At 36.3% G+C, this 288,358-nt stretch overlaps 4 protein-coding genes and 1 long non-coding RNA gene across 12 annotated transcripts; 2 read left to right on the forward strand and 3 right to left on the reverse strand.

Annotated features, from left to right (window-relative positions):
• Positions 1-12,975: 12,975 nt before the first annotated feature.
• LOC139964927 (uncharacterized) lies at positions 12,976-181,164 on the forward strand. 6 transcript variants are annotated; one of them, XM_071967006.1, is made up of 8 exons: positions 12,976-13,129; positions 39,506-39,730; positions 113,517-113,582; positions 159,522-159,610; positions 163,756-163,897; positions 172,016-173,736; positions 174,238-174,700; positions 175,941-181,164. In XM_071967006.1, the coding sequence occupies exons 2-8, from the start codon at positions 39,535-39,537 to the stop codon at positions 176,246-176,248; spliced, it is 2,985 nt and encodes a 994-aa protein (XP_071823107.1). In that variant the 5' UTR covers positions 12,976-13,129; positions 39,506-39,534; the 3' UTR covers positions 176,249-181,164. The 6 variants fall into 6 exon arrangements, with proteins under 6 accessions (XP_071823107.1, XP_071823109.1, XP_071823108.1 ...); XM_071967007.1 differs by lacking the exon at positions 12,976-13,129 and adding an exon at positions 13,178-13,438; XM_071967008.1 differs by lacking the exon at positions 113,517-113,582.
• Positions 135,079-145,536, reverse strand: LOC139964930 (uncharacterized). The gene is made up of 2 exons (XR_011792129.1): positions 141,535-145,536; positions 135,079-138,086 (listed from the first exon to the last, which is right to left on the reverse strand). It is a non-coding gene; the product is annotated as an uncharacterized lncRNA (long non-coding RNA).
• A 15,747-nt stretch (positions 181,165-196,911) lies between the features above and the next one.
• On the forward strand, positions 196,912-216,721 carry LOC139964976 (cytochrome P450 2J4-like). The gene is made up of 7 exons (XM_071967094.1): positions 196,912-196,985; positions 199,893-199,970; positions 205,474-205,609; positions 210,242-210,368; positions 211,494-212,177; positions 213,123-213,410; positions 214,816-216,721. The coding sequence occupies exons 1-7, from the start codon at positions 196,912-196,914 to the stop codon at positions 215,007-215,009; spliced, it is 1,581 nt and encodes a 526-aa protein (XP_071823195.1). The 3' UTR covers positions 215,010-216,721.
• On the reverse strand, positions 213,417-245,727 carry LOC139964929 (tubulin polyglutamylase complex subunit 1-like). Of its 2 annotated transcripts, XR_011792128.1 has the most exons (14): positions 245,084-245,727; positions 243,011-243,101; positions 241,534-241,664; positions 240,763-240,826; positions 238,546-238,661; positions 237,812-237,950; positions 236,352-236,409; positions 235,567-235,653; positions 231,598-234,443; positions 230,377-230,531; positions 229,617-229,712; positions 224,598-224,669; positions 220,423-220,466; positions 213,417-214,895 (listed from the first exon to the last, which is right to left on the reverse strand). XR_011792128.1 is itself a non-coding variant. In XM_071967015.1 (9 exons), the coding sequence occupies exons 1-9, from the start codon at positions 245,145-245,147 to the stop codon at positions 234,426-234,428; spliced, it is 768 nt and encodes a 255-aa protein (XP_071823116.1). In that variant the 5' UTR covers positions 245,148-245,727; the 3' UTR covers positions 230,548-234,425. The 2 variants fall into 2 exon arrangements, 1 of the variants encoding a protein (XP_071823116.1); XM_071967015.1 differs by lacking the exons at positions 213,417-214,895; positions 220,423-220,466; positions 224,598-224,669; positions 229,617-229,712; positions 230,377-230,531 and having other exon boundaries at positions 230,548-234,443.
• A 3,601-nt stretch (positions 245,728-249,328) lies between these two features.
• LOC139964928 (carbohydrate sulfotransferase 11-like) lies at positions 249,329-283,619 on the reverse strand. 2 transcript variants are annotated; one of them, XM_071967014.1, is made up of 4 exons: positions 283,037-283,619; positions 281,445-281,666; positions 256,557-256,675; positions 249,329-253,084 (listed from the first exon to the last, which is right to left on the reverse strand). In XM_071967014.1, the coding sequence occupies exons 2-4, from the start codon at positions 281,539-281,541 to the stop codon at positions 252,194-252,196; spliced, it is 1,107 nt and encodes a 368-aa protein (XP_071823115.1). In that variant the 5' UTR covers positions 281,542-281,666; positions 283,037-283,619; the 3' UTR covers positions 249,329-252,193. The 2 variants fall into 2 exon arrangements, with proteins under 2 accessions (XP_071823115.1, XP_071823114.1); XM_071967013.1 differs by having other exon boundaries at positions 281,445-283,619.
• Between the last annotated feature and the right edge of the window lie 4,739 nt (positions 283,620-288,358).

Consider the following 288,358-nt stretch of genomic DNA (forward strand, 5'->3'; position numbering starts at 1 on the left):
GAGAATTGACAACTGGCCGTCGTGTTTGTCATTTCTTGATATAATCATCTAACGAAAAGGTTGATTGTGACAGGCACAAAGTTTATTGCCTTCTTTATGACGCAAACATTACGTAAATAGGTCACTAAATATCGAGAACGCTTAACTTATCTATATTCGGTTCGCAAACCTGGGAACAAAAAGCAGGGAAAAGTGAGGCGCAAAGAAAACCTTCAACTTTTTTTCCTGTTCATTAGTAAGAAAAGTGTGATAGATGTCAAACGTGTCAGAAATTTGTCTCTAAAATTAAGAAAATTGAGCTCTCATTGAGGACAATTTGTCTTTTTCTTTGTCTAGCCTCAAAGAGGACGAGAATTGGGGGTTTTAGTACAATCAATAAGGAGTCTTACTTCCAGACATCAGTAGTATCATTTAAATGCAGGCGCATGGCCGAAATATGGCCTTGGGTTTTGCAAGATGATATAGTGGCGTACACAGGTTTGAGATTTGGAGGGGGAGGTGGGGGTCGGGTGCGGTGGGGGTGAGGGGAGACAGGAATTAAATCAATGATTAATGGTATTAAAATTGGCCACATATGGCGGCACCACGTCAACGCTGTGACAACTATTGGGACTAGTTCATGAACCCAGCCCCCATCATACCCCTGTCAGGGGAACTGTACAAACATAGAAACCTGTATACCATCATGATTCAGTTGTTACGTAAGGTGTCAGAAACAAACAAGTCGTCAAACCGATTTATAAGTAATCTGCTTTCTCCCCACATTATCATAAAAAAGACAACAAATCAAATTAATAAACATCCAATACATTATAGAAAGCATTGCCGTCTAAAATTTCCAAAAGAAGTGAGTTTCCAAAATCATCCAAGTTGCCTGAGTGCATGCATGTATGATTTATACTGATATTGAAAGAGTGTTTAAGTGACGAAAATTTTGAAATTCAATTCAAATCATATGAAACTTCTCTTGATTGAAAGATCAATAGGAGGATGTCTCATAATATTACTTAATATTCGTTGCTGGTTTCCATGGTAATATTGTTGACCCAAGCGCAAAATGTTGTATAAACGATAATGTTTATTTTTCTCTGCCTTCTTCAGAGATTCTTATTCCACTCACACATTTAATAATCTAACTTAACCCTCCTGAAGCAGTGGGAATAATTTGGAAAGTGCCATTGTATTGCGACTTAATTTAAGATTAGGGCAATAGTATACAATGATATTATAACTTTATCAAAAATACGCGAAGCAACCTTTTACAACTTTGATCAGCCAGATCATTTTGGATCATGAAAGGTTCTATTGTTTTAATTTTATAATTTGTATAAATTAATTTGCTAACGGAATTATATACAGTTGTACTGTACGTGAATAGTCACATAATTCATCTACTAAAGATGAATTATCTATATATCCGCAAGATAAACAAACGGTTTGAATGAATGATCGATTATGCCCGACATTAATATATGTATATAATGTATAATTGATAGAGTGATTGCCTAAATGAGATACCTGTATGATTCATTGATTTATGAACAATAGATCAACAAAAAACTTTATTCACAATCTCTGAAATGTCTGATATAACAACTGTAAAAACAATTTAAAACGAGCAAAATAAACTGTTGGCTATTAAGGTATTCCATGGACCACAGGTTCACAAGTCATGCGTTACCAACTGAACTAGCCAGCCCTTACACACAGGTTCGATTCCCGTACAGTATAGACCTATATAGAGAAAAAACAAAAAGATTCCCTCTTATCCATTGTTTACTACCATTTCCCAGTTAGTTTTCTGTTGTTCATTATACTGTAAGATTGGTAAAAGCAGCATTTTCCTAAAGGCTGTATACTTTTGAATACGCATGGAATAATTCTTAAAGAATATCTTAAAATTGAACCCATGTGCCCCTGTAAATCAACATATATGTTTACATGCAATATAAGAAAACGGTAAGAATACATCGAAAAACACTAATGATAATAACAACCATTGCACTGTTTCTTGACAGGATGACCTTATTACTTTAATACCCTACATATCATGATAGATACTGACATATACTGAGTGATGTTTACAGCTTAGGCATGCTTTTATTCGTATGTTTCTATGTTAGGCTCGTAAATTTTGTCCCCCATTGCTTGCGTCCAACATTCGCGATAAAAGGCAATTACCTGCCACAAATATTTAAATCCATACCAACCTACAAAACTACAGCCTCGTTTCCGAATGTACTCTAAAATAAACATTTCTTTCTCGAAGATGTGTCGCCTGATTGAGCTTTGTCAACACTGGCGTTAAAAATCACTCTCGATAACATGCAAGACAACTGTTTTCTTCAATTTGCTTGAGGTGAGAGTCAAGTCGATTTAGCACTATGCCATTTTACGATATCGAAAATTGAAGAAAGATGAAAACCATTTGAAGTTTGCACTCGGCTTACGATTTGAGGGGGTGATAAATACTAATAAAGTAGAAAAACAACTGGGTCAAAGATGGGCTTGCGTAAAACGTCGATTGTTTTTTCCCTACATCTTTTTGCTTTTTTGTTTTTCACTCACAATGAGCTGGAAATGTTAAGCGTCTATGAAGTTCGATGTAATTGTGCAAAGTACTATACTCCAAGCTCGTGATTATGTTTCCATGGTGACATCTATCGCCGAGCAAATATTTTTAAACATAGCCTGAATATAATCTTAATTAATGTGTTGCGTTACTCTTCATACCAGAAGCTTAAATGGTCTGAATGTAGAAGTGCTTGCGCTGCTTTCGAATAGAGAAATCTTGACTATATGGCCTATATATGTACGTCACAGTCACAGCAAATCATAAACACATAGGCGTACATATAACTGATTATGCGTATTCCACATACAATGCAAAGTTGTTATACAATTCTTAACCGATGAGGCTTGTACCTTGGACAAATAGATGAAATGGTAGAGTCCGATACGTACGAAGCCTTCATTTTTCCAAGCTGACTCAATTTAGAAAAAGAAAAAAGAAGATACATCCAATATGGACGGACGGACGGGCGGATAAAGGATGTCATATTAATAATATGTTGGTATTTGCATAAAGGTCGATAACCATCAGATATTTTTGACCTTCTTTTTAAGAACCGTCAAATGAAATCTATAGTCGCATATTAGTGTCAACGGTATCCGAGTCACTGAAGCAAATACCTGTACAGTTGTACAACTCAAACAACCATGGAACGACTTGAACATTTTCCGGTAATATTCATATGCAGCTGTGTATAATCTAGTTCACCGTCAATATTACATGAACTCATTTAAACTTTTTAGACTGAATGGCAATGCTTTTCATTATGTTGTATATGGGCCTATATATGTAGTGAAGACAACGGTATTGCCTAAAAGTTCAAATGAATTCAATATATTAAAGTGTTTGACTTCACTGAGTTCGCTATATATAATACAATGCACTCTTTCAATTGATTATAGGCATAAAAGCGAAAATCCTCTCATATTAGTCAGACCAGGGGGAGAAACACAACAGATTCAACGGCAAGAGCAGTCCTAGTCATTTTTTAATAATTTAATTAACACTGTCCCTGCTCTTGATCGAAGATTCGTAATCAGTGCTACGTAATCAGGTTGTTTACAGTGTCATTCATGATCGTGAACTATACAGTGAAATTAAAAACAAAAGAAGACTTAAAACACCTAATGCAACTAAACTACATGGTCACATGACACGTTACTATAAGGCGGTTCCAAATATATCCCCACTTTAATCCCAAAATATGCTACAAAGAAACAGTGCAACTGGGTCCATATTAAAAGCAGAATCTGTTTTTTTTTTGGTTACTGGCATAACCAAGATCAATGAACGAACGTCTGCCATCCTTTCGGTACAATCATCTATCAATACAAACCTACACACTCTGACACTGTACACATGGAACCTCGATAAAACGTCTGCTCAGGAACTACCGGGCGCCAAAACAGCAGAAATTGGGTCAAGTTCATAATGTATAGTGTATAGCATACTGCCAGTGACTATATACACATATCATATCCTACCACGCTTTGTTAGCCATGCGGAGTCTGCGTTCATATCTAACACGGTTGAAGTATAAAATATGCTTTTCTCATCTTTGTCGAGTTGATTAATCTATTTTTCCGTTTTGCCGCTACTGCAGTCGCGCTTGACCTATATTCCCGCCAAAAATCAGCTGCAATATCAGAAACAACCCGAGATCGCAGACTACAACGCGCCTTGACATAGTCACACTGTCCGGCCAATCGAAAACTTATGCAAAATTATGATTTTTTTCCCTCCCTGCATAAACATTGAACTGTGGACATGGACACAGCGGAGGTTCATACTGTATTTATGTGTAGTACAGTTTCATGTTAGGTGCATATAGGGCAGTGGTGTTGGTGCTTAACAACATGGGAGTCAAGCTATCGGCTCTGCTCAACTGATTACAGTTTACGAGCCGTGAAAGTTCCGCTGTCAGAGGACATGAAGTGTACGTACACGTTTCTCATTAAAGTCTTTAAAAAAAGCAGTAATTTGTCAAATTTTACGTCATTGCCACATTCAAACCCCAAAAGGGCATATTATTTGTAATTTCATGAAAAATCCATGATCTATAATTCTGCAGTAAAGTCTATTAAAACAGACCAGCTGAACAAACAAAATGGTAAGGCATCATGGGAATTAAACGTCATCTGTACATAACAGTGCATTTTGCCATTTTTCTTAATCATTTAAACAGGAAGCTGTTATTTAGGCCAGTCGAATCAAAGTATGTTAAAAACAGTTATAATTAACGCAAAAACATGTGATGAGCGTGGCAGAAAGGGAAAAGGAGAATTCGATGTGAACATTAGTGTCGAATCAAAATACATTCTTGTCTGAAGTGTACTTTGGTGTGAGCATGTGGGGTTGGGGTAGAGGAGGGGATAAGTGGACACGGAGGGGAAGGAGGGGGGGGAGAAATCGGAAGAAAACTCGACAATTTACAATGTTTTGACATAAGCAACCTTTTTTTCTTCGGGTTGATGTTTGTATTGGTTATGAAAACCGACGTAACAATCTGTAACGTATGCTTCATCTTAGTATGTCTAATCTTCGAATTTTTAAAGGTCTACTGTATTTGTCAAAAATAAGCTTGATGTTTGGCAAATCATTACAACTTCTTCAGCTCAGATTGCATATCAATACCTCTTTAGTCCTCAGAAATCAATCAAAGCGACTGATATACTATTACAATACTTGTGATTCAACAGGACGCTGTTAGTGTTAGTGTATTAAGTTACCTCCACGGACTAAAGCAACTCAAATATCAAAAGGAACGAATATATATATATATATATATATATATATATATATATATATATATAACAGATAATACAAGCAATACATCATGTGGTATCAAATAACATAACTGGATTACTTATTCTGCAGGAACAAATGGCAGTGGATTTCATTCTTGCATGGGTACCGTGCAGTTTGTAAGAAAGAATACCATTTCGACTAAGAATTTAAACAACATGTGGCCTAAGATTACTTTGTTACAGAAGCTGAGCTGATCGCATCTCCAAATTACCTTCAGAAAATATTTCAAAACATTAAGTCTTTTTGAAGGTGAATACTTAAAAAAAAACGAAATAGATATAAAATATATTAAAGTTTCATCACGAAATTCTCTTAATAAGTGTCATATTGCTGACGATTGAACAGCAGTGAAGACTTAGTATAAGCCGACAAGCTAACGTAATGAATATTCATGAAGCTTTCAGATGTCACTGGTAATATAGTTTGAAGTTATAGTATATGGAGATAAACTGTTTGACATTGAGAGGGAGGGAGAAAGACAAAAGGAGGGCTGGGAGGAGAATGGGGAAGGGGAGGGGAATCCTCTCTTGCTCTTGCTAATGATTGTCGCCTGTAACGATGATATCAACTGGAGTGGTCAAGTTTGTTTCCGCATACTGAGAAACACGTACTACACTAGTAATCCACTTCTTGTTAAACTATTGATCGCCTATTAATACATTGATACAAAACATATAACGTATTGATTGTCTATATTAAAATATTGATCGAAAAATATTGATAGCAATATGTTGATCGAAAGATCGGTTACATTATTTTAACCGATCCATGCAGTACTTTTATATTTGACTTCTCTCGCTGATAAATATGTTCAGTGTTGTTTCCTGAAACAGTTCAAGAAAAATCCCAGAAGCATGCGGTCATATTTTGTTTGGATAAATCATGCTAGTAGGGTGTGAATTATGGGTCATTGGTCGACATTTAACAAAGTAGTGCACTGTACAAATGACGCTGACCACCGCAATGTTTAACAGGTACATCTTCTAATTCTCGGTTATATAGCAACAATATCATGCACATATTTACATTTCGGATGAGTTATGACCACAATTTATGGAGAAGGTGACCGTAATCATTCATATAACTAACCAAGCGAACTTGGTGTATTTTGGACGCTGTGATGATCCTCATATGTATATTAACGCTTGAAATAAAACGACGGTATATTGAACTGTATATCAGCCTTTTTATAGGGTGTAGCCTACATACGAGTATACCATATATATTGTATTTGCGGGCTTACCTTATTGTGAAATGGAAAGGAGCGAATGTGTGGGGGTGGTTGGCGTTGAGGAAGGGAAGGGGGGGGGGCAGTATGAGCTCCTATGCCTGGATCTCTCGGATTTAACTCAAACATTTTTGTTATCTAGAATAATGTAGACCACCTTCCATCACCTTCAGTCGGGGAAACGGTTCAGTGGAGGTTGGGGGGGGGGGGCGAGTTTCAGTCGAGGAAAACTAAGACCACTGCTAAGGATCCCCCCTGTTTTACAATTACACACAAGTCAAGAGTATTTATTAGCGCAAACTTGTGTTTAGTGCTAATTATAGACCTAATTTATACTCTACATGCATATGCCTCAGAATTTTGCCAATTGACATTTAAATCTTTCATTTTTCGGAGGGGGGGGGGGGGGGGTGGGCGGTGCAGTTACTATATGAACGTCCGCATTCAACGGCCCCACACTCCCCATAGCCATACCCTTCATTCGTAACATCTTTGATCAACCAACAGCATATAACCCGTCCATGCCTCTATACCTGTATCATGCACCCAGGGGAAATTTGAAACCCCTCAACCCCCACTCCAACTTTGAAATCCTGTGCACGACATTGCAACCGTTTGCACAGTTAGCATTGCTGTAACATCGTTGCAAGATCGTGAAGGACAGTATAGAAATCATTTTTATAATCTACATAATGTAGGACACGAGTCCAAATGGCGCTTTTTTTAAACTAGACTATATGTCAACTCAATACATAAAAGAAAAAAACATAATTATATAGCGGTATCAGATTTGTACCAGTACGTGATCAAAACCGCCAATATTTATCTTTGTTTGTATAGCCACGGATATCCATCTTCCCGCCCCTATTCCACATATCTTTCCCAGTGCCGTAGTAATGTTACGGGTGCATGCATTTCGTTTAGGAAAGAGAAGGCTGCAACCCAGTCTATTAAATAATTTTATATTTTAATTGATTATCCTTTCTATTCTGAAAGACGTACTAAGACATTTTGAAGTTTTCAAATTTCTTTTGTGTATAAAATGGGTATAAAAAGATGTGTCTGGACGGCGAAATGTTGGAACATTTAATGTCAAATAAGAGGGAACCCACGGAGTTGCATATCTCATCGCCAGCAAACTGATTAGGAGGAGTTTTTGACACAGAACTGCACATCTGACCTTTAACCAAGTGACCTTTGACCTCGTTTCCCATTGCCAAACACATATTTATTATAACTGTGAAGGTTCCACGTCAATATAATGTTTCCCATTGCAGTTATAGCAAAGGAAATCTCGATTTTAACTAAATTTGACTTTTGACATTTAGTTCCGGGGGTCTGCGAGACACAATGGTTCACCCCGGGAACCTTGCAACCGAGTTTAGAAGGAGTTTTGACACACACACACACACTGACACACCCAACCATCCACCCACACACACAAACGGACACGCTTTGACCCCTCCCTCAGTTATGGACTTCCGCTCACCCTGGGGTACCCCACAATGGGTGACCCCACAGAGTAGCTAGTCGCGTGCACTCCAATAGAGGAAGAACAAAAAGCCGGGAAAACAAACAGACAAGCAGACAAACAAACAGACAAACAGTTACACAAAAGAACAGAAAACTAAAAGCAAAACATTGACGGTATAACGGTATACCCTAAAGCTGGCCATCCTTTTCTTGGTTCACATGAAGGTTAAACTTATTAGCATATCCAAGACGGATCTAGTATTTTAAAAGGAGGGGATTTGGGCCTGGTGTCGATGAAGCTGAGCCCCATCTACAAGGGGAATACAATTTAAATAAACGAAATGGTGCATTCTTATGCATATTTTGGCAATAAATTAGGTTTGTAAGAAGGTCCACACGTAAGGTTGTATCTTCGCTTTTGATTGTTTGTATGTCGGTTGAATGGGTGGGGCTAGGGTGGAGGGATTGTACACCCCATACCCACCACGGATCCAAGCATGTGCGGTAATACTAACAACGTTTATAATTCGTCCTATTCCCTATATTCACATGATGGATTAAGTTTATGAATTATTAATATTATAAATGTTTGCCGGGTAATAATAATACAGGCCACCTGAACGGAGTACAAAATTTAACCAATACGTCTGTATATATTCTAGTCCCGGTTGTGTTAAATTGAAGAAATATTTTGTGGGTCATTAACTAAACTAAGTACATGTGATAAAATAACGGAGAGGTTTTCTGACATTTTGGTTTAACTTACCAACATTGATGATTATGGGAGTGGAGTTAATTTGCATAATGAGTTAATGCTATGTTTACACGCAATTGGTTATATAGCTTCATATTCTGGACAAAACCATGCATAAATTTACCATATTATCCATATTGCTGAATCATTATGATTTTAAGCAACAATTTTTTTATCTGTTCCAATCCCCACACCCCACCTTTTGCTGTTTTTAAAATTCATTTTCAATTTATTATTACTCCTACTTGTTTGTATGTTTGCCTCAGGTTTAATGTGTTTGTATTACATTTAAGTTATATATTGTTTTCCTCACTCTAATGATGGAGGCTACCTGTCAAAACATCCTTGTATCTTTCTCATCTCTCCTTCCATTTTTCTTGTAACTAATGAACTAGACATAATATCGTGTGCCCATGAAGTATAATGAATGGTATAATTTCCTTCTATACATTGACAAATATTTGAATTAATGCCCAGTTATGTCATCGTTTTCGGTGCGATTTTTGATGACTGTATACCTGACCTATTTCTATACTGGTGGAAATTGGTGACATCAGACTGAAGCAATATCAAAGTGAAAAACACTCTTAACAGTTAGGGATGCAGGAAATCCTACCTGGTGAGGTTTAACATGACCATAGAGTTAATTGTATATAACACAGACAAGAAGGAAGACACCCCCCTCCCTACTCCTTACCCCAACCGAAACGTTGTCATGACACAGTCCATTTAAAAAAGTGAACGAATGTTATTAATATTATCTTAAAGAGGTGATAGGTCACAAACGTAAAGTGATAATGCTATCTTCATAGGCATATATAGAACTTGAGTCAAGTTTAAAGTACATGTTATTATAGACACATAGGGGTTATCTCAAGGGCGAATTTTCAAGAGCATTTACTAACACAATCTGCTTATACGTTATACGTAATTATATATATACTAGACCTAATTTATAGTCTAAATATGCCTCAGAATACACCGTTTGAATGAAACTATTTATTATTATTGTTTTTTTTAAAGGTGGAGGACTCTCCAGACCCCCTACGTGGGAGGTCCGCTTTAACGATCCCATAGAGCCAAACTCCCTACATTATAAAATCATTGAACGGCTCTTACTTGCAATAAAGGTCAATGCCGCTCCCTAAATCAGCCCGGTGTTGGGGTGAATTTTCCCCCTCCCCCCAACAAACATTTGAAATCACGACACTGACAAGATCCGATCAGAGATCGACGCCTTTTTGGACCAGTACTCATCGATTATCACAGTCAGTATATACTTAAAGGGATACTCCGGTGGCTTACAATGTGATATATTCCTATCTGCTCGTTGAAGTGCACCATGCAGCTCAATATCTTGTCCCTAACTCAAGATATGGTTGATTGAATGGAACTTATTTTGACTGGCTAGGCCCTCGATTCTTCAGTATAGAATGGATCACAGTAGGGCCAAGTCTGTGATGTCATAATGGCAAATGTTCTTCAAAAGCCTTATACTTTTGTTTTATAATCTTCTTTTCTATTTATCCTTGAAACATGATACATTTGGAATGTTTGATTCTGTATTTAGAATTTTCATCAACATAAAACGGTAACTGTTTTGTTGAAATATTATTTTCCTCTGTGAATAAGTAAGTTAAATATTATAAAGGAAAACCAAAGTATTTTCAGCTAAATTTACCGTGATGACGTCATTCACTTGTTATATATATATATATATATATATATATATATATATATATATATATATATATATATATATATATATATATATATATACATAAAGCTACTTAGGACCAAATGTATCACACGTCATGACAATCAGCAGACTATCTGCTCTAATCAACGTCGAAAAAGTTAAAATCTCTCTATTGAAAACAAATTCCCTCTGACGCCACAATGCACTCATTCCCATCCTCGAATTTTAAATTAAGTATTCGTGGTCACTTTGGAGTCGATTGCCTTCTTATCAATGGTTTGACCTTACTATTTTTTGCGAAAAAATGAAACTTAGTGTCACCCGATCTTGGCTTCCTCTTATTTTTTGATAGCTTGTCTATTTGCCTCCCTGATTTTGCATCAAGTGACCATGTTTAAATAAGAGAATACTTAGACAGGCGAATAGAGATTTTTTTTTTTTGGGCAAGAGTTACGTCTGTCGTTGATGAAGTCAAAGTTAAGGGCCGCGGATTGGGACAAATGACACGAAATCCTCCGAATCAGTTACTAATTGTTCACTTGGCATGTTGACTTTGGGGGAAAGCATTAAACTCTATACTTTCATAGAAAAAGAAAGAGAAAGGAAGGCTCTTTTTGGGTTGATATACACTGGATTACAATTTCGTTTTGATCTTAACAAACTTTATGAATTTTAGGAGTTAATGCGTCATGAACCATACTTGTATTCAATCACCAATAGCCATTCAGGTTCGTCCAACTACATTAGTTTACAAAATATAAGTATCGAACGAGATAAACTTGGTTATTGCTGTTGTTTCCTTTCTACTAAAGTAAAAGCGGATAACGCAATCATTCACTCTTCGGTTGGTAGAACAAGAGTGCAAGGATGTCGGAAGGATGAGGGACGGGAGGGACATTGGCGGGAGAGGAGGAGGGAGCGGAGGGGTACCCAAGAACTCATTTCAAATGTGACGCATTCCTTGATCTTGTAGACAACGAAATAAACGAGTACACGCGTGAAAGCCTACGGTTACTCTTGATTTGAATGTCAACGGGTTGCGAGGAACGTTATGTTAGATGTGGGATGGTCAGTACTGAGTCTGGAACTGTAACCTATGCTTAAACGGTGTTTCTTTGGGGGGGGGGGGGGGGTATGTAATTTTTGAAAATGAAGCAGAAATTCCGTTAGATTGTACGTCAGTAGAAGAAATCTTTAATATTTAAACTCAACGAGATATATACCGCACTGAAAATCAGTGTTTCTCGAGCTATGAGGCCTCATTTGTACCATGATGCAAGCTCATTTAAACTATAGGTAAAAAATTCGTATTTGTTTATAATGGGAGGGAATTCAGGGGTGGGTGGGTGCTCGGGGCACTGGTGGCCATGGCCAAGTTCTGTATTTGAATTTTCATAAATTACATCATTCAAATTAGTTTATAGTTAATGCACTAAGTATTAGTTTCGATTTCTCTTAATTTGTCACTTCTCTATTTCGTTTCGTCAACCTATTTTCTTTGCCAACACGTCCAAATTAGATCAAATGCCATGGAACAAAAACAAAGAAAAGCAAAGAGATCAGTGATAAGCAAAAGCTAAAATGATTTTGTTTGTAAGCAACTATCAACCTAGCAATGATCTGACCATCATTTCTATGTAGCACTTTCATAGCAACGGAACGCAATGCAACAATATCACATGGCGCCATCAATTTCGTGTCAACAGTTGCTTCCTCTGTTCTCTCGCAGATAAGGTCACATCAACTCGATTCCTTTCACACACTGTCTTTTCCATTTTTTCTCACTTCAAGACGCAACAATAACGTCATTTGGATTTGAATTGTTTGCAATACTTTTTCACACTAAAATATAGAATGAACCTTCCTCTACGTCAAGTGTTTGTTTAAAATTCGGGTTTTAATACGTTGGGTAAACATTACGGGAAAATATGTTATGTTATTGTCCAAGTGGAAATCTCGGTTTACATAATGGGAACACCAATTCAGAGTATTAAACGTTACTCTTTTGTCATTGCCTGCTTCCTTACCTGTCGTCACATCAGGAGAAAGTTTACCTTCAAAAGAATTAATCCTATTCCTGAGCGGTCGTTGTCCTCATACGAACCCCTCGTAAGGACAACATTTTGACAGATTTCTCCAAGCAAATACCTCTGTTGTGTTAGTGGCAGATTAGATCGATCCATTTTAACAGAGGACAATAGAGATTTACCTCTTTCTTTTAGCAGACAATAAGTCAACTTCCTGCTTGAAAACGCTAACCGTTCCTATTGTAACCACTATAAAAATCAAGTCAATCTATTCCCTACAAAAATCGATCTTTTAATTTACAAGTTGCTTGAGCATTGAAATAAACTACACCCATCGGGAAGTGGAGCCAAATATGAATATGTAGTAGAAAAATTTCATACCTGCTAAATGGTTTTATGGCAACCTTTGACCGAGCAATATAGCGTAAATTGTGTTACGGATCGTAATACACATGAAATCTAGGTGAGGGAATTCCTAACGAAGGCCTAGATATTTACGCTCACTATCTTTTCAGTTTTCTATTCTTCAAGGACATATTTAGAGATTAACCGGGAAGAAAATACTGCGGTAAGTAAATATATCACATGAAGTCTATGTTGGAAGTTATATGTGAGGTTTGTTTGGTAGCATTTAAGGATGTTTTTCGTTGACAGTAAGTTGGAAGAGGTTTCTCGATCGTATTGCCGTAGTGTGGACTTCGTATTTAGGCTAAGCACACATAGACCTAACGTTAAGAAAGTATCGCACACTACACAGTGGCCGTCGGGATTGGGAAATGCTTCTGCTGGTGTACGGACATAGGCCTCTATGTTAGAAAGTTGTCTGCAGTTCGGCCACTCGTAAATCTAAGTTAGCCTACGCTGGAGGAGATTACAAGTAGGTGCTACATGATGTAAAAAACACATTCTATGGTATACGTAGGTTAGCTTTTGTCATGATCTAAAAAGGGAACCGAGTGGTTGTTGTCACAAGGTCCCTTAACTTAACTTGTAAGCCTAGGCCTATCTTTACTAAATATTATTAAGTTAGACATTCCAATAACTTACCAAATATGACCTCAAATATTGGCTAGGCTGATGCTATGATGCATTAGTAATTACACACCGTATGAGCATTTCTTTGGTGATTTTGGAATATTTACTTCCCGAGAAAGACAAAATTTTGAGAGAACCTGTGTTCCAAATGTATTTATATTAATTATTATAGCGAGAGAAGTGAGCAACATTTCAATGAACGTTGGTATCATTCAACAATGCTTGTTCTTTATTTATTTTAAGCCTAGTCAATTTAAGTTAAGTTAGTGTTATTGTCAGAAGGCAAATATTACTGACAACATCATGGGTTACGTATTAAGCCAACTAAGATTTAAATAGCCTAGTCCCTTAACACAAATATTTTGATAGATTAAGGTTATAATAATCTCCGATATGAATAAAAAATTATTTATGTAAAATTGGTGTAGTCTACTTTGATCTATAAAGTACCAGCCTATGCCCTTCATACTATAGGTCTATTTTGATGATATTAAGGAAGACATAATTGTGGGGGCATAGTTACTATTTGTAATGATATGTGTATTAATCCTAGCTTGAATTAATAGACAGGCCTATTCTATTGATTATGCAGAGGTTCTTAAGCATTATTTTTGAATGGTTACATTCTGAAACTGCAGATTCACATGCTTTATTAACCTGAACGTAGACTTTGATAATTTGTGTTAAATAATAAATGACATTAATGCAGATTTGATGGTGAACACATTATTTGCAAGAATAATGCCCTCAATTGTCAGTTAGTTTTATGTGACTATTGTCATCGTTAAGGAAATGGGCTTAATAACATGGTGCTGTGGACTTGAATGACAAATTTTTACGCCATTTACTTTTAAGCATTTTGTAGCCTATCCTGATCTATTTTCATGTCATCCACAGTCTTATTTTTCTGTACTTCTAAATTCTATTTTCTGTCAAGTTCTTTGCAACAAGTACACGTGTGCTTCTGTTAAGTGTACTTTATACAGTTGCATAATGGTAAATGACTTACTGTGCATTGGTGGATTACTTCTGTTATTGTAGTTCCATAGCAGCCATACTTCAAAAAACAAAATCTCCAAATGCTTTTGTACATAATGGTCTTACATGAATGAATAAATAAATAAATAAAAAATATTATAATGCATTATTGGTACATGGTTTTTTACTTAAAAATGTGATGTATTGTCCGTTTTGATTGGTTGGAGTTTTAACAAAATGACCAAGAGTTTAAACAAAATAATACTGAAATTGTGAATTTTCAGAGAGCAAACTTCCATGCAATGAGGGAAGGTGGGGGGGGGGGGGGGAGCTCAAGTTGCATTTACCCTCTTTTGATAAGAATAATAAATATAAGACTGATACTGTCTGATTATTTATAATTTTTTTACACAAACCTGAAAACTAACCATAAAGAAAAAGAAAAAGTCCATTGGTGAATTAATTACCACTGTCATGATAATGGTAGATCCACGGATCACTTGAAGTCATATTTCTAAACAGATATTATTGACTTAAGTCCATGCTACGGTAATTATTTTTTGATGATGATCACTATTCATCATGTATTGGATGTTTTGATATAGCAAGATCTATGTGTTCTGCAGAAATGTAGCCCAGAAAAATGGCATTCATGAATTTAAGTGACAAGGCAAAGTTTGGGATTGCTAATTGATACGACATTCAAGCAAGATTGATCGAATAATTTGAACTGTTTGTAATTTTATGTACAAAGTTCTGTGTTAGCTGAAAAGTTTGTTTTCCATATGTGTTATTAGAATGATCAGATACTTTAGTTTAAGCCTTAGAAAATACCCTCCCCCATCCCCCCCCCCCCCCGTCCTCTTTGAGTGTGTGAATAATATATTGTTTCAGATCTAAACATTAGAGCATTTACATTTAATTTATTTATTTATTTAGTGCAATGTTAAAATTGGACAGTTTTCAAACACCCATTAAAAAAAAGAAAGAAAAAAAGCAACCCAAAACAAGAAGGCAGGACAAAACCTAGAATAAAAATCTGCTAATCATACAGATCTCACCTTTTTAAGCCATGATTCTACTGTATTGACTAGAGAAATTTAATAATTTAGGAGTGAATTTTGGAGGAATTTTATGATTAGTTTACATGTGATGACAGTTTAAAACACCAATGGTTGGTGATCACTTTCATGAACCATGTTAACATGGTTAAAATAAATATTTATTGCATTTTTGTCAGCATCAGATTTTTAAAATATATCTAGACAATATTGTTATGAATGTGATAGTATTCAGTTACATTTGTGCAATGCCTGCAGATTATTCAAGAGCTGGAGGTTGCTACTCAGACAAGAGCCCATGTAGCATTATTCAGTTTTAATATGTAAGTTACAAAGAAACAGCTTGAACAACTTGTTCCCATAAATTTGCTGAACTCATTGCTTAAAAGTTACTTACTTGTACTGAAAATGAAAGTTAAAAATCAACCTCTGGCAACCTTGACCATCTTGTGGCTACATCCTGAGGTCAAGCCTATTTTCTTTTATAAATATGTGAAAGAATTTACAGCAATATTATGGAATGCCAAAACTGACATTATTCATACAGTCCATTTTGTATGCCTTGTGTTACTTATAGAATAATCTATGTGGTACCGAATAATGCAGTGAAAACACAAATCACTTTGTAATTATCTGAATTGGTAGTGGGAATGTCCAAAATGTCAATTTTAGTTATATATTGCAATTTAACTCTCTCTCAGTGCTTTCATTGATCCCCCTCTCTCCCCCAGCTGTTCACTCCTTGCTTCACCGCCCAATGTCCTAAGTTATTTGCTGTAGAAAAGCTTACCGTAAGAGACCTTCCAATCTCAGGATGCCTTCATCACATGGATGTTGGATGGATATTTTATCTAGCCATTTTAGCTGAGAAGATTTATGGTAGAATATTTGGCGGATGACTGCATGTAAAGTGATCCCAGAGTTGCTTAGAATGCTAAATTTGTCATAATATTTTGTTAGGTTTTAATTCAATTCACACATGTAACACTTTTGCGGCAATAGGTTTGGAATATATTTGTGCAGTATGCTTAGCTTCCTGAAAACCTGTCGCTTTCCCACTGTTATCAACTTATCATGTAGTGATAATGTATGACCATGCAGTAAGCTATGGCGAGTAAGTTGAAGAAGTTGTGACCTCTTCTCTGATCGAAGTAGCTTCTCTGCTCATTGAAAGTTGTTACTGCTGATTTTTAGAATATTTTGCTCTTGATGTCTTCACAGCAAAATTATGCACCAAAAATCATCTGTTAATACCACTAAACAGCTCAGATTTTTGAAGTACACATTCAACCTCTGACATTTTATCATACCAAATACTGCCAATACTGCAGTCTGTCTACCAAGTGAGAATCCCTACATTCTTACCAAATTTATGCATGGTTATAATAATCAGGATTTCTTCTTCAGGAAAACACATTGGTATTGGTGGTATGAAATGTTATATTAACAAATGCAGTTTATGTGAATGTTAGAGTTGAGCAATTGTTAGATTGTTTCATACAACAACAAAATTCCTATTGGTATAAAAAAGGATAGTGTTATTAAATCACAAACTTTGACAGTTACATGTAAATAATAGGGTGCAATGGAAAGAAATTTGCACTTTTCCTTAGTCCTTACTTCTTTATGCACCGACCATGTTTTCTTCCGATATTAGTTTGATGGAATATTGAAGGATAATTGAATTGCAGCTCCTAGGGCAACAGGTATTTCTTTCCAAGATTTTACGAGTTGTTCAAGGCTACACTACAGTGTCACAGTGAAGTTTGATACCATAAAAGGATGACATTAGGCGCAATATTTTAGTTACATATGTTGTAGAACGTTTAAAAAAAACTACTGGATCATTACAAGTTGTGTTTCTATAACAGTTTCTGTAGTTGAGAAAATACCTTCTAAACTTTTGAGCCCACTTAAATTAAAAGTTAAGTGGTCGGACTACTTCACTGACCATTACGGTCAGTTCCTCCGATGCAACACAGAAACTCAAGCTGGAAAACCAGTAGAGTTTTTGTAGCTTCAAATAACATGTTTGTAATGCAGGACAAATTTGGCAATGATAAATGGTGTTGAATGTCATCCAGGGGTGCTGTGTTGTTGTTCATTTATTGAGTTTGCATGGACATGTTTTGGTTGAGTTATTAGAAGTAGTGTTGCCACGATAATCATTTTCAATATCGGTATCGGCCGATATTTGCAATATCGGCAGCATATCGGTATCGGTAAAATTTTGCCTAATTGCCGATAACAGCAAACCGATATTGAACTTTTCTTTTTAACAGCAGAGCTACTTCTTTATACTTGCAATGATCTGTTAATCTGCCCAAGACGATCCATTTCTTTAGCGTCAGTTAAACTCAGATTCATTTTCGATTAATATCCATGGAAACCTGACCCTCCGTAACCTCTAAAAACATGTCTACGGCGCGCGAATATAACCAATGACCTTCGTGAACCTTGGCCTACACACAGCATTAGTGCAGCATATATACTCTGTACTAACCATTCATTTTCTCAAAGGCCTCCGTAAAAACCTTGAACATGATGTTTAACCGCACAGTTCAGCAAAGTTGGAAAACCTTGTTCAATTTCCCGCGAACACAGAATACTGACAACTTTTTTTATTTAAATTGTCACGAAACTGATAAATTTTAAAATCACAAGTTAGAGTACCTATATAATGTTATAAAATGAAAAGAGATTTAATCTGTCTTTCAATCTTTAAAAAGTGCAACTTACAAAACTTCCGATATTATGAAACAAACAACGTTCAGCAAAGCCCTGTTTCTAGACTGCCTAACAATGAATAGCGTGCACTATGCGTACATTTTTACAACTGCAGTGTTTAACCCTATACCCAACTACCACGGTGCCTGTGCTGTTAATTTTCCCAGGTACCTTCCCAATCACTGTGAGCTCATCCCCTGTGTAACACCTGTTTGTTAACATTTTTGGCACGTTGCCAAGGAACTTTTTAGTTACGTGAGATCTGTAACCGCCGAGGTGGTTAGGCTATTTGTTATACACTTAACTATGGTAGGATATTTTTTCCGTATTTTTGGAAATTCTAGAAAATACTTTCTTTTCCCCCCGCTTAACAACAGATGTGGTCTTACGGTATATTCATAAATGGATGCACTAGAGCCTTGTTTACATGACATTAGTTGCATTTAGTACGATATGCCAGTTTTGCGTGAATTTTTCGAAAGTGTTTTGCTCGATCTTTCGTAATATTTGAAAATGTGTACCACCTTACTTTCCGTACACAATTGGTCATTTCTCTACTGATTTTCAGTTATTTTTTCCTCTATACGGTCAAGTGAATAAGTTGTACATTGAGTATAAACTCAATAAATTATAACTTTTACATTGTGATCGACAGTTCGTAACCTAATTAAGATGCAATTTTGCAAGCATACGTTAACACTGTAAGCAACTTGTAAGTCTTTACGATGTTAAGGCTCACATTTACTGCGTCCATTTTATTTTGTCTGTTAAAAAATATCGGTATCGTATCGGTATCGGACCGATATTGGGATGATAATATCGGATATCGGCCAAAACCGATATTGGTGATATCGGCGCAACACTAATTAGAAGTTATAAAACAATAGATTAACATTAAATTTTATGCCTGGACTGAGGGAGCCGACTTCATCATCAGTTCACTCCTAAAAGGTGGTGCATTCCAGAGATTTCAGCATATTTAAATGATGATCGAATATTATGAAAATACGGAATAGCTACAGAAACATTATTAGCATTCAAAAATGTTTGCTTTTCTGGAAGTATTGAAGTAAGTAAGAAAGTAAGTAAAACTTCGTTTCTCCAAAAAGGAAATTTGTGTACTCTCACTACAAAGCAATAAGACGGATATCAAATGTAAATATATAATATGCAAAAATGTGGGTATATACAGATAATACGATAGAAAGGATAATAAAAATCACCGTAACAGAGTATCATTAAAAAGCTTCATTGCACGAGGAATAAAAAGAATCCCGGTGTCTGTTGGTATTTAGTCCCTGGAGTCTCAGCCTACCAATGCCTCTTGTCATATTTGACTGTCATGCAGTTGATCATGGAGAGGGTGGCTAGATTCATCCCATATAAAGTCTAATTTAGACTGAAGAAGGCAATGGTAGACCAAATAAAAAAAGTATAACAGTTAAGACAAATATTCTGGCTGAAGTCATTCAGTTAGAGTTGCTTTCTATTTATAGAAAGGATAATAAAAATCACCGTAACAGAGTATCATTAAAAAGCTTCATTGCACGAGGAATAAAAAGAATCCCGGTGTCTGTTGGTATTTAGTCCCTGGAGTCTCAGCCTACCAATGCCTCTTGTCATATTTGACTGTCATGCAGTTGATCATGGAGAGGGTGGCTAGATTCATCCCATATAAAGTCTAATTTAGACTGAAGAAGGCAATGGTAGACCAAATAAAAAAAGTATAACAGTTAAGACAAATATTCTGGCTGAAGTCATTCAGTTAGAGTTGCTTTCTATTCACCGTTCGGTAACGTGCAATAAGATTTTACTTGTATATGTACATTGTGATATAGTTTAGTTTAGTTTAGTAGAAAAAAGGATCAGGAGGGACACTTAAGTCCCCATCAAGGACCCAATAGAGAGAGAAAAAAAAACTGAAGACACAAATACTCAGACCCGATTACAATGCTTAAAGTGCTTGTCCAAAGCATTCTTAAACCCATTGACACTACTTGCAAGTACAACTTTCTCAGGCAAACCATTCCACTCATTCACAACCCTATTAGAAAAAAAGTTATGCTGAATATTAATCCTACTATGTGACTTTTGGAGTTTAAGACAATGACCTCTGGTACAACTACTGTTAGCAAACATGAAAAAGTCGGTAAAGGATATTGACCAAATGGCGCAGTAGTCTGTAGTATCATTGAAGAACTGATTTCAAACAATGAATTAATCAATTGTTTGCATATATGTAGACATATTTCTGTATCCATTCAATCTGTTTAACATAATAATGAGTTTTCTCTTGTAAATGTGACCTTTCAGTCCTTTTTTCATCAAGAAACTTTTGTTATCTGTGTAATATCTGTACACTCACACTTTGTCCGTCTGTGTTTTAAATCTAGTGGTCATCAATTTCGAAAGTTAATATTAAAAATTGCCCACAGGATAATGTTTGTGTCATGCGTATCTCTGCTTTCTGTTAGATCTTTGTAAGTAAAGCTTGAATTTTACAATCTGATAAACATTGCTAGGGTCATAATTTGTTGTGATCCATGAAAAGTTTACAGTCATCAAGAAAATGATAGCACTGAAAAGCTTCCTTCCTTTATCGTTAATCTGATTATCAAACCTGGTTTGGCTTTCAAACTTCTTTAAACTTTTTCAATCAGTATAATGAAAGGTTGACTGCCTTTCTTGTAAGCCTCACGTAGAGTATACTACAGCTTGGTCTGACCCAATTTGATCAGACATTTCAAAGTCACAGTAGATTTACTCAGAGCATTATGGGAAATTGAAAACTTGTCAGTGAAAAGAGCATTTATTAAATTGGGGTAGATACCAACTGCCAAAACCAGTTCTTAATGGTTGACCAGATAGAGGCAATAGAAATCACTGAGGTTTGGCCTTGGCCTGTGTGCAGCTTTTATCTGTAAGCATATAAGTGCGCCTTAATAGTTATCGCCTGGCTAGCTATATATCAAAGAAAACAATAAGACCATATTTACTTATTAGAGGGAATTCATTGCTTTATAAACCAAACTTTTACCCCTATCCTAGTTTCTCTTTCTTTCTATAACCTTCTATTAACTGTAGCCAGTGCTTGTTTAATCAGTAAGCTTAATGAATTGATTCACGTAAGTCGATTCCATAGATTAACTGTAAAAGTGAATGTGTACATGCAAAATTATGTATTTTGGGACAGCCTTAAATGACAGACTTATATGTTTGCATGCATACAGTATGTATGCTACAGTAGTTCTGCTATAGACGGTTGTTCTGTGCTGACTTTCGGAGTAGCTCTTTGAGTTTAGTTTGATTTAACAATGCTGTTTGATGCCATTTCAAACAGTGAAAAGTAGAAAAATTGCTTTGTATAAAACCTATTTGTGTGAACTGAATTTGCACTTAGTGACAGGGTGACGAAAACTTGAAGATACAATTTTATTCGATGAAGTGTTTGCTCATCCGATTTAGTTTGGTGATAAGTGCAAGGAGGATGTTAGCAGTCTGACCAATTGCTACCTTAAGTTTGGAAAACACCTTTCAATAAACCTTTCATAAATTTATTTATTTGCATGGTGGATTTAATACTACATGATGATATTGATGTGCAGTAGTTCATACAACTGATAAATCAAATGAACAGTTATGAAAACCTAATACCCAAACCAGTAAACAAGTTGCCAAAATCAGTGTCTTATGTTTGCTTTAATTAAGAAGTTAAGGATAGATTCTGATATGGCAATTAACCACCAAGAGGGAGGGGGGATGGGTGGGGGGTCATCACTCTGGATTAGCAAATGCCTTAAGAAAGAAGATGAAAAAAAACAATGTGGTCAATTCCACGGTGACTCGCGTGACATTTTTACTAAAATTCCTCTCTATTTAATATCATTAAACAAATAAAAAAATTACCTGGGAGAAAAGCATTCATGTAGTCAGTAAGGTAAGCCTTAATGCTTACAACAGTAGACAAAAAATATTTATACCTCAAGTATTGGGGGTGAAATTGGCGAAAAACTAAATGTGACTCGCGTGACAGTTACTATTAGCAAAAATCAGAATGCACACACAAATGTTCGATTTCTTATGTCTTGTTAAAATATTTCCAATCACTTTTTGTAATCATACCGAAGTTGAAAAACACCTCTACCTCAATTGCTATGCAACTTTGAAAAAATGTTGTAATGCATGAAAATAACGATGAAGATGTATTGTGACTCGCGTGACAAGAAAACGTGACTCGCGTGACTAGTTCACTTTTCGGATAGTTCTAGACCAAATGCAGTAGTGAATCAAAGGTATAGATCTTGCACAGTGAAATATAACATTCATTGGTCTAGAAAGTGTCCAAAAGGTACTTCCCTTGGGAATGTCCAAATGATATTATGTCCCCGAGTTACCTTCATGACTGCAGACAGTAGGTAATATACTGTACGGGTAGTACAGTTGTTCAAGCAATATATCTTGTCAATTAATATTTGTAACAACATTTAGTCTGTTGAAGTCACTCATTTGAGAGTTATAGAAGAAAGAGATCTATCAAAATGTGATTCAAATTACCATTCTCATTTGTCATATTTGAATAAACCAAAAGTGTAATACTTGAGAAGATACATTCGCTCATAGGATTTTGGGAATGATTGAGCAGTTAAAACCTTAAGGTTGTCAAGTCATAGCACATGGCATGACCAGATACAAATATAGATTATGTTTTTGTATCTTACTTAAAAATCAATGACAAGTGCTAACTTTCCAAATATATTGCGAATAAATATTCATGATTTTAAATTCTGATACTTCAAATGAAATTATCATAATTAGTTGCATTATGTGTGCCCATATTATTCAAGTTGCCTAATTAAAGGGGAATGCATACAGTATATGATATCTTTAATCAGTGATTCATTCATCACACTATAACATCCCTGCAAAATTTCACACAGTAAATAGGTAGAAACACTATCTTGATTTGATGTGACTCGCGTGACGTGACTTGTGTGACATTCGTAAAGGGTGATTTTCTGCAAAATTTGAATATCTTCTGAAAAGGAAAATTCAGTTATCCTTTTGGTATCTATGTGAAGACGTGATATTCATTATTTGGAGTAAAACTACTGTGCAGGCAAGGAGAAAAAAAACAGAAACAGTAAATTTTGTGACTCACGTGGCAGTAAATCGAGGGTGTTTACTGTTTTCAATTTACCACTGTTGTCTAATGCCTTGATGTCAAAATAAAATTGAAGCTATTAAGTGAGCACTATGCTACAGCAAATATAATTAGTCCAACACACAGTTAATAGGTAGAAACACTATCTTGAATTGACGTGACTCGCGTGACGTGACTCGTGTGACATTCGTAAAGGGTGATTTTCCACAAAATTTGAATATCTTCTGGAAAGGAAAATTCAGTAATCCTTTTGGTATCTATGTGAAGACTTGATATTCATTATTTGGAGTAAAACTATTGTGCAGGCAAGGAGAAAAAAAACAAAAACAGTAAATTTTGTGACTCGCGTGACAGTAAATCGAGGGTGTTTTCAATTCACCACTATTGTCTAATGCCTTGATGTAGAAAAAAAATTGAAGCTATTAAGTGAGCACTATGCTATAGCAAATATAATTAGTTCAAAACACTGATGATACCTATGATTAATATGTACAAATCTGCACAAAATGAAATTTCACTGTATTTTTCATAATTTAGTTACTACGGGAACCATTTGTTATTAACGACCCCATAATCAAACAAATGATGTTTCTGGGGTGAAAAAATTATTTTTAGTAACTACAAGTATTCTATTTATTGGAAGCTTATACAATTTTAATGTACAATGATTTTAAATTTTTTGGTATGATGTTGACCTTATCATGGAATTGACCATATGATTGTAACCTTGATGTGATACACATGCTGTTATATAGCTTTACCCTGGAGTTGTGTACATATCTGTACTATTTCGTATATACAGCACGCATAAATATATATATATATAATTGAAAACGTAATATATAATATATTCATAGTCATGTTTGTTTTACTTATACGTCGAATGCAGCTTCAGTGAGTTTGACTGCATCTGGCCCATTAAAAAAAAAATAGCATTTATTTAATTGTCACATTGATGTAAAACTCAGACAATGCTATTATAAAGGGTACCCGCCAAAGTTTGTGGAAATTAGACTGGAGTATTGTTAGTGCTTTGAGATATTCTTTTATGTAAAAAGCTATATAAATATAAGTGTATTAAAAATGTCCTCAAGTAATGTTTATTGATAGCAAATTAATTGCTGCAAGTTTTTATGTTGCTCGAGTTATCTAGTACTTGTACCCACTTCTATTTGTGTAAAGTTTGTAGATTTGCAGGGTGCTGATAATTGAGCTTAGGCATCCATGACTCCTGCAATTCAAGTACTTCTTTTTAGCAGATCTGTAAATTCATGAATCAACTTGGGATGTGAAGTAGAACTCAATATATAAGTCATAAACTACTGTAGACCGTACAACAATAGTGTGTACTTAAGATACCTAGGGTCTCTTATCCTACCATTGTATTCCCTATGGCATAAACTCAACCTTTCCACTCACTAAGTTTGTATCTACTCTTCGCTAAGGTTCATGTATCACACTCTCACTCACATTCGTCCTCGATTTGGAAGCACTCCCAAATGTTTGTAAAATTACTGGCATGTCTAGTTTTTTTTTTTTTTGTTTTTTTTTTGGCGTTTGTAATGAAAAGATGTTATGTAGTATGAAAGGCGACCTGCCCTACATTTTGGTGTTAGCTTGTTGTCATGTAGACTGTCACATCTGGCTGACAAGTATCAAACATCTTTGGTTGTATAATGGCAGCCTAGAAAATAGGCCTTGGGGGTCATACAAACTGCAGAATTTTCTTGTACTGTGATGGTAAAATTACATAACCTTGTTTTGCCTTCCACAAACCCTATTGAGTACATTTTCCCTTGACCCAATGGATGCATTTAGCTGTTAATTTACAGTGTATTTCTTCTATCATTGAACACTTTCACCACATTCAACCCTATGATGCCATTGTGTGTTTCCATATATGTCTCTTGTATGGTGCAATTTCAAAAGATTTTTTTAGAACTTTCACACTCCTACTGGCTAGTAATGTTCCACAGTTTAGATAGTACGAGGGGAGGTTGTACCCTATGTATGTATACTTACTATATATACTATTAATTAAAGTTTACAAAATTCTTATTGGGAAATATTTAAGAAAGAGTGACATTTCATATGGGACACTTCACAGACATGGCTTTTGATTTTTGTTCTCAAAAAAAGGAAAGTCCTGGAAAGTGGCTATATAGATATTCATTTTTGTTTACCATCACTTGTAGTTCACAACATATTGATGTGAACTATCAAACATGCAAATTTTAAACTTAGTTAATTTCTCTCATTGGCAGCGTGGAGTACATAATTCAGCATGTCGAACTGGACATTAACAAAGAATGTTGTACGAGACAACATGTCCACGCTCTTTCTATGTAGAAAAATTTACAGTGTCAACTCCCCTTTCTGGACATTTTTCTGGGTACATTTAAGCCGCAACATATGTGGATCCCACTAACAAAGTTTTCATTGGTGGAATTGGAATTTTTCTACTTGTACTTTTATATTGAGAATTCTAGATATTTAGAAAATAACAACACAAACTTAATCATGAGATCTTGTGATTATTGAGATATATTAGTTTTCAAAGTTCCCTTTAATTTAGAAGATGCCATATTTGGTCTCCAACTTTTCTGCCCTGGGCCCTAGGCTCCGAACCACAATCACATGCACTTACTAAAATATGTTTCATTGCTGAAGTCAAGACAAAAGTAGGCATGTCAAAGCAACTTACCCGGCAGGAGTAATATAACCTTTCACTTCAATGTGTCTACAGAAATACTTATATTCCTTTTATGTGTATAAGGTGGAAACATTTTATTCTGCATTGGTAATCAAAATTTCACATAAAAAACCCTGATAGTCTTCCATTTGTACCCTCTGGTGGAATAACCCACAATTCCTGATGGTCATATTTATAGTGGTCAATTGGTCATAATGGCAATACCTCTTAGTCCTGACAATACAATGCCTCAGAGTACTGATACAAGTTCAACCATATTTGTACATGTTTCGTGGTATGAAGTCCCTGTACACTATTTTTACTGGTGACATTTGATTCTGTGCATTTGCAGTGAGTGATTGACACTGTAGAATGAACCGCAGTTAAGGCAGAAAGAAGCTCTGTGGTACAACAACTTGCTATTTGTTCCACTGTTCAGAGCAGTTGGCAATTACAGGCCAACCGAAACATGTTACCCTGGGGCCTGGGCAAGAAGCTGGAAGATAAACTCACTACCCTGGATTGTCCTCCCATGGTTCTTTCCTGTAAGGATCAGTTTATCCATGGACAGTCCTATTTTAGTTGAAAAGAAAGTAGAAAATAGACTTTATGGTTATTGAATCAGTTTTGTTCCAAAAATGTAATGGTTTCATCTTTCAAAGTTTATTACAGTTTTGAGACTATTTATGTTTCCCCAAATATTCATACCTGACACCAAGAATTTCATGGACTGTTCAGTAAGTTTTGTACTCTCAAGAATGATTCAGTCATGTTGATGTACACTATTGTGTTTGTACTAGTGCCGCCAATTTTTTTTTCCATTTCACAAATACTGATATTTGTTATATTTGCATTGCAGAGTGGTTGGTATGCTGATATTTCTTACAAAGCAGTAATGCACAAGTCACGTAACTATACAATATAAAATGCTAGCATGAAATATAAAATGCTAGCATGATAGAATGTCTGTGCATGAACTAGTGCTGATAGTCGACTCATTCTTTTGTAGACGATTAATGGCATAGCTCTTCATGTTATTACTGCGATTACTCGGTTACAGTTATGACGTCATCACTGTCATTTTTACATTGCAGAAATACAGTCAATACAAGTCTTTCTCCATTGTGCACTGTCTTTTTTGTTCTTTCGTGTCCTAAACATGTGGTGTCTAAAATCATGTTAAAACATCTACCAAACAAAAACTGTGAACAACTTTCAATCTATGTTACCTAAACTGAATCTACAAGGCTACTACAACTACTAGCTCTAATGAAAGCAAACGTGCAAACAAGGAATAGATGTAACACCTTGTAGCGGTGTGATAATTAGTATGCAAGAGGTTTCTGTAGAAGGACGTTCCACGTTCTAGGCTAGGCTCTAGCCTAGTGCGATAGCTGGCACATATTTTGCACATTGAAATTAAACTACAACACAATCGACACACTCTATCAGACATCCGATAAACATGAACCAGGCCCGTAATGAAGTAATTGTAAACATGTTTGAAGAAATGACAAATACTCTGGCAATCGTAAAAGATTAATAACATGGACGGATATAAAATGCTAGCATGATAGAAAGTCTGTGCAGGACCTATAAGCAATATATGCGTTTTCATTGGTTGTCAAGTCTTAAAAATAAAATAGTCAAATGACAACGCACACATAACAGTAACCTCTAACAGGTCTGGTTGAACATGAGTAAAATTGATATTCTATATAACTGCTTCTAAATTCAACCTCATTAGTATATAATCTGGACTGAAAACAGTGATTTTTAACAGTCTATAATATATCAGTATAAATTTTGTGCATTCTGCGTTCTGCTTTTGGTTGACATGTTTTACCACATGTATGTACTAAGTACATTATTACAAAATAGTAAGAGTGCAAAACACTCTTGAATTCTCAGACATTTACTTCAACAACTGAAGGTTAATAAGGGGGGGGGATATTAATCAATATGGTTCCATTGTCGAGATTTCTTTGCCCAGACACATTTCCATATCAGCGTTAATCATATGTGCGGGTAAAACAAAAATTCAGCCTTTGAAATCAATATTTGACTAGATGAGCTAATACACTACCATTGTATTGTTATGGAAATATTGGATCGTATATATCATAAAGAAATTGCTTCCAAATTAACAAAGGAAAAATATAACAAAATGATCTTGTTGTTTGATACCAGCAGACAGATTAGGTCAGAGAACTTAATCATGAATAGTCATGGTGGTGCTGGGAGAGGAAAAAGAGTTAAGCTGTAGCTATGCAAACAGACTGTTTTGATTGAAAAGCAGTTTATAGTTGTATTATTTTGCAAGTATTGTGTTTTCAAAATATGTATCAGTATAGAAATGTAATTGTAAGTTCCCACCATGTAGAGATTTTTTCATATTTTAACAGTATTTGATAATACTTTATATAGCATTTCACTTTATATAACTAGTTTTGATGTACATAATGAAAGTACATAGCACATGATAGAATGCATGGATGTTATCAATGTCCACTACATGCACATTATACACACACACACACACATATACTACTTTATACGTAACTTGCATACATGTAGTGAGAAGACCAAATAATAGCTTGCAATATACAGTCAAAAATAACTGCAGCCAGTATTGTGAAAAACTTCCTTTTTTGTACACATTTACCATGAAGAAAGAAAAAAAAAGAAAAGAAATAATAATCGTATGCTCAGTGTTGTAATTGGGATTTGAACTGGTTGTTCTGTACTTTTCAGGTCAATAGTATGGAAAGAAAGTAGGTTTCTCTCTCTCTCTGTGACATGTTGAATTCTGCTGGTACAATTGGCAGTGCCAAATCATTTTCAAGGTCAGCATGATAAACTGTCTGTTAAAGCATTAGGCATGTATGCAAACAGCAATACTGCAGAACTGCCACCTACTTATTATGATAAATTTAAGGATGCTGGAATTCATCTTGCACTGTGACCTGCATTTTGTAGATGGATTTACAAATGAGTTGACTTTTTATCTGTACTTTAACTGACACAGTGTAGGAAAAACATTACCAAAGTCTCCCCCTCCCCCCACCCCCTTTATTATGCTTTTGACGATATAATAAATATTTGAATGATGCACTTTAGAAGTTCATATGGCCTGGATAATGGTGGGTAACTTCATTATATCATGTTAGACATCACGTCTCAACAAAGGATTCAGAAACTATTCACAATTTGGTGAGAGTGACTAAAATTATACCGCCAAAAAGGAAAATTCACTCGCAACTGACTGATTATAAAACTCTTTATACAGTATCCATACTACTTCTAGCAGTAAAAAATCTTTCTTCTTACTTAAGCTAATAATAAGCATAAAGTACATGTTTATTGCTACATTTTGACTGAACATTTGACATTTTTCATCCCTCCCCCTCACCCTCCCCCTCCTCTCCCCCTCCCAAAATAAAGAAAGAAAAATAGAAGAAATTGAGTGCTAGTAATTATGCTTTTGTTTATAGCTCTTTTGGTTTTCAAGATATTCAACTTTAAATTAAAATATGTTCAATTTCTGGAATGCCTGTTTGAGGCTCAATTGATGATGATGTTAGCATTGGCGTAAACATAAATTTAGAACGACTATGTCAATGAGGAAACGCGCATAAGAACGTTACAACAATGGAGGGTCATGTGACCTGCTACCTTGTAGCACTCTCCTCTTATTGTACTCCTTGAATGTGTAGTAAATAAACAACTATCATGTCATGATCCCATAGCTTCCACATTCCTGATGAAGCTATGGGAACAATGGAATCTTAGCTAAGTGGTACATTTTTTCAAAGTTTATCGCAATTTCCAATTAAAAAATTTCCAGGTATTTCCTTTCAAACAATTGAGCTGCAACTGGAACGCACTTAGCTTATCAGGACTGTACACAATGTATTCAGATGCACGAGCAAGACATTATCAACCAAACCTCAACAAATATTCTCACCATAAATGCCTCTTATAATTGGCGTTCTGTTTTCTACGGAATGTGGAATGGAATGGTTGAATAATATGTTAGTAGCACCTGGGAGCACATCATGTGACCCTTCATGACTGGTACGTTTTCCTACTGTGGAGTTAAAGCTCCAGATCGTATTGTAAACTGTGATAACCAAATCAACACATGTTTTTTTTTAAAACTTGGCATAATAAACAGAGCAACCCTTGGATGACATTCAACACCAGTTGTCCTTGGAAAATTTGTAATTCATTGTCAACATGTTATATGAGGCCATGAAAGTCTTCTTTTCCTATTGAGTTTCAAGTTGCAAGCAATTTTAAGCAATTTGTTCACATTTGAGAATGCAAGGAGAATCAGGATCCTGTTTTTCCCCTCTGAGAGGTAATAAAGCTGAACCTGGATGCATCCACATTTGAGAATGCAAACTGGATCGTTGACGACGACCAGAAAACGTTATGCAATCACGAAAAGGTCACGATGATTGTTTACCAGTGTTGGTTCTGTATGTTCGTATATATCACTTCTGTGACAGTTTAGGTAAAAGTGACCAGGTGCATCCACCGGAGGTCTCGGAGTTGCTTGTTCACCGAGCGTCCACACTACAAACTTGATAAGCCCTTCCAGGGTCAGGATCCCCCCCTGGAAAAGTGAGATCATGATTGTGGGGTCTGATCCTGAGTAGGTGAGGATCCACACTGTAATCTTGATCGCCCTTGCAGGGTCGGATCCCAGTACGTTCCAATTGTGAACAAGGCTTGAGAAAGTGACCTACCCGAACTTTTTAGTTGAACTAAGTATTAAGTAATGCAGCTACTTTCATTGATAGTCTCAGATGTTTTAAGGGTCAGTTCTCAAAAATATGGTGTACATGGTATAAGACTGATAGCAGTATTTTGTGATGGTCTGCAATATTATCTAAATTAAGTTTGTGCAATAGTCACTGTTTAAAATGATCTTTCGAGGCAAATTAAAATTGCGGTCAAATCTGTTCTCATTTCTCCTGTGATTTTTGCAAAACTTGGTGAAGTGTGATATTTCTGATTATTCAAATTTCAGATCAAAATGGTAAGGAAATAAAAAATATAATAAATATTTGAAAAACCAAAAGCATTTCACAATTTCCATTTTTTCAATGTAAGAACATGTTTAGTATCATGTTTATTCAAGAATGTTTCTTTAATAGGTAGTAGGTTACAGTTTCCTACATGTATGGGTGGTGTACGGTTGCCAGGCTTCCTGCTGCAGATCAGGACTGAAAAAAAGTCTTGCTAAAGCATTTTTGATATGTTTTTGATATGTTTTTCCTTTGGTTACTCTCTTCATGTGTGAAGTAGGTCATCTGTAATGGATAGTCCTTACTGTTTGGAATAGTTCAGCTGCTACAAGCTTCATTAACTTTTCATAATTTGATGCATCGTCATTTAAGTGGACTCTTTTATAAATTTCTGACATAGACATGCAGTAGTAGTAGTGAGAACTTGTAACAGATTGTTCCATATTTTTAACTCAGGGTAGTTAAGAATTATCCAAGTAGAAGCCACCCCAATAATCATCTTTAATAGCTTTATTATATGATAGAGATCTTTGTGATGAACAACTGTCCCAAACAGCTTTAAAAAAACGTTGATCCATTTAGTACATATCCAGGTTTTAAGTGGTGTTCGTGTGGGATAGTGGAGGGTGGGGGGGGGGGTGCTGTTACTGTATATGTGGTGTCAATGTGCCACAAGGAATCGAAACCTTCAAATTACTTTCACACTATTTTTCTTCCCACATATTCAATGTGACTGTATATATAGTAGCGTTATGCTGATGTAACTATGCAGTGTCATCATTAAGTCACTTTAAAAGACCTTCATGGTTTTAGATCCAGCAATTTGCAGTTCCCATCCCAATTGTCATTAAATTATAACCCTTGCAATTAATCAATTGGTACTTAATGAACTACTGTACATGTTGCAATTACCATCAAGTTCCTTTATGTGGTAAGATGAGCATGATGCTTACAGAGGTATAACTTTTCTGTGATGCTTAGGAATTGCTATTTTCATGGATCAGCATAGCTTATATAATAAGACCTCTGTGTTCCATAAGCTGCACCGCTGTAGAGATACAGACAAGTAAAACAGTCGTTCACTGGGTTTTGATGTTTTACTTTTCTTTTGCTCTACATTCAGAAAGTTTTAGCAACTGAAGAAAATATGGGTCTTTGCAGTAAGTCAGCATTGAATTCAGGGAAAAGTGCAAGTGATTCTGTGATATTGTCTACTGGAGTTGTGGGATGGGGGGGGGTGGGGTGGGGCTACTGTTGTGATAGGCAGCAAGTTGGCATGCTAATCCCCCCCTCTATCCTTTGTCTAAGGAGCAATCATTGCTTACTTTCCCAAATGTGTTGAATGGAAGAAGGAGTAGTGTGGAAAAGTTATAAATCATGTTGATGTGCACATAGCCTTGTTGTACTTTTCTTACAAGTGCTGCTCTCAACCTTGATTTAGGGGAAAGTGGGACAAAGGTAAACCATCTATGGACATAATTCTGTGCTTTATGACTAAGAAACTGTCTCTCAAGAGAGCTACCACAGTTTATGCAGCATTTATGAAAGTGAAACTGTTTCATGGAGGTAGGTTAAAAGTTACTTTTAAAAGATTTCAAAAAGAAGAGGAAATGAAATAGGCAATATGTAACGTACATTAGATTATGGACTTTGTTGTTTTCATAAAGTAATTTCAGGAGTTTATGATATTTTCACAGTATTTTCATCCTGGATGTGAGTTTTACATGTAAAGTATATATGTTAGAAAGATAAAACTGACTTGGTGAAGAATTTGTTGTAGTGTGATGTTAAAATTCTTCAAACTTTGAAATTGTGAAAAATGTGTATAATTTAGGAAAGTGAAATAACCTCAGGTTAGAGTGAGATGATTCAGTGAAAAGGTAAATGAAATAAGGAGACAAAATCTCATGATTTTCTGGCAAAGTTAGTTCATAAAACATAATCCATACAGCCATTTAATCGTCACCAAAAGCGTTGGAAAGTTTTAATATTTGTAACGGTCACTTATGACCAATTACACACTGACGCATTCAGTTATCAATAACTATGGAGCAAGGGCGTAGGAACCGGAGGGGCTGGGGGGCACCAGCCCCCCCAGTGACAAATGTGGAGGGGCGGAAGTATCATTCCGCCCCCCCGCTTGGCAAATCAGAAAACCCCTTTTTCATTTCCAAATGAGAAAAAAAATCTCATTTGGAGCACCAAATTGCATCTAAGGCCAGGTGAAAATACAAAATTAAGTTTACAAAATGGAGTGGGTGTTGAAGTGTGCTATATTGCACCAAATTGCATCTGAGGCCACCTGGAAATACAAAAAATTCCAAAGGGGAGGGGGACACCCCATCCCCTTAGACCCCTCCCCCAGGCCGCCCATCAGTCTTCAGCCCCCCACTCAAAGGTGCCTTCCTACGCCACTGCTATGGAGGAACTGCGCATTCACCAAGATGCTTCGAATTTGTTTTCCTCAATCAAAAGGTATGCTAAAAGGCTAGTTTTAGATTGTAAGGGATGGGGTCAAAGGTCACTTAAGTTTTCAAGAGCTTCATTTGTGGTAAAAGAAAGTTTTAACTTTAATTAACAAGCCCAACATGGTATAGTACGTATTTGGTACATTGATTTCTGCTCAGTTCGGAATGTAAGAAAACAAAAAACACCATTGAGGACTGGAGGCTATACTTCCGATATGGTTGTATAAATTTTAGTGAACGTTGTATTTGCGTTGAATTCACTACAATCTGGTGGTTGTAAACAGAACAGCTAAAGGAAGGATCACAGACCTGAGAGGTTAACCCATTACTCACAAGGACTAATATATTTTAACAATGAAAGAAAGCCAAAAACGGCATAACAAAGTATTGTGGGCAGGGGGACGCAATTTTGCACGTACAATCAAATCACATATTAGGTGCAGGTAAACGGTTGAACCTCAGAGATCTGAGTTAGTACTGAAAATACAGGGAATACTTAATATCATGTTCAGAAATTTGGTAACAGATTTTGGAGGCTCTGAAGTTTGTGTCATAAAATACAATGGTAGGTTGTTGTACCAAACTGATATATACATATAAATATATATATAAATATATATATATAAATATATATATAAATATATACAAATATATTCATACATACATAGATACTTTCGAAGGTCAGATCAGTGGCAGTTATAATGTTTGTTGAAGTTTGAGCAAAGAATGAGAATTATTTGATTTTGCAGCGAAGTTAGAGCAAATATTGATATCCTATTACAAGGGAACCAAGAATGCTTCCAGTAATCTCGTTTACAAACAATCAAAGTTGTGCAATTTCTTTATGAAGTTTGTACACTATATGCTTTGCATATTAGCATATATATTACAGCCTTTATCCAGAAGTTATATACTTTTAGCAGCTCTCCCTTAAGATATATACTATCATTGGGGAAGTAAGTGACCCTATTTTCCACTCTGCAAACAAGTTTGGTCACAAATGATGCCTTTGAAACGTTTTTTTTTTTAGGTCAGTGTAAGTACTGTATAAGCGTGACCTCAAATATGACTTTCTTGTAGAGAGCTATTCTGGTACAGTAGTCAGGGAAGTTAGAAGAGAATTTAGGCCAGTCAGTGGCTGGGACAAACCTCTGGTATATTAATCAGTGTTTAATCAAAATGACAAGTTTTGTTAACTCTGTGGCCAGATAATGTTCTTCTTCCCTTTTTAACTCATCTGCACATTCTTGATAACAAAGAATTGGAATCAAGATATATACTGGAATTTACATCTGGCAATATCTTACACATGCATTTTAAACCTTTGCCAAGAAACTTGTAAAATATTGTTTTTTTTCCCCTTGAAATATGAAGTGATGCTTGAAGTGAGTAAACAAGGTTTGATGATGTTCTTGTTAAAGTCATTAGGATTTTTATAGTCTATTAATTCTTTAATAACTCATTTTGTCCTTGCATTTAGGTTATATTCAAGTATTAAACTAAATTCTGCTATAAAAACAGAAAGAGAAATTCTGAGGTGTGGTTTTGTCATAGAAAATTTGGAAACTGTGGGGATAGATGCAAGCTTCTTTCCACTTCTGCTAGGCTACAATGAGGTTTCAAAGTTTTCAACTAGAATTTGATTGATTGATTGACTGCCATATATTATAATGAGTATCAAATATATAGGAACTAATTACATTGGAGCCTCCATAGTGGTCAGTATCCATTCAAAGGTAATTATTATATGGGATATTTTTCATTTAAGATTACTTTAGAGTCTACTAAGTTTAATTGTAATTACAACTTAATCCATGGATTTGAAGATTTGATCAATTCTTAGAAATCTTGTTACTGCTTGTCAACAACTAGTCATTGTATTGACCACAAATGGTGGTTTGTTAAGCAGTCTTTGGTGTTGGGTCAGCAAGCATTACCAAAAACTACAGAGTATTAATCAATTAATAAGGTTGAATTTGATCAAACTTAAGATACCCTTTAAGAATTAGCCATAAAAAAACAAAACAAAATCACAACGAGTAATTGGTTAACGAAATTGATTCGATTCTCAGCGTTTCATTCCTCAGGAAATAATTTTTTTCATATGGTTAATTATGGAATGTAAAAAAAAATTCCTAATCATAGGTCTATTTTAAGTTAAAACTTTATTTCATAATTTAATATGAAAGTTGACTGAGTCAGACTAACATACACTACTGCACTTCGTATGGGAACTTTGTTTAGGAAAGGATTGAACAAATTTGAACTGCAAAACCTGATTCATTATATGTCTAGCCAGATAAGCTCTATTTAGTTTTATGTTTAACTTGCTAATATTTGGTGGTAGCATACAAACATGTTGAACCAAAGAGATTAAAATGTTCCTGAAAATCACTTGTTGCTGGTATTCACCAAAAATGCAATTAGAATGATGAAATTAGGTATTTACTTCAAAGGTATAAAAGGAAAGGATAGTGCATTGCTTAAATTTTGATGCGCATAAACCCTTTCTGCATTTAATAAAAATACATGATCATCTTGCATGTGGGTGGTCATGTACCATCCAAATAAATTTGTAAATATTACATGGTAAGAGTCATTGTGAGATTACACCCATATCGAAATGCCTAACTGTTAAAGCAAACCCTCTTTCAAACAAATGAATCACATTTATCAATACTATCAACGATATCAAAGGTGAAAAATATGCCAAGTATGTCACTGTTGTTAAGAAAGGAACAAATTTATTCAGTTTTATTGAAATTTGCTTATGAAGTGTGAGGTACATCACACCTGTTTCATTTATACACAACATGAAAAGTAACATTTTATATAGAATGCAGTATTCCCCAACCAAGGAAAAGTACAGCATTTAACCCCCACCCTAAATAAGAGTTAAAAATTCTAAAGATGATATTGGTAGGCCATAAGAAAGGGTTACATAGCGATGTCAGTTTTGAATCCTAGTAGTATGATCGCCTTTATGATTTTTTGTAAATCGGTGAATGAAAGGGTGAGGATTTAAGTTTTGAGTGGTAAAACAAACTGGAAATTGGTCCTTTGATTCTGCCACTCACGTATTGTGGCATAGATGGATCGAGCTATTTTGGCAAATTTTTAAGGACAACTTTCATGAGAATGGGTGAAAGACGTTCTTTTAATTGTTTCACTGCATTTATAGTCATCCTCCCAGGGGATTGAGGGGGGCAGGGGGGGGATGACTTGAAATTTCTGCTGCTGCTGGTAACCACATGTGGTGGTTGAAGTAACATCCACTTAATATCGGTTGAGGCTGGATTTCCAACTGTCAGTCCTGAGATGAGCCATGTCCTCATGATAAGAAATGTCTGGACAAAGGGTTACCACAAACCCAGACAACCTGAGAACAGGTGCATCAATGTTAATAAACTCTGTGATCTTTGGAATCTCTCTTACTTGATATTTTGTGTATCCTGTAGGTAAAGATTAATAGGCTGTTTATGATGGAGGGGGGGTGGGTGGGGGGGGGGACACCTTAGTACCATCAGGATTGCATCCCTGACAGATTTGTTTGAATGCTAGAAAAATCTTATATGGGTGTCTCTCTCTTCTGGTGGTAAAACCAATGTTAGGAATGTAAGGGATATAAAGGGATATTATTGCTTTCACAAAACACACCACCATAGGAGAATACCAAACTTGGGGAACACCAGAGATCTGCACAGTGCACAGATGTGCCAAAGTATTGATACTTATGAAAAAGGTCGTTTATCCATGGTTTGGAAACCATGGCGATGACATGGGAACCTGCAATGGTATTAACATCACATGTGTAGGTGTGTGTGTGTGTGTATGGTGATGATTATTGATGAAACTCGGTCATAAAATCTATAGGAAGTAGACCAAAGGAAACTGGTTATGAAGAAGAGAGGTCAGTGGGCATGGTATAATGATGACCTCTCTTCCTGTCCAATTAATCAAGATAAATTTAGACTGCATCGTATCAGTAGTAAAGGCTACTACTACTAGTGGTGTGACCCAATCTGTGGCCTATAATTCCAGATATAATAAAGTGGACAATGTTCCATCCTGAACACCCGGATAAAATCTGTTAACTGTGCATCATTTTGATAGGAAACGTATTGTTTTGAGGAGTACTATTTCTCATGTTTTTTTAAACATTGATCGTAGCACAATGTACAGTGACATTCTGGAGACAAGGACTTTGAGATACCAGTCCGTAGAGGTCATAGTTGTTAAAACTATATATGCAATATTTGTCATGTTATCTTTGCCATATTGATGCCAATTTCCTGTACCTTAATTGGAAACGAAATTGGCAAAATAGTTTCTACGATTCAAAGTTTTAAATGGGAGGGAGGAGTAAGAATCTGAAAGCTGCTTTTGCAAATGTTTGGTATAGGCCGGTATATAGAAACTTATTTGGTTTCTTGACTAGGCAAATGTTTCATTGAACAGATGAAACTAATTACTTTTTCTGTGGGGTGATTAGTATCAATAATAAAAGTGCCTACATTATAGTATCTTATAAGTAAATTCAAAACCCACTTTTGAAAAAGATGTCGTAATTTACAAACATATTTCTTCATAAATGATCAAGAAGAAAAGTTTAACCTATTGCTATTGGTAAAACTTCCTGTACTTGAATAAAGGGAATGGCAAATAGTTTCTAACATATATATTAAACATTTAAAACGGGAGGTGTAAAAATCTCAAAGCTTTGGCATTTGATGTGGTAGTTCTTTTAGACCAGGTTAGTGTTTTATTGAAAGAAATAAAATTATGAAAAATATTCAATTTTATTATATTCAAAAATGTATTAATATCCTGATGATAAGTATCATTGAAAATGTGTCTACATTATAGATGTGAGCTCACAGAAAACCACTTGTGAAGAAGGGTGTGGTGATTTTATCAATAGCAAATCTGTATTTTTGTTAAATAAATGAACAAGATTTGGGAAATTATTTAATGCCATTTTATTATCATATAATTATATTATTAGTATAAAAATTATATTACATTAATTTATATTATATTATGTTATTAATAATTTATATTCTATAATATATATTATTTGTATTATAATATTATAGGTAGGATACTGTAATATTAGTATGTTGTTAAATTAACAATAATTTTTATTGCCAGAAGAAAGGTTGGGGTATTTAATCACAAAGTTTTGAAGGTTGTGTATATTTGTTACTTGCTAGTATCGGCACATATTACTACATAGTCATTAATTTGATATGATTTTCAGGTCATGTGTACTTTTTTCTTCACACATGTACACTTTTTTATGTCATTATTACAGACATGGAATGACTAAATAATTGCAACAATTAAGTCTAACATCTATCATCCAATCACAGAGACCATTCTAATCATGATCACTGTACAGCCGCAATTAGGAATGGGTTAGAAGATCCTGCTGCCTATTTATTACCACACCAAAACCCTGTTATGGGGTAGACAATATTTGTTTATACCATACCATATGCCCTGTTTTATACAAGACATACTACATGTTTAAACTTACCTTCACTGTGTCGTATGCATCGTTGAGAACACCATTCGTTACACAACACAAACACACTTTTGTTTATAAATGTGTGAAAGCAAATTACACCATACCTATACCCTGTCTTATGCATGTTGGACAATACCATTTGCTACACCATACCAACACCCTACCCAGCGACAGCATGTACTGATCGACTCTTTTAATGAGGCCATATATATTTGTAGCTTGACATTTATCTGAGCTATTAATTGCATCTCGACAGGCCGGACAGTGTGGTCGCATCGACTTGGCATGGACGGCAGGCAGTCGCTTACTGCAAATAATATCGGACTGGAGGAGAACGCACATGGTCAGACGCCGATAGGGATGGCAGCACAATCCAATGCTGTCAACGTATCAGGGATTAACAGCACAACTAGGAGCCCTGGGGAAGCTAGACCTTCAGGGATCGTCAACGTGGGAAAGGGAAATAAGGGAAGATACAGAGGTAAGCAACCCATAGTTTGTAATTGCTCCTAGATGGGCATCCTTGTTTGTTTCCTTTCAATGTGTAATAATTTAAGCAGCTTTATGCATTATATCATAAATTTGCAACAACATTATGGAACTATTGGTCAAAGTAGTCCTCCAAAACAGCGTCCAGATGTCATCACCGATTGAACCTGATTAATTATTATTGTGTACACTGTTTATGCTACCCGACTCTATTTATGTCACCTAGATTAAAAAAAAAAATTTCCAAAGTGCTATTTTCAATTTTGGTATTCAAATGCAAAAAGCTGTTTTGAAGTGTTTTTCCATCTTCATGTGAGTTACTGTAAGTACTAGACCAAAACAGTCAATTTATCCCCCCACCCCCCCCACCAAATACAGCATCCTTGGTTGGGGGTGTCTAATATGATATTTTCTTTTCTAATCTTTTGCCCTCAATTGTTTTCTCAAGTCATGAATGCAATTATATCCTGTGAAAAGTGTTTAGAAATGGAAGAAAAGGAACTACAAACCTACAGAACACACCATCCTTTGTATGATGTCATGCATACATAAACAGGGGCTGCATCTTCAATACTGCGTTAGGGTCTTTTTGTTCTTCAGTGCTATCCTATGTTTACTGTAAGTGAAAATAAGACTCAATATGATTCATATCTATTTCACTTACAATTATTGCAATTGAAGATTTAGTTTTGATTGAATAGTATTTCCTCATGTCAACCTGTCATTCTAAAGGCTTTTGTGTGGATGGTTGCAATTTGAATGATTTCATTTATTTACTAGTTTTTACTAAAAAAAACCCATTTATTTATTTGTTTCTAGTTTCATTGGCTAGAATACAAATATATATCTCGCTTCTTGCAGTAAAATCTGTCTTTGGACTGACCAGTGCTGTTTAGGGAAGCCCTGTTCATATCAGGTTCTCTACTAACATGGTTTTGGTCGAGCAATTGATTCAAACCATGATAGCAGTTCACAAAGATGCATGATTTGTACCATAGTCATAATCTAGCCGAATGCTTTACTGTGATGTTGTCAACTTTGTTAAACTCGAAAAGGTATTAATTGAAGGATTGGCATTTAGAAAAGAGTAGAGTGACAGGGCGAAAGTGGGGTGAGAGGTGTTAGAGAGGTCAGTAAAGTCAGAGGGAAGGGGGGGGGGGAGTTAGAACAGGGAGCTGTGTGCAATTTAAAATTTCTTTGGGTTGATGTAGTGAAAAATTTCTACTTGGATATAGAAATGCAATCTTCTTGTTTATTACCTAAGAATCTTGTTCGTTGTTGATAATTTAATAGTTAAACGGTATGACTTAGCGATCATTATGTGGCTTGTTTGGTTATATATAAGCAACGGTACTTTACATAGTGAATCAAATTTCTTCTTTGGCTCATTGTATCAACGCCAAGCTGTCGTGTTCTTTGCACCGACTCTTGCACAGTTAAACTGTCATCCTGTAATTTTGTGTTCTGTAAAGTGAACGTGTATTTGGCGATATTGCTTCATATAACAGTAGCAAATTTCAGACTTTTGTGAAGTGACAATTTGCCTGTGATTTCAATCACAAGTTTGGCTGTCACATGAATTGACATTTGCAGGCCTTGAGCTATTGAGAAAATGTCAGGTGAAATTTGTAATTCAAAAGAAAAACATTTACTCGGCTGGTAAGCGTAAAGCCGCTACCGGTTTCAGCTCCCCTGACAACCCGTCATGGCCAGTCAGAAATTTTGTAATGTGAGGATGTGTGGTGAAAGCTTCTACATTATCTTCCTATCCTTGACACACAAAATTAAGTTATCTTGCTATCACTGTCGTTGCAGTGAAACACATAGGATACATTCATGTAACCAAAGAAATATTTCCAAGGGGCTGTCAATATGTGTGACATAATGCCTTCCAAATATTGAATTTAGGCTTGCTTCCCCTTCTGAGATTTCAGAAGTATCCAAACTGCTCTCATAGGAGTTAATTTGTCTCCTCGCAAGGTTTTTGAAGATTAAAAGCTTAATTTTTTGTTTTGGTTGGGGGGAGGGATGGGGGAGGAGACAATGGGTGGGGGAGACGATGAAATAAGCTACAAGGGATACGTAGAGTATGTGCTTGGTTATGTACGGTAGTATGCATTAAGAAACACAATTGATTCATTTGCTTGCATTGTATTTGAGGTCACATAGAAAAATGTTTGTCATGTTTTTATTGTCACCTTTGGAACGTGTGGTCAAATCAAAATAGAGACATGATTGTTATCAGTGCACAGTACAACTTGAACCTCCTACTTGCATATTGCCCTGTTTGTTTCTAAAGGTTGTGCAGTAGTAAATTTAGAAAAAGTCTTTCGCCCAGGTTTCAGGATTCAAATTTTTTGATGCAGTGCACCCGTGTGGGTAAACCTGATATTAATTACTATCCCTCACTTGAAAGCAACTTTGTTCATAGTTTATTTTTTGCACTTGCTTTTTGTTGTTTTGTGTGCTCAGGTTTAAACCTAGCTTTGTAAATTGTACCTATTTCACTCCAATTGTAAGTCCATTGCTATGGTTCGGTTACATCTCAAAAAGAAGAAGAAGAAGAAATAACAAACAAACAATCAGTCAATGCCTTTCAACCTGGGTGGGATTCATCATGTGTGCCAACATGAGAAGTTTCTGAAATGTAAATTTTTTTTTACCGTACATTGTCTATCTAATACCTTCTACATGATTTCATTACGGTCGATCACAAAGAAACGTGGTCCTATCATTAACCTCGATTTATGAAAATATCTTCACAGAGATTTTCACAATTTTATGCATATTTGATCGGAAAACACTAGTGAAAAAATATTGTTATCCCCAGTGCGCAATCTTTCTGTAAATCTCCTGCATACTGTTCCCCAATACACAAGGAACACAATTTGTTGTGGGTATTTATTTTACGAGGGCATTTCGTTACACTGTATCTAGAAGAACATGAACATGCTTTGATTATAGTGCTTGTTAGCCGATCGTCCTCGTCATAGTATATAGCTTCTCCTGTGTGTATTAAATGAAAAGACAGCCAAAGGACATGCTCTAGTTGCCCCGACCGAGCTGGCTGTGTATCTAGAGTCAGCACAGTACAGTACTGTTGTTGTTGTATCTGTGCCACCATAGCTACTTCTACAGTTACTCAAATTATACTGCCAAGGTTAATGAAATCTTTTTTGCATTTGGGTCAAGGCAGTAGCAGCAGCCATTTTAGTTTGTTTATTAACATGAACTGCAATAGCATTGTGTGAGGAGGGACAGACGGTTAAGGTTTTTTTTTTATGTATTTAAATCTGTCTTTTATAGGTATATATATGTATGTGTACATATATATATGTATAGATATAAATGTATAATGTGCAGTGGCAGTAGTAACAGACTTTGTCATGTTATAGGGATTAGCACATGTCTGTATTAAGTACTGTATGTTTGGATACAGTTTCTTATTCTTCATTGCTCTGGTACAGATTAATTAGTGGGTTTTTCTTATCATTCAAATGATGGCAGAGCTAGTAGAAATTTTGAAAATATGACTTAAAGTTGCTTTGTGTTCTCTGAATAGTTTTAGCTCAGTGTTGGGTTAATTAGTTTCGGCTGGAATCATTGTGGCTTAGCTGAAAGAAATTAGAAAGTGGGGTGGTGGTTTATTTAGAAGTAGACTGACTGTTAGTACTTGAGTGCTTTTTTTTCCCCGCTCTCTCTGCTTGTGATTTGAAACAGATCATAGAAGTAGATTTAGATGGCAGCATATCTTTGTTGTCTTTGGAAAAGATGGGTTTTGCACAGGAAGATTTTAGTAGGCCTTGGAGAATCAGAATAACCATGAACAAACCAAAATATGTTTTCTTCTGCAGGTGCTGATGTGGGTGTGATTATAAACTATACAGGATACATAGTGTCATGTACAGCAATAACATAAAAAAAGAGTAATTTCTGTCACAAGTATGTATACACAGACAATGTGAAATGTTTTTCTTAAACATGTGACCCATAAAAAGTAGCAACTTTTCTAAGACTACTTCTTAAAAGACTACTTCTTAAATATGATTAAGTTGCTATGTTCACATATATAGTAATTACTGTTAATTAATGTTAATTCAATTATCAACTTCTACTCTGTTTTCACAATAGATTAAAATGATCATTTTCAGAGTGGAAGAAGATTGTTCATTTATTTTTCCCAGTGTAATGACTGAAGACCTAACAAATTTAACTCTAGGCTATTAAACTGCACTTCCAGTCAGTGCATCATCAGTGGAGAGTAAAACTGTTATACATGAGTAGTACTGTTTGATTAGTTTACAAATGCAGTTGAGTTTCCTGTTTGACTCACAGGACATTTTAAGTATAAAACATTGATTTTTTTTTTCACACCTTTTGTTGTGGTGGATCTACCATTTCTAGGCCTAATTGTTTTGGGTTTTAAAATGGGAGTTCAATGAGTGCAACTCCCAAAATTGGCAATATGGTCAGGAAACATGTGTAGATAATTAAAGTTATAAAAAGGTCATGAGCTACAAACAGTAATTACCCAATGCTTTATATGACATGTATGTCGATAGGCGGAACGCAGTTCCAAAAGTGGAAGAAGTTGGCAATCTTCCAAGGATTCATCCACTTTGATATAGACAAAGTGCAAGTATACAACTTGAACTTGATATGCAGACATTTTTTAAAGCGCCCTAAATTAACACAGTTGGTAACACAATGCAATTAAAGTGTGGGCATGTTGTGATGTTTATAATGTAGGTTAGTATGCTTGCCATTGTACTGTTGCCTCCTCTTGTTATTGTTCAATAGGTCCTTAGGTAAGTTCAAAAGCTTAGACGGTTGTTACCAATTTGTCAAGCTGTAACGACAAAGTGAGCGTTGGAAGCTGCTGTTGGAAGCATTGGGACTTAAATTTAAACACTAGGCGAGGGAGAGCTAAACACTGCTCACAGTGACAACAAATCTTTTGAAGAGCTCTTTCAGTTCGAAATCTTACAGTGCCACAACCAGATAGATAGCTTGTTTCAAAAAGTCTGCATTTACGTTACAAAAGGCTGATTTTGATATATATTTCAAAGATAAGATCCTTGATTTTCCAGTAGCATCCAGAGTGGGGAATCTGTTTTTTGAGATGTTAATCGTGTTTATACTGTAGCTATAGCTATAACCTTGACCCCTGAAATGACATCTGTACCTTACGATCTGATAAGTATCTTTAATAGCAGTGAAGGCTCCCAGTGGACAAGGATGTTGTTCTATCTATAGACTGAAGTGATATATCTATCTATAGAGACTGTCCACAGTGATATTATGTATAGCATTCAGTGTTTATTAATTTAATCACAATTTTGCACAATGCCGCTCACATAACAACATGTTCTGGATGTTGTGAAAATGCTGTTTATTATTATCATAGATCTATGATATATATATCCCAGGAGACAAATTTTTATTAGTGACATCCACTTCCAAAAAATAAAAAAATGAAAACGTAGTATGATCAGAGTGTTAAGTACCCTAGAATCGGTTGATTATTATACACCAGTCCTGAGGTAATTATAATAATAGTTGATCTGATTAGGATGTAGTGTAAAAGCATCCTTAAGTTTTATAATAAGCAATACCAGACCTACTGGATTATTGGTATTCAAAACTATGTGCAAATATCAAGAATTGAATGTACTAGTTTAGTTTAAAGTTTAGATACACTTTTCATCATGCTCGTATTTACATTAATTTGGTTTGAACTATGTTCGCACTGTATTGGCCCGCATTTATGGGACACGTAAAGTATGCAAGTGCTCTCTCCGATGCATGTAAACTTCAGTCAGAATTATCCATAAATGATAAATCTTGAATTTTGGAGCAACTGATAAAGTTTGGGAAATGGTTCCTGCAGTATGGATTTCTGATAGGGAACACCTAAAACAGACTTTTAGAAGCTACGATTTGTCACACTTTAGCAAGTTTTTCCTATTTTCACATCAGGCTTTTTCTATAAAATGTCAGTAAAAGTGCATGAAAGTAAAACTGAAAGCCTGTACTTTCACAGTTCTCTGTGTCCCAGATTTATATGAGCGGAAGAATGTAATATAGCGTGAATAAGTTAAATGATGACTTTACACACTGAATTAAATTTGATATGCCGTGGAGGCGTGGACCTTTAAATGCCACTTCTGTCAGTCCAGGCTGCAAATCTATTCCACTTAAATTTTTAGAGAAATGACTCTGTTACAACACTGGAGGTCCATCATTTAAATTGGCCGGACCTAATATAGTCCTTCCGCAGATACAATGCAAAACTTGATGGAGAAACATGAGAACTTATTGCTCTCTCAAATTACATGTTTATGTGTTTACAAATTTGTCTAGGACAAATAGTAATGAATATCATCCAAGGTTAGAAAAAAGAGCAAGTTATTACAATTTGAGTTAAACAAAGGATTATTATTACCTCATCAACAGTTTAGCCTTAAAGGATCATTCCAGAGGTGGTGAATATCTTGAATATTGAAATAGCTTCTGGAATATTATTAGCACTCGTGTCAAGATTAAAATTTAGCCTAAAGTCATCCTTTCCAGTAGTAATTTAAATGAGTTGAAAAGTAAAGTATAAAACTTGTACAAGTGTTTCTTAGATGGTGATATTATATCTTGTTAATTGCTATTTTCAGAGGTCTACTTAATTCACATCTATATTGTTTCCAAATATGATAGAAAATACAGAAATAGTCACATATTTAGTTGATAAAATTATATATTATTTTCTGTTGTTTTTCTGTTACCTTAACAACAAGTCCTATTGTTGAGGATGTGATTGTCTCGCTGATTTTTTTTCTCGCCATCTGAAAGTAATATCATTTAGCAGCTCATATGCCTGTTGAAAGTTGCGTACAATACACAAAGCTGCTTTTGCATTAGTTTGTAACTTTGATATAGTCTTACCAAACTATGTGATATTCACATGTCATTGGGTAACCAACCCGTCAAGCTGACTACAGATATATTTGTTCAGATATGATGTAGCTGTTACTTATTAGTAACTTTTTAACCATATTAGTCCAGACAGAAAGTTTTATGTCCCACAATACTTTATGTTAATGTATTATTTACTTTGTTCCCGCTTACCTGTCTCCCCACAACATTAGCACCGCATTCTACCGTGTCTAGTATGCCCTGGTAATCTTTTAACACTGTGCACCCTCAGTGACCGGTCCTATCCGGTCAATGCCCTCCCTTCTCATTCTACCATCCAAAGTGTTTACTCATGCGTTTTCGTAGTGGATTTGTAGGAGTCACATATACAGTAGCAGTTGTAGTGGATTTATGTCCCACAATACTTTATGTAAATGTATTATTTGTTGCTTTTCAAGTTTTGATATTATGGTTTGAGAAGCTTATAAATATCCTTCTCAGAAATCTTATTATTTTGTTCCTATAAATTGATAGTGTTTAAAAGGTCATATTTAGTTTAGTAGTTTCTAGGCTGAAATGGTAACTGTACGATGGAACGATTTCATTCAAAGTACACAGGCAGGAATCAGACTTGAATGATGAAGCAAAATACCATAATGGATAATTATGTGTTATTATAGTTATACGTAGTAGTTATCATTGTTAATATTCAGTTATCATTTCACATATTTATAAATAGATCAATTCTTCTTTCCATGAGAATTTCAGATCCCAGACAAAAGAAGTTTGTCTGTGTTTGTAGGTACAGTATATATCCATCAGATATCATCAGTAATTTGTTTGAGGCCGTCGGCCGCCAGTAGCTGATCAACCAGTTATTGCAAAGTTCCTATGACCCTGTTACGGTGTTATTTATCGAGGACAATTGAGCTAAGACTCCAAGTTGGAAGTACTTGGCAGGAAGCTGGTACTGCCATATTTACCATTTTTTTTTTTTTAGAACTAGGTCATTTCAAAAAAGTTGACCAGACCTTCGCTTGAATTACTCTACTGACCTTATATAGGTTTCAGTTGATGTTCATTAGGATGCTGTCAGGGCCTTAAAATAAATAAAAAATAAAATAAATAAAAAATATGATGGTTGTTATTGGTGATGTGTTTCCTTTGTTCTTAATGGTGGGGACCTGTATTGACTATAGTGTCATGCTACTGCTATTTATAAGTCTCACATATTGGGTATCAAGGTTTACAGATGAAATGTGACAATGGAAATTAAGGAAATAACTGCCGAAAGGGAGAGTTACTATAATGTAGTAGTGGGCAAATGAAGCCTGCACTGGTGTGACCCTCAAAAAAGTCCAAATGAATATTAGAGACTGCCAGTATATTGCTGAGTAATGAAGCAAAAAAGGATGAATGTAAAATGGTCATGTTTGAAGATAAGTGAAAGTTATTTGACTTCCTAGCAATTATGTAGGCAATAGTACTATTTAACAACCCTTGAAAAAGAGAGATAGACATATGGTTTGGAAAAACGATGTCTGAACCAGACATTTCCACTTGAAATGCATGATTATAATATTGCTGGTTGTATTGAAGAATCTATTCATTTCAATGTAATTAGCAAACACTAAATTCCCTGGCAGTTTTACCATATTCCAAACCGCCAGCAAAAGAAGATGATTTGTGCGTTATTTGTACACATACTTTTCGTTGTTCTCTTATTTGAGAAGGGTCGTATTGTTAATTACGAACCTGTTTGGTTAGGACTGTTAGTCAGCAACTTTTTCAAAGCAAACTTTGACATTCAAACAATTACAGATTACTAGCAAACATGGAATTTAATTTGTCAGGAAATATTGTTAAATATTATTTGTGAGGTGTATCAGAAGATGTGGAGTGTGGAGGTCTCTGGAATCCAAATAATGCATCATTTATTATTTAAAACAAGTAAGTCTTTGCATCTTTTCTTTGATAGTCAGTTTTCCTTAAATGATAGTCGTTTCCCCCTCTATTATAGTCATTTCCCCCCTCTGATAGTCACTTTTCCACTCTGATAGTAGTTTTTTTTCACTCTAATAAGTCATTCCATCTATAGGTAAGTTTAGGGTGTCCCAGGCATGTTACTTTCCAACCAATAAACAATAAAAAAAAAAAAAAATAACAAAGATTGAGAGGTGTTGTTTTTATCCTGAATTTTTCATGAACGATTTTTTTTTGTCTAAAAACTGCTGTTGATATTTTTGTGTTCTGAAATGGTATTTATTATTTTATTCTTAACTTGCACTGTCCAAAAGAGTATATATATCAACAGCAAAGTCTAAACAATTACTGTGAGAAATTACAGGCTTTCCTCTGGGGAGTTTGTGGTACATTTTGGAGGTAAACTTTGAGGGTTTACTTTACCTCTCTGTGTCCAGATATTAGCTATAGTACAGTACTCTGAAACAACAGAACTGTAAGTACAGACGTTTCCAACAACAATGCCAATGATAAACCCTCTTTAAAAATATAAGAAAATATCAGACAAGTCTGCATGTTTACAATATCCTCTGCAACCTGTAACTTTGTTCCCATTGTTTTATTTAAGTCAGTTCTTGGAATGTGTACCAGCATAGAAATCTTGCTATGCATGTAATATCTTAAAGGAAACCAAAAACCCACCACCTTCATAATTGGGGAATATGAAAAAGGGGTAATGAACAACTGCGCTAAGAAATATCATATAGACTCATCGCTAAGGAGTGTTAGCTCAGTGGTTAATGCCCGGTGCCTTTCAATCATAAGGTCCAGAGTTCGAGTCACTCCAAGATTAATGTATCTCGTCCAGTTACAGATTTGTTGACAATTGACAATACATAATCATGGACGTTAAATATAAACCTAAGAGACTGACTTCGGTCACTTTGCGGCTTTGATAAGCCAATGATGGCTTCTTTGCAAGTTCCTGCTTGCAGGAGGATCTAAATACATACATAAATACATCGATTCTATAGGGAGGTTGAGATAATGTAGTTAATATGCGAGTTGGGTCATATAAAGATATGGCAGTTGCCAGAGCAACAGTTGCCATGGTAATGGTGAATTTTCCTGAGTAGTTACTCCTGGAGATCACCCTTGGTGGGGTACCGCAGGGTGACCAGAAGTCTGTGACTGAGGGGGTCAAGACATGTGTCTGTGCAGTTTTGTGTCAAAAACATCTCCCAAACGCCTCGGCTGATTTTCTTCAACTTGGTGGGAAGGTACCACAGGGTTTACCCTTGTGTCTCGCAGACTCCCCCCCCCCCCAAGAACCAAAGGTCAGAGGTCAAAGGTAAAATTTAGTGAAATCATGGAGATATGTTTTGCAAATGCTGAATTTAAATATTGAACCTCTAACATGACCTTATGATGGCATTGGTTTTAGTGTCAGCACTGTTCACATTCTTCTTGAAATTATATGAAAAACGAGAAAGAAAAGACAAATAAATGGTAACTTCAGATCCCAGTGGCTCCGTGAAATCATAGATTTTCAAAATGACAGCTGTGAGACCACAACTGGTATTAAACGATGAAATCTCCTAAACAAAACAAGCTATATGGGAGTAGCTGTTGTTCTTCACAAAGGTCTCTGTCATATTCAGTAAGCCTTAGATGGGTTTTGTCTCCCCTTTCACTGAATGTCATAGTACTTCCATATCTAGGTCTAGTTCAGAATTGGAAAGTAAAAGGAAATTGACTAATGAGCAATTTCTGCATGGACATGGAAGTCAATGTTGCACGATGTTCTTTTGTTGTAAACTACAAGAAAGATTCATCAACTCCAGTGTTGATGTCTTTTGAAAATATATTGCACGAAGATCGTTTAATTTATGAGTTTGAAACTAATGCCGTGGCCAATGTGACTAATGATAACTGTGTACCTCCTTTTTGATGAGAACAAACCTATCCGTACACATTTTAAATTCCATTTTAGTGTCATTTAGGAATTGTCATATGAGTACTGTAATAATGTTACATCAAATGTTTGTAGATTTGTAGTTGTCTGAGACTGTGAGTGTAAAGATTTATCCCTAGTATTCAACCCACTCAAGACTTCAGTAGTTCAAACATAGGTTGGTTTAATGTGAAGGGAAGAGAGAGTGGGGAAAAAAGAAAGAAAGTATTAAGCTTAAAGAAAACAAAGCACAAAGTCGCTATTGACCTTTTCACACCTTGATAAGAAAGTCATGGAGGGACCTTTCTGAAAATCCTTAGACACTCACTGTTCAAAAAGAGGTAAAAACAGCAACATGTTTAGCAAACTTCACTGGTGGCCTACATCACTCATGCTGTCACTGCAGCATATTTCATAGGAAGTGCTATTTGCACCCTCTTGGTAAGTTTTGTTTCCATTCGCACCTTCATTCCTGTGAGTTATGTCTTGAGATGTCATGGATGTGAACATATCTGGGTACTTTCCTATAGGATCACATTGTATAATTGAATTTATTTTGCCTCCCACGGTGTTCTATTTCTTCCAGGCTCCCTCAGAAGGGTCATGGCAGACCTCCACACTGCAGAAAAAAAGTAAAGGAAGAACCGCTCTTCCGATGAACCCTGCTAGCTAGCTTCAGATCACAGTTATATAGGTTTATGTTAATTCCATCACAAACACACATATATACGCACAGACAAAAAAAACAAGGTCATGTCAGATTTTAACGGCATATTCTGGTTTTGGTTACGGTGCCTAAGGGCTCAGTAACCTTTGCGATCGTGCTGGCGTGTGTATGTGTGTGTATGTGTGCGTTTGTTTTCTTATCTGACCGAGGACTTGAACAAAAGAATTCCAGGTCCTCAGTTGTGATTTCTAAAGAATCACCACGTCCTCGGAAGAATTCTATTGTATGGGGTATTGTTAAGGTTAGGGTACGTGGATTTGAACAATGGAAAATACAATGGGGTCCTCGGTCTGAATGTATTACAAACATGGGTGTGCATGTTTGTGTGTGGATGTGATGGCTAGCTTGAGTCAATGTCATACTTGGTCTGAAGATGTCCCATCATGTGTAGATGTGCCCTATTGCTTCTGGTTTCTATCTCATGAATATTAATGAGTGGGCAGGTCTTTCACATAAAGGTTTTGATATCTCTTGAACCGTATGTCTGATTTAGTTCATACTTTGTATGGTGATGTAACTACATAGTAAGTACATATTCTTTGCAACAAACCTGTTTACTTTGTTATTATTCATCAGTGAATGGGACTTAATGGGAAATTGCCAAAAACCACTTGTAAGCACAATATCTCAACAAACACAAGTGGAATCAATGTAATACTTGGTAGATAGCTAGATGCCTTGTGATGAGAAGATGTGCCTTATTGGGTTTAGTTCCATCTCATGAATATTAATGAGTGGGCAGAGCTTACCATTAGTGTTATGCCAATATCACCAATATCGGAATTGTGCCGATATCCGATATTCAAATCCTGATATCAGCCCAATAACTTTAGTGATACCGATATTTTGAAACAGCCAGAATGTCAAATCGTACATTTAATCAAGCATTAATACATACAGTATCAAAATTATAATTGGCAATATTGAAAGTTACTATCCTTTGCACAACTCACAAACAGTAACAACTCGTGTAACTATCATTTGCGGAATCCCGTCAGTAAAGTACAGTACTATAATTAAAAATGTGCGTATTCTATATAACACCAGTCCTAACCTCCTTTTAAATGAATGATCATATTCCCCACCAAGTTAAAAAATAGAAGATAAACACAAGCCTGCCCTTCTTGTTACTCTGTTTGACCAACTATGTTCAACACTTAGGCAGCAAGTCTTATACAAACTGTAGTCAAATGGAGCCACAAATTTCTTAGCAAAAACAATAAAAGGATGAAATCGTGCCATGAATCAAACTGATTTCATGTAGAAATGACATTAGCGTATCCTGGCTAAGAACTTTTACGCCCTTGTGTTTACCAGAACCAAAGGAAAACATTTTCATCAATTTAAAAAAATTATATCCTACCATTAGCCAGCTATACTAACAACTAAGCCAAGCCAAAATTAATAAGTGCTTCATGTTTGAAATATTTCGTATACCAACCGGCAACAAATTGCGATGTTTACGCAAAGTTGATTCTAAAAATACAATCTTTTCATCATTCATTGATGTTCTAACAAACTGCTTCCATGACACTCTTTGCAGCTTTTTAAAAGATAAATGCAATTTTTGGAATGATTTAGTAGGTCGTTTCCACGTGTTATAACTCATTCTCAGCAGAGCCTCAGAAGCACTGTGCAAGTTATTGTGATAGGCTACTACTGTAGTTATGTAAATAGTTTTATCAAATTTTTTTTCAACGTCACATAATGTTACTTCTTAGATTTTGTTTGGCCGTGAGAAAGGGGTTGAGATAGGTCCTCCTTGTAGACCCCTTCCCCAGGCCACAATATCTGCAACTGGAGGGTTGCCAATATGATTAGAGTTTAAATTAGTGTCACCAAGCAGTTTGAATACCAAGGCTTTATGGTGCCATGAAAATGTCAAAAGAAAAGCCATATGTTTCAACTTATTTCAATTTATCTATCCATATATCACAAGCAACATCATTGTGACCTAAATTTAATTTTGCAATGCCCCCTCTCCCAAAAATATGATCCAAACAAACAACCCCCTCCCCCCTTAAAACAGAGGGGAAAAAAGAAGAAGAAAGTTCCACTTTCACTGTCACTGTTTAATACGGTCAATAAAATTGACGTAATATATACCGTGTACATACAAATTTAAGTACTGCACGTGGACAGTATCTCGAAAACAGTGGCTCGCACAATTGCAAAAGTCGTCGGTACTAGATCCGTGGTGGATATTCAAAAATAATGTCAGTGCAGTATGAAATCTCTCTTGTCGCCATTTAATGTTAGTCTGAAATTTCATCCCAGTTGTGAGGCCGCAAAAGCTCCTGTCATTGTTGAAGGGAGAAAAAAAAGGGTTCGAGAGGAAAAGCTGGAATCACAAAGATGGCTACCGTTTTTAAAATTCCCCAACTTCCTTTACATCCCCTGACAAGTTTGTTGTTAGTTTCTGTTATTACCCCCTTAGGGCTCGTTTATTTTCATAAAATAATCTGAGCACGTTCTTGCAAAGTGTTACTTGATCGCAAAACACAGAAGACTAGAACATTATCTCAAAGCGGGGGTACCAAACATCATCATCAACATTATATCACCTACGGTTATCTCATGTATGCATACTTTCAAAAGATTTGTATGTATAATACCACTTAGTCGTTGGCTGAGTGTTAGCATCGCTCTAGGATTGACTGGGAGTTGAATACTCCCAAAGTAGGAAACATGAACGTTGAAATCTGAGGGGCAGCCGAGGGGTTATCGAGGACAAAATTGTTAACGTCTCTCTACTTCTTCATCTTCTGCATCCGAAGAGGCCCCCATTCAAAAAGAGAAGGATACATTTTCAAGAGAAATAAGAAATAGAATTTAATACTCCAAATTTTGTCTCTTGTATATACATTGGCTTGTGGATCGGAGAAGGCGAGATGATCGGATGGGGCGAGGATTATGGCAGAAGCATTTGGAAGAGGAGTCACTCTGGGAACAGGTTTGGTGGTTATTTGATATGTATAAATAATTTAAATAAGTTTTACCTCAAGGTCAATTGCAAACCATTTATGGGTTGGCCTTCTATTTGTAGGTCAACTTCAATCAACTTTGTTCAACTTCTTTCTAAACAGGCATTTATTTGTAACTTTACCTCAACCTAATTTGTGATTGAAATTTTGAAATGTTAAGACCACTACGATTAGGTAATTGTGTTAAGCAATTTAATAGTGTTAAGGAATGCGAAGGCCTCATACTTGAGTGTGAAAAGACTTCGTTGAATAAATTTCTCGCGCTCGACAGTGAATGCATGATAGTGGAAAGTGTGATTTTTTTCCCTCGGCTGATTATATGCAAATGTATCAAAGTGAATATTATTAAGTATTCATTTTTGGCCTCAAAGACTCTTTACTTAAATTGGATTGGTGTCAAGTGAATACTTGATAAGGGTTAGATGTATGTTAAATAGTTTTTACTAGAAATGATTTTCAGTAATGGCTTGTCACTTTGTTTGTCCATATTTTTTCTGTAACAGCTCAAAGAGGGCAGGTTTTGATTTTTGATTTTGATTTTTTTCCCTTGCAATTTTGTTTTGAAGAATGCTTCAGTAAGAGAGAGAAAGACAGTTAAAGTGAAGTAGTTGTGTACAATGTCGTCGAATGCCCTAATGGTATTGATGGCAGGTGATTCTTTCTCATGTTTTGTACATACTGATGGAGTTATAACTCTATCCTATTGCACAAACTATAGGGGATAACTCAGCCTATGTGTAATTGCAAATAATTGTAACTAGGCATAGCATCTATGAATATAACCTACTGGAAACTGCATCATACTTAAAGATCAAGTGTGCCATATTAGTCAAGTAGGGTGCACGATAAACTTCTTACAAAATCTAAATCAACCTTTCTGTTTCTTCAACTACCTTTCAGTCATCCCATGTCAAGAAGTTCAACACACTCGTTGACATTTTGAAATATTTTTTTTATCATGAATGTAAAATAAATAAGTTTTGTAGATAATAACATCAAGTTTGCTGCTGTCTGCCCATAAACAGATATCAAACACAACTGAGTTTGTTGGATGATATAATGCTTAGTTTTCTTGTAGTTTTTACATGAAATCCAGCCGTAGATCTTCAAATTATGACTGTATGCTTTAGAGTGCAGTAGTTACTTGTTGCATCAAATATGGAAATAATTGCAAAGGTGCCAAAGAAGAAAAGCATGCATTTCTTTCAAAAATTCAGAATAACTTGACATTTCAGGAGCCATGATCCACTGTGAATTGATATGTTTATTAAAAAAGAATGAAAGAGAAATGAAAAGAAAATAATTTGGACAACAAAGAAGTTATTCCCATTCTAGAATGATTTATTCTTGAATTGATATTTTCTTTGCTTTTGAATGACAGGTTTTATTTTATATAACTTTTTTAATGATAATGTCCTCGGGGGATTGCGTCTCTGCTGATGCAGCAACTAACTCATTTAATAAAACAAAAAATATTCGGATCAGTATTTTCTCTAAATCATTCAGTAATTTGGAATATATTTATATATTATAGATATTTATCAAACAACATTTTCTTTTCAACGTACAGCCTCAGACTATACAAATAAACGAACCTAAAATAATTGTGCTACTTTTGCTGCAATTTTAATGACACGACAGATATTTCATACCATCATTAATTCTGCTTTTTTCCAAGCAAGCATAGTTTAGATATTGGCAGCTTTCAATTGTCTCAATTTTAGAGGCAGATGAGCATACTGTACAGTAGATCTAGTCTACTTTACATGTTTGCTTTGCCCGTACTTAAGTATAAACGCTACTTTATATCGGCTATAAACCTCCGTTGAGAAGAATTATTCGGTAGGAACATATAGTGGCACGTTGTATTTCTGGAGTGAACACCGAGGAAAGTGATATAACCGATCTACCTTAAATTGTTATATGACATGCATCCCTCTACTTTAAGCAATGTACTGGTTGGGAATTTTTAAAATTTTTTTATACTGAAGTCTCTGTTGCTATAAAAGTCTTTTTAATATTTACCTTTTGGAACCAAATTGACAGAAGTTCCTTCGAAGTTTAGTTGGGTACCCTCTGTAACCCTCATTGCTTTCCAGGAAATGTAAAACAATGATGTTTCTAACAAGAGGTACTTAGCCTTTGTTCCGCTTCTATTTCTGAAAGCTAACCAGAAAAGTTGAAGAGGACAGCAACAGTCTACATGTTGTTCACATGTCATAATTTTCTAGTGCATTCACATCAGCATATCATCCTTCAACTGGGCGTATTTTGAACATTCGGCAACTAGAACAGTTTAAATGGAGTTCTGGGTGGCTAAAGTTGATTGCTGAACAAAATTGCTGATAATTTTCTGAATCTAACTTGAAAACCACAACCTCATAGCATTTTGTATTGCAAAGATATGAAGTTTCAAAATTTAGTGATGTTTTTGCAAATTGCATCAGGCAACAGCAGAATGGATGATGTCATCAGGGCACTTAGATGAAAATGTCTTTGTTTTTCTTTATCATTTGTCAATCAATTATTCACAAACAAAAAGAATATTTCTACAAAAAGGATACATTTTGATGAAATTTTTTAAGTACAGAGAACTTTGACAGCAGATGCAAGCATTCCAAAATGCATCAGGTTTCAAAGATAAATCAACAAGATTATAATAGCCTAAGTAAAAACTTCCAAAGCCCATTTGCCCAGATGACATCAACAGAGTAGTTGAAGGTTTAGCCAGTCAAACTTGGTTAGATTCAATCAACCATATCACAAGTTAGGGGCATGATATTCAACTAGCAGTGTTGAATATTTTTCTCTTCAACATAAGTTTCAGATTGTTTGTCATCAGAATATCCCTTTAAGTACTGTTCATAAGAAATTAATATTGACTTATTATGTGGGTCATATTTAAAGTAAAAATGTACAACTGTCTCTGATGAGACATGTCCAGAAGGTCATCTTTATTGAAATATTGCACTTTCCATCAGCAGGATGTAAAAATAGGATGTTAAAGCAAGCAGTAACAATTTTTCCAAAGGTTTCTGTTGTTTTTGAAAATTTAACTCATCACTCGCTCATAGCATAGTTGGGTCTATTGCTTGATACATCAATTAATTAGTATGTAAAGTTATGCAAAAGGTCCCATTGGCTTAAGAGAGATTACAGAGGGATTTCACACAGTTACAAATTTGATTTCAGATCTCTGTGTTCATCCATGGTCTTTCTGACTTTTATTCAGATCAATTGTATGTATGTCTGTGTGTGTGTGTGTACACTAACATATTGAACTCTTCTGAGGGTGGCTCTGTGCTGGTATTTGACCTGGGCATAGCGTAAACAGGCCCAGAGATGCCACATTATTAAGGAAGCCTGTGTGTATGAGGGAATTTGGGGTGATTCCATTGCAAAATTTAGATGTAAAAATGTTCTGATGATTTTTGTATCAAGTGGGCTAATGTGTTTTTGTCTCCAATCTTTGTAAAGAGTTATGATAAGAACCAGAATTAAGGAAGTATCGGTGATATCTGTATAAAGATCATAGTTTTCCAGTTTTAATTGATTATCAGGAGAATTTGTCGTGTTTTGGGGGGATCCATGGTAACAATATTATAATTGTGTTATTGGTTCAGATGAAGAGGTAATGGGAAAGAAAAATCTTTTACAGACACATCGCTGAAATTTGGTTGATGCGTACGCGGTAGAACTCACGCCCCGGACATTTGGAACCGCCCGGTAAATTAGGCCATCGGTAAGTGAGGTCACATGCACTCTATTGAGAGGCTTACCCTCATGTTCCTCCTCCGATGTACAAGTTGGTCTCCTGAGGGATAAATCTATGCTGAATTGCGATTGGCTGGTGCTTCTTCTTCCAAAGTAATCAAATTGGATGGAGACTTCTCTCGTAACTTAATCTTGAAGAGGATGCAAATAAACTTCCATAACAGGTATCGATTGATCATCTGAGAAACGCTGTTAGGTTCAAATTACTGGAGTCACAACCACAGTAAAAATATCCCAGAATAAACTACTGGCATAAGAGGGAAGAACTTGTGAAATAATATTGTGTTTACAAGAGCTAGTGTGTTTGCCTTCCCCCCCTGATTTTCAGTGGTTCAAAGTTTTTGTAATGTGGCTCCTTTGTATCGAGTTCACTGTACCATATCGCCTACTGGGCATTCAAGAAGATTAAATTACATAAGATATTACGATTATGCAGAAAGAGTGGTCACCGAGACCACATTCCCACCAGTTTAGCAAGAAAAAAAAAAATCAAGTAGCTAATCATCATATCTAGTTTTGAACCAGGTCGCAGAATTCATCTTCTCGCAACAAAGAATGGGGGGGGGGGAGGGAAATAAAATTTAAAAAAAACTGGAAAAAGTTTGCATGACAGAAATTTTAAAAGTGGTGTATCTGCTCATGTCATGTATGAAAAAAACATGGAACGGTTGAAATCAGTTCAAAGTGAACTGCAAACACAAGTGGCATTGAGTGATGGATTTGTTTCTGACTTTGTGTTCACTCGCTTTATCAGAATGAGTGTAATTTTTGTTACTAAGGGAACCCTCCCCCCACTCCTTTCCACAGTCTTCTACTTCTTTGACAGTCTGCTCTAGGGCTTGTATTAAACGACAAGCAAACATGTTATGAGTTTCATTGGATGTTAGCTACATACATGATTACATCTATAATTTACCACTTACATGACGTAGATGTCACCTTTGACAAGGTACTAACATCCAGGGGGAGGGGGGAAGGGGGAGGGGGCTTTTAGTATAGATTATTGGCATAGGAGTGACTGGTAATTGGTGGTGCGCTATATTTGGGATTGGTTCTACTACCCTGGACTGACTGAAATGTGATGCATTTGACCTGGGAATCACCTGCTGGGTCAGAGTTAGCCATAGCCACAGACCTTCTATGGGGATATCCCAGATTACTACTTGTCAGTGTTGCTATAAATAGACATTTGTACAAGAGACAGTTCGAGATACAATTTGTTAAAAATTCAAACCAATTCTATGCTCTCAAAAGACTGGGATGTTAAGTGTGGTTTAAATATTCATGGAGAACAATGTTTTGGTTTATCTTTGTAGGTGGGAAGTCTTAACACGACATCTTAAAATTCATGAAATTTTGTCATCTCAACATCTACATATAGCATTAAATTTATGAAAGATTCCATAAGGTTGTGGGGAGGGAAGGGGAGTGGAAGTGGGGGGGGGGGGAGAATTGTGAAGTGCAATAAGGACCTGATAACCGACCTTTTCTGTTGTTCCCAAAATATGTCATTTATTTAGATATATACTATTCTTATATATGACACCTCTCTTGCATTGACTGGTTTTGATCATTTATCAAGTTTTAGCCTGCTTTTATTTGCAGTACTTGATTGATAACGTTGGTGAATTTATGGATAGCCCTGGCTTAATTTATAGTTTTCATAGTTGTTCACTCAATATCTCCCTCAGTCTGTGTTTTTTTTAACCATTCACTGGTTTGCCAATCGGTCTTTCTATAGTAAACATATGGTTGTTTAGGTCTATTTGTGTTTTATTCGTTAAGATTGTCTAGTATGACTTTAATCGGTGTATCTACCTTCTTTGTCAAATGCTAGTAAACTTTACAAGCTTATTTTTTTATGTCCCTCAATAAAAGCACAGTATTTTATGATGAGCTGATTCATAAATTTAATGACTTTAATATTGTCGTCTGTAACTAATTAATATACAGAGCCTAGACACAATTTTTGTCCCCAAATCTGTAATCACCAGTTTGTCCCATTCAGTGCATTCAGGCTTTTGAATGTTGTGCTCTGCATGCTAGCACAACAAAAGGATGCTGTTTGTACACTGTACACAGTGAACGCTATATAGTAGCCTAATTAACTGCGTGTGTGTGCTTAAGATTGACCTAAATTATTAGCCAGATATATGTCGCACATGTACAGCCAATAATTCCACATACATTATGTCCGTTTGTTTGCACGGTGGTGCGCAATCTGCATAGCCCCTTATGGATTGCCCGCAGGCGTCCAAATTCAGGTGGCTGAATCATTCGCAGCCTTTGCAAAAACAGATCGTACCTGTTATGTTTTGGGAGAGTTTTGAAGGCAAATTGTTTTGACAGCGGTCTGGTAGACTTAATTGTACGTAGGCATTGCTCACTATTAGTTCAATGGATTAGAGGCCAAGAAGGAATGAAGGAGATTATTTATATGAAAAAAAAGAAGAAAAAAAGAGAGGGAGAGAGAGAGAGAGAAAAAAAGGAGGTTTTAGTCTAATTCTATATTTGATATGCTTTTGCTTGAAAAAGGATCAGATTACAGAATGGTGGGCAGCTCAGTGGCTGTCACACTGGTAGCATTGAAAGTGCTTTGTTTGTATCTCTATACCTCATATTTGTTATTTTATGTGGAAAGTGGTGAGTTATCTATATAATTTGTATTGATGAGCGTAATAAAAGTTAATTCTGGGGATACGTTCATGTAATATCATATATTCGATCACTTTTCTCATAGGATTTTCCCAGTTTGGTCATGAAAAAAAAAATGTTTGTTAGAGTCATTGTCTGTGGTTAGAGATGGATGCAAATGGATTCAAAGGCAATCAGTTTAGCCCTAGTAACCCTATAAATTTGTGCATGTTGAAATGAGGAGTGGTAATTTGTTAAAGAAAAGAGGTTCATGTTAGAATCATCTGCTGGCACTAGAAAGAAGAACCAGGTCAGTGTTTATGATCAAGCTCTCAACAAACATCAAATGAATCTGACCTTATCTCTACTTCTATACTCTCATGAACTTTCATGAACTTCCACCTTTGAGAGGGCTTTCATTGGAAGCCAGCTTTCCCATATAAGGGAAAGATATGAATGTGTACAGTAGATGTCCCCCCTCCACCCCCCTCCCCTCTACCATTCCCCTCTTCCTTATGGATTAATTGATCCATTATCATATAGCAAAATGCTATGCAAAATGGTCAAGTTGTTATAAGTGCAAATATATACATAGCAGGTTTTGTAACGAAATCACAGTATTTTATAAATTTGTTTTATAAATAAAGAGACAAAGGGCCATCAAAACTGCTGCTCAAAATTCGAAACACAAAATCATTCCCTTGACTTTTTGACTATTTTTATTTTATTTTTTTCAAGATGCTCGTGATAGAAATATCTGAACCATTTCAAATCCATTCACTTGCCTTTATTTGGCATATTATTGAGTGGATGGTCTTAAAACTTGTGAATTTGCTTTTAATCAGAATATGTAATATTGCTGCTGAGCATGAACTTGCAGTGATTAGTCTGTGAAGAGAACTATATGCGTGCTTGTCACTGTTCGAGACAAATTTGTTTTCTGTTTCATTTATGGTCCGTTGTTGTTTATCACTTTAATATTGTGATATCTGTCTTATTGCAAGAACTGGGCTATTTTTATTTCAGGACATTTATTTCTATGATCACTAATGCCTGTCATAAAGTTTGCAAGGCTCATTAAGTTTCTATGTAGACTGCATTGACAAATTTTTAATAATTAATGGAATTTTTATTAAGATGTACCTTTCCATTCCTTGTAAATATCCATCAGTCTGGTAATGAGGAAATTTTGTTTTGTCATCGATGAAACATCTTAATATAATAGTAGACATGTTTTCATATTCATAATTCAGAGTGTCTTAATTTTAACAAAGCTTAACAGATGACTTAGAAGTGTAAGGATGACCGTTTAGAAGTTTTTAATGACACGATAGATTACAACTGTCAGTGTGCATGTATCTCTGTGTATGTGTGTGTATGTGTATGTGTATATGCGTGTTGGTGTTCATGTCTTTTTACACACAGGACCACATTGTATACCATTACTGGTAATTTGTGCAAAGGGAACAAGGTAAAGCCGAATTGTACTTACCAGCATTTGTACTTACCAAACAACTTAAAGATAGTCAGTATAGGCCCCAAATTATAGCATGCTATAATTGCTCGTTGCAAATTGTTCCCAGACATTTTTAAGGAACACACAAGACTGATTGTCCCAGTGAGGAAAATTTCCTCGAAGGTTGTAATTAAAACAGTTTAAGAATTTTGATCAAAGGTGACCATATTTGAATATCTAGCATATTTGGGGCCAATATAGCATGCCTTTTAAACTGCATTGTAAAAAGAGTAAAAAATCATAAAAGAAGGTACATCGTAATCCTTCTGTCACAAGGACAAAATTCTGAAAATTATTATCTTAGGAGAATGCGTTATCTTTTTAAAAGAAACAAAAAAATCACCATTTGCACATTTTGACACATCTCACTCATCAAAAGGAACAATTTATATTGAAAATGTCTCCGGTGTCCATTTTAGGTTTCCTCTTAACAGAGTAATTACCAAACATATATTCTATACTTACGGTGGACACACAGCATTCTAATTTCTTTACCTGAATCATCGTTACACTACTTCAGAATCCACTTCATCCCACTCGATGGGTTGTAAAGCTATCCCATAAATGACTGCCTAATGCCACTATCAGATTTTTTTTGTTACAAAGGCTATTTTTTAACGCTAATTGCAAGTTTAATATTGGTAGAAGCCGGTTCTTTTTGTTTTCACTTGGCTGTTGTCTGTCATGTAAATAAAGAATCAGAAGTTTCCAAAACAAAATTTCCCATAAAAGTCAGTTTAATTGCTGATCTTGCCATTTTAATGTCTTAATACTTTGACAATATTTTCAAAATTTTTAATACAGGGATTTATAAGAAAGTGAAACTTGCTGAGAATCCAAGTTTAATATGTGTCATACATGCATAAATAGAGCAACATATACTTGCATGAAGATACAGGTGTGTTGCAAGTTAGTTACAACTTCTCCTTCACATCTATATGTTGGATATGTGTGTAGTACATACGTATATATACATATATATGGGATATATATCTGGAATAATTTATTTATGGGACATACATATACATCTGAAACACATGTGGTACATATTTTATTCGTTTTGATTAAACTATTAATATTTTAGAAATTAGGAGAAGTGAAATTTATGCAAAAATCACACAAATCTCTTAGTAGGTTTATATTGCACACTACGGTCACAGATTCAGGGTATTATCACAGATAAAATCACAAACTTTCATTTCCAAATATTTACAATGCTCAGCTAGTAGTGTTCACCTGTTAGATGTTTATTGGTGGATTTCATCATGAATCGTCATCATTGTAGAAGATCAGAGAACACATCCCTGTTTATTATCTGGTCAGTGTATACATACTTTATTGATTTTTGTGAACTCCACCTGAGACAAGTTGAAATTTCTTTTGATGTGTCCATTTGTGATAGATGATTACCATGAAGATGGCTGTAAATCTAAATTTCAAAACTTATTTTATATGAAGGCTTTATAGTTTGTCCAAAGACTGTGTAAAGTCATAGATGTTACTGCACATCAAGAAAGCTAGCCAGGTCTATGAGAAGCATTGTTGCATTAGTTTGAAGGCCCAGTGAATGCATCTATACTTCTAGGCAATAAACTTGTTTCCAATAAAGGAGTTCTTTGATGGGTGTGAAAACTGTTCAAAAATCAACAGCCTTGGATTTATAATATATTTATATGCTACAACAATGTATGTCTCATAACATAAGGCTTGGCAAAACCTTGACAGTTTATATTCCATATGGAGATATCAGGAAATATGATAAGAACTTGTTTAATCAGTCTGGTGCAATATGTATTCTTAGGATCACTCCCTGCACTCTGTATTCATCATTAACTTGACTTTGTACCCCTCACCCCAACACTTTTGTCAGACCCAATGCTCCGTACCAGAATCCAGGCTGTGTATCGGAACCCACGCTCAGTATCAGACCCCCATGCTCAGTATCAGACCCCCATGCTCAGTATCAGACCCCCATGCTTCTTTTTCAGACGCCATGTTCCGTATCAGACCCCATGCTCATTATCAGACCGCATGCTCGAGGCTTGTATCAGACATGCCCACATGCTCAGTATCAGACCCCATGCTTAAGATCCCCATGCTAGGAATATAGACCCCCATGCTCTGTTTCAGACCCCACACATGCTCCATATCAGACCATTGTTTAGGAACTTGAGATTCTTTACAAGAAGAAGCCACGCAACCGTAAACCGCTATTGTGTCAAATTATGCGCCTAAAAAAGTGGAGTTAAAGGTCTCTGCTGATCACTGGATCAACTGGAACTTGCAATTTACATTACTTATTTAACAAAGAATGCAGGGGTTCAACACTGTGCTGATGGTGTAATGTAAACAGGGCCTCAGTGATATTATCAAGGTCACCAAGAAGACCTTTATGTTATCCATTATTAATTGTAACCATTTGTTGTCAAAATAAAGTAAAAAGTATTCAATAATAATATGCTGTACCACATGGTATGACACAGTGGCATGGAAGCTATGGGATGTTGACATCATTCAACAATATGGAACCCAGGGTGACCTCAACTTCCAAATAGTAAAACAGGTCTTTCAACTTGATGTATTTGAGTAAATTTGTTTATATGTTTATAAAAGCAATGGTAAAGTGTGGCATTATACATTCAAGGGGATTACTTACAAGTAAACATCTAAAAAAGCCTTATAGTCTAGTAGGTCTGCATCCAACCATGCAAAGCTGAATATGAAAATCCAGTTTACTGAATTCTGTGGTGTATCTTTCTCCGCTACCAATCTCATTAGCTGTGTGTGTTTGATTAATACCAACTTTACCCATCTACGTCATGGTAGCCTGAATTGAGTGTAACAGAAACTTAGGCTGCAGTCGATCAAAATAGAAACACCCCCCTCTTGTTGAATTGGAAGCCACCCAACATGATGATGTAATCCATAAGCCCCTTAGAACTTGAACTAACTGTAGCTGTTAGCAGGCGTACAAGTAATCAAGGTAGAAGCTTACAGTAGGTCTTAGTATAACATTAGTAGCGTAGTCAGAGACCTAGTTCTGATAGAGTTATGCTATCAGGCCTAGTCTGAGAGACATTGCGATTGAAGGTGTGTAGTAGTATGTGTGATCATAGGCATTGTTTTTCACACTTATTACTGTTGCCACTAGTCTGCTAGTCACACCGATTATCAGCTGTTCTTTGAACAAGGAGAACTTCATTGGTAATGAATATGCATTACAATGCGTTCTCTCATTGACTTGTTTAAATCAAGAGGCACAGCGTAACAAATATATGAATGAAATCTGTCTTCAGCAGAGAAATGTTTTCATACTTTTGATCATTTATTTCTTAATTAATGAAAAGTTTTGCAAAAATGACACCTCATTTTTCATGGTTTGTCAGATGAGCAGCTTAAAATGAAGTTCTGTGTATTGAAAATGAACAGTTTTATGTATTTCCTTTTTTGAAAGGCACAGAATCACGTGAAGTAGTCAAAATATTGAAAACCTTGTAAACGTACAAATCCCTTTAAGTAAAACATGAAGAAACTTGATGGCGAAATCCTCATTAGTGCACGAACCTTCTTCAGATTAATAAATGGTCAAAACCTTAAAAAAAGGAAAGAAAAAAGTGTGCATTGTTACTATTGAATGTTGCTTTCACTTAAACTGTGGCACGGAATCTTGCAAAGTCCATTGACTTTCTCCTCTTCTTTAATTTGAAGTGGAGAGTGATTACTCAAACCAATTGATTGAACGGTCTCGTTTAATTATATAGGATTCGAGCATATTGAAAATTTAACAAAATCAATGCAAGTATAGTAGGAGCCTTTTAAAGCTGAAAGATCGAGACTCTCTTGGAAAGTTCAGTTTTGTTTAGCTCTTTTATTGTAATCCATTTTCCCTTTTGTCTCTCTCTTCAAAGACATGACTACTCAAGTTTGTATAAAGCTGTGAATCACCTTTGCCAGTTCAATAAAACAAATCACAAAGAAAATTTTGATCTTAGTTGGCAAATAAAAGCCTGGGGCGGCAATTTGGTAGTATAATGGTGATAAACAATCACCCAAGAGAAACAAAATATAAAAAGAGGGGGGGAAAAAATACTGTGTTCACAATTGGCCAGGCAAAAATAGTTTTGTTACCATAATTATAGTGCTGTGATCATGAAGAACTAAGTGTATAATAAACCTGAAAAAATCATAAAAAACCTAGTTTTCTACTAGGTTGGCAGTTTAGTGTACATATTACTAGTGGGGGCCTCTTCACTGTCATGGCTGATAGGTGATTTATGGCACCTTTTGTGCCATTGGAAGTTAGGTATGTGTCAAGGAAAAGACTACAAAGGTCAAGAGGTTTCAGACACTCCTGGGATATGACCTTTGACATTTGGCTGTTGTAGAGGCCATAGGTGGCAGTTGTTTGGTTCAGTAGATGCTAGAGATTGCCACCATTAGCAGTTCAGGTCCCAGCTATTTTAGTAGTATTGAGTAATAGTAGTAAGAAGTATTAAGTTTTTTAATATCTGACATATCTAAAATATACTTGGGTATGTGTAGTTTAAATTATATAGTAAAAACTATAAAAATATGTAGATGATAGTCAAACTAGTTAGTGGGTGATGTAGCGGGGAGAAATTAGATTATATCTGGCCTGCTAGAAACTGACAGTTGCAATCTTACATGCCTAGCATGTTGATAACACTAGAGTACATATACACACACACACAGGTTGCTATTGCCATTGGTTACTATTGTTAGGCCATAGCAGCCAACTCTTTCCATGCTAACACACCTTTGAGGAAGTTGGCAGGGATCTATAGGCCTTTTGGTACCCATCCATCCTGGTTGGCATTTATATGCAAAGTTTAATTAAGTCTCAAACTGACTTGATGAATAATCATGTTGCTTCTACCACATAATTCTGATGTATGCACATGACAGTTGGTTACTTTTCTGCAGAAAAATACCAGGAAATTGAGTTGTGTGTGGCACTAACACTAATTTTTAGTCCAGGCTGATGGTAGGGTTCAGTGTCCATGCATAGAACCTAACTAGGGGTCAAAAAGCAAGACCACTGCTATTAAAACAGAAAGGATGGTTTCATGGTATCAAAGTATATGTAATATATTATGCCTATAAAAATAAGCATATATATGCATAGTTTTCAGTGAGTGACATACTGTACTGGTGATATATATGTGTGGCGTGAAAAGAAATTAAAACAATTTCTAGGAACTGAAGAAATGGATTAATATATCCAATATATGAATTGTGGTATAGTTTATTGTGACATACCTTGTTTTGGTAGTATTTGTACTCAAATTACAAAAAAAGAAAAAGGTCAAAAACCATACCATTACTTAAATTAACAAAGAAGTACCTTTGCTTTTGTTGTCACGTTGAGGTATAAATCGTCCATCTTGAATGCCTGGTATTCAGTTATCAATATATATACATTTCAACAACTAATATTGAGTTTGATCTTGTACTCAGCTTTTTATTTATTTTTTTTATTTAATTGCTCTACTTTTCAAGTGTAAACCAAATTTGTGATATGAAATCGATCCGGTAAAGAGATTTCATGTCCAAATTACCTCTACCAGCAATTTTCTCATAGTTTTAATGTTCTTTTCTCAAAGGTTTGAAATCGAAAGATTAAATTAATCTTTTGTAACTAAGTAGGACAGCTAAATATTTTGGTGTCACTGAGCGAAATTTTGGTGGTTGTCTTTGACTATATAATATGTCTAACATATGATACGACTTAAAATTGTGACGAAAAAAGTTTTTTTTATTTTGTAGTTTTTCTTTTATTATAAGGGAAATGGAGTTTGACGTGCCATTTCCAATCAAGCCACATTTGTTAGGAGCAAACCTAAATTTTAACCTGTTCCGGCTTATAACAAAAGTGGTGAACACAATATAATTTGCAAAGTCTTTGTACCCAAAGTGTTCAGCGACATTCAGAACTGGGATGGAATTATGGCCCCCTTATCAATGACATCACCTGACCTGACATGGTCAAATCTAGGTTACAATAGTTTTCAACTTCAACACATAATCCTCACGAAAAATGCTAATTTAAAAATAAAAAATAATATATAATTATAGTTCATTAATACTGAATTTTAATAAATTCTGTGAAAATTGGACAAAACCTCTACCCCTTGCATCATTTGATGGCATCATTCCTATCATTTTTACATAGACAACACAAGCCACAATGTTTCTTTATTATCTGACTCTACTTCCATTCCTGTCACTGATATCACTTGTATTAGTAATGTTTCCACTAAATGTAGTAAGGTTAGGCCTAATGTTAACACTGTAATGCTTTTCTATTATAGCTTCTGTGAAGTGTGGAACAAACAGGTATAGTCAGTTCCATGTTATAAAGCACCCTTTGTGGATGTAAGGAAATCTACAGGAATTCTACAGGAAATAACAATTTATTGTTGTTGCATTGCAAAATGCTATAGAAACTTATCAAATTGCTATATTAGTGTAAAGATGGCATAGCAGTTTTATGCATAGGAGATATTGTATTATATAGGAGAAAACAAAATTCATAACCTTCAAAACTGCTGTACAAAATTTGAATACTAGATTATTTCCTGTTGTACAATCTATAAAATTATATTTCATAAGAATATCAAAAATTTGATAATGCTATTAAACTCCATCTATACATGTGCAACCTACTTAAACCAACATTTGAAGCTTGGCCTAGTTACCACAACAAACATAATGTTATTGTACTCATTAACTCATTGCTGATATGAAACCCTTTATGGTTACCTTGCCTTAGGCAGGCAAGTAACCTATGCAGTCAAGATGGCGTGCATGTGTATGTGATGCCCTAGCCTGTAAACACGATATCTCAAGGTAGGCAACCTCTGTCTTTCAATTAATTTTTTGGAGATTTTTACTTGTAAATGTTTAATGAAGTAGGAAGAAAGAGGTGGTGAGAAAATTAGCCCCATCCCAGTGACAAACAGGTCAAGGTTAATTAACTTGGTACCTGGCAAATAAATTATATATTCTGTGATAATTGGCAAGTCTGTGTTGCTAATACCACTATAGTAAATAAACATATGAGGCTCATCAATTAAAATGACTGGACTATTTAGACTAACAGGAAGACCATAAGGTAGGTCTGTTCCTAACATGTTCCACAAAAACTCATTTGAAAACAAAAAGACTTTATATGGCCTCAAATGACAGGTTAACAATCCATTACAAATTTGTCAAGGGCATGATATATGGTGAACATTGCATGTCACACAAGATAGCTGTGTTGTTGATACAAAGTAAAAAAACATCATGGTTTTTTGGTTGAGTCATATACGAAAGCATTAAATTAACATAAATATTTAGGCCTGCACTGAGGATCCCTATGGCCATAGTTAATTTGAGCCTTAAAGAGAGAGAGCATTTCCGGAGAAATTCCAACAAATTTTTAAAGCTGAATACCAATAAAACTGGATTACCTATAAAACGTTACCATCACTCAAGTGTTTCCTCTGGTTATATCAAGACTAAAATTCTGACTCTGGTCATCCTCTATTTAAGGACATTTCTATGTACTTTGCTCCTTCCTCTCTTAACTCTCTCCGTTTGCACACGTGCATTTTCTCAGATGAGCAACGTTTTTTGTTAAACAATGTATTGCTGAAGATTTTAACCATAAATAGGAAAATTAGTATGTTGTAAAATAATTGTGTGAACAAATAATGCAATCTTTTTTCAACATTTTTTTTGTGTACATTTTTTAACATTTTCTGTTTAGTGGAAACAGTACACGATACCTGAATAAATGAATTGCTTCGTCCTACATTGGAGTAGCATAGAAAACAAACAAGCAAGTGAAGTCAATGTGCATTGCCTTAAGGAAACGCTGTAATATTTTTTTGGATTTTTTTTTGGTGCAATCATACTTTCCATGAAGAGTGATATAGGTTTTGCCTCTAAGATACACAGAGCCATATCACAGTGTGTAGTACTGTAAACTTACCTCACTGTTGGGATTTCGCTGAGCATTCCCAGAAGTAGTATTTTTGCTTTTTCATTAAAGTTTCCCCTACATGAATAGAAAGGGAAACCATCGATCTTTCAACACCTCTCAGTGGCTGTTTATGGTGAATTTTTTATTCACCAAAAAAGAAGGGGCAAAAAAAAATCAGAGTTGTTGAAGACACTGAACTGAAGGGACCTGATTTTTGAATCCCCAAAAGATTTTTATAACTGCTCCAAGGTATATTTAACAGGTCATGCACAAACCCAGGGAGGTTTGTATCAAATATGAGAATGAAATGTTAGAAAGTAGAGCTCACAAAGTTAAACATCCATTGAAATGTCACATGAATACACACACACACACATTATTTAAAGGGTATTAAACTTTATGCTTAATATTCTTGTTGCCTTTATTCTCCTTGATAATGTAATAAAATTCAAAATTTTCCTTCTAAAAATGGGTTTTCTATTTAATGGTAATGATTCAAAACAATTTGCAAAATTTATGTAAATATTAGAAAATTGGAAAAAGAAAGAAAACATAGGAATCATAAATATGCATTGCAGCTGTATTGAAAATTAATTTACAAGATCTGTTTAAAGTGATTTGATCATTACCAATTTGTGGGGTGTATTGCGGATATATATATATGTATATGATATTTATATTAATATTGTTCAGAGCATCTGGACCATTTTGAAAGATTGTTATATATATATACATATATATATATGATATTTATATTAATATTGTTCAGAGCATCTGGACCATTTTGAAAGATTGTTACGTTTATATGATTGACTGGGCGAATTGACCAGTGAACTTCAGGGTTTGACATATGGAAAACGGTTTGAATTCCTCTTGAGTGGCTCACAGTATGTGTCGTACCATTTGCTAATTTTTCAAAGAATTATAAAAAGGAAAGGGTCATGACTTTTAAAAAAAGACCCTCTAGCTAAGGTCTTTGCCTTTTTCCAGCTTTGCACAAAATTTACCGAAACTCATGCACCGGTTGACAGGTGCAATTAATGCAAGGTGAATGTATGAGAATGACCTCTTCGTGAGTTGTCCAAGCAACTGCTGACCATTGCCAGGACCACTCAGCGCACCCAGCAGGACCCCTATCTTCTCTTCATTACGGTTGAATATACGAACACCTCTGGTCATTAGTCGGCGGTGTTGTCGCCAACGTTCGCAGTCTCCTGTCCGGTGTATTAAAATACTTGAATCGACTGTATGGGATATAAAAAGTTGAACGATAAAATTAAAATATATATATTTTAATTTGAAGTACTTAGTTTGCGATTTATTAAATTTTACTTGCCATATAGTCAGAGGTTAAAATAATTTTTTGTCTTTTTAATCTTTTCAAAGGTTAACTTTGCCTGGAGCGGTCAGTCCAGTTCACTTTTCTTTATACGATTAAATGGACTGACAGTGATATACACAGTCATACCATCATTGCCTGTGAATTTTGTTTACGTCGTCATAATATATATATATTTTTTTGAGCGAAACACTCAAAATAAACGATTAATAGGACTTTTACAAAAGTGTGCTCACCATTAGCGAAAAACAGCCAGACGTGAGAGGCTGCCAAATTTCATTCACACTGATTTTAGCAGCTTTTTTTATAGAACTTGCTTAAGTAAATTTTTGGGTGGTTTTGGATGAGAAAATGAAGGAACTCTTTCCCAGGGCAACTTGCAGAGTTCTTTATAATTTTCAATTCCAATTTGTGGAACTAGTACTGTAGCATATATCTACCAGCCTATTATAAACCCAGATCATTCATTGAACTGTAGATATAATGTCAGAGGGTAGTAGATAATTAGGTTGGACTATGAAATATGTACAAAATTCCATATCAGATGGATGTCAAAGAGCTATATATATATATATATCTCCCTTACTTCAGCGCTGATGTACATCCTGTTGATGCTTGCGTGCCTCTTTATTGATCAAGTGGAAACCAGCTCTGATGTAATTTTCATTGTTCCAGTCAAATTTTTGGATGATCATCAGAGAGTTGTAAATGAAAGTAAAAATACGGAAGACGAGTCATTCTTCTTTTGTCTGTGTAGATCTTTTCATTCTTCAATCAGTTCAGGAATTATCAAGCTGATTATCAGCCACGAATCTTCCCAATTTTATAACCCATAGAAAACGTGTCATTAAAAAGCTTGCACATTGCGACAAATAGATACATCGTAATTTTAAACTTAAATGGTGATTTTGAGACAGAAATGTGGCATTAATTAAATTTGAGTTGGGTTGGCTGCAGATTTGTAATCATTGAGAGGAGGGGGTACTGTCAGTGATTTTGGAATTGAAGTCTTTAAGAAGAATATTTCTAACAGTAATCTTTCTTTTGCATGTGACACATATTAAGACAAAAAAAAGACTAAGACTCTAGTGTTACAATTTTTTTTAAATGGAATGAAATCATTAGTTAATATTATATATTTTACTTCAAATTTGGTAAGTTCTACCAATTTTAATCTTACTTTGGGTTAAAACTACTGGTGTGGTGAAATAACAGGACTTTTGAAAACTAAACACAAGACCACAAGCTGGTTCATGGTCGGTTTCTGATAGCCAGCAATTTAAATAAAATTTTTTTAGTTTCAGTTGATGTTTTTACCTGAACTTGCTAAACAAATTCTATCCTTATTCTTTTTCTAATTTGTAAAAACAGAGACCATTCCAAACAAAAAAAGGAAAAAAATTCAGATTTCAGAAAATGTTAACATGGTCGGCCTATGGCCTTCCTTTGTCCCTATTGCTATATTAGTTTGCTGTCTGAATAGTAAAAATGATGGTGTTGTCTTCTGTTGTTATGAGTAGTTTTTCCTGTTGTCAAAGATCAGAGTTGAAGGGCTGTAGTAGTAGCCAGTGCTTCTGCTGTAATACTTGCATCCCAAGTGAATAAACACGATAGCGTCATGTTCTGGCCAAGATGGTTTTTGATTTAGCATTGTGCACACACAAGTTGCAAAATTGAATTATCCAGGCAATCTCTTGTGCCGCCGGAATGAAATTAGGGAGAAATGCCAAATGACAGATTTTCTTTGCTCGGTATAAATTGTCCGTGGTGCGCTGGAAATGACACTGAAACCCAAAATTGACAATTAGGTTTATTTGTGGAAGATAATGAGAATGCTGCCACCAATATTGGGGAATGTATTTTATGTTTATTACATTATCACACCTAAAACAACATTAATAAAATATAAAAATGGAACAAACTGTCAACCAAGCCATAATACAATGACATTAACTTTGAAATACTGCCCTCTTTATATATGGGACATTTAACCAGAAATAGTTTGAAGCAAAATTGTCTTATGTTTGGAAAAAGTGGAAATTCCATAGTTGGCTGAGCTGTCTCAAGCACACTCCAAGCTCAACGATAACTCCACTGATTCTTTGAAGAAAGGCAGTTTGTATTGTCTCGGTTTCGAAAGAGAACTTTTGTTGTTGTTGATACTTTTGCTTTGACAAAGAATTTTTACAATCCTGTTTCAAACCAAGGTCTTAATGAACAGAATCCTAGTGAAGGTCTGCTTAGTTATCCACATTGGTTGTTTGCTCCCCTCCCTTCCCCATTCCCTACCCCCTTACTCTCATGTCTTCCCATATCCCTTCTCTCTCCATGTAGTATCCAAGATTGAGTAATCTTTTTGTTCCAATGTAAACCTGCTAGAACATTTCATCATCATCAAGTTCTCACATCATTTCCAAAAGCAGTGGCGAAAAATAGGAACGGGAAAGAAATGTTGACATTGGGCAAAGAAAGTTCCCAGATGTTGTACAGTTACATATATATGTTTAAATATATGTTTGGTTTCTATAATAGTTATATATATATACATATGTTTTTATATACGTTTGGTTTCAATAGTACTTGCATACAGTACTCCTGGTTGGAATGAAATCCATTTCTAGAGCTCAATTTAACCCATGATCATCATCGAATTGGAGTGTGATATGAATAAGTTGTGTCTTCTCTAATGAAACACACTACTAACAAATACATACCAAAGAAACAACCCCAAGCACTCAATTTATATAGATGTATATGTATGAAAAAATAACGTACATCTTATTCTTTTAACCACTTAGATTAGTTTAAAGCTTCGTATATATATGATGTTATGCTGCCTCATGTTACAATTAGATGTATTAAGGCTGGTGGTAAATACCCCACCATGAAGCAAAAGGCCTTGAAAGGCCTGCCTGGCCCAAAATTTGATAAGTAAGATAATGAGCTGCCGCTGTGTCTGTGGCGGATTGAATGTCAGTTCTTATAACCGGAGAGTAAGCCCACCGCTGAGCGTTGCAAAAGACACCATTCCTGAACACGATGACACGAATGGGGGGTCCCATCACAAGTTAGAGAAATTTAGATCAAAGAGAAAGAAAGGTCGTCTCTGGATGGTTAGGAAGAGGAGGATATTCCTTCTCCTTACTATTATTAATGGATACGAGTAATATGTTGATAGGACAATAGTAGCACAGCACACAACAATTGGGTGTTAACAGGGAGATCTACTTCATCTTAAGGGTCACACAAGATGCAAGTTGGCAGTAAACAAGATGGAAAGAGATAAATTTTTATTGGTTGACATGTCAATTATTAAAGTACTTCAGAGTCTGAATAGACAAACACGGAACTGGCATTCTCCAAGAAAGGTCTTTGAACTTGATTGAAGTGAAAGGTTGGGTGATATTGATATCATAATGGTATTATTTTATGTTGTGAATATTCATAATTTCATATATCAAGTTCATGCATAGTATAGCTGTGTAATTTCATTGACAGGTGCAGTGTTTAAACCATGAATCCAGTACAAGTGCAAGATTGTAAAATGTTTTTTTGCACAGATGTAGATGTGGATTTTTAACAGACCCTGATAAATTGGGCTTTTCGAAAACAAAGAAAAAAAGATAGAAAAAAAGGATCCAATCAAACAATTAAATAAAAAAACAAAAGCTAGCTAGAATATATAAAATTTGGTTTCTTTTGCAATAAGTTGCATTGCTTCTCATTTCCAGACTTCCTAACCACAAGGGAAAAATTTCAGATCAATCAAACCTGAATGAGGCCCTCCCTCTTTAAAAGAAAAAAGAAAACAACTGAAAATGCAAACCTTTGTACAAATGCAGCATGAATAATACTTTCTATATCAAGGAAGGAGGCCACCCCCCCCCCCTCCCCTAACTCCAAAAGCAAAAAATAATGGAGAAATGTTTGTTAACGATGATAAGGATTCTACTAATTAGCGCCTTTAAACAGTGAAGTCATTTCACCATTTCACTTACAAGTTAAGCATATCTCTCTGACAAAAACATGTTACTCAATAGTTTTCATAGTCATGGGATGGAAAGTTTTATATTATATGCATCATCGATACCTGCGTGAACGATAATGAGATGTTTCTTGAATATATGCATGGCTAATGAACCTCATATTATTTTAATTTTATACGAACAGAAATATGCCTAACGTGAAAACTGAGGGAGCTTTTTGAAAATGGTCTTAACAATGACTAGATTTTCTTTGTGGGGGGCGGAAGTATCATTCCGCCCCCCGCTTCGCAAGTCAGAAAACCCCTTTTTCATTTCTCAATAAATGATAACAACATTCGTCATTGGTGCTCAGAACATTTTGGCAGAAAAAAAATCTCATTTGGAGCACCAAATTGCATCTAATGCCAGGTGAAAATGCAAAATTATTGACAAAATAGAGTGGGTGTTAAAGTGTGCTATATTGCACCAAATTGCATCTGAGGCCACCTGGAAATGCAAAAAATTGCACCCCCTCCCCTTAGACCCCTCCCTCCCTCAGGCCGGCCATCAGTCTTCAGCCCCCCACTCAAAAGTATCTTCCTACGCCACTGTGTGCATATCTATAAGATGCAGTTGTGACGTGTTCTTACCTTGACAGTCATCTTCGTAACTATATTTAAGTACTAGTGCCCTCTATGTGGTCTTGCTTTTATTTTCAACTGACTGCGGCGGATAGTACTAGTTCACCGGACTGATCTGAAAATTTTCACAGCTTTTGTGTCAGTGAAAATGATTCAAATCACAACAAAGAGTGTGATTGTGAGGTGTAGGATTATGTATTTGTACCTTGCCTTGTGTCATGTTAAAGTTAACTTTCTGTTATTAAATTTAGACCTAAGGATTTTTGGTGCAAAACGTCAGAAAAAATGATTCTGTGAAGTAAAGAAGTGACAAGGCACTCACTCTCTCTCTCTTGTAAAGGCTGCAAAGTGCTTACAGATTTATGGGATCTAGATTGTTTAATTAGTTTAATTAGTGTTCTATATAAAAGTAAATAGCTGAATTTATCTGCATTCTGAAAGCTATGATGGCTTTTTGAGTATGCACTGTAGAATTTCAAATTAATTTAAATGTTGTATTTGCAAACTGAATGATCTCTTAGACCAGGGGGGGGGGGGGGTACAGTGTCTTTGGGTCTGCTTAATATCAGTCTATCATTCGATGTCTGTAAGAATTTTAAGAAGATTTGCAAAAATAAGTGTTCGTCTCTGAAAAGTATGAATGCAATCATTTGGTAGTTCATAATTGGAAACTCGCAGATCTGAAAATTATGAAGACAGTGGTCTCAAGGTTTCAAATTTGAGCTATTTACTGGCTAGTTTGGCTAGTGGATGATGCTGTTTGCTGCCACTTAGAAAAAAGAAGCACCGGCAACTTGTCTGCCATTAGGCATTCAGAACTTAAACACATGGTCAGGTTTAACAATCCTCAGTCAAATAATTGGCATGATTTCAATATCTCTATTATTAGGCTGCTCTGAAAAGCCTGTACAGTAACTGATGTGTAATATTGTAATTCATATTGTAATTCAGGGGAATGCCAGTGAGAGAAATTAGCCAGTCGATTTATTTATTTTTTTGAAATCAAAGGCATTGTTTAGCAAGTGGCATAAAATTGTATAATTCTAGACCTGGGTCTGACTCATAATACCTGCATTATTCATTATTCTTATTTTTCTACTATGTATTTGCTCTTAACACTACTGCACGAATTGTTAATAGTGAAACCACGGTTGGTTGGTGTAAGCACTTTCACAACAAGCAGTTATTGTCTCCGTTCTGCCTTGCAGAACGTAGCCCGATCTATTCTACATTTTATCTTTTGTCATCGCCCCGTAAATTCTTCCACCACGCCTGGAAATGTTTTTATCTTTCGGTGACATTCTCACTTCGCATTCTCTTCCGCGGTCTGTTAAGTCAGCAAAGCAATTCTGTCATTTTATTTTTTTATTTTTACTTCCTTATCTATAAAAAAAAAAAAAATTCCTGTTGGAACATAAAGGATAAAAAAAAAGAAGGTGAGAGGGGGCAGGCTACAATCTGGAAGAAGAGAGGGAGAAGAAGAAAAAAGTGCTAGTGAACCAACCTACTTATTTCTCATCAAGGCTCTTTTCATTATCCTGCTGACTCAATTACCATCAGAACAGTTGAAATAAAAACAGGGAAGAAAATGTGTTTTAGTCACATTTTTTAAAGAGAATCAGTTTCAGTATACAACCTTGACAGTCAAACAGCCATAATAGCTAAACTTTCCAATGGAGGAGAATTTAGTCGCAGCACAGTTGGCCTGTGACAGAAGTAGGTCCTTTTTTTATCTCCTCTTCCTCACAGCCTGAATTTTCTACTTTCTTTTAAAAAGAGAAATAAATTTACTCTGAAGTAGTGTTTCATGTCATGGCTGTAAAAGTTCCTATTTTTTTCTTCTTCTCACGTAGCGGTAATCGGGTCTCGCGTACTTTAAATTGCAAACTGAGAAAGATATATCTCTCCTGGAAATGCCAATAAGAACATGTTTCTTTGGGGGGGGGGGAGGGGCAGGGAGGAAGGGGGGTATTGTTCAACTAGAATCGTTATCTAAATCAGATTCTATATCATTATTTCAGCGCAATTCTTTTTTCTTGAAGTAATTTACTTAAAATGAATATTTTGGATGTAAAGCAAGTACTTGTCTGCATATAGTACTGTATATTTTCAGTAATAGAGGTCAGCTACAAAACTCTGCACAGAAAAATGGCTTCCTAACGAAATTTGATCATCTGACAAACCACATTAAACCTGCTTTTACAAAACATTGAGAAGGTGACTCACTGAGGCACATTCATATGTTGATTTTGCTTGTCCCCATACCCCCCCTCCCATTCGTCGCCCTCTTTGGCACCATCCCTTTCTCCTCCTTTTTACCTTACTGACCTCTTTTTTGCTTCCTTTCATTGCTAAAGAATAATGCAGGGAATAATATATATAAAATATATAAAAGTGCAAAGATGTGTAGAAATTTCTGTAGATATGAACCAAATTTTACATTTCTACATGAGACAAAAAGCCCAGAGCCTTCAAAAGAAGTGGTACACAAATGTGTAAATTATTCCATGTAATGGTGAATGATGGGTTACAGTATAGCTGTGTCTGGCACCAGTTGTCATATCCTGTGCCTACCCATAGTGTAGAATTGTAGGAATTCCTTCACTTAACACTGTGTCAGTATGTTTTTTAATAGTTATAATTCTGTATAGGATTAAAACCAGCAAAACTACTTTTGCCTGAAAAGAAAAATGCCAGTGTCAATTATAATCGATCTTGTTAAACTACTCTTGTATTAGTCCTATTTGTTCTCCTTGATGAAAAATGCCACTACTTTTGGCTCATTACCTACCTCCCCATTCCTTTCATTCCATCTCTTCCCCATAGTTTTCCTCTGTCCACCCCCACCCCACTCCTTGCAATCCTTAATTTGAAAGTGTAGGTAACAAAGATGGCAGCAGCCAGTTGTCAGTATATATATTTTTGCTATTCAAGATGACTTCTTCTCATCAACAGCAGAACACTCATTCTTTGAAATGGAAAATGATGAATATTGATATTCTGCAACAAGCAAAAGAAAATGATTAATATTCATATTCATATTCTGCAACAAGAAAAAGAAAATGAAAATGAAAGAAAGACCTTAGATTAGAAAAAGAAAACGGGCCAATGAAAGAGGGTAAAATCCGTGTATTTGCAATGAATTATTGATGAATTGAATATGAGATTTCATCTGTTAGGAAAGGAAGAAAAAAATAAAACTGTTTTGTTGGATTGGGAACAGTTTTACACTTTGAGGAATCTCATTTAGTAAGGCTCTTGTAGTTAGTTAGCCTCAAAGATAGTCTTGGGGGTTAAATGCCATCACACCTGTTGTAGACATGATTCATTTAAGCCTCAAGTGAGAGGAATGGTTTCTTAGTCTAAATTTCTCTAGAGTGAACTGTGAAAAATTTGATCTTCCAGGTTGAGAAGTGCCCTAGATTTGATGGATGGGTTTGTGAGAGAGGAGGCATAGTACTAACAGCAGCTTGGCAAAGTTTCAAGTACAGTTTTGAAATTTGTATGTCCCAAATTTATATGCAAAGAACTTAGGAAATAAATATCCAAGTATCTCACCTTTTCATCTTCCTATGTTGTGAATGTTTACCTCAGTTTTTCAGAAAATTGAAAGGTAAAAAATAGTAATTTAAAAATCTGTCTAAATTCCCCTTTTCCCTCATTAAACAAGGTTTTTTGTCTCCGACCCAGTATACATGGAGCTGCTTTCTCCCTCTGATGTAAGTCATTTGGAGAAGTTCTCATTCCTTTCAAAACAAACCATTACAGTGAAATCTTCCTTCCCCACCTCATCCTCCCACTCCCCTCCGTTCACATTGTGAGAAGATCTTATATTTCTTTCCCACCAAACACATTCACACATTTGCATACACGCACACACAGACACATATAGAGGCTGAAGCAGCTAGTGTTGGCGTCCTATCTTTCTTCCACTCTGCAAATATTCAACAGCTTGCGCAAGCTGACTGCATTTTGTTTACTTCAAATTATCACATCAAAGGGGATGTTTGTAAAAATCAATAAAGAAAATCACATGAAAATACAATGTAATCCTATATATATTTATTTTGAAGGACTTGATTTTTTGAATTTGGTGAAGCTCAAACCATATCTGTAAATAAGTATTTGCAAATCAAATCAGAGTTGTATATATGAAAAAGATGACTTTGAATTTATGTTTTATTGTGCATTCACTATAAACAGCAATTGTGATCATATTTTGTTCATTACTGCTATTTTAGGCCTCTTCTGCCAACCGGTTTCAACATTTGAGAATATTTGACTTCAAAACTGACCAGGTTCTTTCAATTTTACCTTTTTTTTCTTCTCTCTCTCTCTCCTGCTGCCTTACCAGTCAGTCTCCTCGCAAAAGTAGTGCCAGCAAAATATTTTCTCCATCTTAGTTAAAAAAACATCAAGTTTAATTTTCTGTAAGTTGGCTACGAGGGGGTCATTGACCGATGCTGTGACCATCCTCCTCCAGCGTACTAATATTATGCAGGCTTCTACTCGCCGTGTTCTTTCACTCAATTTCAACGTCACAGCCTGTGTCTAAGAGCAACCCGTCACACTATATCGGATGCCTATACATTAATATGAAGTTGCTCCATAAGATTTGAAACGACAATTCGCTTGCGAATGTAACCCCGATAATCAAGACGGACTATTTTCTTGAGAGCGTCGGTCGGTATGTTGCTACCGTTATCCGGTGAGGCTACAGAGTTTAGCGACTGATTGGTCTCCGAAGATAGATATAGACATTTGATTTCAGATTTGGGAATGACTTAAGATGTCCCTCTGGTCATGTCGTATTTGATTTTGGGCTGGTTACGAGACTTGTAGGACATGGAAACGATGATTATTCGGGAGAGAAGAGGACGAAAATAATAGCTATAAATTAAAGGGGGGTGCAGCTTTATAGAGTAAATCTGAAGTTCATCGACCGTACATGTGTCCCTATTCCCAACCAAAAGGTGAACCAAGAAATTGCCGTTGCTACGTGTTTGGTATTCCCTTCCCCATAAAATGGTCCTTCTTCCCTATCTCATCTCACCACGAGGGGAGTCGTGAAGTATCCATCGTATATGTATTTTTTAATGGATTTTCACATCCGTGAAGGAGCGTTGAGATGTTGGGTTTGCTTTCTTATGGAGTGCCTTATGACTAGCCTGTGGTGTCATATATCTCATACTGCAACAAGCGGACAGACAACAGTTTATTTTTTATTCTCTACGTTTATGCAGTAGTGGTCGATGAAGAAAGAAAAAAAAGGCAAGATGCAAATTCTTTGCCTCTTCTCTCTTCCTTCAGTTCTTATGCTTTCTCTCATCGATGAGAATATCATTTCATGTTTTGAAAAGTTCATATCGTTTTCATTTGGTAATTTAAGATTGCGACCTTCTTTTACAGAATTTAACTTTTTGACATCTCGTCGTCAAAGGCTTCGAAAGTTCATGATTTAAAAGATGTATTTTTTTGTTGGAGTGTAACTCTGTATAATTCTGTATATCTACACAATTATTAACTGAAACTACAGTATGATCATGAAAAGTGATCTATGTGATGTTAAACCATCTGGCCGCTACAATTCAGCGACTGATTTTAAGAACTGATTAATTTTGTTACAGAAATCTTTTCTTGTGTCCACAAATGTAATTTTTGATTTATCTTTGAAGTGCAACATCATTATGCCTGATTATCTTGATTTTGGTGGACTTTGGGATGGGAATCAATATCTTTCAGAAGTATTATCTAAAAGCTATAATGGTCAGTTAGTGGTTCCACAAGATTTTGACAAATTTAATCCATATGGTTTTCTTGTTAAAAAATGAAGAAGACAAAAGAAATATCAGAACCATGGTTTTCCCAGTGATGTGCAAAGGATTTCAAAGATGGGAGAGGGGGTGGAGGTGGGGATTCAAAATTTCTCCTGATTAAGGTATGGGACTGAACTTTTGTGGAAGGGCCAGAGTCAAATGAAGGATTTTATAAAGGGGGCTGCACTTTGGTCATTGTAGCAGAACCTTATGTAGGGGGATGTGGGGTCCATAGACGTCAAATGGTGCAGTGGAGAGGGTACACCAGTTGTAGTGGTACTATTGTTCCCAAGCAAACATCCCTGATCAAACCTTTTTTCTGGAGGGGGGAGGGGACTGGCTTTCCCGGCCACCCCTGCGCATGCCACTGGTTGTTACAACCATATGATTGTTATACTGATTTTGGGATCCATACTTCACAGAGCTGATGTTCTTGAAGGAAGTGAGTTTGCACAATGTGTAGGAAGTGAGTTTGCACAATAAACAGCTGGCACAGTTAACAGCTGGCACAAGCACAGCTCATATCAGCATCCACGTTGAATATCTGTTTGGATTCCACTACAAAATAAATGCATTGCTAAGCTGTGTTAACTAACGGTGAATTATTGAATTCATGTTGCAAAGAATTTATATAGTTACACTATTCTTTACAGAATAATCAATAGTCAGATTATTAAAAAACAGAGTATTAAACTGCCTTTTAATTGCTTGTTACAGATTGTACCAACAACCTTATTTGTACACTTCACTGTGCATATACAATAGCCTCAATATACAAGGTATGCAGCTTGAGGGAGACATCTGCGGAAATGACAAGCCATCGATCAGATCCCATCTTTCTCAATCTGTTGTCCGCAAAACTTTTTTTGTGGGTGGGGTGGGGGAAAGGGAGGGTCTGTGATGGCAAAAGGGGTCCACACAGAAAAATTGTGATTCATAAAAACAGGTCAATTAGTATTTTACGGACTAATATACGCTGTCAAGACATGCTATCTCTGGCAAATGAAAACCGCTATTTTCCTGACCTGAGGTCATTGGTGCTACTACTCCCCTATATCTAGGGTGCCACATACTTGTCTTTAGGTCTGTGAAATGTTGTTTATTTTACACATTGTGATGTCTAATGTCAAATCCCACCATGTAGCATGGCATTAGCCAATGAAGTACATCTCTCCCTATGTTTCTAAAACCACCAAAACCTGGACTACTGACCTTATTACTTTTAATTGCTTAATATTTTTTTGGACATTTTCTTTTTCTCTCTCTTTTTTTAAAAACTTATTAATATGTATGTTTACGAAGAAAACGTACCAGTGAATGCATTGACGCTTTTTATTTATTTTACAATTGAATGATTGAGTTTTAGTACAAGCAGGCTTGATCATGTTTTCACCTCTTTAGCAGAGATATTTATCTGGAGAAAAAAATCAAAAATACATCCAACAATCAGATCAAGGACGACAACCGCTCTAATCCTGTTTAACCTTGACTCACTTTTCTTGATTATTACTGAATTTCTAACTTGTTTTCTCCTTAAAATCAGACCTCTTGCACTTTACAATTATTACGAACATACTTTAATGCAAATTGACCTTGAAATTCCGGGGCGCAAACAATTTCTCTTGGAATCTGCCGGAGTCGTACTTTTTTTTTTCCTTTTAAAATTTTTCTTTTATACTGCTGTGGAATGGAAATTCACCCCCATGCCCTTTACTAGTACTATTCTTACCGCTTCTCGCACTTCTTCGCCATCTTCTGAGTGACTTGCACTTTTTTAATTTTTCGAAGGGGAAAATGAGGTTCTCGCTCATATTGTTGTTTTCATTTCTGGCTTGTATCTGTAATCTATTTCTGTTGCTGATAGTCCTGTTTGGAAGTTGTCTACCCCCAGGCTCTGAGAGTAATTGCGCTATGAACCTACTAGCATTCTGGGTATTTTGTGTGTGTGTTTGTGTGTACATACACAGTGAGAACATGTAGCTATGTACGGTTAAGCTGCGTAGGCTGGTGACCTTGAAAAGTCAAAGGTCATCTGGCATTTGGCATTAAAGGAATTGTAGAGTCTTTGAATTAAGCACCTTACAGCTTCCTTGGTCTGCCTTTGATTAATCAGGAAGACATACCAGGATACCTGCTTTCCTTAAAGAAAAGAAAACTGGATTCCTCAATTCGGTTTTATATCATTCGTGTAAACGTGTATATTTGTTTGTATGTATGTATTTTAGATCCTCCTGCAAGCAGGAACTCGCCAAGAAGCCATCATTGGCTTATCAAAGCCGCAAGCTGACCAAAGTCAGTCTCTTACATTCATATTTATCGTCCATGATTATGAATTATCCATTGTCAACAACTCTGTAACTGGACGACATATACATTAATCTGGGAGTGACTCGAACCAGGGACCTTATGATTGAAAGGCATCGGCGTTAACCACTGAGCTAACACTCCTAAAGTTTGTTTCAATTAAAATTACAGAGGGAATTAATTATTCATTATTAATAGTTTATTTTTAGAACCTGCTACTGTGCAAACCCTGTTCATGCCCTTTATTGAAAGACTGACTTGTAGGACCTAGGCAGAACAGATCTTGCTTCAGTTCAGTTAAAAAGCTTATATGAACTTCTACGGCAATACAGACACTTTACCGAGAGATCAAGGCACATACTTTTTTTTTCCCTTGTACTTTGATATAAATTGAGCAGACTGTACTAAAAAGCAAAGAAAAAGAGAGGAATAATCTGGCACTAAAATTTCTTACATTAAAAACCCTAATTATTCATATTTTATTTTTCATTATTGTATTCCCCTTTAATTAATGACGAGTTGTTTTCTCCCTAGAATGATACTCAATCTTGTTTTGTTCGAAGAATCTTACCAACCTATATAATTTTGTCCATTGAAGGAAAGATATATGATGTATTATATCATTGCTAAGTGTATGTGTGTGCGTGTGCGTGTATTTCACATTCGCTACTGGTTGACGGGGAAAGTGAATATGTAGGTCGTAATGTTACACAGGCATCCAAGTAGAGAAGTGCAGGAGACCTTATTTCAGAAGGTGCTTGTACTTTTCATGACTGTGCTATTGGATTCAGTATTAGAAATGAGTAGTGCTACTACATACACGCAAACACGCATTCAGCTTTATTAGTGTTGATGGCTTTGAAATGGTTCTTTTTCCAGGTCTTTTTTTCATTTTCCGTATATTGGAAGATATTGTATGATCTTTATGTTTACACAGCACACACAGAAGCCAAAGAGGGTCACGAGACCTTAAAGCTTATGATACAAGACCTGTATAAGGCGCTGAGATTGTAAAAAACAATGTTAATTCTAAAACTGTTTTTTCTTTTTTTGTTTGTCATGTGTGATTTACCTGATGTAAACCCAAATATGGGAAGTATTGTCCGTGGTGTGTACAAAAACGATGTTTATTAAGCCACTGTTGCTTATACAACACAACTGGGTTTAGATAATAGAAATCTGCAGCGTTTATGAAAGCTGACCTGGTAAGTTTCATGTGATATGTAAACATATTTGGAAAGAAGGTGAAGGGTGCCAAATAATTTTATGTACACAAGCATTTGATCTGGTTTTTCATTTGTCTGTGGTGTATTGACCCATTCAAAACATTTCTGAATGAAACTGGAGTTCGACATTAAACAAATTCTTGAAAGAACAGAGAACAGATTAGCTTGATTAATGTTCAAGCCATAGCCCCTCAATAACAGAGACCCTGGTTCCATTAACTGAGCTACCTAGCTCTTCTTTAGTTGATAATCGTTCCTTAGTTGATAATCTTTCCATTATCATCTCATTTCTTGGTTGGAGTGCCATTCAGAAACTGCCATGTGGTAGTCATCTTTGGTTGATCACTGTGTGAGGATGGTTAAATTTGACCACTTCAATCATTGCACTGTGATACTATACAGGAATCATAAAACCATCCATTGAGCAGAGGTTTGTACACGATTAAGTGTTTGATCCAATCACTACAGACTGTAGAAATGTGCAGGACTGTTTGATCCTTATGATTTATAGCCAACCTGAAGTAATGTTAAATATGCTGGTGTGTGTTGTATTCATTATTATGGGAGGCATTTCTGCTCCTAACAGATAAGAACACTTTTAAAGTAGATTGAATAACATTATAAAGCAAAACTCTGTGCCTTAAAGATATACCATAATGTAGGATATGTATGACATAGCTAATATTAAGATCTTTTTTGCCTTAAGACATCCAGTGTGATCAAAAGGTACTTAGACAAGAAGATGCCTGTTTCAAGTGAGCATAACCCAACACTGGTTTAAAGCACCTTGTGAGTGTTATTTACTTCGTTCCCCACTTATCTGTCTCCCCACAACCTATGCACCACATTCTACCGTGTCTAGAATGCCCTGGTAATCTTTTAACACTGTACACCCTCACTGACGCTAGTGACCTCCTTCATTTTTCTACCCACAAAGTGTTTCACTGTGTTTTTCGGAGTTGGAAAAATTTTCGCGAAATAGTTTTATAATATTTGTTGATAAGAGTACATGGAAGTATGTTATGGATTTCCTAGTTTTATGGTTTATTCCTTGTATTGTACATGTATATTTCTATAGGTATGTATATTATCAACTTTCTCTTTAGAGGATAACTTATTTGGCAGTGGCGGAGCGTCCATACAGTCAGGGGGGGGGGCGGATGCCCCCCTGACGGGCTCAAATGGACTGCTGGCGCCCTTTTCAGCTTTTTACCACTTTTTACTTATTCACGATTATTGACTTTTTTATGGCGCTCTCATCTACATATTGACATTTGTCACATTTTTTTGGCGATGACATCTATTTATTCTTCGTTTATCTGCAAATTAGCAAGGCCCGGAAAGGGTCATTTCCGGCGATCTAGGGAGTATCTTTACTCAAAAATTCCGGTACGCTCTGCGCCAACCCATGGTGGCGCTCCGCTTAGATAGTGTCGGAAGCGCCCCCACAGACCATTCTCGCCCCCCTTGACCAATACCTCTAGCTCCGCCACTGTTATTTAGCCAAGGCTAGTCTTCCACAAGGCCCATATAAACTAAATGTATACACACACACACACACACATGTATACATGCAGTTTTGAGTTGCCTCAAAGGTTGTTGGTTCCTTGCCCATTTTCTAGACAGTTGACTAACATAATGGTACCTTCCAGTTTATTTGTTTGTGCTATTTTAGGACATGTTGTGCTATTTTGGTGTCATCTGTCAATGATTTGTAAATATGACCTTGAATTTAATTGATTTTATCAAATTATCTTAAGATAAGTGCCCACATCTGAATCAGTTTAATGAAATCAATATCTCGTACCGTGACCGCATTGTAATGTTTGATCCTATTTAAACATTTTAAAGTGTTGATATTTACCAATTTATCATTCCAGGGTTGATTATTGGACCTTTATACTTTATCAGTTTAGTTATTAACGTGTTGATCTTTTCATAGTAGCAAATTAGCCAGGTAGGTTATATTCCAGCTTACATAAACTAATGAGGACAGAAAACTTAAAGACTCTGGATTAGAATCAGCAATCAAACTTATTTAAGAGAGAGAGAGTTCAATATCTTATCATGTCAAGATAGCATTCCAGGAGAGTATGTCAAGCTGTTATTGTACAGGATTATCTGATCCTGGGAACCTTTGCCTCTAGTGTAGTGCCAAGCTCACCCTCTGTTTGAGCTCTCTATAATGCTCACGCTAAGGGGAATATCATATCTAATTGCCGAGAGCCCTCACTTTAGGTACTAAGATCAAGATATTGCTAAGTTCTTGCAGGTTTTAGGTGATTATCTGATGTTTCTCTTTCCCTAGACCCCGTATGAGAGTATTTTATCCTGTGAAGCTCATCCTGGGGGATGGGAGGGGATTTGATAATACCAAGTGAGAATACCTTATCCTTCGTACACTCATGTTAGGTACAAAGATTTTGCTAAGCTCTTACATTGGGATAATATTTGACCCTATTGGTGATCCTATTGGTGATCCTATTGGTGATCCTATTGGTGATCCTAGTGCCTTAGGAAGAGCATTTGACCCTATCAAGCTCTTCTAGAAAAGATATCATCCCCAAAAAATATTGCTTTAAAGTGACTATGTGAGCTTGCCCAGCTTTCACCCTTACTTAAATATACGTTTCTGTCTATCACTTTAGGCCCCAAGTTCTTGCCAAGTTCTAACTTTTGGGAGCTTTGGTGTGTTAAAAGAATACTTTCTTTTGTGAAGCCTAGTTCTGTATGTTCCCCATTTCTAGCAGTTCATCATCTTTACCTTGATATCAAAGACGAGATCTGTGATAACTTTTTGCAAGTGAAAAAGATTACAATTAGGAAACAATGTCATCTTGCAACTTGGTTTTGTATCACAAAGACTGCCCTTAATTTTGAATTCTCATAGGCCACAGGCATCACTATAAAGTGAAGAAATTACTTGCAAGGAGATGGAAAGAAGAAACAACCCTACTTAACATGCAATATTTTATGGAATAACCCTCCCCCTGATCATATAGGAAGGATAATAATTCTTTTGGATTTACATAATTTAAAAAAAAAAGATCAAAGTATTATTCCTTAATGAAAGAAAGAAAATTATGTGGTGAGAAGTAGAATTATCAAAACTTACCGAATTATAATTGTAGTAGTTTCGAGATATGTTTTTTAAAGTGAAAACAATGACAATCTAATCCTTAAAAAGGCCTGTAAAAGCCGAAGACAAAAATGTCCCACATTACACTAGATCCTGAAGTTGAGGTGAAAGTACTTTGCCCAGCTATGAGGAAGCAACTCTCTGTCTGACATACTTTTATAGTTTGCTTTATCCAGTACACACTTGTTATGAAAGGAGTCATTCTCTGATTTGTGTGACCTAGTACTTAAATACTTGATTGTTGTCAGTCATTCCAAGGTTTTTTCATACCAGCTTTACATTAACAGACAATTGACATTTTTCAGTACAGGTGATCTATTTTACCCTTTTTCACTGTCACTGGGCATCCTTGCGCTGTATTTGGCGGCAAAATCTGGCGAATTGTTTGACTAAAAAATGGTGATGACGTAAGTCAATGTGTTCTGATTAAATAGTGATCTGAAGGGTGCGCAAATTGTAGAATGTGAAAGCTGAATGGATAGTGGTAGTAGCTATAATTTATATATATGAAGCTGCAGTAGCAGTTAGAATAAAAGATATGAAGATACAATGGTGGCTACCATATAGATCTGTAGCTACCTTGGCAGCTAGAATAAAGATATGGAGATACAGTGGTAGCTACAATATATATCTGAAGGTACAGTTGTAGCTGGAAGTTATATCTGGAGGTACCATGGTAGAACGCAGAGTTGAAGATACATATTCTTTACTGGGGGATTTTTTATGGTGAATGGCTTTGTTATGAACAGTGCTGCAGTTGTTGTTTCATGCTTCCTTGAACCCAAGGATTTCATACCAAATATCCCTCATCCCCTCCCTCCCTCCCTCTCTTTTCACCATTTTCTAGTCTTCATTTCTTCCAACTTCAATGTTTTTTTTCTTCCATAAATCTTCTCGAAAATGAATCCTTGACACGTTATCTGCTCCTCATTTCATCAAAACTTTGCCGTCCATTATCTCTTTATACTCTTACGAAAATAAGTAAAATATGAACAAATGTTTTTTTTTTTGTATTGACCCAAAGATCCCCGAAGCTTGTGTATTTATCTACCTTAGTTCTATTATCACAAGACACACCACCACAATGGAAATCATTGCAATTGTAAAACCTTCTGTCTGGGTTTTGGGATGCTACTTTAATTAAGAACTTGAGAAGCTTTTGGCCTCAAGTGATAAAAACTGATAGAAACTGCACAGCGCCATCAGGTTTTGCCTCCCGATGGACTGAACCTCGGAGCCTCGTTTCACTGACAGTTATTGGTCTTAAAAACCGTTTTTCACTCAGTAAATAAATGTTTTCTATGCACGGAAGTCCGTGAGTGTTCATGCGTAAGAGCCGGGAGCCTAAGAGATTTCTTACCTGCTTATAAGTCTCAAAGACACGATGACGCTTGATATTGTGTCGTCGTCGTCGACGACACAGGCCTTGTTTGAAGCCTAGCCTTTTTCAAATTTGAGAATGGGGGATGGAGACTATTGAATATTGAAGATTTGATAGTAATGTAGGGAAGAGGAATTTATTGGATCATGTGAGGAGTAATACATTAAAAAAAACAGAAAGTGACTAAAGTTTGTTTCTAGGTTTTCAGCAGGTGCTCCTGATTAGGTGAAATCTATTTCACGCTCGAGTTTTTCAGTTGGAATTTGGGTTAGATGTTTTGCAAAAAACATTGTGGTACCACAGCTGACTTGATCCAAGTAGCTGCTTCTAAATTATTGTAAAAAAAAAAGCAAAAGAAAACAGTGTCAGTAAATCACAGTGAGAGTGATGAGAAGGTGATAAAGATTTGTTAAATCGGTATATTCTGATAAAGTGGATTTAGGGGAAAGGGGAGGGGAGGGGAGTAGGCAAAGGGGGAAGGGGGAGGGACTTGGTTTTTAAAGCCACAAACAGTGAGATGTACCTTACATACCAGTTTGCAATGTTGTTTCATCAGTGTTTAGATTATACAATCATACCAGATATAGTTTCATTTACTTGTGGGGAGAATTATCATTTGATGTGAAAATTGTAACATTTCATGCCAATGGGATGTTCATGTTTCTTCTAAAAGGGTAATTGCATAGCACAGTTTCTGCATGAAACCCTGTACCCTCTCATATTCCCCTCTATCAACCTATTTTTTCCCCCATAAATATATGCAGTTTATGTTGCATATGATGATGTTGTAAATTGTATATGATGTTGTAAATGTGCACCGATTATAAAAATACACACATTTTCATAAGGCACAGTTAGTGGGGGCAGAGATATTTTGTGGAGGTCAAAGGTTATCTGAAGTCACCAGATGTCATATTCTGTAAACCTTGTAAACACAATATCTCAAGTTATCAAGCATGGATACATTTCATACTTGGCAACTGGATATTTCATATTGCATAGAATAACTCAATTGTTTTTTGTTGAGGTCAAAGGTCACCTGGGTCACTAGTGGTCAAACTATGAAAACCATTTATAGATGATATCTCATGATAGAAATTGTGGATAATTTTCATACATGGTATATGGATTTGCCATATTGAGTACAAGAATCCTGTCATTGTTGGTGTAGGTCAAAGGTCATTTGAGGTCACCAGAGGTCAAACTCTGAGAACCTTTAAACATGATATCTCAAGGTAGGAATCATGGATACTCTTCTCATACTTGGTATGTGGATGCATCACATTGAGTACAAGACCCCTATTGTTTTAGGTAGAGGTGTTAATTGTCACATACAGTACAGTAGACTGATATGTGTTTATCATGTGTAGTTGTAAATTAAAATAGATGGTGTAGGACTTTTATATTATAAGAGTAATGTCTGGTGAACAAGCGGAAGTCTAGTGTAAAGAATATCATCAAAACCTCAATGCATTTTTGCAGTCTGCATTATTTAGTATTATTTATAATTATTTATTATTATTTATTATTAGTATCTGACGTGTTGCCTTGAATTATAGTTTTGAAAGTTTGAATGTGAAAACTTGAATGTGAAGTACCACATTTAACAGTGCTGATCATTTATCGATCTCTGTATCAATACAGCCTCCTCTCTGTCCATGTAGCTGAAGTGTTCCCAGAAAAGGTATTTTAATGGTGATGTGTACTGCATATATCTGTCCTTTTGTGATAAGCCTGTAAGGAAAAAATTATGCAGTATTGATAAACATTTCCTATATAAAGAAAGAGAGAGAATGAAACTTGAACCATACAATGCAAAATTTTCTCAACTAAAATATTGATTGGTTAAGTTCATTTCGTAAGATATGCAGAAAAGAGAGAAGAGAGGGGTTTTTTAAAAAGTATTCAGTTTCGACAGCATTGTGTACTTTTACGTGCAGTTCATTTACTTATTTCGATGAATCACAGAAACTTGTACCATAGGACCAGTGCCTAACATGGCTTGTTTTTGGTAGCATTTTAACTTGGTATGGGGGAAGGAGAAGGCAAGGGGGGGATGGTCTGTTTTGTAGTTGATATATAAATATTTCCAATTTATCCCATTTTTCCGACATTATTAATTTAAAAAAAGCAGTTATGGATTAGCCAGTGAGGCATCTAAGGTATAGTGTTACTTGCACACATTTAGACTCATTTCAATTTTGGAAGATGATTTTTTTTTCAAATGAAACAAGACTTGCTTCTCAATATATCAATAATTATTATTATTATTACTATGTATTTGATAGAGCACTCTACCATTCAATATTCTTTTGAATGGGAATCTGTTAGCAGTAATTAATATCTTACAGTGATATGTTATAGGGTCGATATTGGATAAAGCAGAATCCAATCCCAATATTCTGTAATAATAAGCACTGGCTATCGTTGAAAATATATATATATATATATATATATATATATATATATATATATATATATATGCATACACAAATATATAAATCAATCAACAAAGACTATATAACTGGTATGAAGAGAAGAATTTATGAATTTTTTTCCTCATTTGTTACTTGAATATTCTCAGAGATTCATCACAAAATACATTTTCCTTTGCAGTTTAATCAGGAATTCCTTATGGAAATTTATTTTATTTTCCCCTCCATTAGTACTTTAAGAAAAGACATTAACATTTCCTAATTTTCATTCTTCTTCTTCATTGTTTGTTTTTTTCTTCTTTTTTTTTTTTGGTTAAAGGTGTTTTTATGGTGCTTTTCCCTCCAAGGGCAGATGAATAAGAATGAACAGAAAAATCAGTCTTAATTTTGCCTCAGTTTATCTTGCTCTGGGTGACAAAATTTGTCTTAAAATTAATCAGGTGGAAGGCCATATCAAAATTTTACCACCTTTTATTTCATTCTTGGTTATTGTGTGGTCATTTTCTGGACTGTCCAAAGGCTGTGCATTCATGCATTCCCTCAATCCAATTAGAATATTGCGACCCGACCTTGGACGTGCAGAAGGGACGAGCAGAAAATGGGAGTCATTCGTCTAGAATAATTTCCCAACAATAACTAGATGATGAAGACGTGCGCGCTATATGTGCTTTGGCCGCCAAACCTTATCCCCGTTCACTATTTTATGTCTTTCTATGTTTCACTCATATAGGGAACCAGATCTCTAAAAAGAGAGATATAAAGGAAAAGGAAATAAGCAGAAAGAATAATATTGATGAGAATAGGAGCAGAAATGAATGGGAGCTAAGTCAAGGTGATTCATGCCACAGAACAAGGTTAAAATAACTGTTTATTTAGGGAGTGTGAATTGGGGAATTGAGAGGGGTTGGTCTGTGTGAATATCTGATTGTTGGTAATATATTAAATTCTCACACAATGACATGTTTCTTCCCATCTTAAGCATAGCTGCTGTGAAATATTTTACAATGGCTAACAAGAGAGACAGAGAGTGGGAGAGAGAAAGGTGGAGAGAGAGGTTAAAGTGAACAACTGTCTGTTTGCTGTTTTTCTCTAATTATAAAAAAAAAAAAAAAATTCAATCAACGGAAGTAAGCAAAATTGATCAACAAGCGTTAATTAAATAGATGCTGTTGTTCCCTAAAATTGGCCGTCATTGGCAGTCATTATGTAGTAGACTGATAAGGAGTTGCTGCTATTTTAATAAAAACAGAAGGAAGCATAGGTCGAATGTTTTCATGCTTTTGTGGGTTCCTTTCCGCCGTCGGAGCATCAAGCAAATTACTCCAGATTTGATTAAGAGCAAGTTTCTTGTATTCTCAGCATGGTATTGAAGTGCATAGCAAGGTTAATATTGGTTGTTTTAACAGTATTATCACAAGCAGTGTATTATAACTATATCATCTTTTTGTGCTTTGAACATGAATGATGTTCAACATTCCACCTGGACGGTGGGATGTTATGTACACATATATGATGAAGTCTGCCCTCCGATGTTGTATTTTGGAACTAACTAATTAATGTGTAAAAAGTATGAGGGAATAAATTTCAATGACGGCTGTCTGGTGTCATATAGAAGTGATGCAGGCTTGTGTAGGAAAATGGAAGGAAGTTAATTATGAATGTGTGGGATAGAAGTGGCTCAATTATGTCTATATATTTGTGTGCTGTTTAGATAGCCTAGAGATTTTTGAAGAGATAATGCTTTTATGGAATAGAATATATATGTCTGTTTTTGACGCACACTTATATGACACCATGCTCTCACAATTTATAATATAATTACATCCAGTTGTCATTTAAGCTCTTCAGACTACTGAATATTCACACGTAATATATTAATGTACTCAGTAAATTAATGCTGTAAAAAAGCATTGTGTATCAATTAATGAAATTGCTTCATTGTCTAGCTTGCAAAAATTTGGAAGTTGATGCATTGCCTGTCCGATTTTTTCTCTCTTTTGGATTACAGCAATGCATTTCTTTCTTTCATGGGTAAGGCATGGCTCTGCCTTTTAAAACAAAATTTTTTTTGACTGCGTCTTGAGAGTGAATAGATGAAGCTCACTAATTGATGTTTTGGTATAATCTCAATTTGGGTAATTAATCAACCGTCAGAAATTGATATAGTACAACTCTTCTTTGAACTATTTTTCACATCTACGTTATGATTGAAGGAAAGAAGGACTGGCTGTTGGTCGGTCCAGTTTGCCCTTGGGAGACAGCTGTTCATTACCCAATTTGCTTTCGATTTATCTTTCAGAGTGCTTCAATTTTCTCATCTCTGTCTGTAAAAAGGTGCAAAGATTCTGGTCTATTGTACCCTGTATTGTTGTTGTTATCACAACGAAAGAATGAGAACAATAGGTTTTGAAAAACCTAGTGACACATAAAAAGGTGATAAAGTTGTTTTATACCACTTTTTTTTTTCCCTTTTTCTTTTCAGCACCTGCCCCAGTTAGATAGTATGAAGGCCATGCATGCAATTGTGCCAGGGTATATATTTAGCTAAACATTGAAATTTTAAAAGGTGTGGAGGGTAATTTAGTCACGTTTATAGATCGATTAATGCAGTCCAGAGCCTTTGAAACCTTGCATTACACTGTATGTACTCTTTGCAAGTTTGATCTCTGAAAACGATAGTAGTTAAATATGAATACACGTTTCTCAATTTTGCTGATATTGACCTTCCTAGTTAGTCCATATTTAAAGCAAAAAAAAAAAAAAAAAGGAATGAAAAAGAAATAGGAGTGAAATTTACGTTTATTTCATATTTGTATAACTTAAATGGCGTTTGTGCTTTATGCTTAACATTATCGAAAGAACAGGTTGTGTTGTTTAGCTGTTTATCCTCAGTAATACAAGTAGTTGCAGGCCCGTTGAGATGAGGGGGTTCCAGTTTGGGGCTTCATTACGAAGGGCTGGGACTAATGAGGCACACTTGTTGAATTCATTTATGTATTATAAATCATGTCTCATTAAATCACACCACAGGAAAATTGATTTAGAGCCGTGAAGTTTCACATAGAATTGCTGGTTAAGTTCTCTCACCGCAGATGCCGCCTGTCCCCTTTATCCATCACCTTTAATTAAGCCTTCGCCACGCCCCCACTTGTCATACCAATAGCAATTTTTTTTCCCCTTCTGAACGTGACTTGTTTAGATTTTATGGTTTTACATTAGAGTTCTTTTTCTCTTTAATTTTTTTTTTTTTAGAGCATCAGAACGATAAGTGCAGTGAACTACTATAGTCCTATGTCTATTACTTCAAGGTCTACTTAACTTTGTAAAATGCCCAAAGACCGAGAAATTACTTTAAGTTACTGCTAAATGACAGCCTCAACCCTTGGGATTAACAAATTTAATTTTTGATTGTGCCACCAAAAGAGATCTTTTAAGTGGTATATGAAATTAGGATGAATATCAGTAGTTGGGGATAACTCAGAAAAAAATTATTGATAAAATAAAAATAGTTTAAAGTACAATCCAGTTGAAAGTTGATTATTTCAGACTTAGCTTTTTTTTTCCACCCAAAATATGATATGCACGTATGTAAGTGAAGCAAATGGAATAAAATTGAATTTTCATTCACATATTTAGTGAAAGACCTTTCAAATCACTGAAATTTAAGATGATCTTGTCCGTACAGTTTTAATATTTTTATACTTCAGGGTCATGTGACATGTATGATTCTGTCTTTACCATGAGGATTGCTATTCTGTCTGAAATAAAGTAAATTACCCTGGTTTGTCTGAAACTCTGCATTTATCGCTTTACCTATTTTTCTTTTGAAGTTACAGTATTGTATGCAATTCATAACAGATTTTAGCTTTAATAGGTTTCCCATTCTCACACCTGTCGAAAAGGAAAAGGAAATATCAGAATATTTCAAATTAGGAACTCTTTCTACATGAATGATATCTCAAAATGAATTTGTTGTCCCCTTTCCCTCCTCCCCTTCTTCGTTGTCATATATGTCTGACAGTCCCCAATAATTCTTCTATTTTTTTTTTTTTTGAGGCAGATTTCTATGTTACTATTTATTACCCAATAATTATGCTAGTGCCTTTCTTATATGGAGTTACAAAAAAGTGATAAGAAATAGTTCCATGATCAATGAAAGGCACTGAATCACATTGCAATGAATGCATATGTTTGACTTGTGTCTTTATCACTTACGGTTATGAAAAAGTAAAGTGCTCTTTTAGACGGCAAATCTTCTCAACTTGCAATAAATAATATATGTTTGTTCAGTGACATGTCCATCAAATGTAAGAAGTTCCGATTCCATTGCACCGAGGTAATTCGAGATAAGTGAAAAGAGAGGGGAAAAAATCACTTGAACAGAAAATCCAGCAAGGCGCAAGTCGTTGTGTGCTTCTTTTCATATTGTTGACTTAATGTGGTAGACGTTATTTCATGTCATCAAACCGGTTTATTTTATTCTGTAGGGTAACTGGGGTTCTCCGTTAGATTGCGGAAAGACCGTTTCTCATGACTCACAGACTTGCTACCCACTTAGGGTGACGTGCATAAAATATATACATGTAAAGCTGTACGTAAGATAAATTGCATTGGGTTTTGTAACTTCTTGTAGAAAGCCATGTAATTAAAGGTAGCTAGATGTCCGGCTGCTTTGTCCTCCATCCCGCATGACCTCGTGCCGTACGCATGACCTTGTGCGGGACGCATTTCTAATAAAAGATCGATTTAAGGAAATACCAAACGAACCTGTGTTCAATGTGTACAGAATTCTGTATATATACTTTAGGCCTATATACTGGTGTCAGTGCGTAAATGTACATATATACCGTACAAGTGCGAGTAACATGCACAATTTCATCACATCTTAATGAGAACATTTCCAGCTTCATGTTATTTGGATCGAAATTGTACTCATAAATTAGTATTAACATCATGACATGGTTCATTACTAGCCATGACATGTTGTCATGTTTCCTGGTCTGCCCCGATGTATCCACCATTTTGAAATCATGTCAACGGCCACCCTAGGTGTAATGTTGTGACATGATTGCCTATAACCCTGCAACTAACTAGAAGATCTATTGTTTGTTTGATATCAATTTAATCCGATACAAAAAGAATCTAAAGATGCACTATCAAATTTTCCTGGCGAATCTTTCATATTTTTTCTCTAATTTAACTGTTTCTTGTAGAGTTTTGGTGTACTAAAGTAAATTCTTTAAATGTCTTCAAGTCTTGTGGAGCACATGTTGTAACCAGATGCTATACAAAATGAAGCTTACATTTCTCTTACTGTTACATAAATCCTTTTAATATGTTACTTATGTTTGATTTGACTCAGAAGCAGCAGGGTAAATATATATATATACATATATATTTATATATACACCCTTGGAGTGCCATTCTGCCTTAATGCTTGTATCTGTAAATTTGAGAGGCCTTCCATCTGAAACGAATGTTACGACAATTAATTTAGCCTTTAATCAATCTCGGTGAGAGGAATTAGAGCGGTCTAGTCTCTTGCATAATATTTTCTGTCCCATCATTAATTTGCCAAGAGATATCCCAGGGCCTTCTTTGCGACATTTTCCACTCGGTTTGAGGCTGGACAAACACCTTTCAGCTCCTGTCAATTTTCCTCGGTTGGGAACAGATGGGAAGTTCTTGATCCAATATCGATTATTTTAGCTTAAGTTCAGGGTCAGCCCTTTAATCTTAGCTCCCAGGTCATAATCAAGAGTAAACAGATTATACGCCTCAAGGAACAGGGCCATCTTCAAAAGATGGAAAAAGAAATTTTCTTGCAGGTGATTATTTTGGAGTGAAAAAAAGTTTTTTTTTCTTTTCTTTCTTTCTTCCTTGTCTTCCTTTGTAAGAAGAAGAAGTTTCAAATTGAACTTCCATCATCACATAGCATCTTAAGAGACATTTGGCGTGATTCATTGGGTGTAATTAAAAACACTCACAAGTCTTTGGATACACATGATCAGTGATGAGAGAGCTCAATTCTGACAATGCTAGGTTGACTTTAAAGCTACAATATATTGTCGAATGGATTTACATATTACATCATTAAAGAGACAAATCATGCATGTTAACCAAAATATACACTCTGTTTCTTCAGTTAGTACTCAAAAACCACACCAAGACATAAAAGAAGAATTTGCAGAAGAAACAAATGGACGTCCCATTTGAGAGACACCCAAGATTTTTCATCTTAATTAACTATTTCATAACTCGCTATATTAAGAAACAGCAGTGAAATATTTGTGACTGCAAAAAGAAGAAAATGCTCTAAGTTTAAATACATTAAGGTTTACGTTATTATGTGTGAATATTTAATACATAATACAGAGAACGCCTGCTCGGTCATAATGGTGCAAAGTGACAAAAAAAAAAGAGGATTTTAGTGGAGAATCGATTATCCATCAGTCTGTATTAATAATAAAAAAGAAAAAAAAGAAAACAGGTTTATTATCGGTATTTATGTATAATACACAAAGAAAACATTGTTTTGTCAATTTTAAGTAGATATGTGAATGAATGTAAAACCAAATATATAACATGCAAAACATTTTAATAGAAAGAAGGTTGTTTTGGTTTTGCTAAATCAAAGAAAAAGGTTCAAATTGCAGTAAAATGAGAAGATACAACAGTTATAGTCATCCAAGAATTCGACTCTGAATCTCTCTCGTGACCAACAAGTAAATCTTCATCCTGCTTACTCAATCTGAAAACTTGATGTAGTTGTGATAATATTGAGAGGCAGGTAAAGGGTTGCAGAGATGAGATGAGATGGGAATATATGGATGATGTATGTGTCAAGAAACAAGGAATTGACAACTTGGCAAATCTATGCAAAGTTGTTGTGATGTCATGTTATTGCAACATAATTTTACATCTTTGCCTGTGGTAAAACCCTTTCTCCATCATTGAGAGCATATAACATAGAATGAATACAAACTCTATTGGTTGTGTTTTGATTTGTAAGTGTAACCAGCGTCCCTAATGTTGTTTTTAGATTTTGATAGAAAGTGTTGATTACATTTTTTAAAGTTTTATCGAACGAAGCATCAAGACTTGTTTACAAATTCACGTAACTACTTCTTTGGTACTTAGTGCAATTCTGTGAGTAAATTATTATGGACACCTAATGAATTGAAATCAATAGTTTTATGATTTTTCATGATGACAAATTTAAATCCCATTATTAGCTCAGAGTAGAATCTTTATTTGATATTCTCAGGTTGTCTCATTCATTCCCTCCCATCTTGGTATTCATTCGGGAATGGATTCTGATTAAAATCTGTTTCTATGGATACGTGCAGCTCAGGCGTTCTGTTTGCATCCCGTTTGCAATGATCCCAGAGTTGTTGCTTTCATAACATACATCCATTCTTGTCATATCTATTCCGGGCATCAAACAGACAGGCTATCTGGAGTAACGACCATCTCGCAGCTATTAATGAACAAGTACCTCTGGTGTGGTCATGCTCTGCATGATGGCTGCCAGTGTGTTTCCTATCAACCATTACCCTTAATCTCATTTCCCTTCCCTCCTCCTGCAAGAAAGAGAAAGAGAAGGAGAAAAAAAAAGACGAAAAAGATAAAAAGAAAGAGGTCACGGCTAAAGCAGTTACACAACCAACACCACCAGCACACTTTTCAGTCCCGTGAACTCAAACTTGTCATAATGTTTATACATTTAAAAATATGTTTGGCAGTCTGAGGCAGTTAGCTGTAAGTCAAAGTTGTTATCGGAAATTTGATTGTAATTACCGGCTATATAGATTGAACTCAGGGTTAGGAGCCTTCCTGAATCTGTGCTGACTATTTCCCCTTCAGTATGCCAATGTAGGTCAAAGACAGTTCAAAGTACTGTGACATTTATGTAGGTTATATGTGTTAAGAAATCCCTGCCGTGGTTGTCATTCACCATTAATGTCTCCGTGGTACGAACTGGGCCAAGTTAACCTGACGGCCAAGCCCTGCCTGCGTCGCCCTTGAGAGGAAGCAGTTTCGAGGTAGGAAGAAGTGCCACAGGTAGGGGGTCATTAAGGATTTAAAATGAGCTGTCCTATGGGCAAACTATTATGATATAGATCAGACTCGAGATGATTTCCATAATGAGTCACGTTTTGACCATTAATGAACCACTGACATAGCTAGCTCTAGCTAGCTTTACATCTACTCTCACCATCCCCCCCACCCCATCCCTCCTCCACTCACCCACCCACCCAATCGGAATGGCGGGTCTTAATTTAGTCATGCACACCTGTCAGAAAAAGGTGAGTTATAAAAAATAAATTGACAACTTTTCTTAATGGCTTGTAGTTAACATATCATCTCTCCTAAAGAAAAGGATTCAAAGGTGACATTATTAGTGACATGAGAAGCGGAGGAATGGAAGTGAGGGGATGGGAGGGGGGAGGGTGGGCAGTGGATAATAGTTGCTTTCCTGTATATGAAACATTGTTCATTTTCTGATAACTATACATTGTTGGTTTTGTTTGAGATTTCGTTGGCTCTGTTTGTTAAACAGTCTTTCCCTACCTCGCTGCTCTTCCATGCCCCCTTTCCTTCCACCCCCATCCCCATACCCTTACACTTCCCACCCCCATACCCTTACACCTCCCACCTTCCTATCTGCTGATAAATGTCTGATTCTCTGGACAACTTTAGATGGGTGAGGTGACTTACTCATGTGCTGGTTTCTACAACCCATATGGGTGTTGCTAGCTTTCACTGTACTGAATCCCTTGTATCAGTCACAGAGTTGATTATAATCAGTGGACCATGAAGCAAGCTCGGTTACCACATTCATGCAACCTTAGTTTGAACCTATTGTGATCCTGATCGTGGTCATGTACCCGATGATGGTATTGTTTTGCCCTTATTATCAGATATAAATAAGCTAGTACTGTGGCAATGACAATTCATCTAAAATTAGATTTTAGAATAAAGTGGTGGCATGGTATAGCATAGCTTTTGTGTTGTTTCATATAGAGAGTAATGTCACACGTTGACGACCTTGGTTACTATTTGATGTGTTTGAGTTCATTCCAGGTACTAACAAGGGAGAAAGGTGGCATGAGTACGTGAGGCCATCATTCTTCCTGGACAACTGATAGTTTTTTTTCCGTATAGACTTTTGTCAGTGACGACGAGCCAATAACTTTTTGGGATTTTTCAAAACCCTATCAGGATGTTTCTGTGGAGGTCACAGCAGTTGAAACGAGAGTTACGATGCAGTAGCCTAGGCCAACACTTCTCACGTAGCCATGACATTAGACTAGGCCTAGCCTATAATTCTGAATGGTTCCAGCCATATGGATGCATCAACGTACAAACTCAGATTGGCCAGAAAACTTTACTTCAATGATGTTGCCAAGGAGTGCTATTTAAGTACTAACAAAGGTGAAAGGTGTGACACGAGAATGTGATGTCATCATCGGTCCTCCTCGACAAATGGGCGGTTTTAACTTGTAAAGATTTTGTCAGTGACGATGAGTCATAAACGTTGACTGTTTGAACTAAAGTGATTAAGATCAAATAAAACATTCTTTCTAACTTTATAAGAAATGGTGTTGTGTTTATAGATCCTCCCATATTTCAGCGTAATCACAGTGGGACAGTCTGGACCTAGAACTGTTTTACTGTAAACTGTAAACTTTGCCTGTATCTTCATTTTTGACTGGCCTTGAAGAGGGAAAGTTAAAACAGAAGATGAAACAGATTTAATGGTAAAGGTTTTACTGAATAGAAAACTAGGCTTAATGGAAGATTTTACCTAGTTGGATATATATAAACAAGAAGTTAAGAAAGGAGGACTTTTTATATGACCACAAATAAATACAAATTTGTTCACCAACATAAATTGAGAGCAGTAATGTGTTTAACATTTGGTTTTTATTGTTTTGTGGTTGTACATTGTATGTTTTCATTTTTGCAAACAGAAATAAAAGATATAGCATTCTGTTTTCTAGGTCTGCAGGTCATTGTGACATTATTGGTCGTGGATATTAAAAGCTTATGAAAGTCACATAGTTGTCATTTTAGAAGTAGAACATTTCTGTCAATTTGATGTAAGGTTGTGTTAGGATTACAAGTCTTGCAAACCAATTTGGATATGAGATCTAAATGTTCATAAGCATTCAGGTATCTAGCTTTTTGCCTCAGAACTTTTGCAGTTTTAAGTGAAGCTTGTAGACTACGGTCAACCATGTCATGTCTGTATACATGTAGAATGCGTGGTTCCCAAGTGGGAAATATAGGGAAAAGGGAAGCCCTCTTTTCTAGGTCTTGAAAGCCCTTGATTTTTTTAGGTTTGGTTTGGAAAAGCGAGGAAAAATCTTCATTACAACACTACTTTGAGTGATATGACTTTACGCGAACAAGGCTTTTTTTTTTTAAGATGTGTGAGATAAATTTAAAGTCATAATTACAGACTATGGTAAACATGGAGTTATAGCTACAGCATATTTGGGCTTCATGGCACTATAAATACAGTCCTCTTCACCAAAAAATAATGAAAGGGATTGGTATGCATATTGCAGGAATTAGAAATTGTTAGGCTACCTATCCTAACATTTGGACATCATTAGTGTTTGGGCTTCAAAGTCGATCATAAAATGTGTCTGGAATTTCATTTGTTTGTAAGCATGATAACCATGAGAATGCTAAAGGTTAAGTGTTCCGTTATTGTTAAGGAGTGGCGGGGGGGGGTGGGTGAGGAAACTATGAGCAGACAGGGAGGCAAAGGACTGTCATCCCACCTTATTATCCCTTGCATAGGAGACAAATACGTCTTTGTTGCAAAAGATGAGATGGGTGGGGGGGGGGGGATTTATACCTAGTGAATGTCCCAACGTGAGCATGTAGAATCGTAAAACAAATTAATGATGCCCAGTGTCCATTTCAACTGCCATGAGGTCAAAGTTTGTTTTAATGTGGGATCGGTTGTTTCCAATGGTCCAGCTATTTTGAACATCTGGGTCATATTCGTCAGTGATTACCTCTAATCCTTTTGGTACATCCATATATCCAAAAACTTGGCAATTTCATTTTTCATAAGAAAATAATCAGCTTGATCAACAACTGAGTCATTGTCCTGCAATCAAGGTACTCGCTAAATATTTCCTCCTTACAGAGTTATTTGATATGATTTGTGTCTGGGTAAATAAATTCTGCTGTAAAAGGTAATAACATCAACCCCTTAAATTTTGTCCGGGGTTACTCCTTTGGTATCTGTTTGCCGTGTGAGTACATTCACCCATCGGAAAAGCAAAATAGATATACCTTACATCCCACGAACAGGAAAGAACCAATTTTGTGTCTACATGAAGAAGGACATCTTGAAATTAAATACTCGACTTATAAATTATGCTTGTTTTTCTGTTAGCGTTGTCAGTTAATGGGCTCAATAAAGTGAGGTCAAGTGGTGGTAATTTTACAAGGAATAGCTGCTTCCGTTAATGAGTCTGCCTCGACAGATATGTAGGTCAAAATTGCCCGATAGTTCCTCGACTAGTGGCGCGCTCCATAACGTTGAAAAGTTTTTCTGCATCGAACCGAACCGTCCATCGTTTCCATCGGAAGTTTCGAGTTCTCGAGTTTGGCCTTGTACATTTCCATCTAAAGGAAGTTCTGAAGTACTCATTAAAAGGATGCCACTTTAAGACAAACAAGACCCTCTTTTAGAGTGCTTAACATATATTCTTGTATGATTTTCAGCAAATCAATGCATGTTTTAGTATTTTTTTTAAAATACAGTTTTATGATTTTCATAGCAGTTTTTGTTTTGCTTGTGAAAATTGTTGAGGAAAGGAGGGTAACTGATGGAAGGTGAGGTGTTAGAGGAGGGGAGGGGGAGGGACAAGGGAAAGAGCAAAGTGAACTAAGGTGCAACAGTGATGTTGTTCCTGTGTGTTAATCATATACACTGTAGCAAAGACACATGAGATTTGCAGTGACAAGTCTCACAATGCTGACACAAAAACTTAGCCAAGAACTTAAAAATTTTAGATGCAGTAATGGTATTCTCCCTTCAAGTCTTTCATAATGGAAAACGGGAGAAATAAAGCCAAAAAAATAAAAAAAGGAGAAGTAAATTCTGGCTTGTTTTGAGTGTTTTTTTTTTATTTTTTATGAAAACCTTAAGAAATGACCAACATAAATAGAAGTTTTCTTCTTGGGGACAGAGTCGTCCCTTCAGACTTAACAGCAATTGAGCATGCTCGCTATTGATTTCAGCCAGTCCTTAAGGTTCACCTACGCAGTAGCCAAGAAAAAAGAAGGCTTGTGAGCGGAAGGACAAAAATTAAAATAAAAACGGCCGGCTGAAAAGAACACTTCCCAGGGGGGTTTGCAAGCTTCAAAATGACATGCAGAAACAGAGATTCTCAAGCGCCAGTGTATACATTTGTGGAAGGAGGAAAGTAAAACGTCGCCTTGAGGTCAAAAGCGCTGCATTTATGATGATATTTTCATCAACATAAGGAAAAACTTAAAACAACTCTGATGAGAGAGAATCGGAGGAGAATGGAGACTACGAGAGCAGTTTGACGATGAAAAGGTAGAATTTAGTGGAAACTGTTCAGTGATGGCGGCCGCACAGAGGAACAAGGTAAAAAAGACACAAAAGAGAAAGAGAGCTTCAGGCCACAAAGGTGTGCTCTTGTTCTATTGTCAGTGAGAACTACCAGAAGTGTATCAAAGAGGTTGGGGGGGGGGGGGAATATTGGATAGGATTAGAAATACAGGCAGGCATGGTGCCAGGTCAGGGTTGGAGTGAGGGGTGACAAATAGCATGCCCCTCCCCCTCCCCCCATAAATAAAAGAAGAGAAGATGGGGGGGTGAGAAGGGGGTGAACTTTACCTTCAAATGGATTTAAGGCTATAAATGAAATGCAAACTCTTGAATGTTATCAGTATCCAATTAGGGGTTGGCATACATTTGTTTTGAAAAGATACAGAAAGGGTGGAAAATATTCATGGTAAGTCACATGATAAAATCCTATCCATATGAGAGAGAATAAGAGGAAGTCTGTATTAGTCAAAGATGAAACCATGAAATGTGTTGTCTAGATTCTTTAAATCTATTTGAATCATTTTAAGCCTTAGATTTACTTACAATGTATGGTTTGCTATAGTATGGACTAATATACTGATTGCTGATCCTGATGTGAAAGAAAATAAAACTTGTAGGGAATAATTTATCACAAGATAAATGCCAAATTGCAAAATGATATGCAAAAATTTGCAACTTGCTATATAAGTGTAAAGAAGTAAAGCATTTTGCAGCATAGGAACCATAGTCTTTTATAGGGGAAAGTTTAAATGCTCTCAAAACGGCTATGTACACAAAATTTGAGCGCTGAATATTACCAGATTTTTAATATTGGGGGTTTTTGTCAATGGCTATAGGGTTACCCACTTTGTACCACTACTTCTTAAGTTTGTTTTTGTTTTTTTGCTGTTCGGTATTGAACTCCGAATCGAAAAATGAGTTTGCTTCTTAAACTGTTCATGCCAAGGAGTGTATTGATCCAATGCCCCCCACGGCCCGGCCCCCCACATCTCCAGTCCATATGTGCACCACACCTATAAAAGGCTTAGATTGTTTGCTTAAGGACAGTATGCAGGTAATGTTATGAACAAACAAATAGCCTTTTACCTGGCTTTTAGTTCAAGGTCATTATGATTTATTTTATTAAAGTCTCATTGAAGCAGCCTCTTCTCTTAAGACTGTATACATCGATTCCTTAAAGAATGTAATATGTAATGCAGTAACCCTCCATCCCCACCCTCCACTCCCCATCCCCCCTCCCTCCACCAGCAAAAAACTCAGAAAAATTGAAAGCTGGTGACAGATCCTGTTTTAAAGTCTCAGTACTTGTTGCCAAATTTAAACTTCAAGCTCTCCAGCTTAATGCACTAAAAGCTCAGTGAAAATGACACCATTCTTAGCAATTTTTATATCAATATTCATTAATTTTATTGAGTTATCTGTCGTTAAAAATTTTTAGCTGAATAAAATTTGCCAGATTTTTGAACTAGTCTGTAGATTCTACAAACTTCAATCAAAATTTGCAAGCCCCTCCCAACAGACCATGCATGGGCCAATCAAATCTCTCAGTTCTGTTTACGACTGTAAATTAGAATGTATACATGCAGCCTTATATTCCACCATTTTGCTGCTACTGAGTTTTGAAGTATGACATGTTTATTCCAGTACAGAAAACTTTGAATCCCACAAACTTAATTGTGTTGTGTTATGTTTTATTGTTATCAAATCTTGTGCAACTTTGGTCAACTAAATATATAGTGTATTTGTGTGTATTTTGTGTATTGTAGATCCTCCTGCAAGCAGGAACTCGCGAAGAATCCTCTTTGGCTTGTGTTCAGGCATCGTAAAATTATGCAAATGCAAATAAAACTCAAGCAGAACCCAGCATTAAATAGTCTACACAGATGATCTAATATTAACGAATCAAATCTCTCAAAAAATCATCAAAATTTCCTCCTGCCCTTTTTTTGCATTCCTCTGAATATTCACTTATTTGTCTACGAATCTTCATCGGTAATTCTTGACCAGTTGTTAACCTTGATGCTTTGCTTTCCACCCTCTCCTGTTCCTTCCAACTCATAGATTGATATCTCCAGATGTAGCAAAAACAAAAGTTACAAATATGATCTTCTGAGTGCTTAAAAGAAAACTTTTACCGTTAAGATTTGATCTGTTCCTCTCGACAACCAATCGGACAGCTCAATAAACTCTCGAGGAGCTCCTCCTGATCAACAAGATGTAACCTTTAAGTGCAGCAGCAGGACGAGGAAGCTGCCCCTTTGAGGCTGCCCTATACCTGCTATGACCCTCTCGTCTGTCTCCTGGGCTTGTATCGACTGTGGCGCCCGACAGACTGGCATTCTCCCAGACCTGTCAATTAATTATATAAATGTTTAATTGTGTGGAAAATCGTTGTGTTTCCGCTACGGCCAAATTCTATTGACTCCACAAACCTGTTGATATTTGGATGATGCTGAATGCCCTACGGCTAAAGCATCGGGACATTTTATTACCATTTCTGCAGCATTTATCTTGCGACATTCAATCCAATCTTCAAGAAGTTTCAGCTTCCTCCCTTGGTTAAGGTTTCCTTACACCATCAAAAAAGAAAGAAAAAAAAACAGAAAGAAAAAAAATGATGATGATGATGAAATAAAATAAACTACAAAATAGAAGAAAGTGTTTCATAAAGGTGTGATAGTCTCCGTTTTTTTTTTTTTTTTTCCCTATAATTTTACTTGAAATAAGCAAATTAAAATTAAAGAATATGAAAATGAAATTTAAATGGTAAAGAAAATAGGGATTGAAGGAGAAAGAGAGAGAAAATAAACAGAAAAGAAAAGAAAAAGAAATTATAACACGTTGAGGAGGAATGGTTTGGTAGGCTGTTTTAGCTTTATGGATGGAGTTTGATGACGCTGCACGTGCCTGAAAGATTAGTTACCAACCCTTTCTCATCTTACATCTTTTATTGAATTTTCTGCACAGAAATCAAAACCGTCATGCAAGTTCAATGTCCGCCACTGACTTTGAGTTCAATGGCTTCTCAGAATGGACATCATCCTACTCATGATGGAATTTTAATTTTATCTTCTAAACTTTTATATTTTATTATTATTATGATTTTTTTGTAAGATTTTTTTTTTTTTGGTATTTTTTTTTGTATGAACAAGTGGCACATGAGTAGCAATGTACTTTTCACTTGAAGTGGGTGGGTGACATTTGTGTCGCGTAAATTAGATAATCAGTCACGAATACTGGCTTCCGATGTATTTACATAGTAGGTAAATTAAGACAGCTGCTTGATTGGTGAGGGGGCCGGCCAGAGGGGTAACTTTGTCCTTGACAAGGGGTTCAAGGGGAGGGTGCAAGGTTTACAAATAGGTAAAATAAGAGCTAAAAAATGTATATCTATATATATATATATACTACTCTAAAAATTAGCTTGTAATTCAAGGAGTTGACAAACAGGATGAATGATGATGTTACATTCTCGGTTCTTTTCTGTTGATTCACAAAGAGCGTTCATATTAATGCAATCCCTCAATCCATAGAAGAGCTTGATGGGGGAGGGGAGGGAGGGGGGGTGATTAGAAATCACATGGGTCTTGCGAATATATCACATCCTAATATTATTGATTGATTTAATCGCTTACATCAGTGAAGGCTATAATGGGTTTTAATCGCTTACATCAGTGAAGGCTATAATGGGTTCATTTGAACATTGTGCCTTAAAGTTGAGTCAGTTTAAGGGATGGTTATAAAATGTATGCGAGCTCTTTTTTTTCCAAAGTTCTCTGATTTGACACATTTAGTAAGGTACTGCACTTCTCATCTACAGAGGGTTGCATTCAGTTTGTGAATCCTTGTTAATAATATTCTCTCGAATGATCACACCTGAATCTGGTAAATTAATTCTTTTAGATGTTGATACTGGTTTTGTGATTTGTGAAAAGTACAAAACTTGTAAATATGCCTCTTCTGTTTTGATGTAAAGGCACACTCGGTCAAAATATCTTGCCATACTAAAGCTTTGTGTCTCTTGAATCAAGACTCCGGCGCCTCCGTAAATCGGCCTTTTGACTCTCAACCCCCACAGCTGAGGAATTGTCTCACGGTAATGCACCGTTGAGGGCTTTTACGCCATCTAGAAGCATGCTTGGCGGTTCCACTATATCCTGTATGCTATGTAAATTTGTCTTGGATGTTAAAATGAGGTTTGTTATTGGCCCCCGGGTAGATCATGTGACTCCCTGTCAGCGAACTCTCAAAGGGCGACGCCCCAGAAGAAGAGAAAAAGAAAGTTTGATAAAATCCTTGGTACTTTTATGTGCTACTTCAGACTATCAGACATCTTTGTGACTATTTTTCATGGAAACAGTTACGTATATTATTGACACTGCACGTCCTGAGAAGAAAGTGTCGTATCGGACAATGACCTTCAGCTTGTGGCATCGAGCGGGAGTATTCTTCTTTCTCCAAAAGTAGGATTAAAGTGTTGCATTGCCAAATTGGGGTACTAGTGATCGTTCAACCCCAGACGAGTGTCGCCCGTACTTTTCACTATTCTTGACATTTTCTACTGCTTGATGTTTGAACTTTCCTGTCCCATTCAAGAGTGTCCCTCCCTGCCAGAACGGATGCAAAGTATTAAATACTTAAACAGGTGGTGTTCTCGACAGTCAATGAGAAGACCGTTGTTCCAAGTTCCCCAAACTTCCCAAATTTCACCCCTAAACCTGTTTGATTCTGCCCACCCTTACGACCATTCCTTAGAGGTTTCTTTCTTATCTAGCCTGCAGCCCGTACCCGTCCAAAGACCCTCTGTACTTTAGAGAGAAAAAACGTCTCCACTCTCGCAAACATGTAACGTTTTTTTTTTATTCGTCTTTCTCTCTTACATCAAAGGTAGTTGATACCTCTTCTTGTTTTTCTTTTCCTTTCTCTTTCCTTTTTAACTTTTCATCCACTTCTTCTATTGATGAGCCAGGTTGGCTTGAAATACACCTGGAAACCCTGCTCGGTTGCCCCTAAACCCCGAGGACGGAATAATGACTGCTATTGTTGCTGACCTTCGTATTATTCTGCTTCCTTACCTATGATATTCTGACAAAGTGACTCTCCGAGTGTATTTGAGGCCCTCTTTTCTCTTTAAATTTGAATCGTTTTCAGATTGAAAGATTGGCTTAAAGATTCTCTGTGTTGTTAAGTTCGGGTGTTCACTTCCATTCCGCAGGTTCATTGACCCTCAATCACGACCGAGCACTCTTCTCCTGTAACATTTTCTCTGATCTGTTTGTCCTTAAGCCATCATTCATTACCTTTTCACTTCTCTTTTAAGGGAGTAATTTTCTCAAATTTTCTGCCAATCTTTGTCTAAGTATTGCACTTTTGAGTGAGGTCTTGGGTGACGATGGTCGTCCGGTCTTCTATCATTTTAATCGTAGCTGACCAGAGGTTGATAGAAAAGAGCCGGAAACGCATTTCATCTAGTTTTTGACAAATGATAATAAATTTCAGTTTAATATGGCAAGGGTGCAGTATTTTTCAAATTATCTTTCCAAATACTTCTTTTAGCCATGTCAAGATATTCTTAGACTGGATTTGGAACTACCAGTTTGTCGTTTCATTTGTCGGCCTAATGTATTGTTTTTTTATCGCAAGATTCTAATGATATTCTGTTGATACTTGTTTATTGTTTGTAAATAATTCCATTAGTGACCTGGTATTTTGATGGGCCTGCTGTTTGCCAACCATTTGTTGTCAGTCATATAATGAATTAGCACATACCTAGTGTTATTGTTACTTTATAAAACTATTGGCATTGCAAGGTGGAACTGGATTTTTCTGGATAACACCCACCACACACACACAAACTTAACTATATAACAAATTGAGTTCTGCTCAAAATATATTTTAAGGACCTACTTTTAAGTCACACGGTTACTGTTTTGATTGTTCTATGCAGAATGTTGAGCTCTGTTGTTAGCCAGTATAGTTAGGAGGAGGGGGAGGGGGGAAGCATAATTTATCCCTTTTCACATAACAATATACTAGACTAAATGGATAATAGTTGCTTTACAAGGGCAAAGATATATAGCAGTGTTTGTACTTGGGAAGCATAGCATCATGTAAGATACCAAGTTTCGAGCCTTCACCAATCACTACAAATAATATAATTGACCATAACTTATTCCCTGGTATAATACTACATGGTTATGTCCAATGGTTAATACAAGCTATGATTTCTGTTCCCATAGATTGGTTTTCAATAGAAGAAAATAAAATTAGCAATTTATATTAACCTTGAAGTATCATTTAGTCAATATTGTTATTTCAAATTAGGTATAACATCCTCCCCCCCCCCCAATCGGAGGTATCCCGCATATATTGGCCAAATTAATGATGGTACCATAATTAGTATTTTTCTTTTTTGATTGGGGTGGGGGGGGGGGTTGATTAATGAAAAAATAATTGTATATTTTGTTGTGGGTGGTTTTCTTTCATGTGTGTATGTGTGTTTTTTTAATACTTTTTAGAAGATAATGTCAACAATTGATTAATAGGTGACCTACAGTTCTTAAAAGGTGACATTTTGATAAATTCTGATTTCTTTTGTTGCATCATTACACAATATGTTGTAAATTTGCAAGTACAGTGCAATTTTTAACAAGCTTGAAGTTATTACTTTAGCATCGGTGATGAGGAAATGTGTGAAAGTCAGGCGGTGAAATAATGAATTTGAAATTTGAATCGCTTTACGCATTATTGTTTTTTTTTTTTTTCATTGCTTAGGGATTTTTATCATCGATTATTTAAAATGTGAAGACTATAAATTGCATGGCAATTTGTAATCAGTGAATAGAGTGTGACTCCCAAGTACATCACCCTAATTCTCTGTAAATCCAGTTCGAACAAATATAACGTGGCTGTCTAGCACTTATAGACAGAGGGCGCTGTCATATTGCTCGTGGTCTATCTGTTTACGGATCTCTTTAATGATCAAAGTAGAAACACGACCATTTGAAAGTGCCCACTAGCGTGCAAACATTGGGTAGTCAATTAGTTCAAAGTTACCACTTGGGCAGTTTGGTCAAAGAAAACAAAGAAGAGCAAAAATGATTAAGAAAACACAAGGTAAAAGTGCTTAAAACAATACTTTTTGACTTAATATTTTGAAGATATGTTCAAAAGATCTCTTCCATAATATCAAGAAAATTGTATGACTTTAGATCACAGTGCCATGATCTGCATGAGACTGCAGATTGTTGAGTTTCATAGAACTAGATTGGAGTGATATGACAGCAGCCTATGGTAATTTTGCTCTATGTGGAGAGCTATAACTTTCTTTTCTTCTCAGAAATCAGACAATTTTTAGCTCATTTAACAAATGATCTCTCTCTCTCTTTTTTTTTCTTTTTTTTTTTGCTGTTTTAATATAAAAAATTCCATAATAATGTAGTTCTAAAGATTGACTTGTCAGGTTCTGTTTCAAATAATGAAGTCAAAGTCTAATGAAAGAAACAGCATTGTGAAATATTCGTTTTTTCACTTCCATGAATTTGAGAGAATTTACAAAAAGCTGCAAACTAACTACTTATTAATTAAAATATCCTGCGAACATGTATTATTAAAAATGTACTTGCATTTGGCTTTGACTGATTGACTGATTTTCTAATTTTTCATTATTTCCAAGAATATTGAGATCACTTGTGATTTAAACACTACGAGTTAGTGAAAAGAGGCGTACGTGGCTTGTATTACGATGTGTCACAGAATCGTTTTGTGTGGGAGGAGGACAAAAATAACAGTATGCATAGAAATATATATCTCATATCTCATATTGCAGCCCCACCTCAAAATTTAGCTGTCTTAGTTTGATCGAATTGTAAGGTTGTTTAGATAAAAAATGCTTTTCAAATTGATGACCTCATTTTTCCTTTTCCTGGATTTTTCATTTTGTTGTTTTTGTCTATGGAATGAAAAGGAGATATTGAATGATTCTTTTCTTGGCACAAAATAACATTTACATTTATTCATCCCTCCCAGTACCTGTCCACTCCCCTATCATTCTCCCTCAAAAGCCTGGTTTGTAATCAGGTTTCTAACATTTAGCAAGGACAAAAATGGTTGACATTTATGATTTCCTCATGAAGAAATTACATGTCTGAACAGAGTTGGCTATTTAATTAATATTATTACATCTTGTGGTAAAGGCTATGCCTTTATTTGTTTTATAGTATATATGCAAAATCCCAACTGATAAATGCATAGGTTTGACAAAAAGGTAAGACCCTCCCCGTTCAATCATTTACTTTGTAACCTGTTGCATACAGTAAGTCAATCCATCTCATGAAAGATGTTGTTCTCATTAAATATGACCTATGAATGTATATACCTATTTTATTTTTAATGATATTCTTGGCATTTAAATAACCAACATAAATTTTTATGAATGTGGGGTGCTAAATCTGGAATTCTCCCCTGCATCACCAGGTTCTTACTGGCAAAGTTATTCCGGCCTGCAACCCATGTCAGCTGGCCAAGAAGGGTCCAAACAAGGTATGAGCAAATATCAAACCCAATAATTCAATTAAACGCAACTCCATACATTGTACACATTAACAAATAAAATCAAATGGAATTAGCCATTTCCATTCATTTGCACCCATTTTTCACAACGCTTTGTATTATATTACTTCATCTGGCATTTCATTCTGTTTCAGTAGGCCTATATTCACAACAATATTAATGATAGGCATTGTATTATAATAAAGTTAGCAATCTGCTAGGCTTCCTTCAGAATTGGTCATTGAAATCTTGCTAAATTATGTTGTGAACATCAGTTTATATGGGGTAGTTTAGGGCATTAAAGTATCATGTTAGCTGGGGGTGGGAGAGGTGCTGACAGGGGGGGGGGGAAAAAGTTGCATTTTGTGTGAGGGGATTCACCAAATCTTGTATTGATTTGAAGGCATGATGTGTGGTACAGTTTTTAATGGACTTGCCATATCAGCAAAAAAACACAAAAATGATTGAATCCTTTGGTTACTAGAATAAGAATTGAATGAGAAATAAATGTTTGGAAATGTATAGTTGTTTTATCTTTGTGAATAGGATGGAGTGTTATGTATGAGGTTGTATGACAGTATGTTCATATCCCCAGTGTCCACTCCAAAAAACAGCTCCTTGAATTCTAAACAGTAACCCACAAATCATGAACTTCTTGGGGCTTGTGGGGAAAGGGGTGGGGTGAAGGGACAAAATTGGGGGGGTGGATGGGTGGAATGGAAATAGCACTGGAAGAATATCACAAGGATGATGTTCCACAATACTCTACATTGACTATCTTGTAAGCCCTAAGCTTTATATATAGTTTCATGATATATAATTTCACAACCATTTACGTGTTTTCTGTCTTCCAAAGTGATTTATTTTACTTGATTCTGAGTAAAATTAAGCTAATCTGTGCTTTCATGCAGGCTTTGTACCAGTGCTATGAACCCATGTTAAAGTTTAATACATTATCATGTCCGTCATAGTTGCATGTACAGTAAGTATGTACAGCTGAAAAAAATGTTGGCCCTGTTGATTATAATTAACATGCCGGTAAAGATACCAAAAAATTGGGATATGGTCACTCAGCTTTCATCTGGAAACTTTGCAATAGCGCTTTGGTTATTTCAAACAGCCTTAAAGTCATCAAGCCTTGGTGAAATTATAGCCATATATGTTAGAATTTACTTAATTCAGTACTTGAGCTTGTAATGACAGAAGTCTGTCTGTATATATTTTTTACATCAGCTTATTTTATTTACATCTTCATGCCGTTTGAACTAGATATCTTATCTTCAGGCTAAATTTGTAATTCTTGCAAAATGCTTCAGCATATTATCAACTTTAATTTTACTTTTACATTTAGTTAAGAAAAAGAGAAACAAATTTGCCAGAAAGTCAGGTGTGAAAATCGTGGCCCTGTTGTTCATAACTTCAAGCGAAGTAAGCCTATCTCCAGTATATATATATAGATATATACATATATATATGTATATATATATGTATTTATATAGATATATAGAAATATATAGATATATATATATATATATAGATATATATATATAGATATAAATAGATAGATATTGTCAAAAGGAGGCCTGTAGAATATTTTTTCCTCCCTCCTCATCATCTTCTCTGTTCCAAGTTGAAGAAACTTGAAGAGCCTGCCCGATCGTGCTCTTTGCCTTGATTCGATTTCATCGTATCCGACGAGCAGTAGCACAGCTGACTATCCGTGTTTTTTTGCACTCAGTTTAGAAGGTCTCACAGCCGTATCAGCAGGCGCCATCGGTATTGAATCAATTTGTGGCGACCACGGTCAAGTTTGAAACACCCAATTGTCCAATTGCCGTCAACACATTCTGCAAGCACTGCAGGATGCATTGAATTGGCTTCAAGGCCATTATTTTGTTGTGTTTCTTTTCAAATGGTCAGGAGTGATAATAATGTGCAAACCTTTCAAGGGAATAGCTGACCATCCAATCAGCTGTTTCTAGTCTCTCCATCCCCCCCCCTACAGGTCCTCAGGGGGCTGCTCTAGTGGCCTTGGACTTGACTATCGGTCAAGGCTTCAATAAATTCCATAAATAATCTAAAGGTAGCCTATGGTCATATGTTATTACTTGCAGTTGGGTTGGTCTATCTTTTCTGTAGTTATTTTCTGGTAGTCACATGCCCAGGTATAGTGTTAAGTACTGTTGTTGAGTATTAAGTGTGTGATGTATGCATAGTCACTCGTGAGATAGCTTCCACTACTTAACCACTTTACGTGCATCTATATAACTCATTATTTCTTTATTTTTAAAATAACAAGATTATCATTTAAAATATAAAATTTCTTCACATGTACAAACTTTCACATGAAACAATTTTTTTCTATCATATGGATCATAGCTCAGGTTATTTAAACTGAGTCATGGTTTTGTCGCTGATTAATTGTAAATACTGCCCTCCCTTCCTTCTACACACTGTTCATACACACTTCTTCGGCTAAGAAATATAATAACGGTTCCCTATTTAGTCATTGCCTTGGTCTCTACATCATGATGGTTCGTAACTCTGACGCTCTTGCATTACAATTTAATACAGTGTTGACTCAAAACATATCACCTGGAAATCCAATATTTGCTGGCAATAAAACTATACAGATTAAAAAAACAAACACACACACAGAGAAAAGCAAAGACAAGACAAGCAAAAGAAGAAAAAACAAGGTTACTTAGAGGTCAATAAAAAAATTTGGATGAATTTGCACATCATTTTGAGATTAAAGATATGACAGACTTGATCATTCTTTTAATTGCCAGCTTAAAGTTCAATCATTCCACTTTTCTTAATTTTTTAATTAAGCAATCTACTGAGTAATAAATATACTAAGACCTGTCAGATCCAGTTATGAGCATTCATAAAATCATTAAGTCATATAAACTTTTTTGTGTGCGTGTTGATTAAAAAAGGCAAAAATATGATATAATAAAAATGTTGAATTTCATCCATATATATCACTCTGCATGAATGTCTATTCATCTAAAGAAATGCACTAACTGAGGTTTAGTGATTGTAAACAGAGAGAGGGGGTATTTGGTTTTCAAAAATGAAAAACAGGTATGCGCCTAATATTTATGCCCTGTAGAGAACTCTGTAGATGCGAAAGCCTAATCTTAATCTGGTTTACCGATAATATATAATCCACTGCAACACAGAATGATTCATATAACACCCTTCAAGTTTTAATCAACTCGAATGACAAAATCTGATATTAGTCGCCAACGTACCAGACCCGGAGATATATAGTTTAATTTTCCTACAATCTTTACGTATTTTACTTTATACAACTGACACATTTCAAAAGACCAAAATATTGTGGTAAGCAAGCACACACACACACAGACAGACAGACAGACACATACATACACATGTATTTAAGGTTCAGTTTTTAACCAGACAGTTTTTCAAAAATTCGGGCTAATAACATTGTAACACTCAAGAGCTCCAGTGGACACGAGCTCGATACGTCAAAAGTGACACATCCTAATCTCGGCAGGATGGGCTGTGAATAATTCATAGTCATGTAAATGAGCTGTCTCACAAACGAGGTTGCCGACCTTGAAAGCGTTTCTAGCTTTCTGACTCCCTCATGCTTCATGTGAATATACTTCATGTCAGCTCCCCGACGCGGCGGTCGTCTTCGTTGCTGTCCTTTATTGGAGTGGCCCACCACATAAGTGTCAGTCCTACGCTGTCAATCATACAAAATGCTAATTGCCTCTCATGTAGCTATTTCAGGGGGCCCCTATGATTTGGACGAGTCTTCTTTTTTTCTCTCTCCCTTTTCCCGTAAATTTTCGCTCCGTTTAAGGTGTCTCCAGATGGTGGTATTTGGAACTGTGCTGCTTAGATAAGTGAAGAGCATACCCTCTCTGAGAGTAAGATGAAGGTGTAGATACTACTGGCTGGAGAAATTGAGATGATGATGATATATAATAACTCATAGAAGCAGAAGAAGAAGAAGAAGAAGATGATGATGTATGGCTTCTTATTTTTAGCTTGTTCTAGAAAGCATCCGACAAGATCTCTTTGACTTGGGTGACTGCCCAGTTCTACATACCTAAGCTTGTTTTGCTCTAACCGTACATTATGTAATACGCACTAAGAGACAGATCCACAATCCTTCATATTATGAGGATAGAAATTGTTCTGGGGGGGGTGGAGGGAAGGAGGGAGGAGGGAGGGGAAAATATATTTAACAAGAGACAGAACAGGGAGGAAGGGTGGGGGGAGTTGTATGGGAGATGGGAAAATTGTGCCAGGTCAGAGGGAGATACAGATGAAGGAGTAAAGGGATGATTGTAGTAGAGGAGGTGGGAATATTTGGCACAACAAAAATAAAATTACCAAATATTTTTAGGGTTGGAGAGAATTATACTGATTTTAATGGACATGGGCTGTGCGAAAGTGCTAGTGCAAAATGTACTTAAGATAGAATGTATGTCCCCTTCTACCTACCCCCCCCCCCACAATTTTTTTTTTATTAAAATATGCTACCAAAGTGGCTTTATTTTCGATCAAGTTTAAGTTTAAGGAATAGATATTAATGTTACAGATATCAATGTTGGCAATAACAGAATAGAAAGGATGTATTCCCATACCTATCCCACAATACCCTCTTCTCCTCTTTCTGATTCGTTAGGTAGACATGTCCTAATCCTGTCCTAATCCTCTCTAATTACAGGAAAACTGCTATAAGAAGATGATGGAAGGGATGTTCCCATTCCCTTTTCCCGTTCTCCTTGCTGTTTCTAACTCATCCTTTAAGTATCTTAAGTAGATATGTTCCTCCTCAGGCACCTATCGCAGCACCCCAAGAATTCCAATCCCTTCCATGCACTCATACCCATCCCCGCCCTCTCCTCACCCCATTGGGTTTTTTTTTGCTTAAACATGCATATATATATATATATAGACAACTTCTGTTAAGTAGGTTCTTGCTATACATTGCAACAGTTTCATTGCATCATGCAAAAGGTGACTGAAGATAATGATTATTATTTTCATAATGACTTGTCACATTATTAACAATAAGAATAGCTTGAATGCTCTTAATATCCACTGATACTACATTATTATCTATTGGGTGTTTCAGCTGTACAAGAAAGCTATTTTTTTGCTTTCTTTTTTTCTCCCCCTTCACCTTGCAAGTGACTTTTGAAAAGTTCCTAAAAAACATAGTTATTCAACAAATGATGATATGCCCTGGAAGCTTTTTCTTTCCACTAGCATGAATGTTATAAGCGATATTGTTGTAATGAATAGTTGTGATAGTATGATATCTTTATTTATTATTCCTGTTTTGTAAAAATCAAACCTAGATATGAGTGAGAAGGTCTAAATTAGGAAGAAAGCAAGCTGGTCTATCTGTTTATATATCCTGTATGCTTGGTGCTTAATACTTAACTCCTAAAATGATTAAACTGTAAACAAAAACAAATTCAAAGGAAGTTCATCGGGCGGGGATAAGGGTTTTGTTCGTGTATGTTTGTGATAATATATTTTCTGTAATTAACCTTTTTCCCCCCTTGTTTTTTTTTGGGGGGGGGAAGCTTGACCCTTATTCAAGTCAATACAAATTCTTAAGTAGTCTAATTTGCCATCAATGAAAATTTCACACTGTGTTCACAAGTCTACACAAGTTCATACTGAATTGTACTGGGCCCGAGAGCCGCTTGAACATAATTAGACATTTAATTGAGACGTGAATATTAATTGGCTCTCTGGTCAAGAACTTTGAGTAATTTATGTGGTTCAGGAGGTTGTTGGCAAAGACAAGGGACACTGCGGGTGAACAGTCATATCATTCATTAGCTCGTACAGCAACTGTCCATGATGTGTGTATGTGATCATGACGGTTGGATGTTTGCATAAGTTGCTTGGTTCAAGGTCAGCCACGTAGTGCCCTACAAAGCTGCAAGCGAGGACGTTGAACTTGAAGAGGGTTTTCAGTCCATATTCCTACCGAGAACCAGTTATTTAATATCTACAGGTAATGAGCTGGAAACTAGAGCTCTCTTGGCACTCAGACAAATTTGGAAGGAAGAAAAAGACATACACACACACACACACGCACAATCAAAAAGAAAAGAGAACAAATAAAAGGGGGAAAAGAAAATGTTTTGAAAGACTTCTGTTTGAGTTTCCTAGGAATCCTTGAGGCATTGTGCGTAATTATTGAATCCATTCACCATGCTATTACTTTGCCTTGGTTCCCATATATTTGCTGTTTACCACAATGTCCAAAAAGAGAATGGTGTTGCCCATGCATAAAGCGCAATTCAAACAGTTTAAATTAATCAATGTCTGTCTGTTCTTCTTTGGCAAAGTACACATTATCTATTCAAACAGCTGATGCTTGATTGTAAAGAAAAAAAAAGAAAGAAGAAAAGTACCACTGGGTTGACTTCCTTTTACCAAAAAGAATAAAAAAAAATAAAAAAATAGGTGTCACCCTACTTGCACTATTTACTGACTAATGAAGTAGGTCGTTAACAGGCAGAGTTGAAAACTTTTGCATGTATATATGTATATATGGCCTTGAATGGACGAGAGTGCAAATAACTGATAAATGTTACGGAGGATATACGGTGTATAGAGATCATCTTTCTCCTGTTACATATATATTTATATATATATATATTTATATATATATATATATATCTATATATATATATTTTTTTTATCTTGTGTATAAACTTCTTTCCTTACAGTAAAATCTTTTTTTTTGCCAGACATACTTTTGTTCTAATTGATCATACACAGTGTATATACACATATACATTATTCATTAATTATTGTCGGGTATCATTTCAGGCATTGAAAAAAGGTCGGAAGAGAAAAAAGAAAAAAAGAACGACAAACATTATTTACGAATAATCTGCATTGTTATTAGTAGTAACTGAAATAATTTGAGAGTCATGAATAAACATTATTGACAAACCTATTCAGTTATATCACTGTTTTTTTGCAGTGACATGTGAAAATAGTGAAACTAAATATAGCGATTACAAGAATATGTTATACGTGAAGGAAATAACAAAGAGAGTATTCTGGGCGTGGCAATGAATTAGCTCACTTCCTTGGAAAAGAACAGTATGTGTATAATTAATATGAAGTAATATCCTAAGTTATTGAGAATGATGATAATGCAAAAGAAATTAATGGACAAACTAAAGGGAGAATGGACATTTTTGCTATGTGAGAGAAAACCTTCCTCCAATAAAGTATACAAAATCCCCCCTCCCCTACCCCCTTCCCCTCATATCCCACCTGATCACTGACAGATATAATATTACATTGCATTATATTATATATGAGATTTGTAGTAACAATAATTTGAAGATTATCTTTAGTTGTTGTTGAGATTTTCATGGTAACATATCTACTTCAACTATATGTTTTGTGTTTCACTTATCAAGTATTCTTAGTGGTGGCTTTTGTAGGGCTTGCAAGATTAATACAATTCCCATCTCTCTTCCCAGACCCTACATTCTTGTCTCCCCCTCCCCCTCCTCTCCTTCCTGTCAGTCCAATGCAAAAATAAAGGTTAAATCTCTTGCGTGATCATTCTATCCCTATATATGCTTTATTTGCAGTAAAGATTTTATACTGACTGAATACTGATAAAGCCTGCAGACTTGGTTGGTATACTGTTAAGGAAGCAACCATATTAAATGTGCAAATTACATGCTATGAACATCAAAAACAAAAAGTCCCCTTGAAAACTTCTTGTCTCTCACCTGTCATAGTTTAAATCTGTTGTTGTCCTTTGACACAATTTACCCCCTCTGCGTCGCCCCATTAAGTAGTTTTAAGTCATTTCAAAAAGTTTTGATCATGTCGGTGTGCACTGTTCTCTGCATAAACTAAAACAGTTAAGTAGCCTGGTCATTGATTTTAACCCCATTGCTGCCTCTTTTGCTGTTTTTGTTTTTATTCTCGGTCTTTCCCTATTCGAGGGGATATCTTTTCCGTCACGCTTATTTTAGTGATCCTACAGGTACGCACAGACCTTTTCTATATATATATCGCTGACTATGATCGCGGCGGGATGACAAAGTAGGTCAAGCTCTTACTAGGTCGAGTTCAAATGGCATTTTCCTGTCATAACCCTGAATATCTATGGAGATCAAAGCTTTATATTGCCAGGCTCCCCATCCCAGCGGATCCTCATCAGAGAAAAATCGGGAGGAAATTTTGCAGTCGTCATGGCAACTCATATGATGCTCTTTGTAACTGTTTCCATGTTTATCTTGTTTAATTTGCATCCATTTAAAGGACAAGGTGATTGAAGGAGGTTAAATGCACGTAAGTTGAAGCATGAACCGCGATACAGAGGAGCTCCTTTAGAATAACAACTGTACGGTGGTGACATCCTTCCGGCAAAGCTGCACGAGAAAGTAGGATGCATGGTAACAAACGATTTCGATGTCAATAGTCAATGATTAAATGTAGTCTGGTCTGGCGAACTGCAAAAAGTAGCGGACTACATGTATATATATATATATATATATATATATATATTATATATATATATATATATATATATATATATATATATATATATATATATTATATATATATATATATATATATATATAAAAGTGTATGTATATGTATATATATATATATATATATATATATATGCAGCGCAAGGCACAATCGTTGGCTACTCTTGTTCTTGGAATGTCAATGTGACATGCTTATCTCCGAAACGGGAGTTGCCTCTTTAAGGTCACATGTTGGTTGGTGTTTGAAATAATCGCAAACACGTGTCATGCACTGAGAGGCCTTCCTGCAAATGACAATCAGATATGAATGTTGTACCTCAGTTTTGCCCTAAACTAATTAAGAAATGGGACCTTGAAGACTTGTTCTTGAAGCAGCCTTCCCCCCCCCCCCAAAACTTTGATGATGTTGTACCAAGTCCGTAGTGCACCTCCCTCAGCAGTGTTGTGCACAAAGGGACCATGCACCCCCTCTCACACCCCCACCCCCCCTCCTAACTTTGAAATCCAGTGCTCGTTTGTCTCCTGTTGATGGGGTTGTTACGTGCATGGTTGACAGAATTGAAAACAGGAATTGAAAACTTACTTAGCCCGGCTTATTTGATACACAAAACTTACACGCACCATGAGTTTACAAAATGTACAGTCGAACCAAACCAAGTTTAAACTGATTAAGCTTTAAAAATAGGCATAGCACAGCTACTGTAATATTTGTTTACCTGCAACATTTGCTAAATATATATAGAGAGTGAAGATGAGAATTAAATACATTCAGCTAATTATGTATGAAACACTAACTGAGGTTGTAAGACCTACTGCAGTAATTAGTTAATTATTTGAATAAATTGATAGATCGTTAATACTTTAATCAGAGTCAATATATGAATAACTCATTTATTCATTTCGAGAAAAAACAAAACCCATAAAGTGTTGTAATATCAGTTTTGGATTTTGACCAATTAAATCTATAAGATGCTTGTTACTATGAGCAAAGGAAAGTTTTCTTCAACCACAAAAAAAGAAGAAAACTGGTAAAAACATCCCGAAATTGAACTTTCAATAACTGCATTACCTGAACCTCTTTAATTTAAAAGTAGTTCATGTTGTAACCTTGTTTTTTTTTAGTTACCCCCTATGCATGATGCATGATGTTCTCAAGGCTGGAAGGCAATCAAATTGGTGTGTTCGCCAACTAGTAAGAATTGATCCAAAGAATGAGATAACAAACAAGTTTGTACAATCAAATTAACCAGCTCGTTTTTTTTTTTTTAAAGTTTTATTTTAGTGCATACATTACAAGAGAATATTATGACAAGCCCTATGTCAGATAGAGCTCACAGTCTGCGACATCAGCAAAGTGAAAAAAATAAATAAATAAAGAGAGAGAGAGGGGAAAGTATTTATGATAGCATCGACCTTTGGCATACAGTACTAACACTTGCATAAGGCAGAGGCAGGCTCAGACTGATACAGAGTAATAGTTTATTTTTCTAATGGTGTTTTTTTAGTTGCCGGTATACCTGTTATTAAATGATGATTGTTAAGATTGGGTGGATTAATTTAAACCAGCTTTTTTTTTCCGTTTTTATTGCCAATAAAGCATTTATTTTTAACAGTGTTACTATTTATTTTTTAATTATTTTCTTTGATTAGCGATTTTTTTCTTCCCCGTCTTCTGTCATTCTTTGTTTGCTGCGATCTCATTTTCCCGGCCCGCCCTGTATTTGTTGTTAAATCATAATAATGTTTATAAAGGGTAAATATTATGAAGTAAATGATATTGGATATAGATTATGAGGTTAAATGAACACAACAACCTATGATTTTATTCTCACAGTGCAAAGAGTAACAAGTTAACAAAGTCAAACATTAGAAATGATATCAAAGGTCATTTTGAAGAGAAATATAAAGCATTTTTGATGAATCATAAGTTAGTCTTCATTTTCATGGTATATATGAACACACATGTATGATGAAATATGTAGTAAATGTCATGCTCTCTAAATCGAACTCATGTAAAACATCACATGATTGAGGTGAGGGGCAGCCATCCTCACAAACTGCGGAGGTGTTATAACTAGTTTCTTATTAATATCCTGTATGACTTCACATTGGATATGCCTACATGAATGTGCATATTAACCATGTCAAGGGATATACATTTATATCTTCAATCGTTGTTTAGCCATGCAGTTATGGAAAGATCTGTGTTTCTATAAAATACGGTACCTGTGCACAAAAACGGCTATACATCTTTGCAGTTGTAAAGCAATTTGCCCCATTTTTGCCTGTCATTTTGTGATGCGATACTGGATAAATTAGTCCCCCGTATGTGCAAATGTCATGTCCAGTATGCATAGATGTGAATACCACCATGGTATAAACTGATATGGTATCAATATAGTGTTGTAAATTCCAAACAATCTCAAAAGTTTTTTTTAAGGTTATATAGGAAGTTGTATCAAACTTTCATGTCACCTTTGAACAGTCAGAAGTAATACAAACACTTAATTGTGTGTAACACTAACAGTTTCAGTTGAATATGTCCATTCAGGGATTTTTTGGTAGAATTTTTATTCACTGTTTAATACCAAACCCTGAGAATCTCTCTGGATTTGTACCCAAAATGTTGATAGCAAACATCCCCCTCCTTCCCCCCTCCCCCATATACCAAAACTTACCAAGCTACATTTCTTTTCTTCATCTGGAATACAACATATCTACAAAGATGGCCCAAAACATGTGCCAAATGCATTAGTGTTTTGTGGTGTCCTTGTCCAGGATTGCGCCTGGGGAGCTGTTCTCCATCTACTAAGTCTGAGCTTGCATAAATATTTTGTGATATTTTGATTGCAATCAGTCCTCATAGACATCCAACAGAGAAGTATAAATATAAATCAAGACAAAGTCTCAACCCCTTATTCATGCCTGTACATATTTCTCTTTATTTATTAATTTCGATTTCGCCAAAATAAATTCATTAGGAAAAGTAGTATGAAAATAAGTGTAGTAACTTATCTTTGATCAAGCTATGCGTTTATTAAATTTCTTCTGCCTTGTTTCTATACCGTTTGACTGCAGGAATGTATTATGTGGTAAAAAGATTTTGTTTACAAATGTCTGTAGGTAATTGTTTTTTGGAATTAGGGAAAATCAAATAATTTGCTGGTATATAATTTTTTTCCCCTCATCGTGTTTTGGTATATAAGCTATTTACTTAGAAATAAAATATATTAAGCTGTCCCGGCAAATTAAAACTAGGTTAGATATAAAACAAACCGATAACTGACTGTGATTTGAAAAAGAAGCAAATTTCTTGGCTTTCTTTCCCTTCAAATTTAAAATTTAAAGATGGGGGGGGGGGGGGGGGGAGTGGGGGAGCAGAGCATTATTACCACAACAGACATTAAAAGTGGTTGTCAAAGCAAATATTGACTGTAACCATAAATTGGTATTGCAAGGGAAAAGTTATCATAGTCTTTAATGCTGAGGATATTTTGAAGGGCACATCCACTTTACCATATAACCAAGTTCTGTCAAAGCTAATAGCCTAGGATGTGAGGAGGGGGAGGAGGGAGGGGGGTGGAAATAGATGCCAGGGATAGGAATTGAGATAGGTGGGTAGCTCACCATGTAACATCTTACTCATAGATTAAATCATCTCTCTATTTACGTTCAGCTGCGGTATTGGTCGTCAACCACCACAAATCGTGGTCCTATATTGGCAGTTATGACAAACTGTTAGCTCTGCAAAGTTTCTGTGCTATTTGGAAGCACTTGACCTTTCAAATAATATACCCAGCTGTCTCTTTAATGCGAGGCAGGAATTACAGTCTTTTAAAAAGAAAACGAAATAACATAGTCACAAACAAGTTTGTTCCGTTAGAAATAATATTGTAATCAGACTAATCCTGGTTATTCATATATTAGAATAGTTCGTAAGACTATTGTGCGATGCCAATGGCTACCGACTCTTGACAAAATTGTCTTCCTTTATGATTATAAATTTATTGTTCATAACAGCCTACAGCAATTTTGTCTCATAGTTTATCAATGTACCTGTTTGCGGTTCCCCCCCCCCCCAATGTTTCCACAAACTATGAAAATCCATAGAACAGTTATATATACTTCCACAAATAGGAGGTGGCACACCACCATGTATACTGCATTCCCAAATAACATAGTTTATCCTTACCAGAATAGATATTCGGTTCAACGGACAATTCTTGTTCTAATAGAGAGTAGCTGGACGACTAAAAATTAAAAAAAAACGCAAATTCTACAGAATCTGTTTTACGATGCTACTTATCCTTGAACTTCCCCGCAAATCGTATCACACACTGTAAACAAAACCAAAAAAATCGGAGAACGTGAGGGAGAGAGAGATTCGGGCATGTGCTCAATTCTAGCAAAGCCTTTTTCGTCTTATATCGTAAGGGTCTTTGACCAAGGATGACAAGCCGTGTGAAAAGTATGTCGCACGGCCAACCTCCAGAGGTGATAATTCAATGTATGGTTTTTTTTAAGAGGTCTATGACCATAGAAGGCCATGTTTTCCTGTGTTTCTATTCATGGTGAGGCATTCAGGCATTGAATTTTCTTTAGCTCGCTCGTTTCATTTTTGTTTTCAAATCGGCACAATTTCGCACAGTAATCTGAAAAGAATTTGGGTCTCTGTATACCCTTTTTATTTTACTGAAAAATTCTTGCCTGTTGGCGTGGCCCAACATAGTTAGATATATCTTTGTGCAGCTGACTGGATGGGCAGCTGATTGACATATAAGTAGCTCTAAAAAGCCCTGGTTACAAAGTCATGGAACTTCCAGCCAAGAAACAACCCATTAATCCCTCCCCTCCCCCCCCCTCCCCCGCAAAATAAAAAGAGAGAAATTAAGAGGTTAAATCGTGAACAATTTAGTCAGTTGATCATACCAGCCATGCAGATAAAGGTATGTGAGTTTTCATGTTTGTTGTGCTTGCACTTTTGATACACCGAGGGTCTCTTTAATACCGGTTTTCGTGTACCCAACTTTCACAATTTTTTCAAATATTGGATATTTAAACAAGTGAGGGATCAGGATATAAATCTCTGTTAGAAGGAAGCTAATCAAAGTTAAAAAGTTACTTGAAAGGATTGAGGAAGCTTGAAAGTATATAAAGCTAGAACTAGAAGAGCACAGAAATGGTGTAATAAAAAATGTAAAGAGCTACAAACCCATCCAAACATATTTATATATATATATAGCCTGTACTCATTGTCCATACATGTATGTATGTATATATGTATGTATTTTAGATCCTCCTAAAAGCAGGAACTGGCGAAGAAGCCATCATTGGCTTATCAAAGCCGCAAACTGACCGAAGTCTGTCTCTTTGATTCATATTTAACGTTCACGATTATGAATTGTCAATTGTCAACACCTCTGTAACTGGACGACATACATTAATCTTGGAATGACTCGAACTCGGGACCTTATGATTGGAAGGCACAGGCGTTAACCACTGAGCTAACACTCCCTACATATGCTAAACTTCTTACAGTCATGTTGGTGATGGTTTTGTTTTACCATGTGTCAACTCATAGGGTAGGATTTCTTTTCATTTCTCTGATTTGATTTGCATTTTCTGCCGTTGTTAAAAGTTGAGACATTGAATATAGTTTAATCCACAAGAGAGTAGATGAAACAGAATATATAAAATGGTTACATAAACAAGTTAAAACTAGTGTTGTAAGGAGGATGGCTTAGTTATCATACATAACTATCTCCATTTATGAATCATACTTTGAAAAGATTTTCTGATGGCTCAAGTTTGCTGAATATTTTTGTACATGTTTAGCCGAAAGACTACATCCTCATAGCATTTTGTATCGCGAAGATATAAACAACTTTCAAATTTTGTGATACTTTGTAAATTATGCATCAGGCAACAGTAGAATGAATGAAGTCATCGAGGCACTACGGCTGAAAATGTTTATAATATTGCAATCATTAATTCACAGAGGGAAAGAATATTTCTACTCCCCCCCCCAAAAAAAACAAGTGCATATAATGAGATTCTAACTACAGAGAACTTTGACAGTTAAATAAACTTTACAAATGTATCAGGTTTCAAGGATAAATCAACCAGAAGATTATAACAGCCTTAAGTCTAAAGTAAATCTTGTAAGGAGTATTTTACCTGGATGACATTACAGATCCCCTACTGTATTCCAACTTTAATATTGGAGTAGTTGATTTAGTTTGTCAAAAATAAGTTACATTGCCATAAACCATATCTCAAGTTAGGAGGAGCAAGATTCTAAGATGGGTACCCACACTCGTTATGGCGATCGTGCCTTCTCTTTGGAACGAACTCCCATTTCACGTTTGTGACTCTCCCTCCCTTTGTATTTTCAGGAGACAACTTAAAACATTTCTGCTTGATTCCTAGTTTTTTTTTTGGTTCCTCGGTTTCCTTTGTCTCTTTCCTACTTTTTGTGTATTTTTTTGTGTATTAAGCGCTATATAATTGTAATTTATTATTATTATTATGCAGTGTGGAATATTATTCATTTCATGACATTTGTTTGTCAATGGAATATCCATATAGGGTGTCCATAACTATTAACTGGCTCACCAAGTTCCCTCCCAGACATTTCTTTTGCCCAACACTGTTTCATATCTCTGCAATATTGACACACTATCTTTGATCCATATCGACTTTTTATCACACCACCTGTATACCACTGAAGGTCTTATGACAAAGGAATCGCGAACTATATATACATGTATATATATCTAGTCACGTTTCATTTCTGTGTGTAAAACCTAGCTGCAACTGTGTTCTACCCTGTTGTCTATTTATATATATTGTCAGTTAGTATCTGTGTATTTATTGGTCCTTTCTGCCTTCTGCCTCTTGTATAGTCAAAGGTTATGAAAGGACATAACAGAGGAACGCCACTCATGAAGTACGCTCTTTTTTTTTTAATTATTATTTTTTTAATATAATTTTAACGTTTAAATGAAAAAAAGTTTTGCTTTTGTCCAATTGTGATATATTGGATGAAATTTAAATTCGTAGACAAAATGTGTGAAATATCTAGATATTGTTGAGCCTTTGTTCTTTAGTGGTAAACCCACATGACGCATAAAACAGTGTACATAGAACCAGTAAACACACAACAGAAGTTATCAATCAATTTGGACTTTAAAAGCCTTCAAAGTTGTTACAGTGATTGAATTTCTTGATGAAAGGCAGTGAGCTTGTATATTCTACATTATGATTAGTCAGCATGGTGGCCATGTAAATCCAACATCAAAAGTGTAACGTGAGTTACATGAAACGATAAATCTGTTATTTTAGTGAACCTCAAAATGTAATAGGCGTTTATAACGTAATTAAATAGGCCAAAAACATTTCTAGCTATAGGAATCAGAGCCTTATTGATTGTTACATCATGAATCGTATATTGGTAGGGTATCTGATCCTTTTCATATATTGCAGGATTAAATTGGTCAGAATTATGCAATGTTTAAACAAGAGAAAGTACATCATTATTGTGTAGCATATACAAAGCTACAGGTGCCATAGGGATATTTTGTAGACAGTACAACCCCCCCCCCCCCTCCCCTATAATCTCTTTTGGATTGAGACAGACAGCCAACATAAAAATTGTTTTCAGTAACAGTTGGTTACTACATCTCCCTCCCCTCCTCTCATTCACCCCTCCCACACCCCTTCATCAATTTTACCAAGTTTCTTTCGAAGATCTTGATTTCAGTTCTGACTTAAGGTGGAAATATCAGACCGCTGTTTATACCATCATATAGGAATATTAATATTAATAATAATAAATGAGATTTATATACCGTAGCGCCAAATCAGCAGACAAAAGTCACTGCTCAAGGTGCTTTACCAATGTATTCCTCAACTAAAGGCACCATGTCAAAAAGCAAAGGAGCAGCAGAAGAAAGTGTAGAACTGCCAACCTGCAGTGCCCTATTGTGGAGCACAACAGATAACATCCTACAAAGCCTGGCTGCAGCCAGGCTGCAGGAAGCTGCAGCTCCCTCAGCATCCTATACTTTTGCCATGGTACCTCAGTTATATACATCAGTTTAAAGCACATCAGTTTCATGTGATAATATCTCCTGGACTATTATTACTGTAATGTGTTTATATTTCATATCACTTTAACTGTAACTGTTGAAAGATTTCTATATATTTCCGAAATGAAAAACTAGTTCGGGCTAAAAACACTTTTGTATCTCACATATACAAAAAAAAATAAAGCAAAGTACTTTGTTAAACTTTTGACAAGCACCATTCATGGTTTAACCATATTGCTTGAATGTTGTAATCAGTTTGATATATTTGATAATGGTTAAGCTGAAATATATTCTCACTTATTAGTAATTGGTCACCATGTGAAAACACGTCAGGTGATCGTGATTGTAGACTTCAAGAAATTTTACCAAACCTTTTCGTGCAATTACTCACAAGAAGAATTTTAGTTGATTCAAAGTATAAAAGACCCCCCCCCCCCCTTTTGGGAATTTGTTCCACTACCAAATAATGAACATTTATTTAATAGCCATGAAATAGTACCAAAGGGATTCCTTTTTATATATATCTTAAATTTAACTCCACCATAAAACACTAGTGGCATTCTAGTGTTGACATTAGAAAATTAAACAATGTTTACTGTCTTTGATCTTGCTTCGTTATTTGGAATGCATGCTTTGTGACTATTTATTGGGAACTCTGAACCAAATTTTATACTGAAGAGTCACTGCAATGGGCTGCTTTAGATTATTGAAACCACCGTTCTAAGAACAAGAGTTCAACCAAAGTTGGATAGAATCTATTCATGTTTGTGACAAGAATTTAATGTTTTCAAGCAATCTTTCCGTTCTTCTTATTCTCATGTCAAGATTAATTGTCACCCTCTAGAATTTTGACAAAGAAAGTATTTGTCTCATTTGACAGTCTTTGGATTTTTGCAGATAGCATTTAGAATGTCTTAAAGGGATAGGTGACTTGTTTATTTTTATTGCTGTATTTTTGTAAACCCGTTTTGAAATCCAAGTTTTTGAAAGTTATGCGATAGAAACAATTACTGTTGCATGTATATTTTTAATTGCTTTTTTGCTTCATTAGTGTTGTTGTCGGAGGAGGGAGGGGGGGGGGGGGGTGATATGCACTCACAACTAGTTACAATTTTGTGCCTTAAATTACATTGCAACTTTCTAGAGTTAATGCCAGTGGGGTTTGTGCTATGGAGTTCTTTGAATCACTCCAAAAATTTGGCATGAATTAAGTTTCATCTCTAAGCAATATCAATTGATAATATAACCACGCTTCAGAATGTTTAACATATAACTGGGTCGAATCTTTGATTTGGATATGAACAGCTCTTGTGTATGTTTTCGAACAATACATCAGCCAGCCAATTTTTTCACCCCGCGTAATTACAAAAGATGAAGTAGCCTTTAGAAGACTTTTACTGGCATATATCCTCCAATGATTATTTCCTAATATGAATTCATTTAAATTTAAAAGTTTTATGGATGTAGTGGATATCAACCAATTAAGGGAAAAGTACTCCTTTGTAGGTCAGGTTAGTTCATTAACATGAAATGAATAGACGAATGAAGTATTTCTTTGTCTGGTTTATCCCGTACATGATTAATCGTTCCGAGCACCTCTCCAGGTTTTTAAACTCGTCGTGGAGCGCGCTGTCCGACCCACAATTAGACTCATTTGATCCTACTACACTGTCTGTGGTGCTACCCTCATTACAATGTTAAATTATTACTCGCGCTAAATCAGAAATTAAACATCTGCCTACATCTTATCCTGTGCATGACGTGTGAAATATAATTTTCACACTTCAGGGGTTACTGTTATAATTAAATCCTATCTGGTGACCCACACCTTACAAGTATCTGTACCATCACAGGAATGAAGATGAACAAAAAACAAAAGCAGTAATATAAAAACTAAAAAAAAAAAAAAATGAGAGGAAAGAATGAGAAACCTCATCAAGCATTCCTCGATGAAAAATACAGGATGTTGCGAAGAGAGAAAGGGAGAAAAAAAAAAATGAACATTGTCAGAAGGGAAATCAACTTCTTCCTGCTGGTATCAAAAAATCTTTTTGGTCGGGTCAAGGATGAATCGGTAAGACATAATTCCCGATTCCTAACCTCCTCCCCATCTCTTACGTTCGTCATTCCCACCGACAGATATTTTTTCGTCATATAATTATTACCTTCTACTCGCCGTCTCTCCTTTTGTCCCGCATCATCTCCCGAGATGCTACCTACATACCTACATCCGTCGTCCTCCGTGTGCTCGATGCTCAGCCTCCCAAACCAAGGTCCTTATCGTATGGCATCAATTCCTCCTCGCTCTCTCTCTCTTCTCTCGCTCTCAATCGAATCTCTTCTCACTACAGTTATTTCTAGAACTGCATGCTAGTAATAATGTTTATTCACGGCCTAGGGAGATTTTTTGTTGTTGTGTAAGCAGTGCTGAATGTAGGCTAGTAAGTGAGTCGTTTTGGGCTTTTCTCTCTCTTTCTTTGACAGTAAAAAAAAAAAAAAATAGAGAATAATGATGGACCTCTGTCTTTGCCTGCGTGTGTAAGGTTGAGGACGCCGACGTTTGGGTTAGGTCAACGGTCTCCCGAAATCTCTAAAGAAAGGACCACAAAAAAAAAAAAAAAAAAAAAATACAATACAGAAAGGTGCAGAACAAGGAATCAAAGAGAAACTATCAGTGAACAGTGTTAGTTCATGGTCTTGTGAGCTTTTGAAATTTTGAAGGTCAGCCAATGCGTCCTGTTTTTGTTGCGAATGACTTGTGTGTTTTTCATTCAGCAACACTATATACAACAACCACAATATTTATGCAGCAGTCACAACAATATTGCAAAGGAATAGAGTAGTTAGTGTTAAGCCCTAAGCCCTGAAAAGGAACAAAACCAGTCACGTTGGTGGCCGGATTCACTCGCAGTCGGAGGTTCTCGTGGAAAGGAGGTGTTCGCCTGCGTGGAATCACTCTTTGGAACTAGAATGTCGGAAATATTATCGATATATTAAACCTAGCTGCAACCAATTTTTTTTTTATCGGCAAGAAAGAATTTTATCAGTTTTATCAGACTGGAGTTGGGTTGGAAATAAGCTCTCGTTTTTGCTTTGGACGGTTGTTCTTTCGGAAAATGTGTTTAATTCCCTCGCAATATGATGTTACACATAAACGTGCAAGCGTGTAAGTATTCTTAGCCCAGGAGTTGTTATTTGTACCGATCTCTTTAAATGTGTGTGTACTTTTGGTCTGCCCTGTATATCCCTCCATGGCTCTTGATACCACCCTATAGGTGAGGATTCCCCACATACCTCACCCTCCTCATCTATCAGTTTATGGCTTTCTTAGTTGTAATTTTTTAGCATACTGTGTCAAACTTTATGTTAAGAGTTACATGTTATTGCTGGGGTAAAAAAGGCTTTCCTTTTCAAATTTATCAGTTGTATTTTTGCTGACAGCTTCTGTGTTTTTAATTCTTCCTGTTTTCCCTTTCATATTTTGTTCATTCCTTTTATCAAGATATTACTTAACCCTCAGGTGTTGTGAACATCGTCAAGTCGTAAAACCTGATGAAATGGCTCTTTCTTCATTTGCTACACTTACAGCTTTTAAGCATGTAATTCTGTGTAGCGTTTGATCATTATTTCAACAATTATTTTGGAATATGAAATCAAGGTAAGCATTTATTCCAAGAAGGATTGACAGAAGGTGGTTGAAACCTGCTACGAGCCATCACCACCAGTTAACTATAATAGTTCCGGCATATAACTGGATGGTGTTGTTTCAAAAGACATCACATCCTGTTAATGGAATTGTCTTTGTTAATTACGGGTGAAATTGAAAACTTTAAAAAGAAAAAAAACACAGAGAAGGTAAACAAAAAAAAAATTCAATCCGAATATACCAAAAACATGTCCAGAAAATTGTCAATACACAATGACAAATGGGAAAAAAATGACTTAAAAACTGATTTTGTTTTTGCTCAAATTGTGTTCTATTTCTTTTTAGTTTGAATATTAGAATAATCTTCTTGCATTTGGATTTTTGTGATTGATTTGAAAAGTTTTATCACCAGTAGAAAATTATCCTTTTATAGCATTAACCATGAAAATAATAAAATTAAATTTCTTGATATATTTGTAAACTTCTAAGAGAAGAAAAACTGCTCATACAAAAAAGAAAAAAGGAAAAAAGGGTAGTTTTTAGGATTGAAATATCATCCATTCCAAGTATTTTCAAGCTGTGTAAGTGTACATTTGGTCGTTTCTGTTGAACAAAGAAAAATCATTTGGATTATTTATTTACAAAAAAAATATCTTTGGAAATACTTAATTCAGTTATTTCCCTCTTCACATTGTGGTAAACTGTTTTTACCCCAAAAAATATCACTTAACTGTTCCCTTATTAGAAATAAAAACATTGTTAAAATTATTAATTGGAATTTGATGACAATTGTTTTAACCACTTTGCTTAAAATTTTGTGATAAGAATTTGATGTGAAAGAGAACAGATACTTGCAGGGATAAAATTTAGTAAACTTATGTTAGTTGATTCAACAATGGGTATTAAGTAGAAATTCATGTGGAAAATATTGACATAAAACTAAACAGGTTTACAATTTATTTACTTTCCCCCAAACAATAACAAACATGGATTTGTTGATGTAAGTGGTAGACAAATAGAAATTCAACTTTGTAGGAGACAAAGCCATAGAGAAATAAATATTTCTTATCTACAGAATTTTTTTAAATGAAATATTTTTTGAAATAAAATATTTGAAAGAAAAGATTATTTTAACTGTGCTATAGTTTGTGGATGCAAGTGTTGATCCTCACATTTTGTATGCATTTAAAACATTCTTTGTATGCTTTTTATCCTTTTAATATTTCTTTGCAAAGTATTTTGTAGCGAGGTCCAACTCCTAAAAATGGGAGAAGTAAAAGCATTGAAAAACACCAAACCAAATCTCCCCTGCAAACTAAAATACAGAAAATATCTCTTGATCATTTTTCAGTGCAGAAGGCAAATAAAGGACTAATTCTTAATTGTTTTTTCTCCCTGTTGATGATCCTCTAGTTTTGCTTAAAACTTCCACTTTCATAGTATTAATTATTTAAAATATTCCTGTATTAATATAGAATTTGGTTTTATGATTTGTTGATTCAATTTTCTTAAGTTTAAGTTTGAATTTTTAAATAGAGGATAGTTTGAAATTTGTTAATTTTGCTTTTCTAAAGACAGTTTTGTTGGAATGTGTTTTAGACTAATAGTTTAACCTTAAAAATATTACTTGGAAAGATATTTTCATGGAATAAATATCATTTTTGTGGATTTTTCAAAAAAGGAAAAGAAGATGGAGAAGAAAAATAGGCCTAAGTATTAAATTCAATATTTCTAGGAAAGAGAATATTGAGGTCATCTGTTTTCAGTAAATCTTTATTTATTAATCTGTAATTTTACTATAAAAGCCATTCAGAAGGAGCGAAGCTAATGTTTCATATAACCATGGAAAAACTATATTAATATTATATTTTTGTTCAAAGAAACATCTTTTCATAAAAACTCTGCATTGTCAACTTTAGGATGTCAAAACCCTACTTTGTTCTTTTAAACATTTTAATAGGAGCAAAACATATTGTTTTTGATTATTTGTAAAATTTCATACAAAAACTTTACTAAATTTTGATTTCATCACTTAAAGTTTTATTCGAAATTGTTAAAATTTTCACAGTTGCTCCTTACATGTGAATTTAGGGCTAAAATGAAAAGCGTCTGAGTGACAGAATGTTGGGAACCTGAGTGTATTGTTTTTCAACCTCAGACTTTCTTTGATCAATTCCAATCATATTTCGAGTTATATTCTGTAAATTTGGTGAAATTTTACTGCCCAAACCCAAAAATAAAGTGAGTTGTACAGGAAAATTGTATTGTCTCAGTTGAAGACTCTCTGTGAGACATTTTGTACTACGAAAAATCGATCTTATTATTTATGAATTCTGCTTAAAATTGATATAAAGAGTTTCAAGGATAAATATTCCTTCTTTCTTAACAGAGTAGAGAAAATTCTCCACAGCTTTATCCAAAAAAAAATTCTCAAGTAGTAAAGATTTTCTTATCTTTCATTAGGAGCAAACTTATACAAATATGTACATATATATAAATATACAAACTTACATATATATTTCAATTTTCTAACTATTTCAGGTTGGTTTTGTTCTATATAATCACCAACCTGTTTCTTAATTTTAAAAAGGTGCTTTATACTGGGATATTATTTCCAAATAATGTATAAGGCGTCCAGTTGAAAATCCATTTTGTTTTAATCAAAGGCTATTTCCTCCATGAAGAGTTATTATCTAAAAATCACTTGATAAACACTGTAATTAAATACAAATGCAAATAAAAATTAAAAAGAGAAAACGTGGCTTCAGTAGATGTCGTCTAATTTTGATAATCCAACACAATTATAGTGTGAATTTCATTTGAAATGTTGTGTGCTTGGAAGGAACAAAAATTAATTTACTTCCAAGTTCTGATATAGCTCAAAGAACAGTTCTTTTATTAGGAAGATATTATTCAAGAGCACTATTAGTGTCCAGTTGTACCCTTAGGGACGGAAACGACTGAGGCAGTACTGATACTCCCTTTTTGTGCCTCTCTGTTCTCCTTGCTCTTTCTCCCACCTTGTTCCCCTTCCTCTCCCTCCCAGCATCCCCTTCCTCCTTCCTTTCCTTAAGAGAGGAAACCAACAAAAGTTATGAAGCAGAAACAAACAATGCTAGAGAGACAGAATGTACGTCAGTGAGAAAGGTTAGATATAGTTGATGTTTTAATCTTGATAATGACAGATATTTGTAGAGTATGTTAGTTCTCCTCGTAATGGCTGGAATTAAAAGGCTAGCCTAAGCATCTAAACATCAAATTTATGATTTAAACTGTTGATATTTTAAATGATATAATGTGCAATCTAACTGAAGATGGTACAAACCATTCATTGCTTCAAATGGATAAACAGGGACATAGATAGGTTAACTGGAAAAAAATCCCATAGTTTCTTTATGGAAATATTTATTTATTTAATTTATTTATGATCAGTATAAAATGGCAGCTTGTCGTTTCTCCTTGTAATTTTTTTTGGGGTGAGTCAGTTATAAATATGTCCACTTTTCGTGCACCTGCCACATTCTGCACAATTGACGTCATTTTGAGCAAGAAATATCCATCTAAAATAGACGACATTATCTACAACTGCGTCAGAAATTGAATTCTACACTGCTTTATATGAAAAGGACATCCAACAGTTTTCTTCAAATTGACAACAATGATGTTATGCATGTTGTGTCTTGGGTTGTGTGGTTGTGCGGAATTGTTTTGCTTGTTTCGAAATCTGTCCAAATGTGTTACTTTTAGGTGCCTAATGAGTGATATTTAAGTTATTTCTGATCATAAACTCTTATATCAATAATTTAATATGAATAATCTTGTAGATGAGTTTGCTTATTAATTGCTATTGGGACTTCAAGCTTTTGATTTTCCAACTGACTAAATCAGATATTCCAAGTTTTCGATTCTAAAATCAATTTAAAATCAAATGTACATATTCCATTAAATCGTTTAATTTTCATAATAAACTATCATTATAGTAATATTGTTTCATCTTTCATCCATGTAACAACTATGATTCTTGATCAAGAAAACTACCAGTCCCATGTTTTACTACAGAAAATACTCCCCCCCCCCCACCTCCCACCAAAAAGTAATAATAATAAGAGAAAATAAATGTAGAAATTGAATACAAGAGCTGATTATGCATTCAAATCGGAGCTATTTTCTTCTTCTTTCTTGTTCCTTCTCCTTTTTCTGGTTCTCTTCCCTCCTGTTGGTATTAAAAAAGGAGGTCGAAAAACTGAATCTTCCCAAAAATGTGGTAAAGAAAACATTTTGCAAAGAGTGTATTCATTTGACAATAGCTGCTGGTTTACTATGTCAAATCTACAGAATATTGTCTCTAGGTCAAAGGTTATTTGTGCCTAAGGTCTCGTCAAAATATTTCAATTAGGCCAGTGTTTGGCTATCTCTGAACATCACACAAATATTCTTTTTCATAATTTTACCTGCGGCATCATAATTATTATTATCTTTATTTTTTTTTCTTTCCCCCACTTCTTTTCTGCAATATCCGTACCACTGTGGTGGATTCTGTGTTGGGACAATCAAATGGAACGGAAAAGCACAACACATTGTTGTGTTGGTTAAGACTTGCCATGATAAACCATATAGTCAGACTGTATGCATGATGCACGGAATGAACAAAAAAAAGTAGGGGGGGGGGACATTTAATAACTCAAAACTTAAAACGGATGAAAGATATATTTGGGTAATTTCTCTTGTTTGATCCAGGCATTTTTTGATTGAAAGAAGTAGAAATTAATGACTAAAACTTAATTGTGAAAGAAATTGCCGTCCTGTTACAAACATTGAAATGCTACCAATAAATTAAGAAATTATTGGAATATGTTTGCAAAGAGAGCTGACATTAGCTCAGTGAAGTATTGAAACATGTCCTATTCCACAAACGAGTAATTTGAAAGAAAAAAATAGTCAGTAGAGTCCCCGCTTACTTCACCTCTTCCCACCTCCCTTCCCACCAAAAAGTGGGGTAGTTGGGGTAATTATACTCTCTTACTAAGCTAGCGCGTGAAACCGGTTTTAGTACCGAAACCAGGTTTTTGCCGACCGAATTTCGGTACTATAGTTTATTCAGTTAAATTAATGTGGATAATAAAAAGAGAGTCATGAAGACAGTAACATTTCCTAAATTTATTCTCTTTATTTTTTTACCCTGTACTACGATCAAACTAGCCTGGGACCACTTCTAAGTAATCATTCAAAATACGCATCTTAGCGATTGCGACACCTTTGAGATTTGCAATGTTTTCAATGCAATTTGGGAGTGTAAAAAACCGGTTTTGGAGCCAGATTCGTTTTTTTTTTATATAGAAAGAAGGGTTTATAGTTTTCACGAAACTGTGCAAGCATATCTCTTACCCATGTTGTTGTATACTTATCATACTACAAGTATGTTTGAAATCATATAGATAACTATTGCCCAGATACCTTATAGCAGAGGAGAACAATTTTCATGTTGCAAATTATTGATATCAAAATGAGAATTATTAAACTGAAGGTAAAAGAACTGATCTTGATATAAAACGAAAACTCACAGCTACTTTTAGACTGTCGTAATAAATATTAAACTAGTCAAAATAACAAAAAAAATATGGTATAATGGGCAAATTTTTATTTCAAATTGGCATCAGTAAAAAAAGTTTTGAAAATGTTTGTAGTTTTGAATGTATATTGATTCTATTAAAATTGTTCCAAACTATATTGATTCTCTTAAAATTTTCCAAACTTCAAAAAGATAATGTGCTTCTATTTGAAAGGGGGGGGGGGGTAGTGGTTCTGTTCCTGTGAGCAGAGTGATTGAGTTAATTTATTCACTGTTGTTTATTCATATTGATAGGAACGTTTAGGGAGGGAGGCTTCTGACAGAGAAATGTATCAATTATCTTTTACTTGTAGTCTCAAACATATTTCCTTTGAGACCAAGACTAAATATATTAAAATAAAATTTGATCATCGTTTTCAAATCTATTTCATGATTTTTTTCCACCTCCCTGTTGTTAATCTTTCGTTATATTTTACGACATGAGTTTGCATCTTCTTGTCGGGATTTCTAGCTAAGATGAAATTCCCTGATGAGTTATGAAATGAAATTACTAGAAGAGAATAAAAACGTAGATTTAATTTAGATTTGAGATGTTATTAGGCGATAATAATACTTTAAAACGGTCGTGGGAAGCCGTTTTTGGTTTTTAAATCCTTAGGTGAAATAATTTGTTAAATCTGCTGCTTGATTTTATTCACATTTTACTGACTCTTCTGCTATATGACTAAAAAATTAAAGCAGGAAAAGTAAAAAAATCTGCAATTGTTGTTGGTGTGGTATCTTGTTACCAGAAGAGCTATTGTAGAGGGTATCCCCTTGCAAACTGCAAACATTGACTATTTTCTCTTTGGGGGTCACACTAATGGTATAATTTTTACTTCCACACCCATAATTGGTTGGCAAAGGTTCAGTGTCTCTCCCTGTACTCTACATACTTCAGTATTCATTAAATTTGAACTGTACTAAACAAGAAGTGTCAATGCACTTTTAATTATATCACTCTCTCCTTTTATTTCCTGTTGGTATAGATTACTGTGTAAAGTATATATAAGTAATAGATTACTATGTAAAGTATAAAGCAAAAGGATAAAGTCTGAGGTTTGAGGAAGTACTTACAAACCATGAGTTTGTTTAATGCATTGATGTAACTTTCTGCATTTTTGAGATATAAAACATAATATTCAATGAATTTTTATTTCCTGTTGGTATAGATTACTGTGTAAAGTATATATAAGTATTAGATTACTGTGTAAAGTATGAAGCGAAAGGATAACAAAGTCTGAGGTTTGAGGAAGTACTTACAAACCATGAGTTTGTTTAATGCATTGATGTAACTTTCTGCATTTTTGAGATATAAAATGTAATATTCAATGAATTTTTATTTCCTGTTGGTATAGATTACTGTGTAAAATATAAAAGGATAACAAAGTCTGAGGTTTGATGTAGTACTTACAAACCATGAGTTTGTTTAGTGCATTGATGCAACTTTCTGCATTGTTGAGATATAAAACATAATATTCACTTAATTTTTATTTCCTGTTGGTATAGATAATTTTTACTTAATTTGGATGAATGCACTGCACATTATATGTGATGTCCTCGATTGGGAAGTGGGATGCATATAGGACAACTTCAGGTGTACCTGACAAAGATAATATATAATATGAGTATAGACTGCTGCTACACATTTGTGTATAAAACTGTCTAAAGTGCACTGTGGGAGAGATCATTGTTATCCTCGATCCCCATCCCCCACCATCCCCCCATGACACCCCCCACCCTCATGATTAATCATATTAAATTACTTTAGTGATGGAAATATGAGACTTTAATCAGCATTTCATCATTATTTTTGTCCGTTGCAAAGTTCACTGAACTATTTTTACCGTTTTATGTACTTATTATGTTAGGAATTTCTTTGCTGTGTTGTTGGGGTACCATGAAGAAATAAGAACAAGATACCATATGATATAGTTTCTGAGAAGCATGGGATATCTATTTCCATTGTGAAAGGGGTAATCTATATATTTTGTTTGGAGGGGAGGGGGTGGGGGTGTTCTGAGATATTCTGGCCATAAACATTGTTTCTTACCTTTTACTGTGAGTCTCCTTTAGTTGGCCTGTTACTATAGTAAGAGTGCTGGTACCATCCTAGTGTAAATGAGTGGTCATACAATCTTCCATGTGGCTTTGATGAATGGTAGTATCAGTGAAAGTGCGATGTACTTTAAAATAGAACAATATCATTCTCTGCAGCATGATTGGGATCTTCATAGAAATTATGGCAGTAATTAAATTATCAACTGTGAGCAAAAGTTTGCTTGCTGTACAATGAATATAATACATTAGTATACATCAGTCACCACCACAAACCCCATCCTCCTCTTCCACCCCCTCCTACCCCCCATCTGCACCTCTTCTTCTTCCCACTTCCCCTCCTCCCTTCCTTAGTCATGGTCATTAATATTTTCCAAGGTTGCATCGTGGGTCACTTTCCATAACAGAAAAAAATTGTTTCCTTCCCCCTTATACATCAAACAAACAGCTTGGAATCCTTGACCAAAGACAAAATTAATTAAAGCCTGTTAAAAAATGTTATCATCCTCTTTGCACTTGCCCCACACCCCTATCCTTCCAATCCCTTTCTGAATATGTACATACATGAATATATGAATATACATATATATATGAATATACATGAATATACATACATACATGAATATATACATACATACATACATACATACAATATGTACAGGTATTATCTCCTACAGTCACCCTATAGAGATGTACCAAACCTATATATTGTTTATTACAATATTGCATAAAACATAATTAGTTAGTAGCATTAACAACTCATTAACAGCTACAGTTACTGCTGCCACTCTATGTGGCTATGATGACTCAGCTTGTGGACTCTTTGACGAACACCATATATGCATTTTGTCTGATGAATTCATTAAAAATATGATTGAAATTTCAATGAGGTTTCTTTATGCAGACATATGGCATTAAATATTAATCATTGGTAAACTATATATAATTTCTTGTTTAAACTTTCAAAATAGGAGATATTCTTAATTTGGCTTTAACCGAATCTTACCGGGTCTTCAATACAGAATGGAAAAAAGCCTGCATTCTGATGAAAATGCCTTTTGAGAATGTTATTTAAGGAGAATCTGTTAACAAACATCTTAAAAAAAGCTAAGACAATATTTACCAATGTACCAATATTTCTAGAGGGCTTTTTCATCCTACTTTGGTACTTAGCAGAATAAAATACTTCATGACTACACGGGTGGAACAGTAAACATGTTGTGTACAGATATTTTGCAATGATGATATCTAGCCTTTGTTATATATGATATCAGATTATTTGTATCGATATATTCTCAATTTTGTAGGCTCTCCCATAAACAACCAAAGAAACATGTTGTGTACAGATATTTTGCAACAATGATATGTAACTTTGTTATATATGATAGCAGATTATTTGTATTGATATATCTTATCTTTGTAGGCTCCCCCACAAACAAAGAAACATGTTGTGTACAGATATTTTGCAACGATAATATCTAGCTTTGTTATATATGATATCAGATTATTTGTATCGATATATACTCATTTTTTGTAGGCTCTTAGAGAAATAAACAAAGAAAGAAACATGTTGTGTACAGATATTTTGCATCGATGATATTTAACTTTGTTATATATGATATCTGATTATTTGTATTGATATATCTTATCTTTGTAGGCTCCCCCACAAACAAAGAAACATGTTGTGTACAGATATTTTGCATCGATGATATTTAACTTTGTTATATATGATATCAGATTATTTGTATTGATATATCTTATCTTTGTAGGCTCCCCCACAAAGAAAGAAACATGATGTGTACAGATATTTTGCAACGATAATATCTAGCTTTGTTATATATGATATCAGATTATTTGTATAGATATATACTCATTTTTTGTAGGCTCTTAGAGAAATAAACAAAGAAAGAAACATGTTGTGTACAGATATTTTGCATCGATGATATTTAACTTTGTTATATATGATATCAGATTATTTGTATCGATATATATTCATATTTGTAGGCTCTCCCATAAACAAACAAATAAACATGTTGTTTATAGGTATTGATATCTAGCAATGATATGAAGTTTTCCGTATCGATTGATCATCATTTTTGTTGGTTCCCCTACAAACAAGTTTGTGATACTTCGTACAAGCCACTCCCATTTCAACAATATTGTGATTCTTCATATAAGCCCCTCCCATTTCAACGATATTGTGATACTTCATACAAGCCCCGCCCTTTATTAATTTGGGAAACTGGGAAAATGCAGTCAAGATAAATTGTTCCTGCTGCGTTCACTATGTTACTTCGGCCAAATATCATGGCGATATTAAAAACATATCATTTGGTTAATTTATAATAATCAAATTTCTAATCAACTCATAGGAAATAGAAGAAACAGCAGTTCAGTTAAAAAAATTCCATATAAAATTACTTTGTTTTGTGTTTGTTTCCATCAGATTAAAGATTGTGATATCTAGGCATCTTTGACAAACTATAATGGAAGCAAACACTCATATCGCCATATACCTTTGTTATTGTATAAATAGCTTAACAACACCATGATATCAAAGAACAAATACTTTTACTAGCAAATGAGCTTTAATGATAGCTCAGTGTTACACAGGTGATTTAATTTCCCTACCAATGTCTACAAATTTGTCTTGGATATGTTTTAAATGTTTCTCTCACATCATTGTGGGATGTACATAATTAATGAGTTAAAAACAAGCATAGAGTTTTGTTAAAACATGAGTATTGTTTGTAATATAATTTAATTTGTTCACCTGACCTAATTTTCCAAATTGAATATATAATGTATATATATATATATAGTTATATATATATATAGTTATATATATATATATATATATATATATAGTTATATAGTTATTTACACAATTGATAATTTCCTTATTGTCATGAACAAGATTTCTAAAACATTTTGAGAATTTTTCAGAATAACTGGTTTTGTAATAAATTTACTTATTAAATGCAATGAGGCTTATGAAACTCATGCACAGATGACAAAAATTCAAATTTGTATGCCTGTTGCGGCCTGTTTGCTTGTGGATACATTAACTCGTGCAGTAACTGAAGACTAAGTTACATACCATCTTTGTATATAATGTAGTGCATTTAGTGTGCTTGTGTGAATCAATTGTGAACCAAATTCACACTCAGAAAAAAAAAAAAAAGATAAAAGAAGAATAATGTGTGTGGAAAGGTTTTAATATCCAAAACTTTTGAGCTTTGATAGTTGATACATGTAATTAAACAACATTCATTATAAACATGCAAGTATATTCATGCTAGGAATCAAGGGTAATGAACAAGTGCACAGTGCAGGGCTTATACCACACTCAAGCTGATGTAACCTTTCAAGGGGTAGAAATGAGGGTGGGTTCGTTCCTCTTGACTAACCACTTCCCAGCTATTGTATTGCATTGTTCCAGCTTCATTGTATAAAGTTACTGTTGCACATTGCAATTTCTGAGTTCATTTAATACCGTAACAAAACGGTTACCTGATGAATTGTATCTGTTGGTTTTTTGCTGCATTTGTTGATTTAGTGTTTGATGTACAGTATATGCATTTTCACACAGTCGACAATAGATGCCTTTTCCCCCAGTAGACAGGCCGGCCAAACAATGGAATCATGATATCAGGAATAAATGAATAAATTGTACTACTCCATTTGAAGTTATTTATGATACATGTGTGTTCAAACCTGTTTTGCAGACAAATATCTGATCTGTAGACAAACAGTAAGCATGTGATACACAACCGTCATTTGTAGGTAAGCCTCAAACCATTGGTAGCTTTGGAAACAGTAACAAAGCAATGTATTTCTCAAGTCATGTGATATCGCAACAACGGGAAAGTAACTTTGTAAATGATTTCTCTTCCTGGTTCTCTCAATTAGTTGACCTCCTGTGTATATTTATTCAATTCTTGGGCTAGTTTTGAATCACTCTTACCATATCCTTTCACTTTGGTATATGAAATAGCAATTTCATGATGTCTTTTATAAAAAAACGGGTGGAAATATTTTGATATTGTTTTAAGAGAGGGATAAATGATTTGTGGGTTCCTTCAGTTTTGAGGTGGTGCTTGTCTTTTTAAGTAATTTAAGAAACTTTTCCGAGAAACGTCTCTCCGTTATTTTGACTCGTCAAGGACACGGCTCATTCCAGCTAGGATTGAGAAGAATTAGTTTTGGATGATATTTTTGAAGAAAAAAAATAATTTTGTTGAAATGTCAACTTTTTGTTTGCACTCTTTTTAATTCTCTCAAGGAAGAAAGAGCTTGAAATTTGAATCCTTAAAAGATTTTCTTCTTTTAGTCAAATTTTTGTTGGTGCTCTTATCTTTTCTCCAGAGGGATGAATGTAAATTTTGATTTGCCCCTCCGATAATTCAGCGGATTGAAAATGACCTTGGATATATGATCTAACTGGTCATCTGGTACGATTAAAGACAAGGTGGAAACGCTTCAAAAACCCTCCAATCTCTTACCTTTCTCGGAGGCCCACCTTCCTCTAGGCTGGTTTTAAAATAACAGAAATTAGCGTTTATCTTCCTCGCCGAACGGACGGATAGGTCATTAACCTCCTTGTAGCCAATGGGAACTCTATGTCCACTTGGAATGTACTTTAACTTGAGCCCGGTTCAGCGGTAATTTTTTTGGAGCATTTGAAAAGCTCTGCTCATCCACTACCCTCTTTAGGCATATAAAAGCAAGTTGCAAAAGAAAACATAAAAATCCAAATATTGCAATTTGTTTATCAAAAGCCTTTGACGACTTTGCTTACATGCGAAATTATCCTTAGCCTAGTAGGATGGGTCACTTAGATTTGTCCCAGCAGTTCTTCTACTTCCCCTGGGGGTGAAAGGAGACCTGAAAGCTACTGGGAATTTGCTGTCCAGCTGTAAGTGAAAGGGGGAAAAAAATGCTCCTCAGTCCACTGACCTCCACAAAAATGGACGTTTGCTGATAATCGTGGAGGTCACCTCTTTGGTCAGTAATTAAAGAGTATAAAAGTTTAGAAAAAAGTAAAAGAGAAAAGTCCTCGGGGATTAATTTGAGGTGATAATAAAAAAAAATATTCCTAATGAGAAACCTTTTCAAGTTCAGGTCTAATATATAAATGGTTGCAAACCAGATGGCACTTTAAAGAGAGCTTTTTATATTGGAACTTATTATCCAGAGGGAATTGCAGTGCATCAGAGAAGCATATTTAGTGAAATGATGAAATCATCTGTATTTGTTGCAATTATTGGAGTTCATTAACGACAAACCAATTAAGAGAGATTCCCATTGCCTGTTGCACTGAAGTGAGATTTATTTAACCAATCAGTGCTATGTATGGAATATGTAGCACTGCAGAACACTATACTATACACAGGGCATGATCCAGATGTGCAGCTTCTATGTAGCCTAGTCTTCTATGTAGCCTACTCTTCTATGTAGCCTACTCTTCTATGTAGCCTAGTCATGTCATGCAGTCTGCTGTGTATTCAGGGCTACAGTGCATGTGATTTATGCTGTGGCAGTTATAAGACCTAATCAGTTGTATTTTGTGTCAAATATACAACTTTTTTTGCCCACAGTACCATGTAAACATTTCATATACTTTTTGATTGAATATCTGTAGGTACTATCGAGCCCCCCTCCCCTCCCCTCCCCTCCCCTCCCCCTCTCAGGTCCGAATAATACACCATTATTCCATTGCTCATCCTTGACAGCTCTTCAAATTGATGAACAAATCGAAGTTTCAATCATATCTAAGTCTTGAAATAGCTGCCATTTAATTTGTTGGCAAATTTTGATAAATAGCATTGTATAGACTGCAAGGATAAATAGATAACACAGAGAGGAAGATTTCATGTGCAAGAACATATTAGTCAACAATGTTTTTTTGCTATAGTTACAACTATTATAGTTGATAAAAAAGACCAATTAAATTATTGTGTAAGCTGGATAATTTAGGCATCTAAGACTAAAGGAAAAATGTGTAGTAAGTAGAAGCCTTGGCTATACAATTCATGGAAACTATATTGCTACCTCTCTGTTCCCCTGGCCTAAATATGGTACCTTGTTGATTTGATCGCTCCCCAAGCCCACCCACACCAACAATTTCTCCTCCCTTCCCTTCCCATCTCATTTCATGAATAATAGCAATCTAGTGATTTCTATATTATAATGGAAAACAAAATTTCCTGTACTGTTGAAATAATGGCTCCAAATTTCCCTTAGTTATACAAATAGGGTGAATAAAGAAAAGAAGCTGTCGGTAGTTGATCCCTTGGTAGCTTCATCCTCCTCCGCTCCAATCCCACAATTCACATCAAGCTATGTTTTAATGTGGGACTATTGTATACTAAGATTCTGTTATTTGGCAGCAGAAACTTGCGCTTCCCACCCTCCCCCACCACCCTTACAATCCCACAAATTCACATCAAGCTATTTTTATATGGGACTATGGTATACTAAGATTCTGTAATTTGGCAGAAACTTACGCTTCCCACCCTTTCCCACTGCCCCTCCAATCCCACAAATTCACATCAAGCTATTTTTATGTGGGACTATGGTATACTAAGATTCTGTAATTTGGCAGAAACTTACACTTCCCACCCTTCCCCACCGGCCCTACAATCCCACAAATTCACATCAAGCTACTTATGTGGGACTATGGTATACTAAGATTCTATTGTTTGACAGTAACTTATGCTTCCCACCCTTTCCCACCTCCCCTCCAATCCCACAAATTCACATCAAGCTATGATCATGTGGGACTATGGTATACTAAGATTCTGGTTTTTGGCAGTAACTTACTCTTCCCACCCTTCCCACCTCTAGTTTGTGGTATTTGCATGCTACTTTAAGCCGTTAGAGATAGTGGCAGTATAAAGTATAGTAGGCCATTTAGTATTGTATGTGTAGTCAGAAGTAAAAGCAGATAATATTGATGAACATAGAAATCTATAAATCAGTATCACTGTGTTTGTTTTTGCATCATTTCTCTAGCAAGCAGTTAATAATACTAGTAAAAGGTTCAGTTTCGTCAAACATGTGTTGTTTCACTTAGTGTTTCTACCATCGCCTATATGTGTGATTTAAGACAAGTAGACTTCCCCAGCCCGCTGACATGCACATTAATTTAACTCAATGCTAACTTATTGTTATATGGGTCTCTATAGAATACCCTTTTTCTCTGGTTAAGAAATTTATTTGACATATCGTGATAATATTTTAACTTCTGTCTTTAATTTAAGAATTTTAAGTTTGTTTCGGAGGTCATCTAATCACCTTCTTAGAAGTAGGGTAGAATTGGTCATCCACCATCGTTCTAAAGTAGGACTGTTTGATTGGATCCCTCCTCCTCATCATTGCAAAATCCAAGTTACTTAGCAACAGACTAGAACATCAGTATGCGCAGTATTATTACGTCAATAAATCATATCAATGGAAGTATTTTTAATGTCAAAAATGTATCCTGTATTTTTTTGGCAAGGTTGGCCAACAAAAGTGTGTCAGCGTTGCCTTTGCTCTTTGCCCCGTTTTTTTTTTAACTCCCCCTCTGTTTTAGCTTAGCTCATTGCCAACCGTTTCACGTACAATGCAAACAGAATACGCGCACAGTAGGAAAGTAAATGTTAGCTCAAGGTACTGCCAGATATAGTTAGCCTTCATTCCCTGTTGGTCGGAAGAGGGTTCAATTTCACCACGTGGTGCACGGTGTATCTGTAGCTAAGAAAACCCTTTGGGAGGTTTTAATTGCTATTGGTTCTTCTATCTCGGTTGTGCTGTTATGTTTAAGGAGTTACAAGACTGCTTGCTTGCTCAGCAGCGTCTAGATTACAGTGGTGTGGAGGAGGAAGAGGAGGATGGTTAGAAGTTGGGCAACGGAGAAGTGTGAGTTATCAACCACATTTGTTTTGTTATGATGATGATGATGGTATCAGTTTGTAGGTGATATAACCTACACAAGTATTAAGTTATTGATATAGGAGTCATAAACTGTAATATAATAGTTCTTGGTGTACCTGCAATAACATACTGGAAACTAAATATGGTAATTGTTGTAAATATATCAGCATTGCTGTGCAAGTACAGAATGATTCAGCGTAATATATAGACCATTTTACACCAGATATTTGTGATTTGTACGATGCCTGAAGTTTGCAAATATTTTGGAAAGTTTTTATGATTATGATTGGTTTGATATTGACAATAGTCTGTATTAATTTTATTCAGTCATTAAATTTGGTTCTGAATACCCTGAGTAAATTTTCACGGATAAGAGGTTATTAAATGAGCAATTAATATTTCATATTAATGTCAGGGTTAATCAATTAAATAAATTTTCACGGATAAGAGGATATTAAATGAGCAACTAATATTTCATATTAATGTCAGGATGTTCAGTGTACTCGATAACAATTTCCTATTAGTTTACATATAAATCATTGAATTAATGTAGTTCTAATGTTGTTTGTTAAACTTGTGTAAATATTTAAATAATAGATTTGAATATTCATATATTAGATAATATATGTAGGGCAGCTATTGGCTATCATCTCAGTTGTGACTGGATGCAGTGGTCTTCACTTTAAAGCAGATCTTCGAGATGATTTTGTTTTTGTTTGAATTAATATCAATGTAGATTATTAGCGCCACTGCTCAAATTTCAAATATGGAAGTCTAAGAGAAAATTTGATTTTTCGACAGAATTATTTATTTAGTGATCGAACTTTATTTTATTCCAAATACATGAATATGCATAAATGATACAAAAACATAAAAAAAAATTGAAGCATAATACTTAGTTATTGCAATATGAGATTTTCCATATTAATATCTTAATCGTATGGGCAATATCCAGTCAGTGGCCCCCAACTGCATGCACAATGTATTGAGATAGTAGACATCAGTACTATATATTGTAATATGGCAACCACACAACTCTGTAGGTTTGTTAAAGGTGTTGACTGAGCTCAGCTGATTGGTTATTCTAAACCGTGAAATGTGAATCTGTGGAGGGAAAACCCTGAGAAAGTTGGCAGGTGATTTAAAACACTACATGAAAAACATGATGAATCCTTTGGTCTTTTTTTCCTTATTTTGCACAATATGTAGTATGAAGTGAACCGTTGTAATTGCATTATCACAGAAGACTGCTTTGAGACTTATGTATTACGTTGTGTAGTCTGTAGTCATCTTTTGACACCAAAAGTTTTGGAAATTGACGTAGGAACTAAGAGCCCTGAGAGAGTTTCAGTCAAGCACAGTACCCGACAAACACAGCATCCCACCTGCAACTAACAGGACATAACATCTCACTCACAACTAACAAGACACAACATCCCACCCGCAACTACATCCCACCCGCAACTAACAAGACACGACATCCCACCCACAACTAACAGGACATGACAGCCGATCCACAACTAACAGGACACAACATCCCACCCGTAACTAACAGGACACGACATCCCACCCACAACTAACAGGACACGACATCCCACCCACAACTAACAATACACGACATCCCACCCGTAACTAACAATACACGACATCCCACCCGTAACTAACAATACACAACATCCCACCCGTAACTAACAATACACGACATCCCACCCACAACTAACAGGACACGACATCCCACCCACAACTAACAATACACAACATCCCACCCGTAACTAACAATACACGACATCCCACCCGTAACTAACAATACACGACATCCCACCCACAACGAACAGGACACGACATCCCACCCACAACGAACAGGACATGACATCCCACCCGCAACTAACAGGACACGACATCCCACCCACAACTAACAGGACACGACCCACAATTAACAGGACACGACAGCCGACCCGACTAACAACTTACTTACCTACCCAGTCCTCTCTCACCTGTCTGTCTCATTTGCATATAGACTCCCATGGCCATTGAATATCTGCATTGTCTTTCAAACGTAATTATTGAAATCTTTCACCTGGCAAAATCCAGTTTCATCATAGAAAATCATCATCAATTTTTATAAGCAATTCCCTCTGTATTTATTTTAATATATACATTGTTGATAAACAAATTGTAAATTAACAAGGACTCTTCATTGTTTACATCTTACAGCCATTAAATAAATAACACAGCACTACTTAAATCAAACTTGTCTAGTTCAGCGGATTACCTAGATCCTGACGTTTAAGCTTAAAACTGACTACAAAACTACTTACATGTCTGTCTAGTACCTGGACAAAAGATTACCGACTATAAAACTAGTACATGTGACAGTCTAGTTGGACAAAAGATTGCGGTCCCATGGATGATAAAGCTAGCTGTTATACTGCTTGTGCACCTACAATTAGCAATATTATTTTGCCAGGTTCATACTGATTTACAAAAAAGGGGGAAAGTAAAATGACTGTCTAGTCATAAAAGTTGTACACAAGATTTCCTCTTCACACCAGCAATTGGCAAGTTCATTGAGTGGTGGTGGCCAGGTAATTTATTGTCCTTCATGCTCTAATGGAACTGAAAGAAATAAGACATCAGAGCTTAAAGGGAAGTAAGAATTATATTAGTTTCCATTATCTTTGTACTATACAACTTACACATTCAGCCATGTCTTGGGTAGAAATTCATTGTAAACATTGTTAGTGTTGCATTGTTCAGAAGGGTTTTACAGTAGGGTATACATGTATTTATGTAGGCACACTCCCTCACTAACTAGTTTTGTGGAGAGGTTGAAACGGACCGTACTTTGTATGCTAAACTAGGTAGTCCAGCCACTTTTCATTAATAACCCAATCGTGATTTTTCAGGGATTAGAAAGCAGTATTTTTTAAGGGTATTTAAATAGAAAGCTGCAATGTGTGGTTAAAATAATTGTGATGTTCCTGTGGACTTTATAATGAAAACTTGGCGATAACTAACTGTGTGGAACACTGAAAAACAGAATTAAACTAAATATTTTATATCAACATCAGTATCATAATTATTATTGGTTGAAATATACATTAATTTATTCTCCATTCATTGACTAGCTGCTTGGGTAATAAGGATAAACAGATTCCCTGACAATTTTTCCGCAAAAACTGTACATTTAGTTGCTTCCAGTAAAGGTCATCATTGATGACCCAAATTCTGTTAGCCATAAGGAGAAGTATCAGAGGAGATGAGAGGGTGGTAGAGGTGGTAGGAAAATGCATATTGTAGCATTACGCAGATCTTGCCTATAAGATAATACGCCCTAGATACCCCCTGGGGTACCCTACCCGACCAATGGCTCATTACTTTTTACGGAAAAATGTGAGGTATCTAGGACGGACTTTCTTATAGGCAAGATCTGGGTAATGGTAGGACCAGGTTAACCTTTCACTATCTTCTCAGAATAAAGAGTGAAGTACATAGTTGTGAGAGAACTGTAAATTTGGATATAAGAAATAACCCCCCCTCCCCCCCCCACTCCCCGTCTTGATGCCAAACTTTCTTGTGAACTCACTTGAATAGATATGACATTCGTTAGGCAAAGGATGCACTTGATGATTTGGCATACAAATTATTACCTGCTAATCCTACAAGTGAGGCTTAATGATGGTAGTACAGTGCATTCATGTGACGTTCATTTCACGCTTCCTTCAATGCATTGAGAAAGCAAATATGTTTGGTGCTTGGATGAAAGAAACAGCCACTCTTCTTCATCTTTAAGTCTCAGTTTAAACTTGATTCTCCACCAAAATAAAATGAAATGAATTATGATTTGGCATCCACAAAGAACATCTCCATTTGACAAGTTTATATTAAAAACATTTACTATATTTTGAATGATCTCTAAAGAACTAGAAGATTTTATCCATTTTCATCTTTATTTGTACTTCTCCATGGCAACCCGTTGCTTCCACAACTCTCTTGTTCCTTCATCTCATACTTCTCTTCTCACTTTCTCGATCAAGGGGAAAGTCATATCTCATTTCCTACTTGTACATTTGAATGAGATGAAGAAATGCATGAATCGAAGAGAGGAAATGCCAAAAGTAAAGCTTATTCTGACCAAGTTGCCTACATTTTCTGGGGCCATAAACCAGAAGAACGGCGTTTTCTCGATGGCCTTACCTGCAAATACCGATCTGAAGAATCTCATGGTCACATCTCTCATTAATTTACAAACGGTGGTTTTAATAAAACTACCTTGCCGTGTTCCTCTCTCGCTAGATGGATGGCATATACCCTTCAATCTTTCTCCAATTTGATCTTCCTGCTTGGATTGTGGGGAGAAAAAAAAAATTTCTATCCCATTTATTCCTTTGCCCCAATTAACTACTAGAATAATGTTCAATATATGCAGACTTAGGGCCATGCCTGTGAGAAGTTTTATGTGAGTCACGGCAGGACGACATGATCTTAAAGGAGGCGTTACAAACTTTGGACTTGACGGAGAGAGAGATGCAGGGGAAAATGCTAAATATGCTATAAATCTAAATAAAATTAAAAAGCATTGCACAGGAGTTTCTGTGTTGTATAAAATAGGAATAATTTTACCTCTTTACATCTGGCCTCCCCATCTTCCCAAAATGTTGCTCTCTACTCTAGCCGTGTTAAATTAAAAAGCAGTCTTCAATCCAGTGCAGTTAATTAGTAAGTACTGTTGTTTTGAAGGCTGCAATCTTGATAACAATGGATCAAGAATGTGAAAATGGATTTAAGTATGTTGGAATGTAGGTGATCAGTTATTACATTCACATAGCAGCAGTAATGTTGCTTTTGTCATACTTGACAGTCTGTTGTATATTACCCTTTGATCATGCAGTAAATGTCACCATGACGATTGCCGGTATAATATGAGCAAAAACATTTGTAGATAACTAGCATATTTCCCTTTGCCCCCCTTTGGTTCATTTATTAATCAGGAATGGTATAAAATAATAATATGCGATTAACCAAAGACCGAGTCGCTATTAATAAACGTTTCATTCAGGCGAGTTGCCCCAAGAGCTGTGTTTTTATGGTGTACGGCTTGTCATGTAGCTGTCCGGACAGTTACAACTTCAAAATGAATCTTTCCTGCCAAAAATTGTAACCAATCAGATATGGGGTGAGTTTGATGGAGTCATTCGATCTGGACTGTAATTGTCACTGTTATATGTTATTAAAGTTACATCCTCCACCAGTAAGATTTAAACCCAAGACTCTCGCAGCGGGGACGTGCGACGATAACTAGAACTATTCTGGGTTAAAATCCTAGGAATGTTGTAGCCCTTTAAATATGACTGTGGTTTAATTTATATATAGGCCTTAAGCTGGATGCTGATGTTTATGAAAGATTGCAGGAATTGTGGAAAGACATTTGATGGTTGTTGTAGTGTATACAAGTGAGAGAGAGAGAGAGAAATGAATGTTAACCAAGATGAACTAAGAGAGGAGGGAAAAGAAGGGAGAATGTAGGTTAGTTGAGCTTGGAGGTCATCAGGGATGAAAGTGGGTCATTATTGAGGAGGTGGCTTAACAAGATGAAGGAATGATAGGTGAAGGAGAGAGTATGGGCAATATGTGGGACAAACCTGGGAAGGTTCACAAGGAGAAAAATAGTAACTGGAAAAGGGGGGGGTAGGTAACAAGATGAAGATGGATAGGTTATGATGATGGATGGTTACTACCTTTCTGCTGTCCTTGCAAAAGCGAGAAAGTCCTTTTCTTTTCTTGCCTTTTGAACTCCTTAAAACAATTAGATTTGGGGGAACATTATATAACAAAGGTTGAAATTAGCTAATTAAAATTGATTACATCATCGTTACATCTTTGTTTTTTTGGAGTTGGTCTGGTAGTCTCTTGGTAAAATCTTAAGATTCAGTGTGTTATCTTGTAGATAGATACTAACAGATAGTTTGGGTAGATAGTTTTAATCCACGTGGGAAATATGTTTTATTAAGATAGAATTGATCAAAGCAATATTGGGCTTTGACCAGAACTGCTCAGGATTCTAAGAGCATTTGTAGCTGTTTGTAGGTAATTACAGATCATTGAACTAACATGAGAATGGTACCTTCATTTAGGTTAGGGAGTTAAATGTACCTAACCATATGTAACAGTACAGAATATCAAAGCTATAAAATGCAACTAGCACTGTAGGTAACTTACAGACCATTGAAATAACGTGAAAGTTACCTTAATCTAGGTAATGGAGTACAAACTATGATGTTAATTGTACCTCACTATGGCAAGTCCACCTAATAGGAGGAAGTTGTCTGGAACTAATTGTCTTTTTTGATGTGATTAATAAAGTTTAAAAGTTAAGTTGTCTTGTTCTGTTGCAAGTCTAACTAGGAATAACGTTAAGAACGAAATCATCCACCTACTTTACTAATCATATCAAACAAGACAACAGTTATGTTGAATTGTTCTATGTATGAGTCCAGCTAAGAGTAAATTTCACTGGTTCTATGTCAAGTCCAACTAAGAGTAACATTAAGGTGAAGTTGTCTTGAAATAAATCCAAATAGTTGTCTTGTTTGAAATGAATAGTAAAGTTAAGTTGTCTTGTTCTGTTGCAAGTCTAACTAGGAATAATGTTAAGACTGAAGTTGTCTTGCTCTATGGCAAGTCCAACTTGTTGTCTTGTTTGATATGAATAGTAAAGTTAAGTTGTCTTGTTCTATAGCAAGTCTAACTAGGAGTAACATTAAGACCGAAGTTGTTTTATTCTATAGCAAGTCCAAATAGTTGTATGAATAGTAAAGTTAAGTTGTCTTGTTCAGATATATCAAGTCTAACTAGGAGTAACGTTAAGACCGAAGTTGTTTTATTCTATAGCAAGTCCAAATAGTTGTCTTGTTTGATATGAATAGTAAGTTAAGTTGTCTTGTTCTATAGCAAGTCTAACTAGGAGTAACGTTAACACCGAAGTTGTCTTGCTCTATAGCAAGTCCAACTTGTTGTCTTGTTTGATATGAATAGTAAAGTTAAGTTGTCTTGTTCCATTTGCAAGTCTCACTAGGAGTAACGTTAAGACCGAAGTTGTCTTGTTCTATGACAAACGAGTTGTCTTGTTGATGTACGAGTTCAACTTGTAAATAGATGGTTCAAATCAAAGGCAAAGGAAGTTGATTAACTATGATGATTTGAACATTACCATTAATTACCATTTCATTACCATATTAAGAGGCTCTAAATTTAAAAATTTAAAATAAATACTTAGATTATTGATTTTAATCAGTGGTCTCATAGGAATGAGTAATAAAATTGTTACTTGTTTATACATTTGCATTGTAAAAAGCGGTTTATCTACTAGTTATTTAGTATGGCAGGTTCAAATAGAAAAAAGTTGGGATGGGTTTGTAATGATGTTAGATTATTAGTAATTTTTGCCACTTTTGTATTTAAATAATTTAGGTTTAATTTTTTTTTTTTTTTATAGATTTGCCTGACTACCATCAATGTTTAGCAGCTAGTAACATTTAGAAATACAGCAGAATGTGGAATTGTGCAATGTTTGATGTCATAGTAATACACAAGCAAGCAATATATGTATATATCTTTCGAACAAGAAGGTCTCCCCCTTTTCCTTCAGTATTTGATGTTGGATCTGAAGATTTCAACCCATTTTACTGCAAGTAATTAAAAATTACATCATTTTTGGAGGGGTGAGAGATTATGGATAAACAAGAAAATGGGAAATATATTTATTCATTATTGGATAGGCCTGACATACCAGAGGCCTGAGACTTTGGTTACTAGTAATAATAGCTGAATATTTGGTGGGTATTCTTTCCTTGTACAATTTTAAGCCTGTACTTGTTGTATTTGTGGTGTAAATTTCTTTACTAAACATTGGGAGGGGGGATGGAGGACCATAGGGAATTAACACATGACTTGGTATTGCAGTATTTTTATAGCATTTACTAAACATCTCGAATAGTTAACACATGAACGGCAAATACTGAGGCCAGATGAATTTGTCCTAGATTCTGAGAGCAGAAAATGTTTTTCAAGTGTTTTTCATTTCCTTGAGAATAAAGTGGCAATTACACTAAGCAATAATCCATTAAACATCCACTCATTTTCCTAAAACACCTGCTGCTGTATTTTTTTTTTGTCCACACATCTTTTTACCGCGGTTCTTACGGTAGTCCTTAAAGCTCCCAGCTTTACGTGACATTACCTCAAAACGGAACATAAGATGCTTCCACGGTGATCTTCAACTAATGCGCCCAGAGAGATAAGGGAAGGTTTATGTAAAAAAGACCACAAGAGAGTCAAGCGGAAAATGTCTTCGTAAAATAAACAGAGATGCGTTTTAACGACGACTACGACTAGCTGGCTTAGTTGGTCATTGCCCGTCCGGTCGTTCACCTTAAACACACTTTGGTGACAGTGTTTTTGTTATCCGCACTCATTACGCCAATCAGGGAGATTGCACATTGAAGGCCAGGCTGGTACATTCAAATCAGGCATACAACCAATCAGATTTACTTAAAAATAAATATTGCCTGTGGAGACTTTTTCTCCTTGCCTCTCCTTCTTCTTCTTCAACGGCAGCTTCCAAGAGAGCGGGAGAGAAAAGACAGAAATGAGGAGAAGGTATTGAAACAAAAACTGAAATCTGTACTTCATCAAATAGTTGCTCGGAGGGGAAAAGGATTTTTTTTTTTAAAGTTGGAAGTGTTAAACATTTGTTTCGTACGTGGAGATATTACGTCTCCGCCAACCTCCTCATCCGATACAATTGCCCCTCCTTTAGTATCTAATTTGATTTTGAGTGTGTGTCATCAATTGTCAGTTTTAAAAAGTTGCTTTTTGAGTATTTTTTTCTTTTTCCTTCTGTTTTTTATATGTTTTTTTTTATTCTTCGTGTATATCAGTCATCTTCGTCTTGTGTCGGAATTCTTTTTATTTCCCCGTAGTCCCCTTAGACGTTAATCTGATAAACCGTGGAGAGTGGAAACCGATATCCAACTGCTCCAAGGTTGATAAAAATTGATCAAAACTTGCACTGACAGAAAATAATAGGCTTGTATATAGACATTGCATCATAATTAATTTGGCGTCACTTTTGTACTTATCTGAATTACAAAGGAATTATGGATCCACTTGAACGTTTTTTTTTTTACAAAAACAGAGTGTAGAAGTGTTTACTAGGGCATTGCCTAATTGGTGCAGTTCTTATTAAATAAGTTTCCAAATTGATAAAAAAAAAAGACAAGGAATGTCATAATCCTATGATTATCAAATTTTCAATTTTTTGGAAAATATTTCCTATATTCAAGCTATAAAACAACCTGTATTCATTGGAAGTGAAAACCAAAAGAGAAAAAATCATACAATTTTCAGATATATGAGTGTGTTTCCTTTGAGAGAATGTATGGTAGGCTAAGGGTCAAACCTGGGAATTGACAGAAGGGAGAGGTGATGCCCCTCCCCCACCCCCCCCTCCCTCCACCCATACTATCTGTTCATGTCAACTACATCACTCACTTTAATTCAATTTCCATTCTCTTTTCCACAAGGTTGGTCAAATTACAATTGACTATGACAGTGATCACACAATTGGAAAAAGAAAAAAAACATGTCTTGTCCAAATTTTTACAAAAAAAGAAAGAGGAATTTCACTTTGTCTACTCTGATGTAGGTGACATTCCAAATATTTGTAGAATTTTGCCTAGTTGAGGTACAATCCACTCATATGGGGTAGTTCTGAGGTGATTCGCTCAAATAATGCTCAACACGTTTCAAGTCTGTATATAACAACTTCTTTTTTTTTGCAGCGGGGCCAAAGAAAGATGTGGCGGGCCTGACGAGAAACACATTTTTATTTTTCATGTGGCTTAACATGTAATTGGTTGAACAATAATTGATCACGTTAGAAATTATTGTATTCCAGTCATTTTGGAGGTAAATCAACTGGAATCATTTTAAGAGGAAATTTTTTTTTTACGGTAAGATTTTGGAAACTTTAATCATGTCTTATTTTTGTTTTGTCTACAGATGAGCTGAACGAGCTAATTAAGTGTATGGTCTGTGGAGATACATCAACAGGGTTTCATTATGGCATTCATTCCTGTGAAGGATGCAAGGTATGTAGTAAATAAATGGCTATGAGAAACTGAGACTGTAACTCTGTACTAATATAGTGCATAAATCAGAAAACAAACTGAATTTCAGGTAAATTTCATTGAATTTTAATGAAGGTGATGAAACACAATCAGTTCTAATTGTTAGTTGGGATAGACTTGTTTATGGTGAATTTTACTTTTAATTGATATATTTAACACTTTTTCGAGGAAATCAGCTGGCCTTTCTTCTCTTCCCGGTGAATGAAAACAGACAAAGGGAGGAAGAAGTTAATCCATTGTCTTTATTTATCCAGATGATTATGATGCATATCTTCCCCAAAAGAGCTTAAAACAATTTATTTTTCTATTTGGGAGAAATATGTTGGTTCAAATACTATGTCAGATGGCTGCAATTATTGAAAATTAGATTTCCTTTGCTTGCTGCTATGGTGAAAATCAGCCAAATAATAGCCAAACTTATTAAAATTGTGTTTTAGTAAAACAGAAGAAAAGACTTATTAAAAAGCCAATTGATTGTAGTTCCTTCACATGTAAAACCTGTTTTATCATATTAAATTAATTATGAAGGAATGCTTCAAAGGAGCTAAAAAAATTAAATATTGAAAAATAGTGGAAATCAGCAGTAATAAGGATTAAGCATAGAATATGTCTGCCATTAGGTGGTAAATGCTTGAAATGAGCTAAAAGAAAATTAAAAAAATATTGAAAGTACTTGACCACACTAACTATTGAGTGGCTAGGCCCCCCAAAAGGAATTTGACTAACAAACCGTACAGCATTCTGCATCATGCCAAACCGAGGAGGCAAATAGTTTTGATCAATTTAAACACCACAGTCCCGATTCTCATTTCAGACAATACAATAATTTTTAATCAATCCTGTATATAAATTTTTACATCATTTTCAACACTTTCCCTCTGTAGTTTTTGGTTTGGAGCAGTTCTTTGAATATTAAAAGAAAATGCCTTAAAAAAAATGATCTCTTGCTCTCGAGCATGAGTGACTAGAGGATATGTAGTTCATTAGAGAAGATGAGATTTGCAATACGTAGAATTCAACTAACCTAGCTCTCTCTTATCTCTCTCTCTCTATGGTTCCTTTATATCGTCGGGCTTTTGTCGTCATCGTCGTTTGTGTATGTTCAACTTCACAGTGACACATTTTCTGTGCCTTTCATGACATACACACATTGCAAATAGATTGCTGAACCCTGGGGATGGATGCTGCAAATGGCAATTTTTATGAAAGCATGAATAAATTATCACAGAAGCCAGAGCCCAACGAAATAAAAGGCACAATTTGTACCGTTTGGTTTTATCTGGAGGTGATCACATTTAGAAAAGCTGATTGGTATATATTGCTGTAATAATCTATTTGTATTTTTAGAGTTTTCTCACTGTATATTATCCATATATATCCAAAGAGGGCTTGACTTGACAAGTTTTAAATTATTTTTTGTAGAGGAAACTCTCGGAAAGGTCTTTGATTCTGAAAAATTCAATTATGGAAAAGCATTATTTAAAAAAGTAATTAGAAGAGCCTAGAGGTGTAGTAACACTATAACAGAATTAATGAATACCAAAAAACTAGGTTATATGCATGTTCATGTTTATGCATATACACATACATAGTAACATGAGCTTTATTTAAAACTTGGTGAAAATGGAGCATAAATCGTGACTGAATATTCAAAATTTTAATGCTGCAGTTTGGTCTATGTGTATAAGCATATTTTGAATGTGATGTGATGACTACATAAGCAATGTTTTAATGGTTAGTCTTAATTAATAAACATTTCAATTTATTTAGGTCTTATGAAACACAAGGTTGTAAAAAAAATTTATTTATTCACTACATTTGTCGTGTGTGATTACTCATTCAAAATCTGTTGACAGTTTACAAAAAGCTCTTTTAATTTCCAAGATATATATACCAGGGAGTTGTTATGGAACAACTCCCTGTATATACACAGTTGAAGTTTTGATATGTCTGGGACTCATCCAACTTCCTTATTTTAGGCCTTAATAAGTTAACCCCTAATTTTGAGCCCCCATTATATCATGGTATAATGTGATGTTCCTCTTGTCAAGGAAGCCAATTAAAATATATTTAAAAATTGCATTAAAACGAAGGTAGTCAAAATAGAGGAATTTACAGAAAATAATCCCTTTCACATGATCAATGTGCTTAATTAGCTAATATTTATTCATAATTAATGGACTTTGATGGGAGTTGCAGTTATTTTCATGATTTATAATGCCTATTTAGAGTGATTTAAGGTGTTCATAGGTGTTCCTACAGAGTTCCTGCCGCATGAAACCTCAGTTTTAGTGAGCAATTAATGACCTTATTAATCTTTGACATACGATTACCAACGATTCCGACCAGGAATAAAGCTGCGTATCTCAAACCATCAATTATTTATTGGTCTTAATGAAACTTAATGAATGTAGCATCTTGCAAATTGGAGCCCAACAAAGAAGTAGAAACAACAAAAAATTCTCCAAGTCGTTGAAAATAACTTGAGAAGATTTGTCATTGTATCGTCATTCCCATTTGTTTGCTAATACAAGTATATCATATTATTATCAAGTGGACAGTGTAGTTAGTCACTCAGCCTTTATACTACATCAACCTGCATGTTTTTACCATGAAGCTTTTGACCCAGTTTAATCTTCCAAAAACGTTTTATTTTTGTCCAAATCCCTATGAATAACCATGGTCCTCTTCATCTATAATATTGCTTGAGGGGAATATCAAATGTAAGATAGTTGTGAATCCTAAACAAAGGCCTGCTTAGTTGGAGGTTTTGCTAAAATAAAGATTACAAAATTGGTCTTCCATACTGCCATATGGCCAAAGGGTTATAAAACCAGAGAATAAATAGTATTAAACGTCGTCGTCGTCGTACAGGTCTCTCCTAGCAGGTCAATATAGCTGTGAAATTTAATAAAAGTTATGAATAGTTAATGAGGTTGGGTACCGTAAACATGGTTGTAGCAAACTAATTAGCGGATTGCAAGGTTCTCATGTTGTAAATGGTTTATCGGATTCAAAGTATATTTTATGTATTCTGCCCCCCCCCCCTCCCCCATCAACGGATTGGGAAGAAGGAGGGGTTGAGAGAGTAATGGAACATGATATTTAGTTCATAAATATTGTAGAGAGATCTCCTCTGTAATTATATTTTGACAACTGATTAAGTAAGTTTGAGTAAGTACCAATATTATCCACTTTATAAAATAACAGAAAAAAAGAAGAAAACTCTTTCTGCTTTTCAAACAATGCTGAAATACTAACAACACAATAATATTTTTATTTAGTCTAACTATTTATCAGCAAAATTATACCCACCCTGATTTTTCTCTAGAAATAAATATTATCAGTGGCAGAGTTGGTCATTTACCTCCAAAGGAGCCGGAGAAGAAGAAATTGCGGAAAGTAAAATTACACATGCCTGTACCGTTGATTATTTTGTGGAGAAATTATTCATTATTGATTGGCATACAAATGAAAATATGGAGTTATTTTTCATGGTTAAAAATGTCGGGCCTGTTTTCCTCCTGCGTTGGCTGTCATTTAATCTTGTTTTTAGATCCCTAAAAATCAATCAAGTTTGTCTCTTTCCGCATCCCGTAAGATCAATGTTTTGGGGAGAAAGACGTCCTGGCTGGCATCAGGTTTCTTGATTACGGTGAAATCGAGCCCGGTTTGTCCTAGGCATACAGAGAGGTAATGTCGTTAAGTTTGAGGTTACTGTGATCGCCGTCAAACAGGCCCTGGCTGGGTATAACTACATATCATCCGTTCTGGAAGTCGCTGCAGCAAAATTGCATGAATTAGTATCCTATTGATTTTTTTCTTCACTTACAAGATCTGTTAAGATGGGGACGGGATGAGAGAAAACAGTGAATGTGGAGGGATTGCCAAGTTCAGAAAGGAATGGGGTATATATATATATATATATCAGATTTGTGAATATTAGTCCTTTTGTGCTTGTTAAATGTTTCATTGTGACAAGTGTAAACAAGACAAGATTCACAAAAATATAGATTACTGATAAAAATGATAAATTTTGTAACAGAAAGCCAAATAAAAAATGACATTCTCTCCAATATAAATATTTTTTTGTGTCTTTGTTTCAGGGTTTCTTCAGACGTAGTCTCACTCAGCACGAATCCTACACATGTTCCAACAATGGGCAGTGTGATATTTCTCTCTATACCAGGAACCAGTGTCAGCTTTGTAGGTGGAAAAAATGCCTTGCTGTGGGCATGTCAAAAGAAGGTAAGCCAGCCAATGAGTTAAAAACAATTTGTTTGAAAGCAGTAACTACTCCTGAGAGAGATCATTTTTGTCCCAATGGGGTGGGTAATGTGCTGGGGTGGGTAGACATATCAATTCTAGAATCCTCTGTCACTCAATTTGTCATATTTTGGTTGCGGATGGGTGGGGGATGGGGGTGGGGGGTTGCACACCCTTCTGGAATTATTTTATTAATACCATTTCAGCAAAATGTGAGAAATGTTTGCATTTTATACTATTACTGTGACTGGGGTGTATTCTTCTAAGATTTCTTACCTATCATTTTATCATACCTCATTGAAACAACAGATTGTATGAAAAATAATTCCATGCCGAAAATGAAATTATTGGAACCCCCTTATCATACTTCCACACATCATCATAGTCATAAGCAGAGTCACGAGCCCTTTGACCAAGGAGACGTGCTTATGCTTACTTATGCTTACTATGACAAGCACAGTAGCATCCAAGAGTCTTCCCAGATTGAGAGGCATGAGTTATGGGGCGCTGATTTTACGAGACAGTTTTAAGGTTCTCAGCTTAGCTCGTAAACGAACTGAGACAAAATATGTAAAGGTGATGGACGGCAGGCAGGAGGGAGGGAAGTTTATTCTGTGTTTCCCAGTTAGATGAAGTCTTCCTTGTTTTTCTTAGTTTTAAGGGGGCTATTTTCTGTGATATGGAAGGAAGGAGGGTATATAGGTACTCTGTGGTACTGGGGTGGTTGTTAGAGTGGGTGGGGGTGGGGAGGACAGAAGAGCAAGGATAGGTGGCAAAAATATGTTATGTATAATTGGGCAAGAAGACAGGTAGGTCCATAGTGCCATAAGTGGAAGTGAAGCTTTCCTAAATTGTCCTTTATTATCCACTTGGTTTTAGTATTTATTAGAACTGGGCTGCACTGTGATGACATTTAGAGTTACATTACAGGTGGATGGGGTAGCTCAACTTGGAGTTATAGCAACCTTGACCTATTCTAACCACTTTTCAGGTCAATTGTTTGGAGTTAATGGCAGTTGTTAGGCCTTTGTGATCATGGTCAGGTTAACATCATTTCAGATAAAGTTTACTGAAGTGTGACACTTTTATGACTGCCTTGAAAGACTTACAATGGTCCTCTGTAACTTCACACCTCTTTGATGAAGAAGAAAAAATGACACCTGGGTTAATTGAATTTTCCACCAATGTCATGATTCTGGTGCTACCGTAAGGTATGCAAGATCTGATGCAGGGAGGTTCTTTAAGAGCAAGTAATTCTAATTGGTCTGTATAGCTTCAGGAAGTCAAATCTTGTACTCTGAGGCTACTAAAAGATGCAGTTTCTCTCATATATGACATGCCCTACTTCCCCCCACTAAGGGTTCAGTTATATGGTCAATTTAGAAAGGTTAGGTCGTTGCAGGTCAAGGTTAGGCTTTGTTTGGTGGAGAGGAGGAGGAGGAACAAGTTTATACTGTTTGGGGTCTCCCAGTTGGTCCCTGGGGTCTTAAGTTGGCAGGTGACTACCAGTTAATGGTATGTGGGTCACTATTTGTTGGAGGTGAACTGTAAATGCATTTAACTATCTTAACCTGATCTAGATCTGAGATTGAGGAAAGTCTTGTATTATAATTGGAGGACTATTACTCTAGGTACCATATTGTTGTTGTGTATGTCTGTGTGTTTGGGGGGGGGGGGGGGTTGAAGTCTTGTTCAGTTGTATGAAGTGTAGCTCTTCAGGGATACCTCTAAAATTATTTCAGTTGCTGGGGTAAAAGTTTCAGTAGTTTTTGGTTCCTTGCTTTAGCAAAAGGAACCTATGCAGTCAGGTTGGCGTGTGTGTGTATGTATGTATGTGTGTGTGTGTGTGTGTCTGTGACACTTGCTTGGGTACGCTCTATCTCAATAAGGGAATGTTGGATTGAGGCCAAACTTGGACTATAGATCCGCCATATGGAGAAGGTGTGCCCTATTGTTTTTGGTGCCCACAAAGGTCACCAAAGGTCAGTTATGGTCCAAAAACCGAAAATATTAAAACTACAATAACTCCCAGTGCCAATGTGCGACAAGATTGATATTTTGGGACAAGTTGTGAACTGGTTAGGGGAGCATTTTCAAACTTAACGGTCATGTGATCCGAGGTCACCGAAGGTCAATTAATGATAAAAAACTAGTATTTTTGCAATAACTTGAGAACGAAATGTCTGTTAGGGTTGGGAGTTGCCTCAATGTAATCCAATTGTCGACCTGCATCTGGGTGACCCTTGACCTCAATTTGACCTCTTGTGACCTTTTCGTGTTTTTGGGATTTTTACAGTTTCGATGCTATTTTCAGATGTCAAAGGTACCTTCTGATCATAAATGTCAATAGGTTGACCCCGTGTGACCTTTATGTGCGAAGTTATATGGGGTCAAAGTTTTTCGGTCGGAGTTAGGATGGTTGTACAGACTTTTCGTTTTGTTTTTTGGAATCAGGAGATTAAACTACATCTGAAACCAAGGTCAAAAGGTCAAAGGTCACATTAGAAAAAATGTGCTTATTTTGGGAGGAAACGAGCAAAAAAGAAAATGTTTGGTTTTGATGCTAGATTTGGATATCAAAGGTACCTTCCGATCAAAAATGTCAATTGGTTGACACCCGTGTGACCTTCGTGTGCGAAGTTATACGAGGTCAAAGTTAATTTTCAGACATTTAATGCAACAACTCCCAGTTCCAAGGTGTGACATGGTTGATATTTTTGGACAAGTTGCAAATGGTATAGGGGAATATTTTCAAACTTAGCGGTCATGTGATCCGAGGTCACCAAAGGTCAATTAATGTCAAAAACCTAGTATTTTGGGGGTAGAAAATGGGCAAAGAAAAAAATGTTTGAATTTTTATAGTTTGATGCTCTAATTTAGGTCTCATCAATCAAAAATGTCAATAAGTTGACCCAAAGTGACCTTTGTATGTTAAGTTATATGAGGTCAAAGTTAATTTTCAGACATTTAGTGTAATAACTCCCAGTGCCAAGGTGTTACACAGTTGATATTTTGAGACAAGTTGCAAATGGTATAGAGGAATATTTTCAAACTTAACGGTCATGTGATACAAGGTCACCAAAGGTCAATTAATGATAAAAAGATAGTATTTTTGCGATAACTTGAGAACAAATTGTCCGTTAGAGTTGGGAGTTGCTTCAATGAAGTCCAATTGTCGACCCGCATCTGGGTGACCCTTGACCTCAATTTGACCTCTGGTGACCTTTTCGTGTTTTGTGGATTTTTTACAGTTTCGATGCTATTTTCAGATGTCAAAGGTACCTTCTGATCATAAATGTCAATAGGTTGACCCCTGTGTGACCTTCGTGTGCGAAGTTATATGAGGTCAAAGTTAATTTTCAGACATTTAATGCAATAACTCCCAGTTCCAAGGTGTGACAAGGTTGATATTTTTGGAGTATTTGCAAATGGTATAGGGGAATATTTTCAAACTTAACGGTCATGTGATACAAGGTCACCAAAGGTCAATTAATGATAAAAAACTACTATTTTTGCGACAACTTAAGAACAGATTGTCCGTTAGGGTTGGGAGTTGCTCCAATGTAATCCAATTGTCGACCCGCATCTGGGTGACCCTTGACCTCAATTTGACCTCTGGTGACCTTTTCGTGTTTTGTGGATTTTTACAGTTTCGATGCTATTTTCAGATGTTAAAGGTACCTTCTGATCATAAATGTTAATGGGTTGACCCCCATTTGACCTTCGTGTGCGAAGGTATTTGAGGTCAAAGTTAATTTTCACACATTTAATGCAATAACTCCCAGTGCCAAGGTGTGACAAGGTTGATTTTTTTGGACAAGTTGCAAATGGTATAGGGGAATATTTTCAAACTTAACGGTCATGTGATCCAAGGTCACCAAAGGTCAGCTAATGTTAAAAAAGTAGTATTATGGGGGGAGAAAATGGGCAAAGAAAAAATGTTTGAATTTTTACAGTCATGCTCTATTTAGGTCTCACCGATCAAAAATGTCAATTGGTTGACCTCCGGGTGACCTTTGCGTGTGAAGTTACATACAAGTTCAAAAGTTAATTTTTTGACATTAAATTGCACAATTAAATCTCAATGCCAAGGTGTGACATGGTTGATATTTTGGGACAAGTTGTGAATGGGGTGGTGGAACGTTTTGAAACTTCAAGGTCATGTCATCTGAGGTTACCATTGTTATCATATCTGTTGACACGCTTGTAGGTCTCTTATATTTCTTACATTTTCGACGCCATATTAGATCTCAATAGTGCCTTTTGATAAAAACTCCGATCACATTTTGTGATCACAAAAGTGTTGGCTATAGTGTTGGTTACTTTATGGGAACATGTAGGACAATTACTTGGACTATTTCAGTTCAATCTTGCTTGATAATATGATGTGTATTGTCATATACCCCAAGCAAGGAACCACAGTGCCCTTGGGCTCTTGTTATTAAACATATTGCAAGTACTTGTCTTCCCTGAACTGAAAGTTCTAACAATTACAGGATTGAGAAACGGTGTATTGTATGTATGTTTGTATGTATTTTAGATCCTGGACACCTCGGTACTCACAAATGCAACGTTTTTAGCCAGAATTAATCCAAAAGAGAGCATTTCCATATCAAACATAGAATCATTTCCATAGCACATTTATGAAGACAAATAATTGACATTACTTCTGCTGTTTTTCCTTGCAAACTGACTAGGCATAGCATTATATACTTAGTACAAAGAAGCACCAGAACATTATTAGGTACTAAACCTCTCAGACCCTGAGAGAAGTGATATAGAGACATTTTCTTGGTAAGGGATGATGAATGTTTTCCCTTTCATGAAACTATGAATTGAATCCTGTTTATAATATAGTGTAAACATTTGTAATTGTTCTGTGGTCTGTACCTGTTACACGCCTCTGCATTGTTCTTGGCTAATACTATATTAGGATTTACGTTGGGAGCACATCACTAAAATAAAGACCTAGGAGGGGTAACAATAGCAACAACCTCTGCTATCCCCTCACATTCAGGTGGGTGCCCTTCCCATCCATATTCAGGCTGGTTCACTGGGTATTTACAAGCTTTTGCAGTGATTTCGGAGGAGGAGCGCTTTGGTGTTTGTTGTCCGGGAATAGCAAGCTGTCAGACTTAACCAAATGGGCCATAAAAATTCTTTGAAGCATCTGGAATTTTTGTATGCAATTAACATTGGTGGAAGGCAGTAAATCAATCTGTACACTGTGCACTTGTGATATTCCTGCAAGCCTGCACTGTATTAACATACCTCTCTGCACAGAGTCATTGCTAACTCTTGTGGACAGGCAACATAATGCCAGAGAACTCTACCCGCATTGACTGTTGACCCCAAGTGTGTTTGTCAATGACAGGTTCCATATTATTCTATTGTATATTAAGGAAGCCCGAGTGCAATGAACCTAGCAGGTGACTCCACCATAGACCTCTGAGGCAAGCTGCTGGGGCGATGTTTTATGAGGCTGTAAACCCAGAAGAGGCAGTTTACAATGATGGATGGAACAGCGTCTCTACTGCTAAATGTATTTTGGTGTTAAAAAAAAATGTTTCCTTTAGGTTCAAGGTCACGTTGAAATATTGTCTCAGTAGCGAGGAAAGACATTGGATCTCTCTTTACAAGCAGATGGGGCACCATTAACACTTTGGACCTGTTTCTCCTGGGTAGTGTTAAAACAGGGAAACAAGTTTTACTTGAACTGAGAGGGCAAGAATAATTTGTGATGTTACATATGATTATAAGATATAAATATGTGGATTTCACCTGCTGTTGAGCATGTAGGTGTGATCTACACCAATGTTAACTGCAGAAGCAACCATTTTGACACTTGACAACTTCAGTGGCAAGTGTCAAAAAGGAGGAAAAAGCTGGTGGTGTGTTGACTCCAGCTCGATGCACACACACCCTGCACTTTTCATTCTTAGTCTCCGGAATTCCATTTCTTGATATTGTCAAAGAGAATTTAAATGAATAACACTGTTCTAGTGTCACACTACAAAATAACTATGTAACTTATCCAGGAGAAATCAACAGTTTTCCCCATCTGAAATGCTCTTCAAAATGGTTTTTTTTTAAATCAGGAACTAAATCTGTACATTGGATAGCCCACCAAATGTGAATTATAATCTGTAAGTTATAAGGCACTTAGCTTTTCTGACATGCACATGAGCCTGCTTTGCATCGCTATATTTCTACCTTCCAGGCAGCTACTGACAGTCTCAAATATATGTTTTACAATAAACGTGTACAGGACATTGCTCAGTTAGAGATATGTATTTATCCTCAGGCAGTTTGTTGATCCTTGTATCGTTGCCTTTCATCAAACTCCACCAAACGATATTGAAAGGAATTGAAAAAAAATATATGTATTTGTGACTTCAAACTACATCCTAATGATGACTTCCAAAATTTAAAATGTCCTTTGAGGCAATACATTATCGTCCGAACATGCATTTGTGTAATGCGATAATATATAACAGTCATCTGTGTCCCTCAAAGATCTCGGCAGCCTACTTTTAAAGTGACTTTTCATTAAAAAGTGCATTCATTTCTAAAGCATGACAAACTAGCAATTATCTGGACATCCCAGTCCTTATTTTTATCTATTTCTCTTTAATTGTATCATCAAGAATTTACTTGTCACTACTGAGTATGTTATATTTAAACCAGATAAATGCCATGCGCAGCCTACTTTTAAAGTGACCTATCATTAAAAGTGCATTCATTTCTAAAGCATGACAAACTAGCAACTATCTGGACATCCCAGGCCCTACTTTACCCATTTATTTTTAACTTTTTTTCCCTTTAATTGTATGATCAAGAATTTTACTTGTCACTACTGAGTATGTTATATTTAAACCAGATAAATGCCATGCGCATAATGCAAATATAAAATGATGATCGCTGCGAATATTTGGCGAGAAAGACGAAAAAAGCTGATAAAACCAATGAAAGGTCATACCTTAAGCACACTGACATACTTTGTGATTCATTACAACCTCTCAGCAAACCTGCATTAAAATGATGTAGATAAAAACAGAAAACAATACTAGAAAAGCATAGCCTACATTTTTATGCTTTTCGCACGATAACATTGAAACGCCAGTGAAGGTTGGAACCAGAACCAGGTGTCTTTTTCAAGGATCACAGTCTATTTTTTTGTTTTATACTTTCATCTTTTCCATCAGAAAGCAAGGGTACGATCATAATTGCTCTCTCTATGCATGTCCTTCATTTAGTCAAAACTATACAAAAAAGAAAACACAATTGATAGATTTTGCAAAAAATCAATACATGTGTCAAATATTGTAAATTACAGAGAACAACACATCATGTATTGTGCAATAAGTAATGCCAATTTTCATTTTCAAAAGGTCATTTGATGTGCGCGGTTTAAGGTGACATACAAGCACTTGCCACAGCTAGAGTTACTCCCCCATCCCCTCCCCCCAGCCTTTCTATGTAGATGCCTAAATGTTTCTCATATCATAAGGAAGGCCTTTTGTTTTACATAGTCTGCATTTATTCTCCCGAGCTTCTCTGTCATTGATGAACACGCTTTCCAGGAATTTGTTTGTGTTCACCATAATTCTTCCATCAAGGCTGAGCCACATCAGTCTTGCAACTTGGAATATTAAAGACTTGAAGCTGATAAAGTTGAGAAATGGAACTAAGAAATGCAACTTTGCTATTTTTATGGCAGTTAACGACCACTGTCCACTTGTGCAGTCCAGCTACAATATTCAAAAATGTTTTGGGATCAAATTTTGCACCATGTAGGATAAGTTTTTTATTCATGTTCACATTTATTTTCAATCAAAGCACAGGATTATCCTTTATGAAAATCTAAGAGTTATTTTTCAACAGGCTAAATTCTTCCACAAGACAGAGATTGCTAAATGGAAGTTTGACATTGAAATTCTCTCTTTCAAAGACCTACAGAGACATCTACAGGATGTATTCTTAGCCGAGTCCAAATTACAAACACCTGAGTGGTAATTTATATATCTATCAAGTCACAGGTTGACATGGATATATTTTGTATACATTATTTACTTCTTGTGTTTCTATTTCATCCTCCAGGATCAAGACTTGGAAGACGCTCAAAGAGAATGATTGAGAGGATGCATGAAACAATCGCAAAGCAACAAAGTGCAGATGAAACCACCCTGAAACCACCAGCTGGCTTCTATGGCAACCATCCAGAGTTGTTCCCCCACGGAAAGTACGATGGCAATCACATAGCAGTTGGGGGTTTACCACCTGGTCATCACCATGGTCCTATGATTAGCCCTCATATGGCCCGTGGAATGTTCCCCCATTTAGGTATGACCATGCCCGTGATGGGCGACGGCCATATGACCCACAACAAATTAATGATGGATCAGTCACTATCAACCTTTATCAAACAGGAACTCGATCACGGTAACAATGACGATGAACGTTCGTGCATGGAAATGACAAATAATGATATACCGTCATCAACAGGAGTAGGTGGCAGCAGACATCATTCTGTGTCAAGCGGCAAAGACATTCATAACTCCTCGCCCGAAGGTCATCGTCAGGTTAGCTCAAATACTCAATCTCCTACTATATCCAGTTTGACTATGCCAAAATTCCCTTCAAAGGAGTTTCCCTTTGACAGGGCAGGGTTCAAACCAGGTCAAAGGTCATCTTTACCCAGGGAGCCTCTAGAACCCAACAATCATCAGTCACTAAGTACCAATGATGCACAAAAGCTGGAAGTTGACCTCGGAAATGGAACATGTAAAGACTTGCCCGTGGGTGAAATTTCAAAAATGTTAGCCTCCGGTCAGTCGGTCATTCTTATACCAAGGGATTCACCACAGAGCAATTCTGAGCGATCGAAGGATTCCTCCGTGCCATCTAGTCCAAACTTGTCAATGGGTGGCTCCAAAGAAGACGGCGAGCGCTGCGACACAAATCAGGGAGATTCATACAAAGATCAGTTTTATTCACGCGGTGAAAACCTTTCATCCAAACTGGAGAGAGAACTTAGTATGCGGAGTGGTAACTCCCCTCCTTATTCACATCTGGAAGCTGCCAATAGTCCCTACCTGAACTTTCGAGCTCTCGCTGCCCATTTACCTCAAAGCTTACCTCCCCACTCTTCGTTTTCACCTCACCCTAGCCATCTGTTTGCGATACAGCAAGCCGCAGGGTGGCAGGGGGCATTTTCTATGGCCGGCGCCAGAGGCCAGGCCCCACCCTCAATCTTCACACAGCCAGGCTTGATGATGTCAGCGTCCCAGATGCCAGGCAGCTCCTTCATGCCGCAAATGTTGCACACGATAATGAACAAGGAGGGCGCTGCCGATAAAGAGTTAAATCGGGACAGCAGTTCCCCAAAGTCTCAGCCGAGCAAGCGACCGTACCCCAATGACTCTCATTCACCAGAACAAACCAAGAGCAGCAAAAATCTCCCTGCCAAATCAGATTTTCCTTCCTACCCGGATTTTTCCATGCTCTCCCCCTCGATACCCTCTCCGCTGGTCAATCTCACCCCTATTCAGTCACCCCTCATGGCAGATTTGGCTATGCAGTTTGCAAATGGCATGGACGACCGGCCAGGCTCGGTAGATCCCGGGAGAGAATCGCTCACACCGGAAGGGTTTAACATCAACGAGCCCTTCACACCAGAAATGGAAGAGAAATGCGACAAGCTGGTAAATGCAATCAACAAAGCATACCATGATACGTGTTACTACACCTTCAGGAGAATCAGAATGCTACGCAAGAAGTATTTCAAAGAACTAGGTGAGGACGAGACCCTAGAGAAGAGGGTAAGTTCAACAAATCTTTTCCTCTCAAGGCCTACTAACTTTTTAAGGAAATTTTCATTTTTATTGTAAACAGGTTTTCTTTGTTTCTGGGTAGGTTGGTTGCCATTTCTACTTGATCTACAAATTTGTTAATACTTGTGGACAGAAAAAAATGTTTCCTTGATAATTTTATTCATACAAAAGAGGGCAGCCTTTCAAAATTTGTAAAGAACAGTATAAGGCAAGCTTTCAGGAATGGGGGCAGTATTTCAGTTTAACTAAAGGAAACTACATTAATACCAACACGGTAACATCGCTAGTAATCTTGCTCTTGTTGGGCTCCTTTACAACAAAATGAGAGACGGTTTAATCTTGTAAACGTTTTATTTAACGATTTATTGAATAATGATTTATTGATTGATAAAATTTGTATAAAATTTCTGTAAATCTCAATTATTTCTTCAGTTGTTTTGTTCTTAAAACCTAACATATTTCTCAAAATATTTCTCTTCATTTTTTCAGCTACAATCAAGGTACAACCACGACTGCACAAAGTGTACCCCGCCGGCAGGTTTTCCAACCTCTGAAGAACCTCCAAGGGAGTTGGACCCTAAAGATGGACCAATCTCCAGCCTTAAGATGTGGAACTTTTTCTCCAGCAAGTTCACCAGCCAAATCACCAGGATCGTCGCTTTTAGTAAGCTGATTCCAAACTTCAAGAGGATGGATCAGGAGGATCAGATTACTCTGATCAAGAGCGGCATCTTTGAGGTCCTGACCATACGTTTCTCGACCGTAGTCGATATCAATACAAACCTTGTCCATTGGTGGACAACGGGAGATACTTTTACCCTGGAGGATTCCCATAAGATGCCCCTGGGTAATCTCTTTGATCTTCTTTTCAACTTTGCTCATCGGGTCAATAAGATGCTGCTGGATGACAGTGAATATGGACTCCTCTCCGCGCTGGTCATCATGTCACCTGGTAAGTGACAGTAGTGAATAACTTCAAGGTTGGTGGGTGGAGGAGGGGGGCATTGGAAGAGTGGGATCTAGTTAGGTTTGCAGGAGGGGGTGGGTGGGGGTGTGGGTGGGTGGGTGGAAGGAAGGAGGGCAGTGAATATGGACTCCTCTCCCCGCTGGTCATCATGTCACCTGGTAAGTGACAGTAGTGATATCTTATGTTAGAATAACTTCTCTTCAAGGTTGGTGGGTTGGGAGGGGGGGGATTGGAAGTGTGGGATCTAATTAGGTTTGCAGGGGGTGGGTAGGGGTGTGGGTGGAAGGAGGGCAGTGAATACAGACTGCCCTGGTAATCATGTCACCTGCTAGGTTGGGTGTGGGAGGGGTGGATGCAGATTGAGATGGTAGTGAATATGGACACCTTTCTTACTAATATCCTCAGAAAAAACAGGGAACCACATAAAGGGACCCAAGTGGCCTAAAACACCTGTAAAGGATTCTCTAAAAACCCTTAGTGATGTTTCTGAAGGTACCAAAGTTGAGCCTACCACTTAAGAGGTACCACTACGGCCTTAACCGAAGTCAAATGGCCTAAATAAACTGCTAGGTGAACAAATGAATCCTGTACGAAAGTACTAGACTCATCATGCGCAGGAAACCATGTAACAATGTGAAAGCACAAAACTAGGCCAGTAACAACCTGCAGAGGAGGAGAAGACCTCCCCAAAACACTATCTCCCCAAAACACTATCTATGCAGGCAGCTTAAGACCAAGTCTCCTAATGGAGAAACAAGGTCAACTAGGACACACCACACGAAAGGTATCGTGGGGAACTGTGCAAAACCTTAACAAGCATGAAATCCCAGCACATATATTTAGACAGTGCTACAAGAAGGTGAAGGAGAACCATGATCCTGATAAAGCCTAGTTCATAAAATGATGGCCAAAAGAAAAGGTGAAAATCTAGGTAGATAAATCATTCTGAAGGATGAAGGATGAGTAAGGGGCGGTGCCCCAGAAGTGGGGGCGCAGTGCTAAAATTTAGTTTAATGTAGATAAGAGCAATGTAAATTATGGACTCCTCTCTCTACTGGTAATCATGTAACCTGCTAAGTGACAATGAATCTTTTCTTTGTTAAAGGAGGGTAAAAATGAAAATATCTTTGAAATTAATTGGTACTGAATCCACACAACAGACCTTCATTCGTTGATATCGTAGTTGATTAATATATTCTCTAATGTGGGTACTTTTGCTTTACAGATCGACCAGGACTGAAATGTCGGGAGAAAGTTCGGGAGATCCAGATAGACCTATTGAGGGCGCTCCAGTTTGAAGTACTGCGGAACCACCCAGATGATCAAGGACTCTTTGCTCGACTACTGACCACAATTCCCAAACTTAGAGAGATCACTCCAGAACACACAAGAAGACTCATGGATCTCCAGGTTCATCTACCAGGTGTTCACTTTCCCAAGTTACACGCAGAGGTTTTCAACCTTCGTCGAAACCTGATGAAGCAACAAAACGCCAAAGAACTTGAACCTAAGGAAGAAGATGAAACTAAGTGACCAGATTCAAAAAGCAAAAGGAAGAAAGTTAAATGGTAGATAAAAAAAAACACTGCTGCAAGAATCTCTTTGCCTGAGCTATTTCATGATGTGGAAAGGAAGGTGTCTTGAAAATAACATTGTCATTTCTTAGACCCATTAATTACTTGGTGATCCAGAACCATGTTATAAACTGTAAGGTTCCAAACAAAATTACACGTAAACCTCCTGTGGCAATTTCTGTTAAAATATTTAGAGCAAAAATATACAATGAGATGTCAAGCATTCCTAACACTACCGAGTTACAATTTATATACACGAGAATGTTTGAAAAAAAAAGAAACTGAAGACGAAGAAAAATCCATCAATCATTCTTCTTTTTTTTATTTTTAATTGGGTTCTTGCTAAATTATTACAGGTGAAATTTCTTCAGGTGGTTTGGTCTAGATATATTTGACAATCTCACTTGAGCTTTGATCGGTGTGCTACTCGATTTCCAAAATGTTTTGCTGCTATATATCAAGTCTCCTGTTTCAAAACCTGCATTCAGGCGGATAGCGTGATGTTAACATTAGTTTCCACAGAACTGTCAAGGCATATACAGTACCTGAAGGACCATTTTCCTTTTCCGAGGCCTTATGTTTTAAATTTAGTGGATGATGTGGTAGGTTGGTCAGCAGAGCTTATCAAATGCTAATAAAACCTTTTATGTCCAATGATGACGTTGCTGACGACAGGAGGCAAGTCAAAAGGTACAGACTTTGTTAATGTCCCTGGATACAGCTTTCTTACCTAGGTATTTAATACCCCTGGGGAGTATAGCTCATGACAAGTTGTAAAGCAAATTTCACATAGAAGACTTCACATATATATCTATATATATATATATCTATATACATCTATATATATATATCCTATATATATATCTATATATATATCACATATAATGGTGACCAATATTCACAAAGAGTGCTCTATGCCAAGGCAGAGCTAGAATATCATATATTATCCGACCACCGTGAATATTTACAAGTGTCATACAACTTCTACGAGTGACAGAATCGGTGACACGATAGTTTTTCACCTGCTGTTACAATAAGTCAATCTCTATGTGAAAAGGAATTGCTTGACTCTCATTACAGGGGAAGTCATCTAAATGTACATGGCTTAAATATTTTAAGAATGCGAACTTTGCCACCTCCACGCTCAAGGAAGGTTTTGTATTTAGTACCTCAAGGAACAAAACTTTAAAAGGTTGGGAAAAGTTTCAGCAGTACAACCTGAAAGTAATAATTTGTTTGTTTTATCATTATTAATGTTATTATTATTATTATTGTTGTTTTCTTTTCAGGGTTAGGGGGGGGGTGTGCATAGTGGGGTTTATGTTTGGATATGGAAAGCAATCATTCCATTATTTCAAGCTACAGAGACTGCCTTTTATACTCAAACCAGAGGTTGGTATTCACTCTAACTTTAGTTTGTGTTAGACAGTATGCATTTATGTTGTGCACAGGGTATTTTGTATCAACAAAGAGAAAAAAATCAAAGTGAATTTACAAAGCCTTTGTTAATGGAAATTGAGATTTAATAGGTTGTTATCACCTCACCTAGCTGTGGAATTTAAAGACCCTTCGGAGAGTTATATACATGCCTACATGATTAGCTGACCAATCTTCTTACTTGGTAGACAAAAGCTACCAAACATCTAGAATTACCTGAAATCCCACTAGAAAGATAACCCAAAATGAAACGGCAGAAATGTTGACCTTTCAGAGGTTCCACGATGTGAAAGAATACTTGTAGGCTTAAGGCAAGAGTGGCCGTACCGTGGTTCGTGAGCCACATGAGTCAAAGAGCTAAAGGAGAAAATGTTGGAAGACATCCTTTTTCCTTTGCAATAAATACGAAAGCTGAATTGACTGTATTATCATTCGTGGCACTTGAGTTACATGTTTGAGCAGCACCCTTGTCTAAAAGTTTCTCTAGGTCAGATTTGATGGCTATGTGTACCTCACCAAAAAAATGTAAACACAAAATCGCAAAGACGTACCGGGACTAATGCCACTACATTTGTGATACTGAAATATTATCGTACAAATATTGGGAATAATTTTCTTTTTTTCCCTGTCAGATGCTGAAATTAATTAATTAATGTAAATGAAAACAAAAAATTGTCATTGTTGAAAATCTATCTATTTTTTGGTTGTGTAGATAAAAAGGTATATGTTTACTTTTTTCTTTCCTCAAATTTTTTCCTTTTTGTACTTGTAAATAAAACAAAGTATTGGCTTAAAATGAATCAGCATTAGTATGAGCTGCCAAGTATCACTGAAATGTTGCGCATTGCAAAACCCGAACGTATAGACGTTGTGGAAAGGAAGGCCTCACCACCTTGTAAATGAATTTATAACTGAGGGTGGGGGAGGGGTAAGAGATAGGGTGGGAGTAGTTGTTGAGTTTTAAGGGGATGAAAAAGGTCTCGCAAGAGTGAAGCTTGCATTCTAATTCTCTATATCTTCCTTCCAGAAATTAAAAGAACAACTCTTTTCACAAAGATTTTTTATTTACCCTTGCCAACCTTTGTTCTGAAATGGCTGACTCTTTCCGTCAGTATTCTACAACAATAATGACTGATAATATAATGGGACTTTTAGATATAAGATAAATATAATGCACTCACTGACAGGTATTTTAACACTTCTAATTTGCTTTTCTTTGTTTCTATTATTATTATTATGAATATTATTGGTTAATGTGTTTTCAAAATTTTATCATTTCATTATAAAAAAATCTTGTCATGGCACAAATATTTCTGGATACAAAAGTTCATACAGCCTTTGATATAGTTTACACAATATATTTCACATAAGGTATTACTTACGAAGTGTATGCAATGAATTCCAATCTGTTGATGAGCACCCCTCCCCCCAAAGTTTTGAAATGTTACAACCCCTATCACCATATCATTTTGCATTGCTGATGTATATATTCAATATACATCCTATTGAGAGAGGGTTCAACATTCAAGTTGTGGTAACTGCGGTGGTAATGGTGAAGCATGTATCAGATTCAGAAGGATGCTATCATCGGTTGGTGTTCTTACAATCTTATGATATCAGCGTTATATAAGTTGATATGCTTTACCAAGCCATCCTAAACTCCATAGACATGGTAATTATGCCATGAATCTACTACACGGTTTGGTGGTCCAAGGCAAATAGGAGTTGGTATTGTGAAAGTTTATTCGTAATTATGAGGGTGAACTTTGACCTTAGTGTAACTATTAATCATATAATCCTTAAAGGAGAATTTAAATTGGGTAAAATACTCAATAATCTCACATATCTGATGTAAGTGTTCCATTGTTTAATATTGTTAAAGGAATTAATGAAATCTGAGATTTAGAAAATAAAAGAAGTACGTGCAAGTGTGAAAGGGAAGTTCTTTGATGGAACTCTCCAGCTTGTTGCAGTATGTAAGATTCATGATCAAGTCACTTCATATCAAAATTAAAAAGTTGTGAAGCATTCCTAATAACATTGCAGAAAAAAACACAAAGTGTTGGACATCACCAGTTATATGTGCAATGTCCTTGTCCAAATAAAATGAACAAATTCAAAATTTAATTTCTCAGTGATGTAGCAGACTATCTAGATGGGATCTAATCCAATTTGTGTCCCATTTGACATGTTCTATTTGTTTGTCAAAACTTTAAATTTAAAGAGCATCTCTACCCCCATTGCACAAGCAGAGACAGTCTCATATCTTGAAAGACAGCTAGGCTGTATTTGAGCAACAGTCCCCCCCACCCCCCCCCCCATTATGTTCATTCTAGTCGGTACAAGACCATCCCATTACACATTTGAAATATTTTAACGTTTTTATTCTCTTTAGTAGTAGGCACACAGATTTATGAAATTGTGAAGTAAAGTGCACAAAAATATTTTGCACAACTGCCCTACTGTCAAGCGGCATTCCTCACGAACTGCCATTTGTTGTTTAGAGGGAAGGGGAAGGGGGAAGGGATTTAAGAAAACTTTGTAATCAACACTGCCATTGCTTGTATGTATATTTAATCTATTTTTATTTCTGGGCCATAAATAAATTCCAGAAACATTACTTTGAAGCATACAGAAAAGTAAACAATAGAATGGGTTCATGGCATGGGGGGGGGCAGTGGATGGTGCTGGAAATGGAAGGGGCTGGCATTGGAAAGGGCTGGCAGTAGAGGGGGCTGGCTAGGGATGTCATGGCATGTGGGGAGGGGGCAGAGGAGGGATCTAGGGATATCACCTTTTAAAGATAAGGATCATTTATCTTGTGAGTTACTGAAATACTGTATGACAAATGCATCTTTGATACAAGGTATGTGTTGTGGTGAAGTTTGTTTTTATGACCTACCAGTACACTGAAAAGTTTGTATGCAATTATGAGAACTAAATGTTATAAGGTGATATGAGCTTTTCTATTATTTTGGTGAAGGATAACAATCTTTTCAAGTTATTTTAACATTATATTGTTGGTAATAACTAGGAAATTAAATATATTGTGCGGGGGGGGGGGGGGGGGGGGGGAGGCATCAAACGAAGGAAGGATGTTCTGGCCTAACTTTTTTATTTAATGGGAATACAACATTGTAAATATATTATAGAGGTCTAGAAACATTGGGATGCCAACAATGTATCTTGAAATATGTTTAGTTGTGTGTCTGTTGTTAATTGTTGGAGTAACGGCTTCTTTTTGAACCTTTTTTCATTTTTTAAATCTATTAAGCTTCTTATTGTCACACGGGTCTGATTCAGTTATTATATGTGGCTCTCAAGAAAGGCTTGAAGATTTTGCTTCTAAGGAATGTTAGATATTATCTGACTTGATATTTTTCTTTTGGTTGTAAAGTAAGTGTAATTACAATGCCAAACATGAAAAGCAGGTCTCAAGTTTTGAATTCTTTGTTTCTATATTTTACTGTAGTCTCATCAGTCATGGACCCTGCAACTCCCATCCTACCATCCCCCCCCCCCTCATCCTACCAACCCCCAACCCCCTTAAAAAAAACGAAGAAGAAGACTACTAAATGAAACCCTTCATCCGCCATCACCAAACCTTTTGAGCAGATAGTGAACTATACTGTGTACCACAACATGATACATACATAGTTACATAGCGCCCTCAGTTTATAACAAATGCCAGAAAGAATGTGGTGTTTCAGCCTTTTGTTTCCAAATCATCCATTGTCAATAGGAAACACTATTTTAACGAGGGAAGCTTACCAAAACATGTCATTTAGAACATGTTTCCTGCATCTAGTGTCTATTAACACAACCAAGTCTATTTAGCTGGTAAAAGAGGTGTAGTTCTTAACTCGGAAATATCTGTAGTTTTCACCTCTTTAATCATTCTGTGATGTCCATACCCACTTTGCTCAAACCATGGGAGTCACAGCTTTCATGGTGGATAGCAGATGCATCATCATACCCAGAGATACAGAATATGACCAATCAAGCAGACAATCCCACTTGCTAATGACTAACCCACACCCACTACCCCTGCTCTCTGTGATAGGAGCAGTTAATAACACTACAACACATATGAGAAATTATTGTCGTAAACCGATGGCGTAATTTACCAAACTTATATTTGAAACCAAAATGTTGATCTCACAAGCGTCTTCTTATCATTTCCGTTTGGTATATTTTCGTTTGTTCCAGTCGACAGTCAAGCTCATTAGGATCACAAGTTTCATTTCATTTCAAAAAAGACAAACTGTTTTTGGTTACCTGCCATGAGCAGGCAAGTAACATATGCAATCAAGTTGGCATGCATGTGTGCGAGTATGTGTGGTGTTTTTGTGACGCCCGCGGCCCTGGCTTGTAAACACGATATTTCAAGATGGGTAACCTCTGCAGTTCCCATATTTGGTATATGGCTCACCCATAATTAGTATGAGAACCCTATTACTTTGGAGGTCATTTGTGGTCATCAGATCGAAAATGTGGAAATCTCAGGAACCTGAATATCAAAGGAGCTCACATACATGCAAGGTAGGATACCTTTACGTAGTGTAAAGTTTTTGCACAGGTAAGAGTCCATTTAAGGTCACCAGGGGCTAGAACTTGAAATCTTTTTAAACATGGTATCTGCAGGTAGTAACTTGATTGGCTTTCATATTTTGCATGTGGCTTCCCTGTTATGAGTAAAAGAACCCTATTGTGTTGGGTGGAGGTCAAAGGTCATTTGGGGGTCAGCAGAGGGAAAAATGTGAAAATCTCCAGAACCTGAATATCAAAGGTCATATTTACATGGTATAAGTGTAAAGTTATGTAGTGTAAAGTGTTCACAAAAGTTGGTGTAGGTCAGAGTTCATTTAAGGTCATGAGGGGTCAAAACTTGATATACTTGCAAACACGGTATATCCAGATAGGAGACTGCATTGACTCATATTTTGTGGCTTCTCTGTTAGTACAAGAACCTTATTGCTTTTGGTGGAGGTCAAAGGTCACACTCTTAATATTAAATACAAAACTTGTAAACAGGATATCCCAAGATAGGTCACAACACATAGCTCATATCTGGCATGTGTGTTTCTTATAGCGAGTACAAGAACCCTATTATGTTTGGTCATTTGAGGTCAGCAGAGGTCCAAATGTCAAAATATCAAATGGATCTTATCAGATTAACTATTACAAATGCAAATTCAGCTCTTTGTTGTTAGAGTAAGCAAAATAAATTTACAACGAACAATATCCCTCTGTCTCACTGCTGTGGTATTATGTCTCACGATATGTCACACAATATATCACACGATTCCCTGTCATCAAACCATGTAAGCACTGACTCTGTTCAGATTTATACTGCTCTCCATCTGCAGTATTAACTTCAGTACTGAAGTACTTCAGTACTAAAGTAATATTTAATTCACTAACGTTCATAAGGTGAAACAATCTAGGGGAGAGGAGGGGCGTTCTAGATTTGTAATATAATTGTGAGTAATACTTGGAAGGGTTTCAAAACAAATGTCCAAATATGGAGGCAATTTTTTTTTTTGAGATTTTCCATTAATTTAGGAGTTTACATACCCATAATCAACATGTGTAAAAAATAATCTTCGAAATCCTACTATAACCCATCAAAAACGACCACGAAAATGGACATTTTGGGTAGTCACGTGACATGAACCTCTGGAATGTCTGAAAACAGAGATTGACCCAAAGGAGCCTCTGGTCACCGTGTGACGTCAAAGTTTGTATACCGCGAAAATCAAACGCTGATATAGGCACTGTTTGTACACAGATAGCGAACAATTGTACTGTTTTTGACTTCCAATTTCGAGCGTTTGAAAAGCTGTTAGCTTAAAACAAGAACACATGAAGGTTAACAACAAGTTTTAAGACAATTATAAGCAGAAATTTTAGTTAAATTGCTTATTTTATTAGCAAAATTTCCACTCAAATGGAGGCATCTTTTACATAGCGTAGCGTCAATAGGTCTGTACGGTACAATATACTTACATAGTACTTACTCGTTTTAATATCCAAAAGTATACAAACACAGAAAAAGTATCCTGTCAATAAACAAATTTAGCAGTGAATATCTTAATTTCTTGTTCAAATCTGGGCGAAAAACTACCGTGAGTCTGTGTAATTCCATAGAGTTAGGTCTAGTTGAAACAGGCCTTGACCAGTACTAACATCCCACAATCACAAGACAGTCACTAACGAAATAAAACGTCCGATCGCTACATGCTACCGTTTTCATTCAACTCCTTGGACCATGCAGATGTCGGAATAAACAGAACGGACAATATTACACATGTATCACGAACTCACGATACTGGAATACAACAAATGAAATAGATAAATCCTAACATGGCTATTTACAAATGCTGTGAGCCAACGACGGCGAGAGTTGTAACTAACTACCGTACATGTACTAACAATGCTATACCCTTGGCACGGTATATATATACGGTCATCTCTTACAGTAAATATATTACTGTCAATTGCGTGATATAATGTTACATGTAAGGACGTCCAGGGCGTGTTTACGGTCAATTTCACATTAGCTATGTCCGACCATGGTCCGACACAGCTATCGACAGTATATAATTTTCACAGAATGAGACATTTGCAGCATACACAGAAGCAGGGTCATGCATGTGGACTCATGGGCATGAGATACTCCGGGTGCTGAAAAATCTTTCCGCGTGGATCTCAAAAAATTGATCCAAAGTCTGCGGCGTTTTACGTCGGTTCTTTTACTCGGAAATCTAAAAAAGCTGATGCCTTTGTTGGATGAGGTATAACTGCAACCTCCAACAACACAGAATTGTGACATTTTGAGGAAAAAGGAGTAATATCGTTGATGTTTTTGGCAGCTTAAGTATACGACTTTACACACTAAAAGTATAGTTGTGAGTGAGGTATACAAACGTTGACGTCACATGGTCACCTGATGTCTTAGGAATGTTCCAGGAATGTCTGAAATAGAAGCTGACTTTTCGTCCCATTTTTCACTTATTTAACGTCCGAAATTGGTAAAGTTAATTACAGCAATGTAATTGGAGTCAGTTAAGGATTACATACATGAAAATTGGTGGGATTTTATGTTCATCGAAAAGTCTCCATAGTTGGTCTTTAAAGTGAACTAAAGTTCCTTGCAAAAATAAGATATCAATACCTAGTCTTTAATTCACAATATCTTTGGAATAAATTTAGATATCGATGATAAAAGATATCCAATTGCTTGGGCTATCTTTTAGTCATTAATTATATCTACAGTTAATTCGCGATATCCATAATTCAATGCCGATATCTCAAAATATAGTCAAGTAAATCTTAATTTGGCGTTCCATCTGTTCGCTTTAGATGCTGTATATATTTATGAAAGAGCGCCACCGTATCTTCATTTTTTTGGACCGTTTCAGCCCACACGTCATTATGTTCGTCACTAGCTGGATCCAACCCATTTGCATTCTCTATGATGCCAACAAAATATCGGGGGAGGGCAAGGGGAGAAGGGGTATCAGAAAAAATGGAGATGACTGTATTATACTAAACAAATTCTGTGAAGGTATAAATTGTTTAAATTGACACACGTTTCGCAAAACAAATACCCATAGTTGTGCCCTGTAACCAAAGGCGTAGGAACCGGGGGGGGGGGGGCTGGGGGCGCCAGCCCCTCCAGTGAAAAATGTGGAGGGGCGGAAGTATCATTCCGCCCCCCCCCCCCCCCCCGCTTCGCAAGTCAGAAAACCCCTTTTTCATTTCCAATTGAGAAAAAAAATCTCATTTGGAGCACCAAATTGCATCTAAGGCCTGGTGAAAATACAAAATTAAGTTTACAAAATGGAGTGGGTGTTGAAGTGTGCTATATTGCACCAAATTGCATCTGAGGCTATCTGGAAATGCAAACACCCCCTCCCCTTAGACCCCTCCCCCAGGCCGGCCATCAGTCTTCAGCCCCCCACTCAAAAGTACCTTCCTACGCCACTGCCTGTAACATACAAACCAGAAAAAGTAGGTTCTATTTGTTTCTGCTTTGCGGGGCACTTTTCCTGAGGGAGAACAAACAGACGGATTGATATTGATTCTGTGTAACATAGAGTGCGCCAATTTGGCATAATTCACTTTCTTGTTGCCATATGATTTACAAAGTATTACCAAGTTTAAAAAATAAAATAATTATCTCCATTATACAAAATGCTATGAGAATGCGATTTTGACCTAAAGATGCAGAATAATTCTAAACTTTTTGACGTACAGTCATCCTTATCCTTTCTATATTTTGCTCATTTTATTAAAATGCGTCACAAGCAGGGAATGATTTAGCTAAGCGAGGACTAAAGCTCTTGCTGTAACTGTGACCTTGTCATCATAAATGGGACGACAGGGCAAATGATATGTGACATCAGATCAAGAGTCCAGTGAAGTACTTAATACATTAACGAGTAAAGATCTGTGCAATGCATGACAAGATAATTATTTTATCGTTATTAGTTTCTGTTTGCGAGGGTATAGTGGCAAAGGTCAAAGATGTGCATATAGTCATCAATAGAAGGCCTCACAGCATTTGCCGGTTAAGTGAGTGGATGGATGTGATGTTTGTTACATCTTGGGATAGATGGTACTGCGTTCCTCAAGAAACACACATTTTAGGTGATTAGTCGGGTATAACTTGGATCTATAGTCTGTTTCCTAATAAGGCGCTGGCCAAATCTGGACCACGAAAACAAATCCTTGCACAATCCTTATACACAATCCACGAAGCCTACCTATCACATTTCTCCATCTAAATAGGTATGGTGATGTTTTTATTCCACTTGGCTCTTTGCTCAAGCCGATGCTTTTCTCTGGCCATGTTATCTACAGACGTGACGTCAGAGTTTAGACTGGCGCTGTCGCGTCTTTTTTCTTCTTTTAATGCCTCCCGATGGCAAAGTAAACTAGAACTACAACTGCATTTGCCTGCAAATTCGTAGTATTGTTGTGCGCGTGGAGTGCTTGCAGTATTAGGAAGAACTTTTCGGTTGTCCATGCTGATACTTTTTTATGGCGCACAACACACCAGGGAGTATATCATATAGGTACCTACAAAGTGATGGCGCTCGTGAACGCCGTGACGGGCTCAGAATCAGTTGGCTATGCAGCTATAGCCTCTGAAACTGCAAATATACAGAGACTATACGAAACTAAGTTTCAACGTCAAATCATGTAGGTATCGTTCACTTGGCCAGTAATGCCAATATTGTAGCGCGCACTACAATAACTACAGCAGTGGTAGGTAGCTGATGCAAGGGTGGCCTAAAGTTTTATTACAGACAATCATGAGGCTCAAACAACGAATGTATAGGGATATCTATTCCGAATCACCTATCGTTACATTACAATCAGTCCTGCACCTAAACGTGTGTGACCAGAGTATACTATATATAAGATAACTTTGCCAAACGAGCCTAGTAACACTAAATCCTGGGCCGGCCGTTTTTTGTTTATTTTTTACCCAAATGTGCTAGATTGCTACAAATTTGACAGGTACTGGGTAAATAGGTAAATGTATGACTTGAGCGGGCACTAGTTATGAGAGGAGTGATCTAATCGTAAGGATAAAAATTGTCATACATTGTTCCCGACCTGTATCAGTGGCTTGTGCAAAGGAGGGGAGAGTGTATGGATGTGTACAGCCACTTTTCAACCATACACACACAAAAATAACGAGTACTTATTAGCACAACCTTGCGTTTAGAGCTGAAATTTATAGTCGAAATATGCTTCAGAACGCTACCATTGACGTCCAATTGTTTGCTGGGAGATGACCCCAGAACCACCAACAACCACCCCCTCGATGCTTCAATCGCCTCTGACCCTTCCATGAAGATTCATTCTCCTCCCATAATCAGTCGGGGATGCTTAAAACCAGTGGCGGCACCAGCCAAGGTAATCTGGGAAGGGGTGGAGGGGCTAGGGTATTTGGGGGGGGGGCAAAAAACACTGATATGGGGGAGGGATCTAAGAGAGGGGTTTCCTCTCCCATTTGGGAAGTTTTCTACAAGTAAATGGACTCAGACGCAAGATGGTGCTATCATTTGTTTCGAAATTGCATTGGAGGCTGTTTCTAATACAAACGATTATCCTAGTTCTATATATTTTGGATAAGTAGCAAATCTGATTGGTGGGGGACTCAGGGGATTCCCCCTCCCCCCCCCCCCCCCGCCGTAGCGCCGCTACTGCTAGACTCCTCTTCCCCCTCATCACCACATTTCATATCATCTATAGTCTACATCAGGAAGTGTCATATACTGGGGTCAAACCTTTTTAAGACAAAAGAGTTGATGTAGATCAGTCACGAGCCTAAATTATCAATATATATAGAACGTTTATTTTTCAATGGCCTCCTGATAATGACTTACACAATACATACAAAATATTTGCACTTCTGAAACTGTTTACACATTTGTAATTATAAATATTTGTAAATATATATAAGCAAGATAAGTGACTTAATCTGCGAGTCCTTCTTTGAAAAACATCTTATTCACCTTTCCTAAAGCTCTATCATTTTGAGATAATGACTGAAGTGCATAGACCCTGTTCTAACTTTAGCGTATAAGTGTAATAAAATAATTTCGAAACAAGTTCTCAAAGTTTGCATGTAGGCTTCTGAGAAGAACATGTACAATGTCTGATGTCAATCTTACACGTAATGTGCATATTAAGTATATAATAACTTCTGATTTATCAACTTGAATCGCTTCAAAGGGTGTGTCTAAAGACCAGTTTTGAGAGAACTAGCACGAGGAATACTGCGTCGGGTATAGCACAGTCCTATAAGGTACACATATTTTAATCGGAAGAGCTGGGCAAGTTCTCGTGGCCAGTGAAACTGGGGTTGAAATTAAGGACTACTCTCTCCCCTCATGTATACTTTGGGGGAGGGGAATGACTTTGCTCGAATTCAAAGTATAAATATGCCGCCCTCCGAATCATCATTTCTGCGACGTGTAAACTTTAAAAATTCTTCTGGGGGAGCACTCATTATTAGAGAACAGCATTGGCTTTTGAGAGAAGTTTGTCATTCAGCCTGACACGCCCGTATGAGGCTGCAGTGTCATTTACGGTATTTCCGAACTTACGCACGTGTATTGTTCGTTCAAAGTTATGAGACTTTGGTTTTGATGATAATCGTAACATAATATGTAGTCATGAAGGCGGATGTGTGAATGTGTATGTGTGTGGGTGTATGTGACGCCTTGTTAACACGATATCTCAAGAAGGGAAGCTTGGGCCAATCATATTTGTGTGTAGGAGGACCACATTTAGGAGTAAAAGCCTATTGTTTGTTGTGGAGGTCATAGGTCATTTGGCGTCTCCAGGGCTCAAATTATGAAACCTTGTAAACACGATGTCTCAAGAAGGGAAGCTTGGACCTATCTCATATTTAGTATGTAGTTGTGACACGTCCAGTACAAGACACCTATCCTTTTTTTGTGGAGGTCAAATGTCCTTTAGAGTCACCAGAGGCCAAATTGTGGAAACCTGTTTTATAATCTACCATATCTCTCACCGACCAGCCTTTTCGATAACATGTGCATTACGCCTCATAAGAATAGGAGGCTGTTGGCAATTGGAAAATAGCTTATGGGCATCCGTAGAATCGAATAAAAACTCGAGAACAAAGTTCCGATAATTGGGAAAATGTACAAAGTCGCGTTAATCGACTGAGCAGCGGGTCAAATTAGCAGTGAAGTACTGTATAAGAATAGGACTCGCGCACACCTAGCTACTGTATAGCCTAGTAATAGAGGAGACGTTATGAAACAGAGGCTAAGCTATCCTCGTATAGGTATTTTTGCAGATGTTTTATTTTAATTGTCTGAGACACTACAATAGGCCTAGCTGCTTATTAATGATCCTGCAACATGTTTTACTTTGTTCAAAACTTACTTTACTTACTGGAAAAAGTGTAAAATTGATACTGCACAGAAACATAATTTTTAAATGTGCAATTGCGTAGCACCACTCGTCTGCCTAAGTGTCTAACCTTTGTTAATAGAAAGTATTGATATTGTAGATCTGTACTATGGAGATTTGAACAGCAATCAAAGTGGGGGGTGAATTTTGCGTTTTGGCGAGTAGAATTTTAGTCACGGTCGCCAAATAGCGAGGAGTACTTTTAAAAATATTTCAGTGTCCAGGTCTGGGAACCTTTAAAACATTATTTCTCATGGTAGAATATGGATCATTTTCATACATGATATATGGATTTGCCATATTGTGTACAAGAATCCTGTTGCTTGGCCAAATATCGTTGAGGTCACCAGAGGTCAAACTCTGGAAACCCTTTTACATGATATTTAACGATGGGAATCGTGGATACTTCTCATACTTGGTGTGTGGATGCATCACATTGTGTACAAGACCGTCCAATTGTTTTGGGGGATGTGTTCATTGCCACGTACAGAAACCTGACCTGTGGTTAGCATGCCATAGTACAATTGTCCATAAAGATAGTGGTTCGGGCCATTTATATTGTAACAGCTATTTCTGGTTATCAAGCAGAAGTCTAGTGCAATGAAGTCATCGAAACCTCAATAAGTTTTGCATTCTGGTTCAGTATGTAGCTACACGCGTCTTGCGCACACAATTGTTCTTGGCAACCATTCCATTGGTTTGCAACATTGTGACCCAGTCTATAATGTATTGGAACCAATATGTTAGCTGTTTCTACTTTATTTAACGTATACAGGAGTGTTAGCTCAGTGGTTAACACCGGTGCCTTTCAATCATAAGGTCCCCGGTTCGCGACTCACTCCCAGATTAATGCATGTCGTCCAGTTACAGAGTTGTTGACAAGTAACAATTCATAATCATGGACGTTAAATATGAATGTAAGAGACTGACTTCGGTCAGCTTGCGGCTTCGATAAGCCAATGAGGCTTCTTCACGAGTTCCTGCTTGCAGGAGGATCTGAAATACATACATACGTACATACATATACAGGCAAATAATCTAATTCGATACCATGGAGTGTGAAATTGTAGCTAAAACGGTTTCATTTAGACGCGCGTCATGCAAGACAGTTCCTATCACGAAGCAACTCAATTTTATAAAGTTATATCCCCCTCTATCGAACGAACACTTTCAGTAATTAAAGAAAAGAGGGGGGAAACAAGAACACATCATTCGAATCGTTTCACCCACTATTCCCCATGCACAATACTAATGCGTAACTGCAATTGTTGGAGATGTCTAACAAATCGAGGGCGCCAAACAGTTGTTTCCAAACCTTGCATCAGTGTAACGTGTAGGATTGCAATTGACTATTGCTGAGCAAATATGACAATACAAAACAAGATTCGTACATGTTGACATCTTATATACAACCAGCGGAAACCACTGGTCTAGGTATCAATAGGCGGAACCAGTAGGAGGGACGGGTACAAAGGCAGGGAATGATATCCCCCACAAACTTTTCTCTGCCCACTATGAGAAGGCATTGAAAAAATAATGCCATCTAATAAAAACCTACAGTTACTAAATCATTCTTGAAAGCATTAAAGCCACTACTTGAAGCATTACTTCAATGAGAGAGGTCATTTACTAATTAAATCATTTATACAAATTGGCAACGAATACTGTCCTGGTGTCTAATGAAGTCAAATGGAACGTACGATACTGTTTGCGCGAACAGCCTGCCTGATGAAAATTCTGCTCCTTTGGTTGCAACCAGCAAAGCCACTTACTTTAAAAAAAAAAAAAAAACATTTGTAAACAAGAAGGTTAATAAATCACCTACACAATTTCTAAAGTAGGACTTTTATTCTTCATTAAAACGGGTAAAAGGTAGCGTTTATCATGTATTAAGTATTTTAGTATACACATCACGTGTACCTATAGAACTGAACCCCGGACAATGAATGATCCTTCACCTTGACTAACAGAGCCATCGCGTGCGACTAAATTTATTTAACTATACTGATATCTCAGTGCAAATATTTGTATATTTGTAACAGCTAAAAATAAAATGCTGAGTAATAGTAAAAGGTCTCTCGACTGTGAAAAAAAAGGACAGGCAAACTTCAGTCACGGTACGCTGCCTGATCTGTAGATAAAAGTATTATCAAGAATGCTTTAATACATCCGTGTGGTCCCACCTCCCCCGCTTGAAATAATTCCACACGCACCCACCCATCCACAATTCTTCTTGGCAATTTTGTCATGGGTTTGAAATATTGTGACCCAGTCTACTGGAAGGACTTAGAACCAATATGTTGACTCTTTTTACTTTATTTAATGTATATACTGGTAAACAGTCTATTCGACATCATTGAGATAACATGTTGATCACCTTGAGCCCTAATTTATTTTTCACCATTTTAGATAACCATGTGGTTTACTCTCCTTCAAATGGTCAAAGTCGTTGTACAAAATGGAATATGAAATTGTTCCACTCATTTTATTGCTCATATTGTTTACTAATATCTCCAAGTCAATGTCAAACAACATAACAAATAAAGCCGTCTCCAAATTAAAAATAAAAAAAAAACAATACAGACTCTTGTAGTTATTTTCGTTTTTATTTTTTATTAAGATGTACGATATTATTGGGCAAAAAAATATTTTTAGAACATATTGTAGGTTAGTCTAAAGTTTGACTAGAAAATATATTATATGAAAATAATAACCTATTGTTGAGGAAACTTTCTGACTATTGATTTTCTTTACCCTTTTGCCTAGGCAATGACATTTCACTTCGTTGAGAGATGATAAATTACATTACAGAAATAAAAGGCCACACGAAAGACCACTTGTTATTGCGACAAGGAGCTAAATGTCAAGGGCTGAAATAATACCGACAATGGAAAATTCTGTTGCGTTATATCTAACGATGACGGTGGGTAGTTAAACAAATTCATAATCTGGCCATACGTTGTTAGATTCCCATATACCCCGATCTGTGTGACTTTAGTATTTCAATAAAAACCTGTGTGCCCAGAAATTTAGTACTTATGGTTTTACAAATATTTGAATTTAATGTCTTATTTCATGAGTGATAACAGCCTAATTAGAGCCCGAATATGTTCTTTGGCACCTTAGGTGAATTGTTTGTATCTTTCGTTTATAAACAGGGGCATCGATCCATTTTCATGATTGGGGGGGGGGGGGGGGGTGGGGGCAAACTTTACGATACAAGCATGTACATGAATTCAATTGCACTTTGATCAGAAGTTGTATAACACAAATTGAATGTAAGATGTAACATTCATTTTACTTTACTCTTGTTGATGCTACCGTGGCCCATGTGGGCCATACCAAATTTAACATTTCATCTCAAACTGTCAAAAGTTTATCTCACCGTTTCAGGTTGGCCTATTTTTGTCGAAATTTCTACTTTTGAAATTTTCAACATTTTTACCTATTACTCCAAATTGTAAACGGTATAATTAAAACAATATAATTTCTACTTTGTTGTCTCACAATCTCACTTCAGATTTCTTCGAAATAAAATGTTCCCATGAAAGTCACTTTCGACTTTTCTGGAAACTTGTATATCAAAACAGTGGACTCATTTTGGCGTTTCATCTCAAGTTTCTACTTTTCTCAAATCTCTATTTTATAACAATGTCCAAAAGGATGATACCCTCAACATTAAGACTTTTGATATCAAAATTCCGACTGATTACTCAATATTGCGACGGTTTGTCTCAAAAGTTCACATATTAAATCTCAAAATAGTCCGACCTCTTTTCTTGACATTTAGGATTAGGTACAGGCGACTGAAGGTAACGAAAGGTCAACATGTATAAAGCTGTTGAAATTTGCAGTGTCTGTGAAATATTGGACTTTTCATGGAAATTGTCAGCAATAAGGGAAAAGTCGAAAGATTGTGCGATATATGAAACATGAAAAAAAGATATATAATTAGATTGCTGGGCACTCTGCTAATGCAAAGATCCAACGAAATGATCCAGCACTGACGTACGTTCAAGGAGAATATCTCTATAGTTACGAAATTGCGCCTATAGGGAGAGTAGGCGGTGCTGAGACATACACTACTGTATTTTTGTTTTAATTGGAAGCAATAATACACCTTGACACAGTCACGTTTTGTCGCCGACACGATGCTTGTGACTTTTGAAAAAGGAGTTCGAATATGTCTATTCCAATATTTATTTTAGCATGTACTGCTTTAAACAAGTGGGAGCAGGCTTTTCAAAGTATCGCAATTATTGTTTGTTTTATGCATCCACTAGCAAATATGAGGGGGGAGGGGAAGCAACATCATATTTTCCCCTGACACATATATGACCCTTAGAGCCGATATCCCTCCATTGTTTAAAGGTTGGTTTAAGGCATAGATGCTCAATTTATCCTTCAAGGAGCATTTGTGGAATATGTCGAAAACATAAAATAGCTATAACAACTTTGGAGGGAAGGAAACTTTTCAATCATCCCGAGATGATCTCCAAAATTGTTTTTTTTTAGCAAAGTTTCTCGAGAAATACATTTTGACAAAGTGGTCTTTCAGTCTTAAAGTACAGTAAAGGAACTATGATGTTCGAAATTGTGAGATATTAGCCCTCTCTTTAGAGTCTTACTTCTAGATTATCCTCCCTTCTGGATCGTGTTTTAGTTATTAAGCGAGATACGACGCGTGGTCTTAAGCATACCGGTATGCATGGTTATAGATATAAACACACGTGACTATACTGATATAATACTAATTAATGCCAAGGGTGATTCTGTCAGACACTGCATGTTTAGAGCGGACAATGGTCCCCGCCCCTTCCTCCCGCCCCCCTTAATACTTCCAGTGGATAAACCTTGAAATGATATCATCTGTTTTGAAAGGAATAATTGCTACAGACGGACAGATAAGGTCAAGAAAGACAGCCAAATTTAGCGGTCCACAAACTTGAGGTTCACGACCCAGGATCATGCGTTGAGCTCTGAGCCTCGACCCATCAGGCACCACCCGCTCAGAATGGGTGGCCAAAATACATAAAAGTAAGCTTGGACTATGAACTCGGCGTTCAAAATTAAACTTTGGAGGGTGTGGTGGGTGGGTGGGTGGGTGGGGGGGGGGGGTGGGGGGTATGTCTCAAGGTATATTAACATTCCCTGCATGTTTATATACGTCACTATATGTTATTAACATCGTTTTAGTTTTCAGTAAGGAGATGTTAACGACCATGACCAAAACCTGCATTATTACAGAAACGTCCAACGACTATAATATCCTATACCAGACTCGTTTAGCACCCCGTCACTCTCGGTCCACCCCCGCAAAGGGGGAGGAGGGGTTGATAAATATTTCACGTCATTTTACAAAGTGCTGAATGCATGGTATACGGATGACCTACTTCTGCACATTTATAACAATATGCGGTTAGTGCATTATAAGGTCACTGGTCTTGAATATCAGGAAGACTCGTTCAGGAGTTCTCCCGCTACTCTCAGTCTGGTGTTTGCTAAGTAGACACCAAAAGAACCCCACGTCAAGTTTTTATTGGCTTTAGTAAATAAATATGCTAATTAAGCGTAGGTTGGCTATTAACTATTTGATTACAGCAAATATAAACATCCCACGCAAAGCCCCCGTTTTGCCCCTCTGACATATCGCGCAAGAAGGTGAACTATAATAAACTTAACAGAAATTTTAATTTAGTCACAATTTTACCAAACTTATCTAAGCTGTGTAACATAACATAATCTGAGCAATTTATGTAACATCCTATCTTCCTGTATTTTATGGATGACACATTCTCACATAACTATTAATATGGGCACAAACCAAAGTTTCAAACTTCCTTCTCTGACTAGATGTACGAGCTAAGATTATCGAGCAGTAACGAAAATGAAAAGCAAAGCAGGACCCTGGAAGAACTTGAGAGCGATCTTGAAAATGTTGTGAATCATAACTATATTCACCAGGAAACTGACGTAGACACCCATTATCAGACAACATATATTACCATATATATTACCATATATTACCATATATATTACCATATATATTACGTATTATATGACAGTAGGAGTGGAACATGTTATACTACATTACCGTACTGTGAATCATACACTATCCGTCACATAAAGGAGGCCGACTCGTTGTCAAGGATATTTTCAGTTGTCATGAATTTACTCAAAACATATACAAATGAAACCAAATCACCAAAATCTCAAAGTTTTTTCCCGTTCATGATAGACCACGTGACACTTGCTTATATGGAGCGGCAAAAGAGTCTACAGTGCTACAAAACAATACAATGCAATCAGCATATCTATATATTAGGTGCAGGCTGAGACAGTGGCGGTGGATGAGGGCTCAATCCTGCTATAGTAGGCGGGAGAGAGGGGGCAGGTGTATACTTCGATGGACTGTGGGACACTTGACTTCGATTTGAGAAGCAACCCGCAAAGTTACCTCAAAACATTACCTCAAACACCAAGTACATTCGTGCATCCAATTCCATCATTTGAATGTCTCTTCAACTTTGTCTTTGTTAAGAATATGAAACCCTCATTTGATATATGATTTTCACACAATGACGTCATCCAGATAATACTTCAAAACTGACTTTTTTTCCTCTTCTCCATAGCCTTACTATTGATTAATTTCACCTTGAAGTGACACAATTCAAATGTTGGGTCGTATGTCAAAGAACTTGCAACTTTGCAAAGAACTTGCAACTTGCAACGAAAATCATGTGCAAGTTTTGTTAAGAATAACTTCCTTTTTAGATAAATGAAATACACAAAACTTTTCTCAATTTGTCTGTATTTGTCATAATAATGTCATTTATTTGAAAGGTCGGTTGCCAGATACACCTGCATCAAGGTTTCACAAAACTTGACAAAGTCACATTTTCGCGCTTAAAAACGATTTGTTCAAAACTGAAAGTGGAGGCAATCTTATATAGCGATTACTTTATGTGATCAGCAAATGTTCAGCAAATTTTTTTGACTAAAAATGTCACTAATATCCCATTAGACCCTGCTTGACCAAACAGCACAGCTACATATCACTTGCTTATGGAGTTAAGTGGATTACAATACCGTATATAGACTTCAACGTTCCGTTATAACCATTGACAAATCCACGGAGTGGGCCCGGGCCAGCGACATTTATAGAGGATTTGAACGGGGGGGGGGGGGGTGTGCTGCAATACACCGACTGATTTAGGTATGGGTATAATCCTTTATAGATGGGTAGGGGCAGATCCAGGTTTTGATACAAGAGGCGGTGTGGTCCTCCCCAGGTAAAAAAAGTTAAACGTCAAGTTGTGCATTCTGGGGCATATTTAGACGAATTAGCCTCTATGCGCAAGGAGTGAGCCAATTCTTCCCTCCGTGAGTGAATGTAAAATAATCCCCCGAATTACGATGACAATTGATGATAATAATGTTAAAGAGAGATGAGTGTGCAGAGTGTACTGACATTAACATAACAAGAAGTAGAATGGGGGAGGGGAGGAGAGCTGGGGTGGGGGAGGGTAGTGATACATTACTACAAACTAAAATAAAACCAGCAATGTTTCATGTTTGGTTTGACTTACTCACAAGAACACTGTTCTTTGGCCGACTATTCGCCCACGTCTCAATCCAACTTGCAAAAGAGTTCACGACATCCTCAGTGTCATTCATATAACTTGGTTCTGCGTTTGTCAATTGCTTCTTTCAGTCCTTTTGTAGTGGAAATGTAAAGCCAGGATTTCCGCTTCAGCTTGAGCAGGAAGGCAGTGTCTCTCATTTGAAATGTCAAAAAATGTCACTAATTGCCCAACCTGCTTCAATTTCAAAATGTTATTGATTTACCGATATATATATATATTTATAAATGTTATTGATGCATTGAAAGACAAATGGAACCCCATGTTTTATAAGTAAGTTCATGAAGAAGTCTAAATCGCTGCCAATGGAAAGAAAGGTCATGCAGTTCTAAAAATACCACAATACAGTAAACCCACACGCCACTAAGTTACTATTACACACAGTAGTCGAGTTACGTGTGGGTAGCATTTTTAAAGCGAGACTCACACGAGAACTTAGTTCTGCCTCAATGTAATATACGTTTACATATATACAATGACTTGATTACATAACAATCATTTCATGTTATTGTTAGTAAATCTGCTGAGGTATGCAAAGAATCAAGTCCATGTAATGTTAGCCTACTCGATGCCCAGGAACGAGGACTTGAACAAGTCTAAAATCATGACATCATCGAGCCAGCAGCAGTATACTTACGGTTTTAATATTCTTCTTTACCCATTACGAAGGCAATCAATATGGCAGAAGGCCTGCCAATCTCGGCACCGGTAGGATAATAATAATAAAAATAATAATAACAATTAATCTCGGTTAAAATTGCATACTTGTCTTCCCCCCCCCCCCTTTTTAAAATAATTTCTTTCTTTATAAAAGTAACGTAATCCCACGCATCGTTTTGTCGCCTGGGCAACAAAAAGATTGAAAATCAACGTTGTACACTTATGACGTCATCCTGAAATAGTTATGACGTTAAAGGTTTAGTGGTTTTCTTTAAATGTAAAGGCGATGAGATTTTCAAAACAACAATGCCGAAGGGAAGAGCTTGTTTGCTTTCCGAACGATTTTTTGATATATTTAGAAATCTTTTACAATGAGGTCCTTCTTTCAGATTCACGCCGTGTTAAAATTCGATATATATAAACAGAAAGTTGGTCGTACGTTTTTTTAACTTTTTTATTAATTTTTTTTATAAATTGTTGTAATGAATGGGGGTGAAACTTGTTTTGTAAAAGTTTCCATAGGAATGAGAATGTTTATCCTAGCAACAGAACAATGGCTTAACGCTATAAATTACAAAATGCACTCGAGGGCATTGCGTTAACTTGCAAATAAACAGATATTACAAAACCAAAGAAAAATATGAGATCACAATTTGAAGAAAAAAGGCTTGAAAGTGATATTAAAAGGTTCTGATGAAAAGAATGGAATATCGTCTATAAATACTTCATGAAGTGGGCAAGGTCAATCGCCAAACGATCTTTTTAAATTTAGATCTGTTAATGACATGAAAAACTGAGTTAAAGGAAAAAGAGTGAGAGTTGGAGAAAGAGAAGTTTGAACCACAAGTGACGGTTATATGCAGTATAGCGTGTACGTGGTGTACATTTTGGCTAACAGGGTTATGATCGCGGAGTCACGAGTCCATGCTAACTTGTCATAAGAAAAGTTTAAAGTTTAAAGTTTAAACTTGAGCAATAATTAATCCATAATTAATCAATAACTGGTAATGCCATTTGCATGTGTCATTCGTAATAACAAAAGAAGTTATATCTAAGTACGGGATTACTGATTCGCATTAAGAAATGAATAAGTTTGAAAAAAAAAATGAATAATTTGTAATATATATATATATATATATATATATATGTATGTATGTATGCTAACTTGTAAAAGGGAATGAGTCATTTCTAATTGAGCAATTATAAATTACTAAATACTAATTAAGTAACAAATTAATTAAGCAGTAACTGTTAATACCAATGCATAAATTGTAAGAAGTAATGTGTAACTAAGAGGTTAATAATCGCATTAAGAATTTAATCATTTTGTAAGAATAAAGAGTAATTTGTAAGAAAAATTATAGTTACTTTGTTTTAATTTTCAAACATTAAAATAAATAAGATGGCTTAAAATTTTACGACGAATCATCTCGGACCAAAAAAGAATGAAAAACAAAGGAAGTTGCTGTAAATTTCTTAATCAAAACAGACTATTGGTATGTTCGGTAGACTAATTAGCCCAGCAAGTTTAACTGATGAGACTCTTATGTTTATAGTCTCATTTCACTGTAAATAGGGGGAAAATAAACCTGAACTGAAAGGAAAGTGTATTTACGGTGTACAACATCAAAATTAAAAATACATTAAAATGATAATTAATACATACATGGTGCATGAAGTGGGGGAGGGGAGGGGTGAGATAGGTTGGACTAAGGCACTGTGGCATAATGTGCAGCTGATGCTTGTTATTACACGGATGTCATTTGATAAACTGTGAGACACTTTAACTTAAAAGTGTAGCGTGTCATTTCGATCAAATTGAGGGGGTTGTGGGACGCCTACGTTTGTGAATTCACGTGCACTGATGTCAAAGTATTTCGGATTATAAAACATTAGTTGTTTCTCAAGTGGACACAACGGAGGCGTCAAGGATGTTTTCTTACTGATTGCAGCCCATGCAGCTGACAAATTCATGTAAGTGTTATTCATCATACATATGCTTTATAGTTATATCAATATTAACTGTGATCATTCAGTGGGTTGGAATTTTTAACTTGAAAACAAGTTGTAACTCGAATCAGGGCAAATAGTTCCACACGTGTTTCTGTGTATGGTAGACCCACAGGCGTTCCATGTACCCGTAGGAATTGGTAAACTTGTGTTAACAATTTTCAGATTCTTTTTAAAAACAGGAGATTACGTGTCTATCGTACATGTATCATACATAGAGACTAACCATGCTAATTAGCCGGGGCAAAACGCTGTCAGCCAAAACAAGATGTAAACAAATATTGGACCAGTACATGAGTATTCAATATTTCGAAACATGACTTCAAATCATATTCTCAAGTGTCTCATGGAGCCTGACTTAGGATTGAGATTGGGAAGGGACACGACTCTTGGGTTTGCAGGAGCCGGACCAACATTCAGGGATGTTGAAAAATGTTTTCTTTTAGTAAATGAGTTATTCTTGCCTCCTGGAAAACCTTTGGAACCCCTGAAGAAAGGGGTCTAACTACACGCCTGGTGCACGCGTATATAAATTAAAACCAGTCGAAAACTTCAGCAATTAGAAGGTTAGAAAGGGAGGGGGGGGGGCAAGAGATTACCGAATATATTGAAGTTCACGGGAATGTGCGACTCATTCATGAAGGCAAACAGAAATGTGTCCGTATACTCGAGGTTCTTGATAGTTCGGGATAGAAATCATATAAGTATAGTGTCACCTTAGTGCCTTGCACACAGGACAAATATACAATTTAAAAGCCCGCAGTTACGATTTCCAAACAAACCTCTTATTAGTATTTTTTTGTTGTCTATTCTGAATACGATAACCAAGGCATAGACACCGTTCTGCTTCTATATGATGTCATTTGTAGGGTTATATAAACTCAGAAAAGCGCGAATATGAAAATTGATTATAGTCAATTAAGTATCTTCCACGTGGGGGTAGAATAATTATCACCGGGGAGTACAATCGATGTCAATATACAAGATAAATAACGAATTTAAGTTGGCATTGTGTTGGATCGCGTGAGAAGAATTTTTTTCCGAATTGACCAACTGTTTCGACATGTTCCCGTTAAATTAAATGTTTCAAAATTTAATAATATTACTATAGAAAAGTCTTGACCATTAAAAGATAAGAAGAAAGCAATTACTATCGACGAAATCAAAGTTATCATACAGTTAACCGATTGCTTTAATGTGTATTATTAGTAGAATCGCCTGAATTAATGGACATTGAAGTGGTATTGTATTTATGACTATTTAATCGATATAGCCTATTCAAGACCTTCCTCCCGTCCCTTGGAATTCCAGGATGTCTGATACCTTACGGCGCAGTCGTTTGATAAAGCGTTTCATTTATGTCTAGCGTGGCGTAACAGTACCGGGAGGGAGGGGGACGGCGGAAAAGGGAAGGGCTTGATAATGGGGGGTGGACAAGGGGGAGGTTGGGAGGGAATGGTTGTTAGGTAAAGAGGGAGAGGATGGTAGTTGTAAAGATATGGGAAGGGACCAAATGAAGGGTATTATTTTTTTGTGTGGAAAAAGATCAATTGCTTCTTGAGCGCTGGCAGCTTCAATGGTATATACATTATCCGTTGTGAGATGCGGCGTGGGTGGATGAAGTCGGTTCTTCATAGAGTTCCATAATAATTATATGCGTAGACACACAATACCTTAATTAATTTCATGCACTACAGAATCATTGGTTTCGTGTACCAATCAATACTTTATCTTTGTCGAGTCTCGGTATGCCCCAACGTTGCCATACGTTGACCAGGATGCCTCCTTACTCCTTACAACATTTCGTGGCAAGGAATACATACCTAACTGAACGATATTTTCAACGCATGTGAGAAGCACAGGATTTCAAAGTGGGAAGGGAGGGTAATAAATTTCCAGACATATAACATAAAGAAAATCAGACGGTTTCCATACAGAGAATTGCACTTTAATAAAAATCACAGTAAAACGTTGATGAATCTGTAATCCTTTAAATTTGATATATTACATAGTGAAACATGTGCGATACTGCATAAACGTGCACGTTGGCTGGCTGTATTACCATAGACAATAAACGTGAAGATAGAGCACTGTCGTATTGTCGTGCAAGCCAATCAAGAAGATCGGGGCAAACAAACAAGGACCTCTTTGAAACGAAGAGGTATATCTTGTTTGTGTTTCCTGATTACGTATCATGCTTTGAATAGGGTGTGACTCATGTGTTTACTGGCGTATCTTAAATCAATAGAATTCACATGCTCGTATCCAGATCGGAAGGTGGCTAGGGATGGGTAATTTTCATCCCTTTCTCGATATAAATTCTGTGATGGAAGATCAATAGCAGTTGTTATTGTAGGATTGGTCCATTCTCGTATGTCTTTCCTACTGCAGTTGATAGACAGTTACGTGTTTAAGTCTGAACCGTCTCCTATGCAGGGGTATTGAATCCCCCCCCCCCCTCCGCTCAGCAGAGTTTCTTGGTGAATGTGAAAGTAACAACACGTATTGATATCTCTTCAATCACATGTAGGCTATATATGACGTAAATCGTAATCTTGATAGTTGGGCCCAGGACAGAACAAAGATGTTGGTTTCGTGAAGGTAGGCTATTGCAAATTCTAATTAAAAAAAAAAACACACACACATACACACACATGGTCATATATGCTGCTAAAGCAGAAGCCACTCAACAAATTTAATGGATTTCAAAATCTTACGGCTGCTTGTCATTTTCATTTTCTAAAAAGTTTTAATTTCTGAAATATGTTTTGATATTGGTGCAGAGGCAACACACTGCACACTTACATTGATTGATTCATCCTGCATGCTTGCTGAAACTTTCGTTTGACCTAAGTTATAGCATTATTAAGCCTCAGAGTACAACATTTGACGTCTATTCGTTCTTTTTTTTCTGGAGGAGGGGTTACCTTACCTTCTCCCTTCATTGGAATCGGCTTCTACGTGAACCCAGGTACACACCCCTTTTGTATAAAATCATGGTTCCGCCTATGACAACTCCATATAGGTTCATGTCATTATCTAACTCAGTCGGAAACTGTGTGAAAGATACATATTATTTCTATTGAATTTATTTCAAAGCACTGGTCGGGGTCCAGGGGCGATGCCCCCAGAAGTTGTTGGATTTTGGACAACAGCATATGTCAGACAGAGAATTTAATTTTTGTGGAAGGTATTCCAAGCCAGGAAGCTAAAGCGCTTTCATACAGTGGTCTTGTAGTTAATTTTAACTTAAGCACAGAAATACATTCCAGACAATTCAATTTCACTGGAAAGTATTTAAAAGGCCTCCACCCACCCCTCCGCGGGGGTGTCGATGGGGCAGAGCTGGAGGAGGAGAGTATCATGATGCCCCCTTGGTGCCGCCACTGGGTAGTCATATGGTTGCATGCTACGTATGATCTACGTACACGCATCTGCAACTGATTAAGGAACCGAGATGTAGGACTTTGGGTAGTAAACTAACCAGAATGCAAAAATGCATTGTGGTTTCGATGATGTTACATAAGCAATTTTCTTCATGAATCTGACGTAATGCATAGTGAGGGTGTACATGTTTACAAGGGTTTCATGATTTGACCTTTGATGACCCCATATGACCTCCACCAAAAACAATAGGCTGCTTTAGCTCAATGTGGTACTTCTACACACTGCATTGGAGCCAAGCTTCCAGTATTGAGATATCGTGATTACAAGGTTTTCACAATTTGACCCCTTGTAACCCCAAGTGAACTTTGACCTCCATCAAAAACAGTGGAAATATGAGGTCTGTCCGTGATTCCCTTCTTGAGATATCACGTTTACGAGGTTTTCACAATTTTACGCCTGGTGACCCCAAATGACCTTTGACCTCCACCAAAAATAATAGACTTTTTTAAATCAATGTGGTACTTCTATAAACTAAATATGAAGTATGCCCATGCTTCCCATCTTGAGATACCGTGTTTACAAGGTTTCACAATTTAACCCCTGGTGCATGACCCTAAATGACCTTTAACCTCCACCAAAACAATAGGCTTCTTGTACTTAAGGTGGTACTTTTAAACATCAAATATGATATTGGTCTGATCTTCCCGTCTTGAGATATCGAGTTTACAGGGTTTTATTTTATAAATATGAAATTAGTCTGACCTTTCCTTCTTGAGATAACGTGTTTACAAGCTGGGCGTCACAAACGCACTCTCACACACACACCATCATAAATACAGAGGTTACGATTATCATCGAAACCAAAAACGAAATTGCTCCAGTGAACTTCAGATCTCCTTACATCCTGTAGTAGTACTAACAACCCGCACCACACCGCACCACACCCTCCTACCGTCTCGACACAACCCGCTACAAATATACATGAGAGAAATTTGTATCAATATTGATAATTTTCGAAAGGATGTTGAAGATATTGGTAAGTACTTAAATTTTCATGCAGCGACTAATTTTGCACTGAGGTGTTCGCAATTAAATGACGAAATACAAACTATAGTATGCTGTTAACATGTGAAGAGAAAATTCTCATGATTTCTTAAGCCCACCATATGGCATAAGCTATTTATTATTCATACAAGAAAGGTCAAGTCCATCCGACTGTGAGCTCTTAGCATGTTTACACAGTCAGACATGTCTGCGCATGATGATTTTCTTCAATTTTGGGGAAAGAACAAAAAAAGAAAATGTAAAAAGAAAAAACATAACAAAGATATTTATTATGTATTTATTCAAATGAAAATCATCAAAGGAAATCCAAAACTAGTTTGTGTAAAGTCAAGTTTGTGAGGGCAAGGACGATATGCGACCCGCGTAATAACCATTGTACTTCTTCTCCTTGTTTCGGGGGAATTACACAAAACATTTCGAACACAAAAAAGAATTAAAAAAAAAAAAAAGTCCTTGCTCGATAAGGCTTTTAAACCTCTTTTGTATAATTTTGTTTTGCAGTGCAGACCTTCTCCATACAAAGGGTAACCACCATATCCGATATTTATTTAAATGAAAATCATCATAGGAAATCCAAAACTAGTTTGTGTAAAGTCAAATTTGTGAAGGCAAGGACGATTTGCGATCCGCGTAATAACCATTGTACTTCTTCTTCTTCTTATTTCAGGCTATTACACAAAACATTTCGAACACAAAAAAAGAATTAAAAAAAAAACGTCCTTGCCCGATAAGGCTTTTAAACCTCTTTTGTATATATTTTTTTTTTGCAGTGCAGACCTTCTCCATACAAAGGGTAACCACCATATCCGATGAGTATGCAGATCTATTTAAGAGGATCACACTCTCTTGCAATTATTCATTCCTATTTGAGAAGCAATTGGACGAGATTGGTGATTCACTCTCAATGAGTTGATTTATTTTTCATCGGTCTAAGCTTCATTCTCATCAACTTTCTAAGAATGTTCTACTTGGTCATTTTAAGTATCCTGTTGGTTCTCTTATTAATTTCGAGAAGATCAAAAAGGGACATCGAGTACCCACCTGGACCGAAGGGGATACCTGTTCTGGGTTCTGTTTTGCAATTACTGAAGAATCCATTTAAACAATTACAGGATTATGCAGATCGTTACGGCTCATTTTACACCTTAAAGGTGAGTGTAGTATCCGAAATTAAACTATTAAATACTGCTCATATTAGGTTCACATATTTTATATATCCCGCAATGTCCTCATATTTACCACTTTCATTGCAAGCTAGCTCTTGCATTTTGTTTAAATGTATTTTAATTTTATTATTATTATCATAAAAAAACAATACTGGGCTAGATATTGCAGTTCACTTTTACAACCTCATCCTAATAATGGAACATACGTTAAACCGATGGAAAGAAATATGCTTCGAAAACTGGTTTCTTTCAAGCTTGAAGCTATCTTTAGTTCTGTAGGAATGTTTTTAAAAGGACCAGCCTATTGTAGTCTGACGTATAAATCATTATTACTACAAATGTAAGCCTACCGACGTTTAGTCACATGTGGAGGTCTAAATAAGTTTTGATAAACTTTTCGTATATAGTACACATTTAACATGCGTAGTGAGTCAAATGAAGTTTTGACACTATAGTCTTAGTACATGTGTTACACTCGAAGCCTTGGTACGTTTAGTTTAGTTTAGTAGAAAAAAAGATCAGGAGGGACACTTAAGTCCCCATCAAGGACCCTATAAAGAGAGGGGAAAAACTGAAGACACAAACACTCAGACCCGATGACAATGCTTAAAGTGCTTGTCCAAAGCATTCTTAAACCCATTGACACTACTTGCAAGTACAACTTTCTCAGGCAAACTATTCCACTCATTCACAACCCTATTAGAGTTTGCATAAAGTTTGAGGGAATTTAAGTGGATGTGCAAACCTGGTAAATAATTCTGTATGATTCTGTGGGAGACCTTATTACATAGGCAATATAGAATAATCTACTGAACTATTTGTACATGCATGCACGTATAAGTATGACGAAGTCGCCATAAAAATGTGTCAAGTCTGATGAAGTTCAGGTGTGTACGTAAACCTGATGGGAGAATTAGGACATCTTAGTACATCTATATAAATATATATAGATACTCAGTTAATGACGTACCAGAATTACACATACATGTTGATGAAGTTGTATTACATGTGTAGGTCTCATGAAGTCCTCGTACGTGTATAAGCCTGCGGAAGTCTTAATATATGAAGTACGAACTTCAGGGTTCCAGAACCAACCTAAGCAAACAGCGTTGGCAAAACTTGGGACGAAATTACAGTAATTTTGCCCCGTTAAATAAAACTTCACTCGAAACGTCATGTGGTTCTTTAAATTGTTACTTCTTCGTTGGTTATCTACAAAACATGTCATATTTAAACATAGAAATTCAGTTTGCTTGTCTCATATTATCCTGTGAATAATGCCTGGTTATGTTTAGTTCGACACTATAAGCTCTTCGTCCCAATTGAACCTCAATGAAATCTCTGAAATGAAACGACATTCAACATGTTGACTTCAAGTTTCTTAAGTACCGTGATGATAAATTGAGGCCTCTAACCATTCCATAGAATTAAAAAAGGAAGAATTGAAATGAAAAAAAGCCCTTCTTCTATTGAGCCTCTCGATAGTAGGCGACTGAGATATTTTAAGAAAAGAGAAGAAAAAAAAACCTTGTAGGCCCTACTCTAATCCTGCACACAATAAGGGGGCTTCCAGGTTGTACGCTCAACGCGTAAACACACTGACTGCATAGAAAACAACCGTATCGTACTCTATATAGCTTTTCAGATTATGTCGTATATGCTACAAATTATCCGCGAGAAAAGCGAGAAACTGTGTTCGGATTTTCTTCCATTTTTAGTATAGCTCTTTCGTAGGTTTTCCAATTGTTTAGTTTCAGTTTTCCTTTTTAGTAATAAAAGTAGCCTATAAATCTGAACGTCGATCCACAGAGCAGAGCATTATGAACACTGATCATGACTGATGGGACCATTTATCTCATTTGTACACAAATTTAATGTGACGTAGGTTTTTCATTTTTGTTACTGTATTTGCAAATTTCGAGGTTCATGCTATAAATATCATCACTTCCTGGTGGACTTAAATAGAGCAGTTTGTTTAAATTTAACCATTATTTTCTGCAACTACCATGTAAAGTAGCAAGTACAACACAACATGGGAATTTTAATACGCTATTAATTAATATCAATATTTTTACGTCAGCAGGCATGTAAACGATAACATGTAATTTATTTCTATCAACCTAGGTATAGCCTACTAACTTTTTTCTAATATCTGACATGGCTAGATTTGAGATTAATCAAATAGGCACTAATTTGAAGTTATCGAAATTATAAAAATACACTTTTACAAAGAATTACTTCCTTTTAAAGTTGTCTGATCCAACAGTTCTTGACAAAATTTTCCTCAACAAAATATATGTAATTTTTTTAGAAGTCAAATTCAACTGGTAAATAACTTGGCCAATTCCACTCTTTTTTAACATGCACATGCAAAATTTAAGTCATGGTCGGCCTATTAATTACCCCCTACATATATTTATGCAAAATGTACGCCTGTTTGCTTAATTTATAGATCTCAGGCGTCCTATCACCCGTCGTATTTTTTAATTGATTTTTAATGTTTTACAAGAAAACTATCAATTTAATTAAACAATGATAGACTGAAAGGATCAATTATAGGCTATGTATGAAACCTTACATTTAACGTTTTAGGGAAAGATGGTTTTTATTTAATATCTACAAATACACACAACGTTGCTCGTATGTCTTTCTAATACTTGCCATTATGGTGTACACGTTCTTCAGGTAGGCCTATACAATTCAGGCTATGTTATGACTACGAACAATCAACCAAAAGCTAGCCGTCACTGACGCGTAGGTGGTCCTTAACCGTCCGTCTGGTCCACGATTAATATATAACACACTAGTGCCTATTATTCGTTATATTTGAAATTAATCTTACCGTTTTTGTTTTCCGATCCTTTAATAATTAAAAAAAGCCCACAAATTTCTATTTCGTTTAAAATAAATTCACAAACAGACACATAAGGCGAATCATTCCACTGTCACAACAAGTCACAGAAAACAAGCAAAATTTAATAAAACTGCATAAAACACGATCGTTTTTACGAATGTCGTTTCTTTTATAAGTTCTTCACACCTCAAACTCCCGATAAAGAACCGATGTTGCGAGAGTGAAATTTCTCCTGACTGCCTTTTTTGCTGTTTATTAAATTGTAGGCTAAACCATCTCTCACTGAACAGAAAAACACACTTAATAATTAACAGAAATCCACCTTTGAAGGAAAATGTTGGTTATAAAAGTTGTTTGCGCAACTGACAATCCAGTTTTCCAGAAAAGACCCGCGATGATAAATCAGCTTAACTTTCATAAACGTCTCAATTCATATAGGTTTTTAAACTTCCATATAACAGAGAACCCTAGCTGTGAAGCACAGTTCCATTACAAAGTCCAATTCTGCAGACACGCAAGTCATCTCAATATAACAATATCACGGTATTAATATATTGACTAGTACTTACTCATTGACTCAATGATTGCGACTCGCATATTGACGGACGTAAGTAAGCACATGCTGGTGCAAGATTTTTATTTCAAAGGCATTGATAGTCTTGCACTTTAACGTATTGAAAGGTTTGCACGCAGAAGCGTTGTACTTTTATTTGATGATGCTTATTTGTAATTGAACCAAGTTACGCTTTGAGAGATCATGACATGAATGGATGGCTGCAAACTGGTTTATTAACGTGCACACTTACCGATATACACGAATACACAAATATAATGGTTACATTTGTCACCTTTTCGTTGCGCTCGTATATTTTGACGTCGATGATGATCATCTGTGTCGAGTTTGCAGTAACGTGCGCAAAAAGGGTGTTGGGAAGGGGGGGGGGGGTTAGGCGGTCAGGGCCCTATCGCTATCGTCAGTCATAGGATTTTGTCAAAATGAAGACGTTGGTGCCCCCTTCCCCACCTTCGAAATCATGTGCACATCACAGAATTTTTCAACGGGTATAACAGTTCATGTATCCAGGAAATTGTAAGCCTATCGGGCCTGTGATTTAAGTGACGGATTATCTCATCCCGCTAGCCACTGCTATATAAAACTTTTTCATTTTTACTAGGCCCACGGTTATGATCTTAAATTTGAGTTTTAATTAACCATTAATAAAAATACACTTTGATGATCCTCTTTCACTTTCCTTCGTGGAAGATAACGAAATAAGTCTACCGTGAATGAGGGGATAAAAGAGGTAAAAAGTGGTACGAAATTGTTACAAATCTAAACCCGAAAGGCATCAATAACGTCTGAGGCGTCGTATGTTCCTTCAATTTGTATTGGCTAAGACTGTGAACAGGGGAAGATACAACAAGGTCTTTACAGAATAATTTGATGATATTTCTTCATGGTTTACACTGGACACAAACAAGATTTAAAGTTGAGTTCATATAAGTAACCTTAAACATAAAGTTACTGGATAGAGATGATTTTGATCTTCAGTTTTGTGGAAAACACATTGAAATATAACAATTTGCTAGTGTATCTATGTTGCTATTCTAAGATCAAGAAATTAGGGGTCGAGGGAGGGTTAGGTTGTTGTAAAACTCTTCCCTGGCCCTACACTGTCTCTTTCATCCACTTATATGTGTTTTCAACGAAACCTATTATGCAATTATGCTAATGTAGTTCCTTTTCACTTCACCCTTCACAGATTGGACCTGTCAAATGTCTCATACTGAATGACATCCAGACGATCAATGAAGCATTTTCTCTACGGTCTGAGGAGTTTGGGGCACGCCCAGCGATATTAGGGAATGCAACAGGAATGGGAAATATTGGTGAGATGTGATCTATTGTAAACATTTTAACCACTCCCCCGCCCCCACCCCTCTGCCCAATCTCTCTCTTTTGCCTACAACTTAAGTATAATCACTGAGCGCTTTAAAGGTACTTAGCGAACATATTGTTGAGAGAAATTAAAAGGAACAATATTGCAGTATTACTCTAAGTCTAAATTTCTCTATCTGTGCTGCTATAGAGGGAATCTAATAAAGGTAAAGCTAGGGTAAGTGGTGATATCTTTAACCATGGGCGGCAATCATTGGAGGACGGGGGGGGGGGCCATGTCCCCCCCAATATTTTAGGTGGGGGATATAGTATCTAATATCCCCCCAATATTTGGTGGCATAGTTTTTTTTTGTGGCTATAAATAGAAAATAATGCGTGAGATTATTTATCCAAATCATACTAGGCGGCGGCTAAAACTTCATCCAACACATGCTGCATGAGGTAAATGACACTTTGTTGTCGTTTCTGGGATCTGTGACCGTATAGCAAGTTGTCACTCATGATTATTATCATAATGTTTGTACATCTCTTGTGTATGAGTGTAAGTACGTACAATCATATATGAACCACATCGATATGGGTTGCATGCAACTTACAAGGCCTGGGAAGTGCCATTTCCAGCGATCTGGGAGGCATTTTCGGCCAAAAGTTTCTTTATTGCTTCGCGCCAACACATAATGGCGCTACGCTTAGATAGTTTACCTACAAGCTTCGCCCCTCCCTTGGCAAATTCCTTGCTACCGCCTGTCTAACCGTGTCAAAATTTGTTACTAAATATATCATCAAAAAATGTCACAGACTTTCACCGATAGTAGTTTTAATTTTTTCCCGAAATGAATTAGCTAGACGGACCGCATCCGTAATGAAATTTGGATTGCAAAAAAAGAAACAAAGAAAATAGGGCTGTAGCAACCAGTAACCATACAATTTTGGGGATACAAGTTCAAGGTACGCGCCTGCACCCAAGCAAATGTACCCCCCAAATATTTGAAACAAATCACCGCCCATCTTTAACATATCTTCTGTAATAGTATTACCAAAATACAGATTTGTGAATTCATGCTACTTAATACCATTAAGTGACAAACACTGTTTATGCATATTTTCTCTCTTAGGTTTAGTTCTTCTGCAATCCGGAGCTTATCACAAACAGGAAAAGAAAAAGGCAATGTCTCTACTCAGGGGACTCGGGGCTGGCAGTGATAAGTTTGATGAAACAATGCAACCATATATACAAAGGATCATGTCTTTGATAGGGGATTCCCCCAGAAAAATTAATCTGCGAAATTTATGTAGTGCAGCCATGACTGACATTATTGGAGGAATAACATTTGGTGATTCCTTTTGCAATGAAAGAAGTGAAACATGTCAAAAGATCAGAAAATTGATTAGTAACAATTTTCAAAATAATCCAGCACTCATTCTTGTTGGTAAACACCTCCCACTAAAATTGAAGCAACTGTTGGACAACTTTACTGATATGGAGAGTAACATATCAAAAATGGGAGGACTTTTACATGGCATGATTAAATCTTTACATCAGAAAGAAGAACAGCATCAAGACATTTTAAACAGTTTTGTGTTCAGATACGTAGAAGAATATGCATCCTCCCATGACGGACAATCACTGTACGGTAACCAGAAAGAGGAATCTCAACTTGTGGGATTGATTGTAGACTTTTTCCAAGCAGGTTGTGAAACAACAGCTGTCAATCTTGAATGGCTGATGTTACTGCTAGCTGCAAATCCAGATGTGCAACAGAAAGCACAACAGGAACTAGCTTCTGTATTTGGCAAAGGTGAGGAGAAAACAAACTTTTTTTTCTCTCTCTCTAGCTCCTTTCCCATCCAGATACTAATCCTCGGATAGGCTGAGATTTTCCAACAATACAAGTCACCCATCTCCCATTTTAGACAACCCCTTATTTGAAGTCCAGGCATTGTCAAGGACACCAGGTTGATGATGATTGTTTTCTTTTTCTATTGTAGGAAATGACATATATAAATGTAAATTTCTAATGGGAAGTATGGCCTCTGAAGGCTGATTTGATTATTGAGACAAATACATTCGCTGGAAGTTTGGAAGGTTTTGATACACACAAATTTGTTATCCTTACTCCTCCACCCCTTCCCTCATGGTCTTCTCATTGGTTTGGAAACTGTACCTTACTACTTTAACCATGCATGGACAACTTGAAAGAGTGGGTGGGGGACAGTTACACTCAAGTTCTAAATGAAATGAAAGGCAAAAAAAAAAAAAAAAAACAATAAATAAATAAATAAACCTATTTTGTTTTAAAGAACAGTAAAAACCTGTCGGTAAATTAACAACAGAAAATTATAAACAATTTTTTGAAGAAAAAAGGGGAATAAGTTTTTTGCATGAATAGGAATTGATCCAGTGACCTGAGGACTTCAAACCCAGTGCTCCTGCAATGATGCTTTCCACCATTTAGTTGGTGGCCATCTCTATATAGCAAGCTTTTTTATTGAAGGTGACATTCAGAAGTCACAGTACCTTGCATACTTGCATAAACCAGATATCACATCCTATTTTAATTGTATACAATCACCAACAGTGTAGCTAGGGATTTCAACAGAAGTTTGTTTTCATTTATGTATGTACTTAGGCAAAGACAACAACAGGGGTCTGACTGGGAAATGGAAAAAGATATTCCATTATAAGAAAAATAGATAGCTGAATATATTTTTGCAAACTTAAGTTACTTTTCTTTTATTTTCAGATCCTCCAACACTCAAAGAAAGGAGGAAGCTGAAATACATAACTGCGTTGATTGCTGAAGGACTGCGAATTAGACCTCCCGCACCCCTAGGAGCACCACACAGTACCACGAGAGATGTCAAATTTCACGGTTATACAATTCCAGGAGGGACACCTGTCTTGGGTTACTACATCTCAGCTCATCACAATCCAAATGACTTTCCAGATCCACATCAGTTTAAGCCTGAAAGATTCCTCAATAACGACAGTGATGAGCGTAGATCCAAAAGAGTGATTTCCTTTGGTATAGGTGAGTTGCCCCAAAAAAACCACAAAATTTAATTAAAATATGATCTTAGTCACAAAACTAAGGTAGATATGAAGACAAGATTAACAATAAATTAAGTCAGCACAGGGTACAGTTTTACAGCATTTTGTTTGTTTGAGAAGATACTGTTTAACAGAGGATGCCTGTCAACCGAAGTGACTGGATGACATTCGTAGTCTATGATACAGACTATTAGGTCAGCCTATCAGATGTGATAGAATATGCAATAAGACACCATAAGAATTGCATGGCCTCAAAGTAACATGGCTTTTCCTGGGCAATCCAGGTTTTTATCAGTCTTTAAAGGTGATTATAAAAAGTGACATCACATACCTGTCTCCTCTATGTTATCTAAATACCCTGGGTGATCTGCAGAAGGCTACGTTTATTGTGCCATGTCTTATGTGACATCACATACCATTCTTCTGTACAGTATCTACATAAGCTATGCATTCTGTAGAAGGCTATGTTGATTGCTTCATGTTTTATGTGACATGACATACCAGTCTCCTCTATGTCATCTACATACCCTGTGTGATCTGCAGAACGCTGTTTATTGTGCCATGTCTTATGTGACATCACATACCATTCTTCTGTACAGTATCTACATAAGCTATGCATTCTGTAGAAGGCTATGTTGATTGCTCCATGTTTTATGTGACATGACATACCAGTCTCCTCTACGTCATCTACATACTCTGTGTGATCTGCAGAACGCTGTTTATTGTGCCATGTCTTATGTGACATCACATACCATTCTTCTGTACAGTATCTACATAAGCTATGCATTCTGTAGAAGGCTATGTTGATTGCTCCATGTTTTGTGTGACATTACACACCAGTCTCCTCTATGTTATTTAAATACCCTGTGTGATCTGCAGAAGGCTATGTTGATTGTGCCATGTCTTGTGTGACATCACACACAATTCAGCTGCACAACATCTACATAAGCTATGTGATTTTGTACTAGGCTACAGTTATGTGTCACGTCTTCAGTGACATCACACACCAGTCTCATTCAAAGCATCTATATAAGCTTTGTGATCGATAGCCAGCCATGGTAATTGTGCTATGTCCTATCTGAGTGGCATTTACAGCATTCAACAGAACAGTGTCTAGACAGTAGATACACTGCAAAGGACAGTGGTAATAATGCTTTTAAGATGGAAGGGTGGACAGTGAAGTTTTCTTCATTGCTTCATGTTCATGTGACAGACTAGGATCGCTTTTATACAAGATACCTTCAGATATACCTTCAAAACATCAGCTATCTTTGGACAAAGGACAGCAATATTTTTATCGGCGTGTGGAGATAGGTTAAGGGAAAAATATGTAAACATATCTTTGTTGATTACATTACCAAATAATTATTTTCTTCATCATTCAGGTCCGAGAAGCTGTGCAGGGGAACAATTGGCCCGATCCATCATGGAAAGCCTCATCATCCACATCTTGCATCAGTATAATCTGTCCGGCAAAGATGGAGAAGAAGTAGATTTGTCTTTCAAGGCCGGGATAAATCTTGTTCCAAACGAAAATGAAGTATTCATTTGTCCTCGAGAGGCTATTAAACCTTTGTGATTTGTGAATATACCAGTTCATCTCGATTAGACTACACATCTCAACAAAGTATAATTTCTATGCTTTGTCATTTAGGCAATTAAAACAAATTGACCTCTCAGTATGTAATTTACCAATTATAACTGATTAGTCAGTCAATACTTACATAAGCACATTTGAGTCAACATAATATCATTGTCATAAACAAAGTCCATTGAGCAGTTCAGTAATTTCACTATTAACAATAGTACGTACTTTACGAGGTTCACAGTCATATGGACAAAGCATACCACAAGTTAGGTCACTGTGTATAGAGAGAGGATATGTTGGGTACATGTAGCTGTCATATTAAGGAAAGAATATCAATAGTTCACTAATATCACTTATATCATATTAAAGCCCCATGTGTTGTTCCATTATAAACACAAACTGAGAGATCCCTAACTCTACAAATGCATTTGGTACTGCTGAATCGTAAACAATCACACAATGCATGACAGTGTAGTTTTTTTTCTGCAAAATTTTGGCCCATTCTTAGCATCACAGAACAGTACCAAAAGTAGATTCTTTAGACTGTCAGTATTGAATGCATTGTGGGGCTTTAACATGGTATACACAGAGGATATGAATACTAAAATATATCACTGCACAACCTATATTGAGTTGTTCAATGTTGTCCAAGTGGTAACTAAGGATGTTGAGCAGACCTCTGTCCAAGGTGATATGGAACAGCCTCAGCTTACTGTAGATACTTTTACATGAACAAAATATTTTGAGTTGCTCATGGTGTATTGCAGTCATGTTATGAACAGAATGTATGTATCTCACCATTCAGTTTAACCATTAACTGGGGGGTGGGGGAGCGGGACTGGGGCCAATTACTGTGGGCCAGAGATATTCTCTTGTACCATGGGCCCCATTGAGTGAGGATAGTTTAATTAATATAGAGTTAGCCAACTAGTGGAGTATATTACTTAACAAGGGAGCAGTTTCTTAAAACAACACCTTGTTAAGAGGTGTTGTGATTACATGAGTGATATATACAATGCAAAGATAACCAAATGAAGCTTCATATATTATGACCTTGCTGAAGAACTACATTTCATATAATGCAGTTCACATTGCACTTGTTAAAAACTCTGTTTTTTTGTAACTGTAGTGTTGTTAATTCAATATCTTTTGCAATATATCTAGTATTCACAAATATTCAGTCTATGAATAATGTATATATTTAACATATTTACATGGATAAAAAAGTGGTACTTTTATTAAAGACCTGTTGCATTTTCTTATTTTGTCTGGAAATCCAAAGGAAAGAAATACTTCCATAACAAGGTGCAGACACATAAAGTGCTGTTGCCAGACATTTGGAAGTGGGGTGGGATGGGAGGGGAGCCACACTGAAATGAGAGGAACATTTGTTGCTCCAGAAAATTGCCTTCCCACTAGGAAAGCAATGGGTCTCCCTAAAAGGAGGAGTCTAGCTATGCCCCTGAACGAAAGTCAGGCAAGTTTTGCACCCAACCTTTCAATCAATCAGTACATACAGTACAGTGTGAAATTATTTCAAACCATTTAAACCCACAAAATTTTGTTGTACCTGGCTTTAATACTGTACTGTGAAGTGAGTCATGATGTCAGGATGATCACATGAAAATATTATGAAGAGAATTACTAGTAATGTGCCACAGATAGTGAAAAATTAAATGTAGTAGAGATTTATTAAGGTTTACTTCAAGTGGTTGGACAAAAAGGGATTAAGATTAAATTAGTCTAAATGAGTTTGAGGTAACAAAACCACTTTTTTTTAAAACCTTTTGAAGACTTATTTAAGTTAACACCCATAGTTTTGTCAAAGGTCTCTGAACAATTGATGCTCTAGTGAGTATCCTGCTTTGCAGTGTGAAAACAAAGTGAATCTGTGACATCACAATCATGTTGGTAGGCCTACAGTTTAATATATTTGGAGGTTTTGGGGATCATTTTTAATTGTTATTCTCTTTCCAACTGTAATCAGAGGGATCATCCATGTAAATTTGGGGTTATCTATGTTGAAAAGTAAAATATGACAGTTTCTGTGAACGTTTCTATAATACAACAAATTCTGGCAATTAACTAACTGAAAAGTTCTTGAGAGGAACCTCTGACAACCTTTCGAAGGTTTTCTTGCCAAATCATGTACTTCAGTTCACCCAAGTGTAATTTTCAACATACAGTGTAGTTTTTTAACATACAGGAAACTTTAAAAAACAATTTTCATGAAAAATGGGTTAATGTATTAATCCAGAAAAGAGTACATTTTAACAAATTTCTTGTCCCATCCTGACATCAGAACACAATTCATACTTTGTATTTTATTTAACATGTTTTTTAAATGGCTAAGCGTGAAACACATTCACCAACAGATGAAAAGCCTGTTGCTTGGTGACAAAGTAGACTTACCTCCCTAACCCCTATCAACACTTCACTCAGGAGACCCTTTTGTGTACTTTTTTTAACATATATCATTTTTTTTTTGGCCAACAATTTTCATATCATTATCAACTTTTGTGTTACCCTGGTAACAGGATTTGAGCAACATACTCTTTTAAGGGTAGAGCAGATTTTGGCGCATCTGACTGATCTCCGATATGACCTTGTATTTGGAGACAATCTAGACATATCCCCACCCCCAACCCACAAGATCACAAGTGTACTCTTTCCAAGATACCATGTATTTTCTTGCAAAATGGCTCACTTTGTGTTAATAGAAAGACAGGTATTTGAGCAGTAACCATTAAAGGAAAGGGCAAAAGATGTTATTTTCCCAATGAGCAGAATGAAATCTGCCCCATGATCTCACACAAAGGATGCGAGGGATGTTATAATGTGTTAGGAAACAATCATGAGTTGTTCCATTAATAAGGGCCACTACATAAACAAACAAACAAGCATCATTTTAGAACTGATAAGGACATTTTTGAAAATGATAGTAGATAAAAAGGTAGAATCATAAATGCTGTTTACATTCATCTCCCTATGAATCTGATCCTTCTTATTTTTTTTGCAATTTCTATTAGGGGCACTGCCCAAGATGCCCATCTGCAACAACCACCACTGAAAGGTACAAGGATTGACAATTTCTTTCTTATACTAACAGATCATTTGACTGACTATCTTAGTAGATAAAAAGGTAGAATCATAACTGCTGTTTACATTCATCTCCCTATAAATCTGATCCTTCTTATTTTTTGCAATTTCTATTAGGGGCACTGCCCAAGATGCCCATCGGCAACAACCACCACTGAAAGGTACAAGGATTGACAATTTCTTTCTTATACTAACAGATCATTTGACTGACTATCTTAGTAGATAAAAAGGTAGAATCATAACTGCTGTTTACATTCATCTCCCTATAAATCTGATCCTTCTTATTTTTTGCAATTTCTATTAGGGGCACTGCCCAAGATGCCCATCGGCAACAACCACCACTGAAAGGTACAAGGATTGACAATTTCTTTCTTATACTAACAGATCATTTGACTGACTATCTTAAAACGGATACATAAATTATACAGTTTACTTGCACTTATATCTTTTGAAAGAAAAAAAAGGTTGAACAAGGGCAGAACACAGACGTTTTTGGAACTTGCAGGTACCAGTATATGAGATGATTCCAAATAATGTGGTATTAGTGGCAGTACTTGCCACTTTATTACAGGGAATGCAAGAGAGGATTAGTGGTCTGTTTATTAACCAACGATGTAAAAACAATGTGCCATATGGTAAACAATCACAAGGTGCATTACATAATGTCGAGATCTCTTCAACACTGGCTGTTATGTTTGCAGCCAACTTCGAGCAAGAAATGACACATTGTTTATCAAGTTCGAGCTTTGTCTCTCCTATACTCTGCATTTAAACACAATCATCGAAATTGATCATAAAGACAGAAAACGATTGTATCCTTTTGTTGTACTAATATATTACACAATTTTCTTTCTATTTTACAATGCAAAAAGGAAATCTAACTTCTCATAAACTACTCTTGTTCCTACCACCCTAAACAACAAAAATGTTACCGAACCTTCACCAGAACATTCAGGACTAGAGTACTGACCCTTCCAGGAAAAGAGAAGAAACTATACCAAATAGCATATAAATGTCTCAGTGAGAGACTGAATGCTACAATGCATATTGATGCTTGAATATGAGTCCTTGGACTTTCTAGCATATTTGTGAGAAGTGACAATGGCTGAAGAGGGTTCAATGGGACATATGACTTTGACTTGAGGGGGCCAACCACAAAGTTTCCCCAAGACTTTCCAACAAAATGGATCACACCTACAGTATGAATTCTATCCCACAAATTCCACTATTTGTTTTTGAACAAAGGGCACTTTTTAAATGGGGGGGGGGGAAAAGATTTAAAAAAAAAAAAAAAAATCAGATTTTTTTAATACAAAACTAATATAATTTATATTACATATTTATTCATAAGTATCTGTTTTTCAACAATAGGACAATTTTTAATTACATTTCATTTAAGGTTGTCAACACAAGGGCACTTTTTAAATGACAAAACCAGATTTTTATTTTAATACAAAAATGAAATAATTTATATTAAATATTCATTCATAAGTATCTGTTTTCAACAATAGGACACTTTTTAAGTACATTTCATTTTAGGTTGTCAACACAAAGGCACTTTTTAAATGACAAAATCAGATATTTTTAAAATACAAAAATGAAATAATTTATATTAAATATTTATTCATAAGTATCTGTTTTCAACAATAGGACACTTTTTAATTACATTTCATTTATGGGTGTCAACGATAGGGCACTTTTTGAGTTACGAAAGCAGGAGAAACAACAGAGATGGCCAACAATTGGCAAAAGGAAAGATCCTCCCCAGAGTGGAAGTTGGTCAAAGTTTGTGAACCCCCCCCCCACCCTGAAAGAACCTACATGGTATCATGAAAAGTCATATTTGTACTTAAATTTGTAATACCCCGTCCCCACACCATGAAGACTGACTATGCGTCTGTCTACAAGTCCCAGCAAGAAGGTTTATTTAAGGAGAAATACACCCAAGACTTTTCTACTTAGAGAATACCATTTTGCAGTATTCTCATTTCGACACAACATGAATGCTTGAAAATATTTCTTTGAACCTTAAAATTGATTTAATTGTCACCAATGGTATTCACCATTTTGTTTGAATTCCAACAGTTCCTGCTGGTTTTGTGACATAAGCGAACCATGTATTGCATTTCAACACATATATTTCCTACGCGCCGTTCACGATTACTAAGGGCAATATCTAGTCAAATTTTTCTTCCGGACTCTGGAATTTTTGAAAAAATGAGAACATGCATAATGACCTCCAAAACAGAAGGTTTGTAAAAACGATTAAAAAATTCCTGGGGCTGTATATCTCATTTAAACTTACCTGTAACTTTTTTACAGTACAGATGTTTTCAAAACTGTGGGTACCTGTAAAAACGACAAAATATAAACAGCAATGAATGATACAGAAAGAAAACTTTAAATTTCTGTCTGAAAAAGCTATGAAAACCATAAATATATAATGCCAAGTGATCATAATCTCCCAACCTACTACTGGAAGTGGCTGGGGAGGCAAGGGTGGGGGGGGGGAGGTGTAGGTGATGTTGAGACTGTGCACGAAATGTTTAATTTATGCTTAACATCGCATTTTGTTTGCCTCCGGTTGACATGCTTATGGAGATCTACCAAGTATTACTGAGTTAGATATTAACAACTGATTCAGCAAAGGCAAACTCTAGGCTGTTTAAAGCAAATGAAGTTAAATCGTAATTAACCACTCTATACATGTATATTTGACTCTACGAACTTTGTCATCCTGAACTTTTTCAAATTAGTATAAATCTCAAGCAAAAGCAAGTTCTTTATGTAAGGTTACTAAGGTAACCTGAAATTACAACATATTTTTTTTTTTTTAAAAACAGGTTGTTTTTCACAAAACACATCAAATAACACGTCAAGCCACCTCAACCAAGACTCCTCAGCCCTTTGCGAATCCCCTTCCTACCAGACAAAAAATGAAACAAATAAGAATATGCCTTGAATGGGGGGTTCACAAACTACACTTTGTTGAACAGATATTGGGAACAATCTAGGTTAAAACCCCCTGCAGCAAATACCAAACTACCACTCATGGAATTCTTTACAATCTTTTCATCACAAAAAAATTGCAGGAATAATAGGAAAAAATTAGCTTAGTAGAAATAGTGGCATGCACTAGTAACTCTGTATGGAATTGAAATGTTTTGTTATGAAATACTTAGATAAGAACTCTTTGTGTTTTTTTCAGTGTTGTTGTCCTTGATATTGGTACTGATATATGCCCTTTTTAACTGAAAAACAAACAATATGTCAATCAACAAATGGATAATTAAATTTTCCATAATTACCTGGCAGGGTTCCCTTCCAGTATACCAATAGGTATTACGGTGGTTTGAAAAAATAGCTTGTACGTCATATATAATACTACATTCAAGTGGAAGCCATATTTATGATACTGAAAAAATCTAAATATTGCCTTTGTTCTATATAAAATTTAGTAACTGTCCTTTAATCGGGTGCATGAGCAAGTAAATGTCTTGATCTCACTTTTTAATACAGAAAAATAATGTAGAGAACATTTTTCGATGGACTTGGTTATTGCCAGCAAGGCAATAACATTATTGAAAAATTCTCTTAATGAATGAAAAACAATGCAGTGTGTTTTAAGAACGTCCAGAACATGTGGTAATGAAGTGGTACTGTGTGAATGACTGCAGTGTTGTCATCACTATTATTTAGTACACATTAGGATTTTAATGAACTCTCATGATGGAGTGCGTCATGCCTATCTTAAAGGTATGGAAGACTCACCCCAAACCGTGTGCGGCCATCTGAAAAGTTAACTTTTCGTTGCTTGCAAGTGACGTTTTGTTTGTGTTGCTACAAAATGCAGACAGTAATGAAACATTGTGTAATCTTTAGCTGGACCTGAGATGTCCATCACTGTATGCTTTGTACACTGTGCTTTGGGTATTGACCGCAGCTGTATGTACTGACTGTACACTAGTGTCTAAATTACCGACGGTAGCAAGCTGTGTGTGTATTTTCTGGGATCGATGGTGGTGTCTAACACTTCTGTTACACCTCATTCGAAACTAGGTCAAATTACGGGCATAAGACGTTTCTTTTTGCGCGAGTCTTCACACCCTTTAAGTACTGAGTAGGTGCAGCCACATGGTTGTAACATTGTACCTTGTTAGCTTGAGGTATCCAATGAAGTGCATGTATTACATGGTGCAAAATTCACAACCGACCACACAAACGTAGCATTACATCAAACAGCCAGTACACATAACTTCATGGAAACACATTGCTAGACCTAGAATATAGGACTGAGTTATTTTGAACTGAACAGGAGTACCTAACCATAAAAATATTAATAGTAATAATAATAATAAATAAACAAATAAAGGCCAAACAGAGAAAGAATTTGAACCAAATAAACTAGTTGTGTTTTAATATTAAACAAGTTTAATACTTAAAAGGTAGTCTTTGTAATTTGGTGTCTACAAGACATTTCTTGGATGATCACCAAAAGACTTAAAATAGTTTGTTCTTGTGACCTTAAATTTGGGTACCACTACGTACCAGTTTGAAATAAAATACAATATAATGGCTATCACATGGTTTAGTAGGAGTTGAAACGTGACTTGGCACAGCACCAAAACAACAACTTCTGCAGTTACAGCAGTTATTCAAATTTTACTGAAGGAAATATGATTGGTTGAGCTTGTAAGGGATGACTGCGCAAGTATTACTACAGTTTAGGTTGTATAACGAACCAGTGAATGGAAACGTGCAAGATCAAGGATGGGACATGTGTGAGTGTGGGCCTACAAATATGACGAAGTTCAGCTAACCTTTAATATTGAAGCTACATTTGATTAAAAGGGTTGCCATATCAATTGTTTGTGACATTTAGGGTTAGAGACCCCTACAGCACGAAAATTTATTCAAAGGAAAATAGTATAGACACAAACTTTACAGCACTCATGTGTTGTCCTGTAGCAGTTTAACTAAAAGTACATTGGTTTTAATTTTTTTTAAATTGTCTTCTTCTGAATGAAATTTGAATGTAATGCAAGAATAGTCGTACATATGGACTTGAATGATTTTCTAAGGCAGGTTTTGATGTTGAAAACAACAGGGATGCAGGTTTGAACAGCTCTTGTCTAGACAAACAAGCCTCGATCGATAAACTACATACAAGTATGTATTTTTCAAAGCGTAAACTAACCAATCGTGACCTTTTTTCTCGATTCCCCTCCTCCATAGGGACTAGGCCAAACCAAAAAACTTAAAGACAAACCCATTTCTCTCAATATGCATAAGACACAAGATGAATTGTTCCATTTCAAACAGGGGTCAAATAGGCGTGCGTGCATATAGCTGTATGGGTGCAGTCAACATGATTGCCGCTGTCGGTTGTAAACAGATACTGCATACTGTATGTATGCAGCACATATGAAAAGTTAAATACATTGAAACTGCAATGTTATCTTCTTGTGGTATAATCATTTTTCTTAATATGTTAATATCTTTTGTGGCGCAAATTTCCAGAATGGCATATTTACAGTGTGACCGTGTGTGTTGCATGTACAGCTGTGTGAATTGCATACTAAGCTTGTATAACATGCTTAGTTGACTTGGCCACTCCCACATGACCAGTGGCGGAGCTAGGGACATTGGTCAAGGGGGGCGAGAATGGTCTGTAGGGGTGCTTTCGACACTATCTAAGCGGAGCGCAACCACAGGTTGGCGCGGAGCGTACAGACATATTTTGAGTAAAGATACTCCCCAGATCGCCGGAAATGACCCTTTCCGGGCCTTGCTAATTTGCAGATAAACAAAGAATAAATAGGTATCATCGCCATTTGTGATAACTCAGAAGTTTATATGTGTGTTGAAAGTACATGCATTTCATCACAATACCTGTGGTATCTTTGTGGATGCTCATGTTTTCGTAGCCCTGGCACAATGCCTGTTGTACCTATTAGGTATTTTGGACCTGTAAATGCCAACAATACCACATCTTGTCAGAAAATTATACACCAACAAAATGTGACAAATGTCAATATGTAGATGAGAGCGCAATAAAAAAGTCAAAATCGCGAATAAGTAAAAAGTGGTAAAAAGCTGAAAAGGGCGCCAGCAGTCCATTTGAGTCCATCAGGGGGGCATCCGCCCCCCCCCCCCCCGACTGTATGGACGCTCCGCCACTGCACATGACCACTGAGCTTTGTGGAGAGTCGTCAGAAACATGCATAAGTGTGCAGCTCAGATGGTGATAGAGAAAATGCGACTCCCCGGTCAAACATGTTGGTATGCACACTTTTATCTGTACTAATCGCAACTTATGATGATGTTTGAACATCACATAAAATAACAGGGTTCTTGTATTGATTGTCATGGATATAGTAACCAAGTAAGATGCCCATGTAAGCTTAACATTTTAAATTTTTGTACTTAAAAGGTTTTCACATTTTGACCACTTTTGGCCTCAAAGATCGAACCACTGACCTCCACATAAAACGAAGCTTTATCTTCTTCACTATGATGGATCATTATCTTGAGCACAAGGTTTTCTACATGCTGTAGAGAGAAGAAACTACACAATGAAAACTGGCACCAACAACTGTATGAGCAAGTAGCAACCTACACATACTGCTGATAATTACAACCATGTTATCAGAATAACCTGCAGTAGTAGCTGATACTTCTAAACAGCAAAGATCTAAATGACTAGCTCCTTTGATGCTCTCTTTTCTTTTTCCTTTATGGGGGAGGGTGGGGGGGGGGAATTGTTTATTCATGGATTAGCTTTTTGTTTAAAACTTCCAGACTATAACTAAGTTCATGCAAGGTCATCAGCACTGGCTGCAAATATTAGCATGCAAGTTCTTTGAAGCTGTAGTATGCATTATACTAAAATATGTGCTTATTAATCAAACAATCATGACGATTAACTTTTTGGCCAAATTTTGGCCCACTTAATGTACAGAACAAGCTGCTTGGAACAAATTCAAGTGAGTGTACACATCAATTTGTCCTGCATTTCTTTCACCAATGGAGTAACAGTTCCTGTTTGAAATCAGATGAATTCTTGAGCGAATATCTTGACCGGACTACATACTAGTGAAAAACCAAGTATGCAGGGAACACTGTTTGTTCGGCTCAATCATGGATTGAGCCTCTAGGGTTGTGCAATCAACATCAATACATTGACTAGGATGGGGTTGGGGAGGGGGGGGGAAGGTGGTTAAATGTGTCCAATACATTATTTTGAGAAAGATGGATGTGCTATCTTTATCTCCCACAACACAAGGATAACAAGCACAACAGAGTTAAATATTAAGGAGTATCCAGTTTATCCATCATCAGTAGTACAAGTTCAATATGTGTCCAGTCACTGACTGGAGTCACTGTGCTAGAACTCTCACTTGCAAGGACCAAGCGCAGCAGATTTATAAGGAGTCCCTTACTTAAAGCACCAGTCTAACCAACAACAGTATTAACTGTTAGACTTGAGTCCAGTCTCTGACTGTGTTATTTCTATGGGTAATAATTTTACAAAACGGTTGAGCTGAAGTGGTATTTAGTAACTCAAGAGATGACTTGTTACAACACTGATACAGAGCCTTAGTTTTGAATAAGTTTTGCTCATTTCAATGATAAGTATGTCAATCATGTCAGTTATTTATTGGTACAGGGAATAATTTATCCAGTATCGCATAGCAAAATGCAATGCAAAATGGTCATATTGCTATATAAGTCCAAAGTTGTGTAGACATATTTTACACAGGAACCATACTCGTTTATGATCTTGAGACAAAATCCAGAGCCTTCAAAACTGCTAGTATTCAAACTTTGAACCCTATATTCCCAGGGGCGTAGCCAGTATGTAGCACTGTTGGCCTGGTCCTACACTTTTTTTGGCCAAGTTATCTTTTTTTAAAAACACCCATAATTCAAATCCATAAGCTTGCTGGGCGAGTTTAAGAGTCTAGACAGGAAAAACTATTGAAACGAACGTAGCAAGAATATGGCTAAATTAGGTGACCTATTCTTCTGTCATCTAGGCTGTCATTTCTATCGTGTGCCGTTTCATTCAATACTCTACCCACCAAAAAAGACTAGGATCCGATCTTGTCAGTTTTTTAACATCTGGGTTTAAAAGTGATATTGAATGAGGTGTCTCAAGTTAGCAAGAGGCCATGGAACCAGAATCAACACTTGGGAAGGGCCGTTTCAGCCCATCTGGGGGTTTGTAAAACCAAAAACCAATGGTGGCGCTCCCCTCAGAGAGTCATGCCTACAACTTTGAAAATCCTGGCTACACCCCTGATTCCCAATAACTGAAATTAGGCAAATAGTGCCGGGTGAGACAAATTTAACAAACATTTTGAGCAGGGAAATCCTTATTGGTGTCTGCTAATTCATACTTTATCTCTGATTATATACTACTTCTGTGCAAACACAAAATGATCATCAATAACAACATCACAAAAGATATTCACAAAGACATAGCAAAAAGCTTAGTCATGATAGATATGACAAGAGTACACCCACACCTGAACAAGCTGCCAAGTCAAATAAACAATTTTTCTTATCTATTTTTCCACCACACAATAGATACCAGTCTGTCACCCTCACAATCTATACATATTTTTTTATATTTATATTTATATTGTAATAAATTGTCAAATTAATATAATACACTATATACAGTTATATATACAGATAGTGTATTATATATCACTTTGCTGCGAAAGAATTTAATTGACAAAATCTTGTAAATATATTTTTTAAATTTGGAACAAAACATTGAACTGCTATTATCTGGCTGGCACCAAAAAGGTTTCCACATTGTATTTTATATAATTTTCCTTAACAAATTTGTACTACAGAAAAAAATGCTGGGAAATTTAAAATAAAATTTGAAAGGGCAATAGAACAAGAAACCTTTTTTGAACCTGTGACCTCAGACCTGTTTAACAGCCCTACCGGTGCTCAACTAATTGAGCTATCCAGCTCTTAGTTACTGATGATATATCTGCATAACCAACTCTTGGCTAGGGAGTGCCCAGTCAGTACAATACTTTGCATATCACATAATATGGGATCACAACCCAATTTCATTGCACGTAACCAGGAAAGTGGAAGGGTGGAATTTTAAGAGACAGTTGCATTTGTGTAATTATTATTAAATTATGCAAAGGGGCACATCTAGGTTTAATGGTAAATATTACGAATTGTCCACATTTAGGTAACATCATATCAATGCATAATTAACTGTTTACCTCCATAAGGGCTATAGTCAAATACAGCAGGAATATTTGTCAGTGTTAAAATAATACATGCAAAAACCTATACCCTTGTTCCAAAGCCTATTTTGTTAAACCTTGATACAACAACTTGCCACATTTATCTCCTTGACTAAATAAAAAATAACATTTATCAGGAAAATATTATTTTTTTGCAAACAATGAAATCATTTCATCTTTCTTCCAATAAAAATAATACAATGGTCTGATACATAATAAAACAAACAATGCAATCAACATTGAACCCTTCAAGACATCTATAAACAAGGACAATGCTAATGTCATTGACATATTAACCATATAGATTGCTCTGTTTGTTTAAGTTGCTTAAACATTTAAGTCACTTTAGAAAGAATCAACTGTTAGCCCAGTAGAGGAGTTTGACCTAGACAGTGAAATGTCAGAACAAAGGAAGGATGTTTGCCCTGATCATTTAATTAAGGTCAAGGTATCTTTTATAGAAGTCTTACCCAAAGAGAAATATTGGAGGCAGACAATGTTAAACTTGTATTTAAGAGAAAATAAAGTCCCCTACTTTTTAGTTGCAAGTGTCATGTCAATGTTTTGTCCTTTTCTTGAGATATGGTTGATTGAATGAAATAAAATATTGGTGGACTAAACCTTGCCTTAATTACCTCAGGAAGTGAATCACAGTGTGACTCATTAGGTCAGTTGTTCTTCAAAGCTTTACTTAGGCTGTTATAATCTCCTAGTTGATTTATACTTGAAACCTGATTCATTTGGAATGTTTGCTTAGCTCTCAAATGTTCTCTGTCAGAATTTCTTGAAATGCAAACTTTTATAGAAATATTACATTCCTCTGTGAATAAATGATTGAAATATTATTTAATGAAGAAGACCTTTTAGCTCAATTGTCCTCATGACATCATTCACTCTGTTGTTGCCAGATACAAAATATCAAATTTGAAAAAGTCAGATCTTTACAACACACAAAGCTATGAGGATGTGATTTTGACCAAAAATGCAAATAATTATCATCAAGTTTGCTAAGAACTTAAGCCACCCAAAAGATCTCCTTAAAACCACATATGACATGTGACTGAAAACTTTGAATGATTTTTTCATATTTTTTTTTTTATGAACACTGAATAATTATAATAAGCAATGTATCTTACACGAAGTTTAATTAAACTGATGAGTTATCTATATGTAAATATGAAGCAGACTTTTAATTGTTCACGTCAGTGATATAGGGTTTGTTATTTGAAAAGACTAATAACCATATCAGATGCCATGTGTGACTGGAAACATGATTACAGTACAGATAGTACTATTTTGTGACAAACACTGAAATTGTATGACAAGAAGGATATAGAAAAACACAGCTTATCTTCCTGTTGGTGTTATACTTCAACCCACTGCAATGTCAATTGATGTTAAGTGCATTGCCACTTGAGGCAGAATTTAAATAACTATATCAAGTACAGTAAATCAAGAAATTATAAGCAGCACTGGTCAAAGAGATTAAAGAGAACCTTCTGAACTTAAACACAACAGTTTGTAACTTGTTAATAGATTTCTACAGATCTATCTATATTAATTCATACAAACAAATTATTGTAAAATTGTATATTTTGATATATTCAACTGTCTTTAACTTTCCTGTGAAGTTGAGAACTGGGAAATAAACTTAAATAATGTATCGATCGATCAACTAACACAATCAATCTATTTAAAAAATTGTAAAACTTTCATGAAACGATATTAATTACTTGGATTGTTATTTAATTAACAATAGCTGCTATGGCTGTGCAGGATATGGTGTAGATGGAAGTGGTGAGAAACATCGTAGTTTATTAGTGTCTGATTACAAATTTAACCAAAGATATCATGTGTTTAAAAGATTAATGAGCAAAGATTAGGCAGGGATTTTTTTTAATGGTAGTCTCAGCTGGTCTGTTCAAGAAAACCAAATCTCTGTTTGGACTAACAAACTCAGATTTGGAGGTCGTCCAGCAGACCACTAGTTGTTTACATCAAATTCGGATCCCTTTGTAATTAAACACCTCCACAGAAAAATGACAAATTGGTATCACCCTTAATCACTTTGGCAAAATAGTGGTAGGTCTATCATCCACTTGAATGGGAGTTCTACTGTCGTTGGAGCTAGTGTTCAATTCACCAAACCTACACATCTCTCCTACTGGGTATTTATAAGTAGCAGGATAAGCAATTTTTTTTTTAAGCAACTTACCCTTCTGGAATTGAATAAAACTCTTGCATGAAGAGTTGAGTGGTATCAGGTTTAACCATCCAGTTTAAGCTTCCTACTTGTGAAGTTAAAATCGACCTAGGAAAATGGAGCAAATTTACTCAATTATTGCAAGTTTACATCAGAAAGATAAGGTTAAAGGATTCTAAGGGGATTTAAGAAAATTAATGGCCAACCCACATGTGACTCTAGGGTGTATGGAATTGACTAGCAGGGTTGATATTTTAGTTATCACAGTGGAACTAAACACAGAAATTACAATGCGAATATTCCAACAGAACTACAAAAGCCTCTGTTACAGATGGGTGATATATTGTGCATGCAACTTGACTCGTGTGGGGTGCGTAGGTTGAATTCTTTCATAGTTTCAAACTTGCATTGAGTCCTGAAAAGTACAAATATGTAGTGTAACAAATAAAAAACAAGGAAAGGAGTCTTTACTTTTCACCAGTTATGATTTTTTCATTTTTCTTACTGAAATTGTTTCTCCAAAATAAACAACAAATGAAACTATGGTATAATATATATATATATATATATATATATATATATATATATATATATATATATATATATATATATATATTGCAGAGAGAAAATCCACACTAGGTCATTAGCAATCTATCATTGATGGCAAAGTCTGCTTTACTAATCACATATAGTGTTAACCAATTAGTAAAGCTGGTTTGACTGTTCCTACTTTGTTTAATCTGGTAACCAAAAGTAGATGTGAATGTCTTACCGCAGACTGCCTTTCCTTAATACCCATGTGTTGTGTATTATACAATGGGATCACCATTTACAGAAAATTTTGCAAAAAGGACATCTTTTCTAGCTTACTCAGGAGACATCAGATAGGATAGGCTTGTTGTCATTTTAATCCTATTGCTAGAACACCTGCAAGAAAAGAAAAACAAAAAATTATATTTTTCATGTAACTAGTATGCCCTAAGCTATGTATAATTGATGCACATGATCAAGTCCAAACTTACACCTTAAAAACACAAAAATTTCAAAAATGAAATGAATAATTTGGAGTTCACCATTTTACAAAACTCTATATCATATTAACTTGGTTGATAATTTCAGCAGTTTCCCAATGTGCTTAATCGTTACGATTACGAAGTAGCTTATGACCGCATGTTCGAGTCTGATCCACTGAAAATCTTTAAATTTGATTTATTTATTTAGTAGTCAATGGCAGTTCATTAATGACAATAATGAGTTGGGAAATTAGGAATAATTAAGTGGGGAAAAAGAATAGTCAATAGCTGATACTGTTACCAACAGAACCAATCTAGTAGATATCAAAAAACCATATAGATTAATTTGAATTGTTACAAAATGTAAGACGGGGAAGTAAGAGATTGTTACAGGATATTAAGGACTCAACATATTTTATCAATCAAAGGTTTTCAGTTGAATCATGAATTTGAACGATTTGAGTTAAATGAAGCTTATCAGGGTTAAATTTAAAGCATTCGAAGTAAATGATCAAATCTGAACTGAATTTAATCCATTCACATAAACTTGATTGGTGCTGAATTAAATTGAATCCAATAAACTGAGTTTGAATAGCATTGAACTTAATCAACTGAAATGGATTTGAATGAATTTAATGACAGTACAAATGCAGTCAAAGCTGAGAACTCAATTCAAACAAAATCAACTTTAATGCATCAGTGAAATGAGTCTAAAACAGAATTAATTTTTAATGATAGACAATGTTATTAAGGCTCTTTACAAGATTTGACAAAGGTATATTAATTAGTGCAAATGTAAATTCTGTCAGATTAAAAAAAAAGCACAAAACAATTCAACAAAAAATCAATCAACAGCTTGTACTGTAGTTAGTTACTTTTCTTGATAAATCAGTCTTTCATAAACATACCAAAACACAAAACAATACAAAGCAATTTAATCAAAGGAGCAGATTCTGACACTGCTACAGTATGTCTCTAACCTGTTGAACAGACAGTCGAAGGAGAGTCCAGACTATAATTTACATCCCAAAGTATCTTGGTGCAAATTTCATGCAATTCCTACATTACATTTTGAAAATACAAATAGTTGAATTATCAGTTTGTACCAGTGAACTTGAAGCAAACAGGCGTGATGTCATACTTGCACACTGACAGAAAAAAATTGTTTTGCATATTTTTCACTTTATTGAGATGCAACAAACTATTGATGTAAATAGGAAGTTTCCACCTGGACTATCCATGAAATTGCAAATAGATGGCAGTATTTATAAATACTTGCGGCCTTATATACTCACTTATACTAACATATTGAATATTATAAATCAACAGCCAGCTTTGGTAACAGCAATATTCAAGATTTGTATTTTTGGGAAAACCCAATTAATATTTTAATACTGGTGCACTATATTGTCACTACCAAGATCTTAATATGTAAAGAGCTGCAAATAAGTAATATATGTACATTCCTCTTTGAAGTGGTCAGAGAAATAATGTCACAAATCCATCTAACTGATTTCACATTGAAGTTTTCAGTAAATATGTTACATATAAACTGTAGTTGTGAATATGGTGCCAAAAACTGATGATAGATATTTATGAAAAATTTGGAATAAGTCCAACCAACATGAAACCCTAACTTTCATAAAAATAAGAAATCTTGAACACTTATTGCACGAAAGTAGGTAGTATTCTAATACACGGTTCTACATATGATGATCAAAAGTAATTAATTTGTTTTAATTTGCCATTAAAAGGTTACACACAGTAAAAATTTCCTACGTGATAGATGGTAGCAAAAATAAAGAGAAAAACTTCACAATTTTGTACAAAAATAATAATTCATATCTTAACACCTGAAAGGCCTTTAGTACCACTCTATTGTACCACTACACATTTTATGTAGCAATAAAACAAATAATCGTAAAACATCCCCCTCCTCTCCAACCCTCCCTCCCTCCCCCCCCCCCCCCAAAGCAAAGAAGAATATTATTACTTAACACATCACTAATACATTGTTTTCAAGCATCAAAATTCAACAAACAGTATCCTTCATAACATTGCTAGGCTTCCTCCGTTCCCTCTCAAACTGGGTAGACAAGAATTGATACTACATTATTAATGATAAAACAGAAGATTTAGACTAAATTATTCAGTTCCACATCTATGAGTTCATTATAAGGTAATTCAATGTTCTTTCCAAATTTTAGCTAAAAAATGTTAAAGTAATGTCTAACGCAGGTTCGGAGTGAGCAAGTTTTATGCAGAGTGAGTTATCACACAATGTCAGAATGTTATGATAGTGACAATAAAGTACCAAGCTTGAGAATACCAAGCGTGCGTAACATTTTAGCAACTTTAAGAACATATTGGCTTTACAGATTATAGACTAGCCTTAAATTCAATTGTTTTAATATCCAAATGACTTTTAAAAATTGCATGAGTACACCAATGTTATCATGCAAACCACAACATTAACCAATCACAGACAATACTGCAATATCAACAAAATATAGCTTAGATACAAAATATAGCTTAGATACAAATTTAAAAAATAGAAAAAGATAAAGTATATGATGATAAAAAAGAATAAGTCCCTGAGCAAGAATATGAAAAATTTGTGTTTGAGAATCATGATATTTAAAAAAAATTCCTTTAAACAGTGTAAAATGTTTATATACAGATGCAATATTTATCTCTAGAAGAGATAATGAACATAATTGAACTTTGGAGATGCACCTCCCCTTCACCATCTTGCCCCTTCCCCTCTCACAATGCAAGGTGTGAAGCTGACACTACAAAATTACTGGATGCTAAATAGTAATCTTTGCATCCCTGCCTAAATCTTCCCATTCTTTCACTCTTTCACATAATACATGAGTAATAAATGTGTTTAGATCCATTCTCAACATATTGTCACCCAAATATTTTGAATACTTGAATTAATCAGACAAAAATATTGGAATTTCAATATTTTTATATTGACTACAATATTGTAAATTGAAATTGACTAGTGGCCCAATGAAAATTAATAAAAGTAACTAAAAAAAGCTTAACCCAAATATACCCCAAGATGAGATGTGACATCTTATATTCAACTTTGTTATGGGATTTTCTTAAATCTTGTCAGAAAATTTATCAAAAGCAAAATTCCTTAAGGCAGTGTAAAATGTTTACTTGCAGATGCAGTATTTATTTCTAAGACAGATTGCAAAGAGACCCTTTAGTTCCATGTACATCATCCTGCCCCAAAATGAGATGGAAACAACTTAAAACCATAAATTACTGAACTCTAGTTTCATTTTCCATATACCGTCACCTAGACACTTTCCACACTTGCATTACTCACATGCAAACATTTTGGAAAATTTCAATATTTATGATTTTGACTCCAAAATTGAAGTTGACTCTTCAGCCTAATGAAAATTAACAAAAACAACAGAAAAGGCTTAACCAAACATACACCCCAAGATGAGATGTGACGTCTTATATTGAACTAGGAATGAACTAAAAGCCTCTTTCTTGAATTTTATTACCTAATTCCAGTACATAACCCTATAAATTATTAATTGATACTAAGACAACTATTGAATTTGTTTTGAATGACATTATTACTGAGTTATTATCATGGTTAAGTTAAACATGATAGATCTTACATTGCTGTTCTTAGAATCTCTGATAACTGATAAAATGAAACAAATTCATAGAAAAAAAATCATCTATGCACTATAAAAGTTTAATATTGCAAATAATAATATTCCTGTATCTCTGGTTAGGTAAGCTGGTATTCTCTGCTAATGTCTCAGTGAATTCATCTCAGTGGCTTGACCTGTATAAAATGAAGACATAAACATTTATGTTATAATACAAAGAAGAAAAGAAGGAAATATCACATGTGACCAAACTTGGATATATTTATTAACTCTAGTTGAAATCTATGGATTACAAATCAGTGCTCTACCAAATAAATCCAACCTATTTCTGCCAGTCAGAAGCCAAATTACCTTTAAGAGATACCATGTAACCAGTGAAAATACCCCATTGTCATGCAACGTAATTTAAATAAATTAAATTATAAAGGGGTCAACAGATGCACGAACTCGTGGGTGTGATAACTGATCATGATTTACTATATCATTGAAAAGTACAATTTTAGAAAAATCTGGAAAAATCATTGAGTATCACCACTACCAGACTCTATGGCTTCTTTCAAAATTCACTCTTTATTACCAGTCACCACTGACTGCTGTCACTACAGTAAACAGAACTTGAGTCATATTCCCAGTTGTGACTGTACTGTCTACAGTTGAGGTGATAAATTTAGCATCAGACAGCCCAATAGTGTTAACAGCACTCCTGGGATGATTTATATTAATTATTTATTATTATTATTAAGTCTTATTAGTCCAATTCAACACACCACCACAAACTGCTGGGCTTTGAAGAAAAGGGTACCATGATGTTCGTATTTAACCTATCTCTCTCTCTCTATATATATATGTATATATATATTTATATACATATATGTGCATATTTGACAAACACACTTCTGAATTGTTTGTTTTTGTTTTAGAAATACTGAAAATACTGCGACTGTGACTTCTGGCTAAAAAGTGTCAGATTTAATAAATATTTGGAAACTAAACAAATACAGGTGTCTAGGAAATAGATGTTGTACACATTTGAAAAGGACATCTCTGATGAAGAGAAGAAACCAACAAAATAGAAACAAACTTTCCTTTTTCATTCATTAATGCAACAAAATGTGGCACGTTACAAGCATTCGTTACAGAATGCCAAAATTTGCACACACAAAATTTTTGCAAGATGACAGTGATGAAGTAGAAAAATCGCTTCAATTTGAAAAACTTGATTAATTATATCAAGTTGTACTAAAATGTAAAGCAGTAATAAACTGTACAAATATACGATTAAAATAAATGTTTTACTACCTTTTGTATAAAAAGCTGTGCGATCAATTTCAAAAAGTCTTCGCAAGACAGGCTCAACTTCTGAGATGATTTGGAACTTATGTTTGCCTGTTGACAGAAAAATATCAAAGTGAACAAAAATAAAAGCACAAATAGACTCAGGGCAGGCAGAAGTTTTGCAGTAAACACATCATTTTTAAAGTTATTCCATGTAATTTCATAAAATACATTTTTAATTGGTTCAAACCACAAGTTCCAGCTGTACTCTCTTCTAAGTTTTGTTAGCTCCTAATGCCACTGGTTCAAAACCAGTCCAAGCCAAACATTTCTGTGTCATTTTTAGTATTTAAAGGGTTTGAAGACTCGCGCAAAAACAAAGGTCTAATGCCCATACTTTGACCTAGTTTCAAATGAGGTGTAACAGAAGTGTTAGACATCACCATTGATCCCAGAAAATACACACACAGCTTGCTACAATCGGTAATTTAGACACTAGTGTACAGTCAGTACATACAGTTGCGGTCAATACCCAAAGCACAGTGTACAAAGCATACAGCGATGGACATCTCAGGTCCAGCTAAAGATTACACAATGTTTCATTAATGTCTGCATTTTGTAGCGACACAAACAAATGTCACTTGCAAGCAACAGAAAGTTAACTTTTTCAGATGGCTGCATGTGATTTGGGGCAAGTCTTCAATGCCTTTAAGGGTAAGATCTTATAAAATTTTCTGTTTATCCTGATTCCATCACATTGTTTTTCAGTTTTTTCCAACCATATTGACTACGTTCCAGTTTGAACTTACATCTTCCAAAGCCAAGGCCAAATAGTCTGGTTGTAACTTTCTACCAACATTGACATACCTGACAAAAAAATGAAGACAACAACAATGATGAAAATATTGCTTGATATAACAGACATGTGTTTATTAATTTATTAAATTCCATATACTGTAAACTAGGAAGATCAACAGGTGTCCCACAGGACAAATCTGGCCTGCAATTGATTTAATCAGGTCCCGCACAGAAAATCTGTCAACAACCTTGCAATAATCGGGTACGGGTTCCTTTGATGCCTTAGGCTTGAGCACCCTACCATGCATAATGCTCAATCTAGTTAATGCTGTAGACTAGTGTTGCGGTTGCAACCTTTCATGTGTGAATGCCTGCAACTAAAAACAGATATTAAAGTCAAAATAGTTCAGCAATGGTTGAATTCTTGGTATTATAATAGTATCAGACAAGACATTACTTTTTACTTAAAAGTCAAATATTTAGTTGCAAGTATTTGTTTTATATACATCTGAATATTTTCATTCACCTGATATTATGTCTATTTACCTGAACTTCTCATATCAGAGTTTATAGGTCACCACAATGATAACAACCCCAGAAAACCTTACATACAAGGTGTAGAAAAAGAAGTAGCAAATTGCTGTAGTCTGATTAAAGCGTACCAACCTAAAACCATTGTTTCCATCACCTGCCTCACTTTCCCACCTCCTGCCCCTCTCCTCCCCCTCCCCAAAATAATATAACATTTACTGAGCCCCCAAATGGAGATATAAAGAATGGGTAATATTGTCCACTGTTGTACATGAACTAGGCTGTCACACTGTGAAGGTGGCATTTCTTCTTGTTATGTCCTTATCAAGCTGTTATTGCCAGCAGCAATATTAACAAATAGCATCTCTTAAATTGAAGAAGCTAGTTTGCATCATAAAGCCTTCCTTTAGACATATAGTTGAACATAAAATGTTAGGCTGTTTCATGTGTCACAAAATAAATTTGATTATTCCACAAAATAATCTGTCATCATCTTCTATTCATCTATTGGTTAGCAATTAACTCATCTCAGCCTTCTCATTCTGTGCCTTCCACTTGTGACATTATCCTTGTCAACCATATTGTATCAATTTGCCTCTCAGTAAGATCCTCATGCCAGGATCAAATTGTGATGCTTTTTTTTTTAGCTATGTCCTATGTCCTAATACCTTTATAATTTAAAGTACCATTAAGTGTTTCTTGCCCTACATAGAAATCTATACACATCACATTTACTTGATCAGCTGTAAATTTACTATTTCTGGTCTGAAGCAATCCTTACATGTGATGCTATGTATCAACCCCCACATGCCATTCTGCTTAGAGGAAGAAGTCACTACAGGGCCAATTACAGTGCCTTATATAATGGAGAGACTGCCTACTGCTGCAGAAATCATGGAAGATAGCCAAAATGAAAGGAAAGAGGGCAATTAGAACTTACGATGTTGGATCAAGGTGGGATGAAAGATTTAGAATTTCTTCAAGTTCTGTGATAACTGCTTCACATACTTGTTTTTCAACTGTATTGTCATTACTGCTGTCCAGAACCTTATACAAAGATTCTGAAATACTTAAATAATCTGAAAAACAAAGACAACACAAACCATTTATTAAAGAAGTTGGTTGTTTATCAATATACTGTCTCATACCACAAAGGGTGAAATAAAGCAGGCTGAAAGAAGCAGGGACTGATTGGCTCTCTTAAACTTGGCAACAGCCCCATTAGATCCTTAAGGAAATACACCCACAGCCTCTTATAAAAAATAAACATTCTTGTTATCTTGTTGCTGCATGATATTATGAACATCAAAAGGAGCATAAATGATGCATGAGAGTATGCCAAAAGCCCTTGGTTTAATACGTGTACTCCAGTAGCCATTGGTTCCACTGAGAGCAATTGATTGCAATGTCACAATTGAAGTAATCAAGTAAAGAAAATCCAAACAATCCCATTAAAGTCAGTAAGTTGCTTTACTGTTAATTTATTTATAGTTAATTGTCCCAAATTTTATCAGGAATAAAATGAAAGACACCAATGTTGTTTGGTTTTAGATCTTCAAAGAACTTAACATTGAGCACTAACATCACAAGTACAGAAAATGTTAGGTATGCAAGACATCTTTTGATCATTCCCTTTAAAATATGCAAGACATAGTCCCACTTTCAAAAGTTCACCTCCAAGAATCAGACAGGCCAGCAGTCCAGACTGGAAGACATCGACTGGAATAAATTCAAAATCTCTAGGTGCAATTTTCTTGAAAAGTTGTTCCCTTACTTCCACTGGCATAGAACTGGAATATAAAACAACATTAAACATTATGAAACTTTGTGATCAGATGAAACTATAATATTAATCAAGACATGACTGAATTCTACTGCATTCAATTCTTCAAGAAGAAAACGGTTTTATATCTTAGTAAATTGTCTCTGAGCTACTGTGACTCTCAAATTCATGTCATGAATTTTGTGACTTCAAAATTACAAAACTCAAACATTATGAAACTTTGTGATCAGATGAAACTATAATATTAATCAAGACATGACTTAATTCTGCTGCATTCATTTCTTCAAGAGGAAAACGGTTTTATATCTTAATAAAATTGTCTCTCAACTACTGTGACTCTCAAATTCATGTCATGAATTTTGTGACTTAAAAATTACAAAACTCAAAATGGACGTGAAGAAATTATAACAATAGTTAATCATTTGGGTTTCCGGATTGTTGTGATGAGCAATTGCCGGAAAAACGCAGATGAAACCAAATATGAAAACTTGAGAGACAGCAGATGAAAACCTTTACTGAATAGTGGTACATTTCTACTAGTGTTTACACGGGTCCAAAAATCGGGAACCGGGTACCCGAGGGCCGTTACCCGTCAGGTATCCGGGTACCCGGAAAAAAAAAGGGTTTACCCTCGTGTATCACGATTTTCAAGAAATTACATATTGGATGCTGTAATAAATGCATTATATTCTCTACTGACAATGTTTTCATGTTCAAATACGTATGTGTAAGATAAGGTATAAAACCTCCCTCAAATTTTTTTATTTGCTTCTGTTTCTTTCATTAACTTTTTAATAAATTAATTAATTATTATTAGCATTACTACTAACATCGCACTGCCGCCGCTGCTTATGCTAGCTCGTGCACGTCTAATGGATCAAACCATATAAATATCCAATTTAGCTCTTAAACAGTTTTTAATACTACTACTATCTATTATGCAGGCCCAGGGTTCGCATTAGCCGCGAGATTGCGCGATTTGCGCAATTTGATCGCATTTGGAATAAACGATTAGTAAAAAGCCACTTGCGATTACTATTTTTTAGTTATCCCGTCTTTAATCCATAAACATCGCGTAAAATTCCTTGTCACCATTTCCTTCTTTGAAATAAACGAATGGATAAATAATGATTTCTTCCACATTGTAGCCTAACACCACACTAAGTCAATGGGAAATCTGCCTAACCGTCGGTTTGCCATTTTTTTTTTTTTTTAAATCACACTTTGCTTAGGATTCAGGTAATAAATTAGGAACCGGGTAGTATCGCGTCGGGCGGGTACCCGGATAACCCATGCAAACACTAATTTCTACAAAAACTTTGCCTTTTTAATGCTCTATTCTCATAATTCAAGGTTTTGCCATCAAATGGCATGCAGATATCAGATTTGTTTTTTTCTGACTTGTAAATTAAACACAGCACAGAGGCTCTCACTGCCTCACTGTAGGTACATCTTTCAGGAACTTTGTAGAAGTGGTTTGCAAAGTCATGCAAAACTTGTGGTTGGCCATTTCTTATCATGGATATTAATGTTATCTCACATGTGCCAAAATAACCAATGGGGAATAATGACATTATTTACCACATGTATGTTTTAACCGCAGCATTCTATCATTTCCACTGTCACATCAACTAAAATTTGATTCTACCATTGACTACAAGAGAGAGAAAAAAGAATGTTCAATGAATTCTTTTCATAGGAATTTGATTAAACTGGCTGTCTGAAACAGAATCAAACTCCAGGCCATATAAACACACTCTAATGGCAAATGATACTACATGACAATTTTTAAAAAAAATTTTTATAACAAAACCAGTTCTTTTTAGTGCCAATGCTGAGGATTAGGAAAAGATTAAAAAGGTCCACTAGAAACATTATTCACAATTCCTGTCCTTTCTAAACTATTTTATAATATAAATACAGGTTTTAACACCAATGATGCTCTAGGTGTACACAAGGATAGTTTATAATCTGTTCAAAAGCATATTAAGTTGAACAAGATAATGTAGCACGTATTGAACGTTAGGAATTTGTAAGTACTTGTAAGAAATTGTAAGTATTTGTACTAGTAAGAAATTAGTCAGTACAGATTTGTTTAAGGTACTCACCTACAGATGTGATCAAGAAAAGTCTTGTAAGTACCACCAAGTACCCCTGCAGGATGTCTGGCACCTAGCAGGATGACAGGAATTTAAAACAAATAGCTAAATTTCTACACAGAAAAAGACCAAAAATATAAAATGGTATGTCTGACTTAGTTCTCAGTGGCGGATGTGTTACTAAGTTAATGACAGCTTTTACATAAAGCATGAACACTTAACAGGCTGCTTATTTAGTCATAAGCACAATTTCTTTCTGAAATACCTGCTTGTAGAATTCAGATGAGTTGGTCCATTTTACTGTTGAATTAATTTAGTCACTACCAACCAGTTTTCAGACGGCAACAGTATTTATTTCAGACAATTTTGAAAAGGAACATAGACAACATAAACAGGCAACAAAATTCGGGATTTACTGGCTAAATATCAGTTGACTTTGATATTTGCCAGTAGAAAAAATGGCACTGGCAGTATTCTGTCAGTAGATATTAAGAGCTTAAACACATGGTAATTCAGTTAACAATCATCAGTCAAAGAATTGACATGATTTCTGTACCTAAAAACCTGTACAGTAACTGATGTGTGTTGAATTTTGCAAAGGCCAGTGATAACTTAATTTTATTCAGTAGATTTTTGAATAACTGTCAATTTTGTGTGGCTAAACTTGGAAAAATCTTCGATGGGTGCAGCTAGCCCAATCAACAAAGTCGTATAAACTTGCATCAAGTTTGCCAATCATTTATGTCAAGCCTACAGACGAAAAAGTCAATATTTCTTTACTTTTTGGTTGTGAAAGGACTTCATAAGCAGAGGTTGCATTTTGTGAAAATCCATGGTTTGAGTGATGAGAAATGCTAATCAGTTCAAGAGCTTGATTCATCTTGTTTGTATTTTCTCCAAGATTACCAAAGCTGTGAGAAAAGAAAAGAAAATGTTACCAGCTATAAATTTTACCGATAATCACTTTACCCAAAATTAATTGTTTACTATGTCTGCCTACCAATTCCAAGAAAACTAAAAAGTTTTCACACACAATGAAACTTGACATCTATCTATTTATGAAAATATTTACAGACACTCTATCATATGAAAACTCCAACAGCTGTGGGTAACATGAAACAACTTAGCATTCACATTTTGTGTAGCATTTTTAGATTTATGAATATTGTTTCTCATAACAATCAATATTGATTTCTTTGGGCTGGATATATAAAGTCTGCTATGCATTTTGCAATATCAAATAGAATGCGAGCCCTGCAGTACTTTGACTCTACCCGAGTCTATAACAATGAAACAGATTGGAAGCTTCATGACACAACTGAATTTATCCCTTTGGTTAACTGCAGGATAATGATCAAACATCTTACATTATTATTTCTCTCCAGTATTGATTTCACCATGTTAAAGCAGTCAAGAAACTTTCACAATTTTCATTCTTTATATCTTTACAATTATCTGTGAAGTTACAAATCATGTTTTCATCATCAAACTGTGGATGAATAAGAGGTTTCCTTCACGTCACACATCTAATACAAATAATATTCATGCACAATCATACATAAAGTCATTACAGTCCAGGGCCAATTTTTAAGGATTGTTTCTGGTTGTACCCCAGGCAAACAGGTTGTACAATTTGGTTGTTCGAACAGCAAACTTGGTTGTCCAAAAAAATAGAAAAGACCAACATGTACACTGTAGGAGAGATGTGTAGGTTGGTAAATAACCAAATAATAAGCTTTTGTTGGTGATACCAACTTATCGATTTACCTATTTGGAGGTATCTAGTTACAATGCAATCTTCAGTGATAAAAGCAAATGGTCTTCCACAGCTGACTTTGGTTATCCAAGCTGAAATTAGGTCATCTAGTACAGCTGGACTACCATTAAAACTTTGCCCTGCAGTCTATCTTTATTAGCTTGTTAACTAATGATCTCATGGTCAGAACGTAAATGTATAAAGGGAAATGTGGCTGAGAGTGTATAAAGACGGTGAATAAGGTTTGGATTTTTGTGGCCAGGTTCTATCTTGTAGACTAAAAAGTATCTACCATATGCTACATCACAACCATTAATAACTGAGACAGAATTTAACAAAAGTGCTTGCATTAAAGGATGGTCAAGTGCTAAATGTTTCCATAAATATTTGACCATATTTTATAAAATTACAAAACGTTCACTCAGCGTTTGGATTCAGGCATATTCGTTGTTGCAATAACAACCATTTATCAGAATAACTTGCAAAGCATACTCAACTTACAATTGGTCCAAAAATGCAATGGGGTCATCAGGTCTGTTGGCCACAAGTTGTGATAAAGCATTCTTTATCCAGTTGTTGACTTGGCTTGATTCTGCAAATGAACAAATACAACAAAACTGATATAATGTATGTGCTATGTTATTAGATATAAAGGCATTTCTGATCACCTAAAAGGTTAATATCTAGCAAGTTTAATTGGCTGGTTGAGTTTTATTATGCATAACCATAATATTCCATATTCAGTCATGTTCAACCAAGTGACTAATGTATTTTCTTGTGGTTGAGGTTATGTGGGCAAGGCAAAGTTTTGCTGTAAGGAAAATATAAATAAAGTGAACAATACGGTTGCTTAGGTATTACTAATACAATCTCTTCACATATATAGCTAAGAATTTTTGATACTGTAGGTTGGTAGGTTCATAGCTAGATTAAGTTTGCTCCTCACACAAAAATTTTAAGTATAGATATTTAAAAGCTAAATCCAACACTTTCACTTAGTCACATCTCACCAGCCAATCTACTCTTTTTAATGTCTTCTTGTGCCCACCCCCCCCCCCTTTAGTTTGCTTTTCCTTCATGGCTATTTGCTGGGCAGCCAGATGAATGACAATGTATGCTCCACTATTCATCTAGCGATTACATAACCAATCAGAGAAGAGCTTACAAGGTGCAGAGTAACACAACTTCCACACTGAAAATTCAACCCGATTGGTATTTTCATTACATTGTTTGAAACCTAAGGGTGAATAACAGGTAGTCCTTCAATGAACCACCACAATGATCCATCCAACACAGAACTTGGAATGTTGACAGAGGATATAACCACCTCTCTCAACCTGAACTTTCTAAATTGGCAAATGCAAATAACAGGTTAATGATCTATCTGTAAAATGGTATATGGTGATGTGCTATTCTTTTAATGGACAGTGATAATGACCATCTTTCTGATGTTGAACAGTAGCACGTAATTTCATCAATGCTTTCATTAGATTCCACAAGAAATAGATAGAATTATATTTAAGTCAAACTGCTCAAAGCAAGGAAAAACTTCTATTTATGTTTAGATATACCACATAATTCCAATAAACGATTCATGAGAATACCTCAGCATACCAAATCAATGTTCCCTTGTTAAATGTAGCAATTTGAGCCGTTTTCATTAAGGTTCTATAACAGTAACTACAGTGTCTGTCTGTGCAGCTACATATGCTAAACACAGTACATGAAATTAGGGACAGGCGAAGTTACAGTTCAGTCAGTATTGCGAAGTTCGGAACAGTGCTAAGTTAGGACACCCCTAAGAAATACACGATTTCACCATGACAACCTACAGGAAGGGCCAAATTTCACCAAAAAGTACGAAGCTACAGTTATTTTCTCTCCAAAATGACCTGTGTGCAAGCAAGTACTACACATTTGTCAATAAAAGGAAGTTATAGTTTTGGGGTGTTTAATGCTTAGGTGTCCGAACTTAGCAGTGTCCATGCTACACTACAAAGCACCTTAGGCACTAGGCCATGTGAGTGTCTTGTCCTTTACTTAAAGTTTAATCAGTGTTGCATGCCTTGGGAGCACCTGTCATCTTAATATGTTACTTGTTAGTCTTAAAAATAAGCTTTACACCTAGTCACACCAAAGTAAATCCTGTTCTAGGCCTAGCCATAATTTCTATGCTCTTTTCCAACATCAACAGTTCACCTAATTTTAGCCTTAGGCCTAGCCAGTGTACCCAGCTCAGCTCAAACATGAATGATGAAAGACACTTGACAATGAATGAAAATGTACTCTGCGAAAAAGGTAATTTGAGCACTAACGCTGCGTTAATATATGTTGCCATTTGTTACAGTAACCTAACGTTAGGCTACCTTTTCTTCGCGAATAACATAGCCTAGGCACAGGTCCTAAGCCAAACGTTAACCCAGTGCTAAGTGCTAGCGACTGATCACACATAGATCAGTGTAACTAACGTATTATTGTTCTATGTCATGTTTTAGTTAGGATACTTGATTGACTTATATCCGAAAGAAACATTCACACAAGACGAAAGTTAAGCTAGCACACTTATGCGATTACCGAGGAATTCGCGTTTAGAATCCATCTTTATCTGCTGTGACTGTCCTTTGCTCTTCGAAGCCATTTTTCATTTACTGTTAACAAATTATCAGACGACAGAATAGAACAAATCCAAGTATCTCGTAGCCTCTGATTGGTCAATATGTACAATTACGCAGGTTAAGGACCAATAGAATTAGATATATCATAAATGTCTTAGCAACTGTTTTCTCCAGAGCTGTGAAGCAGACGACAGGAAATCGCAGAAAACCCATTGGGTTATCAAATCATGAGCAATAGACTCCTCGAATTGTGTGTTTGCACGGCGTACATCATGTTTCAAGCCTTAGTTTGAACATGATAAATTTGATAAAAGTAACTATCGGTGACCGTCTGAGTTGGTCCAATGGTCTCTTTACTGAAACACAGTGGCAGAGTAAAGAGTGTGATCTTTGGAGTGGTATAATTCATCCAGGGAGAAAAACATTTCAACGTTAACATCATGACGTAAAGTATCGTAACTATGACGCGTTTAGGTTCTCTTTATCCGTGCTTCGAATATGTAGCATATCGTACTGTCTTAAACATCAAATCGTCAAAGTTATATTGTCTTCAGTCTGTAGAATTCTCACTAAAAGCTACTCTAACTGGATAGCCGACGTGACATGCTGGCCATTCATGTCACCTTCAAGTAATCGTATTATGACCAGTGTTACCAGCGACAATTGACGAAAAAACGCTAGATTTGCGAAAATAAAACCCTAGAAAACGGTAAATGGTAGTTTCCCTAACTTTCGTGCTGTTTCGAGTCAATTTAGAACAGATTCGTAGGATGAATGGTCACCGATCACAAAATAGATTTTGAATAGTTGATTTGAGTGATAGTCTGACCCAGAAAATTTGAAAAAAATATTGAAATTTTCGGTAGGAAAGTCCGAAGATTGGGCAAAAATACTCAAAATAAATTGGATGGGTCTCCAAGTAAGAATTTTGTCTAAAAAATCTGAAAAAAGGTCTATTTTTTGTAAATTTAACTAGTTTTAGGCAAAAAACGCTAGAATTACCAAAATTAGAAAAAACGTGCGCTAGAACCCCAGAAATGACTAAAAACGCTAGATCTAGTGTAAAAACGCTATCTCTGGTAACACTGATTATGACCATATGACGCTTTTCAGCAACGATAACCAAAAAGTTTCCTCACACTTATAAACAAGCCTGACTATATCCTTTACGCTGCTCTTTGAATTGACCCCATTTGCACTATAATAGCACAACATATATATTCCCATATGTGCACTTGTGACGTCCAAGCTACAAAAAGCCAAGTCTGTTTGATAACCGATATCGAACCTGTTACTAGTTTGTTTTCTTGGAGCGAGGAGAACATTCGGGCCAGATTGATAGACACATATGAAGTATGGCATGAGATGAACAGTGCAGGAAAAGAAATCTATTTTACAGGCCAGAGCCATATCGGCGTGTACATAAATCATATTTAAATTAAATATGGCTCCGGTATAAGGCTAGTTTAGCTAAAAGATGGCGCTACTCATAAATAATATTTGCATATGCTGCGTATACTTAAAGGGAGTGAAGACTCGCGCACAAAGAACCGTCTGATGCCGGTAATCTGACCTAGTTTCGAATGAGGTGTATAACAAAAGTGTTAGAAACCACCATCGTTCCCAGAAAATACTCACACTGCTTGCACCGTCGGTAACTAGACACTAGTGTACAGTCAATACATGCAGCTACGGTCAATACCAAACAACACAGTGTACATAGCAGCGATGAACATCTCAACAGGGAGTTGTTATGGAACTCCCTGATCTCAGGTCCAGATAAAAGATAACATAGTATCACGTTTCATTGCTGTCTGCATTTTGTAGCGACAAGAAGAAAACTTCACTTGCATGGATAGTTAACGGATAGTTAACTTTTTTCAGAGGGCGGCACGCGGTTTGGGGCGAGTCTTCAATGCCTTTAACGTGTTTAGTGTAAACTCACGTCAGAAACATCATAACCATGGACAGCTCAACGAAAGGACACAACCATGGAAGCTGTTATGTTCAACGTGTCAGACATAATATACCATAGTTTACAATTATCCATCAAACCAACATGTTGAACGGAGGATTATCAAGCCCAGCCCATCATTTTGACAGCAAATGTATACTGAACTTTATCACCTTAACCAGTCTTGACGTCGTTCGCTAAGTCGAGCCCAGGGACAAATTTCTGTCACCGGGGTCGACGAGAATAAATCATTCTTTATCCCGTATTTCTTTAAAGAAATATGTTTGTAGCATAATGACTTGCAAAGATAGTTTTTGCTAAAGATAATTCACAAAATAAGGCACGAAGACCAAGTTCCGAGCATGGATTTGCTCAGTTAGCTCAGTCAGAACATGGTAGTTGTTCATATCTCGTTTTGATCGTAAATCATATTCATAATTAGCTTCACCGAACAATGGATCACGTTCCAACTATTTAATTATATTTCCGGTAAAGATTAATTCCTCGATCCTCCATCGCTTATAATAATAAGAGAAGCGAATTAATTAGAATGCATTCAAATTCTTCTACCACTGAGGCCAATTTGCAAGAAAAATTGTACAGTAACAGATGTTTACATGTCTTCCCCATATATTTAAGTTGACGCCAAATCCGCAATATGTCGCATGCGATGTGAAACGTTAACAGGAGACACTCTCCCTACCATTCTTATTGGTCTCTGTGATAGACATAAATGTCACGAACAACATTCTCAAATGGTAAGAAATATCGTATTTCATTTCAGCGATATCATAACGTTCCTTCACACACAATGCTGAAGACTTGATCAAGAGTAGAATTTGACATCATTGAGCCACGTTGCTACATTTTCTTATGCTTTTCTTTACAATGCTTTATTTTGTATAATGGAGATGGGTTTGGCGAATGCTGAATAAAAAATATCGAAGCTTTTAATATGGGTTTACCATGTCAACATTTTACCTTGGAATTGTGAAAAGAAACAAGCAAATGGGTTCAGATCCGACTCGGCGGCACTGTGACATCACATATTTTCAAAATTACTTTATCTCTTAGAAATGACTTTTAAGTATAGGATATCTCTCAGACGGAGCAAGAAATTTCTTAGCTGTTCGGGGGATTTGTTCTAAACATAGACATTTATATCATATAAGCTAAAGATGACGATTGGGCTTGTGTCCCCTTTAAAATATGACATCAAACACTCAGAGAGATAGCATGGAATGCCAAAAGGCTCCGCACATCTGTGAATAGGCTCGAATAAGGTACCGGTATGCATGTAAGTCAATACTTTGCGCACACTGGCGCATTTAAGTCAGTTACATGACGACAATTAGAGGTTATAAGCTATGAATATCGAGGTTAGAACGAACTTGAATCTTTCATGCATGGGTCTTATGGCGATGCCTGGTAAACATGTTTCTCTTATACGATTTTTGTTCTTGTCATGGCCGTCTTACACATTGAGGCTATACCCGGGACTGTCTGTTTGTGGTATAGGCTATACACCGTATAGTGCCATTACACACTTTATCGTTATGGATGCTATCGTTATTATTACAGGTCAGTATACACTGACGAACCATCTAAGATAAACTATATTATAACCTATTAAGATCAAACGTTAATGAAAGAAACATCTTTTACCGCAATATTACTGCCTACACAGAAAACCGACATCGGAAGTAGGTGATTGAAATATCGAGAGACTTTCGTTACAATTTGTATGATATATGCCAACAGTGTTAAATTGCATTGAGTAATACCTCGCAACACTATAAGCTTATAATGTACAATATCACTGAAGTGTGGTGCATGTAGCTGGTTTCATATCCAACTCTGCTGGAAATATTGCGCCTATCGGTATAGAACATATACTTGCAGTTGCAGCTATTTCTTATTTAAACATGTGTGTGTGGAGAGGGGGGGGGGGGTTGTTCTCAATAAAGTTATGTATCAAATAAAGGCAGGGGCATCGATCCGTTCCCAGAATTGGAGGGAGAACCTTACCAATACAAGCCCTTCATGCAAATGCACTTCATCAAACGCGCATATACCACCATTGGCTGGTATAACCCCTTTGATGGGTAAGCACGTTAGCAACTGTTTTAGGCTGCAAGTTCAACTTAAAACAAAGCTTTCAGGGTTCAAATTTGAAACTAAACGGCTGTTTTCAGCCTAGCATGACAGTACACACACACAAAATACCAATAAAAAGGACGAAACTCAGGACGAGGTTGCAGGTTTTTTATTCTTTCTTCCTTTTTTAATTTTGTATATTTGCTTCCCTGACCCCATGTGGTTATTAAGGCGTCTTTCTTATATCGATCAGAACGAAAATTATATTTAAACAAAGAAATAGGCAGGAAACGGATTCACCAATATAAATATTTGAAGAAAAGATAATTATGTATTCCCAAGTTTACCTTGCCAAAGTAAGACAATTGTTATATTCGTCTCAAAGGATGATATTTGATGTTCCACCAATTGCTACACCATAACTAAATACAAAACAATTTTTTAGAGAGCCTTGGTAAATCAAACGAACTTGTTTATGCCTCTGAAACTGATTATGATTAAAGAAAGAATATAAAGGAACAAAATGGAATAATTAAAGCTGTATGTCCCGTTGGTTTGGACATGTTAATCTTTTGAGGGAAACCTGTCATCATATTCATTAAATAATAACTCTCTCCATCTCATAAATTTATATATGTGCTGGGGTGCAAAACTGGGGTGCATGAATCCCCAGGGGGTGCGTGAGTCCATCCCAGGGGGTTCGTGAGACGTTTCTGAAAGTCAAAACTAGAGTACTTTTTGTTGAACTCAAATCTGATATATCATATAATTTAGTAATGTACAAAAGTCGTACCTATCGACAAACTCTTTTCGCGTTCTATATATGCTGCGATAGTAGTACGGTACAGGGCATGTGGTAAATAACTGAATTAGGAAACAGGCACAGGCTGCATGACTTTGGTGAAGTTGGTGTACGCAAGACAGTACGTCGTGAAGATAAAGAGCTGATCTGATCTTGAAGTTTCCAAATAAATATTTGTTCATCTCTTGTTTTTTTTTTTCATTACAATATTACACTATGAACTTGATCTGTTACTAAGCACTGTTATGCGTATTATAGTATAATAATGACTCAGATCGTTTCTCGAAAAGTTGGGGATTCGTGGATAAGTCTGACATCCACAGGGGGTTCGTGGGGGAATAAAGTTAGGGGATCACTGTCCTATATAAAAGCAATGGATTGTCAACAAACGTTACATCTTCTTAGACCTCACAAATAATTAGTCGAATACTTAAAGATGAAAATAATTGTAGACGTCACATGTAAAATATATTTAATCCAAAGCATCGATTTTGGATTTTCAGATCTTGATCTTTAACCTCTACGAAAACCATTGACCTTACCAAGAGGATCCATATACCAAGCACTCAACCTTTATGGAATTTAGCAACAAGGTTTTAAGACTTTTTCATCTGGTCACTTCAAGTGATCCCAATTGCCTTTTGAAATATACCAAATCACCAGGATTATCTCGATTACAAGCCATATACATATGTACATATACATATACCATCACCATCGCATTGATTCCATTTACCTTTATGAAGGAATGGCAAAACTAAATCTTATGACCTGTGTAAAAATTGATAACATTTTTTATAACAATAAACATTTTACACGGTGTGACAATGTAGATCCCGCCCCTTTCCAAGAGAATTCCAACCGTAGAGATGTTCTAAGTTAGCTTAGGAATTGCTTTAAGTTATAAAGGGAGTTATCTTCTAAATGAATACACTGTTCGAAGGGTGGCAATGAATGTTCATACAACTTAAATCAAATAGTGCATGACTCAGCCTATATATGTCCATATAACTCAATTTGGGAGGTTGGTTCAAATAGCCTAATTTTAGTTGTACATGAATATGCTTTAAACACTAAAAAGGATATTTCTTCGTTTATTACAAATTGGACGACTGTGGGAACCCTTTCATCATCACCTATAGGTATTCAGATGGCGATGACACTTGTACGAAGTATATCATATAACGACCATCTTTATAAGGCAACGGTTCTTAACGGCCGGTCATCATTCCGGCACTGCCAAGTCAGGGTGTTGCCAGTGGTTGTCATGTGTGTATTTGTTTGGAAAATACTCATAACCTGCAGTTTGAGTTATAACTCCAAAGTCATGTAATATCAACACATAATTTAAAACCCCACAAAATAAAACTAAGCAATGTGTGCTTACAATTCTTTGGCTACTCTCAATTACAGCGAGTTCTAGACTGATAAATCCACAGACTCAATGCTAAACGTTTTGCCAAACTTCATCGTTCCTGGGGTTATTTCGATGGACAAAATAGTAACAGGTATCGTTTCCGGGAACATATTCCTTTTCACGAGCCCCGTACAATACCGCAAGACTGCAGTGAGGTATACTCACCATACAGCTGATCAGTGTGGAACGCGAAAAGGGACATCAGTAACAAACACATGCATGTACCTAAAAAATATGGTACTGAATCAGTGCACAGAATGACATAGATGCGAAAATAAAATTTGGTGTCAATTAATTTCACGCTACAGACGAATTTGTGAACGTATATCATGAGTTACTGAAATAATGTCCTGGCGTTCCATGAACGAGAGACGGGGCTTTAGAACTACAAACCTCTCCCTCTCACATGCATCTCCACTACCCTTACTTCTTACCACTTCCTAGACCGACGGCCAGGTGTTAGTCCACTGACTGGGACAAGACTTAACATATTAGTAACCGAACGTAAATTTACTCGTTGTTCTAAGTACTCCCGTGGAGGTGAATCTTGTCATGTATGTTTTCGGAACAAACACTATATTTATTGCATTTAAACAGAACGAGCTAAACTTTTTATGTCATTTTAACTATCAGTTTAAACTCAACTCCCCAATATCATCAAACCAATATCATGTACTGTATAAGGACAAAGTACAAAAACAGTTTTTCGAATATGATAACGATTTTTTTTGAAAGTCTTTTTAACCTTTCTTTAAGCATATTTATCACATGCCCCTCCTATAATAAAAATATATAAGACCTAATCCTCTTCCAATAAACTTATGGGATCTTCATATCCAAACAGTTTAAAGTCAGGAGCAAATCTCTGGTACAAAGCTCTTACATCTTTCCTTGGAACATCCGAAAAGTACTTTTGAAGTAATCTACCATCGGAACTATTTGTAGGGTTGGTAGAATTGCGGAATAATATCTTCTTCGGTGAAATGCCGATTATATTTCTCAACACAAAATTCGTATCTCTATCTAGGGTCTCTACCCTACCTATAAAATCAAAGTTGATTGCACAAGGATGGCTTAATCTAAACATTTCAATCCAATGTTCTTCCGCCGGATCCAAAAGATTATTTTGCGGATCCGAGACATACTCGACATACTCGTGGAAGGTGGTATTAAGATCCATACCTCGTAATCTATATCTCTTAAAGGCTTCCGTTAGTTTTTTCATCTTTTTACTCCAATCTTTTCGGAAAACCCCATTCAGTGACGTTCTTTTCTCAAGTTTATCTCTATAAGCGGATAACAAACGAACGAAAGGATTACGAACGAACGTAAACTTGACGTAATTTTCTAGTCTATATTTAGCTTCAGATATAGTGTATGTACTAAGACTTCGAATATATTTTGAGGTCAAGACGTGTGTCTCTTTTTGTCCAATCGATTGTGTTGAGTTCGCTTTCCCGCTCAAAACTAACAAAACTCTTTTCCAGTTCGTACAACCCGCTTTGGGAATGTAACAGTAAATGATTTTGTATTTATCGAGGACGAGGAAATGTTCAAGTTTCCTGATCACTTTGGGGTTGAGTGTAGTATTGTGGTGATTTGAGGCCATTCCGAGGGCGGCACACTGTTCGGTGATCGTTTTTTTACGGTACTTTTGTATTTCCATCTGACAATCGTAGTCACAATCAACCTAGAAGATAGAAAGGAAAAAAGAAAAGTCAATGGATAACCAGAGGGAAACCCCTCCTAGCGGTTACTTGCCTTTAAATACATTACATATGCATCACAAGAGTAGTTTGCAAGCTAACCCTGCTTGAAGTTCGTACTACATGTACCCAAGCCGACCTTTAACCTCCACCTTAAACAACATGGCGGTTCTACTGAACATGGGGAAGTCAAATCAGCATAAGTTTCACATCTTCATTGATACCTGACCATTAGAAATTTCGTAGGGTTTGACTTCTGCAAACCTTAAATGAGCTTCCACCTATACCATAATTGTGAAGCAATTTTACTTATCATTTGGGTAATCTACCATGCATATATAATCTCTTCAGGAGGTAAAGTTCTCAAGGAAAAGTACTTTTGATGTTTTGACATTTGGACCTCTGCTGACCCCAAATGACCTTTCACCTTCCACCCAAAAATAATATGGTTCTTGTACTCACTATATAAGAAGACACGTGCCATATATATGCTATGTGATGTAACATATCTTGGGGGTATCGTCTCTACAAGGTTTGTGTATATAAGTGTGTTACTTTTGATGACCCCAAACGACATTTTATCTCAACCAAAAGCAAAACAGTTCTTGTACTCATTACAGGGAGGCTACATGCAGCACATGATGAGAGCCATTCAAGTTTCCTATCTGAAGATATCGTGTATAGTTATACAAGGGTTTCAAGTTTTGATCCATCGTGACCTTAAATGAACTCTGACCTACACCAAATTGTTTAAAAAAGTAACACCACATAAGGCTATCTTAACATACAAACGTGAGCTCCTTTGTTGTTCAGATTCTGGAGATACAGCGTTTTTGAGATTTTTACATTTTGCCTTCTGCTGACCCCAAATGATCTTTGACCTCTACCATGTGGAAGCCACAGGCCAAATATAAGAAATGCAGATGTTACCTACCATGAGATACCATGTTTCAAAGCTAGGGCGTCACACACATACACACTTACACACACTCAAACACAAACTTGCCTGCATAGGTTACCTGCCTGCCTACGGCAAGTAACCAAACTTTTTTTTTTAAACCAAACCTACATACCGAGAATCAATTCAAAATAAGATAGTAATCTTGGAATTTAGCCAAGAGAATTTCCAAGCTAAAGAAAGATGTCCATAAAAGTGCACTACCTTCAACATATGTTATGGCGATTGACACATTGCGGCTGTGACGTTTGAAGCGCAATGGCATGACTGTGCTGTTAACGGATTTACAATACTTCCATATATAAACTATCCCATCTGCCATACCATTTATATACCTTCTTTCTACTACCGAAATGTCTATAATATGTGTGTGATATATGAAGGTTTTGTTCAATCATTTACGCTTTTTCATTAACGCCTTAAATCAAACGGAAATGATATACTTGCTTTTTTTTGAAAACGGAAACCACTGTCTTTTCAACTGACCATATGATATTTAAGGTTCAAGCATGTATACTGTACGTGCATGCATGGTCATGAATGTATCACGGTAGAAGGATAACGAATTACAAATGCTTCAACACATTGAATGTTCCTTCTTCGAAGGTTTGAAAAGAAAGTTCAAATGTTCGCCAAATACACCCTATACCTCAGACCCCCTTATCCCCTATATCCCAGACCCCCTTATCCCCTATATCCCAGACCCCCATATCCCATATATCCCAAACCCCCTAATCCCCTATATCCCAGACCCCCTTCGACTCCTAACACAGGACTCCTCTTTAAATCATGGATCCGACACTGATCAGTCATGCGGATATAGAAACCTAAAGAAAATCCTTGCATGGTTGAATGTTCCAACATCTGCAGTTACATTCTCAACCTGAGACGTCATTTCGACATCAACATGTTTTTAAAGGTTCATATTGCGTTATCAGATGAAATGCATATGTAAAAGAGAGAATGTTTAAAGGCGTGGCTTGTTGTTGGATAATTAGCCACTTTGCTGACGAAAATGTTCTTCCTTTTTGCTAAATTTGGTAAGATCCGAGACGTTTTTCGTGCAAAATATGTTTGGTACATCTTTGGAGTAGCGTTAATGGATCACAATTAATGGTATACAGTCGTCACTTTCGGGTGATATTTAAACGCATGCATGTCCTTTAAGCTATAGTCCACTCACATATTCAATTCAGCGATTCAACTATAATATATATGACGGCAACTGAATATGTGTTTCCGCCTCGTAAGATGAATGGACACGACGACATCCTAAAGGCGACCATTGGGGTGTATATGGTAACACTAATCCTAGCGGGCAATGTATCGTCACGCCCGTGGCGGAAAGAGCTAGCAGCTAACATTCTAACCTTTCACGTACGCAAGGTGACGTGAACTTAACTGCTATGGTTATCCGATAGAGACCAGACAACAAAGCGTTCTAAAACTACAGCTGACAAGATAATATTCCAAGCAGGCTTGAAAGCACTTCCCATACTTGGCCTCGAACTACAACGCAACAGTTAAACGGCAGTAAGAGAGAAATTTAGCCACCCAAGCGGTTTAGTATATGCATAGTCACTTGTATCTTTGAGAGTCAGGGTATAGGCAGGAGATAGTTATGTCACAAAGGCCTCCTTTTGGCAGACTCCATTTTGACTAAAGTTTGTTATAGTGAGAATACATAAATCTTTGTCCCATATTTTGCTGGACCACCTCAATATTTTGCGGGGCGTCCCCCCCCCCCCCGTCAGGCTTAATAGTTATTATTCAATATACAAAATTATGACCACCGTGTCCCCTTTAATTCATTACAGGTTTCTTGTAACTCCCGAATTCCTTTAATTCATGCAGATGCATTGGGATCAGGAGGGACAATAGCACGTGGACCGGGTCAATTTGGGGGACCAGGAAAAACATGGAGTGGTCCCTAAATTAATGCACAGATTCCTTCCAACCTCGGGATGGTATAACAAACAGTTATCTGTGTTGGCAAGAATAGAAACAGGTCAAAATGGAACATATCTCCAAATGATAGGCACACAAGTACAACTATAGTCAGGACAGTGCAACGCAATCTCTTGAGTAAACTAAACAAAATGCCATGTGCAATGAACGAATCACCTTTGATATATATTTGACAGGGAAGCCCTAAGTAACAAAATACTGGGCAATTTAACTCGATTTCATAGTCTAAAACATCATCGTAATAATAATCCATGGCAAAAAGGGAGATTGCAATTTATCAAAGAAAGACATCCTCCCTACATATTTCACACTTCATGAAGGTTATCGAGCTACAAAAACTACATCCATTCTCTTATTCGTCGCCCCGTATATACACTACGATCATTGTCATGTATTAATCATATGTTAAGAGAAACGGAAAATATTCCAAACTTTCAAATTTTACTTCATTGTTTAACACGAAACCTGACTAGATCAGCTTATCAACTAAAACACAACAAAATTGTAACTTATCAAAATTAAGGTCTCACCTCAGTAGAAAAGTCTAGGGCACCAAACTTTTGTTTCCTCTTATCTTCAGATGAAAGCTTTGCTGTTGTTGAATGACCTAACACTCCATCGTCGTTGGTGGAATATTCCGCTATCACCTCTGAAATGACAAATATAAATCCATATTAAGTAGAGAGTATTTAGTTGGTTCCAAAAATACAAATTATATAATATCAGCGACGGAATTACAGGGGGCAAGGGGGAGGGCTTGCCCATGCCCCTCACTTGTCCCAAAGCTTGAGTTGGATTTTTTATCCGATTCGGTCGGTATTTTGGTTCGTTATGCCACAGCAATACTGATAACTCTGCGACGAAGACTATAAAAAAAGATCGACCCATTGTGACGATTCTTCTTTAAATCCGTAACGCACTAGTACTAACCTACTCCTATACTACTAGTACCAATGTGACAGTGCCATATTATAAGCATATATGATATAGGCCTATGCCCTTCAAGATTTTCCAGCTTGGCTGTATTGAACATTGAGAGAAACAATGTGATATAGACATAGAGAAAGTTGTTAGCCAGTTTGCCACCGATGAGAGTGTCAACGGGCGCCGTCTATCCCTTCATTAACGAAAGATTGACCATTTGTTACTCTTTTTTTTCATGTCGCTTGATAAATCTGGCAACACTTTATGCAGATAGCATAATTATATTTTCATATACGCAACTATAGTAGGCTTATACTGAGAAACAACTTATAGGTATTGTACCATATTACATTTAGGGGCTTTAAAATCCAAAAAAAATCTCAAAAAGGGGGGGGGGCACACCCTCCCCTTAGACCCCTCACCCAGGTGCTCCCTCCCTAGTTTCATTCATCAAATCACGCCCCTGTATATGATATGGTGGAATTTCGTGTTTTAAATATGAGAATAACTCAATAAACTGAATATTCCACTCTTTTCTAGTATACAATCAATATGAAATCATGTAGTAGTTTACAGATTGTTTTGAAACCGGTGAGGAGGCCCTCAATTCCATTACATGCTGCGCCCAAATATATCCATATGACGCATTATTCTTTCAAAATTAAACATGTAGATCTCTGAAGAATATGTAACTCGTATATGTGAAACGGTAAGGCTGATTTACATATCAAGTTATCAACATACGGAGTGTTAGCTCAGTAGTTAACGCCGGTGCCTTTCAATCATAAGGTCCCCGGTTCGACTCACTCCCAGATTAATGTATGTCGTCCAGTCACAGAGTTGTTGACAATTAACAATTCATAATCATGGACGTTAAATATGAATGTAAGAGCCTGACTTCGGTCAGCTTGCGGCTTTGATAAGCCAATGAGGCTTCTTCGCGAGTTCCTGCTTGCAGGAGGATCTAATATACATACATACATACATTTCACAGATCGTTCGAATTGATAACATGACCACTACGACAGCTTATATGCAGGTAACCGTTTAACTAAGTTTAAAGACATGTAGCCAGCTGTATATATTACACCACACATTGGTTGCTCGCCATGACATTTTAATCAGGAATCCTGTCAAAGTGGAAGGATTAAAAATATTTGTGTAATTTTATCGCTTAACTAATTACCACTGAAATTTAATCAATATCTCTCTTGTCATGATTGTGAAATGCGACACTGACGACTGTCCTTAGGAAATGTACATCCTTGTCATCCCAACCCCCTAAATCCCGTCGAACGTTTGTTTGATTTTTGCCCGGAGACGTGTATGAACAAACAAGCATTTAGCACACAATAACATGAGAACATGGGGGTCATACAGTGTGTAAATATTAACATAATGTGGACTTCTTGTACATATAGCCAATATAGGCCTAATCGCCTATGCAGAACACCTCTGCAGCGACAAAACAACGAGCGGTATGGGTAGGATAATTACTTCAACATATGTGTATGATTACATATGAAGTTCAACTCTTGATAACCTGATTAAGAAATAGGCAGCTATTACTAGTGTATCTATATGAGATTAGAAGATATATAGCTTTGACAAGGTAAGCCTACATATGGTATGAATGCCGAAACTAATGAGAAAAAAGTAGTCAAGGACGGACGAGTTAACATTAAAGTGACACACTGTTATTGTTTAGTAACAACAGTCATGTAATATAATTATAACCCAAAGGCACTCGACAATAACAAAATAATTTCGGTGAAGATTGGGGGATGGGGGAGATTGGTAAGGAGGATTAGGGGCATGAGTGTGTTCTTTTTTCAGTGACCCTTATTTCTGATGTTCTTCATAATGCAGTTTTGGAGTGAAGCAATGGTAGAAGCGTGAATTGCTTCAATGCTTAATTATACTTCTATATATCACTACATATTCTGAACGAAAGCTTGTAGAAGGGAAGAAAAATCCAATAACCATTCTGTGCTAACCAGTCCCACCACATAATAAAAACATGCACGATATTAGGGCAAACAAACCACCTGCCAAACGTATTTACGGTCGCGGATATGCCCATATGGTTATTCACGCTATGGCAGTTTGTCATAAAGTCATAACCGCTACCGCTCCTCAACCGCCGTCTAAAACCGCCCATCACCAACCTCTGCCCACTCGCTTGGGTAAAACGACCATCGTGGCAATCAGTAAGAAGAAGAGTTCATATATCAGCAAAACAATTTCAATGTTGTACTGAATTAAAACAATCTATTTTGCAACAGTATATCTCCCTTACATTCATGTCGTGAACTCTTCAACAACACCGTACATTGATTTGTAAACCATACCGACAGTAGTTTTATGATAGCATGCATGTTTTCAATGGTGAATTAGATGAAAGGGCTCGTCGTCAAGGAGCTCGTCAACTTGAATTTGACCCTTGACCTCGAACTATCCGCAATATTGAAGTACACTGTGTGGGTTGCATATAATAGTAATAATAGTATCCAACAGGGGGAGTTTACCACCTACAGACAGTTCCTTGCCTACTGCCTAGCTCGAAAGAAACCAAAGACAGTTCACCTTTGGAAGGCATACTGTCATTCGTGTAAGAAGTAATGTCTTCCTCGGTAAGCGATTGATAAGTACCGCAGTCCATCTCAGGAAAATAACGAATTCTATAGAACGCCATTACACCCGAGTGCAGCGATAAACCTCAAGTGAAAAGACACAATCTATATGATGTTGTTCAAAGTATACGGTGTTAGCTATATAAAATGCTCCAATCCGCTCCCTTACCGAAACACTGACCTACTCGTCGATTAGGGAAGCTACTGCAAACCTCCATTCACCGATAAATGTGACAACTTTTGATGTCACATCAACGAATGCCCTACGGTACATAGCTACTTAACGACCATTTACCTGAAATTCCTGAATACCGTAACTCGCACACCTACCAACGATTCCTTGTTGTATATTTTCATCAAGATTCATGAAATATAGTAAAAGAATCAGACATTTTTAAATTGTGGACAGAGCAAACAGATAGACGCCAGTCGAACGCGCAGGCCCATTAATTTTACTACACATAATCCTAGTCATGTTGATCATCGGAAACAGTTAACCTCCATTTCAATCATTCAGCAATGATCATAAAACCCGACTGCAGTGGGATAATATTCAGTGAGTCTATACATCATCATAATCCAGCTATGACAAGCACGACATAAAACATTTTAACGACTTCTCTGAAATATTACCAACCATAGTATTTTCCCCTACATTGGATGTATAGATGGTGCGAGTTAGTTCAGCAAATTCGCCACGTTGCCATTCCTTCATGTTTGCGCTGAAAACTTATTAATCTTGTCGGTAATCGTTCTCCCTCGCTAAGAGCAACGCATGGGTGGGAGGGGGGGCGGAGACGGAAGGGGCAGACACTGTAGAGGACCAAATACGTGCATAGGTGCGGCCGGCGAGAAACAATCACCCACAGGCGCGAGGATGAGGGATCAACAGTTACGACGGTGGGACGGTCAATTGACAGGCACAGTATAAACAAGGGGCGAGGGAGAGTTAAACCCGTCCGTGGGGGACATTACAGTCACCAGAGTGTGCTCTATCATAGAGGGTTATCCCATGGGAGGATGGTGCCGGGTCTGCCCCTTCCCGACCCATCCGAATGTGATGCTCTATCTCTCCGCGTGTCTCATGTCTCTTGGTTGTTGCCCCTTGGTCTATTAGTTGAAAATAAACCTTTATGCCACTTTTTTTCTTTCTTTTTTCCAGCTGAAGAATCTGCACAAAATGTAGCCGAGCAGGATCTTATCCCTTACAATTCAGCGTACCAATGGAGTAGGGAGGCAGACACTGTGAAAGGGTGTTCCTTGGGGAAGGTATTTTGTCGACCTGCCATTATCGAGTATAATAACGGATATATTAGAAATACATCGGTAAATCATAATCATGATAAGTGTTGCAATGAAGGTGACATTTGGCCATTATTGTACAATGAATATGTCGTTAACATGAAGATTTATGTCTTGATACAATTAGGTGTTACCCTTCTATTATAAACATATACTTCCTATTTATATACCTGTCTATATGTAACTATGCTAGGCAACAGACAATAAACGCGCCAAGGATCGTGTCAAGTTATGTTTCAAGTGCTTGACACGAGGATTCTCTTCAACATGTGAAAATATATTACTTGAGGTGAGAGTATGTCCTCACGCCGACCGTATTGTAGCTGTCTGGCAGGGGAACGTGTAGGAACGTGTCAGACGCGGGGAGGGTTGCGCTAAAAGCAGGAGTGCTTTATACGTTTGCTACATCGTACCCTGCATATGCAGTGTTCAGCTGTACAGCTACAATCCTATATGTGCAATCTGTATCTAATAACTGCCACTGATCGAAGAGTATGAACAAAGGTACTCAGTTACGTTATATAACATTTGAAATTGGAGGCGACCCATTCCACATGGGTCGATATATTCCGTTCAAGTGCCGAAAAGCAAAACGGGGGCATCTTCCTTCATTCTATAGGTTCGTCAACAAGTAAGATGTACTTATTTTCTTGTTTTGTGGCATATATGTTGAGGTGGGTTCACGCAAGTATCTGCCACCGTACGAAAATGGTAAAACCTGAAGCAATGCCCTTGTTAAACTCTCCTGTCTCTATAACTCGCCTGCTTGATCGTGATACAGAAAAAAAAACTGAAGGTGCCATGAATGGCCAAAGTGTCAGCTATCCGGTGAGAGATAGGTTCTGCCTAATGAACAGTTGAACACTCTACCAGACTTTAGAGATCACCTTAATTAATTAGTCAGATAATTTAGTGTCTTATAGTCAAAGGAGAAACTATATGAAGAATCCAACAAGTATTATGTATGAATAAATAAGTCCTTGCATAATTAATTCTTGTTTGATTTAGAAACCAGAAAGCCAGCTGGCTATGTGTTCCCTTGCCATATATTTTGCTCAAAATTCCACATAGCTTATGTAAAGCAAGTGAGTTAATCATTTTTTCCAAGAATTTAAAGTTAGAATTAGAAATCAGAGATGTCCATCGCTTACTTCTAGCACTCACTTGTGAGCATCGACCAATAAATTCACTGTTAAGGATTTTACAGTCTGGAATTTTTATTCCGAAATTTTTCAATATCCAGAAAGAACAGTCTTCCTAAGTGAAAGATGGAAACTTAGATGTATGAGCAAATGGTAATTTCCTTTTACCAATTTTGAACTAGCAAATCAGCTTTGCCACGAACCATCCCTTTAATAATTGTTATTTATGAATGATACTTACATGACATTGATTATACGCTGTGAAATATTTAAACAACTTACTGCCAAAGTCATCTAGAAACAAGAGCCCAAGGGCACTGTGGTTCCTTGCTTGGGGTATATGACAATACACATAATATTATCGAGCAAGATTGGGCTCAAATAGTCCAAGTAATTGTGGTCCTACATGTTCCCATAAAGTAACCAACACTATAGCCAACACTTTTGTGATCACAAAATGTGATCGGATTTTTTATCAAAAGGCACTTTTGAGATCTAAATATGGCGTCGAAAATGTAAGAAGTATAAGGTCACCTACAAGCGGGTCAACAGATATGATAACATTGGTGACCACAGATGACATGACCTTTAAGTATGAAAATGTTCCACCACCCCCCCCCCCCCCATTCACAACTTGTCCCAAATTATCAACCGTGTCACACCTTGGCATTGGGATTTAATTGCATTAAATGTCTAAAAATTAACTTTGAACTTGTATACATAACTTCACACACAAAGGTCACCCGTAGGTCAACCAATTGACATTTTTGATCAGTGAGACCTAAACGGAGCATCAAAACTGTAAAAATTCAAACATGTTTTCTTTGCCCATTTTCTCCCCCCAAAATACCAATTTTTTAACATTAGCTGACCTTTGGTGACCTTGGACCACATGACCGCTAAGTTTGAAAATATTCCCCTATACCATTCGCAACTTGTCCAAAAAAATCAACCTTGTCACACCTTGGCACTGGGAGTTATTGCATGAAATGTCTGAAAATTAACTTTGACCTCCTATAACTTCACACACAAAGCTCATCCAGGGGTCAACCTATTGACATTTGTGATCAGAAGGTACCTTTAACATCTGAAAATAGCATCGAAACTGTAAAAATCCCCAAAACACGAAAAGGTCACCAGAGGTCAAATTGAGGTCAAGGGTCACCCAGATGTGGGTGGACAATTGGATTACGTAGAAGCAACTCCCAACCCTAACTGACAATTAGTTCTCAAGTTATCGCAAAAATACTAGTTTTTTATCATTAATTGACCTTTGTTGACCTCGGATCACATGACTGTTAAGTTTGAAAATGCTCCCCTAACCATTTCACAACTTGTCCCAAAATATCAATCTTGTCGCACATTGGCACTGGGAGTTATTGCAGTTTTAATATTTTCGGTTTTTGGACCATAACTGACCTTTGGTGACCTTTGTGAGCACCAGAAACAATAGGGCACACCTTCTCCATATGGTGGATCTATAGTCCAAGTTTGGCCTCAATCCAACATTCCCTTATTGAGATAGAGCGTACCCAAGCAAGTGTCACAGACACACACACACACACACACACACCCATACATACACACACACACACACACACACGCCAACCTGACTGCATAGGTTCCTTTTGCTAAAGCAAGGAACCAAAAAATCAAACAAGATGATACCAATTTTGAGACCATTTGAGATAACCTGATGACCTCTTAAAGCTCAGAGTATGGAAACTTAGGGCCAACCCAACACAAGAGTATCAACTATTTGAAGCAGATTTCATTTCCTGGATGACTAAATATGTGTAGTTGAAGATCATTTTAGATCTATTTGATATTAGGCCTGTTCACTATAAACTGAACTGAAATTGCCCAAACTTTGTTCAACAACACAACATCATAGCATGGCAGAACACAGATTAATTTTGGAGTTAACATGTTTACAATGTTTACATCCTTTGACCGTCTTGACCTCATGTGACCTTTCACTTCTTTCAATTTCGACAGGGTTCTTGCACTCACTAAGTTGGTTCTAAATACTACGTATGAAGTTCCACATATCATGTACTTTTTGAACTATCGTATTTACGAAGTTTTCAGACTTTGACCTCAGTTGATCCCAAAGGAAGGAATACAAATCCTTGTCAATTAATATCATCCAGCGAGCACGATAACCTGCTAATCTTGCTCAAGATATACAGTTTTCTACGTTTCATATACATACCGGTATTAGTAACATGTTCCTTTAATATATAACCTTACGATGTACCACCGTTGATAGTTTTGCTGTTCATCAAGTCTTGAGGCGTTAAAATGAGACTTAGAAAATCATATATTTATATACCCATAAGGCCGAAAATTCAATTAGCTTTTTGACATTTTGTTCGGATTAGTCTTTCCCTACAATGGAATCAGACGCACAGTCGTGTTGGGAGACGGGAGTCAGCGCGTGGACAATTCATTCGAGGTAGTTTATTGAATATAATCAAAACACACGGAACATGAGAGAACAGTATCATGCATTAGTTTGCCCATGGCTGTGCTCTTGATATATTCAGCCCGTATATGTAAAAGATTTAAGCTGTTAAATTGCTCGATTTAACTGATTTTATTATAATAACACCAACAAGATTGATACAATTTTTACCTTTTCACGAATTAAAACCTTGAACCTTTCAATAACTGAACGGTTCTTTAGTTATCCTATGTTACCACCCCCCCCCCCCCCTTAAGTATAGTTGTGACGTCAAACTATAGCGTCAACATGAGAAAATTCGGTCACAGTGATACGCCGACTTAAAATAGGACGTTAATTATAACATGACGGAAGCTGATGTCTGCATGGATATACGTACTCATTACATATGTTTGCGGTTGATTGTTTTCGCGAAAATGGTTCACAGGTGTTAGAAGAACGAAGTCTGGCTATAAATAAAAATATATTCACTCTACAGAATTACTCTCAATCTCAAACATTCGTCCTTACAACAAGTGTATTTATATACATATTGCATACATATTCTTTCGTAACTAGTAACTACATTAATTATTTATGCATGCATACGATGATTTTGGGAAGCTAATAAATATATATAATAGGCCTATGTTGAAATGCTACTCCGCATACTTCTTTTTGCATCACTACTTAACCAAAATCGGACAAATAATGTAACTTTGATTTTTCCCGATGAGAAGTTAACTTTATTCTGCTTAGGCAAAACTACATCTGTAACTAGATACGGTAGATAAACAAACAAAATAAAAAAAAAACACGTTGAATTTCTATACCTGAAGCTAAGATTGAGTCAGTAAGAGGATGGTCACAGGTGATGTGACACAGAAGCTAAAACCATATCGCTGCCATCTGTCGTTATCAACTGCACATGAGCTAGTGGTATTAATATATGGCTAGCATATTAGATACACATAAAAATACATATAGTTACCGCTCATAGCTCTGATCACACCGTATATAAACTGTGAGAAGGTTTCCCATAATGAGTATAGCGTTTTTACGAGAATGGACATTATGTGGCTATATATATTTATATATAGCGACTTCAGAAAGACCTAAAGTTGAAAGTTTATCCACAGATTCCTGACACGTGGAGAACGTGCTTATTATGAAAGTCATGTTATACTGAAAAACGCCGGAATATAACATTTAATAATTTTATCTGAATAATACGAGTAACCACTTTTAATGAATTTAACTCTCCAGGACTAGAATAGTTAGGCAGAGAGTGACGTCATTCGGTGGAATAGTTTGTACTGAATATCTATGCCTCAATTGCAAGCTGATCACAACCCGCGAAGGGAAGTTCAAATCATGCAAAGGACACCTTTAAAGATGAGAATGCCACTTAACAGAATGTGTAAAAGAAAGGTATAACAGTGTTACAGAATCCTACGGTATGTCATCAACCATTACTTCATGATATTCACGAGACGTGATACATCAACGTTAGATGAACACCCTCTCAGAATCGAAGATATAATGTAGGAACTTAAATTAAAGAAGATAACTTTTGGGGCACGGTTCATCAATTTCATAGCTTAAAAAGATGCATCCAAGGATTATCGAGGAGCAGAGAAGGAGGTCTACATGATACAATCATTATATATTGATTTATCATTAGGTACTAGCACGCTTCATTTATTATGAATAGCCTGTCTCGAAGAGGTTCTTTTTATTTTTGGCGGGAAGAAGTGAAAGAAAGAAAGACAGACAGACAGACAGAGCTATATACGCAAACGACAGACATTTTATGGTAGCATCAGTGTAAGCGTGAACCTCATAAAGGTATTTTTCGAAAGGAAATCATACCTTCCATGCAATAGTGATGCACAAACAGCTCAATTTCAATGTGATTCCAAAATGCGATCATTTCATACAGATGAACACACTTTAAGCTACATGCATGGAGAGACATAACCTAAGCCATATTGTATATACCATGCAACTGTTCATTGTAGTGTTTGTGAACAGTTAAACTACACTTCGAGGCGGCTTGGAGGGATTGGGTGCTCAAACAAAATGCCTACTGTATTAAATGTGTAGTTTTATCAACGGACAGGTGAGCAAGTGTCCAATTTAGGGGATCTAAACTGGAACCGTTATCCTGTTGAACAAACGGTTACTTTAGAATATATTATATTTTCTGCTACAACTTTCAGTCATGTATCAATCGATGTTCCAATGCTGCTTTTCATTTTACTGCGCGTATTCAGAAAAAAAAATGAAAAAGAACACAGCTGACAGAACGTTCAACAAAAAGTAACAGCAAGTTGCAATATGCCTTTGTTACCGGGTTGCCAAGACAAGTTCTAGTGTTGGCTTGTAATGCGTGTTTGGAGACGTTGACGAAAATCGTTATTCGAGATATTATAAGTGCACGGATGCATGTATTGTGAAATATAATCAATAGGCCTAGCCTATATATTACAAACGCTGCTAAATAATCATTAAAGCGCTATCTAACATTTTCAAAACACGGACGTTCTAAAGGCAATTTCCCATATACAACCAATGTCGTGAATTTATGGACTGGCTGTTTTTCATCAACTATTGTCCTCATCGCAAAACAAGCTTAATTTGTCAAGGTATATGTCAATATTTCATTTGTATTCACACATATACATACAATTACACACACACAAATAAATCATGATCTGGAGCATCGACCATTCGTCATATCAGTAAAATCGCATTTCACCAATTAGACATGTATATATAGTTTCTTTAAGTTTAAATCCCGCAATATCTGCAAGACTTCTCAAATAACAGAGTAAAACATATCCCTATATCAGTATATCGTACGAAACCTCCGAACAATACAATATCGATTAGTTAGCACGTTTTTATTAGCTGCTTCATTTTTATTCATCTTTAAGCTGAATATGTAGGGTGCAACAAGTTGGCAATCTGTGCTACCATTGACTATGCATATCGTTGATTTCAAAGACTATATATATATGCAAAAGAAAGCAGGCTTGTATTTGGGAAAAATCTCTTGTGATATTAACACTCTACATTGTCCACTCACTATAATAAGTACACGACAGCCATCTGCACTGACAATATGAACAGGTCCTAAATTTCATGATTTCTCTAATATAGAAACTGGATTGTAATTAATTGTACATGCCCAAACTGCCAGTGTAAGTGTTTGAAGAAACTTGAAATGAAATTATATAACAAATATTTTAATATAATGCTAATTGGGTACATAAGGTTACAAAGGAATGGTTTTATTTAGGTATTATATATCGATCCGTCGTGAAAAATCTGCTAAAAATTGGTCAATAGGTCTATATTTTGAACTTGGGGAGGGTCACAGCGAAACGAGAGCAACATTTGAGGGATATACAGCATGCGGGTAATGCAAGGTGGTCCAACATATCAAGAGGCGCCATTGCGAGCGCGGAACGTGGGGCACGTGGGCCCGTCACATGTCCCGGAAGCTTTGAGGTTTTCATCGTTTCTCAAACTTATATATCAGCTTAAAATAAGCAGCATTATGGAGGTAAATGTAAGTATAAAGTAGAAGTAAAATTGGTGTGTTCTTTTCCTGTATTTTTATTGGGGGAGGGGATGGCAAATTTCATTGAGGGGGGAGGGAGGGGGCACCAACAATTTTATCGGGGGGGGGGCACTGTATGTGCTCATATTGGGCATAGAGAATGACACGTCGGAAACAGTATGCTGTATGCGTATCATGTCATGTAGTGCGATTATTGTCGGATGGTACCGTATAAAATGGTTATTACCACATCACTATTTAATACACTCTTGTACATTCTACTGCATAAGTAAATAATACCCGACGGGCTAGATTTCAATTAGCGTTTATATATATATGTGAAGATATATAGAAAATTTTACAGTTCACGGTTAAATACGCTCTGAAATACATTTGTCACTCGAATTTCGTAAGAAATAATTATCTCATAGTCTGAGACTAATGTAGTGCCTTATCACAGCTCTGAGCCTTGGAGCCATTTTCTCGGCTTCCTCTCTTCATAATTTATCTCTATGTTTTACTTTATGAATATCAAATCTCACAATCACAGAGCTTTCTGCTTGTTTGTGTCTGAAAATGAGGTGCCATGATATAAAAAAAGGCCTCTCATGCTTCAACGATTAAAGTCGACCATCAGTGATTTCCACATCACAAGACTACACATAGTTAACACGTTACGGTGTAATCTACGAGAACATATGGCGAGAATAGGTGGGGGGGGGACGCTTTGCCTCCAAGTAGCATGCAGCTTTCATGGTCGGTTAAAATTTTGATGTGATGTCAAGGGTGATTGTCCTATCAGGGAGCTGCCATTTAGACCAATGAACTCCATCAGATTCAATGAAAGGTTAAATCTCATTTAATTTATACAGTAAACACCTATACTAAGTTACTATAACACCCTTTTCATACGTTCCTTTTATCACAGATTTAATGCAATCGTATATTAATAACCTGAAGCTGACTTCAGAGCCGATTTATCTTTAATGAGACTTGGAAAAAAGTCATGCGCGAGTTGCAATCCATTTATACCTATATTAAATTAATATTTAGTAATTTACCTCAAGTTTATTATTATTCAATCCCATATGACTTAAATGTTCACATTATGTCACATTTATTATACTGTACCACTACATGCCTACTTGCATATCTTATGTCGTTTGACGTATATGTATCTCACAAATCATGGATTAAATTTGAGAAATTCCAAATACGGAAGCCAAATAGATGGATGAATCTTTCGACAAACGCTGGAAGTTGTCACGACCAGGCTCAAACAAACTATCATACTTTAATGTGTATCACTACAGATCGCCAATGAAAAATCACAAGCGATACTATCAGTTATGTGACTGTAACCTATTACTATAGGGTTTATTTTCTTAAATTCACAAATCTAGGCATGTAGTGATGTCCCGTACGTGAGCGAACACTAGTAGTAACATCAGTCCTCAACTCACAAACAACGATTAGTAAGGTGGGGGGCGGGGAGTGGGCAGTCCAAATGATAACCACATTTTCCCTGCTCCTTCTCCCTCCCTCTGTTGATGTTTGTCTATACCGGTCTTAATCGTTGGCTTTCACATTTTAAGACAATAGGTCGATAAAAAGTATTTATTGTTTTTGGGAAGGCGACGGGAATTAAGGTGACTGAACCCATCAGTTGCAAAAAGAAGAGAAAAAAAGGCACCGTCCTGACAGTTCCTTGATTCGAAATACAGTATTGTATATCAGTGCGGAATCTATCTATGACAACTAATATTGAAAGGAACGCCGGTTCAGCACGAATGGCGATCGTGATGGATAGGATGAAGATATATTTTAGATTGACAATCGGGCTACGGCGACGACGGCGTCGGGTAGGGAGGACGTGGCGGCTTCCACTCTCAGGAAAGGACTCATCTGCTTTTGAAAAGAAGAACTAAGTAAAAGAATGATTGAGAAACCTGGAGTAAATGATGTTGCGGGAAGAATGATCTGCTATGAAATGGAAAGAGACAGCTACTTTTTTCGGAAGTTGATCATAAATCGACCGCAAAAATTCAAAGCGTGCCTATAACGTCTAAATGTAACAGTTGAGAAATAGAGATGCCATACGACGCAAAATGCAACATAAAGTTAACATTACCATGAACTATACAATATAGATTATAGAATATAGACTGAACTATAGAATATAGACTGATAGATAAAGACTGATATAGATTGTACTGTACAACACACTGCGCATGCTCCTCGAAGAGGGTAGATATTATATATATCTTAAACGTTTCAATATTTATAGTGTATAACTGTATCAAGCTGATAGACACTGGTTGTATACTACAAAGTCAGGCCTATAGTAAGGTAACTCAAATATTAAGTAGTCTTTGTTCCGTCGGGTTATCACTGATGTGTCTCTGCTTATTAAGATTTGACCGTCATACTTCTTTCATTCGCCCGAAGCCAATCTTCCTATTTTACGACGTCTATGGTGCGCCTAGTGTGCCATAAGTCCTGAAATCGACATATATGTCGAATTAAATTGACATGTCGGTTTCTCGTGCTCTCATTGGACGACCAGTGTCACATGTTGTTTCCTAGCGCTCTGATTGGAAGAATTCGACATAGTCTATGTCGAATTAACTTAACATAGACTATGTAATTTTATCGTGAATATTGGACGATCATTGTAACATGTCATTTTTATAGTGCTCTGCTTGGAAGAAATCGACATATGTTGAATTAAATTGTCACATGTAGTTTTCGTGCTATGATTAAACTTAATCATGCATATTCATAGGCCCCAGAATCAAAAAAGTTGAAATAAGAGTAGCTAAACGTTATGTTCACAACGTTCTTTTCATCAAGATTTGCTACAGCATAAATGCCAAAAACTGGAAACCACGACCAAGGAAGAACCAGCTAAGACGACCAGCAGTGTCTTGGTACGCGCATTTTAATTGGTTGTGTAATATATATATATATATATATATATATATATATATATATGTATAGTCATATGTCAATTTCTACCAATCAGAGCACTAGAAGATAACATTTGACACAGCCGGCTGGAATCAACCACAGATAAATCTTGGCAAGAAATATGAGAACGTGTTTACAATCCCAGTGTCAAAAAGATAATAGACATTGTGATCAGTTTCATCCAATTTTCCGATAGCTTCAGAGACTACATGTTACCACCCACCCATAAGTTATATCATGCATTCCATGGGTGTGTCCTCCATTGACAAATACGACCGTAAAAGGATTGAATATTGTCTGCGATCAACTCGAATATGTGGGTTATTTATACACAGAAACTCTATAGACATGTGTAAACTATAATATACATATGTTTCTCTTACAAAGATGCCTTCCAAAAGGAATTCTGGGTAAACATAGGGTCAAACATAACGTTCTACCATTTCACTGTGTATGGACCATGTAAATAAATATTGAAGAGAATTGGGAACAGTGGTGCGGTGTAGGAGTGGTAACGTGGTACGGGTAACAACTCTTGTCAGGAACTACTGACGATAACTGGAAGCGTTGGCGTGGTTAAGAAGTGGAAGCTTTCGAAAGGGTAGTACAGTCCTAAGTATGGATAATGCGAGCAAAGATTGGAGAACACTGGGGTGTGGTGGGGGGGGGGAGTGGCACTCGTGGTAATGGAGTGGCAGTGTGATGTGCCGGTAGTGGGAAGGTTTCGGGTTGCCGGCTGTGTGGGTTTAGGTAAGTGAGAAGCGTGACTTATACAAACCGACAGTATAATCATTATTTATATAGCGACTATTTATGTAAGCATTACATTGGATACTAGAACAAGCTATACCTACAGCTTCTATACATAACTGAATTCTTATTAAACGCTTACATTTTATTTAACGGTGCATACTTGATAAATATTGGCACGTCTATCCAATAAAGTTCAGTGATACCTTCGCTTCATGCGGCAGTATAAGACGTGGGGGAGGGCCCACGATCTCCGGGACACACCTTCCCCCCCCCCCCATTTTAAAATCCTGGAGCCGCCCCAGCACTATGGTCTCACAAATTTAACCCCTCGCCCTCTTCATCACAACGCAATTACCCCCCATTTCCCACCCACTTCTATAGGATTACCATATGCCCATTACATCGTCTCTGAAAAGCCCTGACGCTCTATGGACATTCCCGCCCTCGTTCCACTATTGAACACTCTCCCATATTTCTGCGTGAAATGGGGGGGGTGGGGTGGGGATGGGGCTGCATTCGGCCGTTAACGCAAACTATCAGCGTTTAAAGGGAGTGAAGACTCGCGCAAAAAAAAACGTCTAATGCCGGTAATCTGACCTAGTTTCGAATGAGGTGTATAACAGAATTGTTAGACACCACCATCGATCCCAGAAAGTACACACACAGCTTGCTACCGTCGGTAATTAGACACTAGTGTACAGTCAGTACATATAGCTGCGGTCAATACCCACAACACAGTGTACAAACGATATAGCGATGGACATCTCATGTCCAGCTAAAGATAACAAGGTATAACCTTTATTTCTGTCTACATTTGTTATCGACAAGAGAATAACTTTACAAGCAACGGAAAGTTAACGAGGTTGGGGCGAGTCTTCAATGCCTTTAAACCAGCTAATCCTATTTCATGGGCAATAATATTCTCTCCACCTCTCTCTGTCCCTTTTGAATTTATGAAATTCGAACCATTGTTTACTTTACTAACATCGCACGTTGCACACGATTTATATTTTAAACGCTGTATTGTCCATCGTAACACCTGCCAACATACACAGGTATGAATATATGCTACAAGATACCTTCGGAAATCTGTTACAGTACTCATCCCAACCTGTGAAGTTAATTAATAAAGTTGTCGAGAAATTATCCCTCGAAAATCCCTTGAGTCGGAAATGAAGTCTTGGAAGTGAAGGCAGTTCCCTTGAGATATGTTGGGACAAGCGATTCGTGTCACTGGCTTATTCGCGTTGGGTATTATGGGCAGTCATCGAATTCAGTCAACTGTTGTGTACTATATAATACATGTATGACCCAATATGAACGAGTGCAGCTCAAGCAGAGAGGTTCTGGGCATATGAAACATTCAACCGTAAAATTGGGTCAGAACACATTGATGAAATTGGTCGGCTTCAGCATACTGCATACGAAGCACATGCTTACAAATTTCGCCAAAGGTAGTATACCTACAAATCACAGTAAATCTCGTCAGAAGAAAACCTAAAGCGAATCACACGCCGATGTGACGTCACAATACAATACTCATTCCTACAGGAATAACCATCTGTAATACTATTTAAGTGAAATATCACGCGGAAAAGAGGCGATCATGTCAACTTAGTGGAACTTGTGGACCACAAATAATTATAACAAGAAGCTTTCTGTTCACCAACAGTTTCCCCAAAATATTTTGAACTGACTTTGAACCGAGCTTTTTAGAACAATTCCCAAATTTCCTACCGCGTTTATTCGCTATATTGCCAGTCAATTATTGTAAGACACATACACATAGACGCTTCCGTATCATTAACACATGTATGCGTTTTGCTATACAGTGGAAGGGGTATGCGAGACTGGCTAGAAAATTGCTTCAACTTTGGATGCAACCGGGTTAATTATAATTAATGTTTCTTAATTATGAAATTTGAGTAATTCCGAAACCTATTACTTATATTAGCGACGATGAAATAAATCGGACAAAGTCAAGAAAATCACGCCACGAAAAACTCAGAGTCGCTCCGCTCCAACGTCCCCACCCTTTCACTATAGGTACGCGTCCAGGTTTGTAGAAGGATGGGATGTGTTTGCCTGTGTGTCACCTGACCTAATCTACGCATGCGCAGTTATAATTATGGCGCGATTTATTTATAGTTGATATACTTAGCATTTTAAATAATCAAGACAAGGAAATCAACGTGAAATTATTCGCGTATCATCTGGTAACGATTTGTGGTTTGTTGACCTTTTTGGCGTTCCATATCATTAAAGGCATTGAAGACTCCCCCCCCCCCCCCCCAAACCGCGTGCCGCACTCTGAAAAAGTTAACTTTCCGTTGCTTGCAAGTGAAGTTTTCTTCTTGTCCCTACAAAATGCAGACAGTAATGAAACGTGATACATTGTTATCTTAAGCTGGACCTGAGATTTCCACGCTGCTATGTACACTGTGTTGTGGGTATTGACCGTAGCTGTATGTATTGACTGTACACTACTGTCTAATTACCGCAAGCTGTATGTGTATTTTCTGGGATCGATGGTGGTGTCTAACACTTCTGTTACACCTCATTCGAAACTAGGTCAGATTACCGGCATGAGGCGTTTCATTGTGCGCGAGTCTTCACACCCTTTAACGGTCATCACACAACTTCGGTCTTCACATGACGAAGATGACCATTATTGTACGTTCTTGGATGTTTGGCGTTCTGCCGGACATTACTAATTTACTACCCATGCTTCTTAACAACAGGCCATGTTTGCTAACAAACGAAAACCACATGCAATGCCTTCCTTGGTATAAGTTTCCTTGGCTTACATTCTGGTCCTTTCTGAACGGTTGGATGTGTTAGAAGTTCTGAACGGTTGTATGTGTTAGAAGGACAGTAGAAACTATAAGGAAGTTCAGCAATTTGAAACATGGAATCTAAATATATTTATATCACACTACAGACATACATCTTCCTAAAGTGATCACGGTTTCCGCTGGTTCCTACTGTCCTTCTACGTCGATCCCTCATTTCCTTACAATAATAATAGTCTACTTTCGTGTATGATCAAGACTGTCAATCGTTTTGAGATCAAATTACGCGAAAGGCTAATGAAGACAAATGATTTTGCATCAGACTTGAAGTACCAGTAAGTACAAACAGTATGAGTACCAGTGCAAGTAGAGATACTATCCCTACCTGTGCAGGTTTTACTGGAATCAAAGTTGTCGCCTTAAAAACCAGCTGCTTATAAATTCTACAATACACCGAGTATGAGTACAAATCCATGAAGATGAGTGTAGGCCTCATGTTTCTATGTTAGGATACATGTAAAGGCTGCAGAGAATACGGACTCCCTTCAGATCTGGCTAAGGCTTTAAGGGGGAAAACAACAGCAATGTCTGCAAACCTACACATATTTAGTCAACTATGATTGCAACGTTGACACTTGAGAGGTGCGGTAAAAACCTGTATATGTGACGCCAAAAGGGACGTCAAGTACAACTGCGTTCTATAAGTATAACATATCCACCACACCAGACATGCTGTCGGAGTAGGCTTACATCCTGGTCCTTTCTGAAGGGTTGCATGTGTTTATGTTCATCCGGGGCCTTCTGGTCATGAGAGGCAATGAGAGTGTAATTGTATACAAAAGCAAAATAGGCGAACGACGTTTGAATCAAAGCCTTACGATTGTTTGAATGTTCGCAATAAGGTTACTGGAGAAACACGATTGTGACGTACAGTATCTACTCACCACGTTAAATTGCAACATCTCTTACAATCATTTAACCTGAACGCACTCTTGACAGGGTAATTCTGACATATGAGTCAATAAAATTAGGCTATTTTTAATATTTCTTATTTTAGGCTTACATTACTACAAGACTTGACGAAATTCGAACTTTACAATTAACCGAAATCCTGTCTCTAACTCCTTGTTCAACACACAATAAAGTTGAAAATACTATAAACTAACTTAAAAATTGTCTGAATACGGCCAACTTGCGTTCGATCTAGCACCTTCTATAGCATGTTACTAGGTACCAGGTATAGCATATTTAAGGTACAATGAATTTAGCAACCCACTTGTGTTATGCTGCTGAAAATGTCAATGAGGGATTCTGTACGTGTTCACGGTGTTCATTTTGCAAGTAAAGGTATGAAAATAATGTAACCTACAGTATAGGCCACCTTTACTAATAGAGTAAAGACGATTTCTATCAATCAATATTATCCTATTAATCCACCCAATTGGAATATTATGACTCTAACCCCGCCCCTCCCCCCCCCCTAATCACAAGACCCTACCAGCGTCCACATGTGTGGTACAGACATGTTGTAAACACACCTCGCCTGCATGTATGCACCTGATGATTCCTTCCCGTTGTTTATAATATATTACCGATCTTTCACTCCTAGGTCATGAATGTATATCATTTGTCTCTCTTCGATACTAATCTAGACTGAAATCTAAATAAGGAAGCTACAATACCAGTCCTTATATATAGATACCCATGGAAATAGTATTACTCCGACATGGCAATGATTCTTCGATGGGTAAAACACAGGAAGGAAATACTGTTAATGACCAACAGGTTCAACGTATACAACACACAGTACAGAGTGAGTTGAATGATAGCAGCTCCATTGTTTTACAGTGATGCCAGTAGATTCGCCACAACACATAACACAAAATATTCGACGGAAAGAACAGGAAATATGGATAGTTACTACTGGTTTTTAGGGCCGAGGTCTGACCATGGAGTTGTTATGGATAACAACTTCCTGGTCTGATACGGACTTAGGCTCTGTTTCAATAAGTAACCAATTAAAGCACAGATATCATACTTTCCTTTGTGAGGCATCCTCGTATCATGTATCCACATCTGTGTGTAACTGTGTATAACTTATTGCAGATTCACTGTGTATGTCATATGTGAGAACGTGTGAGTGTGTATTGGCATCAGAATGGTTCCAAACAAGATATATACATGTACATTATAGGAAGCTTTAGGAATTCATTTCGCTTATTTCTACTTTTGAAATTTTCCTAGAGACACAATTTTATACCGAGTTAAGGTGAGAAAGATTAGCGGGGAAGTTCGATCATGACTAAACAGATTTGGAAATTTCTAATTGGTTTTACTACATTTTACTTAACGTAAGAAAATAATCGTCGAGTTCAGTCACGTGGTCAGTTATTTTAAGGGACAATCAATGAAGTTAGCAGCAGAACTAGTTAAGGTTGGTGAACATTACGGTAAGATGACTGATAATAACCAGAAAGCCAGTTGGCTTTGTGACTCCTTGCCATATAATTTCAAATAACTATCCGACGAATCGCCGCATCCTTACTTCCACCTTGCAACCATCCCTTTGGCCTTTAATAATTATCATTAATGAATGAAAGCTCTACATGAAATTGTTTAAACACTGTGAATAATTTCACGATTTAGCCAAAGCAAAAGTCATCTAGTGTAAATCATAGAGAAAATGGCCACTTTTGAGTCCATTTTGAGATAACCCAACTTTCAGTAATATGGGTTGTTCTGGGAAAGAAAAGATTCATTTTGAAAGTTTCCACAAAATGGACTGTAATGACCTGTAAACGATCTTTGACCTTAACTTCCCGGTCGTCGAACATAGCCCAACATATAACGAACATTAAATCAAAGTTTCATAAATATCAATCGAAGAATGAGCATTCAAGTCACTTGACAGACTGTTTTAATGATTTCCAGGTGTTGACCACTAATGACCTTAGATGACCTGGGATCCAAAATCCTTGTTCACCCGAGCATGGTGTTCTGTTTTACCTCAATGACCCGAGAGAAGCACTACCTAAGAAACATTATGACCAACTTTCAAGAATATGTGGTCTTTTGGGAAAGAGGAGGCACATTTTTAAAATGTTCACTTAATGGCCTGTAGTGACCCCTAACATGACCTTTGTTTCCCCGCTGGTCGAAAGTAGCCCAACATCCATCGAACATTGTGTCCAAGTGTCATTAAAATCCATAGAACAATGAGTGTTACAGACTAGTTACAAAGCCACTAAAACAATTGTAAAAACAATTGTGAACAGAAAAGACAGGTAGATGGACAGACGGACGAACGGACAGACAGATTAATAAATAGATAAAGTGACGCTGACGGATCACATACCTCAACCCAGCTAGTTTGAGCTAAAAACAGGCCATCAAACGGCAAAAGAAATTAAAATTAGAAGAAATTAGTTTTTTGTTTTTATACATATTGATTTTGTATTCCTTATAAGCAGCTGACATACAATCCAATATATATGTGTTTACTAAATTTAATTAAATCTCAATAAACTTATTTCAGCAGCCCGGTTTCCTGCAACTGATAAAAACAAAAACACTGCTTGGCAGTGATTGCGGAACAAGATATATCCGCCCGATTGGCGGCAAACAAGAAACGGTTGTTCTTCGTAGGCAACGCGAACCAAAGATAAACAGACGGTATTTTGACACTCAATTTCAACCAATAAACGTGGGGTATGTTGGGTAATGTGAACATGACATGAATGGTGTTTGCGTGGTTGTAATTGTAATCCGTGGCCATTTCCTGGTTGAAAACGGACTTCTTCGATGTGAATGAAGCCTGCCCTGATACAGGCTATGAACGTGTCAGCTTTTTAATTCATAGGCGTATGAGGCGGGGGCTGCAGCCCCCTCCCCTCAACCAAATATTTTTGTGAAAATTCGGCAATATGCAGTGAATTTTTCGGGCACCTACTGAAAGATAAATAATTTGCAATGTGGTTTTCAATGGTTAAACTGATATTATTATTATCATCATTATTATTCTAACGACTTCCCCAATAATTCTAACCAACATGGAAGGGAAATACCACGGCAAATGATTGTATGTTATTGGGATGCGATGTAATAACCGATGCGTACCTATATGATATGCACATTAACATGTTGAACGCGTTGAAAATCGTCGGTTATATATTTCGGGCAAGTCGTTACAGCCTCCTGAAATCAAATTGGGCTCCTATACGCCTTGGTTTTTATACAAGTAGTTCAAACATTCAGTAATATGGGTGGGTATTTTGGCCTGTGTGAATCGTAGTAAATGTTCGCGTAAAGTGAGATGTCATAGTTTTAGCCCCATGCAGGTTAACATTGCGTTCAATGAAAACGTATTTTGTAAATAAACTCCACTTTGGGTATAGTTTCAGTGTTCTGTCACAAACTTGCTGGGTTAACCATTTGGAGCAATCAAAAACATCCATTTGTAATCTGAATCATAAAACTGTATATGCATGCATCTCTGCTGCAGCAATTGTGCATTGTAATAAATAAAACCTTTCACTAGTAAATCAATCATTTGTGACGATATATTCTAAGTGGAATAATTAGACTTGCTCAAGTCTTCTGCGTCGGTGTGTGATCGGATACTTAAACTTTGATACCTTCCAAACGGGATAAGTTTCATCAGCTGTTTGGAAAGCCAAATAACCAGCCAAATGTAACCAGCCAAATATAACCATCCATATAACTCTATTATTAACATTATAACTCACACAGACCAATGAGGATGCTTTGTTGAGCTTCTACTTTATACAAGAATATATCTCTTCCGTGCACGACTTGAAGATTTTATTTGAACATCATGGTTTCGAATGACAAATCTCGAATTTCATTATTTCCATATTAAGAACTTAATCGATTATTAGGCAATTACATACTCATAACATTCTCATTATCTCACAGCCATATAGCTCTATTATTAAACAACATCAATCATTCCACATCTCAACCGACAAAATATCTCTAAGTTTTTTCGATTTTGCCGAATTCCCATAGAGTGAAAATGTAAGAATTAGAAATACGAAAAATATGAATTACTTGAGGTTAAATTTCCTCATTTTGACTGCAATATACACATGCATATTACATGTAATAACTATAACTATATATGTGTATATAATATATATATATATATATATATATATTCATACAATTTTTATATATTACTTTCACTTCATTTTCCCTATTTTGCACGATTTGGTCAAAGTATCTATATTGGTGAAAGCATGGAGGTCTGTTTTTACCTCCATGGTGAAAGTAAGGCATGTAGCTTGCGCCATGCCACAGACGGTCGTGCGCCCCTCCCCCCCCCCCCACATATCTGTGCTGTCGGGAAAACAGGACACGGCGCACATTGGATATTCGGGGTCGGACTAGCTAAAACAATTTTCACAGCAATGATCTCTATGCGGGCGTGTTTCTGTCTCTACAAGCGTGCAATTCTTCCACCATGACCGAACATTGGTATGAATCCCTCCCCTCCCCTTCTAATTTCTAGTTTTCTCTACTTCGACACCTTCTGTAAGTATATCGTCTTCAACTGAGTCGACTGGAGGCAGTATAGACTGCAAAAGGGATCAGTTTATATTGTACGCTTATAAATCATAATATCATAGACAAGGGATCAGTTTAAATTGTACGCACATAACTCATAGCGGGATTCCATATAACCCATGACAACAGAAGCGCTCCTGACCTTACATAGCTGGGAACCCATCAATGGTGTCTCCAAGTTAACCTGAAAGAATGGGAATTCAATGACCCTTTTATGCAGGAGGGAGTTGTTGTTTCAAGAGCTTAACACAGTCAAGACTAAACCTACAAACATACCACCGGTTACGCATTAAAGTAAATCACAAATTAAAAATTTATTCTGTTCGATAAAACTCAACGTTATAGATGAAAATGATGTGACTGTCATACTAAATTGAAACCCTGCATAAAACATTACCATGTAAGGAAGCTGACAAAAAAAAGGTTTCTTCCAGAAGAAAGTGGAAAAAAACTTATATGACTCGTTTCCTATTTGTAAAGAAAAAGGACACTGGGCAAAAAACAAACAAACAAACGTACACAAAAACTGGACATTTGTTCGATCCGTCCAAGTTTTAAATGTAAATCATCAACTAATTTTTGTATGATATCATATTGGACAGCTAAACATAGATTGGCCTCTTTGTCAACTCCTGATACAATCTTTTTAATCTTAAGTCTAATCTACAACGCCAGTCTGTCTACTTCTTTCCCTTCCTCCGAGTAAACAATAATGAAATTTGGGGGTAGGCAGTGCCATAATCTGACATTATATACTAGTAATACTACTGTACATGTGAGTGAAACTATACACATTTTATATAGGCAATTCCCGTCATCGTTTATTTGATTTGTATGAAACTTTGGTCTTCCTTAGTTCAGTCGATGATACGAATATAGTTTCTTTTTTAAAAAAGAAAGAAAAAAAAATGGGTTTGAAGTCTAGTTTGGTTCTTGGACCAATTTGGATTGCTTTCTGTTCGCGTGCTTTGGTTCAATCGAAACTTTATATATAGATAGAAGTCTTATTTTTTTTTGTTTTTTTGTAGGCAATAGTTTATTCCCAATGTTTTGGTTAATTAGAATTTTAGATTATGCATGACAGTAATACATCATTGTTCTTAGTAGAACCAAGTTCATGTTCAAACTCTGTGGGGTTTTAGTTCTTATAGACTTGTCATTGTAATTTACAAATATTACAGTATGACATTCTTCAGACTTATTTTCCTCCATTTTTTCATGATGGAAGTAACCCGACCACCCTGCCTATAAAAGATAGAAATATAACATATAAATATAACAAATAAACTTTGTTGAACTTACGTTGTTCTCTTCTCACTAAAGTAATGGTGGTTATGATGACACTGAAGAAGACTAAAAGCATTAAAATCAGCAATCGTGTGAAAACAGGTTGAGCCATTCTTCAGCGTCCCCCTCTGCCAGTGAGAACTGTCCACTTCGAAATGTCGCTTATCTTCAAGACCGTATGCCGTCACTGTACCCGTGTGACAACAAAAAATAGTACCTGGTCACGTGACGATCATACTTATCACGGATGCCGAAAAAACAAAAGCAAACAAAGACAGAATATCAATTTTGCATTAAATCTTCGCAAGATTAATAACGAGGCTATAACGTATATGTGACGAATTAATTTGCTACAACATGATATTTCCTACACATTGTAGCCTTCCTCCATGGTTATCTACATGTTAATGCGTTCATCTTCCTTATAGTGAATAGTATAAAGCAAGCATATATATAAATCGTACCTCGGTCGAAGTAAAGTTGCGGGTATATATATTCCGTATCTTATAGGTGTACCTGATAAAAACAGTTTTGGGTAACCCAATCGTTTCGTTGTGTGTTCTACCTTCTTTCTTTCTTTAATATGAATCACTCAAATTTTTCCAAATTTTTCCACTGGTTTATAGTTTATGATAGTAAAGTGACTGTTCTATGACTTCCTTAGTCTTAGTTCAGAGAACTGTTACCCACTGAAACCACAAAAAGGCGTACCAACATATGAGCTTCACAATGGCTTGTTAGATTTGCAATGTATTCACGTCCTTATCATAATACGGTCACAAACAGGGATATATACAGGAAGCTTGTACTGGAAAAGTAATTCGCTCTTGACTCTTGTCTCCATACACAATCATGTGCGACCCCTCAGTTTCGTTTATCATAGGTGCCAAATGATAACGGAATCCGTATACTGACTACAGGCCAGTGTGGGACTGTAACGTATGACCACAATTAGCGATGAAATCAGAAAAACTTAAACAGAGAAGATATAATGCGGCCCTTCTCATTTATGCAAGGGATTTAAATTCTGCCAGTCACCAACACAGTGCCAACCATATAAATTATCCTCATTGCAGTCTCTCACCTTGTAGAATACAGAGTTAGTATGTAACCAATATGTAACCTTCTTATTTGCGATGAGTCTACGAAAAAAACAGCGATGCTGTAATTATAAAGTTGTCAAACTCTCTCACCTTGGTATATAATATCGACGAAATAACATATCGTAGTTGCGGAGACTCACAACACTGTCTCCAAATGACAACTTAGACCTCTAGTCAATTTGAAGAATGATTCAACTAAAATATAGTGCGGTTATCTTGTAATATCATTGAAGAAACTCAACACCATCCCCTCCTTACTTTGATAACGCTGTGAATTGGATGTCATGATAATATGGCTGGTAGCGAGGCCAGAACAAAATAAGAACACATCATGCACGAGAACGATGTACTTTTTGGAACAGAAACAAGCTCGTAGTTAGCATGTATGCAAGCTTGGTGGTTACCAGCAGTTCTGAATCAGTGATTCCAGAAGTTCCTTCTAATTAATTCTGCACTAACTCACTGGCTGTGAGAAAATGCTAAATTAAAACGACTTGTACTCACAGATATATTTTAATATACTGGACGTATGATGATCCTTCGTAACGGGTTATCTCAAGATAAAACTGGTCTCCGATCGATGGGTATAGCTTGAACTTGTTCAATTCCGACACGAAATGAGGTCATAATCATTTTTAACAAAGCCGTCGCAGCACCCAAAAAATATTTCACGGAAAACGAAACACAAAAGTCGTTGAAAGTTCCAACAGCCCCTGTCTGACCAATGTACTACACCATTAACCGTAACCATGAACTGAAATAAATATACTCGTCGCGTCTTGATGTTATTATCAGCTGTCGGGTTCTATACCTCCTTGTGTCACTACCGAGCAATACCCTGTACATATACACACGTGCACGTAGAATCCGTTGTCACATATATAAATACTATCGTTGGATTTACCGAGTGCGTGTATATATATACCATACACACTGACTATGCCCTGGGCAATCTCATATTTCAACGCTTACAACACAGTTTCCTGATTTGCGCTGACGAGGGCACCCTGTGTTCTAAACAGAAAGCTTATATCCTTGTAATTACGACAGGGAGCTCACACGCGGGGGAAAATTGTGTAAATGATGGCCAATCATATTTCATACCATAGGTAATATTTTGTTGATCCTGCTTTGAGGAGGGCAAAAGCTAGACTGTGGTTACAGCATGCAACGGTATTTAGTAATATGTCATGATTTGCATCCCAAGTACGAGGTCTTTCAACAGAGTGTAAATAGTGTATGATGACATTATACGGTTCTTAAACTTTGTTAAAACAAGACAAACGTGGACAGGTATGACGAGGGGTGGGGTGAAGGGGAGAGGATTGTCAGGGGGAAAACACTGACTGAACTCGGGTCAATAAGGGGAAGTTTGACGAAGACACGGAAAAATATGGGTTAGAAAATGTGTGAGTGATAAGGACGATTTGCTTTACGATGAAACTTCCTAGTTTTTTCTTCTTTTCCCCCCTCTCTCGGTGAGTGTGGGTATATTAGGGTTGGGTGGGGGGGGGGAGGAGGGGTAGCATAAGGGACTGCTCAAGTAGGGATCTTTATGGAAAGAGGATTTCAGTTATTCTGAAATTATGAAGTCGGTCATGTGCCGGAACATTAATATTATTTTTAGAACTTTATTGACTTTTGTGTTGTTTTAAGGATCTTAACAGTCGGTCATTAATTGAACTTTTCGCGAATGAATGGTTACTTAGCGGGGAAAGAACACTGTACTGTACCCGGGTCAATATTGGGAAGTTTGAAGAAGACACGGACAAAATTAATATGGGTTAGAAAATATGTGTTCACACGCTGATTATATACGCAAGGGAAGAAGAAGAGTGCAAAATAGGTGGGGTTGGGGGGGTCACGATCGTCCCGGGTCACTGATCGTGGCTCTCAATTAGATCACTTATGATATTTTCAACTGTCTGGATTCCATGTATGGCGGGTGACAACGGAACGATGAGGGGGGGGGGGGTGGGAGGTTAAATGGGGGAGGACAGCATTTCAGTGGGAGAAAGATTTTGTGCCCTAGTGCTGCCAGTAAATCGTCACATTGAGAGTGACAAGGACGATTAACTTTACGATGAAACTTCCTCGTTTTTTCTTCTTTTTTCTCTCTCCACCTCTCTCTCTCTCTCTCTCGGTGCGGGTATTTTTTGGGGGAGGGGGTATTTTTTGGGGAGGGGGTATTTTTGGGGAGGGGGTATTTTTGGGGGAGGGGGTATTTTTTGGGGGGAGGGGTGGGCGTGGTGGGCGTGGAGGGTGGCATAAGGTATTGCTCAAGCAGGGATCTTTATAGAAAGAGGATTGCATTGCAGAAACATAACACGTTTGAAATTATGCAATCGGTCATGTGCCGGAACATTAATATTATTTTAGCTTTTGCGTTGTTCTAAAGATCTGAGCAGTCTGACATTGTACAGTGGTGGAGCGTCCATACAGTCAGGGGGCGGATGCCCCCCCCCCCCCCCGACGGACTCAAATGGACTGCTGGCGCCCTTTTCAGCTTTTTACCACTTTTTACTTATTCGCGATTATTGACATTTTTACTGCGCTCTCATCTACCTATTGACATTTTCCACATTTTTTTGGTGTAATTTTCTGACAAAATGCTCTAACGGCTATTTATTCTTCGTTTATCTGCAAATTAGCAAGGGCCGGAAAGGGTCATTTCCGGCGATCTAGGGAGTATCTTTACTCAAAATAAATCTGTACGCTCCGCGTCAACCAATGGCGCTCCGCTTAAATAGTGTCGAAAGCGCCCCTACAGACCATTCTCGCCGCCACTGACCAATACCCGTGGCTCCGCCACTGACATTGAATGGTCACTTTTCGAAGCTGAAAGTGTTATAGAGTGCACATATACGCAGTTTATGTCTAAATTCATCCTATAACTTCTACCAAATGCTCCAATAGTCAGTTTTGGATGTAATTAATTGTAACACGAAGCCCCGGGATCAATTAGGGGGCGTGGGAAATTGGGAATATGCATTTTTCTTTTTAGATATATACTTCAGTGTAAACGAGGACCTCAAAGGGGTCGACCGGGCTCTATACACCATAGTTTGCTAAGAATTGTGCCAAGTTATAATTAAACGCAAAATGCAACATCATGTTTTATAGATCGGCTGTTTGTATTCCAACGGTAACACCCCTACCCGGTCGCGACCCCCCCCCCCCCCCATTAGGTTTGCAATTATGTGTAAATAGTCGTTCATGATTGGTCGGAAAGGATACCGGTACGCCATTACCATTGAGACCTTCACTTCGCAGTTTCCAAAATGTTTAATCCTATAAGAACGGTGTTTATTCAATTGTTTCCTCTATATATAAATATTTACCCCAATGGAGATATATATAATTCAACAGAAACGTTGTGTAAATTAAGCCTTGATTATTCGCGTATCATTTTCCAAATTTAGACAGGAAATCCAGACTAACTAGAGGCCTCCCACTCTAGTTGCAATTCACTCACGTATGGTACCGATACAAACTACTGCTTTAATGTTTTGTTGCGTATATTCATTCAAGACTCGTGAACTCGCATCGTGAAGTTGATTTTAGTGTACCCGTTCCACGAAACGAATTCCGATTTCAATAAAACGGCTCACGAATTTTGCATAACGGAAACACGAACCCAATGGAACGTAGCGTATGTATCATAAGTAAGGTCAACATGTGATCCAAGCATTAAAAGTTACGTTAGGGCGTTTGGATGGAAACTCCGTAACTAGACTTAACTAAGTATAAAAAGTCAATAAACCACAAAAATTAAGCACTTAATTTTTTTGAGTGACGTCAATGAACTCATTAAAGTTTTGACATTTTATGGTATGAACCTTATCATACTTCTGACTGGGTGTATGTCTAAGTTCCAATTTCCAAGCGATGGTCATTATTGATGCTGATGTCACGAGCAATCTGATTGGCTGAAAACTCCCTAATTGCAAACCTGTGTGGGAAGAAAAATTCGCTACCCGGTCATGTGCCCCCCCCCCCACCCCGTAATGTAAGTTGTACCAAATGTAATGATAATTGGTGGTAGTTAGCAAGTGGCACAGCTTTTTTCACACTATGAAAAAGTTAATTACTTTGGGAAATATATATACACAATCACTTCTAGAACACTTTCATATGTGTAATCCTTTATTAGTTTAGCCTAGTTTGCATATAAAGATCTGGTTGGAATTGATTGTTGTCAAAAAAGTTCAAGCGATACCATTCCATCATACCGCTTTGTGGGAACATTGCAGTAGTGCCAGCATGAGAACAATATCACGAAACCGTATAACCGATGTGAACAAAACACTCAGGGGAAACATTCAATAATTAAAATAATTTTCACAAGTCATTATGAACTATGACGAGTATACGTCTTTATCCTCAATCAAATAATAATGGCGTGGTTTGGTGACATCTTCAAGTTGGCGCGACCCTTACTAAGACTCGTAAAAATGAAAGTATGAAAACCTCGCAGTTGGTGAAATGCCCTTGAACGTTATTTCTTATCAATCTTTAGAGCTGTCAGGTCCGGGGGAGCTGTAGTACTTCCAACGAGGCCATTGTGAGATCTAACCACCAATTACCGATGAAGATGATAAATTGACATCGCCTCGCGACAGATCGGTATGTTTATTAGTCTTCTCTTTTGCAGGGTTAAGTTCATATATCCTCATGAAATGAGCTAAAAACGTACAGACTATATATATATACCTAAATAATATTGCAATTGCGCTGGTCACAACCTCGGAAGGGAAAGTGGCTGTGGGTTTGGTGGGTGGTGGGCTGTGGGGGAGTGGGCTGTGGGTGGTGGAAATAATTACCACTTGAATTGGGAAATTGCAATATATATATATATATATATATATATATATATATATGCAAAACCCTATTTAATGTTTTGGTACTGTCTTAAGCTCACTCATACGCCTCCACCCCCCCCCCCCCAACCCCGCCCTGCAGCCCTTAGTTGCATGAGCACAAGTAATAGGTGAGTGTGCAAATATGATGCAATGTAGGCTACCGTAGTATATTTTCATTTCAAATTGAAGTTATATATACACACATGCTCCAACTAGCATTATCATATATAGTATCCGAAGGCTGAATGAATAAAATATAAGCTACATTTCTTTCCAGCGTTCTCCAAACTATCAAAATTTGATTCTTTAAGAGGCACGAAAGTTGTCAACCGAATCAATGAGATCGGTATCATTTCAAATCAGACGTGAATTAATCTAAGTTAAAATATTATACACATACACTCATATACGAATAAAAACACGGACTCATCCACCTATTTGTTCTTTCTTATAATATAGTGTAAAATTACATACCCTAATTGAAAAACAAAGTATTCTATTTTCGAGTCAGACTCTTGCCGCCAAAAATAAAGGCCTATATATAAGACAACTCCTATCAGCGGTTGATGCATATTTACGACACAGTTTTCATGTTTTGATGGTCCCCCAGGCAATGCGGACTATCGTTGTTATTCCACCTTCACCATAATTGTGGTTATCCAACGAATCTAATGCGTTATTCTGTAACGCCCTAAGGCCATATATATGCTCATTACGGTTCAGAGAAAAATATAAAATTTACATATTTTCTTTATGATTTTCTTTGACTTCAAAGAAGATGAGTGGCTTCGAGAATGATCATTTGTGATAAAGTTCCCTTTTCCCCCAACTGATCTGAAGTGTTTTGCCCACTGTTGTTAGTCAATATATATGAAGAGGGGGTACACGTGGTTTTCTATCAAATTCTACGCGAGTTAAATGAGCGGAAACTCCATCTTGAAAGAGGTGTATGCTGGGACGGATG

Source organism: Apostichopus japonicus, chromosome 23 (genome assembly GCF_037975245.1).
Source record: "Apostichopus japonicus isolate 1M-3 chromosome 23, ASM3797524v1, whole genome shotgun sequence".
Lineage (NCBI taxonomy): Eukaryota > Metazoa > Echinodermata > Holothuroidea > Aspidochirotida > Stichopodidae > Apostichopus > Apostichopus japonicus.

Coding starts and splice junctions, on each gene's coding strand:
- LOC139964927 (XM_071967006.1), top strand. CDS start 39,535: ATGGACGGCAGGCAGTCGCTTACTGCAAATAATATCGGACTGGAGGAG. Junction 113,583..159,521: donor CCAAGAAGGGTCCAAACAAG/GTATGAGCAAAT, acceptor TTTTGTCTACAG/ATGAGCTGAACGAGCTAATT. Junction 174,701..175,940: donor GCTGGTCATCATGTCACCTG/GTAAGTGACAGT, acceptor TTTGCTTTACAG/ATCGACCAGGACTGAAATGT.
- LOC139964976 (XM_071967094.1), top strand. CDS start 196,912: ATGGGTATAATCCTTTATAGATGGGTAGGGGCAGATCCAGGTTTTGAT. Junction 196,986..199,892: donor GGCGGTGTGGTCCTCCCCAG/GTAAAAAAAGTT, acceptor ATAAAACATTAG/TTGTTTCTCAAGTGGACACA. Junction 205,610..210,241: donor GCTCATTTTACACCTTAAAG/GTGAGTGTAGTA, acceptor CACCCTTCACAG/ATTGGACCTGTCAAATGTCT.
- LOC139964929 (XM_071967015.1), bottom strand. CDS start 245,147: ATGGCTTCGAAGAGCAAAGGACAGTCACAGCAGATAAAGATGGATTCT. Junction 243,102..245,083: donor TTCTAAACGCGAATTCCTCG/GTAATCGCATAA, acceptor GTTCATTTGCAG/AATCAAGCCAAGTCAACAAC. Junction 241,665..243,010: donor ATTGCATTTTTGGACCAATT/GTAAGTTGAGTA, acceptor CTTTTCTCACAG/CTTTGGTAATCTTGGAGAAA.
- LOC139964928 (XM_071967014.1), bottom strand. CDS start 281,541: ATGGCTCAACCTGTTTTCACACGATTGCTGATTTTAATGCTTTTAGTC. Junction 256,676..281,444: donor TTTAGTGAGAAGAGAACAAC/GTAAGTTCAACA, acceptor TTGTCATTTCAG/AGGTGATAGCGGAATATTCC. Junction 253,085..256,556: donor CCCTAGACTTTTCTACTGAG/GTGAGACCTTAA, acceptor TCTATCTTCTAG/GTTGATTGTGACTACGATTG.